This window comes from Podarcis raffonei, chromosome 7 (assembly GCF_027172205.1).
Source record: "Podarcis raffonei isolate rPodRaf1 chromosome 7, rPodRaf1.pri, whole genome shotgun sequence".
Lineage (NCBI taxonomy): Eukaryota > Metazoa > Chordata > Lepidosauria > Squamata > Lacertidae > Podarcis > Podarcis raffonei.
The window spans coordinates 36,463,978-36,694,993 of NC_070608.1; the positions used below are offsets into that span (position 1 = coordinate 36,463,978).

General features: G+C 41.2%; 2 protein-coding genes and 1 long non-coding RNA gene across 12 annotated transcripts; all 3 read right to left on the minus strand.

Annotated features, from left to right (window-relative positions):
• Positions 1-29,738: 29,738 nt before the first annotated feature.
• Positions 29,739-171,253, minus strand: CHD7 (chromodomain helicase DNA binding protein 7). 9 transcript variants are annotated; one of them, XM_053396063.1, is made up of 39 exons: positions 171,148-171,253; positions 167,713-167,815; positions 133,766-135,605; positions 104,074-104,504; positions 90,783-90,921; positions 86,602-86,739; positions 84,460-84,525; positions 77,928-77,983; positions 74,794-74,908; positions 70,315-70,398; positions 68,973-69,110; positions 68,756-68,877; positions 68,051-68,294; positions 66,999-67,175; positions 66,174-66,317; positions 63,630-63,885; positions 57,746-57,956; positions 56,666-56,861; positions 56,299-56,466; positions 55,656-55,835; positions 53,975-54,085; positions 53,677-53,882; positions 52,974-53,173; positions 51,802-51,961; positions 47,327-47,416; positions 46,780-46,883; positions 45,326-45,455; positions 44,957-45,029; positions 44,679-44,730; positions 43,680-43,908; positions 43,319-43,527; positions 41,823-42,497; positions 40,757-40,917; positions 37,817-38,044; positions 37,039-37,482; positions 33,921-34,142; positions 33,376-33,516; positions 32,842-32,946; positions 29,739-31,615 (listed from the first exon to the last, which is right to left on the minus strand). In XM_053396063.1, the coding sequence occupies exons 3-39, from the start codon at positions 135,428-135,430 to the stop codon at positions 30,647-30,649; spliced, it is 9,039 nt and encodes a 3,012-aa protein (XP_053252038.1). In that variant the 5' UTR covers positions 135,431-135,605; positions 167,713-167,815; positions 171,148-171,253; the 3' UTR covers positions 29,739-30,646. The 9 variants fall into 9 exon arrangements, with proteins under 9 accessions (XP_053252038.1, XP_053252041.1, XP_053252033.1 ...); XM_053396066.1 differs by lacking the exon at positions 171,148-171,253 and adding an exon at positions 170,083-170,344 and having other exon boundaries at positions 40,757-40,914; XM_053396058.1 differs by lacking the exon at positions 171,148-171,253 and adding an exon at positions 170,083-170,344.
• Positions 171,254-174,960: 3,707 nt separating this feature from the next.
• LOC128417426 (uncharacterized) lies at positions 174,961-178,055 on the minus strand. 2 transcript variants are annotated; one of them, XR_008331463.1, is made up of 3 exons: positions 177,595-178,055; positions 175,205-175,748; positions 174,961-175,105 (listed from the first exon to the last, which is right to left on the minus strand). It is a non-coding gene; the product is annotated as an uncharacterized LOC128417426 (long non-coding RNA). The 2 variants fall into 2 exon arrangements; XR_008331462.1 differs by lacking the exon at positions 177,595-178,055 and having other exon boundaries at positions 175,205-176,863.
• A 7,501-nt stretch (positions 178,056-185,556) lies between these two features.
• Positions 185,557-219,149, minus strand: RAB2A (RAB2A, member RAS oncogene family). The gene is made up of 8 exons (XM_053396067.1): positions 218,879-219,149; positions 208,622-208,693; positions 207,307-207,374; positions 202,749-202,831; positions 202,371-202,463; positions 199,558-199,669; positions 191,102-191,170; positions 185,557-186,814 (listed from the first exon to the last, which is right to left on the minus strand). Exons 1-8 carry the CDS (start codon positions 218,922-218,924, stop codon positions 186,719-186,721), a joined length of 639 nt encoding a protein of 212 aa, XP_053252042.1. The 5' UTR covers positions 218,925-219,149; the 3' UTR covers positions 185,557-186,718.
• Positions 219,150-231,016: the final 11,867 nt, after the last annotated feature.

Sequence of the window (231,016 nt, forward strand, 5' to 3'; positions counted from 1 at the left end):
ATAATAATTTATTTATACCCCGCCCATCTGGCTGGGTTTTCCCAGCCACCCTGGGCGGCTTCCAACAAAATATTTAAATACAGTTGTCCATCAAACATTAAAAGCTTCCCTAAACAGGGCTCCCTTATGAGGAGGTAAACTGAAGCCAAAAAGATAACCAACTTCTTGGAAAGGAGAAAGCAACTATTTTGTTATGGCCAAATAGAGATTCACACACAAACCTGCTTATCCTGAAAGCAAGTGTTGTTTTGTGTCAACAGAAAGTCTGCTGTTTCGTTTAGGCACCTGTACATTATCTGGACTTTATTGCATGATAAGGGTTCACATTTTTCATCCCAAAAGGCCTTTCTGTGTGTGGAGACAGGCCTTTCCCGGCTCCTACCAGACTCCTTCCGCTTCTGTGGATTTGTTCCTAGAGAAGAAAATCACAGCACACAGCCCTTCGCTTCTCAGGGATCGTGGCAGCAAGCACAGTGCCTTTGCATTCACACCGGTTGAGTGGCCTGACAGTTACCAAGTGTGAACCCTCAGAGACATGCTCCGTTTCTGAAGTCAGGAAATAAAACCTTAAAGACACGCGGGTCTCAGAAAGAAAACCTCATGGAGACTTTGATGTCCCCTCTGCCTCCCCACCTTTCTCCCTGCCCTTCCTCCTTTCACATTTCTGTCTTCTTGAAAATCAAATTAAGAGAGGCCTGTGATGCACTTCTTAAACAGATGAAATGGAGGTGGGGGAGGGAACTTCTATAATTGGATCACTTACTGTGTGAATAATCACAGTCATCTGTAACCACAGTGACTGTGGTTTTAACCTTACTTGGGCATTTCTAAACCACAGAGATGACCCAGCCATCTGCAGCGACACAGGCCCATCCCCACTGTGTCCAAGGGAGCCCAGCTTTCGTGTTCTGTTCTTTCCGTTAACCATGAAATGGAACTGAAAGTGTCTCATTCACAGAGCAGCCGCCAGCAGGGGACAGTGATATGATACGAACTGATGGCACTTTGCAAACCTTCTCCATGCAGACCTTTTGCCTGCTGACTTGCAGATACTTTGAGGAGAGAGGTTTGCCGGCTGAAAGGACTACCAAGCTCTGAGAAGTGAGCCCCACTGTTTGATTATTATTTGTAGTTCTAGTCCACCCTCCACCAAGTGGTCCCAGGGCAGGTTACACAAATATCACAGTTAAAATAGGTACAATGTAGATTTAAATCACCATATAAAATTGCACAAAACAGCCAAAAGCAGAATAAATGGGGGGTGTCAAAGATTTATCATATACATGTAAAGCACATCATAGCACTTTAACAAGTCTTCCAGAGCAGATTTGGAGAAGGGGAAGGTGTGCAAGGAGGGGGAATTTCCATTGAACCCATGGGAATCCTTGCACTGGCTTCCTTTACAGGGATTCCCAAACAGCCAAGCTGTTTTTGGACTACAACTCCCATAATCCCTATCTAGCAGGACCACTGGTCAGGGATGATGGGAATTGTAAGCCAAACACAGCTGGAGAGCCAAGTTTGGGAAACCCTGCTAGTGCAATGGATTAGTTGAATACAGCCCCTGTGGCAACACCACCCTCCTGATACATATCAAGACAGGCACCAATCTATACTGTCTTTTTGGACTTTCCTATTTCAATAAGCCTTCTAAGTGGAAAATTTATATCCTAAATGGTATTTGTTTTGGATGAAATTGTGTGTGTGTGTGTGTGTGTGTGTGTGTGTGTGTACCGGTAATTGTTTTTCTATATGCAATTTTATGTTTTTATTGTACTGCAAAATCACTTTGAGATGTTTCATAGGAAACAATTCATACATGAAATAAAATCACCAGCAGACTTTGCAACAACAACAAAATGTGCTAGCCTGCCGGGAACTGAAGAGGTTAATCCTCACCCCACCCCACCCCGCAGCAACACACTGCATTCTGGGCTGGGTGCAGAGAAGGGGGTCTTCTTCCCCCCTTCCACGGCTATTTTGGCTTCTGTGCTAAGCATGGACTTGGAATGGAGTCCTCAGTCCCTCTCTGCTAGCCTGTGGATTCACCTGCTTGCAATGCAGTCTAGAGCTAGCCAGCAAGTCCTTAAATAAAAATCTGCCCTCAATAGTCATATACCGTAGCTAGCTAGGGATGCCCTTGCAGGAGCAAACAGATATTTCACAAATTGGAAGGCACTTGCTATGTAAAGGGATAATTTATGACAGTAAAAAACAATAAGATTGTTGCATCTGATCTGTGGCAACTTTCTGTCTGGCAAGGATGTGACCCTTCAATTGCAAATGATGGGGAAGATTAGGTTTTGGTTCTTATCTGTGCAGGAACAATCCATAAAAGCTCCGATTAACCTCTTTAATCAGCCAATTGCTGAAAGGCCCAGTATCCCTGCTTTTACCAGATGACCTGATGAACTCAGCTGCAGTTCAAGGCAACGGTACATAGCCAGTTACTGTTGCCGCTACTGCTGCTGCTACCCATTTATAAAGAAGCTAACAAACTAATGAGCAGGGCTCGGATTATTCCATGTAATAAGCACACTGAGAAGATCGGCTTTTTGGAATCTCTCCCGTGTCTTACAAAGCTGCACCCTTCACCATCATTTTTGTCCCTGCCTATTCCTAGGGCTGAGTTTGGGTTACAGAGTTAAATCTCTTGAAAGAGGGGCGAAAGGAAGCAACAAATGGGAAGGAAACTGGCCAGCTTGTGAAATCCAAAACCGGATTGGTAAGAAAAACATCATGAATTATGGATCCCCTGGAGCCGCCGGCAGCCTGTCATTGTGCATGATCTGTCTCCATTGTACTTTTCTGTGCAGGCGAAATTGTTGTCAGCTAGCACAGGGCAAGCCTTTGCTGCCTAGGATCACTGCCTGCTGTTCAAATGGACCTGTGCCTTCCAGCACAAACAGTCCATTGGAAACCAAATGTTTCATGTAACTGATAGTGGCCCCAGTGGATAGGGAAGCCCTTGAAGGGGGGAGGATGAAGGGGAGAGAGGCTTTCAGCTGACCTTGTTCGCTGGAGCTTAGTACTGGTAGAAGCACCAGCTGCAAGGACAGGGACACAGAGTCTCCAAGAAAGCACAAGGCTGGCTATTGTTCTGGACTAGTTTCAAAGGCGAACAGATTTGGGTTGTTTTAGTGGCACTGGCGGCTCTGTGCGCTATGCGAAAGAGGCGCTCCCAGCGCAGGCACAGCCATGGTTCTGCAACGCCTGGAGCTGAGGGAAGCAAGGAACATGGAGAGATGTGCTGTTCCTTTCCTCCTGCTCAGCAGGGGCAAAGAGGGAAAACTACTTTCAAATGCTGAATTTGAGCAAGAGTTTTGCTCACGGAACTTCTTTTCAGAGCCAGGGCTCAGCCGTGGATTAAACCTGAAGTCAATAATAAAGAAGAGGGGACACTTGAGCATGTGCAGAGTGATTTCTCCGTTATCACACTCCTCCTACGCAGCTCCAGAGGGCGAAGGGGAAAGGGCATGACCTTCAGGCAGGCTCAGGGGTGTGTTTTGAGACTAAAGCATTGCATTGTTCCTGCACCCAGCAGCTCTTTAAAAGAGTTAAAGACATCAAAGTGAGAAACTGAGAATGTTTGTAAGGAAAAGATTGGGGGGGGGCCTGCCCAGCTGCACTGTCCTTTTTTGATTCCAGATGCAGGAGTGGGGGGTGGGAGTCTTCAAAGAGGGAACAAAAACAAACTCAAGGTCAAACACTGATGCAGAAGTGGTGCACTGAAGTGTTGTTTGTGGGGGGTGGAGGAAGAAGCCAAGGAATGACACACTCTGTTTCACTCACAGGCACAATACTCTCCTGGGGGCCTTCCTCCAGGATATGAGCAAACACACCCATAGAAGCAAGGAGGGAAGGACTTCATGCATCCTGCTTCTTCTTCCAAAGCACAGTCTCCAACCAGTGGAGAGGACAGCAATCCCTTTGCCAAAATGCAGCACTAAAAACTAGGCATATGTGTGAATGGGGGGGGGGAAGGTTTCCAATTAAAGGAAAGTAATATTGTGATCATCTATAAAATCACAGCTCACATATTTCAAAGACCATAAGTGAATTGCGAGGCTCCGAAGTCAGGCATTTTAAAACAGATTGTGCTTTTTCTTTTTCCTCCCCCAGAAGGACACATGTCCCTTTTAAGTAAGCTAAGGTCTGTTATTGACATGAATAAACCATGCATTTCCTATTCAGAATACGGTCCCATCTTGGCTATGCTACTTTCTAAAGGCACACATTTCCCTTCCCTGTTTGGCAACATTTCAACTGCTTGTCATAAGGTGAGCAAGGCCCTCATTTCAGATTCAAATGTGAATCGCTGCCAAATTGACCTGCTGTTCTCTCCCTTTCAGCTACTGTAACCAACACCACACAAACAATGAATTATGAGATTAGAGTTACAGAAAAATGGACTCATTCTGCAGATGTTGTGTCTGGAACAAGCTGCTTTGTCTCATGTTTGTTGTGCCATGTTGCTGCCCCTCAGCACCCCCCACATTTGCTGGGTGGTGATTTGTGCAATAAAACCTTGTTGTGTGGAGGGTTAATTATCAGCTTGCTATTTAAAAAAACCTCCTCAAGAAAAAGAAAAACCCCACAGAGAGAGAATAACAGAAACCTTATCTTGATTTTTAATATTTTTTTTTAAGAAGCCCATTATAAGGAATGAAAGAGCAGAATGTTGACCTGCAAACAGAGAAACAGAGGCCCGGATTGTTTTAAATCAGAGAATGACCAGAGCTTTCCAGGCAAAATGGAGAGTTTCAAAGTAAAGAGATAGTGCTATTTTGTTTTGCTTCCCGCCTCCCCACCCCCGGAAAACCAGTCCTGAAATCCCAATTGTGGGGGGTGGGAGGAGAGAGGGAACCCTCAGAGAGGTCTGGGAGATTTCTTTGTTTTGTGTGTGTGCTTAGAGAAGGGGGAAGGGGGGGAGAGAGAAGAGGAGGGAGGTAGAGGAAGAGAGAAAAAGAGGGGGGAGGGAGAGAGACGGAGAGAGGTCCTGTCAGCTGTTCAACGCTTAACAGCTGGTACCTGTAGACCAAAATAATACAGCCTGCCTGAGCTGCGTCATGCTAAGCGCAGCGTTGGGGCCATAACAAACTTTGCTAAGTTACGCCATCAAGCGCCTTGGTGAGGCAGCCGCTGGGGGGGGGGAGATATGTGCCCCCCCAATACACCTCCTGCTTCAGGGAGAGAGGGCGGGGGGCTCTGGGCCTTGCCCAGCCACGACCCTGTTGCAGAGACTGGGCTCGCCTCCCCCTTCTCCCCCCCTCCAAATGCATCGCCTCCCCACACCCACGGTCGTTTTGTTGTTGCGTGCCAGCAGCATGAAGAGGATGAGAATAGAGGCTCCCTTCATTCCCAGAGAGGGCTCTCCCTGCATATTGATTCCTTCCCCTCCTCCTCTCTCCCTCGTCCCCCCTTCTCGCCCCGCAAGAGGGAAGGGCAGCTGCTTCCTCAACAAGGTCCCCTTCTCTTCTCCAGAGCCTTCCGAATCTGCCAGGCGCAAGGAGGACACAGAAGGGGAGAGCGCAGCGAGGGACTGGACTTGGGGCTTTTTGTTTGCTGATGCTGCTGCTGCTGCTGCTTCCCTCCTTTTCACAAAGTCGCAGCGACATTAGTAAATGGGGACATTTTAAATGGTGGCCTCTTTCAGGAGCAGAGCCAATGCACCACCGACCCTAGAGAGTCTCCTGTGGGGCAGGTGGACCCATTTGACTCTCCATTATAAACCTGCCTCCTCTTCTGTTTGTTTGGTGAGAATAATCTATTGTCTCCCAATGGACCCGGGGCCTGCTGTTCTGGATGTTTGCTTAGCACTCCTTAGTCGTCATCGCCATCTCACAGCCGTGCTTTCTGTATACCGGCCTCTCGCCAGGGAGACCAAAGGTAAAATTGCTGTCAGCTGCAGTGCACCATCACTACCTCAGGCCCAAGAATGGAAGGAGGGAGACAGGTGCATTTTATCAGGGCCCAGGGTTTGTTGGGGTTGGGGGGGCATGAGGACATATTGCAACTCCTGCTTCTTATTATTGATGGCCACTGTTATCTATGTGCCTGTTTTCTGGATGTTGTGAGACTTGTTAGAGCAGAACATGCAGCATTCTGAACAGTGCATTGCTTGGCCCAAACCCTTCTCTAGAGCAGAGTAAAGTGACATGGGTTTGTTCTTCCCTAGGACTTGTGTTTTCTCAAGTATAACGGCTTCCTTGTGCCTAGGCACGAAGAGAGGAATAGTTTCTGGAAGGACAAAGCACCATAATAATCAGGGACATTAATCCCAGGGATAGTGGGAGCCAGTACTGCTGGCCCAAAATATATGTGAGTAAATGGCAGAGTTCACCTGTAGTGCTAAGTCAAACAATGGCTTCGCAAAAATCAGCAAGTGTGTAGAGATCCCACAAGTGAATATCATGTCCTGCTTCTGCTGCTGCCAGAGTTAAGCTATATCCGAACTCAGTGCTCCAAACATTAGTGCTACATCTGAACTCCGTCTCCTTGTTTGTCTTGCCAATACAAAATGCAAGAACAAACCTTAGTTACAACACATGGTTTGTCTGAGCTTGGGCTCAGATGTAAACTAAGCCAAATCATGCTTTAGCCCCAGGTAGTGCAGCAGGACCCAGGGAGGTGTGCAACAGACACAAACTGCTCTTTGGGAATCTATACGTTATGTGCACTCTGGGCCACAGTCAAGTTCATACACACCATATCTGGATGCAGAAGGAGATAAATGGCTTCCACGCAACTCTTCTCAACTGCTTCTGGTTATAGAGATTGTGTGGAGAAGTATACTATGGCTGGTGTTGAGCTATGTCTTACTCTGAGTAGACCTACTGAAATTAATGAACATGACCAAGTTAGATCAATTAATTTCAGTGGGTCTACTCTGAGTAAAACTTAGTTGGATACCACCCTATAAGTCAAAGTTTCTCATAGCTGCACACTGTTAAAGTGCTTCCCACTTTACATCCCTGACCAGTGAGGTGTTCCAGGGACAAGTGCTGCCTGGAATTAGCTTCCTTTGAAGGAGAGAGCACCAGAAGCCAGGAACATAGGGAAGTGACTCAGACCATTGGGCTCCTCTAGCTCAGTATTGGCACCACTGACTGGAGCAGTTCTCCAGGATTTCGGACACAATTCTCTCCCACTCCTACCTAGACCTGCCAGGGATTGAATCTGCAACTTTCTGTGTGCAAATCAGATGCTCTGTGACTGAACCATGGTCCTTCCCCAAAGGGGAGACTTACTAGGCTTCTGTAATATACGACATAAATGGAAGCAAACAGTATGTGCAGTCCTACCAGGTGCAGATGTGATCTGTTGCAACTGATCCCCAGGGGATACACATAATCCACTAGGTGCCTTCAGCTCCCTGCTGACTATCTTCCCAAATTGCCCTTTCTTCACACTACCCAGACACCCCTCTTCAAAGTCTGAAGCTTTCCCATTCCAAACATTCCAGAGAGATCTCTGTCCCAAGAAACCATCTTCTAACAATTAGCTCCCACAAAGGGGCATCTACTGGCCATCCTGGACCATTAAGAAGTATTAGCATTCTTTTGTCACATTTCAGGGTGTGATCAGGACACTCTTTAAAGAAGAGACAAGGAGCCTGTGGTCACTCAAGTTTTTGTTTTTTGGGTTTTTTTAGTCCCAACTCCCAGCAGCCCCAACCAGCACGCCCAGCAGCCAAGAATGGTGTACCACAAAATCTGCTTTTAAAAGTTCCCCAGACCTACAGGTTTCTCCCTCATGATAAATCCACCCACAGTAATATCATATTTTCCTTTAGATTCTGATTATTAGGATTGTGAGAGTAGTAACAAACACTTGGCATTTATATAGCATTTTGCCATAATTTTTAAAAGAATTCTACATACATTATCTCAGTAGAGATGCAAAAATGCTTGTAAGGTAAACCTCACCCCTGCCTGAGTGGATACGTACAGGAGGAAACTTTTAAGTCTGCGTGTGTGAACTGACCAGCCCTGATTCCCACGTGGGTTGCTCTTGATGTTTCATAGGAAGCAATTCCTAAAAGAAAACAAGCAAATAAAGTTGTATGTTTTGAGCCTTCTAGAGAACGTTTAACTATCTAGTAAATAAATAAATGGGTTCCCAATCCCTGCAAAAATTAGGAGTTATTGAAAAACTGCTCCAGTTCATGACAAAGGAACTACATATTGTCCTCCTCGGAACTCAAATCACCACCACCCCACTGAGAATTTAAGAAACCAAACACCCAAGTCCAGATAATAAGGATTCATCTATAAAGGGAGGTATTCTTTGCAGGCAAAAATGAGCTAACGCAGGGCAGAACCTGCCTTAGAGCTCCAAACAGCCTCTGTTCAACTCCCTGTGATGGCTTCAGATACAGTACAAGGTTCCCGTAGAGAAGAATATTGTGTGGCCCAGTTGTCCACCCTCTCACAAGATGGTTTCTGGAGCTACGCAGTCACAGCGTGCATTATCTGCGGAGGGCTGCTTTCATGTGCCTTCATGTCATCGACCAGCCCTTTAAGTGATACTTAATAACCTCGCACAGAGGCACAAATGAAAACCAGAGTAACTATCCATTATCATCTTGTTGAAGAGCAAGCCACACCAACTTGAAATTTGAGCTGTTCTTTTTAGGAACATCAGAGCTGGAAGAACTACTGTTAGAGAAAACCATTCGGACAAGAAAGAAATGGGTGGGAGGTGGGGAAACAGTGGTCTATGTTGCTTTTTATATGTTTGCAGATTTGCGTGTTCCACGAGCACATCAGAAAGTCAGGTCCCACCCTCACAACATGCTCCGCTGCGTGGGTGTCCTGGAGACATTCTGGCTGTGCAGGTCTCCTCAATTCGTGCAAATCCATACAGAAAGCCACAGCTTTTATTCTTTGATTCATCCCCTGGGAAGCAAGGATCTCATTTAGAGTGCAATACAGCACCACTCAAGCTTTGGGACTCCCCAGCTTTGGCACTTCAGTTTCCTCCAGGGAAGATGTGAGCACTCCTCTGTCACTAGCCGTGACAGTGTCATTGTCGCTGGTTACCATAAAACCAAATAACAGCATTGTTGGGAATAAGAGTTCAGGAGCCTGGTGCTGCAAGCTTTGTGCTCCTTTCCCAGTTTATATTCTCAGAAGCCCCTGCCTCTTGCTCTTCCCCAGAGATCCTGCTGTCTTTAGGGCTTCCTAAAGTGTTTGCCTGCAGCTACTGAACTCTCAAAGCCTTCAAAATGTTGTTGTTAAACTGAAGCACTTCAAAGCATTCTAAGCATAAGATAAAAATTATCTGGAGTCACACTAATAAAACACCATTCTCCAAACACAAACAGCAACTTCTAAAGCAAAAATAATGCACTGTTTTTCTGACTTTGTCATATCGCCACAATGACAGAATAATTTCTAGGAGTTAAGAGATGACTTGTCTATATGCAAGTGGAATGTGGTCAGTTCAGGATAATGGGAGGCTCACAAGGAAGGTATGGTGGGACTTAGAGATATACTGAGGGGCAAACAGTCATGAAACTGAAGGCCAGAGGTGAAGTGACATTACACACAGCTGCCAGCCACATCTCATGCAGATTTCCCCCAAGGCTTTTAAAATAAATGATTATTACAAAATGCAGCTATGGAGATTACAAGTTAACTGAGAAGACCTACGTGGGAAGGGTGAAAATTCCCAACTCCAGTGGATCTCTTGCCAACCTGGTCTCCACATGTTTGGACTACAACTGTTGCCCAAACATCTGGAGAGCATCAGGTTGGTAAGGACTGCTCTAGTGGTTCATCCTCTGGAAAACCACCCAAGTCAGTTCTTCTTATAGGGGGAGGGTGGTTTTCAGCATTTTTTGTAGTGCTATCTTGTCCCATACAAACCTGCCTGTCAATTAAGCAAAGCTTCCAAGTTTCTTATCCAGATTCTCTTGCCTTCAGAAATGAGGCAGGTACCTACACCCTTGTGCAAATTAATAGAAACAAACAATGTAATTTATTGTACAAAACTCACATATACATGTACAAAACTCATATGTACATTAGTAACGGATATGACCTCCACTATTTTTAAGCAGCATTTGAACACAGTTTGGCATGGAGTCTACTAGTTTTGAACAGTCACTGTTGATTTTCAAATCCCTGTACCACACTTGAATCAGCGCCTGAATGAGCTTTTCCATAGTTGTACAGTCTACAGCATGGAGGCGACTTTTGCATATAGCCCACAAATTCTCAATGGGATTTACATCTGGGAATTCCCTGGCTAATCAAGCGCCTGTATTTGCTGCTCTGTTATGAATTTCTTCACCACTTTCAATGTGTGACAGGGGGCTAGGTCCTGCTGCAATATCCCAGTACTGCCAGAATACCTCTTTTCCACTCTGGGATAACTTTCTTTTGTAGAACCTCAACATATTGTGTCGAGCGCATCATTCCTTCTATTGGCTGCAGGCTTCCAACACCATAACGATCAACTGACTTTTCGTGTTTGATTACAGGATTACGAGTAAGATAGAAAACATGCTTTGTTTCAATTAATTTGCACGAGGGTGTACTGGAAAGGGGGCCTTCTGTATGATGGCACTGTATCTTTGGAATTCCCTTCCCAAGGATGATGATAATTTATTATTTCTACCCCGCCCATCTGGCTGGGTTTCCCCAGAACTGGGTGAAGTCTATCCTATTTGTATGAGTGGTTGTATCTTGCTGTTTATTATCTATTTTGCTTCAGTGTGGAACAGATTCCCATAAGAGGTGGTGAATTTTCCTTCCTTACAGGTTTTTAAGCAGAGGCTGGATGGCCATCTGTCATGTATGATTTAGCTGAGATTCCTGCATTGCAGGGGGTTGGACTAGATGACCCTCAGCGTGCCTTCCAACTCTACAATTCTATGATTCCTGATATTTCTTTTTATTGTAAAAAAACCTTGACTGTAAGTCAAATTGAGGGTTTCTGAAGAGCTGTAATTTATCTCCGTCCCTCTCCTGCAAAGCACTAAGGAATGCCTTCTAAGCTCTTGCATTCTATCAGCACACTGACAGAGAAATCTAGCCAGAGAAGCTTCAGGCACTACAGGGCATTCTCAGTCCTACATCTGCTCAAAGGATAAAATGAGATAAGAATGTAAGTTAGGCAGACCTGTGTGAACTCTTAACGCTCTGCACATTGTGGCAAAAATCCGTGGCAGCCCAATGCCCCCAGCAAACCTCTTCCTCTGTTTCAATGCATTTCTTAGCTACTCTTGATGTTCTGCTTTATTCATGGCAACATTCCTAAAAAGTTGTGTTTAGGCTCATAGTCAGGCCTACCACCTGGTGGTGAGGGCAGCGAAGAGATCCTCCTTCGCTGCCTCCATTGCATCCTTGGAGAGCCCTCTGGCAGAGCTGCTCCATGTGGTCCAGAGTTTGGTTGCTCCTGACCAAGGGGGTGGACCTCTGGAGCACATGGCAACTAGCTGCCACTGGATGGCTAAACAATTGGAGGATATTGAGACAGTACCAACGAAGTTGTTTTCAACTTACGATTTTGTTCGATTTTATGTTTTATATTGTTGTTAACCACTGCGATATATCTTTATGATACAGCAATATATAAATATTTATATAAATAAATAAATAAATAAGCCAAGACTAATTCAATAGTTAATTTCTGATCAACTCTTTCTCCAGCTGTTTAGGTCTACCCTCCACACTGAACCTCAAACTACCATGTGACTTTTTTATTCTTTTGCTTAAAAAAAGAATATAAATATACCCCCGTCTTAAACGCCCCCTGAAAATAATGATATTTCCATTAGTGCAGATTCCTTTAGGTCTGCTGTATTTAGGAGTCATGCCTCATGCCTCACCGTCTGAGGACTTAGGCAGCTCCTTCCCCTTAAGAAGGCAGACACTTCTCCTCTGTTCTTGCCTCCTAAGCACAACATTGGGCCAATTCTGGTTTATTTCAAGGCTGGGTGTTTTATTTCAAGGGTAGAGCTAATAACCTATCCTGTGGTAGGTTCCTTGAAAGAAGAAATAAAATCAGAAACCAAAGGTCTCTTATAAAGGTAAGATTTGCTTTTGACATTTGAGGTGACTGACGATTACTTAGATATGCTGAAGACATTAATATTGTCACCTTCAACAACGCTTTCAGCCAAAAAGAGATTACTACTGAGTGGTGTTTCTCCTTCATAAGGAGCACTTCAAATGTTAACAATTGCAGTTGTGAGAGTTCTCACCTGACAAACATTGCAATATACCAAACTTCTTAGGTTCATGACTGACACAAGTAGGCATCTTTCCCATATTACAGCCTTCACCAACATAGTGTCCTTCATATGCTGCTGGATTACGCTTCTACCATCCCTGACCATTGGCCATGCTGACTGAGGCTGATGGGATGGGAGGTATGGGAGTCTCAAAACATCTGGAGGGCAGCAGGTTGGGGAAGGGTGCCATGTTACAATTTTGTTTCCTGTTTCCTGTTTGCAAGTTTCCCCCATTTTACTGCTTCCTGTTTTCCTGGCTTGGGATTTAGTAAGGAACGGCCTCAATTGTCCCTTAAATAACCTCCCTTTATTGCCACAATTTCAGTTCCTGTTACACAAGACAGCGGAAAGCTTTAATTTCTGATTTCTTAAAATTTGTATCAAAATAGTACTTTTTGGTATTAAAAATAATGTGCAAGGAAGCCAGCAATTAACTCCACCCACCCCAGTAACACACATGGAAACAGAAACTGACATTTGGGCAATTAAGAGACTATTTATCACTAATCTCTCAGAAGTAAACAACAGAAAACAAAGCAAATAGCAGGGCCTGCAAGCAGGAAACACTTAATTAATATTTTAGAGGACTAGTAATGTGCTGAAAAATTCTCCTGCATTTTTCTACCATTCACTATCAATTAAAGAAAAAATAAATGGCATCAGAAAATTATCAAAGGGGATGTTTTTATTTTGCTAGGATGGTGTGCACTTGTGTTATGGTTTTGAAGTACCTAAAGGCTGCTTGTGAGAGTTTTTCTTTTATTCTACAAATCATCTCACCAGTGGTCTTCACACTACATCCTTCTAAGATGCCCTCACCCGGGGGAAGATGCCCAGCCCAGGGGAAGACATTGTGAGCTAACTTCCCCCATTAGACTTCTTTAGATTAAGAAGCATGGGCAGCCAGAGAGACTGCAAAATTTTGGAGAAATGTTTACTGAACACGCACACTATCTCACAGCAATAAGGTAAGATCAAAACCCCACACCCACAGAAATTCTCAAGCACCTCTCAAGAGTCCCAGGAATGAGACAGAAAATTTGAATCCTTTTTTCACAGAGGCAAGAAACCCTTCAAGAAACTGGAAGAAAAGGCCTTTGCTGGCTGGGAGTTACTTGTGAGTAAACATTACAGAAGGATCTTGACCATGCAGAAGGGCATTGCTGGATAATACAGCACTTTACTAACCTCTGTGTGGAATCTCTGTTTTAATTCCAACCCTGGGAAATTTCAGAAGTGCAGTGCTAAATAGCTCAAAATGTGTTAGTGTTATGGCAGCGAGGTCAGCGGTTTAAAGAAAATAGTTAGCAATTGTTCTAAGCTACTACAAGCTCCATGTATGAGCCTAAGGCTGAAGTCCTTTGCACATGTACTAGGGAATGTGTCCCTTTGAGTTTGGAGAACCTTACTTCTGAGTAAATCTGTTTAGGATTAAGCTGTAAGTAGCTCTTTAGAACCTCTTTTCTATACAGGTTCAGAAGATATTTTGGTGTGATCTTCTGCAATGGCACATTTCATTGAAAAGGATCGTCCAATTCCCCTGCATAATTTGGCTTATTCCCTAACAATCTTTACAGCTTAAAGTGTAAATTTCCCCTGACATCCCACCTTAAATCTGTCTTAATACAATATGGACTCATTGCTTTTTGTCCTTCCCACTGAATCTCATAGTGGCCCTGGTAAATTTTTGAAGATGCTGTGCTTTAGAAGACAATAGCCTGCCCTTTCTTGCTAGGCTATCCTAGTGATAAACAGAACATGCTGTTGCTCTTTTCCTAAAATTATGGGGCATAAAAGTAGCAATTTCAGAAGTAGTAAATTAGCACTAGTGTATTGTGGGGTGTTAATTTTGTGGATTCACGCACACATGTCTGGACAGCATAATTTCAACAGCTACAAGGCAAGGGGAGATATGGTCCTGGTGGTGGGCTTGGTCGGGTAAGGAGAGTGGGCAGGAATTGCCTACAACAGTGGTTTTCAACCAGTGTGCCGTGGCACCCTGGGATGCGATGGTCAGGGGCAACACTGGCCTCAGTCCCTCTTTCCTTCTCTCTGTCCTCTGATGCCCTCTTGCATCTCTGCCTCCCAAAGGCTTGCACAGCTGTTTGTTGCAGAAGCTCTGGCTACAAGCTCCCCAGGCGAATGGTGCCTCTGGGGGTGCTGGTTGCCAGGAGCTGAGGTGGCCTTGGAGTAAGCAAGCAAATGGGTGGGGTATCCCTGTCAGCCAGTCCACCAGCCCTTGCTGTTGGGAATGGACAGACAAGTGGGAGACCAAGCAGGCAGGCGGGTTCTGTGCTGGCCTTTCTTGTACTTGCTGTGTGCAAGGCCTTCCTAGGAGCTGAGGGCCTGGTACTGAAGGGGAGCTTTTCCGCCATGCAGGCCCAGCAGCACCTGCTCCCACCACTGCTGCCTCCCAAGGTGAATAAGGTGCTAACCTCACATTCACCTTTGGCCAGTCTCCATCGGGCCACTAAGGCTGGGGCATCCTCTTCCCAGACCCCTAGGGTGTGGCATGTGGAGGCACCTCTCTTTGGGGCAGGGGGCAGGTCAGTGACCAGGGGTGGCGGCAGTAGTTGCCCAGAGGACTCCCAAAGAAAGAAGAGAGGAGAGGAGGCTGCGGGAACACGCCACAAGAGAGGGTGTTCGGAAAAGGGTGAGAGGCTGCCAGCTCTGGAGGCAAGGGGTGGCATAACAGGGCTCCTGAGTCCCACAGGGGTGCCGCAGAAAGAATGTAGTTGGTCTAGGGAGCCGTGGACTTAAAAAGGTTGAAAACCTCTGGCTTGGAAGCTGTCTCCTTGACCAATACGCTCTCCTTCCACCAAAATTTATGTTGTCCTGTCACCCAGTACCTGGTGGTACTAGTTAATGCCAGGTCAGTCTAGAACAAAGCATTTATCTATAATAATGGACAAGATACTTAATTTCTCCTGTGTCACTGAGACCTGGGTGCACCAGCTGGGCAGGATTGGCCTGGCTCAGCTTTGTCCACTGAGTTATGGAATGCAGCATTCACACAGACGACAGGATGGGAGCGGGTGGAGTGAGAGTTGCTGTGGTCCAACAGCATACTTGACAGGGAGGTGCAACCAATCCACAGTCTCCCATGAGTATTCATACCAAAGTTTCAGTATTTACCTATTGCATTTATACTTTACGTGTTCTTTGTATGCACTTAAAATGCTTACATGCATGTCTAAGCTTATACATGAAGCTAGCTACCTTGACTGGCATCATGAATATGCTACTTAGAATTGTCCTTTGAGGAGACGAGGAGGGAGCCAGTTGTGTCTTCTCCCCAGGTTCTGTTAGTCCTTTATTATTTGGGTGGGGTCGGAGATGGGGTTTCTTTGGCCTCACCTTGAACCTGGCCTAACCTTGGTAAGTGACCACTCCTCCCTTTGAATGTAAGCTTTTTCTTTTTTCCTTTTAATGTTTTAATGTTTATGAATGCTTTCCCCTGTCTTGTCAAAACTATTACCGGGATTGCCAAAGCAGGATATGGGACTTTTCATTATTGGTGTGAATTTCCCCTTCCATCTATCTCAACCATAATTAATTTTGCAGCACAGGTTCATGTTGAGATTTAAAGCCCTGCTTATAAAATGAATTAGGCCCTCTCCTCATCTTATTTGGACATTCTCAATGTGAATATACTCAAAGTGTAATAGAGAGGCAATTTATGGGAATGAAATCTCTTCGGTGTCCTAGGCTCTGGCTTTATTATGTCGGGTCTCCTCTTCCCATTTGTTTAGAGGACAGATACCATTCATTACTTGGGGAAAGCTCAACAGGTTGCTCAGCAGGCATTTATATAGACTTGGAAACGCATGTGGGGCTATTAGAGGGCTTGGATATAAAGTTTTGTCTGTGATGAGGATTCTCCCTCCCCCCCTCCCAATAATTACTAAGGCTGAAATTCTAACCCAATTTACATAGCAGTAGGCCCCAGTTAATTCAATAGGACTTACTTCTGAGTAGACATGGTTAGAATAGTTTCCAACTATGCAATGAATTTCAGTGTGTCCACTCTGAGTATGACTTAGCTAGAGATGCCACCCTACGGTTTCAAATTATAATACCTATAGAATTAAATTAATACAGATGTAAATAAAAACAGTATGAAGATCCAAGGGTCAGATTTTTAAATTTTGCATAGCTTTCTACAGAGCTGTTGAAAGGAGTGCTCTGCTGGAGGAGGGGACAGGTGGGAATTGTACTCAGGTTTGCCTGACTCATTTATATTGCCCACACTGAGCTAATTAATTTCCAACACATGATAAAGCAAACGGAATCTATTATTCCCTCAATCCCCTGGAGCAGATTTTGAAGGTGCTGAAGAGGAGGGGAGGGGAGAAAGTTCCATTGCATGATCCAATGTTGGTTCTGCAAATGGATGTCCACTCCACACTGCAGCTATTCTATCAGGGCAGAATAAGCAACCATGCGTCATACTGTATGTGCATCGCTAAATACACAGGAACTTCCCCATTAAGCCCATAACACTAAGAGGTGGATGGAGTTCTGGACATTGTACACCCTTGTGCAAATTAATTGAAACAAACAATGTAATTTATTGTACAAGACTCACATATACATGTACAAAACTCACATATACGTACATTAGTAACGGATATGATCTCCACTATTTTTAAGCAGCATTTGAGCACAGTTTGGCATGGAGTATACTAGTTGTGAATAGTCACTGTTGATTTTCACTTGAATCAGCGCCTGAATGAGCTTCTCCATAGTCGTACAGTCTACAGCACAGAGGCGACTTTTGCATGTAGCCCACAAATTCTCAATGGGATTTACGTCCGGGGAATTCCCTGGCCAATCAAGTACCTGTATTTGCTGCTCTGTCACAAATTTATTCACCACTTTCGAAGTGTGACAGGGGGCTAGGTCCTGCTGCAATATCCCAGTACTGTCAGGATACCTCTTTTCCAGCTCTGGGATAACTCTCTTTCGTAGAACTTCAATATATTGTGGCGAGCGCATCATTCCTTCCATTGGCTGCAGGCTTCCGATACCATAATGATGTCTTTTCGTGTTTGTTTTGAGTACAGGATTGCGAGTAAGATAGAAAACATGTTTTGTTTCAATTAATTTGCACAAGGGTGTATATTATTTGTAATCAAATGTGTCATGAAACAATAATTCCAAAATGGTTACAGCTTTCTACTGCAATAGGCAAATCCCAGTGTCTCTGGTTGAAGTCACTCCATGTTATATTTTTTCATACAGAAGGATTTTCACAAAGCTGTGCCAGCATCTCATGAAAGCATGTGGAGTATTCATTTTGCACCATCACTTTGCATAACATTTTACCTCTTAAGGTACTTGCACATTGTATCGCTTGCATCTTTTAATGCAGAAATAAAGAACTCTCCTTTTAAAAGAGAAACACTGTATTTCTACTCTGTAGCATGGTTTGACAACAGGAAATAGGTACACTCTACTATGTAATACAAACAAGGGGCTCATAGGAGGCAAGCCAAGTGAATGTGTGATTTTCATGAAATCTGCAAGCATTTTTTTTAAAAAAATACCTACTTCAAAATACTTAGTTCAATAAAAATAGGAGATCCCATTTCCACCAATAGATGCTAGAAATCAGGATGCTTGTATTATAACAAAATATTTCTCTTCCCTTCTATAATAGTAAAGTTTTCATTTTTCTGTGTTCAGTTCAAATCAGCAAAGATGTGAGATCCCAGCAAAGACTGAAAGCCAAATAACCAACAGGTCAATTCTAGGAATGGAATTGTACAAACAGATGAAGAACTGAATCATGGAATCATAACACTGTAGAGTTGGAAGGGAACCAAAGGGAAACCTAGTTCAACACCCTGCAACACAGGGATATGTAGGACAATCCCCCTCCTATGTACACATTTTTTTTAAAAAAATTACCTTAGCCCTGGTTACTGGAACACATGGTTTGTACTAGTTACCCTCCCTATTTTACTAAATCAATCATTACCATCCCCACCCACCTAAATCACTCCAAAGATGGAACAGAGCCACACAGCAGGCATTAAAGATTGAGGAGCGGCTATCCTGGCTCCTTCAGCCACTGTTGCCATCTTTTTTGGAGCTATTAATGAGGCATATTAGTGAAAGGACTATTTCCTTGCTCTTCAATAGCAGAACTAGATTTTTTAAAAAAAGAACTACACTTTTTTATATGTGTTTATATTCTTTATATGTATTATTTTACCAGTAGAGGGTAAAAAATACACTCAAACTGTGGTAAGAAAAATGGAAACTTGCAGGAACTTCTCTAATTCACCTAGCAGGAACTGCTAGCGAGCTAGAGGTGGTGTCCTTATAGGTCTGGGGTAGGAAACCTGATGCTGTCATATTATAGCTCCCATCAGCCCCAGACCAGGGTGAACAATAGACAGGCATTATATGGGAGGAGTTGTGGTCCACAACCTCTGGAGGGACACAGGCTCCTCACCCCTGCTGTGGACAATCCCAAAATTAAATTGAACTTTTTGCTGCTTTAAATGCCAATACATGGTACAGTATATATCAAACTTTCAAGAAATACAGCAATGCCATCATCATCGGCGCACACTGGCTAATGACTGCTTTCAGCTTAGAAATCTAAATTTATGCTGCTATGTGCCACTCTTTAGGTCTTACCTTATGAATTGTTGTTCAGCGCATCTTCCTGGTTTGTAGTCATATAACGTATGTGTGTTTCTCAGTCCTTGGCCAGTCATAGTTCAGACAACCAAGGCTAGGAAGCAGCCCTTCCTGCCGTTTCCAGTGGATCACTTCCTGAACTGGATTGCAAGTTAGTTTGGCTATGGCCCAGCCCATTGGCCCAGTCCTCTTCCCCACACATGATTTAAAACTAAGTCAATGTAGGTCATTCTACACCCACCCACCCCAATTCTCTGAATCTCCACTTATCTTACACACACACCTACCCCAACCCTGGAGGTATCGCTCTTCAGTAATTAGTAAGGAATAAGATTGCTGCTTATACTGACCACTCTTCATGCTGTGCAAAATTAATATAAAGGTGTACCATATTATAATTATTTTCATCAACAATTTATGGTAATTTCCTTCCTGTAACCAAGGAGATGACTACACTAAAAGGTGGGAAGGTGTTGATTTTGTACTCTCTTTTTTTGGTTCCCCTAAAGGGAAGTTCTTTCCTTAAATGACTACTTCAGAACATGAAAATCTGGCCAGCTTATATAATGTCATGGAAGTGTAAGTATAGAGTGTTCAACTAGTGTTTCTCTGTTGCACTTTAAAAGCAAGTTGGGTGTTTTACTTCTACCTTCGTGTTACCTTTGTGAAATATGTTAACAGATTTTATTGGCCACAAAGTACAGGTCTGATTAACTAAATCAGCACACATCTTTTTAATATTGTCCCCTCCCACTCCTGAACTTCTAACCTGACATAAATACATTGCATACTCTAACCTGTTTCTCCTGATTATTAACCTTGAGCATGGCAACCTATAAATCATCTATGAAACAGCTGGTGCTCAGCATTGCCCTAAAGGTGTATGATTACCATCGTTTTATATATATATATATCTAGGTATGCAGACATGAAAAATTCATTGAAGAGCTTGGTATTGTAAGACTTCTTATAATGAATTTTCACAAAAACATAGATCATGCTGGAAATAGGTGTCTGATTATTATAATGCAGCCATTTATATCTCCCTGAATTGCCGAGTCCATGGTTCAGCTGTTGTGTTAAAAGTCAAATACGATGATTCCTGAATAGATTTACACTGGTCAGTTTGCATGTACTTCAAGGATGGGAATTTGAATTTAGTCATTTTACAGATCTTAGTGCCGTGAAGTTGAGTAATATAAAGTTGAAAAGTTCTAAAAGCAAAGGGAATGGGATCCTTGAACATTCCCTTTGGAGTATCTTCATGATGGTCACACATTCTGCCTCCCTGCTCTAAACTACTGAATTTGCCCATACCATTTCAACAATGGCTAATGTCATATGTGTTGGCATTCAATAGAAACAGAAGTTGTGGCAAAAAATGGACATATGCACAAAGGCATTTCCAGACCCTCTCTCTCTGCAACCCCCTGTAAACCCACCACCACCACTCCTGGTGTGCAGGGAACCATATGTAATCTAGTACAAATGCAATTCTGGTCACCTCATAGCAAAATTTAAGAGTTGAAAGAAACATAAAAGGCAACTAAAATAAATTGAGACACCTTCCCTCTGAGGAAAAGCATTTGGGGATTTTTAATTGCTAAATCAGGGACGCGGGTGGTGCTGTGGTGTAAACCACTGAGCCTTTGGCTTGCCGATTTAAAGGTCTGTGGTTCGAATCCCCGTGACGGGGTGAGTTCCCATTGTTTGGTCCCAGCTCCTGCTAACCTAGCAGTTCAAAAGCACGCAGTGCAAGTAGATAAATAGGTACCACTCCGGCGGGAAGGTAAACAGCGTTTCCCTGCGCTGCTCTGGTTTCGCCAGAAGTGGCTTAGTCATGCTGGCCATATGACCTGGAAGCTGTCTGCGGACAAATGCCGGCTCCCTCGGCCTGTAAAGCGAGATGAGCGCCGCAACCCCAGAGTCATTCACGACTAGACTTAACTGTCAGGGGTCCTTTACCTTTAATTGCTAAATCAACTCCTCTCCTAATGCAAGGGTTTATGAAATCGTACACAACAAAGAGAAATTATGCCTTTTCTCCTACTGGACATGTTGTTGTTGTTTAGTCGTGTCCGACTCTTCGTGGCCCCATGGACCAGAGCACGCCAGGCACTCCTGTCTTCCACTGCCTCCCGCAGTTTGGTCAGACTCATGTTTGTAGCTTCGAGAACACTGTCCAACCATCTCGTCCTCTGTCGTCCCTTTCTTCTTGTGCCCTCCATCTTTCTGGACATAGGGAGTCACAAAAGCCCCCTTCAGGCATTCAGAATGAACACCTGAAAGACTCGCTAGAAACTTAAGACTCCCCATTTGTACCCTAGAGACTAGAGACTGACATGTCATGTTCGCTGTGGCCAGTACACCATCAGCACCAGTCTGAAATGAGCTCCACACCCTGGATGCATGTGTACAAAGCTTCTTTAACAGCACCCTTCCAAATAGATATTTCGGTAACATAACTTCCATCTGCCCCAGTCAGCATGGATGACAGGACCCATAGTCTAACAGCATATGGAGGGCACTCGGTTGGGGGAAGTGCTGTAGGGCAGCAGTGGGGAACCTTCAGCCCACAGGCTTAATTAGTCCTGTCAGGTAATCCAATTAGGTACCTGAGGTGGTTTCCCCCGAACCATGCCCACCCCTGTCATATGTGGGGCAGGTATACATGGTTGGGATCAGCTGCACTATGGGGACACAAACTTGGTTCAACCAGTGTTCTCATCCCCACGGAAAGAGCTGCAAGCATGAAACCACCTTCAGAATGATGCAGAAAGTGTATCTGCTGTGGTGTGTGCAGTCTTAGAAGCTGAGGTATGAAAGCTAGGAGCTAAATGGCACCTTAAACCTAGGCTATGGGAGCAACAACGGAATGTCTAGGCATGCTTTATGTATAACAAGAATACAAAGCTGAAAATGAATGAACTGCAGCTAAAATATTATGTTCACCTTTCACATAGTCTAGTCCTTCCCTTGCCCACCCCCCTAATATTCTTAAGATGGTCTCTTCTCCATTCTTCAGAGAGTAGCTGGAAGTGGGGAGGCAGAAAAGGTCCTCCTTTCCTTCCACTCTGCTCTTTTGATCTGAAATTTCAGGTGCAGTACTGTGCCCAGAGCTCAGAAACTACTCGCCCTAATGAAATTCCTTGTCGCAAAATGCGCTTAAGACAATGGGAGTTTTGAACACCGAGTGTGTGCTTAGCTGGTATGGTCTAGACAGCATTTTCATATCTTCTGCACACATCAAGTACTGAACACGCAAATGGTGTTCCATTGAAGATTAGCAGTAGGTTCAGCACTGATAAAGAGAAGCTGTTATTCACACAACACATTGATTTGCAGGGTTTTCAGCCACAAGAGTTGGAGGTGCTCATTCATTTATAAGTTTTTTGTTTGTAAGTTTCACGGAGGGTGGCTCTGTTAGCCGTTAATGGAACATCTATGTTCAGAGACAGCAGTTCTTTGAATACCTGATGCTGGAAACAGACATCATGTGTGTGTTGCAGGCTTCTATTGGGATGTGATGGAAATAGACTCATGGATTCGATGGATCTTGGGCCTAATGCAGTAAAGTGGTCCTTAGCGCAATGCCCTTTTTATGGCTGTTATGTTTCCCTCAAGTCTCTGCCAGAATCTCAAAACACACTATGGACCAAATGGTACCGATCTTCTTCTCTTTCTTTGATCTGTTGTCTCTAGGCTCTGCAGAAGAAGCTGAGCTGGCTTACGCTTAAAAAAACCCCAGCCGCACATACTTGTGGAGATTCATGCCAACACAATTTGCAAAATCCTATTCTAGCCAAACACCAATTCGCAACCATCCCTACCAAGAGATGCAGCTGGCCTCCATTCTGATCCCAGTAGTCACAGCGAAAGAAAAATGGTGCCCAGGGTTGTCAAAACGACATGAAAAGCTGTAACAACATTGGCATCAAGATGAAGCAATGAAGGCAGATCAAAAAGAAACTAAGGAACCATTTGATTGACAATTGCTTGAGGAAAATAAACCCTGTAATCCACACAGTTGCAGGAGAAGAGATAGGTGTCAACTAATGGAATTGAAAAAAAGCTCAATAGGAGAAGGGTAAAAAATGCAATCTGTGAAATGTACTCTTCAAATAGAGATGAATAGTATTCCACCCTCAGCCCCCACAAAAATAACAATAAGGTGTATTGACTAGTCTTCAATAGATCGTCCTGGTAATCAGTGCTGCCTAAAAAGAGAGAAAAAAAAACAAATATATGGTCTCAGCAGCATGCAAAATCTGGTGCAGTACTTATATTTAATGGCATTTCAAGTCTCCATTCTGTTATAATGAAGTTTTAATTCCCCAGTGACGCTAATATTGTATATATGGTAACTGGCACATAACCCCCCGGTTTAAAAAAAGAAAATGTGGGAGTTGTTGCAGGGATGATCAAGAAATCAATAATGATTTTCACAACCAAGGCTCCAGTTGTGGGATTCTGCCATTGAACACTTTGAAGGTGGCAGCATGGTTTCCTCCTTGTCGGAGAGGGGGGTGAATGTAACTGGAAATGAATTAGGCTGATGTAATCTGTCATGGCTCTCCAGGCAGCATTTAAGAATAATGCCATTTTGTTGAAGGTCACACTGTAAATTGGTGTACAGCTCAAGCAGCCACTAACACAAATGCATCACTGAGTCAACAAAGCTGAGTGTGCTGTTTGTGCTTAAAACCAGACAAGATTCAATCGAGAGCAGGGATCCTTAATTATTATTATTTTACTCAGTGCTGTTCTCTCTGGAGATTAAGTATTCAGTCAGTTGGTGATGGCCACTCTTTAGCCAGATCCCTGGAACTTCTCTTCCTAGGCCAAATCAAAATAAAATAAAAATGGAGGAATCAGGGAAAGGATGCAAGAAAAACTCTACAGCAGGGGTCAGCAAACTTTTTCAGCAGGGGCGGGTCCACTGTCCCTCAGATCTTGTGGAGGGCTGGACTATATTTTCTTTTTTTGGGGGGGGATGAACTAATTCCTGTGCCCCACAAATAACCCAGAGATGCATTTTAAATAAAAGCACACATTCTACTCATGTAAAAACACCAGACAGTCCCCACAAATAGCCCAGAGATGCATTTTAAATAAAAGGACACATTCTACTCATGTAAAAAACACGGATTCCTGGAGCGTCCACGGGCCAGATTTAGAAGGCAATTGGGCCGGATCTGGCCCCTGGGCCTTAGTTTGCCTACCCATGCTCTACAGCAAAACCAGGATGCAAACAATCATCTCAGCAAAATAAACCAGAAGTAGGAGGGAACAGTTTCACAGTACTCAGTAGAACTTCCTTCTAAATATGGTAGGGTTGTAACTTATGACTGAAAACAAACTGGGTGCACTGGGGCAGCAATCTGCTTCCTCGTTCAGTCAAAATACAGAAGATGTAAGGCAAATGACACAAAGAAGTTAGCCAGCCTGCGGAAGTGCTTTTATACTTTCTAATGGGCCATGTCTCAAACATTCAGAAGAACTACCACCAAACTGAAAGGGGAGAAAGTACAGCATGAAGGACCTGCTTCCCAAATGCAGTATCACTCTAGTTTTATCAACATGGTCAGTGATCAGGGATTAGAGGCTTGCAGTCTGTTAACATCTAGGGAACGCAAGTTTCCCATCCCTTAGAAATGGGTGGGAGGGATGTGCCATTTGTATTTTAAAATCTGCCATGGGCAGCAACAGTGTTGTTATGGAGAGTGGGAACTTAGTCTTGCCCTTCTTGTTATTTTCCCAGTTACAACCACGTAACACTGAAGTTGCTTTTAGACTTGTTTTGCTGACAGCATAGAAGATAGGGACCTGTACAATGCATCTCTTGTGTTTTGATTTTTAAACAGAGCTAATAGCAGTTTGGGAGAAAAGCAATGACAAACCTAGACAGCATCTTAAAAAGCAGACACATTACCTTGCCAACAAAGGTCCGTATAGTTAAAGCTATGGTTTTCCCAGTAGTGATGTATGGAAGTGAGAGCTGGACCATAAAGAAGGCTGATCGCCGAAGAATTGATGCTTTTGAATTATGGTGCTGGAGGAGACTCTTGAGAGTCCCATGGACTGCAAGAAGAACAAACCTATCCATTCTTAAGGAAATCAGCCCTGAGTGCTCACTGGAAGGACAGATCCTGAAGCTGAGACTCCAATACTTTGGCCACCTCATGAGAAGAGAAGACTCCCTGGAAAAGACCCTGATGTTGGGAAAGATGGAGGGCACAAGGAGAAGGGGACGACAGAGGACGAGGTGGTTGGATAGTGTTCTCGAAGCTACCAGCATGAGTTTGACTAAACTGTGGGAGGCCGTGGAAGACAGAAGTGCCTGGCGTGCTCTGGTCCATGGGGTCACAAAGAGTCGGACACGACTAAACGACTAAACAACAACAACAATAGCAGTTTTAGGTGGTGTGATTTCATTAGGAAAATGTTCCAAGGGGGAAAGGGTTAAAAATCCTGCGGAACTACTACCCCTATTAAAATTTCAACCCTTCATCTCCATGGCTATTTAAAATGGTGCTGGTGGAGAGAACATCTGGATACTTGTCAGAGGTCTTTCGCATCACGTCTGTTTGCATAAAAGCAAGAGAGAAAATAGAATTATGAATTTGAAAGCCACAAAAGTTCCAGTTTGGGGCCCAAAACACTTACAGAAAAAGTTTGTATAGTATAGTAAATGAATTATAATAGATATTGGGAATGTTAACAACATTATGTAACCACGTTCTCAATTTTGTACACTTATCCAGATTCTTATATGCCTCACTGGGGCAAGCTCGCGGCATTCAAGTGGTATGCGATTACCCTTGAAACCAAATCTGTCCCCAAAATTCTACAAGAATGAGTTACCTTACACGACCACCAGAATCACATATTGGACTTTGGCAAACTTAACTAGATCAATCTGTCCTGGAGTGGGGAGTAAGTTGGGATTTTGTTTTTGTATCTTTTCCTTTTTTGTAGTTGTTGTTATATATTAGAAATCAGTATAACTGTATTTATTTTTAAAACATTAAAAAAATGAAATAAAGCAGGAGTTGTGCAAATTATGCACATTTGCACCACTGTACTTTCTTTAATCCATCTCTTTTACAAATAGGGCCTTCATATAGATTTTGGATTTTTCTTTATGGCAGAAATTAGAGTGGAAATTGCTAAATGGGTTTTTGGAGTCCACAAATTTGCAAATAATTGAGTACATTGAAGTATTATATAAATACTGCAATTTCTTGAAGTAACTAATGAAAACCTACTGTCAGTGCAGATCATTATTTCCTGTTCTAACAACCCATGTCAATATACCAAATATTTCCAGAATCAGCCATTTTTCAAGACACACATTCACTAGATTTGCTTTTCTAAAGAGGAACAAGTAGCATTTTCACGCTGGAAATACTTTACTTTAATGCCAAGATTCAGCCCCGATCACTAGGTTCAATCCCAGTCACCAACACTTTCATATCAAGATTCAGTCCCTCAGTCCCCTGGTTTGGTTTAAACTTCATCCTAAGCCAACCGCCCCACCCCTCAAAGTAGCTATGCTCCCATTAGGAATCCCATTCTTTTAAAATGAAAGCACATGTGCCTGGTTTTAATTAGAAACCAGCTGGTAGGAGAAAAGGAATCACCAAATACCTCCAGGTTAGAATCCTTAACCTATCATTCCATGGGTGATGGCAGTATGTCCACAAGGAAAGCTGTGTCCCCCCCCCCACTTCACCGTAACATGTCCCACAACTCTGCCTCAATTCCACTCTCTCTTTCTGTTTACCTCCCCCAATTTTAATATGATAATTTTATTATTTGTACCCTGCCCATCTGGCTGGGTTTTTCCAACAGAAAACTAAAAACAACAGAACACTAAAACACAGAACACTGTGGCTTCCAACAGAACACTAAAAACAGAATAAAACTTCAAACATTAAAAACTTCCCTAAACAGGCCTGTTCATTTCTGTTGCTTCAATTTCTTAGTGTGGCTATGTTTACATGAGAAGAGGGGTACATTTCCCCATTTCATCCCCCCACAGCCTACATAGATGGCAATTTCTTAGTGTGGCTATGTTTACATGAGAAGAGGGGTACATTTCCCCATTTCATCCCCCCACAGCCTACATAGATGGCAACACACCGGGCATAGCATGGGGGTAATGAGAGGTGGTTGTGTGCCTTCTTTAGTTACATCCAGCCCTGTGCTATGCAAGCCATTCAAGATCCAGCACACAAAGACTATACAGCAGGGGTAGGCAATCTAAGGCCCATGGGCCACAAGCGGCCCACGGGGGTCATTTAACTGGCCCCCGAACCGAGCCACCTGCTTGGTGAGTCCCTGCGCGCTGCGCTAAACCGGCCCAGGGACTCAGTTCCGTGGGGCCAGAAATCGCATCTGTGCAGACGCAGATGCCGGAAATTGCGGGTGCAATCAGGCCCACAGAGGGATCTCCGCTGGAGTGAACCAGCCCAGGCAAGGTAAACCTTGCTGATCCCTGCTATATAGTATGAATAAGAGGAATATACATTGTCTCTCTATACTGCCCTGGTATGTAGCTTGTGCACACATATGACAGCTTAGTGGGGAATGAAGAGTTTTACCTGTAGATACTGCACCCTTCTCCATGGAACATTCACTCACTCATGCCATTAAAGGTAAAGGTACCCCTGCCCGTACGGGCCAGTCTTGACAGACTCTAAGGTTGTGCGCTCATCTCACTCTAGAGGCCGGGAGCCAGCGCTCTCCGCAGACACTTCCGGGTCACGTGGCCAGCGTAACGAAGCTGCTCTAGCGAACCGGCACCAGAGCAGCACATGGAAACGCCGTTTACCTTCCCGCTATAAAGCGGTACCTATTTATCTACTTGCACTTAAGGGTGCTTTCGAACTGCTAGGTGGGCAGGAGCTGGGACCGAACGACGGGAGCTCACCCCGCCGCGGGGATTCGAACCGCCGACCATACGATCAGCAAGTCCTAGGCTCTGAGGTGTTACCCACAGCGCCACCCGCGTCCCTCCACTCATGCCATTACCAAAAGAAAAAAGCACAATCATATTAAATGTGTCTGCATCAAGGAGGATAAGGCTTCAGTATTGCTTTCTTTAATTCATATAGACTTTATGGTCACAATTTATCAGGACCTCCTCCTTTTCAGATAGAGAAGCAGGGCTTGTGCTGAACCTTCTCATAGATTCTGCACTGTTTCTATTGGCTGCGCAAGGGAATGAGTTGTTTCACACCAGACATCTTCTCCAAGGACATTAAATATGTGAGGGCTCACACCATCGTAAAATGGACACACAGCCGCCAGAAATAAAGGATGCTATAGGTTGGTGGTTTGTGTGTGTTATTTGTTTTTTAATTGCCTTTGCTCTTGACAATTAAAACTCCTTCCCCTGGGATATCATTAACCTTCATTAAGTTCCTTGCTGGGAGTATAAAAATTAATGCATTACTAGGAATAGAGACAAAGAATCTTTCACGGTGGTACTTTTACAATAAATTCCAGAGTTTGTTGAAAATGAGTCATTAAAAAAAGTGAAAAATTTAACAAGCTGATAATATGAATGCACACACAGGATATGCCACTCTTGATCAGATTGATGGCCCCTCCAAGTTGGTTTCTAGATTTTTATGATCGGCTCCATATGTGAGGCTTGACAGGAAAGAATAATGCATTCAGTCAACTGTGCAATAATGTGTACAGGAAAAAAAAATCTTTCCTGACCTCTATTAGCTCTCTATGATCTATTAAAGTGGAGGTAACAAGACATTTTGATCTTCACTAATTCAAACGGTGCACATCTTTCATTCACACAATATTCACTTTGCAGCTGTTCATTACTAACTTTGTTTTCATTGTTCGCAGAGAATCCTCTTTCCCACATTCTGCCCTCTCCTGTCATCATACGCATGTGCTTTTAACTGAACTGGTCCTTAGAATAAAGGTCACTTTAAGTTTGCATTATTGGGCGCTGCACAGCAGCTAGACAAATGTGCAAACGAGCTTCATAAATTATTTGAGATTTCTCCTCTATCAACTGTTAGTGGATTCTGGAGTACACCATCAGCATTGTGCTTGAAGTATTTCTCTAAAGAGAGCTCTGCACCCAGCAGATCCAGCTTTTCACCCTCCACAGTGAAGTGCCTCACCCTTTAACTTTATGTCAGGGTTGCTGTGTGCTCATCCTGGCGACACAGTACAATGAAAACAATAACTCTCAATTGATACATTATCAAAGGTCATATGAAGTTACAAATCAGAAGCTTGCCAGAAGCAGCTTAAGTTTTCTTTAAAGTGGGTCAGTTGTAGTTTCCTGTAGGTTGTTTGACAGTGGTTTCTGGCATCACAGGCTCTGGTCTACAGGAAACCACAGAGCCTTTATGTCCTCTGCTCAAACTACAGCATTGTGTTTTTCTACCCATTAACCAAGGATAAATGACCTAGATATTGTGCCTATCAAAGCCTCATTTCTCTTTTACCCTTTTGTTCTTTAATGTACCACATTATCACACGCTGAACACATTTGAAAGTATTCCTAGTCTCACAAGCCCTTTTGAGAGAGTAATGCAGGGTTTTGTGTGTCTTTCTGAAGCTTTAGCTAGAGTGGAATAATATGAACATAATTCAGGATTTTTCTTCTTGTCTATTTCTCACAACCTACCAATTCAGTATATTTAGGGATAGAAAAAGCTGGCAAAGGAAGATAGAGTTTTTTAAAAAGGTACCAAAAAAGAAACACAATTATATATTTGCTTCTATTGAGAATACAAAAAATAGTAAACACCAGTTGTGATTTCCCTAATCACTACATTCTATAAATTACATCTCTGCATATCATGAGTCACTTTTATTAAAAGCATCATTACTACAGTTGGCAGCAATTTACATCTTATCTTACATGATAGCAGTTTCCAAGGGAAAAAAAAGACATCACAACGAAGAAAAACAAATACATTTACAAAGTCATGTCTGTAAACTTCAAGGCTAGTTTAGAGTTGAGGTAATCTGTTTAGCTTTGTGGCTAAAGTAACAAAGTCCTTTAATTCAAAAAGGTACCTGATTTTAATTTTTTTTTTGTTTTACCAGTGCATTACAAGATCACGAGACGATTTAACTGTAGTTTTATCCTGCAAGAACCTTTTCAGTGGGTAATTTCCAAAAGGTACTCTTCACATTCAACAGCTGCCTTATTATTGCTGTGTCTCAAGACAGAGAGACATTCACACTATCATGGAGATTGTCAGAGAATGTGTGTATGTGTACATGCACAAGCGACCCCCCATACAGTCAAAATGATGCCCGAGTATGATATGTGTGGTAAATTTCATCTTGACTTTCACAGCAAAGAATAAAAATAAAAAATTAAATATATAACTTCATACTTCCTTTTAAGCAGCACTTCCTTCTATTTAGTGCCACTCTATTACAAATTGCTGCTTTTATAATACCAATGGTACCAAAAGGGGAAAAAAAAGCAGAGCATTATGTCAATTTCCTTAAAAAGACATGATCACCTCTCAATTTCATCTCTCCTAGGGATAATAAATAATGCACTGCACAATACTTAATGACCAAGATACCTTTTGACACATCTGTATAACATGACTTGAACTTTTTTGTTTGCTACACTATGTTACAGAACAGCTTATAAAAACTAATTATGGACATTAACTGTGAGTGTAAACAGTAGGACTACCACTTGTCAAAAGTTTAAAACACTTTAACAGTAACTGGTACTGCTTACTCATCATTTTCATTGTTTTCTAATTCATCCCCCCCATCAAGCGAGTCTAATTCTTCACCCTGTGCTATTTCATCTTCTAAAGCAGAGGAATCTGCAGTTTTATCAAGGCTCTCCTCTGCATCACTGCCCTCTAGATTTTCTTCATCTTTAAAGGCAGCTCCTTCAGTTTTATCAGTAACCTTCACTTCACTGGAGCCCACTGCATTCTGAAGTCCTGCTAATGCTGGGAAACCAGGTAGTGTCAATCCTCCCAGTCCTGGAGGTAGAAACATAGAAGGATAGAACAGGCCAGGAGCCATGGTGGACAGAAGGAAAGGATTGAAGGTCAGAGGGTTGGCAGGCAATCCAGTGGTGGTGGTGGTGGTGGTGGTTGCTGCTGCTGCAGCAGCGGCAGCAGTTACACTGACAGATCCATTTGCGGAGTCAGTAGCAGAAACAGTGTCTGTGCTTTTCTCAGAGTCTTTGTTCTCCTCTTCATTCTCAGTCTTCTTTTCTTCTACTTTTGAAGTGCCATCTTCAGAAGTTTCTCCTTGACTGGAAGCCATAGTGGTGTTTCCAGAAGCAGCTGTAATTGGGTTATTCAACAATCCACTGAGTCCAAACATGTTGGGCAACCCTGCCATACCTGGCAACATCAGAGGCAGCATGGTAGCTGGATTTTTAGAATCACCCCCAGCAGCAGCAGCGGCGGCAGCAGCTGTCGCTAGTCCTGGAGGGAAGCCCATGAGACCTGCAAGCTGGAGAGACTGTAGGTTCTGCAAATTCTGAAGGCTCGTGAGATCCATTCCAGCGAACAGACTGTTCATCAGCAGTGGGTTAATTCCCGAAGTTGAAGCTACAGCAGCAGCTGCTGCAGCTGCTTTGGCAATTTCGCTTTTTGGCCTTCTCCCTCTTCTGCTTGCTCCCTCTTCTCGCACAACAGGTCCTGTGAGAAGACGGTCAAACATGGACTCTGGAACAAAACCCTGCATATGGGGAAGAAAGAACATTCCATGCTGTTACGCTTCTACCTACAGGGATGCCTACCGATTTAGAATTTCATGTAGGGCGGCTCACATGACAAAGCAGAGCATACAATCCCAAGGGCAAGGAAAAGAACAGGTATGCTGCCAATTAGATCTTGTTCACAAAGCAGTCCTTTTCCTCCTCCCATTAAAGGCCAGATCATACATTTGAGCACTGTCCAGTAAATAAGCTCTCCCTTCAACATCATCAATATGATATAGCAAACAAAACAATGGTAAAAACAAAGAAACCAGAAACAGTAGGTAATGCTCAGAAGAAGAGACTTCCAAAGAAATCTGATACAATAAACACACCAGATTTATCCAGCCTTGCAAAATCCGAAGCAAATTAAACATGTTGTGGTCCTTTGTCTGACAAGTACTAGGCTTCTAGGTTTTAAGAAACAGAATGCCTCTGTACACACCATGTCCAATGCCTGAGGTTGAGAACAGGGAAATTCCTCACAGAACTCAAACAAGGCAGTCTACATACTTAATCAAAGAACGAGTTTTATTACAAGCATGGAAGGTTTTATTCCATAATCAATTGTGTATTAATCTTGTATATAATAGGTATTCCTAAGACAGTTGTGCACTAATAATGAAGCTGTTACAAATGTCCACCAAAGCGGGTAGCTACCGTTTCACAGCAGTGGTTGGGAACTTCTGGCCTGTCAGCCTAAATGGACCCAGCAGGCCTCCCCATTTGACCTGCAAGGCTGTTTCAGACAAGCCAGACCTGCCCACCCGCCCTACATATGATGCTGTATCTGATGTAAGATGTTGGGCAGGTAAAGAAGTGGCTCCCTGTCAAAAGCTGTGTTTGCAGGCACTGCCGATCAGCTGGTTGTGCTTAAAAAATCCTGTGCCTTTCCAAGTGCCACCAGGTTCACTAATGCTGGCAAACGCAAAGAGCTCTGCAAGTGCAGACAATTTGTACAGGCAAAGAAAACACTTTACGTGCCATCACTGTGATGTTAGGTGATTGACAGGTAGGTGACAGTCAAAATGACTGTTGGGGAACCTAAGCATCTGGCCCGCTGGCTGGAAACATTTCTCCACCCTGCTCGAGAGAGGAAGACAGGATCAAGCCACATAACATGTTCTTAAAGTATATAGATCATAAGACTCTAAAAACAGTTAAAAATGAAAAGCAAAATCTATCCAGAAATATAGTTTTTCCTTACAGATTGTTTAACGATGTCAGTCCAATCTGGAGCAACAGCAAATTCAGGGTTTTCTTCTAGCCATCTTGGCAGGTCCTTCATTGGAGGGGCCATAGCTCCACCCATCTAAGGAAACATTTTTATGTTTTATTAACAAAAACTTACTAGTACATACTTTATATGCCACTTATCAAAAGTATAATTTTTGTTAGAGAACAATTACAGAGCTGGTAATCAAAACATGACAAAAGTTCAACTCAACCATGCATTAAGTGTGGAAAAAGTCTTTGCCAAATATCCTAAGATTTCTGCAACTCAAAATTCAGAATGCTACTTTGAAAAAAGTGATGAAATCTATAGAACTTGCATCAACCTATTAAGTCAACTAATTAAAGGTTTATTATTATTGTTGTTGTTGTTATTATTGTTGTTGTTATTATTTAATTTTTATCATATAATTAAAGGTTATAATCTTTAATCTAAGCATCCTATTAAAAACGCAAGTGCTAGTCTAAAACAGAATTTGGAGTTAGAGCAAACTAGGAAAAGCACTACCTTCTTGCCATTTCTCTTATTTACAACAGGGACCCTCTCTTCTCCAGTTAAGGTGTTTATATCCAGTTTATTAGGGTTTCGACATCTGTGCCGTTTCTGCTTCGGTTTCTGAAATGGGGAAAACAGCACATCTGCACTCTTCTAAGAGAGGAGGAAAAGTACAGTGCATTACTTGGGGAGTTTTATTATCTCATCTATAGAAGTAACTTTTCAACCCGCTAGGCATGTATGTATATAGTGTTTTCTAGGTTCAGCACTGGAACAAAACATTATTAGAATTTGTACATCTTTCATTTTTAGTCATTACAAAACAAAAAAAGTAATGAAATGAACAATTAATTATGTTCTATCATGTTAATTGTTATTTATTGTATATAAGCCACTTTGGGATTCATTTGAATGAAAAGCAACTAGAAATGTAATAAATCCAAATCGAATTATGACAAAGGATTAAGAATTATTGCTTTTGGATATCTTCCCAAGTGATTGAAAGACAGTTAAAGCTTTGGACTAATCCTCCCCACCCTTGATTAACATCCACTTACTGGTACATAACTTGGCATATCCACAGTGTATGATGGATGCAATTTAAGCCATTCAACTAAATCCTTGTTTTTAGGAGCATCCTCTCCCACCAGCCTGGTCCCATCCTCCATATTAATGACAGGGATGCGAGTATCAGGATCCAGTTGCCCAGGAGATGGAATGTTTCTCAATGGGGGGGTTTCCATTTCTTCATCAAATGCTTTGGTCACTTCTGCATCCTCCTGGAGAAAGGTGACAATTATATCAACTTTCAGGAGAACATTACAAGAGTTGCTTCAAAAAGCATACAACTTAAAATGGGAATACAGTTGTACCTTGGATCCCGAATGCCCTGGAACTCGGATGTTTTGGCTCCCAAATGCTGCAAACCTGGAAGTGATTGTTCCGGTTTACGAGCATTCTTTTGGAAGCCAAACGTCTGACGGGGCTTCTGCGGCTTTGAATTGGCTGCAGGAGCTTCCTGCAGCCAATCAGAAGACACAATTTGGTTTTTGAACATTTTGGCAGACGAACAGGCTTCCGTAAGGGATTCTGTTCGACTTCCAAGGTACAACTGTACTTCCATCAAACAATTAAACTTAGTGGGGCCATACACTTTGTACACAGACAAGAGTATGGCAAATGGAAACCCGAATGGGCAGGGTTTTCCCCCATGGGTGCATGTGCTGGAAAGGTCATGCTGAGTAGGTATGTACTTGCCAGGACATATGTGAGTATGAATCCCTACAGGTTCATAAGCATTCAACAGTTATACACAGAATACTGATTACTCAAGCTAATCGGTAGTTTACCCACAATATTTTCTACTTTGAATACAGTTTGCAGAGTCGATAGATGCTTTTTTTAAAGGGACAAATTTCAGGAAACTGTACAGACTATTCAAAACAATTCATGTGCATCATCTTATAATCCTTATAACAGGAGTGAGGCAATACCAGCCCACAAGCTTGCTCCAGCACAGACAGCTTCTCTGTCCAGGTCTCCAGATTCTTTTCTGAAACCCTGCCCTCTCCTTGGTTTTGCTCCACCAATCTGCTAGTGTCATTCAGCCATGACTAGGATGGTCATACATTGTCTCGGGCAATCAGCCCTACTGTGCATGTCCTCCTGTGCCCTGCTACTCCTTCAGTGTTCTCAAGCCCTCAGAAAAAATATATCTTTGGAAACACTGAAGAAGAGATTTCCACAAGCGTTTGGCTGCATTTGGGCATTTCAAATCTGTTTCCTTCAGAACCATCTTCAGAGCCACCTGAGAAGCACTCTATGCAAATAGCGCCATTGATTATTCACATTAGCATTTTGGGGGGTTTTTGTATTGTACATTGTTTTAAAATGTTCTAGCTCTTCAAACGTTTTAGCTGTTTGTATTTTATATTAAGTTGCTTGAAGACTTTTCCATGTAAAGATACTAACAAATGCATTAAATTATATTTAAAAAGGTAAGATTGAAGAAGGCTCATTTTGTGTGTCCATAGCCTTGCCCACTTTTTGGCCCTGGCCCCACCCACCCTTTGTGACATGCAGCCTTCAGTTGCTGTTATTAAATCGCCTTCCAAATGTCTCAAAGCGATGTACAAAATGCAATACAAACAGCTAAAACACAGTTAGAACAACGCAGAAGATAACATCAGACAAACATTAAAACAACACAAAGTAGACCCTCACAGCAGAGGCCCAATTTGTCCAACTGGGAGAGCTGGTTGGAACAGAAATACCTTCAATTGGTTCTGGAAAGCGCAAAGAGTGGGCACATGTTGTATAAGTGATAGGAATGTTGCTTCACAGAACATGGGCAGCCACACTAAAAGCCATACTCTGAGTGACTGTAGAGCAGGCTTCTAATATCTTTGGATCTTGAAGGAGAAGCTCTCCCTTATTCTCCAGAGACCTTCTGGGTATTAAAGCATTAAGGTGGTCTCTCAAGTAACCAGGTCCTGAACTGATTAGGGCCTTATATGTCAGAATCAACACAATGAACTTGGTCTGGTAGCAAATTAGCAACCAGTACAGATCCTGCTTGCAAGGGGCTAGCTGAAGTTCACCCCCACAAGCCAGCCAGCTACTATGTTGTGCATCCACTACAGCCTCCAGACCAACCTCAAGGGTAGCTCCACAAAGAGCACATGATAGTAATCCAATCTTCAATTTACCAGTGCTTGGACAACTGTGGTGACGCCTTCGTGATCATAGCTGTCTTACCAACTAAAGTGGGCAACAGGCACTCCTAGCCACTGAGGATATATATGCTGGACAGAACTGGATCCAGAAGCACCCCAAAATCAGGGCAGCCCACCCCCAGCTCTCACCTGGGATTAAAACCACTCCACACTGTCTCCCACCCAGGCCAGGATGGGCAAGGTTCATGCTATAACTGACTTGCTCTCCAGGGGCATGGAACAACTTTTGTCTCTCACTTCTACAGGCCATCTCCAGCCTCTTGTCTGTGTAATGGTCCAGAGAGAGGAGCTTTGTTTCCCCAGAGGGGGGGAAAAACCCCAATCACACAACCATGCCAAATAAGATGAATTAGAAGGTGTGTGAGCTCAAGCCTGTGTTGCACTCCAAAGCAGAGAACTAAACAAAAAACTCTTTGGGGTTGCCCTTGCCAATGGCTCAACCTACCATGCCTAGAAGACTTGGCTTATATCATTCCCTTTCCCCAGCACCACCAATGCAAGATGAGCTGATCTGGGGAGTGTCTTAAACACAGCCTCAGTGGGGCATCCTTTTGATGTTAAAGCATCTCCCAGAAACAGCATCTTGGCAGACCTAGGGAGCTGGTGGTAAACTCTGTGCCTCTCCTCACACCCCCTGACTCGGCTGCCATCCACTCAGCTCCTCCTTTGGCTGCTGCTATTCTTCTACATCAGCTCAAAGCAAATCTGGTGAATTAAAATGAAATTCTTCTTTTGCAGTGAGTTTAGTTCTTAAGAGGTATTTTGTGAATTTATTATTACTGACCAGTGTTTTGTATATTAGAACAGGAGCATGCCCAAATGTTAATATGGAACTGAAAATACAAAACAGAATATTTATATCTGGGAATAAAATGCCAATTTTGGTGTTCTGCCTCACATAATGCAGAATTAACGTCAAAGAAAAAGTCTTCTCTCTTACTGCTGTCAACGATGCTCGCTTGTTGCTCATAAATAACAGATCAAGCCCTTCTACATTTTTCCTTCTTCCTCTCCTCCTTTTCATGGGTGGTTCTACATCAATTAGAGAACCATTTAGTAGATGCCTTGTGGGTGTGCGTGAAAGACCTGCTTGTAGCAACTCCATCTGAGTTTTAAAGGCATCAGACACTGGTGTGGAAACATTAGGTAATAGAAACTTTGAAGGAACAGCTGAAAAAGTTGAGGTAGAACTTGTTGCCTCTCGTGAGGCCTTTGATAAGTCTACAATTTTTTCTTGTCCATTTTCTGAGACAACCTGTGACTCTCGCAACTGGGCAACCATTTCCATGAGATTTCTCCTTTTGGCTGCCCTTTCAGCCTCAATTTCAATCTTTCTTCTCCTCCTCCTCCGCTGGCGTGGAACTGACAAATTGAGTGCATCTTCCTAAAGAAAAAATAACACATTATCATTATGAGCAATGAAATACCCCTTGCTTTTTGGTGTGATTTCAATTTTCTAAATATTTAAAAATGATGGGAAAAGTTAGATAGGATTGCACAAGCCCAACTAGTTACATCTTGTCAGATCAACTAGTTCTAAGAAGAGATCATTACAGATTTCATCTTAATGAAAAATGACCTATTTTATACCTTAATATATTTATTACTATCTTTCTCAGAGTAGGTTTATAGCTATGGGTGTTTTTCTGCTACTGTTTTTGACCCCTTCTGGTTTTATATCTTTAAAAGCAACTTTATGACTCTCATACAAAACATGCCTTGGACAACTGAGGAGAGACTGTGATATCTTCATTGCCACTGATGTTGGCTTGACCAACCATGGAGAGCTCTGCAAAACTCCGTTTCTGTAGAGGGCTGTCCACAGCTGTTGGCGTATACCCAGGTATAAGGCCCTGGAAATCAAACATCTGGCGTCTATTTACTGGCCACTTCCCTTTCAACACTGCTTCACAGATGTTGTCTAATCGGTTGATCATTACTCGATCCTGCAGAAAGGGAAATACATAATGAATGTCATGTGAAAGTAGCCATTTGAGCTCAGTCGGGCCATGCACACACAGCTTAACAGGCTGCATTGCTTGACAAAAGTGCAACTGAAACTCCAGATCAGAAGAAATATTACAGGCACTTGTCATTTAAATTATTGGGAATGTTGAGGCGCATGAGCCTTTTACAAGCCATCTGACACACATTTTCTCAGTTCTCAGTACTGCTATCATATACTAAAACAAAACATCAGTTAAACCACTAGTAGTATAATTCTTGTAACTCAACATCTTTGCCTTGGGTATGTCAGAGCCAACAGGCTGCATCTGCAATTTTGTCCCAGGAAGTGGTTCCTCATTAGTGTCACTATTAATAAAGTTCAATGTTATGAAACGGGCACCAACCTAGGGACATCTAATAAATGTCAATTTTCATTCCACGCCCATTATCACTTCAGGTTCCACTGAAGCGTGTACATTAAAAAATTCTAATTACAGCTAAGCCCTCTTAGAATATAGGCAAATACAATATGAATGCTACTGCATAGAGAAAAGGGCTTTGAAACCTAGTTGGATAATTTTCAAAATGTGTTTAATGGTCTTTTAGTTCACTAGTTAATAATGATGCATCACTTCCCTTTCTGGGGAGTCAAAACACCATCCCTGGAAACATTTGCTTTCCATCCATTCTTTTGTCATTCGGTGCCATGTGAAGACTATTTTATTCTCCTGAGTTGTTGGTTAATGGCATCATAAACATGTTATCTTTGCTGCTGCTTTGACTGCCTGTTGTTTTACTAATTGTTTTATATTGCTGCATTATATTGATTTATTTAAATTGTTCTACATAATTGTAAATCACCTTGAACAAATTTGGTGGAAACACAATATAAACATATTAGATATACACACACACAAACATGTACCCACATACATACATGCATACACAATCAACTTTTGAAAATTGGCTATTGATTACTAAATAGAATCAACCTTCAGTTACCTGAACAGTGTAAAAGCCACTAGCAGATCTCAGCAGCTGCAACCAGCTGCTTGCTTTGCCCAGGAATAAGCCTATTACAGCAGGGGTTATTTCAACCCCCCCAAACCAGATGGCCCTGTTATGGTGATTAGGAAGCTTAAGACTATTACTACTTTATTTCTCTCCAGCACCCTCTGAAACCAGAACCTGAGTGGTATATAGAACTAGTACAATTATCACCGCTGCATTTTGTCCAGTAAAGTGTTGTTTTTTTAATTGCTGCAAAAATAAAAGTGATAGCTCTACTAGACAAATGTTCTCCTATTTTATATTACAAGCTATTTAGGATTACAGTATTTCCTTATTTTACTTCCTTCAATTCATAAAGGAAGAGCTCGCCAAATTTTAGTTTATATTCTTATATGTTCTATTAAGTATGATCATGCATATTTACATAATATCATAATTCCAATCCCATCTCTTTCTGCATGCTAATTTGAATTGCTTTTAGGGGGCAACTATCTAAACCTACAGGGCTCTATCCAACATTCTCTGTCTACTAGTGCAAGGGCATTTGCGCAAACAGGCAAGGTTTAATAATGTGGCATGTAAGTGAAATATAAATCGAATGGTGATGATGATGATGCACAATATCCAATGCAACAGTTGTGCTAGTGGAAACTCAAGCGACAGAGTGTGCAATCTGTTGTGCAAAGAAAGCTATGAGCAACCCACTTATGCATTCTCTTGTGCAGCAACATTCCACTGCCAGAAAAAAAGATTTGCCTGCAAAACAAGTACACTGCAAATGACTTTAACTTAGCACTACATTGGATGTAATCCCTAGGCTGTATTGTCAGTGTTTTCCAGTACTTTTGAACTTGGCTCCACTCTTCTGAATGTACTCTTCCCCCCCTTGCCAACCCCCGCCCCCTCTCCAAAAATACACAAGATCCAAGGAGCAGCATGCAGAACTCTACACAGAAACTTAAAAGGATATCCCTTCCTTCAACATCCTTCTCCAAAACCTGTTCTGGAAATTTAGGAAAGTTCCCAATTCTGAATGGGTTGCCTCTGAATGAGTCACCACAAGGGAAATGGGTTTGGCACTGAATAGTGATGGTAAGTGAGACCAAAAGTTGGCAGGAGATTCCTTGCACAGCCATCTATACAACCCCTGTTCACATACAGTCATTTAAACGTCCCATCATCTCTTTCCATCCTTCATGGTAATCAAGTTTACCCAAAAGCCCTCTTGCTATGCCAGGGAGGGATTCTTAAGGGGTGGCAGCACATATTGAGATAATCCTTCCACCTGTAGCTACCACCTGCCCAAATATCCCCACCATGCTATCTACCATTAGACTTCAGAGTCCCAAGGATCCATGGACTACATCTGGCCTACAGTTTGCCCCACAGGGGCAACGGAAAATTTATCCATGCGACAATGGCGCCAGTAGGAAAGGGAAGGAAGACTTGGCAAAATGCAAAGGCAGTTTGGCTTTCCTCTACTGCTATTATACTAGAAAGGGTGTATGCCCCCAGCAGGCCACTCAGTTGCAGTTGAGCCACCGGTGACCAGGCTGGCAAACCTTTGCCATGCCTTGAGTGTCTCTCATGTCCCCTGAAAGGCACCCCTGCTTCATAGTTTGAGAAAAACTACATTATGTAATAAGTAATGCATCAAGCACATCACTCCTCAGAAGTGATCAGTTCTCTATTGAACCAACCTTCGGCCAGAATGAAAAAGCAAATGTTCTTTCGTGAAGGAGCTGAGCTACTGATGGGTCTCCATCTTCCATATAAAATCCATCACGTGTTTCATCCCTTGCGGTGCTCAGGGATGCATTGCTTTCTTCATCAAAATTCTTACCCTGAGAAATTGTTCCTGCTGAGAAATATTAATCACTAAGAATTAGTTACAGAAGTAAGCCACTATTATTTACAGTATCATTGTAGTGTTGATCTGACAAAGTCTTTACGGGCAGTTTTCTATACATTAAAGATGTTGAACATTCACTCATGTTGATAATGTACTCTTTGATATGTTAATGAGATGAAGATCCCAAAAGCAGCAATTGGATGGCAATTGAAGCAAGCCAACTTTAGTATGCTATTTTGCCATGTCACTGTACATTACTCTTCTTATGCTCCATGACTTTGGTGTTTGGAACAGAGTATGGTATATATATCTGCTCTTTTGTGCTCCATATTTATTACAATGATAATATTCCAGTTTTGCAGTCAGCTCAGGATTATCTATCAACTGAGGCAATTCTGTGTTGTTTTTTAAAAAACAAAAACATTTATACTGCACTGTAGAGGAACCTGCTTTGTTAGAACCAAATAAAACACTGGTTTTCAAACTGCATCCTATGCAACTCTTCCCCACTACAACTACAGCTCTCCCCTATGCAGTATCCAACTGTAGGCCAGCACTAGTTGTTCAAGGATGCAACAGTCTTACAGAGGAATAACGAGGCCAAAACAGATCCAGGCAGGGTTCTTATAACATACTCCAAAATCTTCTGGATTGTACAAGGTTTTCTAGTCAGATGTAGAGATTGCCTTGGCAGATAAGTCAATATGGACAGGCTCTCTGAAGTCAGAATGCTTAAAAAAACCCTACTGAATTCATGCAATCCTAAAACTGCATACTCAAAGATATGAATAAGATCATAAAATTAAAGGTAGATCTCCTTTCAGATCAAAAATGTCTGATGGGAGACTGCATATATGGTGTACCAAACATGGACAATATTATTCTGAATCAACCCTTATTTTCTTCACGATTACCTTCAGGTTGGGATGACTCTTCTGATTTGTCATCATCATCGAGTTTTTCTTCTTCATCATCTTCTGAACCTTTCTCAGAAATAGATTTTGGCTCTACCTCTGTGCTCAATTCCATGTCCTTTATTTCACATTTAACAGGACCAGCCTCAGCCTCAGATTCCTCCTTATCACTTTTTCCTGCAGTATCTGTTGCATCTTCCTCCTCTTTACTATCAGACTCCTCTTTGGCTGATGTTTTCTCAGGTCCTTCCAGTTTAACTTCAGCTTGTTCTGCAGACTTTTCATCTTGTGCTGGTGTGGATGGGATAACAGAGGCTGTCTGGCTACAGCAGACACCCAATGGGTTTAACAAAGTACTCAGATTACCTCCACCCCTGTTTTGAGCAAAGTTTTTATGAGAATCAAGAAAAGAAAGTTCAGGGTCATTCAGGATATGATAATCTGTCCTGCTGACTCCATGTTTAGCAGCACCAATCAGTAAATCTTTGTCATGTTTGCCACATTCCCACCACTCTGGCAGATCCAAGCTTGGCTGACACAGTTTTAACTTTTCCACCAATTGTGGATGATGGAGAACCTGCTCTCGGACTTTCCGCAAGAGCTCTATGCGATACAAAGTTCGAGAAGCACGTTCCTCAGTGATTGGTTCAATCACAGTAGAAAGATCAGGGGGTTCTATAAGAAAAGAGATAAATAAGTAGATATTAGGAAGATTTTAAAATTACTACATTTTACTCAACAAAAGGGGGGGGGAGAACCCTAAAAATAACTGACCTGCGTTTTCTTAAATATCTTGCTAAGATCTCTAATTTAAGGTACTTGAACTCAAATACCCCAGATCACTGGGTCAGCTGCTAAGAAATTATGGAATAATTGTGAACATTCCAAGTGCTCAATAGTTTTTAAGAAGTGTCAACACTAGGTCCAAATGGCCTGGTGGGGGAGGTGAAGCAGAGAAGAGTGGACTGTAGCATTAGTCATCTATGAGTGAGTAAGATACTTCTTTCGCTTTTTTTGTTACCTCAGTGGCGGACAAAAAAAAGGACACAAACGGCAACAAAGACAGGAAAATTTATCCAACAAACAAGAGAAAGATTACTAAGTAACTTAGAACAACAAAGACAGGAGTTAAAGAGGATTCAGCTGACTAACAGAGAACAAAACAGGGAGAGTTGGGAGGGTCAAGCTGCTCCGTCCAGGCAGGAGGGAAAAAATGAGGAGCTATCTACTTCCCACAATTCTTTGCTCCTGCCTGAGTCTCGTGCAAGAGGAACAGACCAATCCAAATACTTCATCTTCCACACATTAGGATTTTTATATACTTTCTACATTTGAATGAATACCTGCGTGTGTGCGTGAATTGAAAAGAGTGAGTATATGCGAAGGGGAAACAAACATAGAAGATGTATTTAAAATATCTGCTTGCATCTTTGCTTGGAACTTGTCTCAGTTTATAACTTTCCATTTATTAGAGTTATAGCTATCAGCAAACCTACCTTCATCTGGCTTGGATGGCATTCGGCACACTCGCCTGCACATAGCTACAAAGCAACTGAAGTACTTCTCTAAACTTTCATCAGACTTCTTATCAAGTCTGGCAAAGGCTCTGAACTGGTTCCAATCAAACTGCTGCTTTATAGGGTCAAAAATAACCCCAAAAGTAGACACAACACGATAAAAATCTGCTTCCTCTCTTCTTGTCCATCTGGAAAAAGGAAGAGATTAGCATGTCAGGACACATCTAAGAGCTTTTCACACCCCAATTTGATACCAGATACCAGGATCTATTTCAAAGAAAATGAGCGATGTTGCAAGCAGATGCTCATTTCTATGAGAACGAAGCCTAAAGAAACTTACTTTTGACGTTTTTCTGTTATTATAGCTTCTCTTTCAGCTTCTAATGCTCTCACTTCTTCACGAGGTCGTCGACGGCGTCGGTCAGTCTTCATTAGCGCCTCTTGCCTCATTTGTTGCCTTTTATAGCTACGCTGATAGGCAGTAATGAGGCGGCGCAAGCGGGTAGTCAGGGTTGAAGTGTTAGGCCAGTAGAGTTGGCCAAAATCAGCATTGCTTTCACTGTGCTTGCCTACAGAATATTAGCAAAGCTAATATTAGACATTTGTAATTATAGTCAAATGCTAATTTGCTATATATGAAAAGCATATTGAGTTTAAAACCCCACAAATCAAATATCTAACACTGAAGTCCTCTTAAGATGAATTCTGAAACATTTATGTCTTGAACTTCACTATTGTGAACAACACACTCAGTGAAGTTCTGGTGACAACACACAGCTAAAATGGTTATCCCTCTCCAAAATGGTTATAATAATAATAATAATTTATTATTTATACCCCGCCCATCTGGCTGGGTTTCCCCAGCCACTCTGGGCGGCTTCCAACTGAATATTAAAAACAGTACAGCATCAGACATTAAAAACTTCCCTAAAGAGGGCTGCCTTCAGTTGTCTTTTAAAAGTAAAATAGTTGTTTACTGCTTTGACATCTGCTGGGAGGGCGTTCCACAGGGCAGGCGCCACTACCGAGAAGGCCCTCTGCCTGGTTCCCTGTGACCTTACTTCTCGCAATGAGGGAACCGCCAGAAGGCCCTCGGTGCTGGATCTCAGTGTTATAGCTTTGGCTCTGCCACTACACATATCCCATTATGTAACCAAACTGAATAAAGCATATACAAAGCAACAGTATATGTAGGTGGCAAATTATTACAAAAAAGATATAAAGCCATTAATTTTTCTGAAAATTAAAGCACAAAAAGTTGGTCCCTTGTGTACCACAATCAACATTAGATAATATCTGCATTATTAACACTTCTCCCTCACCCCATTCCCAGGCTTACTTGTGTGGAGCTCTATGGATTCTTCCTTGTCAGAAGGAGAGTTTGCAAATTCCTTTAGAAAAAAAGAGTGTTACTTCAGCATTTGTTTTTCAAAAATTTAGCTCTGAGGAAGCAGAGGAAATGATCTTTCAAAAAGCTGAAAATAAATTTTTGTTACACACAAGAACATTACATGAGCCAATACATTAATATTTCAAATAACCTTTCTTCAAATATTACACATTAATAAAAATTACACATTAATAAAAAAACATGTATTAGCATGTCAAGATCCTTACATCAATTTCATCTTTGAATGGAGTCCTGGTTGGTTTATATTCTGGATCTTCATCTTCTCTATCAAAATCACCCCTACAGGAAATATGATGGGGGGGGGGAGAAACACAACTATCAGAGCTAAAGAACAAATCCTTTCCAAACCTTATTATGCAGTATCATGAGGGGACAATGTTAAATGACCAAAAAAGCTTCTTAATGTCTAATTATATATCCATTAAAATGAATCCCAAACTTGCTTTTTAACTACTTCATATATATGGAAACACTGTTATAAGAAAGAGAATCCTCAAATGTGATGCAATAGGTGAAGCCAGGCCAGTATTTATGATAGTGTTGTAAAGTTTATTAAATTTTTATAATGTCCTTACCCATCACCACCATCTGTTAATATATCTGTTCCTCTCTGCTCAGCAGCTATGGCCTTGGCATCAGGCATACCAACACGTTCCAGGAAACAGAGAGTGGAGTCGGCTCTCATTGAATTGTACTTCTCATAGCCTGCACCCAGACAGAAAAACACACCAAGCACCCACAAGTATAAACAAAATAGCTCCATGTGAATGACACTTTTATACTGATGAAGAACGAGAAAACTGCATTTCTACTTTTCCGTTCCCATTACATACAAGAATGTGTGAAGACAAGTTCTACTTCCACATTTCTACTTCCTTTCATTACAAACAAGAATGTGCCATACACCTGTGGAAAGTATGGAGACATTAAAGATTTCCAGGCAGTGTTTGGCTGGGTGAGTGGGCAAGAAAGGCAGAAAAATGGGAGCAGTAGCCATGCACAAAGCTTTTTATTAGTTACCCTTTCACTTCTAGATTTAACATCCCCCAACTCACCTTCCTTTCAATGGTACTAGCCCTATTTAAACTGGCACTTACAGTTGGAAATGCATACATGGGAAAATACGTAAGGCCAGCAAACCTGTCTTATTTGGTTTAGGATGATGCATGTCAGTAAGATGACACCGTTCCCTCCATGGTTTTCAAACTGCTGTTTACTTTTCTGTACCATCCAAGTTGACTAGATGGAAAATGGCAGATCCCAACAGTGCACAGCAAGAAAATGATTTTTAGACTAGACTTGCCTCAGCTGAGCCCACAAAACAGAGCTGCTGTACATAGGCAGAACAGCACAATTCAATTAGGATTTGTACTACAACACACTGTCCTTAACTGCTGTAGAGCCTCAAGCCAAACTGTAATCATGAAAGGTTTTATAAGCCATCATTCTCCCCTTTAGTCAGGCTGGGCTGCTGAGAATACCTCTGCAACCTCCAGAGAATTGGGATTATAATCAGGAATTGCTCACTGTATATATCATGCCAGCTCTGCATCCCCAGCCTTTCAAAGTTAACAAGGCTGCATCCCACTCAAGGGAGCCGGGAGTTCTCAGCACTGACATTTGTGAAATATTGCTTGGAACAAAGCCCAGGAGGCACTTGTACAGATTAATAGCAGAGGTTAAGCCCACCGTCCACTTTGACACTGGCTGGCAGAGTTAGCAAGTGAAACAGTGCTGGAAGCAGAGTTTATGGAGATCTATAATACTACTTGGCTATTATTTAAACAAATATGGTTTTGTGTTATTTACAGCCAAGGAAGTAATGTTTTCTCCAGAAATGTTCTGCAAACATTTAAAAACAGCATCTGATATTTACAACTCAAATAGATTTTTTTTTCAATGCAGAAGGAAAAAAGGAGCGAGAAGCCAACAATTCTTTGGAACTACACTTGTTAATATTGTGACTGAATATTGGTATACACAGAAAGCTTTTACCAAGGAGTTCTGTTCGAAGTGAGACATCACTTACCATGCTTGAACACTCCAATTAAAATGGATTTATCTGCCTCCTTATCCCACCAGTCTGTAGGAACTTCAGCATGAAATGGCTCAGGAATCCAAATATCAGCCTCACTATAAAAAGAATTACACATTTGGAAATACCTCTGAAGGTTAGGTATCACATTTAAATGTGTTCACACTGAGTGTTGGGAAGAGCAAACTTGATTACACAAGGCATTGAGATACTTGAAAAAACCCAAAGTGGTTATAAACAATAGAAGTGTTAATATTATTTATTTAGTAATACTTTCCCCTCTCTAAAATATTTATATTAAATATTAGAATCTGACCCACCCTATCAAAGCAGGTATTAGTGAATTTTTCCTCACTATGAAATGAAAAATCCCCATTACCCATCTTATATTCACCCTCACCAGCCACATTCAAAGCATGAAATGATAAAATGCCCTGAACAGATATGCAACTGCTAAATCTTTAAATTCCTCTGATCTAAAATAAATATGCACAGGTTACAGCTCGCATAAAGCAACATATCAACCTAAATTTGCACTAACCTTGAGTCAGCACCCTCCAAGATCTTGTCAGCTTGGTCCCCTATAACTTCTTGCCTCAGATAGTACAGCATGCGGACACGCAGCAGGACCCTGGAGAGGAAAACAGAGAGGGGAAAAAGTTCTTAACTTCAGGACTGTTTGCCAACAGTGGCTTTTGGCAGCTGCTGCTGTTCATCCATCATCCTGCCAAGGCTGATTAGCCATGCTGTATGGTAGGCTTGAAGCGTGACAGATGGTGGCACATAATCACCTCTGTGTGGTGCTTTCTGCTGGCTTCCAACAGGCCTGCCTGGCAACCGCTTAGACTGCACAGAGAGGGATCGAGCTCAGCCCAACCCAGGCGCATTTCATTTAGTTCTACCTAGTGCAGCTTGTGAAGTTTAGACACGTACTCTACCACTGCCTCTGAAGTATTGAAGCAAGTTTGTAAACAACTGAGCAGATGGCTTTCAGTAACTGTTCTGCTTCATTATCTCATAAAATTTCCTCAGCTGCTGCCTTAATACCATTTTTGGAAGCACATCAGAAGTTGCAGGAATAAACGAGATATAAAATCTGGTTTTACTACCTTACAATAAACCCCCAATATGGAATGTCAGGCTTGTTACGATTGTACAATTTTTTGCTTCTGAGAACGGAAAAGTCAGTGTTTCCTAAAGACAGGATTTCAAAAAAAAAAAAAAAAAAAAAGTTCTGCCAAATTTACTACTATTTCACCTGCCTAGATTGGATGACAATGGAACGTAACCTAGTTCAAATTTACAATGTAACACCTCTGACATGCTGTAAAACTGTTTTGGAGCTATAATCGTATGTTCCTAGTCAAAGATTAAATTGATATAACCAAACACACAATTATATTCACTCCCAATGATGCTAGAAAACTATCTGAAAATGGGAAAAACTATTACGTATTAATCTAAAATACTTCTGTGCTGCATTTATTAAACATTGCAAGGCAGTGTACAACAATAATATAAAACAAATCAATAAAATAAACATTAAAACTACATGAATACATCAACAACCAGAACAATTTGAAAAATGGGTATCAATGGCCGGAAGATGATTGGGCAAATAACTATGTTTCTACCAAGAGCTGAAAACATTTCACAGTTAGCGCCTGCCTTCTTTAAGAAGAGAGACTATTCCACAAACTGAGTGCTACCACAGAAAAAGCACTCATCTGGGTTGCCACAGGATGGATTTCAGCAGATAGCAGGAGGGTATCAGCTAAATAGATTTATGAATGGGCAGGTCTATATGGAAGAAGGTGTAATCTCAGGTAATATGGCTCCCAGGTTCTTTAGGTTTAAACCTGGGTCAGCAACAGATTGATAGTTAAAGCAATTCCTTTTAATGGTGTATCACATGTTCATTGTAGGTAACTTCACCTAATAACTGTAGGCAACTTTGTTTAGACTGTCCTAGGGTTACCAGTGCATGGATCCAGTGCTATTTTTCAAGAAAAAGAGGTGCCCGAGCCCACCGTGAACCTTGTTCTTTTATAATGGCAACGGCGCCCACCTGAGAGGTTCCGGAACTGAGTTGCTGTGAATTCCAGCTGAGAAAAAGCCCTGAATGGATCACTGTGTCCAAGTTACCCTAGCCAGGAACAGCTGTAACCTACGTTTCAGCTGCAGGTGGTAAAAGGCTTCTTTTGGGCCTTCAGTGACAATGATGGCTCAAGAAGCACCCATCAGACTACATACCTATTCCTTCAAGGGGAGAGGAACCCTGTTCAGAATAGGCAATACACCTAATTCCCAGAGCTGGAGATCACTCACCCAAAGGACCTCCACCTTATCACAATTCAACTTCAGCTCACTGGACCTCACTCAGCCCACCAATATATCCAGACACTAGCCCAGGACATGCATGTCCACCCACACCTTATTTAGACATAACACAGAAATAGAGCTGGGTGTTTTCAGCATTCTGAAACTTCAGCAGCTTCATATAGATGTTAAACAGCACTGGGGACAATACATTACCTGTAGCACCCCACAGCACCGCTGCCAGGGGTCAGGGGTGCAGTCACCTAAAGTTCACTCTCTGGAACTCTCCCTATAGATAGAAACCGGTCTATACAGTGCCTTAAACTTGCAACCTACCAAGCCAGTCCAGTATGACACCAAGGTCAATAGTATCAAAAGGCCACTGAGAGATCTAGCAGAAGCAACAGGACCACATTTCCTCTGTCCTTTTCCTGATTAAGGGTGACCAAGTCCAATTCAGTCCCAAAACCAGATGCTTGGATTATCCAAGCCAATGTACCAATGTGGATGGATTACAGGAGTGGGTGATGGTCCCTCAGCAGATTGGCTAGGGAAAGCCTGTACCCTAGGCTGAAGGAGATGGCTATTCCTGATTTAGCACAGATAAAAATACAACTACTCACAGAATGGGCCTGCTCAAGATACAGTGGAATCTTGAGCTCTAAAAATATATAATAATTTATAACAATATGGTGCTCATGATACAGAAAAATGAGTACCACCACACCTTTATCTTCTTGGGTTTGTAAAAATTGCAGAAATATCCATGACCCTGAGGGGCTTCTGGATCTGAATACAGCAAGCTGCGTAAGTTCTGCTTCATACATTATATTATCTGGATGCAAAGCATTGGCACAACTTCTTATATTTTTAGTTTCTTTACTTCTACAGAAACTTCTTAATTAGTTACTCCTGTGCTCAAAACATGCAGTTCACCTAGGGTCATGTCACCAGGTTGAATGTACAGCTATCCAAAGACAAGTTTGCAATGTCTATAGCTGTGACATAGAAAAACCACCACATCTGTTATTCAGTAGGGCACCCAATAAATAATACGCATACAAGCACAATGACTGGGATACAAAGAGCAACATTAGACATGCCCGAGGGGTTCTGCTCACCCAGTGGAATTTTTGACTTGTTTTTCTTTAATGCCAAACCTTCATGCCATATCACAAACTGCTTTTATAACTCTGCTCAATTTCAGAAATCTTTTGCCATATAGATTTATTTTTTTTTGGAGGGTGAGTGATGGAGAAAAGGGAAGAAGGGATGAAGGAGATGCTCAAGGAACACAAGCAAGTCCAAGGCATGCATCTATCAGCTGCACCTCTTGAGAAAGTGCCCTAAATAATCTATATACAGCACCTAGGCACTTTAAGGAGCAGCAGCAGCATTTTTAAACAGCTGAATGTACAGCACTACAGGTTAATACTGTGGAAATATAGCATGCAGATAAAAGCACAAACTTTTTCCATTAAGATTTGTAGACTCTTTATTCACCAATTAAAGCAACTCTAAAAAAGAGATGGCTATTTCCCCTTCTCTCCCCCCCCCCCATTTCACTCTTCCAGGATTTAATTTTCTTCTGTACGGCAATTAGCCATTCTTGGTGTAAGAAGCAAATAGTAAGTAGGCAAAGAAGATGCTCTGACAGAGTTTTCTGCATAACTCTAAACTACATTGTTTTACACTTACAGAAATAATATTTACAAAAGGTGAGATTGGAATGATTTTAATCTGTAGTTTAGATCTTCCTATACTGTAATGCAACAAGAGGACAGGACACCAAGTCTATACTGCAAGACACACATTTGAACACGCACTGAATGCTACAAGTGGATTTTATGGAAGCTGCTTAAATTGTATACAGTGGGTTTGTTATGAACTCATCATCAGGTTGTGAAGTGAAATGTTTTCTTTGCTCAAGACAACAAATCCTTATAAAAGTTTCAGCCTGATCCCACTCATATTTACTTTAAAGTTCTATTGATTTCAATGACGCTCATTTCCAAGTAAGATTACAACCTATATCTGTTCTCTCCCCAAAACACCCACAGGACATTTTGCATCGCTTAATACTTTCTTTGAGTAGCATGAGAGGATTAATGTCATACACACGGTACACGAGTAGCAGTAAGCTATAGCACTCCAATGAATTTAAACCCCCCGTTTTTACATATCAGTATCATTCATAAGAATACCATAAATCAATCTGGTATACTTGTGAAAGCATCTTACCAAGTATTTAAACAAACAGAGAAAGCTAGAGGAAAGGTAGCAATTTATACAGATAAATTTGTAGAGAAATCATTTTGGCTCTTTACCCTGGCTTTTGACACCTGGGGTGTGTTTTTTCCTAGGACCAATCTTATTCACATTAGGATGAAGTGCAGGCAATAAATGATTATCATGATGGTGATAACAGATGCAAGGAACATTTTTGCCATGACAGTTACCAACACTTCTTTGTGATAAAATAAAAACTGCATCCTTAGAAGGCTTGATTAAAATTAATCACTCAGAGAAAGCTTGTTAACAGTCAAGTCAACTTTGGAGCTGATTAGTGATATACCACAAATTAAATGCAATAGCCACAGCAATCTATAGGGTCTTTGCATGGTACTAAGATAAGAATACTGAGAAAACATCAAAGTCTAGGTCATTGGGTAAAAGCAAGGAAATTTAAAAACTTACTTATTACAGTGATGTTTGAGGTGTTTCTTATAGCTGTCCTCCTGAAATAAGGCATCTGGGTTACAACTTGCAAGCCAGTCAGCGTTCTGTAGCACAGGTTGTGCACTCTGGGCTTTCACTTTTTTGCCTTTTCTTCCCCTGGGCACTGGAGCAGACAAACCTAAGAAACACACACATGCATGATTTTTCAACAGAAAGCATTAGCACTGATTCTATGTCAAAGGGGGACACCCATCTGTGAAATCACTTTCATATAGCTCTTCTTTCAGCATTCACTCCTGACAAACTGCAAAGTGCGCACAGAGTGACATGTGGAAAGCTAATTCTCATTCACTATTGCATTACTGTCCGTGAGACTACAATCAGGGTTGCAGGTGCAGGAAGATATGGCAGAAACAAAGAATAGTACAGAATGTAGTACTTGTAGCACAATTTAACATCCTAAGAATCTCAGCTTTTATTTTCAATCCTGTTGTGCTATAAAGGCGACCCCAGCAGCTGTTTTAAATATTTGTTAAATCCTTTTTAAAAGAAAAAAAGGGGGAGAAGAAAATTGGAACCAATTTAGTTGCCTTTTGATGTTAGCCATCACCCCTGCCCTTTCAGGGTTCGCTCCCTTCAAAAAAATATGCTTAACTTTCCAAGTTATTAGCAGTCCAATTTACCCTTATTGAAATGAGTCAAAAATGAAACTGCTAAACACCTCAGTCAGCTAATTAGGGTCCATTTCTTCCACAACAACTTCTCAAAAGTTGTTTTAAAAAATGCCACCATCATAAATTTGGTTTTAATTTGTACCAATTCAAGAGCACTGTGAATTTTTTTTGGAAAAAAAAATACTTTTGTACATTCATGCCCCCCGCTCCCCCGAAAAATCATTATAAGAAAGGACTGCATGGATCTGTTGGTTACCTGGAACAAATGTTACAACGGGGAGTTTATTCCGGTTTTCCCATCTCAAAGTCAACACCAAGCCACCGCACCAAATATGGTGATTAAGTTGTTATGGCACCACAAATTCCAGCATGCCTGACCACTGGCCATGCTGGCCGAGGCTGATGGGAGCTAGAGCCCAGCATCTAGGGAGCCACAAGTTCCCCATCTCAGCTTTAGAACGCTGTGCTAGGCATGCTACAGAGTTTGATACAAAAGAAAAATGTGCAGAAGCCTACCAGAATGGTTAACCAAGGCTCGTGTTTGTCCATCTGCAGTGGGAGTGATTAGATCCCAGACAAAACTTTTGATGTTTTCATCCCCTTTGTAATGATTGAGACAATACACAAGGATTGTTCGGCAGATGGTTTCCACATCTTGTTCTGTTAGTTGGCGTTTATAGCGCCCATGTGAGAGGATATCAGTCCATCGTCCCCAACTACAAGAAAAATAGAAAGCGTACATACCTAGAACTGGATTTCACATTTTGACATTAGCTCCCAAATGACAGCTAGAATGGGGCTTCTGGTGTTAGCATTAAATACATTTTGAATTTGCAGGTCACATCAGGGAATCCAGTTTCTAGCACCAAGGACTTAAGAATATTTATTTTACTGAGCAGGCAGCAAGTTCACTGCTCATAAAAGCCACAATTTAACTATACTGGAAATAATAAAATACACATGTTTAATGCCAATAGCCCTTATAGGCTCAGAGCAGGAAAATCTATTCAGGAAATTCTATTCCAGAGCTGTTTCTGCAGTCTTGAGATTTGGGGATCAATTTGAGCTTGATCCTGTAATCCTTTACTTGTAATAACTGTATACAACTTTATAGGAGCAAAGTTTAGACAGAGGCTCTTAATCTCACCTTAATGGTAGTTCATTAAGGCAGTCTGGCTAAATTTACGGCAGTAAGTCATTTGAGGCTCGTTTTACTTACCCATAAACCAACAGATTCTTTTCCACCCTAAAGCATTCACTTCGTGCATAACCCTGAGATTTGTCCTGTGGTCTACGGGGTTTTATACTGGGTTTTTCTTCAGAATCACTTTCCAGATCAGAAAATTCCATCAGTTCATCTTCTTTGACTGCACTGTATAGTCTAGTTTGCTTCCTTACCCTTGGTGTATCAATAACTAGGTTGTTCTATAATTAAAAAAGAGATGTTTTGTTTGTTTGTTTTTTTAAAAAATCACATTATAGTGATCTAAAAGTATTTAATGGTTTCATTCTCTCACCCTTCCATTTAAGGCATCAATGTCAAGCTCAGCTTTTTTTGCCCACTTCTGCCAGAAGTTAGGATCATCCAATGAAATGTCTGTTCTGTTACCAGATGCAACAAAACTAGCCTAAAATACAACAATGATCTCCAATCAATATTCAAAGATATATGTTAACAAAAATAAATAAATATGAATTTATTCACCTTGGGTTTTTCACATCTATGGTATAACAATGTAAGTACAGTGGACCCTTGAGTTACGTACCACTCTGGATACGTAACTCTTGGGTTGTGAACGCAGCAAACCTGGAAGTGTATATTTCCGGGTTTTGCCACCCGCGCACGTGCAGAAGCGCTCTGTGTGCCGCACGCATGCACAGAAGCGCTTTATTGCGCGGAAGCGGCACCTCCAGGTATGGACTTTTCAGGTTAAGTACGGACCTCCGGAACAAATTTAATTCGTATCCGGAGGGTCCACTGTAAAATACCTATAAAAATAAAGGCAGTCAAGTTGCGTTTATAAGGAAAAACTCCCCCCCCCCCAAATCCATACTTGAGCAATACCTGTGTTAGAACCAACCAAAACACCACAAAACAGTGAGCAACCTTTTGACTTCTCTACAGCTCTGTGAGGCTCGATATCTGTGGGGGGTGGGAATAAAATCAACTGTTTGGATGTTGCAGCCATGAGGCCTGCACTTTGAATAAAAGTCTGCTAGGTGCTGCAGGTATCAAGTTATAAATTAAGCAATGGTTGGGCCCCTTTTTTGACAACAAAGTCAGGTACTCTGATGGGCTACCTGCAGGTGCTTGAGACTCTAAATAACTAAGTGTCTGAATGTTGGGTAGATATGCTTTCTCTTAAAATGTAAAATTCCCTTTGGAAAAAAAGACCTGTTCTATTCTCAGCGATAGGGCAAAGATCTCTTGCAGAGCAGCACAAACTGGAGAAGAGGGGGTTGGATGACTGCTTTGATATGTGCATGTGCATGCTTATCTGTGCGCACAATGTGCATTTTACTCCATATATTCCCAAAGGGTTGTAGTCTTCTCTATAAACCATTGATGGAGACACATTTTAAGCCGCTATGAACTGCTACTGCTTATCTGTACAAAGAACTTTGCAATAAGGGTCTGCAAGCTCTAGGCCCATCTCCACTTTTCATCTAGTTTTAAGATGCAACAAACTACACTCCTGTCTGCAACTGCCATCAATGCTCACTGCTGATATGCCATGAAGAATGGGGTTAAGTGCTCCAATAACCAAAACACATATTCTCTATGGCCATTTGTGTCAGCTTTAGATCTGAAATCTAAACTGCTTTGAAATCTGTAAACTGCTTTGAAATTTATCTATTTTTACATTTAAGTGGTATATAATTTTTTAAAAAAGAAAGTAAGAGAAGAATTAGTCTGCCAAGGCCTTTTTATGTTCTTCTGAAATTTTCAACCTGTCCTCTGCGGGGCTCACAGACATACAAAGAGCATGATTTTGAGGCTGCATTTGTGTCAACACACACTTGTGCAGGACTGATGAAAATTTTGGAATATATTTTGGCATAGTGACTCCTTAGGTCCTGCTTGCCTTGTGGGATATAAGGGTTTTAAGCTATAAAGAGGCACAACAAGAGACAAAAGATCACTCAACGTACGTTTCCATTTATACAAAAAACAAACCCATAAATGTTAATGCTCACCTTTGCAAATGTAGAGCCTTTGCCCTCAGACTCAATAGTGATTGTGTGTGTCCGCCTCAAAAGAATCTGATCTATATCCTCCTCGCAGAATTTGGAACCTTCATCCTCTTCATCCATTAGAGCACCATAAGCACCTTTCCTCAATAGATCTTCTATCTCTTTTTTAGATAGTTGCTGTACCTGTAATATATGCGCAAAAGAAATAGCTCTTGTTAAAATTATGTAAAACAGTTTACAATCAGCTTTCTCCACACACACAAAAAAACTGATTTAAGAAATGTTTACTAAATTCAAAGAAAAGACTTCTAACAGTCTTCTTTTGGGATGGGGAGGCAAAACTAGAACACAGATTAGGAGGAATATTGAAGCTCTGCCTGCCACGATCCCAGTAATAATGAGCCCTCCCAACGGATGCTTTTCACAATTTTTTTAAAAAGTACATTAAATGTAAAAATAGATCATGTCTAGTTTTTTTATTTCATAAAATTTATATTCTGCTTGATTGTAAGAAAAAACCTCAAAGCAGTTTACAAAAAGAATAAAAGTATGTGCAAACTCAAGCTCTTCGATGAAATTAGAATATATGGAAAGTGCACTGCAAATTTAGGTGGCTTTTGAATGAATATATTAATGCTGTTCTTACCCCATTTGTAGCATTCTCTCTTCCACTCATGGACTGAAGCACAGCCTTATCAAGACCAAGTTTCAAACTTGCTTTGTCAAACATTTCTCTTTCATAAGAATTTCTTGTTATCAGCCTGTAGATTTTCACTGACTTGCTCTGTCCTATCCTGTGACATCGAGCTTGAGCCTGGAAAAATATGGAATTGTTACCATGTTTCAGTTTGTAGAAAAGCAGCATGTATAACCCTTAGAACAATCATTAATTCAAATAAAATCTTAAAAGAAACTATTTGTGTATATTGCAAATTTATAATATTTCTCAAGAGACTACTCCTTTCCAGACAGCAGTAAGATAAAAGGTTGTCAGTTGACACTTTCAATAATACCTGAAGATCATTTTGAGGGTTCCAGTCTGAATCAAAGATGATGCAGGTATCAGCGGCAGTAAGATTAATGCCCAACCCCCCAGCTCTTGTACACAATAGAAAAACAAATCTGTCAGAATCAGGTCTGGAAAACCTGTCAATAGCTGCTTGACGTAGGTTGCCTCTTACTCTTCCATCAATTCGCTCATATGGATACCTGGGAAAAAGAGCAGTACTGTATTACAAACAGAACCAAAAAACAAGGCGAGTATCTTTGCAAAGAATTTAGGGGGGAAATCAACATTATGTACTTAAACAAGTACAATATTTATAGTTGTGCTCCTCACCCCATAACTTTTAAATCTTGCTGCCCCAGTTGCAACAAAACATGTCTCTCTCGTATCAGTCTCTACAGTCACAGCAGGCTCTGTAACTCTCCAATGGTTTGACTTCACCCCTGAAGGCGCCCTCTTTTCCTGTCTTCTGAGACAGATGAATGCCAACCAGCCCAGGCTCAAATGGTAGAGTGTAAAGGGAAGCAAATATAAAGAGGAGATAGAATTCACTCCCATTTTCTGCCTTTAGCAAATGTTTCCCTTGTTTTCAAACTTGATTTCAAAATCACATTGACAATAATCTTGCATTTTCCTGAAAGCATGGGGAGTGCAAGTTAACAAAATAACTTGGTTATGAAAATAATCAAGCTATTGATTTCTTGCTCTGTTTTAATATTTCAGCCTGCATTAAGAGGCAGCAGAAGAATAAAGGTACAGAATATTTTTGTATTAGCTTGGTTAGCTTGTGAGTAATATTTACTACAGAATATGTATTTAGTAGAAAACACATTTTTATCCTATTCATAATGTGAACCAGTTATTCTAAAAGTGTTGTCAAGCCTAACCATGAATATAATGGTGGTCTGTTATGATTGTGAGTGAAAGGTTACAACCAACAGAACAATTATTGCTATACTTATCCACTTTCCCATTTCATGATGTTAAGCGCCTGTTTCATTGTTTCCACATTTTGCAATACAGGTTAAATACTTGATAGCACGTTGAATAACTGCTATTTCCTAGAATTGGATTATATTTTTCTCACCGTCTTTGAATGAGGTAGTCTTCCAGTATGTCCAAGCAGCGCACCATCTGGGAAAAGATAAGCACCCTGTGGCCACCAGCCTTCAGTTTTGGCAGCAACTTGTCAATCAGTACTAGCTTGCCAGCAGCCTGGATCATTGCCTGGAGCTGAAAATCTGGAGAGTCAGGATTGTGTGTTTCTTTAAACTCTTCCAAAATTTTCTCTTCAGCACCTGCAGAGATTGGACAGCAATATGTGAATACTCTAAAGGTTTTATTAATAAAACTACGAGCCTGTTTCCAGCTCCCTATACAATGTCTATGGATTTTATAAGTGAAGAAATATTTACATAGCTGCATTTGCTTAGCTAAAAATAACATGGAAAATATGGAAGCACAAATGAACAATGAACCCAAAAGCTTCCAGCAAACAAATTTCACAACAACAAAGAGGTGCCAAGCCAGAAGTCATAACAAATTAGGGGGCAAGGAGTGATTGAATAATTAATTAGTAAATTAAGGATATAAAGACAATATCTAACAGCTAGGTTGAAAGACGTAATGGCAAAGCCAATCCTTTTTTTAAAAAGGGTCTTAGAAACCTATCAGTATTAACAGTCAAAGTGCTATAGTAATAGTTCATTACGGTAGCAGTATTCTGATGATAAACACATTCTAATTTAAATGTCCCAAATTTTTACAAGGCAAAGATTGGTGTGAGGCAAAATGGACACTTGTTAGCTTACAAAGTGAGGAACAAGCTGGGTACATAAATTTGGTGTGCTTGGGTATTAGGGGGTCCCAACAGAAATACTTATGACCCCTTCCAAAGGGACATTTATTAAAAAAATTCAGGGGAGACCCCCAGAAATACTATGCATTCTAATGTTAATGCCAAGTCTTTAGTGGCAGCATTGTCCAATAGCCATGGGTCCACTTTTGGTCCAAACAGGCACTATCACCTTTCCAGCAGGGAGTGCCTGACAGTTGGATCAAGCATGAAGTAACAAAGTAACAACCCATTTTCTGACTATTTCCTGCCCATGTTTCATGTTCATTAGCACTGTAGACAGTTGTGCTGATGTTGCTTCTTCCTATTAAAACACACACTCAGTTTGTATCCTATTTCAATGAAAACACACATGTGGTGTTAACGAAGTTTCTGATCACTACATAAAACATAGAAATCAGTCTTATATGAAGTCAGACTATCTGGCTCAACACTGACTGGCAGTGACTCTTCAGGTTTTTAAAGAAGAATCTTTCCCAGCCTTACCTGGAGATGCCAAAGACTGAATCTGGTGCTTTGCCTGAATGACAGGTACTCTCTCACTAAGCTACCTTTCCTTAAGTAGTTACAAAGCAACACCTTTTTAAAGCCAGAGTAATACCACCACATTCTACCAACAAAGTACACTGAAGTTTATGACGCACGGTGGCAGCTAGGCCATATTGTGCCTCTAAGGGGAAAGAACTAGTCTCCATAATTCCTAAAATATTGTTATGGAGGATGCTTTGCCAAACAGTCTTGCCAACTTCAGTAGAGAGGATATAAGTAAAAGAAGTGATTACTTTCAGGTACTCCTACTTAAGACATGCCAGAGACTCTTGCAGTAAAAATGCAGGAAATTATTTATGTCCCAAACTGTACTGCCGGTTTTAGTATTTACATGTTTCCTTTCCTCAGAGGCATTTAGAATGACAACTGAGTGAGAGATAATGTCTTGCGTTGAGCAAGGATTTGAATCTGGGTTTCCAACATACTAGCCACTCACCACTCTGGCTCTGCAGAAGCATATACACACCGGAGGGTTGCTATGACTATCCTGTGCTCTAGCCTGTCTGACTGGTTCAAATCATACACAAATTATAGTAACTTGCTAAGAGTCTAAGATGAAATAAGGTGAACCAACCAAGTATCTTCAGCTATAATTGTCTATATCATGTAAAAAAGACACAGCAAAATCTTCCTCTGATTGTTCAGGTGTCCTCATATGTCTAGAAAGTACTGCCTTGTAAAAAGTCAGCTTCACATTGAGCATCTCACACTACTGACTCAGTATTTAATTCTGACAATTTTCCAGCCATTAACTTTTATAGCAGGGGTGGCTAACACAGTTGATCAGAAAAGCTTTGCTATGATAGTAACATGCTTCTTTAAGAAACAAAGCAACTGCATATAAATATGTTAATTATCAATCAACAAGATAAACATGAACACACAAACTTATGGAAAGCAAGAATGTGTTACAAGTATGAAACTCCCTCTTCTCTAGTGGAACTGGAGGACTCGCATCTTATTTACATCTGATAAGTAGTAATTAAGACTAAAACATTAGCACAAAGCATGTACAAACATGCATTTCATTTGCAAACATAGCAAGTTATGTGGTGGAAACATAAAGAACATTTATGCTATGATCTTTTATTTTGCCACATTTAAGTGTATGTGCGCATCTTCTGACATGGAACACCGAGAGCAGGACTTTTATCAGCTTAGTTAAATTAACTTTGTCAAAATAAGTTTTAGAAGATCAGCTGCCAACATGTTGTTCCTATTTTCTATTTGGATCTCTCACATACAGTCCTAGTACCACTTCCGCTATTACAACCAATTTTTGAGGTTTTAATGTAACTGGGCGGAAGGTTTAGATACAGAAAACACATCCAAAAAATTGTCCCTCAACAACAAGGTTTTTAAAGCAGGGATAATCCATTTAAAGAAGCAACAAACCAAACTCCTTAATATTGAGTTTTAGAGCATTTTAAATGTACAAGAACTATAAAGCTATTATACCTCAGGTATCCGCAGCCTATAGAGGGATAAAAATATTTTATAACTCAGACAAGGTGTTACTAGCCAGCTGAGCAGCAAGGCAATTTTATTTATTTATTTAATTGCAGAACATTCATATACTGTTTAATGATAATAAAACTTCAAAGCAGTTTATGAAAAGAATAAAAACAATAAAATGACCAGTTAAAAACAGTAAAAGCAAGTATTTACAACTTTCAAAAATAACTGAAATGAACAATAAGCTAAAAACAGATTAAAACACACGACAGCTTCTACGTCTGGATAGGGCTGCATTAAAAAAAAAGCTTTTTAGCAGGCACCAAAAAGAGTACAGTAAATGTGTCTGCCTGACACCAATTGACAGGGAGTTTCAAAGCATAGGTGCTGCCACACTAAAGATCAATTTCTTGTAAGTGCAGAATGAGTATTATGTGGCACCTGCAACAGTGCCAGTTCTGCAGATAGAAGCGGTCGGGTGGGCATTTGTAGGGTAAAATGATCTCACAAGGGACCTGCTCCCAAGTTGTTAAGGGCTTTATATATTTATAGTAACATCTTGAACTTGGCCTGGTTGAAGATCAGCAACTAGTACAGGTCTCTGAGCAGAGGTGTTATATGCTGACAGGGTCTCACTCTTGTCAGCAATCATGTTGCATCGTTCTGCACTAACTATAGCTTTCTGCACAAGCACAAGGGAAGCCCCACACAGAGCACACTGCAGTAATCCAAACTTGAAGTAAGCAATGTCGGAAGTACTGTAGCCAAGATCCTGCACCCCATAAACGGCCCTAGCTGTCATACCAGTGACAGCTGGTAAAGGTGCTTTTAGCCTCCAGTGACAAGCTGCCTCCAGAAGTACCTCCAGACTGTGAATGTGCAACCCCATTCCGGGTCCAAGGGGTCCAGAGCTGGTTTCTTCAGAAGTGGCCATGCCACCACCTCTTTCAAGGCAGAAGGGATTATTCACTCACGCAGTGAAACATTAGCCACTCTCTGTACCCAACCAGTCAGACCAGATTTAATAAGACAGGAGGGACAGGGGTCAAGAGGGCACATGGTTGAAAACATATTGCTGCCAGCACCTTGTCCACATCAGCTGACTGTATAAACTGAAACCAATCCCACAACACATTATCAATTCTGGCACTGAGTACTTCAACTGGGGCTGCAGGAAGTGCAGAGTCAAGATCACTCTGAAGTTGAGCTACCTCAAAGTGTGTTGCCGGTTGGTCACAGTGGGTCCTCGAATGCTCCAGAGGTTTCTTTCCCACAGTGGGAGTCAGTAAGCTCCAGACTGTCCCAAAAAACTCCACTGGCCAGCTACTAGAGGCTGCAATGCATGCTGAAAAATGAGACTTCTTCGTAGCCTGCACTGCCACATAGTAGGTACGATTATGTGCTCTAAATGGGTTCAGTCAAGCTTCAGAGCGAGACTTATGCCACTTGCAACAGGCTATAAAACTCATACCTCAGGAACCCTCAGCCTACAGAGGGATAAAAAACATTTCATAGCTCAGAGAAAGTGTTTCCTTCCCTCCCCTACAACTCTGATGGAATTAGTAACAGCTGAGCAGCAAGGGTAGCTTGCATATACAGCTCACTTAGGGAGGAATGTGATTAAATGGTATACAGGTTTTTGAAATATTGTTTCTATTATTGTACCATATCAAACTCTTTAAATGGCCAGTGAGCAAGGCAGGAACAAGGATTTAAATCTTTGCTCAAACATATAATTTACTGGGTAGCACTAGGCAGGCAAATACTAAAATATTGGCTAAAAAAATTAAATAAGGGGTAAAACCAAATCCAAGAGTACGAACAGCATGAAGGCTGAGCATAAGCACAAAACTTCAGTATGCTGGCTAGCCTACCATGTGCCTCCCTTCATTCTAGGTCTGAATGGAGAAAAGGAAATTGGAATCAGGGATGCGACACCCCACCCCTGAATCTTTTCTTTAAAACAAAAAAATCATTGTGGGTAGTTAATTGGGACTAGACAATAAAAGCACTTCCCACCCCCAGCAAGGGCTGTTTAAGCTGCTAAGAGAGTAGTCCCATTTGGAGGTTGTGTGCCTGATGAATGGTTCATACGTTAAAGACCTTCAAATCCTCTATTCATGGGAAGATTTAAGGATGGCTGCTACATCCTAAACCTGAATGGTCTGTGGGGATTTCCCCATTGTTTATTCTATCACCATAACCCTACAATTCTTTGCACAATGTATTTTACACTGCAAAACTGCAGTAAAGAGGAATTGTATTTCCAGTCCATACACAGAATGTATACTGACCAGGCATGATCTCTGCAGCCTCCCAGCCTCAATAGTAATGTCAGTATTTTCCACGCTCTCTGCTAAAGTATGTCTGGTTTTTTTCCTATCTATCCTGGGCACAATCCCAGTCTGCTGTCACCCTGACTCAGTTCCCAGTGTAGAATGCAGCTCACTTCTGCAGTAGAAACAGAGAAATTCCACTCAATGACTGCAGCCTCTAAGAGGGGGCGCAGCAAGGCAAATATTGAGTTAAGTGTTGCACTTGCTGTGGGAAGCTAGCTGGACATCGAAGTGAAATGGGATCCTGACACCTGCAACCACAATACCAATAGGATCAGGATGGTAGCCACCGATGGCTAGCTGTGGTAGATTGTTAGCTATGGTGGTGAAGGCTGAATTTTTCCCAGTACTGGAAGAGGAAAGGTGAGTCTCTCAACTGCTATGCTGTTTCTGACATGACTGAACAGACGGGGTTGTCCTTTTCTCCATCACTGAACATCATGTCACAAAGAAGCCACACAGCATTTCCTAGGACACCACAGAGTCCTGCCTCAGTGCGGTCATAGTTTCCAATGCATGAGGACGTGCATGTAAATTGCAGTAGATCTAATCAATCTCACATAGCTAGAAATTATTGCTGCTGCCTAGAGCTCTGAAAATTCATTCCTGTCCTATTACCCTTTTAGTGTTTTGAGAGTTAGAGGAGCCTAGGTCCTGATACTCTGGTCTAAAATGCAAAAGGAAAATTTAGCAAAATATATTCAGCTCAACTGAAAAACGCTTTCACACATGCCAAACTCCCCTCATTTTCTTTTTTTAAAAAAAGTCAGTCCTACCATTGATAAGGTATGGATGATTGCAGCATTTTCTTAATTCCATCATAGTGTTTAAGAGATTAGGTACATTCGCTTGACCACCACCTTTTGACAAAAAAGTAAAATTCTTTTCAAGAATGGCTCTGTAGTATTTCTTCTGAATATTTGTCAATTCAACTTCAATTATGGTTTCCTCCTTGGGTGCAAGGTTCTTTTCAACATCTTCTTTGAGTCGTCTCAACATCATTGGTTTCAAGATAGCTTGGAGTTTTTGCACCTAGTTAAATAAATGAATGAAGTTTAAAATAATAATCTTGCATACTCTTTTATATTTTGGTTCTATCCCCACAGTGTAAATATTCTTTGTGGTATCAGAAAGTTGAGACAGTGGGAGCCAGATGGACCACAACATTTATAACTTTTTGTCATATAGCAAGGGAGATGTACTGCTAAAGACAGTGTCCTGTGCTGACACCAATGGCTTCACTATAGGCAGAGGGCAGTGTCAGAATATAAGCAACAACTTTCAAGTATGCTCATGGCCCACCACTTGTTTATAGATTTCCTGCCTGTCTTCCATGATGGAACTCTAGGAACTGTACTGATGTGACCTTGGATAATACACCAATAAATTAAAACGTTATTAGCAACTCCAATACCTTGCACTATTCATAATTTTGGTAAACTTCACTTGTTAATGCCTTCCTCAACTTTTCATATGATACTTAAACTTTGCACTACTTGTTATTAGTTTGATTAATGATTCATCTCCTAACTAAGATTAGAAGACTGGGAGTGTACAGTTGCCTCAAATTATCATCTTCCTTCCTTTCTTTCCTTGTCTATGCAAATTCAGTCACACTTGTTACATATAATTAATAACACTTTTTCTGTGGTACCCTTTCTTTACATTCTATTATCAATCAGAAACCTATTTGTATGATTTAACATTTAGGTAATTAAGAAAGGAATTTATGGCTCTACAAGTAATTGCAACAGGAACAGTTGAAATTCTGAAAGGAACACATAAAAACATTCTAGTCAAATGACATTCCTGTATAAATGATTGTGAATCTATGGAAGGTACACTTTATGTATTGTTTAGTCCCCTGTATACAGCCACAAGAAAGATTCCTGGCAGAAATTTTAGCCACTGGTACGCACTAATTATGGCACAGTGTCACATTTACATGGGTGCTAACTCTGACTAGCTTAAAGGAGGGTTTGCAAAACAGATTCTAGCCTTGCTTTTAAAGGTAACCATTGTGCAGATATAATGCTGTGCTATTAAACATGATTGCACAGGAAAGATTTTCTAACTTCTAGATCTTAATTTTGTTCTCTCTCTTATGTAAGCATGTTATGTGGAAGCAAGTTCTATGAATTACAAATAGGTCACAATGTTAGTTATTATGTGCAAATAAACAAGTAAATATGTAATATTATTCTGCATAGGTCTGCATAATTGTTCACTATATTGGAATGTAAGATACTGAAATTGTTAGCATTTATTACAATTTATTAGTCAATTTATGTTGCCCAAGGCAACCCAAGGTGACTTACTAACAAACAAACAAACAAACAAACAAACAAACAAACAAACCATATAGATACATTAAAACAAAGGGTTGGGGAATTAGGTTTGGCATTCCAGTCAATGGACTGTCAAACATTTCACACAGCTAAGAATGTCTCATTGCAGGTAGAAGTTCTTTTTTCTCTCTTTTCATTATGGTTTAATTTGTTAGCAAGGTCAGCAGTGAAGCGTGCTTCCCCCTAGTCTTGCAGAGGTCAAGGGCAAATATAGAGCACAGCAAAGCTTCTACTGGCCACCTGCTATAACTGCTGGCACCTCCAGAAAGCAACAGGAAAAGCAGTAATCAATGGCAAAGGTCACCTGAATTCAATCTTATTTGATACACGACCCACAGAGTATACCCTCCAGTTGAAGCTGCAACTTGACTACTTGGTCTCCTGTTCTTAGTTCTTAATAAAAACTGGTTCTTGGTTTTTAATTTGCTTTATTTCTATTTAGATTTCAGTTTTTACAAAAAGAACAACAACCACAGGCGGATCTTAGTATTCCAAAATAAAAGCCAAAGAGAAATGTTATGCAGATTGTTCACTTTTATCGAGAATTTCCTTGACGTTTTTAAAAGTTGTATTTCTTTTTTCACGAGTTAATTGATTTGTTTTTCGTCTCAGTATCATACTCTGCATAGATAAGTCATGTTCAAATACTACTTCCTTTCCTCTGGAATGAGTCTCAGGCTCAAGTACTTGAGATTAGTTAAGCATGCTGAGGCATCCTCAGCCTACAAACTGAACATCAGAAATTTAGTCAGCCTTCAGAGGATATTTACCCTCTGGCATGCTTCACTCAGTCCACCACCACTCTGGACCAGTGACTGTTTCAGGGGTTGCCAGGAGGGCTTTGTCCCCCACTGTGTAAGTGATCATGTGGGAGCAGAGAAAATGGTGCTGAAGAAGCTTAAAGCCACACAAGTTTTGCAGTAATCAGCAATTGTTCCATATAGTAAAGTAAATTAATACTGGGTGATTTACCTGTTCTTCAGTTTTCAGATCACCAAACTCTTGCATGAAAGTGGTTTCTGAAGGAAAACGAGTTGGTTCCAAGAAATGAAGCAAGCTGAAGAGCTCCTCAACAGTGTTTTGTAATGGAGTACCTGTAAGAAGCACTTTGTGTTCCTGCAAGAAACAAAGACTCTGGAATAGTCTACAATCCTGAACTCTGAAGCTGCATATTCTTCCAAGGTAAGTTTTCTAGTTTCTATCCTAAAATTATTAGGCTGTATTTATAATCTATGCATATATTTCATATTTTCCAATTCCAGAAGCTTTAATAAAATGCTTTATTTGTGGTAGGCTGTTGGACCAGATGACCTTCAAGGTCTCTTCTAGATTTTATCATTCTGTGTGAATGGTTTAGGTTGTCAGCTGGGTGCTTGTAGCATGGAATGGTAGCTTCAGTTGCGTAGACTCCATATTTCTATTCCAGTGAACACACAAATCTGTGACAGGTCTACTCATCTGTCACTGACAGTCATCCACCTCTAAGGTAGTGGTGAAGCTTGAACTAATCACAATATAGGATACCATAGCATATCCATATTGCCTAAATAATGCATTTTTGACCCTTACAAGCTGCAATTTCACAGCATTTTGGAGCTTGAGTGAGCATGGAAAGCTCTTAACACAACATGTTAAATGAAAAAGGATTTTTGTTAATTGATCTCGGCATTTTCATAATTTTATATTGAAAAAGAGAAGAGAAGTAAAGCCATCTGAAACATAAACCCGCTTTCCCATCGGATTAATGGGATGGTCTGTACAGACATCTCTTGGAGCTTTGAGAGTATCAGTACTCACCAGGTCCATCATCTTGAGCCCTTCCAACAGTTTGCAGTTTCTGTTTTTCAGCCTGTGAGCTTCATCAATTACTACACAGCGCCATGGAATGTTACGGAGCTCAGGACAATCAGTCAAAATCATTTCAAATGTAGTGATGATGGCATGAAATTTGTATGACCCCTTAACTGCACGACCCTAAAAGTACAGAAAGTATTCTATCAGGTTACACAACACTGAAAATGAATCAACCTATTACCTATTATCATCTACCAAAATTACCTATTATCATCTACCAAAATATATTCATGTGTTACTGATTGATGCTTTTCGGTCTTTTGACTAAGCTCAAGTGTAGACGCAAGAGTATGTTATTTGGAATGAACAGAATATGCTGAATGCTGGACCTCACTGAGAAACAGGAAACTGTACTGCAACGGAACTATGCAATGCTGGAGCACCTCAGGCAAATGAGCCGAGAAGGGTGGACACTTTCAAAGAATCCGTAAGAACATGGCATAGATAGAATAGGTTTGGAACTAGAGAAGAGACAAGAGACATGAGCTAAAATCTGCAGAAGCAGAAGAGGTATGAGCTTGTTCTAACCACTCCCCTGCTCATAACTGCCTTCTTCTGGGCTCTCTGACCTCCTGGTTCACTGTGCCATGTCTGCCTTCTTTGCCAAGTGGCAATTTGTGCTGTTATGTGCAGCACCCAGAGGTGTGGTTCAGAGAGGCTATGGAAAGCGGAGAGGTAGGCACACAAATGAGCCTGAATATGGGAGGCCTGAATATGGGATGTATGGTTAGAGCACCTTTCTGAAGAATGCTACGCTGCTCTTGCTGCCATGCTCCATGGCTGAGCTCATACATGCAACTCTCTGTCTGCCCCCCCATCACAAAGTGGGGCAGAGAGAATGGATAATAGAAAGGATGAAATAGGGGGCACAACCAAGGCCTCATACAATAAGGTAGAGGGCTGCCCATGTCTACCTTAAATAATAGAGGATAATGATCCAGAATAAAGTATACAAGAAAGAAGTCATATGTTATTATTAGAGTAGAAACATTTACCTGTGGGTCTTTGAAATACATTTCATACAACTGAATGGTCTTTCGACTGGCTTGACTCCCATGATATACAACAACATTCAACTCTGTCCAGGTACGGAATTCCCTTTCCCAGTTGGGGATTGTGGACAATGGGGCAATAACCAAAAAAGGACCATGGATTCCTTTTAAATATATCTCATAGAGAAATGTAATAGATTGGATCGTCTTTCCCAATCCCATTTCATCTGCTAAAATGCAGTTTCGCCTGGAATAAATAATAATAATAATAATAATAATAATAATAATAATAATAATAATAATTTATTATTTATACCCCGCCCATCTGGCTGAGTTTCCCCAGCCACTCTGGGCGGCTTCTAACCAAGTGTTAAAAACACACACATATATTCCATCATAAAATAAAAAAATAATGTTAAGTTCTCAAAAAAATGGAACTCCCACAATGCAAGTGCTTTGCTTATTTGAATGTGGAAAGAATACTATTCTTTCAAAATAAGGAAGTTGTTACTATAAGTATGTTTTTAAAATAATCTCAAGATTTTATATGAGCATGCAAAAGACACACACACATATTCCATCATAAAATTTGCTATTTTATATAGCTGGGACATTTAAAATAATCACATTTTAAAATAGCGGTATATGTTAAACTTCAACAATTAAGCTATTCATTCTCTTCTTTTACAATGAAGTTGTAACACGTACGTGTTGTACCAATTGAAAAGAAGCCAGTTTACTCCTTCCAACTGGTATTCCCTGAGTTTGTTGTTGTTTTTATATTCCCTGGAACTTTCTGACTTCTTCCAGTCATCAGCAGGAGGTCGCTCCTGTTTCAAATACAGCAAAACACATTAGTGATTTACAAAAACCACATTATTGTGTTATTTTTAAGTAACATCATCTATTCAGAGCCAAATCTTACCACACGTTCTGTTTCTGGCTGCCTGGACATAAGTTTCTCGAATTCTTCTATTTTAGCTTGGTCTATGTCTTGCTTTAATTCCCATGTGCTGTCTTCATATGGAAGTGAACACCATTTCACCAAATAATGAGTCACAGGCTTTGTTTTTAATTAGGAAACAAAAATGAGATTAAGTGAGAAACAAAGCATAACTATACTGGAACTTTGCAGACCGAATACAATTTACAATAAGACTTATTTCAATGCATTTTATTAACATTTTACCAGTGACAAAAACAGTTCAACAACAAAGTGGCTGATATGTTGACACATTATTAGTATTTCATCATGAAACTGCAACATTTTTATTATATTGTAATTTTTTCACTGCAAAACAAAAATATTTTTGAAGAAAATCCATACAAATAGTTACAAGATTTCTCCACAAATTTATAAGCAAAAATTTCCCAGCAGGCAACTTAAAATAATTAAGATGACAGCTGTTGATTTATGACAGTTTTAAATAAACAGTGATAAAGAAAGGTTAACAGTTCCTTTGTAAAACCACTTGCTCTTCTATTTAAAATAACCCACTAGAGTTTCTTTGAAGAGATGCAGCTCAAGGAAAGTGGTTATAAAGGAATAACAAAATATTTAGTTCATTGCCCAAAGACTCCTTAACTGGCATCTACATACCATGATGATGAAATTGACATTTATTTTAACAATTACTTGGCTACCGTATAATGCAGGACTTGAAGAAATGCTTGCATTGATTAACAAACGAGAACAACACTAAATAGGAAAATTAGGGCTATTTCTAAATTTGAGAATATTTGGTACTTTAATATATTGCCACATGTAGTTCATTAGCAAAATGAGATTCACCTTGTCAAACTTAATTTTTATAAGCTAAAGAGCAAAAATATTCAAGTAAGACATGCAATACTATTATTGCAAAAAAAATGTAATTATGAAATCCTATAACTAGAAAGATCAGTGCCACGAGACAGAAAAAACAGTGCTCAGATTGAAACAGTCTTCCTCTGTTTCTAGTCCCCATAAAAAACATATATTCTGCTTTCTCTCTTGGCATATTCTTATCACCACTATTAAATGTAATATAAATAAGTAGGTAAGGCAATGTTTTGACTAGCAAAGAAACGGATGTTTTCAAGCTGAATGCTTCTCTATAATTTAGACTTCTATACCCATACACTAACAAAGCCCATTAAGTATATCAATCTCTGTGACCAACATGGCAACATCTATCAACAACAAGCTAAACTAAAGCATGTCATCTTGCTAATATTAGTTCGACAGAGCTACTTCATAAATACACACTTCTGTCAGGTTCTCTTACCTCTCCATTATCATCTTTGCTATGTGAAATATCCATTATTCGATCAACTTCAACATAATCGGGATTAAAAAGTTCATCGTCTATCTGTTTAAGAGGGAAAAGCATAAATAGAATATCAGAAATTTCTATTAGCAAATATTCTCAGGGAAAAAAAATGGGGGCCACAGTAATACGTAATGTATATTTGACAAATGTCAACATGTTAATTGAAATGCAACAATTCAGTAAGATTGCTCCCCGTGAGGGAATCAGACTTCTCAGACTTTGTTAACTGGGCCTCTTAATTACTGTGTGAAACCTTTTACTGTGAGAGAATGTTTAAGAATATTTTAAATGAAGTGTGAAATTACAATTCACTAATGAGCAATCGAAAAGGCTTATAGCATGCAATGCATTTAGAATTCTTGAAGATTGCAGCTTGCAGTAAAAAAAAAAAAACTAGAGCCATGTATGCTAAGTGACATAAAAACGCCAAGTACAGAAGTTGCATAATTGCTGTATAAAATAGATTATTATTCCTGAACAAGTAAATAAAAAGACCACTGCAAAATTCTCACTCTTTTCTCCTTCTCTATCTTATCAGTAAGTTTCCTATTTATGATGTGTGCTCAAGTAATCCCTGAGAGCTGGTATACTGTGGTTTCTAAGAGTGTGGCCACGAAGCCCCTGGTCCAATTCTCACTTCACCTCAAAATACACTATTTAACCTAAGATATTCTCATCTGCAACATGGGAATATAATATTGACCTAAGCTACATGGCTAAGGATTACTGAAATACATGCACAGTTATTCGGGATAAGCATGTCATGGCTCCACAGTAACACTGGTGTTGAACAAATAACTGGCCTGGAACCAGTAGTTGTAGTTGTTGGTAGTATTTATATGACACTAGTATCACTGTGAGAATTCCTGTCTCCCCCCAAAAGAGATTCTACCCATTCCTTGCCCATCAGAACTAGTTGGGAGGCTCTGTCTCCAGATGAAAAGAACCAGGTGTCTTTGAGGTCTTTGCCCACTAGCTTTGGGCAGCTACCCTGTCAGCTACCCTGGCTCATCTGTGATTTTGTCTCTCAACACATCCTCTCCTCCCTCCACTTCATCACTATGCTGCTTTACAGGGGACCCAAGGTGCATGAAACAGAGAGGCCTAGAGTACAGATGCTCTTGATTCATGCCAAATCTGAAAAATTATGGCCTAGATCCCTTTTAAAGGATTATATCACTACAGTTGAGAAGAAATCCCTTTTTTCTCAGCTGCCAGTGCCTCTGCAAAGTTCTATCCAGCTGAGCTATTTTGGATGGTGAATGGCCTTTTAAATCTGGACTGTCTCCACCAAAAATTTAATCAGTCCACTGTGGTGAATTTGCTAGCTACTTGTGGAGAAAATTGCATGATTTCAGCATGGCTCAAGGGTCACAACTAAATACAAAATCAGGCACTATCTGAACCTGTTTATTTCAATCAATTTCATCTTTCTTGCCCAGTCGTGAAAAGGGTGCACTTTTCTGGGCTATCAATAAGTAGGACGTAAGTCTGTTTTGATGTGTCAAAGCTAGTTAGGAGAATATGCACCTCTTTCAGGCAGGGAAAGATGTCATATTAAACTTGTATTGTACAAGTTGCACTGGTTGCCACTGCATATCAAGTCCCAATTTAAAGTGACAGTGACGCTCCCCCCTTTTAGAAAACGAATGAAAGGTGGTGACCTTTAAAGCCCTGAGTGCAGAAATGATACGGGGGGGAATATTCACCAGTAGGAGCATCTGACATGGAACTTTGGATCCAACTCTATATAAAAAATACTATGCATTATTATTATAGTAATTTGTTTATATGATGGTTTTTAACTGTTTTGATTCTAAAATGTATCCACTCTGCTTGTTTATTAACGTTTCTCACACAGTTTAAAAGCATGAAATGTAGATGACAGATTTCCAAACACCACACTCGCATGTCATATCTGAATAATTACCCACAATTTACAATACATAATGTGAGAAAGAAAAGAATAAAAAATAAAACCTCTTTGTTTAAATGGGTAAAATTAAGGGGATTGCCAATTTGGGGCCTACCAAAGCCCTACCTGGTATCACTGAGACGACCTATTACACCTTGCCCCCCTTTTGAGTGCAATTTGGCTTGAAAAATGTTATCTGAGAAAAGCCTTTTTTTCAAAACTAACTGTGGTGCAGAGACCAATTTCAGGAGTGGCCACAGCTGGAGAAGGGCTCACTCTGCTCCTCAGCCTTGATCCACTGCATTGCAATTAGGCTTGAAAGAAGCCTTGTATTGGCTACCATATTAGGTTTAATTTCAACAGGGAGGGTTAATTTCAAGGTACGTCAGAAGGAAAGGGAAGCTTTAACCCTCCCCAGCTGTGACTGTACCGTCTCCCAACCAAAAATTCCTTGCACTGGATTAAGCCTCTAAGAAGTGTCCTATTGGTTTCCGTAGAAGGCTTTATATCTTCTTTCAAGCCTAACTGCAATAAGGGGAGAACTGTTTTCAAGCCTAATGGGTGGCAGTGGAGATCTTCATGGAGAGTGCAGCTGGGAAGAAAGCATTAACTCCTTATCATTTGCTTTCTTACCACTCTACTCTCATTACAGGCCAAAGCACTTTCTTCAAACCTAATGTGGGGCAGGGCGGAGCAGATAAGTGTGTGTTTGGTTGCAGTGTGGGATGAGTGATGCCTACAACAAATTTGCATGGGTCCAGAAAGTTGGCAATGCCTGGGGTAAATGATTCCATGGTGCAGATGTAACAATGGTTAAGAAATTCAGAGCAGACTGGCGTTATATATACCCTTAGCCCCTCTTCCTCTAACTATGGTTAATAGCAACCAGTGTCTCATTTAATGAGGGTCTGAAGCGAGGGTTGCAAACCCTCATGCTTAGTGCAGATGTAACTTTAAGCCATCAGAAGGGTAGGCAAAATTAATACACAAGAGAGAAAGGCCAAAAGATAACCCAGATGGAGCTAATTTACACAGCGCAAAATGTGAATCTGGCAAAAGCTGTAGCTATAATACCGCAAGTTTGTAATTATCTGTATGAGAACCTTAACATTCCAACATTTCCATCTCTAAGTTGATGCTGTTCTCTTAATTTGTACAGAGATTAATAACTAAAAGCAAATATAAACCCTAGGTCAAAACACCGCTGTAACCATTAAAACATTATAACCACAATAGCACAAACATTTCTGGAAATGAACAAGCAGCATCCTGTTTACTGAAGTATGCCGTGTGTAATTTATTAGAGGGGGAAACAAAACAAAAAGGCAAACATACAGTGCCTAAGTCTCTGCAATCAGAATATTTCATAAAGGGAGAAAGGAACATATGGATTGCATAGAATTAATTCAACGTTACAGCTTGCCCAATTCTGAAGGTCCAGACCAGTATCCAAAGCAACTCCAACCCCACTTGCAAACCAGTAAAATTTCAATGGTAGCAAAGTATCAGAAAACTTCCCCACTTTGCATACAGACTTAACTGCAAACCTTGATTGCCAGCCTGACTAGGCCCCAAAGTATCCAAAAAGTGTACAGGCATGGGTTAGTGAACATGTAATGGGGACAGTTCCATTACTGAAAGTCACCCATCAAGAATGTCAGTGCTCTAAAATCAGTGTATATGTGGCATCATTAAAGTAATGATGGGACTTTACCATCTCTGTGGTACATTGGGCCTAAACTGTTGAAGGTTCTAGGTTAAAACCAATTCTTTGTATTTTTGCAGCAAAAAAAATGAACAAGGAGGCAAGAAGACATCTGACAACTAGTATACAGTGGTACCTCAGGTTAAGTACTTAATTCGTTCTGGAGGTCCGTACTTAACCTGAAACTGTTCTTAACCTGAAGCACCACTTTAGCTAATGGGGCCTCCTGCTGCTGCCGCACTGCCAGAGCACAATTTCTGTTCTCATCCTGAAGCAAAGTTCTTAACCTGAAGCACTATTTCTGGGTTAGCGGAGTCTGTAACCTGAAGCGTATGTAACCTGAAGCGTATGTAACCTGAGGTACCACTGTAATATGTTCCTAAAAGCTTCCCCTAATATCTAGTGGGCCTTCACATTCTGAACCAGCTGAAGCTTTCAAACAGTCTTCAAGAGCAACTGAGCATTCAGTACATAGCACCGAGACGACAGAGACGCAAATAACTGTCACCAGGTTTGAAGAATTATGCAAATGTAAAGTACATCACTAAAACAGCCTTGTATTTAAGCGCTCAGCTAGTAGCCATCGATGCCAAGAAACTGAATGCAGGTACATGAAGGAACAAAGTACTCCATCCCTCCTCTTCACCTGGCGTACTACCCAAGGAGGGAAGCTCTCTCCTTTGCATGTTGCAGCTCCCTGTCCTTACACTGCCAGATCCTACCAGGCTGGGTTTTTCTTTTTTTTTTAAATGCTAGTCAGTAACCTTTGGGGCTTAGTTGCAAGACTGAATTTAAAACAATAAAACCAACATACCTCTGAAAGGAACTTATTCTGCCCCTGCTTTGCCTTAAATCTCTTAATCTTTTGCTGAATTCTCCTGTCTTTGTCCAATACTTCCACAGATGCCCATTGACAGTGAAGGTAAGAGCTAAAAGATAAATGGAAGAAAACACAAATTCAAACATGCAATATCCTAGTTTTCCAGCTATTAAGCACTTAGTCACAGCTTGATATTTATGAAAAATAATTGTGTACAAATTAGGACACAATAACTCCATTTTAAAGCATCCTTATTTAATTTCTGAGGAAAAACACAACACACACATTTGAATATAGATGAACTGGGTCAAGGAGTCTTCCTCTTTTACTCATTCTGAATGATGATGATGATCATCGGCCCTAGACTCACTGATCTGATGTTTGGAAGCTGTGGCTGGATGGCTACGTGGGAGCCGGTTGAAGTGTTAAATCCTTCAAAGACAAGGTCCTTTGGCTGGGTCAGGACTATATGGGGTTGGGGGGGGGGGCAAATCCCATCCCTTGCGGGGGCGCAATTATGCCAGCGCCTTCCGCCAAGAGACGGCTCCCTTTCCATGGAGGCGCAGGTTACAGCTACAACAAAGGCGGCATTTTTTCATCTCCGCCAAGCTAAGCAGTTGGTCCCTTATCTCTCTCACCCTGACCTCGCCACTGTGATCTATGCAACAGTCACCTCCAGGCTTGATTATTGTAACTCACTCTACGTGGGGCTGCCCTTGAAACTGACCCAGAAACTCCAGCAGGTGCAGAATGCCACGGCGAGACTCCTCACGGGGTCCTCACCATGGGAGCACATTAATCTGGTGCTATACCAGCTGCGCTGGCTCCCGGTGGAGTACAGGATCAGGCATAAGGTGCTATATGGCTTAGGACCCTCATACATACGGGACCGCCTCTCCTGTTATGCCCCATGGAGGACCTTAAGGTCTGCAAATAATAACACCCTGAAGATCCCAGGCCCCAGGGAGATTAGACTGGCCTCAACCAGAGCCAGGGCCTTTTCAGCCATGGCCCCAGCCTGGTGGAATGCAAGAGACCAGGGCCCTGCGGGATTTGCCATCTTTCTGCAGGGCCTGCAAGACGGAGCTGTTCCGCCAGGCCTTTGGTCAGGGTTCAGCCTGATTCTTTTATTTCTGTATAAGAACAAGCATTAAAGAGGCCTCCTAGCCTACTCACAGGTCCTTTAAAGACCAGTGGTAACAGTTGGCCCTGGAGAATATTAACCACTCTCAATTTTACCCGTGGACTGCCATCTGTCCAGATTTTAATTTGCTCTGAACGAATTTAAAGATGTATTTTAATTATTTGATTGCCTGTTTTTATGTTCTTATGTTCTTTGTACACTGTGTTAGTTTTGTGATGTTAGCTGCCCTGAGCCCAGCTCTGGCGGGGTACAAATAAATCATCATCATCATCATCATGATTGAATTAGCTCACAATATACATTTTTGTTCATGAAACAGCACTGATCTTCCACAGGCATAAGTCTGTGCAGAGAAAAGTACTGTAAAGCCTGCACAACAACAGACAATTCCTGTGACTGTTGTGACAAAAAGTATAATCCAACAAAAGTTAATTTGCCTTGTCCCACTGAAATCAAAGAGACTAAGTATTTCAACAGAATTAAAGTTCTTTTCAATATTTGTAAACAAATTTATTTTAATCTGATTTTACAACTTTTGCTGTAGTATATCTAGTATGTGTTGTGTGAACTGCCTGAGTTGTGACTGACTGTAAGCCCAATTTTGGAACATGCTGCTCTATTATAATTTTAATTTGCAAGTTGCTTTAAATAAATTCAAATAATAAAAGATGAGTATGGAGTCATAACAACCCATGTTTTAATGTCATTTAACAGCCTTTTAATCTTATTATGAGCTGCCACATTTCATTCTTACTTTAATGACTTGTATTGATATTTTATTTTTATTGTATTTTAATTACATCTGTTTGTAAACTATCCTGCCTTAACAGTGGGGTATAACTCTCAAAAACAAAGAAAACCAATGCCATGTTGCCTTTTTGTGATTTTTTTTCTTTAGGTGAAAAGTAGGCTTTTGAAAAGTGCAACTTTAGTAGTCAGCCTAGCTAATGAGGATCATGTAATGAACATTGCAACATCAAGGCACTGAACAGTCAATCACATTTGGCTATGAGTCGTAACCACTAAATGTAAACAAAGCCTTCTGATGACCCACACCCTTAATAGGAGGGGGAAATAGAGGTGGACTACATCCCAGGCAACCAGACAGTGATCCTTGTATTGCATCATTAAACTGGTGAGATCATTGTCCATTGCACTAGTGCTGCAGAGCAAGATCTCTAAGTCAATCCTGCTCCAGCTGCATTCAGTTACATGACTAGCTAAAACAGAATGTGGATGGAGGTGTATCCCTACCTTATTCTGCCACAACTAGTTAACTACACAACTAGCTTAGCAAATGTACTATTGGTCTGGTCTCCTCTGCCATTAGAATGTGCATCTCTTGATGCTTGCACCCACTTCCTTGTGAACCTTTGTAAGGTGGTGATGAGCCCTACCCCAATTTTGTCTCTGCAAGTCATAGCAGAAGCACTAGCCTTGAACAAAAACACTTTTAAAAAATGGAAATAAAAAATTAATTTCTTACCTAAAAATGCTACAAAGAAAAATGATGACAAAAAAATAAAGATCAGTAATTCTAAACTGAATGGGTGAAAAAATGTGTTTACTCTTTCGTGATTAAGGTTTGCACAGTAGCAACAGTTACGTTAGATGGCAATGATAGATTAAATTAAAATACAAGGTCGACTCTCAACTTACGTTGGGGTTACGTTCCAGGAATAGCGTGTAAAGCCAAACTCACATACAGAAAAAACACACTCCACTTGTGACTCTTAATACTCTCCCAAGGCTGCATGTACTCTTCCAAGGCTACTGAACATTCTCCCTGAACCTATGAATGCTCTCCAAGGTGAGTGCAATGGCAATTAGCTTGCTGACATTCTGTTCCTGGATGCCTGTCCCTTTTTATTTATTTTTGGGTTTTTTCTGGCCAAGCACATAAAGCTGAATTTGCACAAGTTAAATGTGTGTAAGGTGGGAGTTGACTGTACTTCAAGTAATTTTGAAGTTATTGCTTACTTACAAGTTTTTGTATTTTACATAGAATTCTTCAGTTTCTACTTCCTCTCCATTCTCCATCTGTAAAAAGATACTCACGATGTTAATTATGAACTCTGCTATAAGATATCACCTCCAACTTATATATAATGCAACACAGATTGGAATTTAACAATAGGAAGGTTTATTGTATGGCATTTTTTTAAAGAAAAGGGGAAGAATGATATAGGTAAAGGGTTTTCTACATCTGTCTGCCCATGAACATTCTGCACTACTTATTACAACACCCAAGACATGAATCATTTTAACTCCTCCCTAACCGCATGCAGCTTCATTCACAACAAGCTGACCCCAACTCTGGCTTCCAGCCAAACCAACAGTGTTAAGGAGAAGCCAAGTGTACCATTTTCTCAGGCAGCAGCCAATTAGCAACTGCACTCGTGAATGCCATATGTATTATTTTTGGCTGGTGCCTGGCAACTTTATATTGTGGTTTTTGTAACATGTTCAAGTAGTGTTTTAACAGCGTTTATACTTCCATATTGTTAGCACTGATAATAAGAAACTGTATGAAACTGAACCTTTCACTTCTAATAGAGGTTTTAACATGTTATTGTTCATGATGTTAGTTTTACTCAATGGTGCAATTAAATTCATCCTGACAAGTGACCTTGCATGCAGAGCAGCCAAATTAAATTAATGCCCAAAATATAACATTTAATAAGGCTAAAACTGTGACAAAAAATCTTAAACCAATACTAAGTGTCAATAAAATAAATTTATGCAGGCTGTGTGGCACGTTCTGCAACTTCAACATTTTTTTAAAAAAACCCAGAAAGAAAACCTCAGATTTTGATACAGTTTAAGGTATAATTTCATCCTGAAGTCTGGCCTGCTTTCCACATAATGCTAAGGTATGGTTTGTTTAGATCACCCATTATTTGTTCCATTGTGTAAACCCAACCCAGTACAGCCGTACCTTGGATCTGAAACACCTTGGTTCCTGAGCAAATCAGCTCCCAAACGATCAAAACCCAGAAGTGAGTGTTCCAGTTTACAAACGTTCTTTTGGCAGCCAAACATCCAATGGGGCTTCTGCGGCTTCCGATTGGCTGCAGGAGCTTCCTGCAGCCAATCAGAAGCCACACTTTGGTTTCCAAATGTTTTGGAAGTTGAACAGACTTCCAGAACAGATTCTGTTCAACTTCTGAGGTATGACTGTAGTTTATCCATAGCTTGTTTCTTCCCAACAAACCACAATCATAAGCCATGGTTTGTGGATGACTTATGAAGCTTGGCTTATTATGTGCATACCTGATATAATTTATTGCCCCGCCCCAGATGCTCACTGAAACCATGTGGCAAGAGAGGTAGAAAAACAAATCAGTTCCCATGGCTCAGTGGCTCTCATTGGTGCTTTGTCTCATAAACTCACTCCTAACTCTGCCTACCAACAGACTTCTTTCCCTGCCTTTCTCTACGTCCTCCCTCACAAGGCAGGTAGCTTTGCAGCTGCTGCCAAAGAGGAGGAAATTTAAAGTGACCACAGGCCAGTTCACCCTACTAACATCTAAAATAGGATGAATAAGGAAGCAACAAAGTTAAACCAACCATACACCGCACACCGCATACTTTCTTAAATTGTAGCACCATTTATATATGATTTGTTTAAAAACAGGGATACCCAGCAATTGTTGGGAAAAATACTATTATTGGACCAAAAAAAACTTTCACGTGAGCTTGCAATCAACACCCAATACTGCCCATAAGAAAGGACTATTGCTTGCAACTTGCAACTCATGGCTTCAGGGTAATTAGCACTTTCTGTGCAAACATCTGATTAACAACCCACATGGTGCCCTGAAGTCTCCATTCTGTTTTCACAAACCTAGAAACAATAATCCCTGACCTTGGTGTTTTTGTGTTTCTGTGTGTATTCTGCACCTTCTTTAAGAGGTGGGCTTTCCAGATCCACAGTAGGAATTCTGAAATCTGCCTCCATCTGCTCCATTTTCTAGTGCAATGAACTAGCAAAATGGTATGTTGGTCAGCTGTAGCAACCCTCCAGAATGGCCTCCCCAAACCTTTAAAAACTATTGCCTTTGCTGGCTGAAGAGGACAGATAGGATAGCCAATTTATAGCATCCCTTGACTCTCAGAGGGCATGGGATGAGGAGGTCACAATGTTCATCATTCTTTTTTACCCAGTGCTTTTCAAGTTGCACTGGCTCCCGGTGGAGTACAGGGTCAGATTTAAGGTGCTGCTTTTGACCTTTAAAGCCCTTCGCGGCCTAGGACCCTCGTACCTACGGGACCGCCTCTCCTGGTATGCCCCACGGAGAGCCTCAAGGTCCATAAATAACAACACCCTAGTGGTCCCAGGCCCTAAGGAAGTTAGATTGGCCTCAACCAGAGCCAGGGCCTTTTCAACTCTGGCTCCGGCCTGGTGGAACGCTCTGCCTCATGAGACCAGGGCCCTGCAGGATCTGATTTCTTTCCGCAGGGCCTGTAAGACAGAGTTGTTCCACCTGGCCTTTGGCTTGGAGCCAATTTGATTCCCTCCCTCCCTCTCTTTCTTTTTTCTTTTCCTTCTCCTCCTGCGATGAGGCTACATTTTAATATTTTAATGTTCCATTATTTTAATGCTGTATTTTATTTTTGTTTTTAAGTTGTAATCATTCATCTTGTTTTTATTATTGCTTGTAAGCCGCTCTGAGCCTGGCCTTGGCTGGGGAGGGCGGGGTATAAATAAAAAATTATTATTATTATTATTATTATTATTATTATTATTATTATTATTTACCACATGTACAGGAAGGCCTTGCAGATCAGTTTCTGAATGATGCCATTTCCCCCGGCTCTTTGAGGAAATGTGCCACTGCAATGCCACCCTCTTCAGGGGAAAGACCCAGACCAGCCAAATGTCCCAGCCAGATGGGTAGGTTATAAATAAATTATCATTATCAGCATCATCCAGGAAACCAAGTCACTTGCACTAGGCACAACATTAGTTTTAAGTTTCTGACCTGGTGTGCACGAAACACTAAGGCATAGTTTGAATAGTTTAACCATAGTTTGACAGTTTGAACAAAGTCGACTAGCTTAACCAAGACTTGTTTGTTCCCAAGAAACCACAACTACAAGCCACCTGGTCAGTCCAGAAAGACTCCTTTCTACAATAGAATGGGAGATTGTGGGGACTCTCCTTCCTTAGAGGTTTTGAAGCAGAAGTTGGATGGCCATCTGTCATGAATACTTTCAACTGAGATTCCTGCATTGCAGGGGGTTGGATTAGATGACCCTTGGGGTCCATGATTCCTTCAACTTCAGGACAGGGTTGGGGCCAGCACTGCTACTACTTTCAAGCACATGCCTTTCTAGTGCTGCACCCACTGCCCTCTCCAATGATTCCCCCTCTAAAGGCGCCACAACATCTTCAGGAACATTTTACACACACTCAGATTGGTGGTGGAATGCCAGCATCCTCACTTTTCAGTGGGCCAATCTACAACAGTGTAAAGTCATCAGAAATAGGCTGGAGTGACTGCATGTATGCATCAACATGTACAGTAGCCCAAGATCATTGCCAGATCCATCACTGACTTAGACACGACTCAAGATACCCACAATAGGTGGCAATCTCTATTTCCACCTTTAGTATACACTTAATTCCCTTGATGTCCAAAGATCCAACCTTTTCCCTAGCCAGTTTCCTCCTTCTAAGGCTTTTAAAGAATTTGGGACACTATTGGTCTCATACCCAACTCTTAGCTGGAAATAAAGTTAATAATTGATTTCAATATGACTCTAGTTTGACAAACTAATTATATTTTATTGGTGTCATATTCAATATTCATAAAAATAGTGTAACACAAATTACAAACAACTGGGGAACACTGTATTCCTCAGTGACAACTTAAAACTCCTTATTGGGCTATCAGGAAGCTCTGGAAGAGAAAATAGAAGAGAAAGCAAAACAGAAACCTAAAATGCACTAAAAAACACTGGATTCATAGTAAATAATTGAAGGGACCTATTATCCCTCAATAGTCTTAACAGGATTTCCACCCCAAAGTGTATTAAAAATATGAATACAATATTGAAAGTTGGTTCTATGAGAGTGCTAAAGCCAACACTTTACTAAAGAGCAGAATTAATCCCCATAGTAAAATTTACCCTTGCGTCAGGCTGCAACTGAATGAGGGATTCCAAGGACAATTCCTTGAACAGTACATTTAACCCAGTAGCAAGGCTGTGGAGGGAAACCAGCATTGCCATCCTGGTTTCCCAACAGCACAGAGAGGGAAGGAAAGAAGGGGAAGGGATTCCCAATACAGTTGCCCAAGTACTGCATTTAATCCCCATTGTGGAGGCTCAATGGAAATCACACATTTTTCTTCATGGAATCCCTTGGGACTGCTTCGCAGAACCCCAGAGTTCCATAGATCAGTTTGGGAAACACTGGTTTGTGGTAATTCAGGCCATATATTGTAAAAAAAGTGTTAACTTACAAAATCAGAGGGATTATAAAGGTATATATTATTCTGTTCACTTGGGCATTTCCTCAGCTTCAAGAATCTTAACATCTATTTTTCTGCAAATCATGCAACCTTAAGAACAACCCTGTGTATCTATCAGAACACAGCATTCTCCCCCATTGTTAACCATCACAACTGGTGTTCAGTGACATACCCAACAGTGCCCCCAACCTGTCAGAATTCAGGCTGTTTATGGGCCTTCGTCCACCTGCACTGCCTCGTCCAATATGGTTGACACAGAGCTGGATATCATCAGCATTCTGACGACACCATGCCCCTAAATCCCCAGATGACCTCAACCAAGTGGCTTCATATTAATATTAAAGAGCCTAGTGGAGAGAAAGGAACCCTTTCATACCTTGCAGCATTACAATGGGGCCAAGCAGAAGCCCTCCAATGCTGCTTTCTGGAAGCTGTCCTGAGGGAGGTGGGCAACCACCATAACACCATGCCCTCAACTCCCACTTCATAGTGCCATGCAAGGAGGACACCAGAGCCAATGGTATCAAAAGCTGCCAAGAGTCTGAAGAACCAAGAAGGTTGCACTCCCCTTTTCTCTCTCCCTGCACTGGTAACCAACCAGGGTGACCAAGGCAATTTTGGTGTCAAAGCCAGGCCTAAAACTGGGTTGCAACCAGGATGCTTCCAGATCTCAGCTTATTACCAGAAATGGGTTATTTAGATATGGGTCTATGTGCATAATTGGCATGTGAGTGCACACATTTTCAAAGGCATTTGGTTGTTTCCAACACACAGCAGTGGGTGGTGCTTGACATAATGTTTCCATGCAATGGAATGCTCTCCCCAGGGACATGTGCATGAGAAGTCTTGTGCGTGTTCTTTGCATTAATACCTGAGGTAATCCCAGACATGTACCACGTGGAGTTACTGAGACAATAGGCCCAATGACAATGATGGCACTAGGCATTCTTAGGCATTCACTGGGGAGAGCATTCCACATACAGGTGGTCACCACTGAAAAGGCCCATTCTGATTTATGGCAAATGACAAATTCAGTAGTCATAGCTGGGAGAAGAATTAGCAACAACTTTACAATAAAGTATGACAAGCCTTCAGATTCCCATTTTTTAAAAGTAGAGTATATGTTCCTAGAGGAATCAAGGGACTACAATTTTTAATAATATTAGAAAAAGTTGAGCATCAGATAGTCAAAATCTAGCAGAAGCAATAGAGAAAGGCCACAATATAAGATACCTCAGAGGTTAAACAATTCCAGACTGTCAACAGAGGAGCTTATTGGACGAAGGAGATTATTCACCAAAATAATGACAGTAATATGTATATTTTTCAAAAAATGAAAAGAACTCATAATTAAGAAACAATGTTTGCAATCAGAAACTAGTAATTATACTAAAAATATTCTAAAAACTGGAGCAAAACTTACACTACTTAGTGTTAACCACACTTTAATGCTTCAAAGCAAAAATGGAAGTTTCTGAATGCCTCTATCTTTTGCCTCCTTGCACCAATGCAGAAAAAGTATTTGATGTTGTGAGTTAAACATTAATCCAGGCTAAATGTTCTTGGAATAGTGAGTTATATCACAGGAACAAAAGGCAGTGAACAAGCAGCATGCAGAACTTGTTGAGTCTCAAATATTCACATGACACGATGATAACACTTGCAAAAATACAAATCTAATAATACCTCCCTATAAAGATCCCACTATTACAATAATGGAGTGTCCCAATCAGTATTTTCCCCCAGTATTTTGTTGCTATTTGTCTAAGGAAGCTGTTTTGTGGTGTTTCATGATCTTCCACTGTGAGCTTCCCATTTTCCAATTTCCTTGCACAGTATCTTGCTCATTATTAAGTAGTGATTTAAATCACTGATTTAAAAATCACCTTAATTTAATCTAGTGGGATAGGCAGATTAAACATGCATTTTCAGTTGCATATACAGGTTTTGAAAACCACTTGTGAAATCCATTTTTTTGTTTAGCAAATATGAAATAAACAAGCACTGAGATATGAAGTTTTGTTTTGTTTAAATTACCTGCTTCTTGACTGTACGGCTACTCATGATTTTCTCTACGACAGGACCTTCAGCATCAGCAGATTCCTACAATTAAACATTTCACAGTAGTTACATAGGTGAAAAAAAGTGCAAAGGAGCAACTAATCTGATTATAGAGATCCTGATGAACTTATAATGCTTTCTTTCAATATGAGGGTGAACATTATGGAGTTTAGTTCAGTGGCACAAATTTTAAGAAAATAGCTTATCACTCCTTTTCTGGTGTTGCCGAGTTAATGGTAGCTGGGGCAGAATTGATATTCATGGTATTACCCCCCCTCCCATTTTCTCCGACTCCTCCCCTGTGTCTGAAAAACCACCAAGAAGCAAAATAATAAATAAATCCTAGACTCTCTCTTGTTTTCCACATTTCCAAGGATTCCCTGTGTATATATATTTAGCAGTGTTTCACATGCTAAAAAGGAGCAAGAGAAACTGAAAGAGAAGGATAAAGAACTGGAAGAAAAGAAAAAAAGAAGGAAGAGCTTATGCTTCTGGAGCTACGAACATTAAGAAGAGCTATACTGGAGAAGCCTAAAGGCCTACTGAGTCCAGTACTATGTTCTCATAGTGGGCAACCAAATGTCTGTGAGAAGCTTACAAGATGTACATGAGTTAATAGCACTCTCCTATTCATGATCCCCAGCAACCAGCATTCATATGTAAAATGCCTGATACAGGAGGTAATATATAGCCATTGTGAGTTATAAGAGCCACTGTGGTACAGCAGTTAGAGCCAGACTATGACTAAGATCAGGTTCAAATCCCCACTTGGCCATGAGGCTCACTGGGTGGCTCCAAGTTAGCCACCAATTCACAGCCAATAGGTTTGGCTTTTCTCTACCAGGAGAAAAATGTCTAAAGGCACATAATGCAGGTTCATAAAATTATTTATGGTGTGGAGACCGTTTAAGGATGAGTGAGATGTTTTTCTTCTTCACTCCAAATACTAGAATTCACAGTCACCACTTTACAAAGAGGAGCATTAATAGGCAAGAAAATAAGCACAACACAATTAACCCACACTGCTTTCTACAAATTTGATTAGTAATTGATTTGGAATAGACACAAGGAAGTACTTCTTCACACAATTTATAGAACTCACTAAAACAAGATGTTGTAACAGTCACTCAGGTATCTTTTAAATGGAGATCAGATAGATCCATGAGGATATGAATGGCTACTAGTCACATGGCTGTATGGTATCTTCATGTTCAGAAGCATTTTGCTTCCAGTTTCATATCCAGCTTTCATGCTTGGAAGGATCTTGCTGACTGCTGTTGGAAAGCAAGTTCTGGAGTAGCCGGACCAAAGATCTGACCCAGAAAGCATCTTAAGGAATTTTGTTGTCGCCGTCATTTTGTTGTTACATAGCTTTGCAGTAATAATGACACCCTCAGTTTTGCAGAGAATAGGAATAAATTCTTCTGTAGTTGATCAAAAACATCAAATTTCAAAACAATATTGATGCCCCTTATCCACACACCTCCTCTTGGAGATATTCAGCTCAAGATATCAGAAATAAAATTTAACATATTAATTACCAATTTAATATTTAAGTGTGTGCGCACTTTCAGCAATGGTTTCCCAAGTTAGTTAAGTGAAGTAGCGACATTAAAAAACTACTACTACAAAAAAAAATTGTTAAAGGAGTCATTTCACATTATCGCCCTTCATTTTATTCAGCCTATTTTATCCATCATTTACATTGCATAGAAAATAAAGCATATCCTGCTGGTTACTACAAGACAGTAATTTCATAAAGGGGTTCTTATAGTGCCTGACAGCAGGAGACAAGCTTAAGTGGTTTATTAAGTCATAGAAGCCAGACCACTGAATTCACAGAGGTAAATTCAGTCTCCTTGGAGCCTAGTTTTAGGCTTTACAACAGAGACCATTAATTTCACTAAATTGTGTTGAATTACATATTGTAGGCTTGTAAAGAAAACTTGAATGAGCACAGCCTTTAAGAACCTAAACAACTAATTTCCTTTGGCATGTTGAGCCAAGCTGAGATGGAAGTCCCTTGGAAGCAAAGTCAACACTTAAATGTTTTACAGCCTAAATGGTTATAAAGAATTTTCAGTCTAACCCATTTGAAGAGCATAAATATGAACAGACCTGTTGCTCAGACTGAGAAGTATTTGAAGGGGAGTTTCTTCCAGCACCATCTGCATCATCAACTTCTTCATCAGAAATCTTGAACTCAAGGTCTTCTGTGTAACGCTTTCTCTTAACCTGCCTGCTAGAGCGCCTCTTCTGAAAAAGAAAAAAACCACCCTGCATTGTAAAATTTCATCCTATTGATTAGCAGGACTATAGTCCTCGAAAGAGAAATCTATTCCCCTTTGAAAGCAGAGGGAAAGAAGGAATTCAAGGGCCTTATCACAAAAGCAGGTGCCCTACCCATTCTACAGAATGGGAAATGATTCTGCTTTCCATTATGAAGCACAATTAAAACTTTGCAGTAAATCAAATAAAAATAGAAGAAATATATACTAGATGCCACAGGTGAAAGAGCACAACAGGAAAGAGGCCAGAGTGTGCCTCCTGGAGAAATTTCGCTTTAGAAGATTCCATATAGAGATTTTCATGCTACCAATTAACAAGAAATATACCAAATAAGTTAAAGTATTATTTGCTCAGTGGTAGGATATTAGAGTGGAATGCTGCATCCAATCTCTGGAGAGATTAGAGAAATTATTTTGATGGTCTGCAGAAGAAGATTTAGGGACCCAGAATGTTTACTGGTATCCCTGGGGAACAGGGGTGCCAACTTGAATACAATATTATGGGGGACCAGGTAAGTCCTGCCCTGCATAATTGATCACATGACACAGTTCATGCCCACCTCCCTAAAATATTTTATTGTGGGGGCCGAAGCCCCCACGGCCCCTAGAAGTTGGCTCCTATGCTGGGGAATTTCCCAGAAGTTTAGGCCAGGGATCTTATTGAAATCCTAGCTGGCTCTTAAATCAGGAGATGAGTAGAGCTATCAGTATGATCGCTCCTGAATGTCTTCAGCAAAGTCATAGTGTTAATTCAGCTCCTTTGTATTAGGATCTGAGGGTTGTTAGATGACAAAGTCAACAAATGGAGCACAGGTGGCAGAAAAAAATCATGATGAATGTGGCCAAACACAGACTGGATTCGATCATACATACTACTATTTGGCACTGATGATGGCAATGAAAGCCTGCTTTTCTGCCACCACTGCATCCTCACAGTGTTGTAGCTGTTTTAAGTGACCAGATGCCTGCTTAACACAAGAGCAACAAATTTAATATCTAAGACCCTTAAATCAATGTGCCTACTTGCTGCATTTTGCAGAAGAAAACTATTAGTATGGTCAGAACCCAACAGGGATACAGCCAGACCACTACGTGGTCCTGCTATTATTATTATTATTATTATTATTATTATTTTCAGCTTGTGCATCCTGAGGATGTTGACAAGCTACTTGGAACATTGAAATCAAAGACCTGGCACACTGGATTCTTGCTCATCTTTGCTAATAAAATCTGCCAAGACTGGGTATCTATACAGACCCTGTTAAGTAACTTATGTAGTTCGTTTACTTATTTATTTAAATGTTTAGATATTTATTCAATATTTCCAATCTAGCCCATTAGTTCATCTCAGGATGGCACACAGCAACAATTCTTGCACACCAAAAATACAAATATAATAATTTGTAATAGCCTAATTCGTAATAGCCATATTCAGCATAAAAATATTTAACACCAATGAATAACATAAGCCGGTCAAACACGAAACCACCCCCACATGATCCAAATGCCTGAGTAAAAAGCCAGGTTTTAACTTAGTGGTGAAATACAGCCAACAACAGGCACAGCTGGGCCTCCAAGGCAAGAACATTCCATAACAGGGTCACTACAGCAAAAAGAGCTCTCTGTACAACTCCCAGAGGTGGGAAGTGAGTAGGGCCGCCACCCACCAGCAGGCCATAATTCTTGGGCAGGAATATATGTGGAGAGGTGTTCCCCCTAGGTACTGAGGTCCCAAGCTATTTAGTCTCAGCATTTTCATTATTGCCTTGAATGCAAACTGGAAGCATATTGGCAGCCAATGCAGCTTCTTTAGGGCCGGTGGTCCTATGATATGCCTGAAAGGTTGAATCAAGGAACAGATTACATACTTGTTCCTTCAGGAGAAATGCAACCAGGTCTAATTCCAGCTACCTTGAAGGTGGAAGTGGTAAAATCATTATAAAGAAGACAAATTTAGATCCATTGGCTCTGGAAAATTAATCACCCAATCTCAAATTTACCATTTTTAATGACGTTCCAAGAACAAGAGGAACGTTCCCAGCTACAGACTTATCTTATTTTTGGTTTTGGGACAGAAACCACCGTGGTGGATGATTTACACCAGGGAATCAATGTGAAAAGTGACCCTGTCGGTTTTGCCACACCTCACAGCAGTTTTGTATACCACTGACCATGGTATCCTGTCTGGGATGACACATGGTATTATGCTCCCTTCTGGGGAATGGATCTAGATGGCGGTGCTGGGAGATTTCTGTTCTGTTCCTATACCAGAGGCTTTCAGGGTGCCTCGAGGTTCTACCTTGTTCCCCATGGTTTGTCAACATCTATACCAGAGTTGGAAAACCTGTAGCCCTGCAGATATTGTTGTAATACAGCAACTCCCTATGAAGAGGCAGGTGTGCAACTTGGGGCCGCTCCTGGATTAGCCACCTTCCATGGAGGCACCAGTGGCAGGAGGGGACAGGACCATTCTGCACTTCATTAACTGCTGTGCTTCAGATTCACTGGTCATTTTACAGGATGCATGCATTTTAAAATTGCTATTTTTATATATTATCACTTTTGATTTTAGAACTGTAAACTGTCTTGTGAGAGCATTTATATCCTGAAAGTTAGTTTAGAAATCTTTTTATAAACCGCCTGGTCACTGATCACTACTATGTTCCCATTTTTCCAAGCGTTGCCCTGTTTCAAATATAAATTTGTATATACTGCTGCATTTTTAGAATAAAAATGGAGAATGTTGGATTCTGCATTCAACACAACTTTCTGAACAGCCCCAATAGCCAATTTTGAAGCCATCTAACTTAGAAGTCTATTGTCCCCTGAAACCTGGTGACTGGAGATGGAGAGCCCTTCTGTTGTAAGTGTTTCACTTCAAAACTGCTGCTGCTTGTACTTAGGGCAGAGAAGAGAAAACAAGAGATATACAGTGGTACCTCAGTTGTTGAACATAATCTGTTCTAGAAGACCGCTTGACTTCTGAAACGTTTTGACAACTGAGGTACAAAGGGCAGCTGGCAAAGTCAATGGGGGGGGGAACACTGTTCGACTTCCGAGGCGTGTTTGAAAACGGAAGCATTTACTTCTGGGTTTTCAGCATTCGGCTTCTGAGACGCTCAAAAACCAAGGTACCACTGTACAATCTTTGGATCTATTAAAAAGCTTGAGGTCTCATGTCTAACTTGCATCTTTATAGATGATGCAGAGCAACTGAAAAGACTCTGAAGTTGAGGACCATTCTTAAACAAGACTTGGAAAGAGAGCATTGGTTTCTGACTCACCAAATTTTTAGGAATATTTGAGAGTGTCAACCAAAATATATATGAAGTGACTCAGTAGGCATTATATACTTGGATTTTGAAAAAGCTTTTGGCAGAGCCTCTCATCAAAGGCCAGTAAGATAATTTAGTTAAATACAGTGGTGCCTCGCTAGATGAAAAGAATCCGTTCTGCGATTCTCTTCGTCTAGCGGTTTTTTCGTCTTGCGAAGCAAGCCCATTGACAGCTTAGCGGATTAGCGCTACAGCTGTCAAGCGGCTTTTCGCGATCAGCTGTTAAGCGGCTTATCAGCGGAACAGCTGATAAGCGGCTTAGGAAAAGGGCGAAAAAAACCCGCGGGGGGACGCAAGATTTTTTCGTCTTGCGAAGCAACCCCATAGGGAAATTCGTTTTGCGAAGCACCTCCAAAACGGAAAACCCTTTCGTCTAGCGGGTTTTCCGTCTTGCGAGGCGTTCGTCTTGCGGGGCACCACTGTAAATAGAAAACAAGTCCTCTTATTGATTAGAAATTCCTTAACAATGTGATGCAGAAGATAGGAATAATAGGAGAGGAGGAAGCACAGCAGCTCCCTTCCAGAATCCTAGCAGTGCTAGAGAAGGAAGGGGAGCACATAAGCTCAAGGCTCACTGTTGCTTTTTCTCCTAACACTAAACCATATTTCAGTGTTATTTCTAAATGAGGCTGTTGTATTCTGTAATTATGCATGAAAATATAACCAGTGGTATTACCTGAACTCCTGCATCATCTTCTTCTTCAGGATGTGGTGATCCTGGTGGTGTTTTTTCTAAATCTGAGTTTTCAGAACCTTCTTTTCCCTTGTTGACCTTTTTCTTCACAGCACTGGATTCCAATTCTGGTTTCTTGTTACTAAAACATGAGTGGTTGAATAAACAAAGCTTTTTACACCACATGGAATGGAACACACTTGAAACCATTTAATCATAGCTACTTCAATAACTCCAACCTAATTTAAAATTTTTTAAATGTATTAAATGCATCCTATTACTACTACCTGTTAAATCTCTGCAATACACTTTTCTACTAGATTCATCCAGTAGAGCACAAAACTTAAAAGAAAAAAAGCATGCTAGCTCAACAGCCAGTGCCTATTAGACACACAGGAGCTTAGAGTGGGATGATTTATAACAGTACAGTGGTACCTCGGGTTAAGAACTTAATTTGTTCTGGAAGTCTGTTCTTAACCTGAAACTGTTCTTAACATGAGGTACTACTTTAGCTAATGGGGCCTCCCGCTGCCACCGCACCTCTGCCGCATGATTTCTGTTCTCATCCTAAAGCAAAGTTCTTAACCCGAGGTACCACTGTATTAAAAAAACCCAGTGTATGTTAAGGGCTTTTCCCCCCTCTTTTATAAGTCTTCATATTTCTAAAAGTGGAAATCATACCACAGGATGTGCCTTGCCATTAAAATGGGGGAAAGGACAGAGTTGGATGACATGCAAGAAAATCCTGCCCTAGTAGAGAAAGTCCTGATTCTCCTAAAACCAGTAAGGTTTGAAGGCTATACACTCACTCTGACCTCAGAATACCGACAGCAAGCAGGTAGAAGTTTTTACTTGCCAGAACAGGGTTAGGTGCTTCCCCTTCAACATATCAAAGCCATGCTAGAATTCAAAGCTACCATTATCTTCAACTTGAGGTTTTTGAATACCATATGCACAATGTAGAAAGCAATAAAGAAATAAAATTCTGAGTCAGCTCAATGTGAATGTTAGGAGTATTTTCTACGGAAGCAGCTTTCCTGTCAAAATTCTTACAAATACTCAGGTATCATTCCTCTGATACATTTTGCAATTCTCATTCTTTCTCTCTTTCCATCCCTCCCTCTCTTTCCCTCTCTCTCACACACATACAGGTTCTTGTGTGTAAAAGTGCAACTGTATCAGGAAGATGAAACAACATATATATCCAATATTCACTTCTGTCCCCCTTTCCAATTTTAAGTTCCTAAAACACCTATATTCATTGCTTCTGCCAAACATATTTGTGGCTTTTAACCTAAATACTCAAAATTAACGTCAGAAGAAAAAAAAGACAGGAGATATCTGAACATTTATAAACTGAAAACACTGTGTTTCATATAATAGTCTATAACATGAGGTACCTTAATTAAGTGCTCCATTTCTTTTTTAATATAGCAGTTGAAGAATACAAATTTTAAATATTTGTTATTTAAACTCAGATTATGAAGAACAATATACGCACACACACAATGTCTATGAGAACCTGACATTACTAAGAATGTTTGATATCTTTAGAAGGGATACAAGACAATTTTTTTAATCAATCTGTACAACAGTTCCTTTTGCAACTGCCCTAGTGTGTATACTACACATGGACAGAAGTCTCCCCTACTATGAGGCTCCATTTCCAGCATTTATTTCCGCTCTAACTGCCACAAATTATACAATACTACAGCTGAACACTGGGCCCCTTTCCTTTCATCTGCACGCCAAGAGCAATCAGATTACCCTGGTAACCAGTGGTCACATGACCAGCACCTGCTCTTTTGGCTGGATGCCACTGACTAAAGCCATCTGCTTCCCTCAATCAGCTTTCAAACATTCTCAACACCTGCGCTGCAGCATTTTGTGGTTTCTTTTATCAAATCAGTGCAAAACTGCTTCCCAAACTTTACATATTTCTCAAATTTGTTTAAATCAAAGGTAAGCCTGTCGTAGTTGAGCTGCTGCCAGGTAAAGCAAGTTGACAGGCTAGTGCTTTTTGCTGGTGACCTCTATAAATCAGAGCTAAGCATACCATTTAATTTAATAACAGTTAGTGTACCCTGGGTGCACTACTGCATTTGAGTAACTGGCGTAACATATTGAAGAACAGCACAGGGCAGGTTTGATAAAATGTCAATTTGCTGAAAGGCTAGAAAGTGCTAATGATTCCGTCTTTTCTATTGTTCAGGACATAAAGAATCTCCAAGTGCTTGCAACATAGGAGGTTTCATGCAAGCCACATAGTGAAATTTAAGCAGAAAATCTGTATATTCAGAAAGCTTCCTCCCTTCTAGCTAGCTAGTAATAGGTAAGAGTATGAACTAAAACATTTTCATCACTGGCGACCTACCTCAAGTGTAGATAGACTTCAGTTCTGCAGAATCTACTTTTGTTTTTTTACTAGAACCTCAATGTCCACCATCCATAGCAAAGTGCACAATATTGGCTCAGGGAGACAGGCATACAATTAAAAAGCAGGGTGCCTTCAAACACATGCTCAGCCCAGGAATTTGTTTTCGTTCACAGGACTGAGCTCTATCCTTTCACACAAAAATTCAATCCTAATTTCTGCCCAAGCTTTATTTATTTCAGCAGCCTATTTTTTTGTTTCTGCTTTATTGTTGCTATTGTTGACTGATGGAAAGTTGGGAATCTTTATAAATCTACTGCAAGTCATCCAGTAGATGCTGATTTACCTTCTGCTTGTCCATGACCTATATAATTCAACTTCCCTCCCTATGCAGTATTCTGACATGGGACTTACAATAGTTGTTATATTCCTTCTAAACAGAAGCACAGACGCACACTATTCATACAAGAGGGATGACAACACACCTAGAATCCAATTTATTTCAACTCCAAATTTCAGACAAATAGCCAAGCCCAGGAAACCTATCTGTTTAATAAAATATTTGACAAATTAAAGGAAACAATTTGATAAAGATTGTCTGCATTCTGTAGCAGGCAGTTTAGAAAGAAAAGTTGAAGATATGCTCTGTCTCAGCTTCAGAGCATTTACATCTCTGGTCTTCAGCTTGGTGATAAACAATATAGATTTCACCTGCTGATTTGGAACATTAACTGTCTACAATGGGCAACAATTACTTATAGTCCAATTTCAAAGGCATCCTAAAGGTATTCATAGCCACATTTACCTGCAGGTACTGCATATACACCCCCCCCCCCAAAAAAAACATAGCCATTATCTGCATGCACACAATAACATTCATACACCTAATCACTGTATTCATAATTAGTACATTTGGGACAACTGGAGACTGCACTGCTCTTACAAGTATTATTTATTGTAAAAAAAATTATAGAGGGGAAATTACAAGTATTTTGAGAGCTGCTGTAGCAAGATATTTTGACGTTTCACACATGCACAGAATCAAGCCTAAGTTAAGACATCCTATACAACATGGATAAGCTATGTCAAGTATGGTATAATGATGCAGAATTGACAAAATAGCACACTAGTAAAATAAGGTTAGAGATAAAGAAATACAGGGAACACTAAAAAGAATAGTTAGCAACACAACAGCAGAAAAGGCTTCAATGGCAGGAACTACAAAAGCAACTACTGCCAAACATGCAGCTGAGACAGAAGCAACCAACAGGGCCAAATCAACCAATCCTGAAGCAGTAAATTTAGCATTTGATGTAATTGGAAATATATTTGTTTACATGCTTATCCTACAAATTTCCCGAAGCTCGAGGACAGGCTATGCTGCCATCATCATTTATACATAAAAACAAAGAATTCACATATTAAACAAGTTTGTAATTACTAAATTAAATAAACAGGTGCTAAAACACAACACTCTTTACTACTCAAGCCCTGCCTTCAAAAGGCTAGCCAAACAAGTATGAGAGTCTAGTTTGAGAACCTCTCTCTCTCTCTCTCTCTCTCTCTCTCTCTCTCTCTCTCACACACACACACACACACACACACTGTGTGTGTGTGTGTGTGTGTGTGTGTGTGTGTGTGTGTGAATTCTACAATCTTCAGGCACTTACCAAGAGCCGCTCTCTATGAAATCTTGAGAACATCATCATCATCATCATCATCATCATCATCATCATCATCATTTCAGCTTATTAGTTGCTTAATACAAAATGTCTTTATACCTATATACAGGAAACACTAATAGGTCAATAAACCTTGTACTTTGGCCATTGCTATGGCGGGGGACGGGGACGGGGACTAATCAATTGTGGGTCTCTAATTGTGGGTCTTCTGCATCATCTAGTTGGGTTTTATTTCTTATGCTTATATGGTCAACATTCACCATCCATGCCAGCCTGAGGGGTGCCAACTTGAATAAAATATTGGGGGGGGGAGGGAGAGATAAGCCCCACCCCACTTAATTGATCACAAGATGTGGTGTTCTCACACCATTTGAATGGCAATGCAAACCAACTTTGTGGGGGGCCTGGCCCCCTCAACTAGTTTATGGGGGAGTGAGGGGACATCTACCCCTAGGAGTTAGCTCCTATGCTTGGGAAATATGGATGCCTTGATTTATATAGGTGTGTTACTGCTTGGGGGGTATATTGTATGCTGCATGTGGCATGCTGTAATACCCTGCTACTGTAATGGTCAGTGATGGTGAGATCGTCAGTAATGATAACTATACTTCCATAAACCATTTTTTAAAAAATACTTTGGGAAACTAGGCATAATCTCAGGTACAATGGGCTCAATATATACAGTCGTACCTTGGAAGTCGAACAGAATCCGTCCCGGAAGTCCGTTTGACTTCTGAAACATTCAACTTCCAAAGCGCGGCTTCTGATTGGCTGCAGGAAGCTCCTGCAGCCAATCGGAAGCCACAGAAGCCTTGTCAGATGTTTGGAACACTCACTTCTGGGTTTGCGGCGTTGGGGAACCGGAACATTCGACTCGCAAGGCATTTGGGAGCCGAGGTATGACTGTACATTAAGATCAGCACATTAAATTTTGCTGAGAACACTGTTAGTAGTCAGAGGAGACAAAAGAAATGTACAAAAATATCAGCAAACATTCTGTGCTAGGAGATTGTGTGTGATCAGGCTTTCACCTAAGCCAAACCATGACTTAGCACAGGGGTCGGCAAGGCTTACCAGGCATGGGGCGGATCACTCCCACAGAGATCCTCCGTGGGCCGGGCTGGCGCAGCACGATGCAGAAAGTTGTGTTTGCACATGTCCATGGCGCCAGAAATCGCGCCTGCGCAAAAGCGATTACCAGCGTCTGGGCATGCACAGAAGAGATTTCCGGAGCCACGGAAGAGAGTCCCCGGGCTATGCTGTGCCAGTATATGGCAGTGTGCGGGGGCTCGCCGAGTGCGCAGCTTGGTTTGGGGGCGGCTCGTGGGCCGGTTAAACAGCCTCCGTGGGTCATGGGCCTTAGGTTGCCAACCCCTGACTTAGCAAGAGTGAGAAAGTATGTGGGCTCCTGGTGAGGAGACTACAGCCAGTTCTCCCCAGTTTTTCTGTTGCTGTACCATGGTTTGACTTAGCGTGTCACCCAGACCCAGGCTCATAGTTTAGTTCTTTCCAGAGAAATAACGAGTTGTAACCAAGGTTTGTCCTATGGTTTGAAGCTCATGGTTTGTCTGCGAGATCTAAACCATGAGACTGGATTAGGATGACACACTAAGCATAGCAGTGACAATCTCTCTGGAAGTCTGTACATTTTCTTGTTTGTGCTAAGCAGCTAAGCCATGGTTTGGTTTGGTCCAGTATAGTGTATGAATGAGGACAGAATGATCTGCATCACTTAGAGCTGTTCAGTAGTGGAACAGTCTCCCACAAGAGGTGGTGGACTCTCCTTCCTTGGAGGTTTTTAAACAAAGGTTGGATGGCCATCTGTCATGGATGCTTTAGCTGAAATTCCTGCATTGCAATGGGTTGGACTAGATGACCCTTGGGTCCCATTCCAACTCTATGAACCTCTGGAAAATCAAGGAAAGAAACACGTAAAGCATATTACAAGGACCAAACTCACAGGGGCTATCTATGACAGAGGGTTAAAGAATTCTCATAAATTGGAATTGATGAGAAGTTTTCCTATTCACAAAGTGGCAATGTCAAGAGCAGATCCAGAACGAACCCACAAGATATAAGGTCAAGTTACAGAGAAAATAAATTTCATCAGTGTCAGGTATTCCCAATTTCCCCTTCCCAACATATTAAAAAGCCTGACAACTATGATTACTTTGGAATGAGATTATCTAGAATTAGAAATCAGTTTATTTGCATCCAGACCCCAGTCAGATACACTGAATAAGCACCGATGAATCAGAAGCTGGATCAAATGAAAAATGGAACTATGGCTTCTAACAACCAGTCTTAGAAACTGAGATATGAAAGCTAGGAGCTAAATGGCCCCTTAAACTTAGGTTATGAGCACAACGGAATGTCTAGGTGCTTTTTAAATAATAGGAATACAAAACAGAAAATGAATGAACAGCAGCTAAAATATTATGTTGATTTTTCACATGGTCTAGTCCTGCCCCAGCCCACCCCCACTAATACTCAGAGCTCAGAAATAGCTCACACTAATGAAATTCCCTGTCGCAAAATGTGCCTAGAACAACAGGAATTTCGAACACTATGATGGTACTTCATGTCTCTTAAGCATCATTTCACACTTAAACATGATGATAATAAAAATAAGGATTTTATATACAGGATAGATTTTACAAAAGACAACAACCAGAGTGCTGGCACTCTTTGGTTCCCTTCGCACTTCACCAAGATGTATTCTATCCCATAGAATAACATATATTAAAGGACACTGCAATGATATGTATACTAAGTGCATAGATCTTTCAGACATCTTTTCAGTAGATTGCATAGCAGGTAGAGAGATGTACTTGAGATATTTTCACACACTCACTTATTGACACCCACACCCACACCCCAGCTATGTTAAACTTGTAGAGAAGCATAAGACTGTAAGCAGGATCCTGCTGGATTGGACCAAAGGCCTATCTTTTCCAGTGTCCTGTTACCCAGAGTGTTTAATTAGATACCTATGAGAAGACCACAAGGAGGACTTTTTTTAGTATGTATAACCTACCGTGGGGTGTTGGAGGAGGGATAGAATATCTGTTGGGGGACATGTTGTGCTCCTTGTGGGGTAGTTTGTTGGTCTTAGGTCTCCACCCTGCACTCAGGCCTCACCTGTGGCTCCTAGAAGCTGTCGGCATGTGACTGTGGCCACACCTCAGGAAATGGCTTTGACTGGCTGGCTAAAGCAGGTGAGGGTAGCCAATGAGTTTCAAACCCTTGATGAGTTAGGGACTTCCCTAGCATGCGAAGACAGCTATTGTGATTAGTGACCCTTGGCAGCCTCATTTTCAATGAATTTGTCAAATCCCATTTTAAGGGGTCACTACTGACCAAGCATCTTCCATGAATGTGTGAAGGGCCCTGTTTGCACCAATGCAAAGAGAATTCTGTGTTTTTAAAAGTTTTATAGCACCCATTCAGAGCTCAGAATTATGTAAGTTAACTTAATTTTCACAGCAGTTTTATATTCACAGTCGCATGCATACATTAAATTATATTTCTACCTATAAGGGTGCATTGTATTGGAATACTAACTTTTTATAGGAATAGACTATGAGTAGGAAAGTGTTTGAAGAGTGTGGAAAAGTGACAATCACTCTCTCTCCTCAGAATTCCCAAGTGCTCTGCTTCCTCCTCCCACTCTATCTTACTTCTTTCCTCTCTCATCTTGCAAAATCTATCCTAGGTCTCTTATAGTCCCCAACTTTCCACAGGTAAAAGGCTACAGAGTTTGGGTGTGCAAATCTCAGACTATTCAGAGGCTAGATCACTATGCTGTTCAGATGCATTCTTTCCCATGAATAATCTAGGGAGAAGATAGAAGAAAAGGAGACACTGGAACAGAATCATAGAATTGTAGAGTTGGAAGGGACCCTGAGGATGATCTAGTCCAACCCCCTGCAGTGCAGGACTCTTTCACCCAATGTGGAGCTTGAACCCATGACCCTGGCATTAAGAGTCTCATGCTCTACCAACTGAGCTCTCCCACACTGAGTTATCCCAGAAAATGAATTCAACAAAATTACCTGGTCCACCTTTCACTACAAAAATCTATAGATACACATTACTTCACTTTCCATCCTTCCATCCTACAGGTCAGAAGGGAAAGAGACCCTTCAAGTGCAAAAACAGAAGCAAGCCTACTAGCTATCCCCAAGCAAATAGGAAAATGCTTTTCTTTCTCCCTTCCTCTAAAGTTGTCTAGGGTTGTATGTTCTTAACCTTCATGGACCACTGGACCAGCTATATAAGCTTTCTATTGAAACTTCTGCAGCCCTTCTGGGGCAGTAACTATAAGCTTATTGGCACATACAAAACCACATACATCTCAACCCAGAAGACCACTCAACCAACTCAGTTCTTGGCTGCAATGGAATGCACAGTTGGAGGACTTACTGAACTGAACATTTGGGATACACAACAGGCAGCAGAATTATACAATTTCCAATCCCTGTTTACATAAATAAATGTTGGATATTTAGTTTCACATGTGTCATTGAGTTGCAAAACACCATTGAGAAAGGATGCTTCAGTCTGATCACGAATTGTCCTAAAATTGTGAACAAACTTTCTCTTAGTTTTGAGTTTCACAGTAATTATTTCCTATATTACCTCTGCAATTAAATACTATAAGAAAAATGTGGCGTGACAAACACCAAGGAAAACCACAAGAGTTTACTTTCCCAGCATGCTCTGCCTTTACTTGATAGGTTTCATCACAATTTCTCAAGGTTAAGTCTATTCAAATTCAGTGCTATCAACAAGAGTCAATTCATAGTCATCTGTACTCTCTCAGAACACTGCAGGTTTTCATAGCTTACAAATTTAAATGCAGAAAACATTTTAAAAACAGCCAAATAAGATTGTCGAAACACTGGAAAATACTGAAAAATCTATACCAGTTTTGAGAAGAAGAAGAAGAAGAAGAAGAAGAAGAAGAAGAAGAAGAAGAAACTGTTCCAGCAGTGTTGACCCATCCTTCTTAGAAGTAGTTCTTTAGCCCGTAGACTTTAGAAAACAGAAATTTGTTCTTAACATGATTTTTTGTTGGGTTCCAGCATGGGTCCCAATTTGGTCTGTGTGGCTGTTTTCCTCAAACCATGTCCAACTGACCTCATATGTGAAATAGGGTTGCCAAGGAATGATCAGAAGCCTTAAAGTACTGGTTGGCAGTGAAAGAAAACTAGCATTGATCAACTGTAATATCATTGGGAACTCCATAGCAAGGGTGATTCCAGTAGGCTTCTTGGGAGCCATGAGCAGCTGATTGGCACTTGCAGCAAGAACATTAAGAAAAGACTGCTGGATCAGACCAACGGCACATCTAGTCCAACATCCTGTTCTCACAATGGCCAAACAGGTGCAATCAGGACCTGAGCCAAAGAGCATTCTCCCCTCCTGTGGTTTCAAGCACTGGTATTCAGAATGATATTGCCCTGAACTGTGGAGGTAGAGTATAATCATCATGTCTAGTAGTCACATACAGTCGTAACCTCCATGTATTTGTCTAATCCTCATTTAAAGCCATCCAAGTTGGTGGGCATTATTTCTTCCCATGGGATTGAGTACCATAGACGGATTTGCACTTACTGGGGCTTGCTGTAAGCACAAGTATCCTTTTGCATTGCTGGCTTAAATTGCAGGTGATGATGCAAAGGCTCTTCCTCTGTAGGAGGAGCTCAAGCTGCAGCCACAAAGTAACTTTTCACTTTTAAGTCATCTGATGACATTGTGACTAACAGATGGGGACCTCACCCACCTGTCAAAATGGCAAAGTGTGCCTCTCTGTGTTCAGGACGGTTATGTTCCCTGCCCCTAGTCTGCATGGACTTTCAGTGCATACTCTCCATGCACTGGTCTTTTCCAGACCACCTTGGAGATGCCAGAGCCTGAATCTAGAACATACGCTCTACCACTGAGTTATGTTATTTTCCCCTGAAGCCTCTTTCGGTTGGAAACTGATGTAATTCATTACGAATGGACATTACTAGCATGTATGCTCACTTAACTCTTCCACAGAATATTGGAATAAGATAATAAGCATAAAGCAGGGCTTACATGTTTTTATATACCAATAATAATTATAACCGAAGTATTTCTCATTCAAATATCAATATATTATAACCGATTCCCTCCTGTCATACAGAAGACACAATGAGGTGGCTTCATATGCACAAAGTAGCATTCAGAACTGTCCAAAAGATCCTGCTGCCATATATATCAACCTTCTTCCTGCCCCCTTCCACAGCCATGCTAGGCAGACCTCCTGACCAACCCTTACATACAGGTTGCTCCCATAAGGGGAGAAGGGCCATTTTCAATTCAGGGTAGTCACTGTCAAGGTGTACGATTCAACCCTTACTTGGGTGGGAGGATCAATAATTCAACAGGATGTTTCCTAGGGGCTGAACAGAGGCAAAGTAAGTCAACTGCCACCTTCAAGGACACATCCTTACAAGCTGGTGACAGGCTTCAGATACAGCTGTACACCTGCACTTCGCTACCCATGCAAAGAACTGCCTCACACCCTTAGTTATGCTACGGTGCTCAGAATTTATCCTTAGTTGAATAGATTTTAGTATTCTTATTATTTTCTTTCTCTGTAGCATTGCAGCTTATCAAGAAAATAAATGATTGGACTGATCAGTTCAGTACGTAACTGGTTCTTGGCAGATTAATGATTTAGCCTATTGATTAACCTAAAACCTTGATTCAATTATGAGTTTCTTAGCCTTTGGCACTACCTGGCATATAAAAACAAGTTTTCCTCACAGAAGTTGCACCGCTTTCAACACAGTTTCCATTAATTCAGTAAGCTAGCATTAGTACAGGCTTTAAAATGTGCACTTATTAATAGGTTTAAAACCCATGATTAACACTACACTTTTAATTTGTTCATGCTACCTGTATAATGGTTCAGGGTGTTTTCCAATAGGCCTAAGCTTTCATTAGCCATTTCCCTTCTCTATCAGACAATACACAGTGTTAACAATAGAACACTTAATTACAGAGTAAGTACAGCAACACACTCATGCAGCTAAGAGGTAGGCCCTGGAAGTAACAGATATAAAGCTTCTTCCATAGATGCAGCCAATAGAAAGTTCTGAAATTCCACACAAACTTTGACAGGGTGACACAAAGCAACCTCATTTTAGGATATCTTTTGTATTCATAAAGACAAATAAACAGTCAAGTTTGCATGTTATTATTTCTGTTTGTATTTAAAAAAAATAAAGTATATAAATATTTTAAATAAAAGAATGAATAAATAAATAAATTCAAGGGCATCATTCATTGGAATGAAATATCATATCCCTTCCCCACAATAGAAGATTAGGCCCCTGACAGTTTTTCTCATGGTGTCAATGCAGGTACAAAAGAACTAACATTTCCGTAGAACAAAATCTGCAATAGTTCTTGTCCCCAAATAATGTAGGCTGTCTTCAATTTGTGCTCATGCAAAGTCAGTCATGTTTTCAAAGCCCAAATTACTTCCTCCAAGTGTATTACATATATGAGAAAACTGTGATCCACTTAATTTTCATTAAACTTGTTTCTTTTCCAAGGCAACTATAAAGTCTTATTGATGTTTTCCCATTCGACTGGGCAGCTATATAGGTTCTTCCATTCAAAAGGCGGACAGTTAATCAACCCAGCTATTAAGATCTTTGTCTCTAAAATCATCGCCCAGCTGAGATATGGGGAATTGCTGTCAAATCTGAAATAGAGGTTCTGCAAAATAACTTTAGATTTGGGGGTTTCCCTGCAGTACACCGGAAGCCCACCTCAGAGCCGACTTGGGCCTTCCCTCGCTAGCAGCCAGAATTGATCTAGCCCATCTGAGATACTGGCACAGGCTAAATGCCTTCGAGGATCATACTCGTACTAAGCTCTGTTGGTTAGAGCAACTAAGGACAGGGGGCTGGGCACAAAAGTTCCAAGATAAGATTAGGGCTTATAATCTCCAAATAGAGAACTACTTAACCCTTAGCCCACGTGACCTTAGAAATTGGATTTTTGATCAGGATGCCAACCAAGACAGAGCATCCATCATTGCTGCCCACTACTCTACTTGGTACCCCCACATTCAAGACCAATCATTCAAGGCCCTGTTACCTTGAGACTCTGACTTTCCCACAATCACACAGAGCCTTAGTAAAACGAAGATTTCAACAGATGCCCTTGGCATATTTAGAGGGGATCACAAATGTATTCATGGATGTAATCAGGCAGAGGACATCACACACCACCTGCTGACTTGCCCCTTGTATACAATGGCCATTTATATTGCCAATTCTTAATCGGCTTCCAGGTCAATCTGCAAAGGAAGTGACAGTTGAACTCCTAGCAGATAAACATCTATATATTACACACCAGATAGCCAAATTTGCAGTGGCAGTCAAGAAGCTCCATTCCAGCTATGTGAATGCACTCCAATCTTAAGTCTTAATGTTGTACATTTATTTTTATATTGTAAACTGTGATTACGTGTAATATTTTAGATGAAAATTTCATTTTATTCTCTGTCGTCCATTGTAAAGGCCTTTGGCTATATACAATAAAAATGATTGATATTAATGTTTTGTGACATGGAAGATACAATTTCATCTACTGCATTCCAATTCTCCAAGAGTTGACATCACCTAAGACTTATAATCATGTTTCTAAGGTAAGGAGTTGGGTAGATTATGCTAGTTTCTTTAGTTGTCTTTTGTATTAACTATGCACACCACAGAATAGAGCAAGTACATATTTGTTCACATAACTGAGCAGAATCTGAAACTGTCCTTTAAAGTGTTATAGTACTATGTGTGACAAGCAATTCTTGTTCTAATTAGGGATGGGGAGGGGCTTTGTGACAACAGCATTCCTCCTTTTTAATTCATTCAAAAATTTGCATTATTGATTAAAATCAAAGCCTATGATTCTTTGCCTAGACCTGTGCCTCTAATACATATCCCTAAAGTATCTGCCATTTCATACATAAAACAAGGAAACCAAAAATGAGTGCCACTACTAACAACAAAGGGGTCAATGTCACTTTAGTTCATGTCAGTTAATCCCAATAAGTATTCTGGAAATCTAAAAAGAAAAAAAAAGATCTTCCATTTGTTATACGTACTATATGTTTTCAAAGCACATAAATCTATTTTAAAAATAGAACATATAAGAGATTTTTTTAAAAATAAATTGGAATACTAGTACATACCTTGCCTTTTTGTTGGCCTTGGGTTTTGGTGTGGTGTTTTTTGCTTTTTTCTCCTTTGGCTCTTTAGGGATCTTCGGGGTTTTGGGAGTCTTGGGTTCCTTAGGCTCCTTCTTCTCCTTAGGTTCTTTCGGATCCTTCGGCTCTTTTTTCACCTTGGGTTTTTTCTTTTTCTTTTTCTCTTCCTGGGAACAGTCTAGAGATTTCCTGGTAGGATCCTGGCTATCAAGCCCACTAGGAAAGCCATCCTTGCCAAATCCTTTGCTGGGACCTTCTGCAACAATGTGATTGTTTTTCTTTTTCTTTTTCTTCTGCTGTGGTTGCTGCTCAATTGATGGAAGGTAATCATCACTTTTCAGTAGCTGGGCATTCGGTCCACTAACCTGAGTCATGTCTGGCACTGGTTTCTCAAGGAAGGGTTCTGACGGAGAATGCTAGGAGAAACAAATGAGGCATTAAATTAATACAACTTTAAAATTCAGCCTTGGAAATCTTACTGATTAAAGAAAATGTTGCATTTTTTTTTCCAGGAGACCAGGCAGTCATTCAGAAAACAAAATTAATCCAACATTTAGAACAGCCATGTTAAATTATTAATATGTAAGGTCTACACCTATAAAGAGAATTATTATATCATAATTACTTAATGATAAAAGTCACATTAGAAACGGCTTTACTTCTATTACAACAGAGTACAGCAGAGCACATGGGGCCACTAATACCCTGGTATGATTGGAACAAAACAGAAAGTGATCAGAGATGACAGGTGATCTGTATGATAGCAAGAGGATACATGTACTTTTCTGCCAACATTGGTGTAAAATGACCTATTTACTGCTTTATTCAAAGTAAATGAATAGCTGATAAGAATTGCCTTGACCCATTTGTTCCAATTATATTTAGTGACTGATGGAACAATACACAGACAAGATGCTATGAACTAAGGCATGGGGAGAAATGATTAAAAAAAATTAAGCTGTGAAAAAATAAGTACTTCATCCACCAAAAAGTCCATTTATTTTTTAAATGTATGTGATTCTGAATAAAAATACATGTATAGCTGTAAAGTTCACTAAAGTTCTCCAAATAAGGTGCTTCTCAAAGTGACTGCTCATAGGAGTACCAAAAGCATTCAGCAGCTTTCTGGGTCCCATCTATCCTTATAAATACAATTAATGAAGCAACTGCTATCATTTCCTGCTTCCTCTACTTGTACTAGGATTAGACAGCCATTTTCTCATTTGTTTGTTGTTATCATACAACACTCCCATTTTCTCATTTGTTTGTTGTTATCATACAACACTCCTCTTATTCCTAGTCACCGCTGTCTAATTCCAATCTCATTTCAATTTCTTCTTCTAATTTTTTTGTCTGATTCTCATACCTAGGTTTGGTTTTTGTTAAGACTTACACCAGGGCTAATAAATCAGAAATTATTCATGAGGTATTTTCTTGTTCTTGAAAATATGTTCATCATAGAACTGTTGGTGAACTCCAACCGCCCAGTTTGGACAAATGTGTAGATTGCTTATTGATTGCACTCATGCACCAACTTTCTGCAAAGGCATTCAGGGCACCTTATAATTTAAAATAATAATAACTCCGCTCCGCCCCAAAAAAGTTGCAAAAGGTAAAACAGATACAGTGGTACCTCGGGTTAAGTACTTAATTCGTTCCGGAGGTCCGTTCTTAACCTGAAACTGTTCTTAACCTGAAGCACCACTTTAGCTAATGGGGCCTCCCGCTGCCACCGCGCCGCTGGAGCACAATTTCTGTTCTCATCCTGAAGCAAAGTTCTTAACCCAGGGTAATATTTCTGGGTTAGCGGAGTCTGTAACCAGAAGTGTATGTAACCCGAGGTACCACTGTATATAGTTTCAGGGTGCTGGAAGTCTCCTCTGTGAGACAGCTTAAAGGACTGCTTCATCCCAATTTCTCTTCCCAGATAATGGAGGGCACATACCTGTACCCAGCTCTCTCCTGCTAAAGTTAAACCATGTGCTGCTCTCCACAGCTGTCATTTTTCCAGGCAGGTGGTGGTGATGGTTAAAGGGGAGGGACACAGATTTTTCTGCATATTATCTTTCCAGTAACTTGTGAGCAACCAGCCACTTCACCTAACTTTCCTACTTATTTTTAAAAAACTCTTAAAGCCACTTTACCTTAGCGATATTCTACAAATTATCATGGTATCTTCTTATTTCAACTCACTTTGCGATTTGTACTCTAAGCAATCAGTTCAACACCTTGGCTCAAAATTTAATCTTTCACAGGAGAGAAATCAGTAAAGATTAAACACAAGTAGTCAATAATCCTGTCTGATTAGCAGTAAAAAAAATTTTTTGTACTACTTGAAATGGGAAAGGTGTTCAAAAATATTTCAGTATTTATTAGACTTCCATAACCCTAAGTCTTTTAGAGAAAAGCTGTTTTTGTAAACATTTAACAAAGAACAGATGGCCTCTTTTAATCATGTGAAAAAAACCTGGGGCTCACATTAATACTCATATAACAGACTACTGGACTGCATCACCTCCCTAACCAGCCGCATGATACCTTCCTCAGTAATGCTATTAATTTTACAGTTGTTGTTTTGTCATCCATTTCCAGGATGACACTTATTCAATACAATTAAGGGCTCTCCCAAAATCTCATTTAAAAGAAGGGTGGAAATTCCCACATCATGAAGGCCATTTTAGCATACAAATATCTACTTCCGGTATTAACTTGTAACTGCTTACAAGTTTTATTCTGTCAAATGAAGCTTATTATAAAACTTTTGTTTATTTTTATTTTATAATCATATTAATGCTGCCTCATAATTCTCCACCCATTTGAAGTAAGGTTGCAATGCAATGCAGGTAGTGAAATACAGCGGTACCTCTAGTTACAGACTCGATCCGTTCTGGGGGGGGGGCCTTCGGCATCCCAAAAAGTCCGTAACAAGAGCGCCGCTTCTGCGCATGTGCAAAGCGTGCAGAACGCTTCTGCGCATGCACACACGGCAAAACCAGGAAGTATACAGTTAAAGGTTTGCCGCGTTCACAAGCCAAAAAGACACAACATGAACCTAACGAAACACGAGGTATGACTGTAAAGTTACTTTTCAAATGTATGGTAATTTCCAGATTTGTTTGCATAGTGTAAGAAATCCAAGAATGTAGGTTGTGTGTGTTAAGTTAGAGCAACTTTCTATATTGTACAAGGCCAAACAGCCTCATATGGGGGCAGCAGGGTTTGAAATAATGTGGTACCAAAATATCTTGGCTTTTAAAGGTCAACATTGACTATTTAAATAAGGTCTAGAAACCCATAAGCAATCAATGCAAATGGCATGGTATATGTGATATATGCTCTGAACAATTGGCCCAATACGCATCCAAGCAGCTACATTTTGTGCTAATTTAAGTTTCATAAATTACAATGCAATCTGAATGAGTAACCGAGGAAGTGTGTGATTGAGGCATGGTCCACTTTCTCTGGAAAAAGTTTCTATCTAGTGAACCAGCCTAAGTTGGTAAAAGGCACTCCAAGCCAACAGTGCTACATAATGTATTCACAAATACAGTTGTACCTTGAGAGTCGAATGGAATCCATTCTGGAAGTCCGTTCGACTTCCAAAACATTTGGAAACCAAAGCGCAGCTTTTGATTGGCTGCAGGGACCTCCTGCAGCCAATTGGAAGCCGTGTAACCCCCATTGGATGTTCGGGTTCCAAAGAACATTCGACTTGCAAGATGTTCGGGATCCAAGGCACAACTTTACTGTCAAGTCCAGAAGAACCCCCAAAGCTGCAAACTGGGTCTTTGGAGAAGTACAAACCAATATAAAACAGGTCAGTAGACTTCCTAATTCCAGTACCTCTGTCATACCTGGATTAAGCATCATATTGTTTGCCTTTATCCACCTCAAAACAACCAAGCAATTGTTTAGCCTTTTCACAACCTCCCTGTGACTTTTAGATGCGAAAGAGGAGATAGAGTTGTGAATTATTCGCATACTGAAAAAAACATATCAGTCAAAACCTTTGGATGACTTCTCCAAGCTGTTTCATGTAGATGTTGACAGCACAGAACCCCGAGGAAACCCACCACGTGGTGGAACAGAAATTCCCCAGCACCACCTTCTAGGTCACTCCCTCCCGAATGGACAGGAACTTCCGCTAACACTCCAAGTGCCATCCCAGCAACATGGCTCAGAAGGAAACAATGGTTAACTGATACTGAAAGGTTAGGAAAAACTATCAAGTTTCAGCATTACTTGCAAAATTGGTAGAAAACATTAAAAATGTATACAAAATGTCTTTTCTTTGCCATCAGGTTAGAATTTTGAGCAGAACATGACCTCGTTTAATTCTCATTTTATGATCCTTGGGTTATGATGCAAAATCTTCCATAATATTCTTCTCACAAACATGCTTATAATTTTCCTATCTTTTGTTGCATAAGGCACTGACGTAATCTAACTGTGAAGTTAACAGAACACAAACTACTGAGGTCAAGTTATCAGTGTCCAGATTGCAATGTCCTTTGGTCCCCAGCCAAAACTGGAAAGTAAGAAAACCATAAGAGCCTGCTGGATCAGGCCAATAGCCCATTTAGTCCAGATGCCGGTGGGGAAGCCATAAGCAGATTTTGAACACAAGAGTCCTCTCCCCTCTAATGGTTTTCAGCAACTGGTATTCAGAAGCATCGCTGCCTTCAACAGATCATAGCCATCATGCCCTGTAGCCATTGATAGCCCTCTCCATCATGAATTTGTATAATCTTCTTTTAAAGCCAACTCCTGAGCTCAGCTAGAGGAGGTGGTGTTGGTCAGTAGGAAAAATAAACAGAAGAGGAAGGGCAATGCAAATTGAAACTTGGCTCCTTTTTGAGAGGATCTGTGGTATTACTGTGCCTAGCCTCTCCAAGGGATGCTCCAGAGTAGCCAGCCAACAGCAGCTCCTAACTCCCTCCAACCACTACCTGCTCCTTGTCTACAGCTCAAGCCCCAGCCCATTGACTCTGATTGGTCAGGGGTTGTTCCCCAGGCTTGAAGCATTTCCTCTGATGGAATTTGCATCTATTGACAAAGTGAATGAACACCTTCCCTACCTTAGGATTCCAATAGCAAAGCAGCAGAAGGAAATAAATTTAGGTAGGGAGCCGACTCTATCTCAAGACACACTGGGTAAGGGGAGCAAAAGCAGCATTTTATTTGTCCCTTGCAGAAGGACCACATGGTATTTCAAGCAAGGCAAACAAACTAAGCTTCCATCCATTCAATGGTTGTTTGCTTACACCTTACTGTGGGACAATCTAAAATACAGGTCCCACTGAAATCATGTTCCAAGTCAGGTTGCAAAGGTCATTTTCACATGAGTGTGCGAGTGTTCCTCCTTCTCTCCTTAGTCAATGTATTCTAAGCTACTTCAAAACAATATATCATTTGTTCTAGGTCACTGGTCTTCACTATTTAGTCACAGCCCGATCCAAGCTGAGTTTCAGCAGGAACATTACCACCATGAAAATATATGGTAAAATATTAAGAAATGGGTCCCCAATACATGTTTGGGTTAAAAGGGGGTCTGAGTCTGGAAAGATTGAAGATACCTGCTCTAGGTGTAAGGATCCAGAGAAAATACAAGAACCTTGACCTGGCCCAGGACTAGATGGGCAGCCAGTGAAGCATCTCACATTTTCAGTCAGATGCCCACTTCAGCATCTGGCTACTGCATTCTGTACCAGCTGGAGTTTCTCACCAGACCCAAGAGCAGTCCCACATAGAGCACATCACAGTAGTCCTGTCTCAAGGGTACCAAGTACCCTGGTCAGGTTATTCCTGTCCACAAATAGCTATTCCTGGCGAACGGGACAAAGCTGATAAAAGGCACTCCTACCCACACAGCACCCTTGGGTCTATAGTGACAAAGATGCATCCAGGAGTAGCCCCAAAGCTAGGGAGTTGTTCCTTCAGAGAGAGAGTGCAACTCCATCCAGAATAGGTATCGATTGCCAACTTCCCGAACATGGGAACCAGCCACCCAAAGAACCTCTGTCTTCCCAAGATTCAAGGTGTGATGGCCTGGGACTCGGGGTCAGACTCGGAGCCAGAGGAGTCTCAGTCCGCACCAGATCCTTTGCCTCAGGCGGCAGCTGAACCTAGTCTGGGGCCTGATTCTGAAGAGCCCCAGTCTGCACAGGTTCCCCTGCAATTAGCACCAGCTGGGCCGAGTCAGGGGCCTGAGCCTGCCCTGGCTCCAGATGTGGGGATTACCTCATTGCCTTCAGCTGTGCAATCACTTACAGCTGCTCTACTACCAGTTGGGTCAGGAGAGGCTGAGGCGGCCTCTGGGTCTAGTAACCCACCGACATATCCCGAGCTGCAGAGACTGAGGACTGAGAGAAGGAGAGACCTGAGTACTTGCAGGAGGAGTGCTCGCCTTCGGGCGAGACAGGGACATGAGTCACCAGGGGATCAGGACCGGCCGTTACCCCGACAAAGATAAAAGGCTGCTGGACCCTGCCCCAGGTTGCGGGAGCGACATTGCTGTTTGTCAGAACCTGCCTGTGATCCTGTGCCTGACCTTGCCTGGTTTCCTGCCTCGGCCCTGTTGGACTGACTCATTGTGGAACCCTGGGATTCAGAACCGGACCTGGACCGTGTTACTCAGGTTAGCACTGGGTCCAGCACACAAGCAAAGTTAGTGACCCTTTTCCAGTCCATCACTGCATTCAGACACTAATCCAGAGGCTTTTATAGCATCTCCTGTTTCAGAAGTTATTGAGAGGTGTTATTGGAAATGAAGGGCAAATGGGCCTCATTGATGTGGGAAGGTAGCCCATCTCAGAGGATGAAAACTCTGGTCTAAACCTCTGCTGCCTTGCGACTATCCTCATTCATGAGAAAGGCTTTGGGAGTAAAGCCCAAGAAAAAATCAGTACTCACTGCCTTGCGGAGAAGAAAAGGCTAAATAAGGAGTAAACCCTACACAAATCCAGAGAGGAGGTCCTAAGATGGCTGAATGGCATCTTGCTTGCCTCCTTCCTGCAACTCCTGCAGCCAAGCAGGTGCCAAATATCTTGCTCTGTTTTCCTTTGGACCACACCAGCGAGGCAGCCCAAGACCTTCTCACACACACATCCTTGAGTCCCAGAGAGGCCACAAAAACAACATAGGAGGCAGCAGTTACTAGTCTCTGCATCCACAACAGACACTGTGATTCTCCAGCAGTTTGCCTTCACCCCCTGAGGCGCACTCTATTGTCTCTCAAGACAGACAGATGTTAACAACAAACCGCAGCGGTCTGCCTCTATGATAGGAGTAACCAGCCATCGGACCACATAGAAGAACTACATCAGAAGGTTCCCTGTGAATGCAATGGAGGCAGTCAAGTAGGATCTCTTTGCTGCCCTCACTGCAAAGTGGCAGGCCTGATTATGAACCAGAACACATATTTGGTTGGCTTCTGAGTGAGATTTATGCCACTGACACTCCAACCCTTCAATTCATCAACTGCAGCTCCTCAGTATACCAAGGAGCAAAACAGATGCCACAGCACTAGAGCATGCACCAAGGAGAGATTGCATGAGCCGTATGAGTCTCACCACTCCACACTGAAGTCAGATCCTCAGCAGGGTCACCTGCTCTATCCACTGGAAAATCCCCCAGAGTAGCCAGAAACATACAATGCCTAGTTCTTCACCACCTCCATTTAAATTTTCATTAGTTTTATAGTCTTCATCCCAAGTGTCATGAACTGGCAGGACAACAGGGAGGAGGAAAAGGATCCTGGTGAGGACACACAGGGGCAAGCAGGGGGTGAGGAAGGAAGTAGTCACAGGAGGATGGTGAGGGGATGGGGCTCAGTGTGCACAAACCAGAGCAGCAGGACCCATCACCAGAGACAGAGGCGCCCCTGTCCCCACGAACACAGTGGGCTCTGAGGCATAGATAGCAGCAGGAGTGGCACTCTAGGAGGCTGAGTCAGGCAAGGGCCCACAGCCCAGCTTCCTAGCTGTCTGTCTGTGGCTTGCTAGCTCTGGGAGGTGTGTGATTCCTCAGCTTGGAGCAGGTGAGGGTCACATGCCTCATCAAACCCAGGTGCTGCAATCAGCATGCAAAGGACAAAAGGGAAGGGGAACCAAGGTGCTGCCCATGTTGATGGACCTTGGCTTGGGTGCACCTATACCTCTATGGGGCTGTGCTTTAGGTTTGACTCTGGACTGTGTCTCCTGACCTTTGGACTCTGATTGCTTGGATTGACCCCGACTTTAAACTTTGGAGCTGACATACTGACTTGCCACCAGGTAGGCCAGGGGTTCAGCACACCAAGGGGGAGATTTGCCTCCTGCACTCCTCTCAGCTTTACCCCCTCAGTTCCCCAGTGCCTAACAAATACAACCCCTCATCCTGAAACCATTATCTTATCCACTCATTGAGACTACAAAGCTATGCCTGTCTTCCTGGCTTGCATGGGGAAACTGCAGCACTTCTGCTTGGCCCCAGAATGAAAGTAAGTGTCAGTGCTAAGCATGCTTCCAGGGGAAGGGCATTCACAAACAAAACTGATATTTTCTTAAGTTTCATAATGAGGATACAGGCATATTGGCCAACTCATTGAAAGTGAATGGGCTAGTGGAAGAGGCTGGATGGTTTTGTACCGCCTCTGCACCCAACACAGAAATGCAGACTTCTTTCCAGCCAGCCCCCAATAAGCTGTTTCTTTGTGGGGGAAGGTTGGTTACTTTTGGAGCTTTATTTCGGAGTTGAGCTCTAAACATAATCAACATCTCTACCAGATACATAGAAATGATGTCTTTAACTCAATTTAAGTACAAATCCAATCATTTTTCAAACATGGATATTTACCATGGATCTTACCAAACATAGGCATTTCATCTTCACCTGGCAAAAATAAACTGCTCTAGTCTACTCATTAACTATCAAATCTTGCTTCAACTTATTAGTCATGGGCAGTTTGTTTTCATCTGCTACTGGCTTGAGAAGATTACACTAGGTCAAGGCAGAATGAGGCTGAAAGGGAACAATACCAGAAAGTGAAAGAAAAGGCAAAAAAAATTCATTGTGTGAGTTCCTATATTCCCATAGCTGCAATCCTATACCCACTTGTCTAGGAATAAAACCCAATGAGCTCAACTGACTTTATTCTAAGTTGCCATTTAAGATTGTACTGCTAACCTCAGAAATTTTTATGGAAGCCTCAATATGGCAATATTTCAAAGATATCCCAGTTTTGCAAACAGCCCATGCTACTCTTGAAACCTCCAACAGTGATTTTAATGGAAATCGCTTTGTGAACCCAGATGCACCCTCGTAGCCCATCAAGTTGATGGGCACTGGCAGTTCACCTTGCTCCAGCAGCAAAGGAACAATCAAGAGCTCATTTTCACTTCCGATTGTTCCTCTGAAGTCCTCTCAATACCTATCCTGCAGACCTGACATTACATATGTTGTCAGGTTTGGAGTGGGTGGTCAAAGCAGCCTCAGAGACCAAACTGAGACCCTCGGTGGACCACATCTGGCCCACAGGCTGGAGGTTCCCGACCCTTGCTCTATAGGCGGATTCACAATGGATACAGGATTCAAATGCAACAAAGAAACACAAGCTTTAACTGCAAGAATGAAACAACAGTGAAAATAATATTGTATTTAGTTGTTAACACTGTTTAGTAGTCTGGTTTGCACCATTAGTTAGGAAACATATAAGTAGTGTTAATGGGAAACTTGATTTAAAACTACCATGTAAATCACCCCTTTTCTTGCTTTTTAAATCATGAGTTATAGGCTGCAAAGAGAACAAGAAAAAGTGGAGACAGAGATGGTGTTGTAGAAATGTTTGGGACAGGGAAACAAAAAATTCAGGCAACAAATGGATCAGAAAGGAGACCCATTATGGTACAAGGAAAAGGAGGTTCACATCCTATGGAGTTCAGAAAGGGAAAATGGAGGTTAAGAGAATGGGTTAAAAACCAATTAAGTAGCAACAAAAATGCTTTTTCGCCATAAAAACTGTAATATGACTCTAGTGATTTGAGTTGTGGAGACCTGGTTTTAAAAGATAAGCATCAAGAAAAAAATAATCTATTCTTTCTTTGACATAGGATTATGATTGGCCTATAAAACTGAAGCTTAGGATAAAGGAGTTGAGAATCTTTGGGAAAACAGTATCATTCACTAAAAACATTCAGGAAAGAAGCTTGTGGAAGGGAAATGGATGTGGAATTACAGGAATAAGGAAGACTTCCAGTGTAATATATGGACAGAGTTCCAATAATAAAAGTATGAGGAACTTCAGTTGAAGTTGTAATCCTGCATACTCAGAGTGGGCGAGGAGGAAGAGAGGCTGCCTCTAGGGGCAGGTACAGGATCGCCCTGCGTGGGAAGAAAGAGGGAGTGGAGCAGTGAACAGTAACTATTATTATTATTATTATACAGCTTTGTGCATCCTCGTCTAATCTTGCTCCTTTCTAAAATTTATTTATCAATGTGTTTATTTCTTTCTGTAAATCTACGAAAGAATAAAAGAAAAGAAAAATGGGGATTAAGGAGTTTTCTCCAGATAGCAGAGATGGTGTACACTGTGTCCCACTGGTGTAGTGGGGGTGGCTCTTGCCCTTCATCTGATAGGAATGTTCTGCTGCCCCCCCACACAAAAATGGGGGGGTTGAGGGGGGTCAGTTTTGGGGGGTGATGAATGTCCATATTTTCACCTGCAGAAAGTTGGATGATATTAAATCCATGCTACTCATATGGAGGAATTTACAACTTAAAAAATTCCTAAGGGTCACTTTTACTACCAAAAGCTTACTCTACAGTCAGTGGGAAATAGTAGGCTGGTATCTCGCCACATTTATGCTGTACACTGTTGGGCTAGCAATAATGTCCTTGCTAAATATAAGTCAATGGAGGGAAGACTGAAGATACTGGCTATGTGTATCATTAAGTAGGAGGGAGGAAGAGGAGGGAGAAATTGTTAAATAACTGAAAGCATGTAAAGAACAGCTGTTTTATCTATTAAGAAAATGATATAAGTTGCAACAGAATTCTAAAATTGTAAATCCTTAATTTTGAAAGGTGAGGTCTTTGCATATTTACTTAGAAGTAAGTCTTGCTGTGTTTAGGCATTGGCGTAAGAAGTATTAATTTGCCTTACTCCCAGGTAAGTGCAATAGGATTATAGTTCTATTCTTTAGAAATAAATGCACAACATATGTGAAGGGCAGCTAGGAGTTCTTTAGATGTTCTCAATTCCACGACTATTCTGCAGACACTATACCTTGTTTATTCACTGCAACATGATTAATTAATGTGAAGCTGTAGTCTACTGGAAAGAGGCAGAAGAACAAAGCAGATTTCAACATTTGAAATTTAACCTTCACTTTGAATTTCCTCACTTCCATTTTTTCTGCTTCAAGCTATGCTTGCAATGTCCATTTCTGGTATCTCAACAATAAATACAGAATAAGATTAGTGGGGTTTTTTAAAAGGTAAGTATTACAATAGGAGAAATAAGCTGAGGTTCCTAGCACTTCAATAACATTGATAGTTATATATTGAGATGGTCAGACTCTGAAATCCAAGTAAGATCTCTTAAGAGTGTGGCCAAATACCATGTTCAATATAATTCTTCCACCAGGTTAAGAATGAAAATCTAATTCAAGAAGCGGTTTCAGTGTTAAGATTTTGTTGCGTATAAGTAGATTTGATATTAAATCAAGGATACCAATTTCCAGAAGAAAAACACAGAAATTGAACGGGTGATAGCAAAGGTAATACAGTATGTTAACATGAATGAATTTAACATCAATACTAGTAAAGTTTTAATAGCAGCAATTTTTAAAGCAGCAAGATTTGAGAGGCTCAATGACTAAGTCATAGACCTTTTACCTATAATGGATTCCATTATAGCCCTAAACTCAAATGGAGGTTAAGGTAGACGGGGGGAAATTAGGAGTATTTCAAACACGGCTGGAAAATAGTCTCTCTCTTTATATGACCAAGGTAATGTCATTAAGTGACGTAACAAGTGCAACTAAAGAAGTATCTATTCTGAAGCTTATTAAAAGATGGGTGCTATTTTATATTTATTTTTTAAAGGACGCTTTGCAAGTGGAACCATTATTTTCAAAGGAAGGAGTAAGGCAGATAAGCATAAATTGATTGAACATTTTGATAAAGCTTAGGTACTTCTTAAGTTAAGCATTGTTCTTATATAACCGATATCACCATGCTCAAATTTGAGTGTTCACCCGGACTAATATAAGCTGAAGTCCTGTGCTAAGTCACACGTGTATTATTAACGCTTATACCTTGCTGCTCAGCGGCATCTTGAGTGGGGGTTATTTTCTGGGGGCTATGTGTATATGCAAGAACACGTATAGTCCAACCATTTCCTTGAACCACCCCGGGCGAGCAATATTACCTTCCAGAGCTAGCACACCCAACAGGTCTTGCTCTCTCCCCTTCTCCCCGCTAGGCAGAGTGGTTTAAGCTCTCTGTCTTGCTTACAAGGCCCTGGGAGGCTCTTGCGCGATATCATGAGGCCACATCCAAGTTCCAGCAAGAACCTCCAAGGGTCCGTGCAAGAGTCTCTGAGAACCCGGTAAACAAGATGGAGAGCTTAAGAGCTTATTCTGCGCTGGGGAAACCCTGCACAATAAGAGCATTTTACTTCTCCACCTTCTGTGCATTTAATTTGTTCGATTTCAACTGGCTGGCCTTCAACCATGTAAAGCTGAAATCACACTGTAGTTGCTAGTCTGGGCAGCTTCAGAACCATACTTGCTTACCTTCAGCATTAGAACTGCATCGTGTACTTTCACAGCATTCCCCGTTACCTCAGCTTAAATCAGTTGCATATGTAATTACAAGCAAGACTGCAGCCCAAGCACTTTACTTGAAAGGCAAGGTTTATCTATTTAGAACACAGTAAAAACTGGAAACAACTTCTAGATAAGTTTTTGTTTTTAAGATGCATGCAAAGAAGTTTCAGGCTAAATCATTACTATAATCTATATATCAAGACACAGGTGTTGGCATGTTTTAATCTCTATTACTGTTAATTTTAGTGATTTTAAATGCTTTATTTATTTACCCAGTTTATTTGTTCAGCTACTAGAAATATCCCTGCTTTATCAAGTTATAGTAGTTCCAAAGATGTGAGAGGCTACCTCTTTCCCTAGGGTTCAAAATTAGCAAGGCGCCAGACACATTTTGCGCCTGAAGATTTTCCATTTGCAAGCACCCCAAAAAATCTGGGTGCCATTTTTTTGGTTGGCGGACACTCATGGATTGCTGAAATGTATGGGCTTTGAAGCCTCGAAGTATATGCTAAGGATAGACAATATTTTAAGAAGTTTAAAAATAAAGAGTACAGTGATACCTCAGGTTACAGTCGCTTCCACTAACCCAGAAATAGTACCTCAGGTTAAGAACTTTGCTTCAGGATGAGAACAGAAATCATGTGGCAGCAACGCGGCGGCAACGGGAGGCCCCATTAGCTAAAGTGGTAGCTCAGGTTAAGAACAGTTTCAGGTTAAGAACGGACCTCCAGAACGAATTAAGTTTTTAACCCAAGGTACCAATCTAAAAGTGTTTTGAAAACTGAAGTATAATACTGATTTTTATTGTAAACACCAAATTAAATATGTATTACCAATTTCTGCTAAAAATATTGTTAACAATGTGTCACTTATGTGAATTGTGTATTAGTTCATGCTTATCAAAAGAATAAATAAAAAGTGCTGCTGATCCCCCCAAATGGAGACTAGACATTCTGTTTTGGTGCCCACAACCTACCGTATTTTTCGCTCTATAGGACGCATCTTTTCCCCTCCAAAAATTGAGGGGAAATGTGTGTGCGTCCTATGGAGCGAATGCAGGCTCCTTGGCTTCAGCGATAGCAACGCTAAGCCTCCGAAGTGCAGGGGGAGCGCTCCCTCCACGCTCTGGAGGCTTCGCGTTGCTTTCGCTGCAGCCTGGAGAGCGAGAGGCGTTGGTGCGCACCAACCCCTCTTGCTCTCCAGGCTTCAGGGATAGCTGCGCACAGCCCCTCCGGGAGGGAGAGGCTGCACGTGGCTATGGCTTCCTTAGCCTTGCGTGGGGCTAAAAAGGAAGCCAAAACAGCGAGCAGGATCCATCCCGCTCACTGCCTTGGCTTGTGCCATAGCCCTGCGCAACCCCTCCGGAAGGGAGAGGTTGCGCAGCCTGTACACTGCTCTTTGGGGCTGGGGGGGGGGAGATTTTTTTTTTCTTGATTCCCCCCCCCCCAAAAAAAACTAGGTGCTCCCTATGGTCCAGTGCGCCCTATGGAGCGAAAAATACGGTACGTCCCAGGAGCCATTTGGCTCCTAGCTTTTCTATCCCAGTTTCTAACACTGCTACAGACCCTCTTGAGTGTTAAGATTGGGCAAAGGGGTCTGAGGTAGTTTCAATGCTCTCAATTCAAAGAAAGGTGGTTCTGGAGGTGGCATTCTGTGCAGCAACCCCTAAGACATGGAATTCCCTCCCTCTGACACTTTTGGACTGTCGTTTTCATGGTATGCTGAAGACACACTTCTCTATCATGGCCTTTGGCACATGAGAGGCTTTTATAGGACCTGCCCTCTTCTCTTTACTGATTTGTTTTGACTGATTTTAATACTGTATTTCTAAATTGTTGTAACCCGCCCTGGAACCTCATGGTGGAGTGTAAGAAATCTAATTAATAATTATAACATCTTGAAAATATTTTAGTCAAATTATCATAAAGCAATACATGATTTAATAGATTAAAAATTCATAATAGGATATGGAATTTTAGCAAAAACTGCTGGCTCTCTCAACTCCATATTTCTGCTTTTTATTACACTATATAGGTATGGTTTCAAGGCAACTTGAGAGATTCTAAATAGACTAGTTCTATAGATGAGCCCTAGGATTATTATTAGAGAACAGTTTTAAAGCAACAGCATTTTAAACACCCGAAAAGATTCCTAATGGCTTTTCAACTGGAACCTCATATTTTAAAAGCCAGGAAACAAACTTCCTCTAGCACAAGGAGCCTAGTAGTACTTCTAATATTAATTATACTTATACATGTAAACTGCTAGGACCATGTAATACAGACTTATTCTGAAATCTAATATGGAAGGCATCTTTGAAAATCTGGAGTAGATGATAAGAATGAAGATCAAAGCCAGAGTCAAATACCACTACAACAAATGAGAGCAATTAGTGGATTTGCATCAAAGAATAGAATTATAAAGTTGAAGAAATCACCGTATTGCAATAATAAAAAACCTATCTTGTTTGGGAAGGCTAAATATATTGACTGAGTAATATATATATATATATATATATATATATATATATATATATATATATTGCTCGTGTTATAAGCATAAATATAAATGATCACTGAAATATAATAATAAATAATAATAAAATTTTATTTATATCCCGCCCTCCCCAGCCAAAGCCAGGCTCAGAGCGGCTAACAGTAAAATAATACAGCATTCTAAAATCAATTCATTATAAAATCAGTTCAAATCAAATTGATGGCAACCATTGGGCTAGAGTTCTGTGAAGATAATGACTACAAGCATCGGCTGACGAGAAATCTGAAGTGTCGACAGCACAAAATTTTAAAAAGTAATCAAGACAATAGGATTAGTTACCCTGTAGGACTCAGAACAAACTTTGAAAATATAACTTGTAACAATAAGCACTGTTACACACAAAGCAAAGAAAAAGGTGGCTATCAAAATACTGCCAAAGCATGACTGAATTAAGAACCATAAAATTAATGGGAAAACCTCTTTGGGTCTTTTGCTTCTGCTATGTTTGTAGAATGCAAGGTCAAGTTTTCCTCTGTAAGCTTTTATTTATTAAGAAAAAATGTATGCAAACTGGTGTGCTTTTGGGGGGCACGTGGAGTTGAAAGAGTGGAAATAAGAACTCCCTTCAAAATTACAAGTAAAAAAAAATGAAATAAAGGCGGTGGGATGAGTTCATTGCAGGGAGTTGGGCTAGATAACCCTTGAATCCCTTCCAACTCCACGATTCTATGATTTTCTCAGTATCCAAACCATTTTTCAGATAGACTCAGCTGACGTTAAACAAATATTTTCCTTGATGCTGAGCTTGAGAATGCGGGGGGGGGATAGTTTTTATGACTTAAAAAAAACTTTTTAAAATCCACCCAGAAATGATTTCAGATGCAGGGATATACAGCAATAGGCTGATCTGTCCATGCATAGATGAGACTGAGTCGATTCCTCTGTCCCCTCCCCAGCCAGCATTCCAATTTTCCTGCTGCTCCCCACATGCTTAGAACCCTCATTTAGCTTTAAACTTAAAGGAAGGCAGATGCCCATGCCACTGAAATCTGGATTTCTAAACATCTGAAAATTAATTTAAAACCACAGACTTTCAACTGCTTTACCACAGACTCTCCCATTTGAGCTAGAATTACAGCTCAAAATAAATTTAAATCAACCACAAATTAACCAGACCTGTCTGTTTCATTTTTGTAAAACCATAAACATCCTCCATGATGTTCTTCCCTTTTGCTGGCACAAAGAAGTTAAGATGATGTCTCACAGCAAGACATTGGCTAGTGTAGAATGTGTCAATAGTACAAGCAGTGAACAGGAAGTATCTAGCTCAATCACTCCACATACATTCTACAAACATAGCAGAAGCATGGTGCCCTCCAAATGTTTGCTAGACTACAACTCCCATCAGTCCCAGCCAACATGGTCAATGGTAAGGGATGATGGGACCTGTGATTCTGCAATTTCTAGAGGGTGCCCTGTTGGCTACCCTTGCATAGATGGTCTTAGGAAAGTTGGTCTTCTCTCAGATCCCTATCTGCAGTGCAGATATAATACTCCTGACCAGCCATATGAAGTTGTTTTAAGAAATCCTATATGAAGGCACTCTAGATATCCCAAATGCTTTACGAATTCTATGTATTACAATCCCAGGTCCAAGATCACACCTCAGCTTATGCACTCTATGATTCTTCTGTAAAATGAATCTATTATTTGCCAAATAATGTATAAAAAAGTTTAAAGAATTTTGTTTGAAAATTTTCATCAAAGAAAGTATTTTACACTCCTACACAACTGAGAGCTCAAAGTAAGAGGCATTTCATTTCCTGCAAAGAGAAATAAACCTGAAAGAAAGATGAACCTTTATTTTTTTCTATTTCTAGCAACTAGATTTTGCATTATCTCATGACCCTAAGTTATGAACAATAGCTACTGGGAATACACAGATGACAGTTTGCACAAATGAAAATGATGCCAGCTTTAATGGTAAATATTTTTATATCCAGAAGCATAAGGTCTATTTATAAACAGCCCAGAGTGTTTAGCAACAATTGGCTGGTACACACGAATATTTCTTTCAAAATTAAACAAACCACTTCAGATCAGATCTGATCTCCCATGCAAGGAGAACTACAGCATTATCACTATCTAACAGGGCCAAAAAATATGGGGTACCAGAACTGCAAGCGGATGCAAGGCCATCTGGAAGAGAGAGAAAATGGGACTAGGAGGGATAAACAGAATGTTGGAAACTGTTCACGGGTAATTTAAACAGCTAAAGTTCAAGTGATACACAGATCTAAAATACAAGCCAGAAGGAAGCACTAAATGCACTGAAAAACATTTTTGGCGTTTTATCTCAACGTTCTTTTTAATTTTATTTTATGTACCCATCAGCAACACACAAACAAACACAAAGAAAATTACTTACTATGTCACTTTCTAGATTTGCTCCCGAGTAACAATACCATCCTTTCCCTCTAAGCCTTACTTTAGCATATCAGCTCTGGTGTCTCTTTTACATTATGCAATTTTTCCCAGAACACTCACTATCATTAAAGTCATAATTCATTTCTCAATGAGAAGTGATTTGGGAAGGATTATTACCCGAGTGACTGTATATGCTGTATATCAAGTTGGAACAAATGCCTTCTCAACAATATAGTTAAGGTATTGGTGACAATCAAGGAGTTCACATGTGTGCCATCCCCTTAAACCTCTCCCTGGAGTGAAGCTTCTCCAAATAGGGTCGGAAGTAATCTTTCTGAATGAGCATGGTCAGAATGGTCAAAGGATCTGATCCATAAACGCTCCTTTATTTGTGTCTGAGGGCTGTTCACTACACCGGAAAGTATGTCAATTAAATTCTTGTTTATCTGCACATGTTTCTCCAAAATTATGAAGTTAAGTCAATTGTGTTGTGTGGATGGCAAAAGGGAACAAAAAGAACATTCAGATAAATAAATATGCCCTCAAGCAAATTTTTGTCACAGGAAGTTCAGGCAAATAATGTGTACATACACACCACCTGTTTTTCTCTGAATATGTTAAGAACAGCTAATGCAGGGAAGTCTCTACTATGTCTGTAGAAAGGAACTAAGTTCTTTCAAAGTCTTTATCACAATCTAGGGGTGCTCCTTACTACTGTATTTTAGAAAAAAATTGTTTCATGATATCCCTGGCATACAATCCAATTTATAAAACTGAATAGAGAGGACACTATTATTTCATCTTGAGAGTTCACATGCATGTTTGAAAAAGCAACTTAATGTCATAGATACCGCACCATGATTTTAGATGTGCCAGATGTGCTATAGCAGGAGTGGGGGACTTTTGGCTCTCTGGATGTTGCTGAACTACATCTTCCATTACCCCAGTATGACCAATGGTCAGGACTGACAGGAATTGTAGGTCAACATCATTTATAGGCCAAAAACTTCTACATGACTGTGCCAGAAAGACGACCTTGCACAAATACTTCAATGAGCAGTTTTAACTGCTGCACAACAGCAACACCATATTTTATACCAAATATTTAAACCACACCTTTTTACCTGACATATCAATCTATATGAGAGTTATCAATACAAATGCATATTCAGCAGGAATGTAAAACAACTAATTTATCTTCTGTCCATGAGAACAAATGATGAAAATGAATTCTGAATATATTCACTCAAGTTTTGGGAGTCTTATATATGGTTCAAAGTTAGATACATTCCTATAGTTTGTTGTTTTTAATTAATGTAATTAATTAATGTTTTTATTAATACTGATATGGTTTTATTGTATGTATTGTTTTAGTTGCCGTATGTGACTCTGGGATCCTTTTGAAGAAGTGTGGTCATTAAACTAAATGTATCAACTGCTTGTATCAAATGTGCAGAGACCAAATGTGAAGAAAGATAAAAAAATCTGTAAACATTACATAAAAGTTTGCTACTGAAATATAAATTAAGGCAGAGATTTGCTGGTATACTTTACTATTGTTTCAAAAACTCTTTTTCTGTATGCAACTGCAGAAGTTTGAATGTAGGATTCCATTTCCTGTACATTTATTCTCTAGGAATGCATAATTGATAAAAATAGAAATTAAAACCATTTAAAGCAGGGATGGGCAACCTATGGCCCTCCAAATGGTGCTGGATTCCAACTCCCATCATTCCTGACCACATGCCATGCTAGCTGGGGCTGATGGGAGTTGGAGTCCAGCAACACCTGGAGAGCCACACATTTCCCATCCCTGATCTACAGGAAGCAATCACATGGTGCCTGACAATGGATAAAACTAACCTACAAGTTAGGATTGGTACCAGCATTGTTCAGACAAGAAACTACAGGCCTTCCAAAACCTACAATTTAAGTGCTCTTCTGACCGGTTAGCAGCAATTCAAACTCCCCATTTATCAAAGATCTACAGTAGTTACCATAGTACATGATGCAGTTGTATGTGCTTATATTTATTTTCCTATGCTATTACAACCTACAAAACAATGAAGAGGTAGCATTTCCACTTTATACAGATCTGCATGTTGCCACCAATAGTTTGGGAGCTTGGGGTAATGAGAACCAAAATCTTGGCCCAGAAAAAGTAATGTTGGAGTTAATCCGCAAGTATAAGCAATCCTACAGTCACCCAAGGTCCCATATACATTACATCCACTGTGATGTTCTCATTATGCAGAAGTCAGCAGATCTCTATGAATACGCACCTCCCTCTCAGGTGGGAGGAGAGAGAAGAAATGATATAATACTACCAATGTTTCCCAAGTGCTGGTAAAGTGTTTAAAATGCAATTTTATTAACAGTTCCCCCCAAGGTCAGTACTGTCTCTGTATTGCAGAAGGGGGAGGCTAAAAGAATGACTTCTCTAAGGGCAAAATGGTAAGTTCACTGATGATTTAATAGCTCATTCTCTAACCACCAGAATATGCCTCACCAGAACACAACCTCCCCTTCAGCCCACATCACTCTATAAAGTCTCTTGCTTTGTGAAAAGGGGTATTGGGGGCCTACAGGTCATTTGTTAAGGACGGAAGCTCATATGTGATATATCTTTGTGGATCAACAGTACAGGAGATGCACATCCTGTGCCAAGTAAGCACATGTTAAAAGTAAGTAACCGAAGCTGGCATGCAATTCATTATGGCCATAAACACCCTATAACTTTTAAATACCTACATAAGTTTGTAATATTCATAATTACAAGGAGGCACATTTATCTGGAGCCAGGATTTTGGAATCTAACTGAGAACTGTAACTATTCCAGTGCAAGAAATCCAGGTCAGGTTTTCAAGCACATTCAAACCCAGAAACCTCCTAGGTGATGATGCTGCCGCCTACCAGATCAGCTTGCTGTTGCAGACTTATTTTTATGCTAATTGGGCAAACTAGTTTCAGCCAGCCTTGTGAATAGATAATTCAAAAGCACAGGATACTTTTTTTCAAGCTGAGACACAAGATGTGATAGAATGCTTCTAACTAGTTTAACAAAAGTTACTTACTCAACACAACCATCTTCTTTTTAACAATTTTGATACCCAATTTGGAAACTCCAGCCCCTTATAAAGAGCAATTTATTTAGTTCTTTGTAAAATAAATTGAGGGCAAGGAAAAGGAACTGTTTATATTCATGTTAATCTAGCTAAAATATCTCCAGATTAAAGTTTTAAGCACATTAATATAAAAAATCAGGTTGCATTTTATATAAATTTTTGTAAAATAAAAACAAAGTATTATATTTGTAGAAGGGAGGAGTTAAAAAGAATATTGAGCAAGTCCACAACTGTTTCCATTCTGTTTTTTATTAACAGTAGTCTGGAATATATATTCACTACTTATACATCTTATATTTGATTGCAGTTGCAATGGTGCAACCTCAAATAATCTATTGTTCCTGAACAAGGAAGCAAGAGACAGGTAGAAATAAGCTTGGTTACATATTTAATACACCATTTGAACTCAAAAGAACAGAAGAATCAGATGGCTCAAAAGGGGGTTATGCTTGTTCAGAAGTGCACCCCACCAGTGGAAAAATGCATTACTGAGGGGCCACCTCCACCACTGTGAACCCGCTGCACCCACAGAACACTGGGGGCTTGACTCTGCTGCCAGAAGGGTTTTCAATGGAAATTAGGCCCCCAAACAGGGCATTCCATGAGCATGAAGGAGGTGAGACAGATGCAGTCCTGGATCAGCTGATCAAAAGCCCCAATATTCTCTAAAGAGTCCCAAGGATCAGAGCCTCCACCACAACAGAATGGAGCTTTCCCCACAAAAACAAAAAACAAACCAACAAAAAACATGCAGGTGAGGAAAACAAGTTTGCCACTCCCAAAGCCTTCTGGCCAGACCCAAGTCACCAGGATTTTGGAAGTGTCAGTAGATTTGCCACTTCACACACCTCCATCTCCCACTTAGGATTGCAATGGAAGGGTCACTAAGTCAAATCGTGCACTGAGTTAACCGTAACCTTCTCCCAGCTTATCCAGCCACTTCTGTGCTCCCTCCCACAATAAATCTGCCCAGTTCTCTATGATGGTGACTATTTTTCCCAAGGAACCGGTTTGTCATTCACTCCAGCAGCAGCTGCCCTTATATCTTCTTTGTAAAGATAGATGCAACCACTGAAGCTGCAGGGAAAATACAGAAGCATTTCCCTCTGGGCAGGGTACAAGACAGGCAAAAGTAAAGAAGGAAGGCTACCATCATGCCAAATCTATTGTTAAGATTGGTTTGTAAGCCTCTCTTTCAGCAAGGGTAAGTGCCAAAAACATGTGAATGACAGAATTTGAATCTAGGTGGTGAGAAGGAACAGATTTCCCTTTCTGTTGATAAGGTGACAAGCAACATAGAATGAACACACTGAAACTTGCAGTTCAAAACATACAAGATGGCCTGATGTTAGCAAACAAACATTGGTACTGTGTGCATATTAGAAACCATGAAGTATAAGCTGCTGAACCAGTAAAATAGCAAACGGGGATGGGAGGGGCATTCACATACTGTCCATGTTCCAACATGGGTTGGAAACCTCCAGTTGGTGGATGGATTGACAGCCTTCCACATCTCTGGTCCCTTCCAATACCAGCTGTTCAGCAGAAGCAGATTTTAGAAGTCACATTCCACAGAAAGCCAGTCTATAGTACAGCCTCTATTAACTGAAAAGGTCTAATTACCATTTTTTTCTTGCTACCATGCTGACCTCTAAATGAATTGCTGTGAAGCAGGTGAGAGCTTTCACCGCCCTAACATTCAACCATGCAGGAGTTCTGAGCCACTTCCTTCTGTATTGCTGCAACTTTAAACCATCAGATCATAACCAGACAGTGCATGAGTGACACTGCTGATTCCTCTCTAAAATAGGGAAAGGGGAGAGGAATGCAAACATAAAACACAGGATAATGAAAGTGGGGGGGGGACCAATGTCTGCCTAGTTTTTAATATAACTAACAAACTACCGGTACATATTTTACATTTGAATAATTTGAAACATAGAAATCATATAATGATGGCTATTATAAAAAGAGTTTACAACGAAAACCTAAAAACAATTATGATACTCCACTGGTGAAATGCCAGGAAGACACTAGATTATCAGTTAGATATTCAGATCAAGCATCTTTAACACTATAAAATGCTGTGAAACTACAGTGGTACTTCAGGTTACAGACTCTGCTAATCCAGAAATAGTACCTCGGGTTAAGAACTTTGCTTCAGGATGAGAACAGAAATCGCGCAGCAGCGAAGTGGTGGCAGCAGCGGGAGGCCCCATTAGCTAAAGTGGTACCTCAGGTTAAGAACAGTTTCACATTAAGAACGGACCTCCAAAACGAATTAAGTTCTTAATCCAAGGTACCACTGTACTGAGATTGTTGAATGGGATGATTTATCTGGAAAGAAGATATGTTGAAGGGGTGAGCTAACAGCTCTCTATACTTTATTGCAACTCAGTTCTAACCTACGGTAGTCCTTTGACCTTTTTAAAGTAGCACTTAGACTTTAATGGTTGCACAGAAAATCTGGAGTACATCAATATCAAAGCAAACAAGCTTATTTTACTCTCATCTTTTCTCAAACATTTGTGAATAGGTGACACATCTTAAAATACATCTTAAAATTAAAAGTACCAATTGCGAGCAGAAAGACTGAAACTTCTAAATTAGCTAAATACTGCTGCAGTATAGTTTTGAAAGGTGTCAAAGAGAAATCACGGGAAAGACAAGATGCCAATTATGCACTAGTTTTAAGGCAGCAGTGTTCAAGCTTTCTGCCTTTTCACATCAACTTGCCTGTCAAAGAACCCTGCACAACAGTGATGCAGATGATTTTGGGGTGTGGCTGCACTCATTTCATGCAGAGTTCTGACCTAACCTGTTGTAGCTTGCCATCACCCCACATGAACTGAGAACATTTCCTAAAACATACTTCATACTTCCCTTTGCCTGCATATTGCACAGAAAGTTAGGTAATGAATGGAAAGCTAAATTTCAAAGAAGTGTATCCTCCATTACTTATCTTCTCACTGAAGAATGTAGAGCCCAATGTTTCCCAAATACAGTCTGAACACAACCCAGTTGGGTGCTTATAAAGTGAAATGACAGGTTTATAGATTCCATGTGTATATTCCAGTGGATAAATTAGGAATTAAGTTCACCAAACCACCACCAACAGCCATCTAGCTCCAAATGCTGAAGATGGAACTTATCACAGGATATGAGACCATATCAGTATTGCCTAAATAACATGTCTCACTTATTTACACTTTATTTATTTACATTAAACTTTACTGTTATGTAGGTGCAATTCACTCGGTTTGGAAAATTCCTTTATTTTATTTAACATATTTTTAATCTGCCTATTAGAGTTCAAGTCCTTCCAAACCTGTCACTACCCTGAATAACTTGATGTCACATTCAAATTGGCTAACTCACAGCTCACTCCTGATTTCAGGTTATTTGTGAATATTAAATATCACGAATCCAATGCAGATATTTGGAGGAAGGGCTCTTTACTAAGACCTCCCTCAAAGTAAAAGATGTCTGTTTACTCCTACCTTCAACTTCAGAAAAGCTTGTTCTTCTATTTACTTAACAATTATCACTTTAATAGTGTGCTCTTCCAGCTACTGTATTTTTCGCGCTATAAGACGCACCAGAACATAAGACGCACCTAGTTTTTGGAGGAGGAAAACAAGAAGAAAAATTCTGAATCTCAGAAGCCAGAACAACAAGAGGGATCGCTGCACAGCGAAAGCAGTGATCCCTCTTGCTGTTCTGGCTTCTGGGATAGCTGCGCAGCCTGTATTCGCTCCAGAAGACGCACACACATTTCCCCTCACTTTTTAGGAGGGAAAAAGTGAGTCTTATAGAGCAAAAAATACGGTAATCTGGGAAAGAAATTAGTCACATCCCTTTTTTAAAAAATACTGCTCATTGCCTATTTTCCAATTCTTGGGTGAAGAGATTAATTTTAATTTGCATATGTTTTGACATCTGGCTAACCTATGACCCACCAGGCATTGTTAGACTAAGCCACTCACTTTCCTGACCATTAGCAATGCTGCTGGGAGTCCAATAATACATGGATGGTAAAAGATTAGTTGCCCATGATTTAACAAGACCTTGCTTGCTTCAGATCCCTCCTCAAAAATCTACCTTTTCCATGAAGCTTTTGGCACAATCCCCATAACCTGTTCACATAATGAAACACTATCTTAGAAATAACATAGACTTACACATCTAAAAAGAACCTACACCAAACTGTGACAAAAGGATGGCAGATGCTCAAGCCCTAGCAAATGAAAGGGAAGAAAAGATGGAGATCCACATGCAGTCCATATGTACCTTCATGCAGTCCAATGTTCAGAGGTTGTTTTAGAGAAGCTGACACCACCCTCTGCTCTGAAAGAGAACTTCTTGCTAGCTACAACCCATTTCTTTGGGGTTTCTGATTACAACGTGCACTGGAGGTTGGAAGGGTGATTGTTGCGATCACTACCGTCTCAGCTGAATGCTGAAGTTGGCAAGTCCATGCGGAAATGGATCCTCCTGAGAACGATGCACATTCAGAAGGAGTTTCCGAATGTCAAGCACAACCTAAGATAATGCGGTGTCTTGGAAGAAGACTCATGTTGATCCTGCACAAGGAGGACTTCGAGGTAGGTGTCAGGGGACTGCCATCGGAACAGGGGAGGGGGCAGGTGAATACAGAGAGCCTCCGAAGCTGCTGAGGAGCAGCGCCTCATCCAGCGGTGGGGAAAGCCACACCTCCAGTGGAGCAGAGGGGGAAGGGGGTAGCCAAGCAAGGGGAGGGCTCGAAGGGCCCAAGCGCCTCACCTAGCCCGGCTGGCCAGGAAACAGACATGCCGTTTCCATTGCCCAGCTTGCGCAGAGGGGTGAAACGTAAGGAGGGGAGGCAGAGATCTGGGGTGTCTAAGTTCTTATGTTGGGGGAGAAACCAGCAGGGGCCACGCGCGGAATCTGCAAGTGACTAAGACGGACATGAATTGTGGGGTTCTGTACTGTAAATAGTTTGCACCAATAAAACCTGTAAAAGACACATCGTAGTCCTGCCTGGTTACTCACGAGCAACCACCACCCCCAACCTGACAGTAGGTTAACTGGCTCTCAACACCATCTTCAAAGTGGGTAAATCCACAGTTTATAAGATCTTTCACAAAACTGCCTGTGTACTGATGATAAACATGTTTCCAGTGTATGCCCTCATCCTTACAGCAAAGACATTCCCACTGTAAACTGGCTGATTACTGCCTACACGTCCCAAGGACAGGCATCACTAATAACATTAACTACAGTCATACCTTGGTTGTCAAACTCAATCAGTTCCAGGAGTTTGTTTGACTCCCAAAATGGTTCAAAAACCAAGGTCCGGCTTCCGATTGGCTGCAGGAGCTTCCTGCACTCAATTGGAAGCCATGGAAGCCGTGTCAGATGTTCAGCTTCCGAAAAAAGTTTGCAAACCGAAACATGCACTTCCGGGTTTGCAGCGTTCGGGAGCCAAAAAATCTGAGTACCAAGGCGTTTAACAACCAAGGCACGACTGTACTACCATAGCAAGGTGAGGTTACTGTTGGAGAGCCCCTTCAGGCATCAAAAGTTGAGGTAGAGGACACTTAAACCTTGCTGGATGTTGAGGAAGCCGTTGTGGCCAATGCAATTATGGTGTACTGAATCCCACAAGGTAAACCTGCAAGACATGGTGTGTGTGTGTGTGCGTGCGCGCAGGCACATATGCACTACACAAAAATAATGATGCTGGAAAAACTGAAGCCAGGCAATACCTCTACATAGCTCCATCCTTATTTCAGACATTGTGATATATTAGTATATTCCTATGTTTAGCTGGTGATATATTGCGATATTGAAAACCAGTTATTGCCTAGCCCTACTATTCAGCTAAGTGTTACTTGAAGCAGACACACGGTTGACCACGCTGGCATCCTCTTGGCCCTGGTGATTATCTTTATCTACAGTATAGATTCTAGCGGAACTTCTGATATTGTGGTTTTAAACAACTCCTAAGTATTTGGGAAATTTGACCATTTTGACTTTGCCTTTCACCTTCCTTTTTAACACTACACCTCACACTACATCCTGGGCACCACTTAAGATTAAATTCAGGGTCACCAGCCCTCTGACTAGTTCCATGGCTAACTGTTTCAGAGCATAATCCCTTACGAGAATCCAGAAATGTTTACATTTTTGTTGTGATTGGAACACATGTGTAGCCAGCCCATGTGAGGGTAACTAAAGTCACCTATCATTAATGAACAAATACCAATTTCAAATACAATACTGGGCAAGCTTGGCAGCTTCAAAGTTTTTAATTTTGTTTACTAAATACAAGTAAAAATAAGCATGCAAAATTAGATCACTCTATAGTAAAGGTAAAGGGACCCCTGACCATTAGGTCCAGTCGTGACCGGCTCTGGGGTTGCGGCGCTCATCTTGCTTTATTGGCTGAGGGAGCCGGCGTACAGCTTCCGGGTCATGTGGCCAGCAGGACTAAGCCGCTTCTGGCGAACCAGATCAGCGCACAGAAACGCCGTTTACCTTCCCACCAGAGCAGTATCTATTTTTCTCTATAGTGGTCCTCTAAAAGTCATCTAACTAAAACTCCCACCATCCCTGACCCCGGCCATGCTGGTTGAAACTGGTAGAAGTTAAGAGTCCCATAGCATCCAAAGAGCCAGAGGTTCCCCATCCTGTGCAAACTGATTTTTTTCCAATGAAAATTTGAATAATCTGTGCAAAGGGAAATTTTTCAATTCACATTTTTATGAATGTCTTCATTACAGAAATTAAATTCTATAATTTCAACTTACAACAGTTAACATTATATTTATTTTATCAATGAATCCACACAATCCTATGTGCCTGCTTAGAAATTTTGCAACATGGTGGAATGAAACCTGGCTTTTATTTCTCTTTCACAGCAAAAGAACTCAAAGCAATGGAAATGTGCCTGGCAGTTTTGTATGACGATATGTGATTTATCACCGTTATAGGCCTTTCACTGATGAATGCATTGCTGACCTCAGTTGGAAACGGGATAAAATGATAGCAAGATGTCTGGCATGCTGACCACCACCACCAAAAGACCACAGTGAATTAAAGGGTGTGGTGTGAGCAGTTTTATGTAGTCCCTAGCCCACGCTGATACAGAATTTATCTGCCAAGGCCATCAAATGGCGGGGGGGGGGGGCATGTTTCAAATCCACCAACCACTACACATTTCACAATGTCTGGTGGCATATTTGAGCAAAGTATACTAGGCAGTCAACTGATGGATGAAATTGCTATATTTAACTTGTAAAATGAGTGGTTTGTAAACCCAAAGTATAGAATTAATCGACAATTTGGTCTCTAAGTCTGAAAACTATAATTGAAATAAAATAAATTGGTGGTCCTTCAGTAGAAGCTTACTAAAAATATTTTCATTCCATTTATACAAAACACACACCGTATCTTTCATGTCCACAGGTCATTCATTTCAATTCATACAAAGGTCAATGACCTATCTTGATTTCAAAAGACAAGTTTCTGCAGCTACATAAAAGTTTCCATCTCTAGTAGAAAGTGTTATTCTCATGAGACTTTGCATTTAATACATCTTTGGCCATTTTTGTGAAAATCGGTTCTGAATATAGCTGTATTTGTTGATTAAAACTGCAATAAACTGAACTTTTCAGCACATCAGTCCTCAGCAATACAGTAAAAAAACCAAAAAAACCTATTCTACCAAGAAAAAGTTCAAAGCACCTAGGAGGACATTTTACAGCCTGGGTGGTGACAGCACAAACTGTTCGGAACTTTTTCAATTATTAGTCTCAAAAGCAGGAAAGGTTTGCTACTGTTGAAAATCCCAAAAGATGGCATACATGTCTGTAAGAGAAACTTTTTTATTCCTTATTGTATCACAAACAAAGCAAAAGTCAGACAAGTAATAATGACAACAGTGCAGCTTTTAGAATATGAAGGGGGTAAAATTGGTTTATCATATTGCCCCTTCTTTTGTGTGTTTTCTATATATAAGATTAAACAAAAACTCCACTGACAGCCCAGATTCTGACCACAGCAATTTTATTTTAAGCAAGCAATGTCCTTTCATATCCATTCCAGACAGAAGGGTAAAATGACATTTTGCTCAGTTTTGTTTCTACTTCATTATTAACAGTGAGAAAAATATGATCAGAGTGTTAAACCTTTGCTATTACTGGAAGAAAGAGGGAGCAAACAAATAAACCATTTCTCTAATCCAAGACAAACCTTTTTCCCAAACCTGAGACCTGGTCTTGCCATCTCTCTTACACTAAAATTAACATGCAGTCAACAGGAAATACCAGATCTATTGTTCTCCAATTGTATTGTAAACTTATTTCCAGGGGAACATCTAATTATTCCTTCACCTTGACTTTTCCTTGGTTTCCAGAAAAATATAATTATATTTAATTACAGGACCCCAATTTAAGATACATTTTGAAATATTAAGCAATTAGCCCCAAAGATGGTTCCAAAGATTCTATAGAACCAAAGCATTTCAGTGAATACATTAATTTTATTTATTTAAAATTATATATATCCCATCCTCCATCATTACTGACACCAGGATAGAGTGCAGCATAAAATAATCTTTAAGGAAAATTTTAAAAAAGAACTGATTCTTAAAAACACTGACAAACAAATCAACTAACAGAGAGAGTGAAGTCATCTGGAGATGATAGCTATCTAATTTAGTTACCACAAGCAAAACAGGATAGCCATATATCCATAAATATAGAAAAGGATCAATTTAAAACAGCTTAAAATAAAAATACCTGAAGATAATTACACTTTCAATAGCATGTTACCTACCTGAAGGACAGGCACTTTTTGTGGTGTGTTCTGCGGTGACTGGTGAAGCTGCGCCCAAGGCTGATGGTGAGGATGTGGTGGTGGTGAAGACTGGTGGTGAATGCCTGGGTGAGGTGGCATGGGAGGACAGGTTGGCATCTGCTGCTGAAAAGATGACTGACTGGGATGCTGCTGGCCAGATATTAATCGTTCTTGTATTGCTTGTGGATCAGCAAGGCCAACACCTGGACAGCCATTTGGTCTCATGTGGCCCCCCATTTCCCGTGGGGCTGAAGACATGCCCATGAACGGCCGATTCTGTTGTATATTCCGAGGGCCCATACTCCTCTGTCCAATTCCCATGGCACCAGGCGGCTGGTGAGATGGCTGAGGATGGGGCATATTTGGATAACTGCCAACTTCCATTGGTATTCCAGCACTACCAGGCCTAACCTGTGGAGGAGGTGTACCTGCTGGATTACTCATTGCTTTCATGGGTGACATGGGAGGTGGAGAAGCATAGGTTCCCTGAGGCTGTGAAGGGTGCATAGTTTGTGTGTTCATTTGGTTAAGTGAGCCACTAGGGTGAAGGGGCTGCTGGTGCATTAGTCCTTGACCACTGTTAGATGGAAACCCTACGGCATTTGGGTACCTAGGTACAGACTGATTCATTGGAGTGTTATTTGTAAGGCCTAAATTCTGATTCATCCCTGTATTGTTTACTAATCCCTGATTAAGGTTACTGTAAGGATAACGAGAATACTGCCCTGAGTTGTTTATAGTAGGTGAAGGTACTGTCTGGCCCCGAGAACTAAAATTAAGTGTTTGTGGCCTAACAGCACCCTGCTGAGGAGGGTTAGGGGAGAATCTGGGACCATGGGCTACTGATTCTCCATGGAGAGCAGTGGGAGGGTGGTGATGAAATTGCTGCACTGAATGTCGTAAAGAAGGGCCCATGCTTGGATTCTGTTGGGGCACATGAGACATGTGGCCAGGTCCTGAGGTGGCAATGAAAGGATTTCCCTGATTAAGACCTTCCTGGCTTTGAGAAAACTGGTTTATCCTCTGCTGTTGTGGCTGACCATGCTGTTGCATTGAAAAGTCACCACGAGCCATATAATTTCCCATTGGCTGCATGTGCTGAGGATGTCCCTGTCCAGGTGGTCCTGATGGTGCTGGTGGTGGCGGCTGAGTGGGTGGTGGTTGCTGCTGCTGGTATGGTGCTCTTATCTGGTCTGGCACTTGAACTGCCCTTGGCCCCCACATAGAACTACCATCTACAAAGGGTTGTGCATGCCTTTCATTCTGCATACCAGGATAGACACCCATTTGGCTACCGGTACTCCCACCGTGAGGAACTGGAGGATTATGATACTGTGAGTGAGGAGATGCTATACCATTCCCTGGGGCATTACTCATCATTCTGTTGGGCTGATCCATCAGATGCATTTTCTGCTGTTCATACTGATTATAATGATCAAAGTGGGTCAACTTTGCTTGATTTTGACTGTTAGGAGGATGGTGAAGGGGTGATTGCAATGAGGCAAATCCTTGATCAATAGGCATTTGTTGCCCCATAGCGTTTACTGCATTTTCGGGGTATCCACATTCACCCAAGCCCTCCAGTCCTTCACTGAAAATATTCCCATCTTCTCCAAACAGGCTCATCATTCCTGGATCTGCCATCTTTGTTCCAGCACGCAGCGTCTCAGAGCCACAACTAGAATACTAGTTCGTGCTTCACCTCACTGAGGTGTTTGTCTTCAAAGCCTTTAATCCTCAACTAATCGCCTTCATGTCATTCCATATTTCCTTAATTCTTTTGGACCACAGAGTGTCAGGCAAATTCGTGTTACGAGTCCTAAAAAAAAAGAAGAGAAAGAATTTTTAAAAATCAGGTTGAAAGTAAAAACACAAGTTGTATTTAAACACGCTACAGCTTTCTGCAATTCTAAATGAAGCCTTTACAAACCCTGAGCTTTTAATATTTCATTAAAAAAACCTCATATGAAGCTTGATTATGATAAGAAACTAGAAAGCCAGGAAACAGTAACCTTAAATTAATCCATTCACTACACTTCCTTGTGTTCCATTCCTGGATAGAACAGAACAAAAGAACACAACAGGCAGCTGAGGCAGCTGCCACAGCAGGCAGTCAAATGTATGAATATAGCCAAACAGCCCATCTGCTGAACTAAAACCCTGAAAATGCTCTACTTACCAACAGCATGTCCTTAACCTTATTCCCCCAAGCAGAGTAATCAGATGAGTGAGCAAGCAGCAGCAAGAACTACAATAAGCTAAGTCAGTTATATGCCTAGCTCTTAAGGTTAATTTCTTCTAGTAGTCACAAAATCCTGTTGCTCAGTTAACTAACTACACATTTAAATAAATTATAAGGCACACTCGATACGCAATGAAGTTGCAAACAGGATATTGAGTTCTGTATTAATGCAACATTCGGGCTTAATTCTTAACATTTGTATCCAATGCAGCACTAAGTTAAAGTTACTAAACAATATTCAAGTTACAAGAAAGGAGATTGAGACTAAACGTGTGGAAAAACTTTCTGACAGTAAGAGCTGTTTGACAGTGGAACAGACTCCCACAAGAGGCGGTGGACTCTCCTTCCTCCTCGGTGGTTTTTAAGCAGAGGTTGGGTGGCCAGCTGTCATGGATGCTTTAGCCGAGATTCCTGCATTGCAGGGGTTTGGAGTAGATGACCCTTGGGTCCCTTCCAACTCAAAGATTCTATGAATACATTGGCTCTGCTGGTGAAAAGGTTTGCACCAGCAGAACACTGATGCACACCAGAATGCATAAAGAAGTTGTTGGTAACTCTGTGGCACAATGGACTGTGCAATCTGTTGCACGACAAGTTTCCACTAGTGCAAGTGCTGCACTGGATTCCTCTGTTAAAACTCAACCACCCACTAACGCAATAGATCTTGTGCTAGCAGACAGAGAACACTGGATACCAGGTACTGCTTTCAGGTGTTTACTTGTATTACCATAGACATAATCCTTACAACAACCCTGTAAAGCTAAGTCAGTATTATCTGCCATATTGCAGACAAGGTAACCAAGACTGAGAACATATGGCTTGCCCAAAGCTGCCTAGCAAGTTCATGGCAGTAGTGAAATTCGAACTGGAAACTTCCTGATTAGTAACAAATTATTTGATTGTTTATTTATTTATTCTGATGGTGTTTCCTGCTTGGCAGGGGGTTGGACTCGATGACCCTTGTGGTCTCTTCCAACTCTATGATTCTATGATTCTATGATTATTTAATAAAGAATTGTTAAGGTCATAGAAGACATATACAGCCAATATGCTTATGGGGACAGGGAAGACGGCACCCAGGAATCAGACTAGTTTATTCTGCAAACAATTTTTTAAATGAAGAACGTAATTTCTGAACTCCCTGGCATAAATGGGGGTAATTATGAGTAACCAATGTAGAAATGTTTAAAACAAGTAATCAAGTTTCACTGAACGCCTAGATTGTACTACATCTTACACGTTTTTTTTAAAAAAAAACCCAACCAAGCAAATAAAAAGCAAATTGCATATTTTTAAAAAAAACCTTCTGACTTAGTCTGACATGAAATTAATGGTACAATACTGACTAAGGTGAAAAATTCAGTGCTGTGGACTTTACCTTGAGGAAACTTTTCTGTATCATAAGCTCATTAGTAACAATGAATGGATAACAACTGCAAGTGCAATATTGGGCAAGCTTTGCAGCTTCAAAAATTTAACTTTATTTACTTAATGCAACCTCTTACATCAGAGCTAGTGTATTATGTGGTGATATAAGAACAGTCTCTCTCAGAGGTGGTGCCCCTAAAGGGGATTGTTTTTCTCTCACAAACATGGTTGCTGGAAACAGTGTTATACTTAGGGCTTCAGTTGAAAGCTGATCCATGGCATTTGCTAGTTTTATGATTTTTAACTGATTTGAGTACTGGCTTTATGTGCGCCTCTTGTGTGTTATGATATATTATGTTTATACACTTGCAACCTGACTTGGGAGTCCAAAGTTGAATGACAGAATAACTAGAACGAGAGACTAACTTTCCTAACTATATAAATTCCCGCCCACAACCTGAAGAGGTACAATTTAGTTGCCGGTTTTCTCACCTCAACACCACCTAGGCCTAAGGAAGCCATTAACAACATGGCATAAAACAGATAAACCCACAGATAAGGAAAACCCTCCATTTGAAGAAATACCCACTAAAAAGAACCAACGAACTGGAAATTAAAGCCGAGGGATATAAATATTGCCTGAAACCAGTTTAAAGTTGAAATTGTGAGAGATTTCTGAATTCTGGAGAAGGCAATCACGAATTCCCGCTCGCTCCTGACACTTCAATCAGGTCGCCTGTTGCTCACCCACTCCCTTCCTCCACAGCCCAGCCGCCAACCTTGGTAGGCTGAGATACGAATGGTGCTTGCCTGCCTTCCAGCCAGTGCCTTCACTTATTTCTTTGGCCGCATGAGAGCTGGTGGGCTGCCTCCTCCCTTCCTTCTTGCACTAATCGCTGAGCAGAACATGTTTTGTTAGTGCCCCCACTGCTGAGCGGAATGGTGGCTCCCAGTAGCCACAGCTTGCGCAGCAAGAGGCTATTGACAGGGTGAGCTGTAACTGGCAGCTCTGGGGATGCTGGCAGTGCTCCGGGGCTCCACGTTTGCATGAGGTGCCATGCCATGCCATGTGGTGCCCCAGCTGATGCACTCCGCCTAGGGTAGCACCGCCCACCTGGCCTCACCAGGAAGTGGCAGAAGCTGTGCACGGTGACGCTGATTATCTGTATGGCCAGCAACTGCTTTCTTCCTCCCCACCTTCTTTCTGACATCATACTATATCAGCGAGGTTTAGCTGGCGATATATTACGATGTTGGAAAGCAAACATTGCCCAGCCCAACTGGAAATAAATGTCATTCCAGATGCTCGTTTGGACACTGACGTGAAAGAGGAAGACTGAGCAGACTGCTTGGTGGTTCTCCTGGGATTTCAGATAAAGGAGGGAAGTGGACCTCTAGGGAAATGGAGGGAGGGAGGGAGAGGGTGAATGCTCAGTTTTGGGACTGGCAGTTAGCCCCAAACATGAGCTATCAAGCATTACAAAGGACAGCTGGGGAAGGCCTAGAAGTGTGGGTCCTTTTCCCTTTCCCCACCTCCGCACCCCAAAAGCCCTGAACAGCACCAAAGGGCTCCAGCCTGACTAGAACAAGAATTTTCCTAGGGTGGGAATACAAAGCAACATTTTATTACATGTCTCACTTGTATAGTTATAGTGACCTCTCTTACAGAGATACTGCAAGGATTACTGAATAATGTTTATGAAGCACTTTATAAAATTCAAAGTGCTATATAAATGCTGAGTTTTATGGAATTCAGAAGCACAGCTTAGATGGCTTTAAAAAGACAGATTTGTGGATAACAGAAAGTGATAGACCTATAAGCCATGCGAGCAAAGTGGAACCTCTAGAGGAGAGTGATTAAGAACAGGAGATGACTGTTGTCTTCAAAACCCACTTGAGAGCTTTCAGAGGTTGTTGACTTGTATCTGCTGGAAATACTAACCTAAAATTGATATTTCTTACCTACATCTCTTTAAAACACAGGTCAAAAATAGGTAACAAATTATGAAAACCAAACAAATACAATCCAGCACAATCTATAATAAAATATTACAAAACCATCACCAGTTTAAAAGCTAACAGATGACAACAAATGATTTTGGAACGAGGTAAGCATACATAGTTTTCTATAAGACAAGCAAATGCAGGATCTAGTGGTGCTCCTGGGGTGGGATTTCCAGTGCAATCAGCATTATCAAGTTGGGCATTGTTTGTATATTTACGTATAATACTCTTCAAACCTATGAATAACATTCTCTATAGGCTGTGTGGTGATACTGAGCAAAGCCATTCAGCAACTATTCAGGAAGAGGAGGAGGAGGAGAAGAAGAAGAAGAAGAAGAGTTTGGATTTGATATCCCGCTTTATCACTACCCTAAGGAGTCTTAAAGCGGCTAACATTCTCCTTTCCCTTCCTCCCCCACAACAAACACTCTGTGAGGTGAGTGGGGCTGAGAGACTTCAAAGAAGTGTGACTAGCCCAAGGTCACCCAGCAGCTGCATGTGGAGGAGCGGAGACGCAAACCCGGTTCCCCAGATTACGAGACTACCGCTCTTAACTACTACACCACACTGGCAAGACCCAACCTTATGCTTCATCCCCGGTTCTCAGTCCAGCCAGACAGTTCAATATATAGAATCACAAAGAATCAACATGCAGTGTTTGAATCCAATAGTGAATATTTTTTCCTTTATCTTTGTCCTCTTTAAGTTTCTGCATCATGGCTTGTAGATTTTCTTTAAAGTCTTGCAAATCAGAGCCAAGTATTGCCTCCTGACTTTCATCTCTCTCTGAAAGCTAACCTCTGGAACTGCATACTGAACAGAGTCTAAACAAATGCGGACCTCAACTGATAAGTATGAGAACATGGATCAGTACAAGAAACTAAAGAATTTATTTACTACACCCCCTAGCATAGCATTCTCTAGACAGCTTACAAAATACATGTTTTTAAAAATATTAAAAGTGGTAGAAGACTGTGTAAATACAAGAACCCATATCTTGCCGAACCCCCAAAATTAAAATCAAATTTAAAATATGGAGTCCAAGATTACCTAAACTGGGGTAAGCAATGTGGTGCTCTCCAGATGCAATTCCTACCATCCCTGACCATTGTCCACACTGGTTGGGTCTAATTAGGGTTGTAGTTGAACAACATCTGCAGGGCACCATGTTGGCTACCCTGACCTAAACTATTTAACAGGCCTGGGTGAACAGAAAGATCACAAAGCTGGTATGATGCAAGCCTCTCTGGGAAGGTTCTCCCTGGTAGTTAGTTACCTGTCTCATTTTATTCAGCAGCAGCTCCCACAGCAGGCCTCCAAAGAAGTTTGGGTAATCTTTGGGAGAGTAATCCCAAAGATTCTCTGGGTCCCAAGCTGTTTAGGGCTTTAACTTGCACTTTAAATTGGGCCCAGAAACAGAATCAGGTCATAGTACATACACAAATAAGAAAAACGATCAGTAACAGGAGAAGTGGAAGTTTGAAAATGTGAAGAGACCAGAATTTATGTATGTGATAATCTAATTATTTAATAAATTTAAGAAGTAACTTCAGTAAAATTTCAGTAAAATTCTTCTGGGAATTGTTACTGGCCCCAGCTACCCAGCAGTGTGCAATTTCACATGTATATATTTGCACATTTGCATTTTCACATGTATATATGCCACTGCCCCCCCAATACCTTTAAGGCAAGAAAAAAGCATAATGGGGGCTGTCTATACAGGTCTATGTACAATGCTGAAGCATGTGTGGTAATAAGTGTTTGTAACATCTGGAGGAAACTTGTCAACACGTTTGCTTTCTGGAGCCAGAAACCACAAGACATAGCAGAAGTAGTAGCCTGGGTGAAGATGTCCCACTCTGTTACAGACTAGTATCTTGCTGATCCACCAGATCCCTTTTCCCCCAACCTACCCCTGACATTGTGGCTGCAATTCCCTACTTAGCTTCCTGGGAGAAAGCCCTACTGGACCCAGTGGGACACTTGAGTAGACATTCACACATCTTTCTACCACCAACTGTCCTGTGGGAAGAAGCTGATTATGTGCTATTGCAGTATTGTTTATTGTGGATTTTTTCAATGCAATTTAATGTTACATGTAAAGGGGATTGGAAGGATTTGTACCCTGAAAGGACGGATATAAAAAAATTGTAATAAACAGTCATGGGAAGCAGAGTATCAGCTGGAACATCTGAGAGCCAACCTACACATGATGTTAATCATGTTGCTTGCACTTCTAAATAGAATCTTTACTGCAGAAACACCAAGAGCCAAGAGTGGAGGGGAGATGATCTAGATAGGGTTCACAACAAGGTACGAAGGACTAAAGCCATCCAACTCTCACACCCGGGTTCAAATCCAGACAGGGGTCTCTGAGCTGGCCACTTCTGCAAGAAAAACCCTGCACTTGAGGGAAACCACCATGATCAATGTCATATGTAGTTTGACCTTGAGGACTGGGAGAAACATCTGTAAATCTCTGCCCATCCCTAATAACTCACTTGTTTTACTGTACTCAGGTATCTTGTAAGCCACTGCAATAATTTCAATTAGTATGTGAAGTGTAAATGTTCCAAACAAAATATTTAAGTGGCCACCTGAAGTAAACACTACACACAGAGGAAAAATAGTGAAAAATAGTGAAATTGCATGGATTATCTATACCAAATTCAAACATCACAAAGGAGGCGTAAAGTTTAGATAAGAAAATGTAATTTTTGCACTTTGAAGTATCTGAGAGCTCATCCTTACCATTTAAGCATGTTTGAAGTGTGTATTCTATTTACAACTATTTTTTTCCTTAAAAGATGGCTGCAAAAAAGTAATACTGTACTGTGTAAGTATGTATGTTCAGGCTGCCTGAAATAAAAGTGAAAAAGATTTATATCATTGTCTTCCCATTTAAAGACAACTGCATATTTTTAAAGACAAAAGTAACCCCCAGTCTTGTGTTACTCTGGTTTTAAACAGTGAACACAAAATTGAACGAGATAATGGGTTTACACAGATGCTTAAACATCTGGGAGCACTGACTGGTCCAAGACTCTCGGATACATAATATTTAAAGGCCTATCTTCTAAACTATTTGCTGAAGGGGGGGAAAGATAAAACACAAGTGTTTTCATTTAGCTAAAGTTGATTTAAGTAGATCCAAAATTGTGGCCCTTATACAAAAGAACCAGACACATTCTTAAACAGCATGCAGCTTGAGCTCCATGGAATTGTCTGCAATAGCCTGTTTGTTTGTTTGTTTGTTTGTTTGTTTGTTTGTTTGTTTGCTTTTTAACCTAAGTGCGCTGAAGAGATACATACTATTTTTAAAATATTGTTGTTACTTGTACAATGTGTAGACTGTTAACAGCAACGCATCTTAAGCAGCAAACTTCTAACCCTTTTTAACTTTCAAAAAAAAATGTGCCACAAATCAACTTATCCTTTAGCTAACTAAAACAGAGGCTTATCCATTTATTTTTCTGGGGAAAAAACAGAAAAGAGGTTGTTGTTTTTTAAAAAGCCACTAATCCATCTTGTCTATATAACAGCTGGTGAAATTTCCGTACTGACATTTTCAAAATTCATCATTTCTTTATAACTATGAAAATCAGTTAAAATGATATATGTCTGTAAAAACTTGCACTTAACATACCTAGCATGTTAGCAAATAGCTTCTCTCAAATACCTGAATACATAAAATGCAGAAACTATTTATTTTGTAACTTTACTTGAGTTTCAGAGTTAAATCTCACCAATTATTGATTTCTTGAACCTGGCTCAGTGGTTAACAGGCAGCCGGTGCAGATCTTTGAATACTAGTGTAATAAGCACCCTGGCAACTACATCAGGGCTTGGCAAACTACGGTCCACAGTCCGGATACGGCCTGAGGGGGTCGTTAAACCGACCCCTGGCCCTTGCCGCCCACTTGATCAGTCGCAGAGCACCGGTTTACCTCCTGCAGCCAATAGGAAGCCGTGGTTGCGTCCCAGAAGTCAGTCCCCGTGCAGAGCAACCAGCACGGTGCGCCAGTTTAGCTCCGCGCGGGGACTGACCGAGCACGCAGCAATGGCTTCCTATTGGCTGCAGGAAGCTCCTGCAGCCAATAGGAAGCTGCAGACACCCCACCACCACCACCATGGCTCCAAAAGCCAGTGGGGAAACTGTGGTGGGCGGGGGCGCATGCGCACGGGGGTGCACACTCCCGTGAGCGTGCTTGCTCATGGGTGATCCGGCATTTTGCACAAACCAGGTAAAAGGGTAGCTCCACATACAGCACATTACAGTAGCCTAGCCCACTCGCAGTATAAGTGGTATACAAGTATCACAAAACTTTTTCCAATTGCCGGGGGGGGGGGATAAAACAACTTTGAATTTAGTTTGAATGTTCTATTCCAACAAATGCAAAGCATTTACAGTATTAGAAATCCTTTTCAATGCTTGTAAACAATGACAACTCAATAGCACACTTTCCTTAAATAGCTTAAATTTTAATGGCAAGAAATGAAGGCACTGAAAACTGTAACCTTAACCTTGGTGTGCCAAAAGAGGTGAGCAAGTGAAATAACAATTTTATTTATTTTAGAAATTGCCACCCACTCTTCAGTGTGAAATTCTTCTCTCTCACCCACCTCCCACCTCCCAAACTTAAGAACTGTCGCTGGGAAAAGGTTGAGCACAACTTTGGAACTGCACAGTTTAACTTGTATGTATAATGTTATTAATTTATGAAAAAGCATGCATGGAAATGGATTATTTCCCCCACACAGAAGAGAACATGGTGGAAAATATTCTTGCCCTCAGCACTGATCCCTATTCCACAAGGTGCCTACAGTTTTCAAGATCTAAAACAAGGTACCTAACTTTTTGATAATATCCCTTTGTGAGCAAGCATTGCATCAGCCTTGTAAATAAGATTGTAAGGGATCTCCATTCCTCTTTCCACCTTAGCTTCCCCTGCCTCTTTCACATGCCCTCCATACGTGTTTCACAACTGTAGACAGTTGCTGCAGAATTCACATCAGCCTGGTCTTGATATCTTTGTGATCTGCTTTGCGTGATGGCCTCAACAGTATGAGGCCTGTGACCCAAGATAACAATTCAGCTTTGGGCAGAGTGAAGTGAGGAAAGACAAGGTAGAGTAGGTTGAGCCAAGGTCTCCAGGAAGTGTTTGAAAATAGCCAGGTGCCAAATGCATTTGGTGCCTGGCGATCAGCCACTTGCGACCAAGTGAAGATGCCTGTATAGCACCTGATATCTTAACCATCTGAAGGTGCATGCCTGGGGATCGTTGGATCTTGACTGTTTTCACACACTAATGCCACATCCTGTAGAATTCTATCAGATATATTTTATCTGCACAATCGGAATGAATTTCAGGAACTAAAATGCGTTTTCTGTGCAACCTGAGCAGGAGTGGTGAACAATGTTATAGTTAACTGTTGTAGCTTGTCTTCACATACCCCATGCCACTGCCCTGTTCACAGTTGTGAAAAATATTCTCACACCATGAATGATCTGTGTCACCATTAAGAAAAAGAGGTAGGAACAGGCCAATATATATGTGGACTGTCCCTGGGTCAAATGACTTTTCTTCTTTAAGTTCTCAAAGTTCTTAACCTAGCTTAAGGTTGTCATCTGAAGTAGCCAGGTGTTTAACTGATAATCTATCATCATTTGAAAACTAAAACTTTAGAGCTGTCTTGCCAAAAAATGGCAATTAGTCATTCTGTTTTGGCAACTGTAACTTGGCTTTAAGGTTCCATTTGGTGCCTTGCTTATATATCTAAGTTTCTAATGCTGCCCCCAAGCAGCATGATGGAAGCTGTAGCTCAAAGCAGCTGGAGGTCACTAGGTTGGGGAAGACTGCACTAGGGTTACTGAGCTGAAGTCACAAGACAAAACAATCTTCTCAGGCTGGAGAAGCATTGGCACAGCAGGATCCTGTGGTGCAAATGCTTCTGGGCCTCTAAATCACTGGCTTCATCCCCAAAAGATGGGGAGTCTGACCCTAAAGTATGATATTCTGCCACACAGTTGTTGGCTGGGGTTGCTGTAGTTACTATTATGTTATTTTGGTGTTAAGAGGAGCGGTAGTACCTCTGGTGGGGGCACATCATGCTCCTTCTGGGGTAGTATGTCCACCTTTGGTCCCCCACCCAGCCCTCAGCTCTCACCTGTGGCTGTCAGTATGAAACAGCAGCCACACCCCAGGAAAGAGCTTTGACTGGCCAGCTAAACCAAGTGAGGGTAATCGATGGGTCTTAAACCTTTGGTGAGTTAGGGACTTCCCTTGCATGAGAAGACAGGCTCCAGCAGATTGAGTGGACAAGGCCAATAGCTGTTCCAACTGTCAAAAAAGGCAGTTTGTGCACATGCTATAGAAGGAAGTTAGGGACAGATGGGGCTCATCAACCTGGGAAGGTAACCCATCTAGGAGGAGAAAACATCCACTACATTGTGGGATACCTTCAGGAGAATAAAAGGCTAAGGAGCAAACCCTATACAAATTTGGAGTGGGGTCCCTATGATGTTTGTATGGCAACTTCTGCAGCCAAGCTGGTCCCAAATGTATTGCTCCGCTTTCCTTTGGAAAAGCTGAGAGGGGTTTTGTTGTTGTCTGAGCAGCCCAGGAACTCCATGCACACTGTACAGGCTTGCACTAGAAGTAGGTCACTTCGGTGCTGCTAAAGCAGTGGTGTGACTTCACCCCCAGAGGTACACTATTGTCTCTCAAGACAGGTGTCAACAATATCTCTCACAAGAGCACTGGGTACAAAACAAAATAAATGTACAAAATCATGTAACAATCAGCATTAATTTAAACAAATGATGCCACTCCCATTATGCTCCAAAGGCCTGCCAGAACAAATAGGTCTTAAGCAGCTGCCTGAATAAAGATAATGGGAGTGACAGTCAAATCTCAACAGGGAGGGAATTCCCTGGCTGGGTTATCACCACTGAGTAGGCCTTGCCTCTTGAAGTAACACACACACACACACACACACACACACACACACCCTTCCAGGTCACATAAGGTTAGGCATTAGTCACACATTACTCCCATTGTTTTCTTTTTGCACTGGTCCCCACTTTGTTTCTGGGCTCAATTTAAGGTACCATGAGGCACTGTTTTGCTGGAGCTAAGGAGGTCTATGTCTGGTCAGGTGACCTGGGTGGGAGTCAGTCTGGAAACCACATTTACACCACCTTGGGTTCCACGATGGCATAAAGGTAGAATAATAATGTAAGAAAATAAGTATATACATGTGCCCTAGATTTCCCAAGTATCTTCCCCTTTCTGCTTCCCCCTTAGAATGGCATTCTGGCAGCTTGTAGGCAATATATTCTATTTCTCTCAATGGGATAGAGCATTGCCAAATGCACAGATTGCTTGAGAACACAATAGGATGCTTGATGGGCTACTAAGCCAAGTAAACCCCAGTGTGAAAACCCCAGAATGTGTCCCTTTGCAGGACGACAGAAAGCCTGATATGCAGGAGAATGGGAACTTGTTAAGTCACCTGAAGGCAACTCTTACTAGACAAAGCTTGCCAGACAAGTGGCTATTTATGAGACTGTATTACACATACACCATATTCTTGTAAGGCAGGCATAGGCAAACTCCAGCCCTCCAGATGTTTGGGACTACAATTCCCATCATCCCTAGCTAACAGGACCTGTCGTCAGGGATGATGGGAATTGTAGTCCCAAACATCTGGTGACTGGAGTTTGCCTATGCCTGTTGTAAGGGGTTGCCAATGTCGCACCTACAGCTGCTCATGTGCCCAAAGAAGCCGCCCCTGGTACTCATGGCAGCCCCTCCACTCACTGAAAGAAGCATTCCACTGCAGCCAATGGAAGATTGTGTGTACAAATGTACGCACAGGCCCCAAAAACCTGGTACCCCAATGCCAATTAACCTTAACCCACAGCTCTAAACAGGAAATACTATTAATCATTATCTTTTGACTGCAGGAAAAAAACTAGGGATCGTATTAAATGTAGTGCTAAGTAAGCAATTCTGTCAACACCAGTATTTCTGCTTGCACTATGGAACTTTGCTCTCTCTTCTCCCTCTGTACACACTTAATTTTTTTTCTAGGGTTTTCTCCAACCCTTCAGAGCAGATCTGAGGGATGGCATGGAACAGAGACAAAGAAGACTTGTGTTGTGCAAGTGGTAATACTTTTGCTGCTGAGGTGTGGTAGCTGAATACCACCCAAAGTTTAACAATCCCTCAAAATCAAAACAGTTAAATTAAATTTAAAAAATAATTTAAAATAATGCCGAATTAGAAATTTCAACATTTTAAGTAAGTTAGAAGCCCTTACACTTCAGTGCACTGAGAAATGTAGAAAAGTGTGGTGAGCTTTTAAAACTAGGCTATTGAGCCAGAAAGCTCATCAGTAAAGAACAATGCTAAATTGATTATAATATTAAAATGCTTTGGTAACACAAACTACCAGGAGGTCAAGGGAGACATTAAAACTGTGTCAGGGATTGTTTTCAAAACCTTCACAGAAATGTTAAACATTCAGAATACATATGTTTAAAGTATTTTACATTTGCAGCATTTCTCAAGAAGAAAGTGAGCAGTGAAATAAACCTTATTTCTATCTATTTCAAGCTACTGATCCAATGAATATGCAACAGTTATGTCAAAATGACCAGAACAAAATGGAGTGTGGGGACAGGAAAAGCTATATTGCTGCCAACCAACATCAAAATCTCACAGCAATTACAATGTCGTATAAAGTTGACACTAAGCTAGGGGACAATTCAAGAGGCAAGGCTAATAGCTACATCCCAAGGTCCTGAAAAAGCATCAAGCACAACTTATTACTTTCATTATTGGACAAAGTTTTTGTACATTTCCTGCATTTGTCACTCATTAACTAAATCATGTGGCAATTTCCTACCTCTCCTGCATTTAAAAAGGATCTGAAAGCCTATGTTTTTCACATTCTAGAAGACTACTGAGATTTCTCTCTGTCCTTGCCATGCTATAGAGGGCCCTGCTCAAACAAGCTCCTCTTGTGCACACGACGAACATTCATTTTTCAAGCTTGGCAGGGCTGCAGCTGAAAATAATTTATCTGTTCTCTCTACAAGAGCACCACATATGTGATTGGGAGGGAAACATATCCATCAGGAATAAACTTGAGCACAAAGACAAGCTGAGTGTCACAGGATACAAAGGGGCAGAGGTCACAACAGTAAGCTGGAGGCTTTGCACTGGGCTGTGGTTGTTAATGCATGGCTGCTTCATTCGTTTTCTGACATGCAAAACAGAAGCATTAAGCATAATTTCGCATTTCATATTACTCATTATGAAAGAAACACTACATATGATGAAACCCTAAACATCAAAACATTAACAGTTCAGCTAAGTTGCTCAGGAACACTGTTTTCCAATATGGATTATACAACAAATATTCTTTTGTACATACCAAGTACTAAATAATATTTCTGTATGAAATATGGCTATAGAAAGTATCAATTATCTTTTGACATTCATGCTAAACACATCTGAAATATCTGCTGCCAACTAAATTGCTGCTAAGAAACAAGAACTTATACTTTACCTCCGCCTTTAAAAAGTAAAGAAAACTGTGGCGTAAGCCGAAGCCTTGGGAAATTACCATGTGCAAGCACAGTCTTATGGATTGGATCCAAATGCTTAGAGTAGACCCAATGAAATAGATCATTTTAATCATTCCCTGGTCTCATTTTGGAACAGCTACATTTCTGATTTTAAACAAAATGCTTATGCTCAGGCTTTTAAAAAACTTTTCCAAACGATGCAACTGCAGCAACTTGAAAAGCCACAGGTGGTCAAGAAACATTTCCCCTGTCTCTCTCCTGAAAGATGTAATCATACAGGGCAACCAAAGCAGTTTCCATACAGAAGAATCACTATGCTAAATACAGCACCAAATTATTAGAGAAGTTTGGGGGGAGGGGGGGCGATTGTCTTTACACAGAAAAAAGTGGAGCCATCTATGATGAAGCACATACATTGAAACCCAGTTTAAGTAGTAGTGCAGCCTCAACACTGCTGCCTGATGAAACAAATGGATCTGGACAATGTACAAGCTTGTTTGTGTCACTGACTACAATTCTAGCTAAGTTCACAACTTTCACCCATACATTAATATTACAACACTTGATACAGTCTGTAATATGAGACTTGAAATGCAAAAGCAGTTAGTTGCTGGTTCTGCCTAGATTCTGGCTGCAGGCTCAACACCAGCATCTTTTTGGCACCAGGTAAATACATTTCTTTTCTCCCAGACACCTGAGTGTTAATTCCCCCCCCCCCCTTGCAACAGCTGGTGGTGTATAAATTTCCTTTGGAGGCTAACCATTGTAGTCAGATCTAGGCTAGGGGATGGTGGAATTGTTCCTATGGTTTGGTTACCACATATGGTGCTTCACTTTTACTTTTCTTGTTTTTCATATGTTGCATTGTGTATTTTAAGTCACTTTGTGATGCCTGTGCAAAGTGACTAGTAAGTTTAATAAACAATAATACTGTACCTGGAACACCTTACTTACTCTTATTAATGACCAGTTCAGATACTAAAGTTTGATAGGTCCAAAACCTTTCAAAAAGGAACCAGCTGAGCTATGCTGGAGACCAAACAGCTGCTAGTGAACAGGCAGCTGTGGTATGAATGATAACTATGTTGTCTATAGCTTATAAGGCTGGGAAATGTGGACAAAACCATAGAACTGAATCACAATCAAATATCACCATGCAGCTACCACTCAACTCAAACAAACAAGAACCTAAATTGAAAGATCTCTCTAAATCAGCAAGCTTATTACAGGTGAACACTCCCATTGGCAGTCCAATGGAAATTTTGGAATCTAGGACTAGAAAATCTTTACATTTGTCGCCACACCATAGTACTACAATAAGCTTCTCTTCACAAGACTTGTGTGAAAGTCTTCGTTTTGACTGTCCTGAACTAACTGCCAATAAACTTCATAGTGAGGTTCTAAGCTGAGAGGGAAAGAAGAGTTTTCCTCCCTTATCTAATCATATCCTTCCTTAATTATCAATTTCCAAAAAATCAAAGATCCAAGTTCTTTAGCCTTTCCTCACATGAAAGGTATCCCAACATCCAGGAACAAACAAATGCAGGGAGAAGTTTGCTTTATAGAGCATTAACAAGAAATATAAGATTCAGTTCCCTGTTCATGGCATCTATAGCAGTTACACTCTTAACACTCAGCATTCATCCAGAAAGGTAGCATTTATTTTGTATCATTAATATGCACCACCTTCCTCAACATGATAAGAGTCAGATTATTATGATTCTATATAATCAATTCCTGGGTAAATAATGCCCATTCACTCCATAATTGCCCTAACTGCTTACTCAAAAGATTGATACACATTATCATGGCTGGAAACCAGTGCTGAAGCCAGCCGATCACTGAAAAGAATGCACAGCAATGTATAAAATTTACAACAGACTCAAATGCAAAAAGCAAGCAACAACAATCTGGAAAATGAAAATAGAAAAGCCCAAGCCAAGACTTGAAAGTAGTTACTATGCAGGGAAAGGTAACAGAGAAAAGATCTGAGATCAAGTGCTGTGAAATCACTTACCACATTTGCTAGCCAGTGCTTGAATCAATCCTTCAAAAAGCAGCCCAAATGTCCAAGTTATAACCATACACAAAAATCCACAGGAATAATGAAATTTGCACCAAGACTTAAAAGAGTAAAGCAAACCTAAAGGAAAAGTGTGCTCAACCAAGTGTGGCAAGGGGGTGTGAATGTTGTTATGATATAAATTTATGACAAACTTTCTCCCTGTGTGTATAACTCCCAACTCTGCAAAGAAAATCTTCAGAATTCTACAAAATCAGAAATGGAATATAACTACAAGGGGTCATAGTACATTTGGTTAACAGGGTATTAAGATGTGATATTTTGTATTAGGAATCTCTCACCAAAATAGGTCAGTCTTGTATTTAAGCACTTGCCTGGTAATCACAGGCAACAACAAACTGCATGGTGTGTGAGCTGCTGGCATCCCTTTTCTGTGCCCAACAAACAAACCAAGCAGGCTGGCTGCCACCGAATGGAACCCCTCTTCTTCATGCCCTTTATCAAAATGTAGTGGGCTCCTGGAAGAGCACCAGGGTGTTATCCCTCCACTCCCAGCTAGTTAAAAGAGTCTCTATGGAGCTATTTACAAAGTTGTGACAGATGAAATGGTGATGTTATTAACCAGCTAATAGAAATTTCAAATGTTTTATACACAACCTCATAAGGAGGAAATACTGATGTTTCTAACAATCTATATATATTTGTCCACGCAATTATAGTATTTTAATCAGGGTTTATTTCTGTCTCAAAAACCATTATATGCTGGTGTACACACAAGCTTTTCAAGTCACAAGACATTGAAAAAACAATTTTATATCAAGGTCACTAAATTCAGCCCATTATGACTACATGGTAAGACATGTATATTTGTATATATATTTGTACATATATTTGTATATATATTTGGCAGTTAGCTCCCAAATCCCACTGACACCTATCTAGATAGTTTTCCTTTTTAATTATCCTATTTGTGGTAAAGTGATTCACAGATGTTCCTATACTGAGCTTGTTTTATGACACTGCAAAGGATTAGTTCAATGATGGGCTGAATCTATATTGGGGTGAAGATGAAACAAGAGTGGTTATTATTGCTGGACTGGTAGGTAGAGTAGAGATTTACCTGAAGAAACCAGAGGCCTTTCTCCTGGGCATTGTCGGCCAATTGGTGCCAAAGAAGGATAGAACTTTCTTTATGTATGCTACGACAGCAGCAAGAATACTTATTGCAAAGTATTGGAAGACTCAAGATCTACCCACCCTGGAAGAATGGCAGATGAAGGTGATAGACTACATGGAATTGGCAGAAATGACCGGCAGAATCCGAGACCAGGGAGAAGAGTCGGTGGAAGAAGATTGGAAGAAATTTAAAGACTATTTACAGAAATATTGCAAAATTAAAGAATGTTAGAATGAGGTTGGATGAAAAATTATGTGGTTTTTAGCTATAATGCTATAAGGAGGATGAAAAAATTGGACTATTAATAGACAAAAATCTGATTGTTATATTATTTTAAGATTAAAGATTAGAATAAGTAAAGAGGGGAAGGATTTGCTGAACTAACAAATTAAACTGGAATACAAAAAGGGAGGTTTGAGGAGGTCCGGGAATCAAACAAATGAAAGAATGTGATGGAAAGATGGAATTGTTTTTTATTTGTATGTTTTCTTTTTTCATTTTGTAAAACTCTAATAAATATCTTTTTTTAAAAAAAGAGATTTACAACGGCAGCATAAAAAGGAAGCTAGGTCACATAGTACAGACAAGCCGACTGAGTTTGCAGCAGTTTGGTGAGCATTAAAAGCATGGCCACCTAAGCAACATATTTAACAGTGAGAAAGGACCTGCAAAGCACACATGCCCCGCCCCCACAGCATATACTGGTGAATATAGATCTGTATCGACTCTTAGCTAAATCAAGAAAACCTCCTACCTGTATGTCAAGAGAGACGCTTGACCACAGCTAGCATATTGATTTGAGCTCAAAGAGTATGTTGCTCTTTGGGCTTTGCCACAGCTCTTGCCACTGTTAACTTTAGCTTAGACTGAAGAAAAGCTAAATGGGATGTTGTGTGCCTAATGGCAAACTGAGTTGCCATCCTGAAAGCTAACGCAATGCCTTTAGCCCCAAAGTGTCCAGGAACCAAATTTAAAAAATGCACATGACAGTCAACAAAATGAAGGGTCTCAATATGTATCAAAACATCACCCAGGACCGGTATGAGGGCCAGACCGTGAGGCTGTTTCACCTGGCTGTAGTGCTGTTTCAGGTGAAACAGCAGCCACTCAAGTCCTTCTGCCAAGGGGGCTTTTCAGCTGATCAAGCCGCCCCCCCCGGCCAGGTGGGGGCTTTGTTAAACTGCTCTGTTGGGGGGTGCAGGCAGCCATACGCCCCTCAGCGGAGAAGTATAAAGAAATCACCCACCCATGCCAAGGCGGCACCACCGCCTAAGGCTGCTGCCACCTTAGCATGGGCAGGTGCCAATGCTTATCTCTCCTTTATTGGTCTCTACAGTCACAGCAAACACTAACTCTCAAATGGTTTGACTTTAAACGCACGCCCCCCCCCCATGTTGCACTCTTCTATTGTCCCTCCAGGCAGATGGATGACAACAACAACAAAATTATAGCATTAACTTCCCTAAAACAAAGCTCAGAAGGGTATTTATGTTAATTACAAAAAAACAAGTTAGCTCATTATTGTAAAACAATTTTAAAAACATTTTAAAAAGTGTAATGAATTGTAACTTAACAAGCAAGCAAGGTAAACAAACAATTCACTGAAGAAGCTTCCTTTAATTTTTGTCTCTGGAACTGCAGGTCAGCCAACATTTGAAATCATCAAAGGAAAAACAGATATGTCTGATGTTATATTTAACTAAAAGACTTGGTGTGACAGCTAGAGATGAGGACTGTGTGTCTGATGAAGTGTGCCCATCTCATACACTTTGCAATGACTGGCGTAGTGCAGTAGATACAGCAGCAGTGGGGAACCTCTGGCCTGTGGGCCTAATTAGGCCAGGCGTGGGATGCAGGTTGGCCAGCAAGGCCTTTCCCACAAACCTCGGCCACTTGGCTCACATCTGACCTCACAGGTGACATCACATGTGAAGAGGTACAGACGTGGCTACAAAGAAACAACGGGAGTTTAAAATGAGATCCAGATTATTCCTTTGCAGGCAAGGCTCCCTGTCAGCCCTAATCAGCTAATACATGCTGACAGAGAGCCCCACTGGGATTGGCTGCACTATAGAATTCGTCATCGGGAACTCCCTAGAGCAGCCAAGAGGGCTGGAGGAAGTGCTCTGGATCCAAACTACTTCCTTTGCAGAGTTGGGTGAAACAACAGGGAAACCAATAGGGACTGGAATCAGGGAGAGGAAATTGGGTGAAATGATATAGGGAATGCTATAGAAAAAGTACAAAATAGTTTGAAGGTGAAACAAGGGTAGCAGGCTGTAAGGACTACAACCAGATAATCATGTAAACAATACTGAACACTTAAAAAGTGCTATACATATATTATACACAAGACTACTTGATACATCTCTTGGTCTTTGCTGGTTTTTTCTGCAATAGACTAGATTTACACAGCTACCTCTTGGAAGGATGTGGAGGGGGAGAGAGAGAGAGAGAGAGAGAGAGAGAGAGAGAGAGAGAGAGAGAGAGCGCGAGCGTGCAGCTGCAAGGATGGCAAAGTTCGATAAATCCACTTGCAAATACCTCTCCCTCATCTGGCAAACACCTGTGCTTCCACCCAAAGCCCTGCTTGGCGGGCTGGCGGGGGAATACCTCTCCTTTTATCCTTGGTTCTCCTGGGAGGAAAGTAAAAGGTACTTTTCCTCCTGAAACTTGGACTTCTATGTCTTTGCTTTTCCTAAAGCACAGCAGCACCTCACAGTTGCTTTCTGCGAAATCTGATAGGAATGGAGAGAGACCACACTCCCTTTTTTCTCTGTGAAGAAAACAAGGGACAGTGTCCCTTCTTCAATTTTTACAGGAAACAGCAAGGAGATACTGCTGCTAGTGCAGCAGGGTGAAAAGCCCAACTCTTAGGAAAAGAAAATGTGGCTTTGCTCTGAGTTGAGGCTTTCACAAAAAGCAAAATCTGGACCTCACTACTCTGTTACCTCTGGTGGGGACGACTGAGGAAAGGAAATAAAAGCCACCTTCTTTATTTGATGCACCCATGAGGGAAAGTGGTGGTTTGTCTCCCTCCCATTCAGCTGTCTCTTTTGCCAAACCTCAACTCATGGTAAGAGGAAAAAATACCATCTTCTTTCTTCAATGGAGAATAGGAAAGAAAGGCTATATGGCTTCCTTTCTGCAAGTTGTGCTAAAGGAAATGAAATAATAATAAAAGAAGCACCCTTCTTTTCTCCACTGAGAGAAGTTTCCTTCCCTAGCAGGCTTTTGGAGGAAGCACCAGCTGAATATTCCTGTGGCTTTTTGCAACTTGTGGGATGGAAATCTCCTCTCCTCTGTCCATCACACCATTTACAGGAAAATAGTGGCAGTTTCCTGGCTGGGAAGACAAGTCCCATCTCAGCCCAATGCTGCAATGGGAATGAATGTGGTAAGTTCCTGCATTTGTGTCTGTGTGTGTGCTCTGTACATGCAGTGGATCAAACACATGTGTGGCTATTTTGGCCAAGAGCACTGCTGACAAAAGGCTCATATCTTTCAAGCCTTGGCTATTCCCTGCAGTCCCTATTACTCATCCACTCATTCTCCTCTCCCTCCCCCACTTGCCCATTCCTGCCTCCATTGGTACTATCCTCTTGGTGCAGACAGAAGTAGCACTGAGATTGTATCCCAGCTCCATCTGTTGGTAATTAAAACAAGGAAATTCATATGACACTCCTCCTAGCTCAAGTAAAAAGAGCTGCAACAATATGCCTGTGCATGGTGTTTCGTCAGGAAGGAAGGGCTGTGAGAGCTGTACCATTCTCACAGAAGAAAGATTTGTTCATCTCTTTTTTTCTCTTAAGATAACCCAGAATGGAAATATCAACTCTTATCCCTCAAAGATTCCATAACTCAGCACAAACTTTCTATAAAGCAAAAGCAGTGGTGTCCAACATGTTGCATCACTTTACTAATTATGGAAATGTAACTTTTGCATGTATTAGTGATTCAAGGACATGCTCATAAAACATGCAGAAGTTGCTAACTATAAGTCAGACAAATTCCTACACATACTAATCCTGTCGGGCACTGATACAGTACTGTACTTTGCCTTCCATGCAGGAGATACTCCACACCATACTTGGATGGAAGCAACTTAGTCACAGTTCCCTACAACCTTTAAAGCTACAAATTGCAGTCCTCTATAGCAACTTCTTTATACAATACAAAAAAAGGTCTACCAGTTGATTTATTATTATTATTATTGGCTTTGAACTTAGAATTGCATTATTGCTCAGCTAATCAGAAGCAGGTAATTCAGGATCATTATCCATTACACAATAAAATAAAGAGTTATGTTTATTGTTACCAACATATGTTTCATTTCTACCAACCACTAGTTCACATATGTAGCACTTTCAATGTTATCAGCTTTGTGAAACCTACTGAAACAGTTCAAATAAGGTAGACTTTATAGCTAATGAGTAATAGTCACAGAGTAGTTCACACATTCAAATAACTATTTCAGGTTACTTCTTAATTCAACTACATTTATACAAAAATAGGAATTTTAGAGTATAGTGCACTTTCCACATATCAAGCCACCTTGATTCCTTGGGGGCACAATTCAGAACTGCACTCTTTTTTTGCCTAGTGACGGTTCACGCATGTGTATATAATTCAGACTAAAAAGATGAACTAACTCTAAGTTGTATTTAAGGTACTTGATCTTTGATGGATCATTCACAAAGGGAAGTGGATCATGATGTTTCAGTCATCAAGTAAAAATATGCATGTGTAAACAATCCCCTTTTAGCTTTCAGCTTAGTCTCACAGTAGTCACATAGTCATTCCAGTATGACCAGTGCTCACTCTAAGGCAACCTTTATCACTTCTAGGCCACAAAGCAAGATATCCAGATTTCTAACCATTTCCTAGACTAGTCAGAGGACGATTTCAATTTTCAAAATTTATCAGGCTGACTGCATCCTGCTTAAATGTTGAATCTGTACATCCATCCCAAGTTTTACCCCGCTAAGAAGTATCGCCTTTTAGCACTAGCAGTTTAGCCATTTATACAACTACTTGCTACATTGAATGCCTATTTTCAAGACTGTGAAGCCTTTAGCAGTCAGGTCTTAATACAGCATTAAAATGCTTAGAATAAATTTATGTAAGATGTTCATCCCGAACTTGACTGATATATTAATGTTATTTAAGTACCTACTGTCAATTTCTATTACTCTAGAGAACTATGACTACATAACACTGCAAGTGCTCAGTCTATACTGAAATATGTTACAGTTGCACTGATTGGAAACCTTCCATTTCAACCACGTTCAGGAAAATCCAAGAGTGGCCTCGTGGATTTTTCAGCAGAAGATTTTCCAATTCATACAATCACATTTTACCTCTTATTCGTGCACTATGTGACATCTAGCATATATGGCAAGCCAAAATGGCGTATTAGTACAGTGGTACCTCGGAAGTCGAACGGAATCCATTCCGGAAGTCCGTTCGACTTCCAAAACATTCGGAAACCAAGATGTGGCTTCCGATTGGCTGCAAGAAGCTCCTGCAGCCAATTGGAAGCCACAGAAGCCCCATTGGATATTCTGCTTCCAAAGAACGTTTGCAAACTAGAACACTCACTTCCGGGTTTGAGGTGTTTGGGAGCCAAAACGGAAGAGTACCAAGGCGTTCAACAACCAAGGTACGACTGTACAGTCATACCTCGGGTTTAATGTGCTTCGGGTTGAGCGCGTTTGAGTTGCACTCCATGGCAACCTGGAAGTAACAGAGCACGTTACTTCCGATTTTCACCGCTCGCGCAAGCGCAGACGCTCAAAATGACATCACGCACATGCGCAGAAGCGGCAAACACGACATGCGACATCGCGTCTTACGTTGCGTTCAGGATGCGAACAGGGCTCCAGAATGGATCCCGTTCGCATCCCGAGGTACCACTGTATATTCATTGGTATATGCCAATGAATCTAAATTAAGCAACAATGTAACATATTACTCCAGTAGAAAAACCTATTAATAAGCATTGCTCAGCAATAAAACACCTGTTTGGCAAAAAAGAGGCTACAATATAGGCTACAATATATGCTACATACAGCTTTATTCCCCACCCCTACCCCCCAAAACCCCAACCCCAACTCTACCAGAAATCTCCCTGTCCAGATTAAGGCTGTGTTCCAAATAAAACAGTAGATAAAATCTTAGGATCACAGGATGCAGCTTCATACAGCGTCAGACCACAGGGTCCATATAGCAAAGTATTGGCTACAGTGACTGGCAGTGACCTAGGTCTGATCTGGACGTGCCTAGGACTTTTTGAAGTCTCTGACTCCCCTTAAAGGTTTCCAAATACTACGGAAATCCTACATGCCATTGTCATGTGTGAACCAGCTCCAAGGTAATTCACATCACAAGAAAATTAACACAACCTACTTCCAACTTGGTAAATACGTTACAGCAAGGCATTTAAGTACCAATGTCCTCTAGAGATGCAAAGTATTTGGACATTTTGAAGCCATGGGGGAAAGTGTTTCCCTTTTGATGTGCTGTGGGGGGGGGATGAATGTTTTGGAGAAAATTGAAATACATGCAGTACTTCCTTCCTTGTCAAACCTAAACTAATTTTACTCATTTAGCAACATAAAATGCATTTTTTAAAACTTAGTACATAAAATTGTACTATTTGGTATATTTATTAATTTTATAGCACAACCCTTTGTATATTAACTTCACTGTGGAGCAAGTTCCACTTTGTTTAGTAGTGCTTATTCCAGTTAAGCATGCATAGGACTGAGGCCTCAAAAATATAAACGTGTTAATTTTGTATAAGCAAATTATGAATATTTCTTGTAGACTGCAACACACCATACATTACATACATAAATGTAGAATTTTTGGCATCAAGTAAAATACTTCATGTGAGTTTTTAATCAGTGTTCCCCAAAATATCAGTCCGCAGGGGGCAAAACATATTTCCCCTCATTTTTCATGTATAGTTTCTCTTGAGATAAAGGTAAAGGTAAAGGTACCCCTGCCCGTACGGGCCAGTCGTGACCAACTCTGGGGTTGCGTGCTCATCTCGCTTAAGAGTCCGGGAGCCAGCGCTGTCCGGAGACACTTCCGGGTCACGTGGCCAGCGTGACGAAGCTGCTCTGGCGAGCCAGCACCAGCGCAGCGCACGGAAACGCCGTTTACCTTCCCGCTTTAAAGTGGTACCTATTTATCTACTTGCACTTAGGGGTGCTTTCGAACTGTTAGGTGGGCAGGAGCTGGGACTGAACTTCGGGAGCTCACCCCGCCACGGGGATTCGAACCGCCGACCATACGATCGGCAAGTCCTAGGCACTGAGGTTTTACCCACAGTGCCACCCGCGTCCCTTCTCTTGAGATAGCTTTTCTTAAAAAAGAAAAAAAGACAGGGGTTGTGAACTTGCTTTATTTATTTAAGTTGCTCATCACTTCAAGCCAAAGCCTCTAGGTGACATACAATAAAACACAATCCATACAACTATTAATGAATAGAGAAAAATTTAATCTCAGTAATAGCAATTTCAACCCCAGCACAATTCTATTAAAAATCTGTGTTTTGTAGGAACTCTTCCCTATAAGTTTAAAACAATTATCATCAGATCAAACAAGGCAAAAGTAAATTCTGATATAATACTGAACTGTTTAAAAAATGATTAAAATGTCTGGGAGAAGGGAAAGTCTTCTCCTAGTGCCAAATCAACATTAAAATAGGTGCTACATGAGCCTCCTTAGGAAGAACGTTCTTCAAATTTGGGGGGAGGGTCAAAACGATCCTCTCTTGCTACCCCCCCCTCTATATTCAAATGAAACAAGTTCTGCCATTCCAACCACCTTCTTCTTGTAAAACAAGATCTCATTTCCAATGAGCGTTTTCAGTTTAAAACCTTTAAAATGAACCTCCTAACATTACAAGTGTCCTATGTTTTCATGTTGGTTGTGGGCGAGGGGGTTTTCTTTTTCCAGCTCTAGCATGGATATTTGGACTATTAGTGTATGAGCAGATTAGTAAGGGAAAAAAAGAAGAAGAAAGCCCAAACAAAACTTGCAGCTAGCAACTTTTGTGAGTTTATTTACGATATGCACAAATGAAAGCTGTTACCCAATAAAAGACATATCAGCTGACTGGCTGATCACACAAGTTTTGTTCAATTAATAAAACCAGAAGGATTTAACATATAAAGAAAAGCTATTCTAAAGAAAAGCACACCTTGCTTTTAGAATATACACAAAGTAGTGGGTGTCATAGTAGGTACCATCTTAAAAGAGGCATTCTTCTGTACCAAGGCACATGTTTTCGTTAACCCAACAATGGAGCAATACAGCAACATAAACAGGCACATAAGGAAGCTACTGCTCATCAACTCAGCCCTGGCCCAGAGGTCCGTCATCTCTTTGCTACCAGAAAGACCAGAAGATCATGCAAACACAACATAAACAAACAGACCTTCAGGAAACAAATGGAAATAAACCACCAGGTTCAATTATGATAGCAATGACATCTTTCCATGCTCCATTAACAAAACATCCAAATATACTCGTTTAAACAACTCCAGTGGCAGAGTTGGAAAAGATATCCGCCAAAACTGGAACTATAGCCTGACAGTCCATTTTATGTCATTTTCCCACCTAAACGTTTTCCAGCCCTTATAAAAGTTTTAACAGCAAGATTAGGGAGTAAAAGCTCCCTGCTGCCATGAGAATTCTCCAATTGCCCTGGAAAGGCACAACAAAAAAGTACCAACGAATCTACTGTTTACTCTTCGTGTAATATCCATTTCTCTTTTTAGGACAGAAGTTTGTGGAACATATACATGACTCAATAATATTCATTCAGGCAAGTTACTTTTGCTTTTGTTCTCAGGTAAGACACAAAATATTTTCCCCAAGTTACTTCTCTGTCTAGAATTATATTCCAGTGAATTTTCTGCTGCAGCTGTTGCTTCTTCCTTTAATTCGAGCTTTAGGTTGAAGACTTTAGACCAGATGTGGGCATCCAATGTTGCTGAACTACAACTCCCATCATCCCTGGCCACTGGTCATGCTTGCTTGGGCTGATGGGAGTTGTAGTTCAGCAACATCTGGCAGGCCAAAGGTTCCCTACACCTGCTTTAGGTTCTACCACACCCAGCTCACCACAGCCTCTTTGTCAAAAGTACTTTCACCTGTTGTTACTGACTGAATCAAATAATATACAGCCTTTTCTTATCCTCCGTTTCCCTCATTTTGTGGAGAGGTGTGGGCAAGGCTGTATACAGTGGTACGTCCAGTTGCGGATGGGATCCGTTCCGGAGGTCCGGCCAAATCCCAAGGTTTTTGGAACTGGAGAGACCACTTCTGTGCACACACGTGCGGCCAAAACCCGGAAATATACTTCCGGGTTTATCGATTACATATCCCAAAGTTTACATAAGCGGAGCTGCGACTGTACCTTGCAAATATATCCAGTGATATAATTGGCTGGCACAGGCCTGAGCCTGAAAAGTTAAGAGATGTGATCAAACAGAAGGGGGAAGAGTGGGCAAGAGGAAGAAGCAAAGTACTGGGAACTGAAATGAGAATCAGGTCAATGGTAGAAGGTGCAGCTGACATAATTTCCAATTTTGTCAGCAGCTAGGCATACACGAATGATGGCCAAGCCAGACAAGCTTGAAATACTAGCAGTTGTCTTCTTCAATTTAGGGACAAATACTGATAACCTCAAATACCTATCCAGGTAAATCTGGTTGATCCAATGCAATACTATTTATATTCTTACAGTTAGCTCTATGAAACAACTAACCAAGTCTAGTTTCCGTATAATTCATTATCATATCTAGCACGTAAAATCTAAGTATAAGAAAATCCTGGGCCAAAAATTCAGCATGTTTTTTCCACTAGTGCTAAAGCATTTCTGCCTACGTCAAGAAATATAAAGTTGGGCAACCTCTTTGCACAATCTAATGCCATAAAACAAGGGCTGATGTCAGACAAACATCTACAATAGGCTTTTATTCTGTAGTCACTGTCAAGTTGTACAGGTATAGGTGACCATTTTGCGCAGGGGTTCCATTCCTGCTCCCCACACACATTGGAAGAGCGCACATAAGACCAAACAAACCCATTTTGGGGCCACTTACAGGTCAGCAGCAACAAGGATGTGTGTGATTGTGCATCAATCAGACATGTGTAAAATGGTTCCTGTCTGTATGTATACATGTATTATGTCTTTAGATTCTGAAGCTCAACACCTGTTCTGATAGTTTTTTAAAAAATGATATTTGCATCTCAATCCCATGTGAAGTGCTACCATCTTTCCTTATACACAGCAACCTGATGCATGCAGATTGCAGCTGATGCAGCTGCAACTTTTAGAAATCAAAACAACATAATAATCTCTGTACACTTTCACACAAAATGGTTTTGCAAAAAATAAATGTTTTTTGGGGTAAAAACATTCATTTCTTACTTCAACAAGAATTTGCTTTTTTTTTAACAGAAAAGTCTTTCGAATCTGCTTGTTGAAAAATATCCAGCACCTGCAAACTGTGTCATGCAAACATCATAAACTGTAAGCAAAGGTTTAAAAGTAAAAATCTAATAAAGCATACTGACCAAAAAGCAGAAATGTTGTAACTACCAAGTATCTTCTTAAAAACAACCCCCCCCCACTATGATTAGCTCTGAATTCTACCTTCAATAGCATCATTCATTGCAATGCAGAAACTATTTTAAACAGTGCTGAATATCACATAATCTATAATAATTTGGGTATCTATTAAAAACTTAATTTCTCAAGACCTGAACTGTCACAAAATTCTGAATTTATATAAACAGCCAAGAAAGAGACTTAGCCTGTAAATCTGGAGGGCATTCATTGCTGGATTCTCTACCAGCAGCAAGCCAAATTCCAGGAAAGTAGCTTCTAACCACAGGAAACCCACCCACACCAAGTTTATGAAAAAGAATCTGTTATTAAAATTTTAGACACTGAAACTGAATTCAGCGGATTAGGCTGCTAAAAAAAGATGTTTGTAATCAGTGCACTTCCTACTGCAACGGAACCATAGTTCCGTGGAAGAACATGTTTTTTATGCAGACGGTCCCATGTTTCAGTCCCAAGCATCTCCAGCTACAGAGTCAGGTAGCAGGTAGTGAGAAGGATGTCGGTCTGAGAAGCTGGAGAGCCACTGCCAATCAGAGGAAACGCTGAGCTATAAGAACAAACAGTCTGACCTGGTGTAAAGCACCTTACTACAAAGAAGTTCTTGAAGAACTGCTCAAAGATTCTTATAACAGATAATTGCATCTCACAGCAAATAGCCAGGCCACTTCCACCCTTCAGCTGTACTCCTTATGCTCCGTTCCATATAAGCTTAGAACCATGGAGCTCCAACAAAATTATGTTGTATGCAGAATACGTTCTGATGTCTATATTGTAATCTAGACTTTTATAGTGTCAGAAGATTTAAAACGTTTAACTACTACATATTTCCCTAGTTTTATGTTTACTGAATCAAAAAGTGCTAGAAGCTAGGAGCTAATCAGCTTGTGTATACTTAGGAACATATTTAAGAGGTTTATTATATTTAAGGCTTTGGAATGTATTCTAAGTTACAGAATACTTAATTTAGAAAATTGATGTGTAGAAATCAGTAATTGATTAAAGCATAAGTACCACTCCCCTACACCAACCACTAATTCTCAGAAAAAAACATGTGTTGTATTTTGGTTCTGCGCTGCAGTATATCATGAAACAGATGTGTCTTGGTCTGCATGCAAGCAAAAAAAAAAAAAATCTGCAAAATATGGAATTAGGGTAAATGGCCACAACAAACTGGACCAAATATGATCTCTACATAAAAAGCTACTGTATGGGTGGTGTCCAAAGCCATCTTTCAGGGGATGAAGAAAGTAATCTTTCTGCAGGCTGGGGGAAACTCTCTAGCAAATTTAATGTGACATGAGGAACGCAGGACAGGAATACCTAAAATCTGCCACCTGTCCCCATTCCATTGGGATGCCCTTCATCACCAGATGGACAATATTGGATACCACAAGGCTGCAATCCTAATGTACCTGTTAGAAATCTTCACTGATGTGCTAGTGGTAATGATTTGTGAGTAGACTTGGATAGTATCAGGATGCAGGCCTATGTAACCTAGGCAGTTACTGAAGTTTCCCTAGTGCATTTCACTAGTAGATACAGTCGTACCTTGGAAGCCAAACGGAATCTGTTCTGAAGTCCGTTCAACTTCCAAAACGTTCGACTTCCAAGGTATGGCTTCCGATTGGCTGCAGGAAGCTCCTACAGCCAATCAGAAGCCGCGGAAGTCCCGCTGGACATTTGACTTCCAAAAGAACGTTCGCAAACCGGAGCACTCACTTCCGGGTTTGCGGCCTTCAGGAGCCAAAACGTTCAACTGCTGAAGTATTCATCAACCAAGGTATGACGGTATTTATTTTTGAAACAAAAACTGTTATGAAATATCAGAGCAGTATGGTACAACTATTTTGAAATCAACATAGTAAATGGTGTCTTATCTGCTTATGACTTTGGCCTTCTCTACATATGGAAAGAAAGCTGGGCTCATTCATACAGACCCAACAATAGCCTACTAATTCTGTGCAGCACTGTTACATATAGGAGACATGCATAAACCTGAGTTCTGAAATAAAGACTAGTGCAATTCATACATTTTCTAGCCACATTAGCCACTCTTTGATTTATTGGAACAGCAGCCCACAAACTGGACCAAGCTAACAAAATAGCTAACAAAAATTTTCACTCATCAACAATGAGTTGATGGGAGAAGTCTTGACTGTGACCTAACCTGAGATTCATAAGATTTCAAAGGCGATCCCAAATCCTACTCCCATCTCCAAGCTGGGTAGAAGGGAAGGGGCGTGTCCCTGTCATACTGTATCTCAGACAGATTAAGGAGTGCAAAATGTCCCACTGCTTTCCAAGTCTTGGAGGCTGAGCATGATATCAGAGAGAGCTCCTGGCCTTTTCCGGACTCCAGAAAAAGGAGATGGGGCAATCACCAAACTATAAAAAGTGGTACCTCATCTATGCCTGAGCACAGGTGATCTGCAACTGAATCCATTACTATTAGGCAGGGCCTATGTGAAGCCCTTACTGCTATAGTACAGCATTACTATCTAAGAGGTCAGCCTGTGCAATAAAATATTGCTCTGGCTCATGCATCTTTGTCTGAAAGTTAGAGTATCTTCCAAGGATTCAGAAGTACAATACCTCTCAAATAAACAACATGTCTCTGAAAGCAGTTTGTGCGATCAGACAGCTAGGACACATGCACAAGCATGCGCATAATTTACTTGCTTGCTATGGACAACCTTTGTGTGTCAGTAACAAATGTGGTTTCCACATAAAGTGTAGATTGACCAAGCGCAAGACCTGATCCTGTGTTTCCACATTCAAAAAGACCTGATCCTACTACAGCATATCGTCAAGTGGAGCTGAAAGTGCAAACTTCATAAAAGACAAAAACTACTTAGGAGCCACACTTTTACAACCTCTATTTTTCCTTCAAAAACTTCAAACTCTGCACTGGCTTATTGCAAAAATATATCCATATACAGCTACTTCCAGAGGCCCACAAATTATGGATAGCCTTAGTAGCTGACCAAAATCTATGCTTGCCACCTTACCCCGAAGAATAAGAGGTGGGTGGTTGCAGAACATCTAAGGCTCAGCATAAGGATGGAGGCAAGTCACCCATTTCTCTTCAGTGCCAAGCCAAAGAGAAGGGTGATGATTGTCCTGACTTTCAGAGCATTCAAAAAGCAGCAAACTCTCAGTGGTTTTCAAGTTTTTTCAAGGCTCAGCTTATCATAAGAGGAAGGACCAACTATTTCCAGAGCCGAGTTCAGACCATGCCACATTCAACTTTTTAACTGTTGATCATTGGAAATCTTGATTGGATGTTGCTTCCCAGTAATCATACATGCCATTAAAAAAATATAACCACCACACTTGATTTTCATGCTTTTTCTTATACAAACGTATGAAAAAGGTGATGTTCCAGAAGTTCCAAATCTTGTAACTTAGCAAACATTTTAAGGCAAAATAAAACAAATAAATCAGCAGATTATCCCCTTCAAATAGTAAGAATAGATTGGGACTTTCTTTTATTACCTTGCTTCTGTATTTAGAAAAGTGTAATATATTAAATTTTCCATGCACCAGCACCATACTTAGAAGCTGCAAAAAAAATTCTGTCAACATGCTTCAACAAAAAAGTAATCAGCAACCAATATAAGCTCCCTGGATGCTTACAAAATAATATGTATTATGAAATTGAAAATATTCTTGTAAGTGACTAGATTTTGTGGATTGGCTCAAATGAACCCTTCCTTATAGAACAGAACCTTCGAATCCAACTGAATCTGAAAAATATTTCTAACGTATATCTAAAATAAGCTATAGTAGTGGACCTTAAAATAAGCTATTGGAATTGACTTAAAAACCACAGGTATTCTAGCCTTGTGTTATACAAGTACAGTACAATGCATTACCATAACATTTTATCATATCTGATATTCTTCAAGACCACGGTGAAGTTGGAAAAAAATCCTCACACCGAAGTATGTATTAGTTTTTAAAGGTAATAAAAACCCTTCCTAGACTTACTATTTAAAGAAATCTTGCAGGATTTTTAAGAAGCTAGCAAGAATCCCAAATTCTTTTTTGTTGTTATCTCAAATTTCAAAGAGTAAAATAAGAAATAGAATACCCTCTGCAAATTAAATGGTTCAAAAATAAGGTGGATATCTGTATCTTCCAGAAATAGTTGGTATTTTGTAGAATCTTTTGATAACTAGCACAATTTACATGATTTGAAATAGGACATGTGCTATAAAAACTTGGGAATGTACAAGATGTTTCATATGCTTAAGTAACAATTTGTCAGGAAATAAATTATACTCCAAATTAGTATTAAACTACTGTGATGAGAAAAAGTAAATGCCCCGTTTAAAAATATGGACACGAATGACAGTCACCTGTTTCATACTTCAGAAATGGAGCCCACTACTTCAAACAATAGTGAATATTGTAGAGCAGTTCAATTCTATTTTGGACAGGGTCTGGAGGGAGGGAAATGCTAAACCTTCCAAGCTCCTTTATGATTATTCAACTTTCTGTCCACTGTTTATTAACAAATACTTCAAAATAAGATGTTTTGTTGTAAACGTTTGTACTCTGGATGGAAACTGCTCTTTCTGTGCCATCCTATAATGCAAGATAGAATTCTCAAATGTACTCCAAGCATCCAGCTACATTTAGCTTTCAGCCTTTTTATTATCACTGTCAATGAATGGGGCCCTAGTCAAATTAAGCTGCCATTTTAGGTTAAAGACAAGAGCCTCTGTTGTGCAACAGCAATACAAAAATACTCTAAGCAACAGACACAGCACTCTAATTGGAAAAAATATCAACATCAATTCTTACAAAAAATAGTTAGCAACTGTGCTTTTTAACAACAACAACAAAAATAAGAATACTCACACATTACTGCAAACTAACTGAATTTGTAATTGGGATAAATCGGCTACCCATGCTGCTAGGGTCACAGTCACTAAGATTTTTTGCCTCCGTTAGAATGGATGATCTGCAAGAAAACAAAAAATTGTTCAACTTTTATCTTCAGATTTGTAGTTATTGTAATATGAGATATAAAAGTGTATTTCCACCAGGAGAAAAGCTGGTGAGCTTCTATTAAATATATATATATTCTAAGGAACACATCTCCTAAGTGGGAGGGGGAGAGAAGGGCCATATCGGTTTGAAATTTTAAGTTTGCAAACCGAAATCTATGAGTAGCAAGTGGTCAAAAAGCTCACTGCAAATGAAAAAAAAACTCACCAAGATCTGCTTGGAAAGCACATTCAGTACTACACCAAACAAAAGCAAAGGCAAAGTAGAATGAGTTGGCTGTTGTATCTAAAAAATCTCTAGTAATTCAAAGGAAACTCCCAGCGCGTTGCTACTTTTCTTTTGTCCATTGTCCGTTTTAAAAGTACTTTAAAAGGAAGGCGTGAGCACTATCCCAAAGTGATCTGGAGAAACTCATCCGATTTATTGCCTATGTGGTAAATCCCACGAGCTTAATGTGTCCCCCCCCCCCGCCTGCCCCACCAATAGATTAAGGGGGTGCCTCCTAATACAGAAGGGTGTCCCCTTATATAATGCTATCAGGAAAAATGAATGCAATATAATGATGGCTGCTCCTTCTCCCAGTGACCCACTAACAACCTTCCCTACCCACCTCCAGTGTGTCGTCCCCCCCCCCCCCGGCACATCCCCAGCGTCCGCTTCCCACTTCCACCAGCCCCACATTCAGCACCCACCCACCAGAGCCAAAGGAGAAACAAAATTCCCGGCCAACCCCATTTCCCTTTATGAATCAAACCTAAACACATACACTGCCTGACCGCCTGGCCTCAAACCACCTTTTCCGCTCACCCTCAAAATGGCCTTGGTTTCGGGAAGGGAGGGGGGAAAACTACGGCCACCAGGGAGACCTTCTCAGCGACCCGCTCTCGATCAGGGGAAAAGACAGAGAGGGGGAAGCGCGCAGGCGAAAGGAAGAGATCGCCCGGCGGGGGGGGGGGGAGAGGGAGAGAGAGACACACACAGAAAGGGAAGCAGACTTGGTCCGCGGGGTTAAGTCTCCTATTATGTTGTTGTTGCTGCTACTGCTATCGCCTCCGCCACCAGCCCCAATCCAAGCTGCCTGGGGAGCGTCTCTCTCCCACCACCACCACATAAAACCACACACACACACACGCTTTCTTCTTGGGTTGTTAGAAAACAGTCGTGATCTCCTCCCCCCCCCCCCCCGTGTGATTCCCGTTTCACTCCCACCGCCAGCCTCCCCGCTCCTCTCCAGCGAAGACAAATAACCCCGGCACAACCTCGTGCCTCTTCTCTTCTCTCGCCGCCCCCCCCCGCCACCACCACTCCTCCTCCTCTATCATCACCTCCATTTCCTTGGGCTCTCTTCTCTTTCTCTCTCCTCCTCCTCCTCCTCCCATGGCTCCATGTGTCCGCGAGGAGCCCCCGGGTCAAGCTAGCAGGAGGCGGGGAGGGTGGAGGGGGGCGAGGCGGGCGGCCCCCGCACTTTGTTAGCGCTTGTTGTGCTGCCAGGGCCGGGAGCGCTCAGCGTGGCCAGCAGGGCGGGCGGGCGGGGGGGGGGGAGCCTTCCCGGGGAGCCGCGGCGCTCAGCCCGTCGCCTCATCCCGCTCGCCGCGATCCGGCCCCCGCCGCCCCTCCTCCTCCTCCTCCCGCGGAGACTTTCGCCCAACTTTTCCTCTCCTTTTAATCGCCCTCCAAAACTTGCGCTCGAGGAAAGGGAGTGGGGGAGGGGAGGGAGAGGAGAGAGGTCAGGCGGAGAAGAGCCGCCAGGCTCGCTCGGGCTCCCGCTCTCACCGGCGTGTGGGTTCGTCGCTTCTTCTTCTTCTCCTTCTTCCTCCTCTTTCTTTTCTTTCTTTCCTTCCTGCCTCTCTCCCACCCCCACCCCCCGCTTTACATCCTGGGAAGCTCCTCGGCCGAGGGATGCACATGGACCAGAGAACCAGGCGAGGCTCGCCGACACACCGCGCGCCCCTCCGCTCCCCCCGCCCTCCGCCGGACCGGCTGTGGGCCGCGGCCAGCCGGACAGCCGCGCTCTCTCGCCCGGCGCGCCGGCGCTGCCCTCTAGGCTGCCTCCGAGGCGGCTCTGAGGCGCGGGTCACTCACCGGGGTCAGGGCTGGCGCGGCGGAGGCGTCCTCGGGAGCGGACCGGGGGGGGAGCGAGAGAGCCGGAGAGCGAGCGCCTCTCCCTCACAAACAAACAAACACGGAGAGAGAGAGAGACCCACACACGCGCACACGCACCGGGAGTTGGTTTCGGCCGGGCGGTCAAAGCGAGGCGGGCGGAGATCCCTGACCAGGGCCGGCGAGAAGGGCGGGCAGGGGGGTCAGCGAGGGTCTCCGGGTCTCCACCGGGTCCCGGGTCCGCTTCGCTCCTTTGTGTAATTTCACTCGATTCAAGTTTAATCCGATAGTTCCCGAGCGCGTCCGCAAAAGCCGAGCGACACACCAGCCAGCCGAGCGGCTGCCGTTGCTGCTACCGCCCCCTGCCTGTCCGCTCGCCCGCCCCCGTCGCTCGCTCGCTCCCTCCGCCCGCCACGAGGCGCGTCCCCGACGCCACTTGCCCTCTCTCCCTCCCTCCTTGCCTGCCTCCCGCGGACGAGCGAGCGGGGGGAGGGAAGGAGGGAGAGTGCGCGCGCCCGCAAACCCCGCCCCACAAGGTTACACGTCATCAGCCACCGGCATAATTTATGCAAGAATCCAGCCTTCCTAAAAGGGCAGCGGGGGGAGGGGGTCAGGTCACTAACTCCCTCCTCCGCTTTCTTTCCTTCCTTCCTCCTCTCCTCCCCCCCCCCCGCGGCCTCCGCTCTCCACGAGGACACTCTCCTCCTCCTCCTCCCCCCCCCCGCCCTCAGGAAAGAAGGAAGGAAAGGGAGATGGGCGGTTGGGGGAGGGGGGCGTCAAGCGCTGACAGGGCGCCGGGTACACAAGGGCTCAGACAAGTCGACACCCACTTCTTCGCCCGCCGCCCTCAAGCGACGGGAGGGGAAGGGAGGCGGGGCGGAGAGGAGGACGGCGTCCAAGACCCAGATATCGACATGGAGATAGCGAGGTGGCGCCCTGCCTCGCCCGCGGGCGAATGGCCGGCCAGAGAGGGGCGGCGTTCCCAGGACGGAGCCGCCGCTCGCTCGGGGCCTCACGCAGCTTAACCTGGCCGCACAGAACACGCCGCCGCCGCTTCAGGCGGAGCGGAGCAACTCCCGCCGGTGTTGTGGAAAAGTTCGGCGGCGCCCGGGAGGAAAAGAAGGAACCCTCCTTCCGCAGAGTTATTATGGGAGAAGAAGGGGGCGCGGAGGGTGGGAGAAGCACCTGCGACGGAAAGACTCTCCAAAAGACTTCGCCGCCGCCTCGTTTCTAGGGGAGAATCCTGCCCGCCCCGGTGTGTTCAGTCGTGCTTCCAACATGCCGCTGCCAATCTCGCTTTAAACGTGTGATCCGTGTGATCGTCTAAAACCGCGTCCGCCTGAAGGGCACAGTGTTAGTTGTGCACGCGATGAAACAACCGCCATGTGTCCTGTGCTGGAATTGTCCGAGAACCACGGCCCGCCTCCTGCCTGCATCATGGGATGTCCCGTGTCTCCCCCCCCCCCCAAATTTAGCAATTTATGGCGATATATAAAGACAGGATCTTCCGTGTGTAGTGGGGGTGGGCGGCGATTATTCGTCCTTACTGTAAAATGATAAAGCGTGGAATAATTTCTAAATTCAAGGAGCCCATGAACGACCAATTTTTAAAAAAATAAATAGAGCCAATCTCCACAGAAAATACCACTGCTTTTCGATAAACTTGTGAAGGTGGGGACGAACTCAGCTTGCTTCTCTGAATCCAAGTCTCTGTTCCGGGGAACAGAGAAAGAGTTAATGCCATTTAAGAGTCCAATCAGGAGATCAGGCGTGTACCTTTGAAAGGTCCAAAACAGGGCTTTTAAGTGTAGGGATAACACATCCAGGTTAATATTTGACAGAACTATCTGCTAATGTATTGTAAGTGTTCATGTGAATAGGCCATAAGCGTGCTGGCCATTTGCTTATCCTCAGGTTTCATGTTTCTGAAGTCCCATCACACATGAATGCCATTGCATCTCCCAGCAGCTCTCCAATGCAGTTTTAATTTCTGACTCAAGACTGTGTTCTTGTACTTTATATATACACATATGGTAGACATATCTAGCAGGTGCAAGTCTGTAACATCTGCATGCCACACAATTATTAAAGGCACCAGAGCACTCACTGGATAAGTAGATACCCAACTTAGTTTAGTGGCTCAAGCACTGCTATAATTTGATGCATGGTTAGACTAGATTTCATTGTAAGTCTTTGGAGGTTAAAGTTCACCATTTTAGGTGTTACATGGACTTCATATACGCACAAGATCATAAGTGTACATTACATGTCAATTAGCTCACAATACTATTCCCTTGTTCTATATGTGCACTATTTAGAATTCTTTCATAATCCTGCTCTGGAAGGGGGTTGGGTGAGTCCACCCATTAATTACATATATTGTGAGTTCAACACCTGTTGTGAGTAAAGAGTTTTAAACAACTCATTTATGTGTTAAGCAATTCTGAATATACATCTTGAAACATCTCTAGTCTGCATCAAGAAAGCTCACCATTATACTAGCTGCTACTTTCAGTATGAGTTTGTAATCTGTTAAATCAGTTAATTTTCTTTGAATTTCAAAATCCAGACCACAAATTTTGTATCTTGAAACATTGTTAGCTGAAATTGAAGAAGCCAAGAGGTGGGAAAAGTACAGTGTAGCACTTTACATTTTTACGCTGGTTAGTTTTAGATTCTGCCATGTTATCTTCACACAGAGGCATTACTTTTTCTAAACTGGAAAACAGCATATATGTAGAAACAAACACTTGATTAAGTAGTTAAGAATGTGCTCAATGCTCATTGAAGGAGAGAGGGGAGGTGTATAACAAGCCCCCATCAATTCATGCCTTGGGTACCCTGGAAGCCTCTAGTATTAAAATCCATCACATCAAAATGGAGAAGAATTTGGAACTGTAGTGGGCAGAAGATTCTGTTCTAGGATTGCCAAATATTAACCCATAAATCATTGCTGAGCTTACAAAAGATCCCAGGCAGAGACAGGATGCTACAGCCCCCAACCCCTCAATCCATTCCTCCATTCATCACTTCGCCTACTCTCTTCTAGTATTGACTGTAGCAATCAGAACTTTGGTTTTGCCCCACAGTGTGCAAAGGAGGAAGTGAGCAAAGGATGACAGAGCAGTAGGAGGGGAGGCAAAGCAGATGCATGTAACTTTCTACGGGTAATCTGCAGATTATGTTAGGCAACTATTTCCTGTTAATATTGAGTCCAGGGTGGATGCTAGTAGCTGAAACGATTAGCAGTACGGACAGCTAGAGAAACAGACCGTTTTGGCAGTTGTTCTCAGGTTCATATAATAGAATCTAGAAGAGAAATTGGTTTTGTTTTTTCTCTTAAAGTATTCTAGGTATACTTGATTAGTGTGTTCATATACTGTGGTACCTCAGGTTACATACGCTTCAGGTTACAGACTCCGCTAACCCAGAAATAGTGCTTCAGGTTAAGAACTTTGCTTCAGGATGAGAACAGAAATTGTGCTCCGGCAGCGCGGCGGCAGCAGGAGGCCCCATTAGCTAAAGTGGTGCTTCAGGTTAAGAACAGTTTCAGGTTAAGAACAGACCTCCGGAACAAATTAAGTACTTAACCCGAGGTACCACTGTAATTTAACATGACTTCCCAAAATATTCTATGCCTGTTTGTAAGAGGTGCATAATAAATTCAACTAGTCTCTCATTCTACTGAATAGCTCAGTCCATAGAGCACGAGACTCTTCACCTTGGGGTTGTGGGTTTGAGCCCTATGTTGGGCAAAATAATCCTGCACTGCATGAGGTTGGACTAGATGACCCTCATGGTTCCTTCCAACTCTACAATTCTGAGATTCTATTATTCTCTGCTCACTCCAGAGTCACAAGGATAGAGAGGATGGGAGAACCTATGTTGCTTTGGGTTTGAGGAAAGGCAGGCGTTATTATGTATTTAATGACCAAGGTCTCAAAGCTTTGAGAAAACTACCGTGGGTATACTTCACTAACACTAAGATTCCACACTAGGCCTCACAATATATGCTACCCTATATAATGGGAACGTGGAACAAATTTGTGTCCCATATAATTCCCATCACCCTTTTGATCCCAAGGGGAATACCGAAAGATCACTTAACATAGATTAGCTACAATTCTCCGTTAAAAACAACATTAATATAAGTTATTTTTAAAAATTAGTTAACGCTCTTGTTAAATAAAAAGGTAACTACTGTTTTTAATTCATTTTTTATTACTAATATTACAAACATGGAGAAAGGGAACTAATCTATATTTATAGATAATTCAGTATTTTAAAGTCACAGCTGCAGATTGTGTTGGTTCATAATATAGTCTTACAATGCAATCCTATATGTGCCTACTCAGAAGCCCCACAATGTGACTCTCTCCCAGCTAAAAGTGTATAGGACTGCATTTGCAGCAAGCAGTGTCAATACAATGTTTGAATTACTAGTTTTAACGAAGTATACACAAAAAGTATTTTTTTCAGGATAAGCTACATGCCAACACGGAGTTAAGCACACCTAAGCCTATTGATTTCAGTGGTCATTAGAAACTTAATGCCGGATGCATATATAAGTGACATGTTACGTGCAGTACGGGCCATGAATGCATACTCACCTTTATTGCTACTGATGGCCTTTTCACAGTAGCAGTATGAACTGGTTCCTCAAGTTATTTCTCCTGAAAGTGAGTTGACTGTGGTTTCACCAAGCATGGGTGTTCCCCATCCACTGACAGTACACTTTCAAGCTACAAAGCCTGCCACCCACTGCCCAGACAGGTACTGCTTCCAAGGCCCATGCCCCAGCTCTACCTCTGCTGCATTCCATTCTTCTTTCTTTCAAATGCACCATTTTCAAATGTTTCTCCCCAGACTACATCTTCATCACCCAGTCCTACTCATAATTCTATGGCAACAATTTATGGTCCCTGTCACTGCATATGAAGCATGCATGTAAGTGCACACACACATTCATAAAAGGTCATGCACAGAAAAAAACAGCGCTTACATTTCAGTGTATAATTGTATATTGCTTAGAATAAGTATCATAAATACACTTTGATCACCACTTCTCTTTTAGTGGATCCTTTATTGTGGCCAAAGTTTTGCTTGTAAGGCCTTCTTGGTGTTTAGGTTGATTGTTTTCATGCTGGCAAAAAGGAATAATGGAGAAGGAGAAGTGATAAATGGGAAGATAAAATATACCAGGAAAGCATACATACCAGTCCAGAAAAAAGACATTCCCCACCTGAAGACTGAATGGGGAAGCAAGAACATGTCTTATTTCAGTGACATTCAACGATTTCATATTAGCCAGATCCTTAGTGAAACCTTCTCCAAGTATACAGAACCGTCTTTGGAGTAGATGCAGCAAGCTGTTCCAGTATTTGACCAGCTGATGTGGACATCAGACAGCTGATGGAACACAACTTCACTATGAGGGAGCAGACACATGTGCTGCTAAGCTGGATTCATGCCAGGTGTGAAAACAGTGTCAGCTTTTCAAAAATTGTACATGTGATCACTGCCTGTGTCTGTACACATCAGGAAACTACAATTTGAATTTAAACGAGGAAACAAAGTTTGTCAATCATACTGCACTTAATTGGTTCATGGCAGATTCAAGAACATAGATAATGTCTACAGGATCCTACTCTTGGAAGAAAGATTCCTCCTAATACATAGAAGCTGATCCGTCTATTCACTAAGTGACAAGTAATTCAACATGGCATCTATGTACTGTCATGGTTTTCACATATTACATGACATGTCAATGATGTATTTGTAGCTTCCTAGGAAGACAACAGAATGCAAAGAGTTGTTCAAGCAAATAACAGGTTGAACCCAGTCAAATACAAAGCAAATATATTCCACAGTGTTGTCAAATCAATCCTTCAGTGAAACAAGCCAAGAAATCCATGTGCAAAATCAAGTCTTCAAAATGTTTACAGCTTTAAATAGTTTGAAATTTAATGCATAAAAATTTACACAATAAAACATGTTAGTATTCAAGATATCACAAGACTCTTTGTTGGTTTTGCTGCAGCAGACACGGCTATCCCTCTGGAAACTCTTATATATTTACTATTTTACTGAGCAGGGGCTCCCTTTTATTAACATACATACATCTATATATGTGTATATCTGAAGATACATGGTACACAGATTGAAATGCTAAGCCCAGTTTTATTCCATTGCCCTTAGATTGGACTTCCGTTAGAAGGAAGTTCTTCTAAGTGTTTATAACAAATATATTTACCATATTTTTCCATGTATAAGACTAGGTTTTTTAACCAAAAAATTGGGTTTAAAATTGGGGCTCATCTTATACACGGGTAGTGCTGAGGGGTGTTTTCTTAATTTGGAGTCCCCCAAAATAGGGGTTGTCTTATACACGGAAAAATACGGTAGCTACATAACTGAGAGCCTTTGCCCTGGCAAGAAACAAGTACAAAAGTACATAGCTTTTGCTATCATTCATCATAAAAATCACAATTATTATTTTAATGTAAAATTATAAAAGACTTGTCCACACTAGTTTGAAACAATCATTATGCATTAATAATGGCAGCAAAGAAGTAACTGAATGCAAAACAAAATAGGAGGCTAATTCTTATTAGGATACTTTATTTTAGCTAACAATCTCTGCTTCTATAGAGAATTAATTCTGTGACATGCAGAATGGTTACACTGACTAGAAACTATTCCTGAGGTGATTCAGCAAGAAAAAAAATCCAGTAAGAAGTTAAGATTCTGTTCCCAGGATTGTCCCAGAGAACATGGAGAAAAATGATTCTCACATGATTTCCAATGGTATACGCTTGCACTACCACTTCAAAAAGCTACTAAATGAACAGAAAGTTATGTCAGAAAAAGCCCAGGGAACCTACAATTTGATCTTTTTGGAATAATTGCTTTAAATTCAGTCGTTAGCTACCTCTCCTGCATATTTGTTTTCAGATTTTCAACAATTTTTTTTTACAAAAATCTTATACCAGCAAAAATGACTATGAGGTACTAACCTAGAGGGATAAGGGACTATGGCACTGTGGCAGGGATGGGACCAAGTGAAAGGGGCAGGACCTGAAAAGGCATCATGCTTCAGTGCAGGATGTTTCCAGGTGGATTAGTTAACTTGTGCTGTGTGCGTGTGTGATATATATATAGTGTGTGTGTGTGTGTCTCAGGAAGTGTAAGCTTGAGTAAAAGAAGAAGTTAGCTGGAACTGGATTGAGGTCTAGGGTAGTGTTGTGACAAGCAAACTTCCTGAAATGAGAAGATGTGACCAAGTTCAAAAGATCCAAAGTGAATCACTCAAACACATTGCAAAATCTGCTGCAAGAAATGCTTTTGCAACTGCTCAAAATAATCTTGTGCATGAGATTTGCAAAGTCTGCTTGCATATATACAATACAAATATGAAACTATGCCAAAAAACAATTCCTTAAAAAGTACAGTAGTTATCATTTACAATATATGAAGTAGGTCAAAGCACAGAGAAAGAGGACAAAGTTATAAAAAGTTAGCTAAATAAAATTGCCTATTCTTGAAAAACAGGTTCTCATCGGGAAGAGTTTCGGGAAAACATTAGTAAGGACTGTTGATGACAGATAATAAAATATGTGCTTAATGGCATACTGGTAAGAAGAGGGAAAGGGTTTCATAACCTGCAAGAGAGAAGAAAAGAAAAATGTGTAAGAACAAGCTGGATCCTGCTCCATTATGTCTGAAACACATCCTCCTCAGCCTAAACCCTTTGGTCCAGACTGTGAGAACACCATCCTCCCCACTTCCACATTAGGGTGCCAAGCCCATTTTCCTCTGGTAAGTAACCTCTTCCTCTCCTTACTTCGCAAACACCTCTTAACTTCCGCTCTCCAAGGTGCCCCTCCCCAACCCACAATTATCTTCCCACTAAGCTGCACTCATCTCTCCCCCCCCCCCCCAGTTTGGGGTGCGCTCCTAGATCCCCACACCCCCTTTCCGGAATTTTGCTTCCTTCCCAAGTCTTCTTTAGAAGCCACCGATCATATCCAAGGCTCGAGACAGCACAGCCTTGTTTTTTGGGGGGGCATTTTGCGCGCCCCGTTTCCACCCCTCCCTCCCTCGCACACACCTATCGCCGAGTCCTCCTTCCTCCTCCCGGGATTCCATTTCCTCCGCCCCTTGTTCCACTCCGTTTCTTACGTCACAGTCTCAGGGTTTTCCTTTTCCCTGACGGCACTTTCGCCCGCCGCGCCGATTGGCTGTGCACCGGAGCCAATGGGAAAAGACACCCCCCGCTCAGAGAAATATATTCTCTGAGCTGGGTTGGCGAGGCGCGGGCAGGTTCCCCGGTCCCAAGGGAGGGCGGGGGGGGGGGTCAGTTCGAGGAGTGGGCGGGGAAAAAGAGAGAGAGACACACACAGAGAGAGTGGGGGAGGGGAAATCTCAAGCACCAGGTGGCTCCGGGCTAATCCCGTAAATTCGCGAAGAGGTCCTCCTGCCGATTTAAAAGGGCAGGCGCAAGAGCGGTTTTCAGGGGAGGAGAGGCGGCGAGTGTGAGCCGGGCGACCACGAGCCCGAGCTCTCGCGGCTGAATTTCGGCATCGAACCCTGAGGCGGGAAAAGGGCGAAGTCGCCTTATTTCAGAGCATCCCTCCGCCACACACACACTTCCCAGCCACCCCACAGAGCAACCCTCCTCCTCTTCTCCACGCGCGAACGAGACCGTCGTGCGCCCCGCCTCCCCATGCCTCACAGCAGTAGAGTTTCCCCGCGCAACAGTATCCCACGCAGGAAGCAGAAAATGCCGCCTCAGCAAGGGAGTCCTCGCCCCCCCCCCCGCCGCCCTCCACACACAACAAAAGCCGCCGTCCTCCACAACCCTTCCGGGCGACCCGGGCAGGAAACCTCACGAGGAAACGGAGACCCCACCCACGCGCTGCAAGTCCGCCCCCGCCTGCTTCCTCCTCCTCCTCCTCCCCGGAGCGGGACGGCGGAGAGTCCCTCGCGCCTCGCCGGCGGTTCCCTCAGCAGGGCGCCCACAGGAAATGGGAGAAGCCGCCGCCGCCGCTCTGGCTGGCAGCCCTTCAGCGCTTCCCGCAGGAAACGCCGCCGAGCTGATCACAAAAGAGCGCCCGCTTCGGCACCTCGCGCGCCTGCGGGCCATTTTCGGCCGCGATCCTGAAGCACGTTTGTATTTAGAAAGCAACCCCACCGGGCTCAGGACAGCGGCAGAGTCGTGACTCTGCAAAGGCTTCGCTTTCTCTGCCGCTTTGAGAGATGGCTCGTGTTTTCCCCCCTCTTCCCGCTTTGCAAAGGAGGAAAAAGGGTGCCCAGGCAGAAACGTTTGTCTAAACTAGCAACGTGGCCTGAAGTGTGATTTAGAAAAACAAAAAAACCTGGCATTGGTCAGATCTATGCAGAGTTTAATCTGGCACAATCTTTTCTCCTTCTCTCGAGTAAGTTGCTCTGGAAGCACCAGGCCCCAAAAGCAGGCGGGGACGGGACTAACAGAAGATGTTGCTGGACTCCCAAGTCCCATCACCAGAGTCACAAGGCCGAGAGGCACGAATGATGGGAGTTGGAGGCCATCACCGTCTGGAGTACCACAAAGTATTTTCCAGGGGTGTTCCTGATTTAGAGAAGCTGTCCCGGTTTCTGATTTGATCTCAGAAATGTCCTACTTTTCCTTAGGATGTCACTATTTTAATTGGAGAAATGTTGGAGGGTATGGCATTATCCGACTGTCAAGCCGTCTGAAGGCAATCCTGTATAGGGAAGGTTTTAAAAAAATGTTTTATTATGTTTTTATATGTGTTGAAAGCTGCCCAGAGTGGCTGGGGCAACCCAGTATGGGGTATAAATTTATCATTCTGGAATGGGACATCCCTTTTCTCATTGGAGAAATGTTTGAGGGTATGGTAATGTTTCTTGACCCCTTTGCATTGACTAAAAGTAGGGGGGAAATGAGAAGTCACTGTGAAATTAAATTACAGTATTCTGCATTAAATTAAAAGACTGCAAAGATTAGGGATACTGTACATGTGGAATATTAAAGGTAAAGGTACCCCTGCCCGTTCGGGCCAGTCTTGCCAGACTCTAGGGTTGTGCGCTCATCTCACTCTATAGGCCAGGAGCCAGCGCTGTCTGCAGACACTTCCAGGTCACGTGGCCAGCGTGACAAGCTGCATCTGGCGAGCCAGCGCAGCACACGGAACGCCGTTTACCTTCCCGCTGGTAAGCGGTCCCTATTTATCTACTTGGACCTGGAGGTGCTTTTGAACTGCTAGTTTGGCAGGCGCTGGGACCAAACGACGGGAGCACACCCCGCAGCGGGGATTCAAACCGCCAACCATGCTATCGGCAAGTCCTAGGCGCTGAGGTTTTACCCACAGTGCCACCCGCGTCCCTTCATGTAGAATATTATTGATGGGCAATTGTCTGGTTTATGCTGCACATTAAATATGACTTAATAAAAAATTAACTCAGATCTAGACTGAGTCTTTTGTACTTAAAAATGGAAGAACAGGTGGGAGGGTGCAAAATGCAATGTCAGCAGCACCCATGGCAGCTGTTGCTGTTAACTGCAGGTTGTGTGTGAGTGGTACTGTCTACAGGAAATAAATAAATATTCAGATAGCTTAGCTGGTTAGAACATGGTGATGATAATGTCAAGGTTTCAGGTTCAATCCCTGTATGGGACAGCTGCATATTCCTGCATATATGATCCTCAGGGTCCCTTCCAACTCTACAATTCTATGATTCTATGAACAAAAGAGCCCACTGGATCAGGCCAATGGCCCATCTAGTCCAGCATCCTACCAGATGTCTGTGGAAAATATGCAAGTATTCGAAACTAAATACTATCACAACATTGGTTTGTACAACAGCATTATTATACTGGCAGTTTTATTTTCAGTTTCTTTCCTAATTACCCTTATCATGGAATTTGCCGTTGTCATGAGTGCCGTGCCCTGGGTTACCTAGCACTTCACACTAGTGTTCTGTGGCCTGTTCTAATTTATGGCCTTTAAATGACTTGGGCCTAACACATCTTTTCTCACAACTGAAGCCCAAACAGAGGCATTTGCACTGTTAGTTCAATAGTTATAAAATCCATGTGCATTGAAGGTCACCAAAGCCTGAGCTTAAGGTTCTCTCCGCAGTTCTCCTAAAACAAAAGTATTGGTTGGGAGGTACCTTCTTTTGAAACTAAATTGTACCAAATAGCTCCTACTATTGATGTCCCTCCACAGTTCTCACATGTGATGGTGTCAGGCACACAAGTAATTATCACTGGCTGCATAAATAATCCTTTATTTCAGAGGCACAATGCAAATGAAGAGCCCACTAAGTGTGAGCAAGGAGCAGAATTTCAAAAACAAGGGACGTAGACATGTAAGTAGTAATGGGCAATCGTCCTTTGACTCAGTTTAGAACTGCACTGGGTAAACCAGGCTATTACAAAAATCAAGAAAGAACTTCCTTTTATTCACCGCACCCAGTTCAGAAATTATAACCTGCAAATGCCTGGATTCTGCTCACTTAGCTGGCTGGCAGCTGCCTCAACATAAGGCCTTCCTTACTTCCTGGTTTGCTAGCAGCAGTCGCCCATCCGTTGATAATATTACAAGACCCAAACTTGGTGGGATCTGGACTCAACTTGTAGTGTGGCAAGAAACTTTGATGTATTCTGTACTCTCCTCACCCCATGTTATTCTTCATCACTACAGTGGTACCTCTTGATACGAACGGGATCCATTGCAGATCCCCGTTCGCATCCTGAAGCGAACGCAACCCACGTCATTTTGACCATCTGCGCGAGCAGCGAAACCTGGAAGTAATGTGTTACTTCTGGGTCGCCACGGTGCACAACCCGAAAGCGCTCAACCTGAAGCATATTTAACCCGAGGTATGACTATAGTTCTAAACATATTTCAGGAATGTTAAAGCATTTGCTTTATGTGGCTGTGGATAAGTTGAGAAAAAGGTATGTGAGTAGCTTCCTAATATTGCAGTTGTCTACCAAAGTTTACAAGGCCAGTCATGCCAAACAGAACATTTGAAATGTTTTAGTGCTTTAAAAAAAAATCAAGACGCATTTATGATTATTAAAAAAAAAAATCTAATGTAAAACTTCATTAGTCTTTTCACCTATGTAAGGAAAGGCTGAGGTCCTTGAATGTTGTATACAAGGGCACATTTAGTTTCTAAAGTGAGCGTTCTTATCTATAAGAAAAGGTGATTTATTTAATTACACACCCCTTGACAGAACTACAGCCCTACTTAGTGGGTCAATTTCACCCGCTCTAGTCAGCACTGTCTACAGTGAGGTTTTCGGAGCAACAGTCTTTTAACTCAAGCCAATTCTACAGTAGGAAAAACTTTTCAGCTGCTAAAGCAAGCAGGGAATAAGCCTCTGGCTCAGATCCTCCTTTACTGTAGCCTGAGTAGGGTAATATACTGTAATTGGTTTTCCACATTTGCCAAGAGTCTGTTTCCTCTTATCATCCACAATATTTAACACAGGGCTTGTAATAGGTCCAAAAATAATAAAATCAGTCCCAAGAATAGAAGTGATAGATCCATAACATGCTGCTTTTTGTCATGGTCTTGGCTTTGTTAAAGTCTGTTAGTAGTTTTTATTACCAAATGATGTGGTTTCTTTCATGCGCAGCAAACCTAGTAAAGACATTTCATCAGCTACTTACATAGTACCGACATGGATTATTTACAGACTGAGACTTCAGTGGCACAATAAAACAAAATTAGTATGGTATACTATTAACAAAGTTACGATGTAGTTAGAAAAGAAACTCTGCACCTCAACCAGTGAAAAAGGAGCAGTACAAGAACATATGTATATAAGCCTCCTCTTGGGAGAAATCACCAATATGTGGAGTTAATTATATTTTTGTGTATGTAAGAATAGTTATACAATTCTTTTTGCTGCAAAAAAAATACTTGCCCTATATTTGTAGTATGGTTTTAATATTTTGTAGTTTTAAAACTGCATAGCTTGTCTCATATTGAGGCAGATAGGAGATAAAGGTATTTTAACAAGTACAGATGACAAAATATGTAACTACAAATGCTTATACTGCAACTCTAAACCTGCTTACGTGGGAGTAAGCATGACTGAAATTAGTGGAAATTATTGAGTAGACATGCACTAGATTCTGCTGTTATTTAGAAAGAGTACATTACATTAGTCTAAAGGCAGGGACTGGGAACTTATGGCCCTCCATGTTGTTGGATTCTAATTCCATCAGCCAGCCAGCATGACAAATGGTCAAAGATGATGGGAGTTGTAGTCAAACAACAGTGGAAGGCCACAGATTTTCCAACCCTGTCATAAAATGCATACAAACTGTATGTAAATGGAAACTCTGGGATACACTTACACCTAAGAAAAATGTATCTCACTGCTGGGGTCTCTTCCTACAAAGCTTCAGCCATGGAGTTTTCTAGTGGCCATCTGATCTGCTGTACCCACTTCTATGCAAATATAAACTGCTTTTTAAAGTTCCATTCAGTAATATGGAGCAGATTGACTTGGTGCTTTTAATCACTATCCTACTGTGGCAATGGCCAACTATGTGTATGACAGATCTCATATGTAGTGTCATATCAAAGTTCTTTCATCCAACCATATTTTCAGCACCTACGAAGTTTGATAAGGCTAAAGCAACACCTCTAATATATCTGATGTATTGATTTGACAGGAGAATTAACAATACCTGTTGAGAAACAATAGTTTGAAGTACAAAAGTCTATTAGGTGCTTAGTACCAAATCTGCAACAGGTAGGCCATGAACCAGCTCAAGCAAGGTAGAATATGTACCGTATTTTTCTGTGTATAAGAAAATGTTTCTTCCGAAGTTTTTTTCATCAAAAATTTGGAGTCATCTTATACACTGGAGCATTTTCTCTGAATTTGGCATGTTCATTATCCCACACACTTCATTCAATTCAGTCAAAGGGTGGTGGCGAGTTATAGCCATTTTTTAAATTTCCTCATGAGCAAATGGAGGATGCAGAAACGTGTTTTTTTTGTAGCCTCTGAAGTGCTCTGGAGTGCATGAAGCTGCTTTCTAAAGCAACAAATCAGGGTCTAAACAATCTCTTGTGGTTGATGTAAGCGTAAGAGAAGGTTGTGGCTATCCAACACCAGACACTTTTCAATGAAACCAATTATCTGGTGTAGTTCATTAAAGGCCTGGTTTTGGCACTGAAACACACCTGGTCATCCCAGTGAATAACCTGTCAGGAGAGGTCCAGGCTTTTAAGTTAGGTTTGCTTACATCAAACTAGCCTTTAATGAACTGCACCAGCTGCTTTTCTCTTCTAGCCACAATTTGAAGTGGTAGAACTAAACTTAAAAAATACCAGAGAGGCCTCTTCCATAGAAGCCTACCCATGTTTTGAAAATTTCTAATGAAGGTCTTCCAAGTACCACCTTTTCTTTAAGTGTGTTATGTAACAAAGAGTGTTTTTTCAACACTGGTGCCTGTTATGGAATATGCTAGTTTAAAAGGTAACCTAGTACCTATTTTTCTTGGCACCAAGTAAAAACATTTCTATTTTTCCAGGCATTTTAATTTGTGCAGTACCGCAACCTTAGCTTCTGCTTCATATTATTGTCCATGCTGTCATTTTATTTATCCTCTTCTCCCAGGCCTTTGATTAAACAATCTATGGCTTTTAAAACTGTGTGGGACTGTTATTGTTTGTCACTATGGTATGCATCTTTATATTGTAAAACACCCTGTGATCTTCTGATGATGGGCAGTACAGAAATTTAATAAATAATGATAATATTGCTTATTTTAGTATTAATGATAGAAACAATTCATTATTTACTCTTGTTCACCAGCCCCAAATCTGTTGGATGATGGGTGGTATGCACATATTTTGAATAAACAGATCATATTTAAGCCACCCTGGGTCCCTTTTCAGCTGAAGAGAAGAAAATGCTTAAAATAGCTAAATGCTAAATTGATTGTGTGCACTGTCTTTGAGACTATACACATGCTTGCAATTAATCTAGAAATGCATTTGTGAGTTCTTGTGCAGGTGTATTATTATGTAAGGAAAAATCACTTGAACAAGATTAGCTTAGAAATGGACCTTAATTACACTTTAAATGTGTAGATTCAAAATTGAAAAAAATTACAAACCTTCACTTTGTTAAATAATGTTTTTTGGGGTGGGGGTGATTTTTAAATGTATGAAGTAGTTCTCAGCAACAGGCACCAAATGGATAAGCTTTGTTTTACCTGTCAACAAATAGTTATTGGCTCCTTGCTAAGTATGGACTGGTCACCATCTCTCTTATTAATCCACCTCATGATTTCTTTGAAGCTCAAGTGCTGCTCTGAACTCAGAGGAATGAATGAGATACAGCTGTAATGAATAACTGGACTCCAAAATGTGTTCTTCAGCTGAAGTATGCCCACCAAGACAACCTAAATATGGAAGAGCAAGAATTGTGTAATTCCATTTGAACATATCTATAAATAGTTTACCCTGGAAAACCCAGCAATACAGATTAGGGTCAAGAAAAGATGCTCTCATGTAGTTAAAGAGTGTCATTAATATTCTCTACTTGAAATATATAATTAAACAGGAGTTTATTTTGCAGTGATGTATACTAATTCATTAGAAGTATGGGGGAAATTGGAAAAAATCATCATGTGGAGTACAGCACTAAAGCATTTCCAAGTTTGGCCTTAATCAGGATTTTCAATCTGGCAGTTTTATTGTCACACCCCCTTCACAATAGACAAGATGCTTACCATATTAAGATTACAAGTTGTCACCAAAAAAGAAAAAGAACCAAATCAACTTTACACAGCCACTGTACATCTAAGTTGAAAAACTATCCTTGATGGAAATATACCTAGAAATGAAGAGGCAAATAACGTTTTAAGAAATATGAAGTCTTCATAATGTGCCATTTTATGAGTTTCAATGCTTCCTGTATTTTTCATTCATTATAATATGTTTAACCTACATAATTAAGGCAAACAGCTAATCCATTTCTGAAGAGGTGCTGTGGAAGTTGTGAGCAAATAGCAAACATTTGGCATTAAAATAGGCATATGTAGCTTCTAATACTATACATAAAGCATTTTTTGGACTCTAGGATAATGACAAAAGGACAAACATGCTAACAATGTCAATAAGGTTTAAAATTCAGCATCTAAGCAAATTCCTAATAATGCTTCTGTAGTTCCAAGCTCTAAATGTATAGAATTTATGCAAATGCATTAAAGAATTATAGCTTGGCAAATACACCCAAGCAAGTTATTAAACTATATATACAGAAAGTAAATGATAAATACAGAAAAGAGTCCTTCTGTTTTTCTTTAGAGCCTTGAAAATGGACAAGAGTTGAAGACAGTTCTACAATATTAAACATTAGGAAACCACTGAAGTTGGGCAACCTAACTACACAAACTGATTAAAATACTCAGATGACTTTGTAGTGTTTAATACAGTTCGTAGTCAAGGGCACAAGACAACATTTAACAAAAAATAATCACATCAATTGACTTAGAAATCAAATGGAAATATAGATATGAATACAATCTCCAAAACCTGTCTTTTAAGTGAACATTAACCATTTATTCAAAGTTGTACAAGAATTTGAAGAATAAAGTCTTCTGCAACATGATGCCATCTTACAATAATTTCATGTCGTAGTTGAAATTGAGCGGGGGAGGGTGAAACAAGTTAGTAGGCCCCTTCAGGCAGCTAGGAAGTAAAAATAGGTTCAACAGCAGCCTCCACCAGCCTGTTGTCCTCCCTGATTGCCTGCAAGTGTTGCATTAGTAGCAGCATGCTGAGGGCCGATCTTAATGCCATTTGCCTGAAATAATAAAAGTTGAATGCACATTAATGTTTTTGGAACACTGCCACAGGCTACAGCATTTTAAAGTAGTTAATCTACTTCTGATTTATGAACATCTAAACTTATTGTCTCCTTTTCATGATAATCAAGCTGTAGGAGGGAAATCCTATTAAAAACAATGTCTGGTAGCAATTAAGGAAACAAAAATCAAGAATAGGATCTATTATTTCATTTTTTCACCATTTCTGTACAACAGAATCGAATAATCTATCCTTGCCAGTACTAATGTATATAGCATGGGCCAAACCTATACACAGAAGGTTTTCAAACTGTTTCATAACAGTAGAAATTCTTAATATGCCTAATAAACCTTTGGTCCCACCAAAAGAAGTAAGTTCAGGTTTCTTCTGGTCTCACACAGCAAACCCTTTTCTTCTCTTGACTGCATTTCCTTCTATGTTGAGTCAGCTGTACAGACTAAGGGCATACAAGTGTTCTGTGTCATCAATAATTTCTATGATCCCCAAAGACATGGCAAGTTGCCAAGAACCACACACAGAGTAGTTCTTTCATTCATCAAACTTACACTTATATCCTAACCCACACTCCCTCAAGTGGATTTTACCTAAAAATACAGCACTTTAAGAAAAGTAATACAGTAGCTTCAGAAATTAAGCTCTTAAGGAAACTTTGCGTCACAGTAAATCTCAGATTTATAGTGCTTGGCAGTTGTTCTGCAACAGTAGTAGCCTTGGGGTTTCTGGCACTAGCTCAGTATTGACAGCAGCTGATGTGGTTTCTTTTCGCTCTTTGACTCCTCTTTAATAAAAAGCATGCCCTATGGCTCATTGGTTTTGCCCCCTCTGGGCTGGTAGCAACTTCTTGAGGAATCAAGGAGCCAGACTTGGCACTGAGCCAAGTAAATAGCATGCACTGTTGGCTCTTGACAGCATACGGCAATCAAATCTCCATAAGGCACAGTAAAGCAGTCAGATTCTATATGAAACTCGACAGATACAACAAGCATTCTTTTTCAGAGCCAATGATTACTGTCCAATATATATGCTATCCACTGCTAACTTTAAACCATATGTTCTTTAGTTATCAGATGAGAATGAGATAGTTCAAATGGTACTAGGGAAAATAAGGAGAGACACATAGTATATAGTGTAACCCTGCCTTCTCATGCTGGTATTGTGCTAGTCATACCACTATTCCTGATAATCCTAGATCCTGCCACACTTAATTTACACACATTCAGGGGCCTGCAGCTCTTCAGGCTCTTCAAGGCACAGTAGAAACATGCCCAGCATGAACAGGGGAAGGTTTGTGCTGTTATGGATAAACCCCTCTCATGCAGAGGAGGCTGGACAGAACTAATACAAAATGAGTAATACAACTTGTGAAGATGCAACGTTTGCTCTAAGAAAGCTTCATTTTCAGAAAGTATTGCATGTGCCAAATTTTAAAAACACTGAATAGTTAGATTTATTTGGTTTCTTTATATAAAGATAGCTGTTAGACCCGTAAGAAAATAGTTGTCATTGAAGACATGGAGCCTGCACCTGCTGTCCAGCCAAAAAAGCTCCTCCCCACCCCATCACCATGTTTACCATCTAGCCTGATGAAGAGTTCTGGAGAACTTGAAAACTTGCACACTATTTTGTGATATTTTGGTTGGTCTCAAGAGGTAATTGCCCTAATACGGATTTGGTGACATTGTAACAAAGTGAATTCACTCCATCACTTTTATGAGCCGACTATCCTGTTCAAGTAAGTTTTCCTTTGACTTGTGGGCACTTGTTAGTTTTCAGACAGTTTCTATTAGATAATAAAAATAATTTCTCAACACAAAAGACCACATTCAAATTAAATATTCACTACCGGAGACTGATAATCTTCATCAGAGAAAACCAGTAAGGTGATGTCACTTTGTGAAAAATAAGCACAATTTAAGACAAGTAAAACTACTGTATTTTTCGCACCATAGGGCGCACCGGACCATAGGGCGCACCTAGTTTTGGGAGGCGGAAAACAAGAAAAAATTATTCTGAACCCCAGAAGCCAGAACAGGATACAGGCTTCTGGGATACCGTGTGGCTGTTCTGGCTTCTGGGGTAACCGCGCCAAGCCTCTTCAGGGCAGCGGGATGAAGGCTCCCCCTGCCCAAAGAGGCTGCGCAGGGCTAAAGCAGAAGCCAGGACAGACGCGTCGCTGAAGGGGTACTGCGCCTTCTCTCTCTCTGCGCAACGCCCCTCCTTCACAGGAGAGGTGCTGCGCAGAGAGGGAGAAGGGGCAGCGCCCTTCAGCGAAGCTGGGGAAGGAACAGAAAGAGACCCTTCTGTTCCTCCTCCAGCTTCCAGGACAGGCGCGTCGCTGCGAAGCAGGAGGAGCAACAGGAGACCCTTCTGTTCCTCCTCCGGCTTCGCTTGATAGGCGCGTTGCTCAAGGGGCGCTGCGCCTTCTCTCTCTCTCTGCGCAGCGCCTCTCCTTCACAGGAGAGGCGCTGCGCAGAGAGGGAGAAGGTGCAGCGCCCTTCAGCGAAGCTGGAGAAGGAACAGAAGGAGACCCTTCTGTTCCTCCTCCGGCTTCCAGGACAGGCACGTTGCTCAAGGGGCGCTGCGCCTTCTCTCTCTCTCTCTCTCTGCGCAGCGCCTCTCCTTCACAGGAGAGGCGCTGCACAGAGAGGGAGAAGGTGCAGCGCCCTTCAGCGAAGCTGGAGAAGGAACAGAAGGAGACCCTTCTGTTCCTCCTCCGGCTTCGCTGGACAGGCGCGTCGCTGCAAAGCGGGAGGAGGAACAGGAGACCCTTCTGTTCCTCCTCCGGCTTTCAGGACAGGCACGTCGCAGCGAAGCCAAGGAGCCTGCATTCGCTCCATAGGACGCACACACATTTCCCCTTCATTTTTGGAGGGGAAAAAGTGCGTCCTATAGAGCGAAAAATACGGTAACTCATATTAGTTTCCCAGTATTTAGTCTTCAGAAGAACTGAGAATAAAGAAGAATGACAACTCTGAAGACAACCCTGCCCCTTTTCTACAGTCTCATAAATGAAGGGAGGAACTGTTGCATGGTCATACTGGAACCTCCAAGATGCTGAGCAGATGAGACCTCTCTAAAAGTAAGTGCATATGACAAGTTTGCCAGAGATGTTTGTAACACGAAGCATTTTACTGAGCAATGTGTTTCAACAGAAAGTAAAAATGGAGGAAGGTCTCATCTGACAGTTAATATCCTCTAGGTCTGAAATATTAGAATTCTATTTCATGACAGCCATTTGCCAAATAAAAGGCAAACAGGAAATAACATAATAAAATGTACTACACCTAATAAGGGCTGTATCCCAATATAGTTTTTAGATATTTCCAAAGATTGGATTTGCCTAATGGGGTTTTACTTTTATTCTTTTAGCAACAGATCCCATGAAAAACCACTAACTACTTTTGAAATCCCTCTCAGTTTCAAAAGTAGTTTGCAATGCAGCACACAGTCTGATTTTCAAGAAACATATGCTCAAAGCTCCCTAGGATGTATGAAATGATGTGTGTGGTTGTTTGGATTCCAGCCACTAGCTTCCCAATTAATGAATCAGTGACCTAGAGATGAAAGACTAGCCCTGACCATCCAGTCTATGACAATCTGTCATTTTCAATTAAGGAAGTATATTATGAGACTTTGAAGAACATACCACAGAGATCTCAGCATGCATCAATATGACACCCATGAACTAAAGAATGTGCAGACATGGATGGTATGTACACCTATTTGAAATATGGTTTTCAAATCTCTCAAAATGAGCAAAACTAGAGATGACAAATTCCATGTATATAGAACCTAGCCATTTAACACCTCAGTCCTATGGCTACTGACTTGGAAACAAATCCCAAGTTCAAGAGGCCTTACTCTGATGTAATTACACATAAGATGGCATGCTAAATCTTGAATATAGTAAAAATTTCATGCAAGTCTCATTTATTCTGTCTCTGACAGTACCCAACTCACATGTGGCAGACAAATTATCCTTTTGACTACTCATTTGTACTGGGAAAATGGTATCTGAAAGTTGCTGATATCATGTGGAGAAACAGATACAAATGATGGATACTTTTTCTTTGGAAGATTTAAAGTTGAGTCTTGGTTGGAGAGAGGAACTTTATATTTTATACTCCACAATTCTAACTGTATCTACCCAAAAACAGAGTATACAAGGAGCTCAGCATATGTTCGGTGTGTGTAAAGAGCTTGGTGCAAGATGTGAGTATTGTTATTTTGTCTCTTATAGCATTCTAACATTTGAAGAACTTACCTCATTATTAATGTCAAAAACGCCTTCCTGTATTTTCTCATAGATTTCCTTTGCTGTATTAATAAACGCCTGAAAAATAAATAATAAAATTTGAGGCTTTAAACCCAAATTATGGATATGTGCACTTCATAAATATAGCACAATAAAAGCACAGAATTTTTGTCCCAGTAAAGGTAGGGTGTGTGTGAATCTCCCAGTGAAGATGACATGAAGGGCTCTCCAGTGCCTGCTGGAAAGTCTTGCAGGAAGGGGAGGGATTAGGATTGTGTGTATGTATGCAACGAGATTAAGCAGAGCCCCCTCTTTGCACTAAATGGGGATGTTTCATAAAGAGGGGAATTTTTTTCCCCTTTTCCCATTCTCTAGAAAGTGCCCACTCCTTACTATATAGCAACTTAGCAACTTTTTAAGCAAACTACTTGTGAATCTAGCCCATAATGGTATATTCTAAGTGGCTATGCAGAGTCTCACACGGACAATTTTTTGTACCATTGGCTATCTGATCCTTTGCAGCATTTATTTCTACTCTCAGCTTCCTGTTACTTAACCAGGTCCTGAGTCACAAAACGATCTCACATTATTCCATGACTGCTAAGTTTACTCAGGGGTCTTTAGTGAAGTTGCTTATATGGCTATAGTAAAAAAAAAAAAAAAAGGAAGTATATGAACAATATCTACAAGATACATAAGTGCAAGAGTGTTGATCACAACATCTATTGAGTAACTTCTGTGTCTTCACAGCACAATGTCTGCATATGTCCACAGAACTAAGTTCCTGTTGATCCTTATCACCCTGAACTTTTATCTCATCCCCCTGCTCTCCTTCCTTGCATTTTATCATTAGGCTTCTGAAACTGAATTAGCTTTAATATTGTTTACACAGAAAGCAGTGTTACTATAGATGCATTTTAGCTCAAGGAAGCCAAACTTCCCTCCCACTGTTTTCAAAATTTCTCACAAAAATGACAACCTTACATATGATGGAAAGGTATCAATTTAAAGTAGAAAACGTTTCCCACTCCCAAAAGTCTACAGGAAACATTGACTTTAAATTATTACCATGCCTAACATATTAGCCAATTATTATTTAATGCACAAAATGGCTTTGTTTCCCCATTTAATACTATGAGAAGAATTTGAAAGACAATATACTATGTAAGATTTTAATGGCAGTAGCAAAGTTAGCCAATATCGCACATCAAGTTCTTTTGACTCCTTACAACCCTACAATGCAGCTATCATCTACTCAAGCTTGCCACGCCTGGCCACAAATCTAATTCAAATATTAAAAAGTAAACAGAGTTCATGGAGGGGAACAAATCATACCTTTCCTCATTTCTACACTGGAAGCATTTGACTGCTGAACTTGCCACCAGAGCTTTGTTTCCTAATTAACAGGACTGATATGTTTTCACCTTTAAAGGCCTTACAGCTCCCTAGAGTAATCAATCTACTGCAGCTCAATTACTGCACCAAGTGCATACCACAGCCAGTGAAGGAGACTTGAACAACTGCAGCCATGAGTGGAAAGATATGAATATGCATAAACTCTAAGTGGGTGATCGAATCATCACAGAGGGTCATGAGAATTTGCAGCAAAATAATGAGAAGAATTAATCATTGCAGATTCACAAGGCACTTAGGAAGTGAGTAGGTTTTTCAAACGTGCACTGGAGCTCAGAAATTGGCTTTCAGCCAACTCTGAATTGATTTGCATTCTTCAGAAATGGAAGTTTTCAATATAAAAAAAGAAATACATTGTATTTTGGCTTCTGATAAAACACCAATTACTGCAAGGGCATAATATGCCATAGTAATTGAAAACTACTTATAACTTTGGAACTTCATACAACTGTAATCTCTTATGCAATCTGCTTTGTTTTCATAAAACAATTTTTTAAAAAACCAATTCTCAAATATTAGTTCATCTTGATGGCTCACCCTTAAAATACTTTTTTTTAAAATTCAGGCATTAAATCCAAAACATGTGCACACGCAAAGAGGAGTATGGCATTTTTTAGACATCTATTAAGAAGTGTACCGATGGCAAATAAAGGTCATGATACAGCAACTAAAATGTCATGATTGAAGTCCCATATATGTGGGAGGCTCCCATGCTCTTTTATGACTGTCTACACAGTTAGTGGCTAAACTACATGTCATGGTAAGCCAATAGGAAACAAATGCCAAGAAGAGGTAGTGGTTTGTAGTTTGCACTTCCCAAACAAGTCACAAATAAAAACCAAAGTTTGTTCTTAGTTTTATAACCTAGATAAAACGCTTGCAATTTCTCCATTTCATGTTATGTAAACATATAACTGTTAAAATATGCTTTCTCTTTCACTCCAGCAAAACTCATGGCTTCTAACAATTATCCATTATAATGGCGAAATAATGCCAATATCCTATGAAGGTGATCATAGTTCAGTGGTAGACTATGAATGTGCCATGCATTTATTAACTCCAACATCTGAATGCACAACAAGAAAGAAAAGCGGGAGGCATCTAAAGAAACCGGTGTGGCTGTATAAGGAGCTTACAGAGGAACTGAGATGAGGAAAAGGGAATGTATAAGAAATGGAAGGGAAATCCCAAAGGAAGAGTATAAATGAGTAGCCAACAGTTGCAGGGAGAAGGTCAGGTGGGCCAAAGCTCAGAATGAGTTCCAGCTTACAAGAGGTTAAAAATAATACAAAAAGGATTCTTTGGCTAGTGTGTCCAGTTCTGGGTGCCACAATTTAAGGATATTGACCAGCTGGAACATGTGCAGAGGAGGGCAGCCAAGATTACCAAGGGTCTGGAAACCAAGCCTTATGAGGAACAGTTGAGTGAGTTGGGTATGTTTAACCTGGGAAAGAGGAGACTGAGAAGAGATATGATAGCCATCTTAATATCTCAAGAGCTCTCATATGGAAGAGAGAACCAGCTTGTTTTCTCCTGCTCTGGAAGGTAGGACCCAGTAACAGCTGTTTTGACAGTGGAATGGATTCCCTCGGAAGGTTGTGGGCTCTCCTTCCTCATCAGAGGTTTTTAAGCAGAGGTTGAATGGCCATCTGTCATGCATGCTTTACTTGAGATTCCAGCAATGCCAGGGGTTGGACTAGGTAATCCTCGGGATCCCTTCCAAATCTACAATTCTATGATTCTATCTCTGGTTGAAAAGATATCAGTTGGTAGGACTGAGAAAGCCTAATGACATTGTGTGATTTCAGGCCAAAGTCTCACATGTTTCTATCCTCTTTTTTGGTGTCAAGATTCAGCGGTATGCCAATCTGTCTTAGTTTAAATAAATCCATAACCGCATAATCTGACTGAAGATCCAAATTATGGAAATGTTACAGGTTTAACACAGGGACAAGACAAGACACATTTTTAAAGATAGACAATATGTTGGTTGCAGCTTGTCAACAAACTTGCAAAATTTATTGGCATATTAGTATGCACAACAAGAACACCTATAAATAAATGGTTGATTTAATAAAACTCAAAATTTATGAACATGACTTGCTACAAAAAGAAAAATACTTTCTCTTTACAGAACATTAAAATAATCAGATTCTGACTTTTCTCTTCATGTAACATGCTGCCACCTGGTGGTTTTCAATATTAATTTATATTTACAATAGTCAATGATTTTCAATATTAAACTAGAAAATTTCTAATAGTATAGTTTTATTTTTTTTCTAATTCACTAAATATTATTATGCATCAGAGCTTAGGCTTCTCAGAAATTGAGGATGTGGGTGGAATCCAATGTTATGAAAACAAACTTTTGTTTGTGCAATGGGACTTCCCTTTCTTCTGTTTCCCCTTCATTGCTCCCCAAATCTGCTCTGGTGGATTGGGGGCCTGTCAGAGCACATTTTGGAGGGGCTGCAGGTAAGAGAGGAAGAATATGCTCTCTGTGTGAGCAGAAATCCATTCTGTTTATGCACAGTGTTTGACTAAACCCTATGAATTGCCACATGCCATCAAAACCACAAACCCTTGGCATGTTCAAGCACTGTTATTAAAATATTTTAGAAATCTTCCCTGACACTAAAATTTAGTGGTTCTCAAACTGTGGGCCAGATTTTCTGGTGTGTGCATTCATGCAGCAGCCTTTTTTTGTTGCAGCCAAAGCTACTATTACTAAGCATAATATTGAGGCAGCAAATACAGAAGCTCCTTTCCCTCTTTTTCTAGTTGACAGCTTTTTAGGAGGGAGCCCAAAAACAATCTGTTATAGTCCTTTCAACAATGCCAACGTTAAATCTGTGACTTGATGTACAGACGTTGAACACACAGCAGTACGCTACATATAAGATTCTGTATGCTTATTTTGGTTTCTGGTAGATGCATGTCTTGTGTCTGCAAATTTTAAAAAACTGAGAAGCACTTCTTAATTTTTGTATATTACCTACTAGTTTAAAAGTGCCCTGAATTTGTGACAATTGTACTAGGGTTTCTTTGGACCAATTTGCACTAAACAATAAACCATACTACTTCACTAGTACATGGAAGAAACAAACCATGATAGTTCAAATTTGTTCTTCTCATAAATCAGTTTTCTTGAGCAAAACATAATGCCAAGCCAGAGAGTCTGGTTTGTTTCTCCCCAGTGGAAGAACTATTAACTGTAATTTACCATGAAGTATGAAGAGTGCCTTTAAGGAAGAGCTAATGAATTAACTTTCTGAGGACTATGGCTCTGAAGTTCATGGCAATTGAGAGGAAACCAGATTTACGAACAAGGGAGAAATTACAACAGCAGCATATTTTAGCAAGGCACTCTGAAGTGACAGATGATAAGTGGTACAGTGGAACCTCAGTTTTCAAACATTTCGAAAGCCAATTCCCAAAAAGCCAGAAGTCAATGCTTCCATTTTCGAATGTGCCTCAGAATTCAAGCGGCTTCCAAGGCACGTTTTTCCATTTTCCCCCATTGAATTTGCTGACAGCCCTTTGATCCTCAGTTTTTGAACGTTTCGGAAAACTGAGGTTCCACTGTAGTAGGAAAAACCAATAGAGAATGTTGAGGTAATCTAGACAAGATGAACAAGGTAGATAAACACTTTAGTAAATAATAATGACAACAACAACAACAACAATTTTATTATTGGGCTAGTCTCTACCAATAATTTTAGCTGCAGATGGGCTAAGTACTTCTAGTACAGCTAATTCTATGGAAAAGAAAAAGACTAAGGAAAAACTAGAGAGGATTCTGTGAAAACAGAAAGGAGGATGGCAGAAGGAAAGAAAAATGATGACAAACTGTGAGAGTGCGTGATCTGTGGTGGAAAGTACAGTGGACCCTCTGGATACGAATGTAATTTGTTCCAGGGGTCTGTACGTACCCCGAAAAATCCGCAAGCAGAGGTACCGCTTCTGCGCAATACAGCGCTTCTGCGCATGGTGAAACCCAGAAGAATACACTTCGGGTTTGCAGTGTTCGCAACCCAAGTTACATTACCCGAAGGTATTGTAACCCGAGGGTCCACTGCAATACAATAGTTTCAGAAAACAGAAAGGAAAGGAGCAAGAGACCCTAATACATGCAGGCCATAGAGTGAGAACTGAAAGGAGAGGTGTGGGATGAAGGCAAATGGAGGGGGGGAGAGTCATGAGTGCAGAATATAAAGTAAAAAATAGTGAAAACTGGAGTAGAAAGGAAGAAATCACACATGTGGCAGCAGGATCAGGCCAAAGATCCATCTAATTCAGCATCCAACCAAGCACTTACGGGAAGCCCATGAGTAGGACTTGAGCGCAAGAGTGCTAACACAGTGATATGTAGAGGAGAAAGCAAGATAAAATTGCAAAAAACAAACACACACCTAAGTAAAATGAACAAAATGCACCAGGAAAAATCCCTCACCTATCACATGATCCGAGCGCATTACTAAGGGATGATATAAATCTCATGTTCCTTGGCTAACATGAAAGACTTAATACATTGAAGCTGGAGAAAATGTGGAACTATAGAAGAAATATTCATCAAGAAGTTTATGCCTTCCCAAAAAAGTTTTACACCAAAGCAGGACCAATCTCAGGAGCATAAACCATTTCCACCATTAAGGTCAGATTCAACTTTGTGTCCCAGAGAATTTCCCATTACAGTCGTACCTTGGTTCATGAACACCTTGCAAGTTGAACGTTTTGGCTCCTGAATGCTGCAAACCCAGAAGTGAGTGTTCCGGTTTGCAAATGTTTTTTTGGAACCCGAACGACTGATGCAGCTTCTGCAGCTTCCGATTGGCTGCAGGAGCTTCCTGCAGCCATTCAGAAGCTGCGCCTTGGTTTCTGAATGTTTTAGAAGTCGAACAAACTTCGGAACAGATTCCGTTCAACTTCCGAGGTACCACTGTATCTGTTATCCTCCTAACATCACAGGATAATGAATAAAATTGAAGTCTACCACTTGTTAGCAACATGAATTCTGGATGGGCACCCTGGTGGACAATCATATGACATTGTCAATTTTATTCATTCAGAAGGTGTTAAACTGTATAACAAGACTAGAAAATGGGGTTGGATGCAGAATCTGGTGTGAATGTTTAGCAACCATTTGGGGAAGGCAAAATGGGGCCATGGCTGAGTACAGGCATACATCGGGTTACAGACGCTTCAGGTTGCGTTTTTCGGGTTATGGACCCGCCAAAACCAGGAAGTACTGGAACAGGCTACTTCCGGGTTTCGGTAGTCACGCATGCGCAGAAGCACTAAATCGCGCTTTGCGCATGTGCAGAAGTACTGAATCACAACCCGCATGTGCGCAGACGCACCGCTGCCGGTTGCAAACGTGCATAGCGCACGGATCATGTTCGCAACCCAAGCGTCCACTGTACACAAAAACTACAGCTAGGTCATTTCTTTCCCAGCTTTACCTGAGCATTTTCACATGAGATTTGTTGATGCACTGTAGTTCATTTATTTGTAGATTATTGCTGTTCACTGATAAAAGCAGAAGCATCTGCCTCCTGCCTTCATCAGATTAGTTTATACACAAAAAACTTGTTCAATGAAAGAAAAGGTGAAGATAAGAAAACCACATATTCTTTTTATCTAGCGGACCCCAACTTTTACTCAGAAGTAAACTCCACCAAGTAAACTCCACCCACTCTGTGGGTTAAACCACAGAGCCTAGGGTTCGAATCCCCACGTCGAGGTGAGCTCCCATTGCTCGGTCCCTGCTCCTGCCAAACTAGCAGTTCGAAAGGATGTCAAAGTGCAAGTAGATAAATAGGCAGGAAGGTAAATGGTATTTCCGTGTGCTGCTCTGGTTTGCCAGAAAGCAGCTTAGTCATGCTGGCCACATGACCCGGAAGCTGTACGCCGGCTCCCTTGGCCAGTAAAGCGAGATGAGCGCCGCAACCCCAGAGTCATCCGCGACTGGACCTAACCGTCAGGGGTCCTTTTACCTTTTACTCCTAGAGAGGAAGGTGCACTGGACTGCAATTATTAAAGCTATGTGGAACTGAGGAACAAGGTGGAGCGATAGGGGTCAATTAACTCAGCTTTCAAGTGACTGAGTTAAACTTTATATGTCCCAATTGAGGGACAAGAAGTTCAAGTCTGCCCCTCTGAAAGCCACTGGGCTAATCTTCTTGCCCAACATGCCTCAAGGTTTCTGTAAGAAACTTACAGTCTGCCCTGGACTTGCAACAATTACATGGGTACATTACTCAGTTTTAAGGGGGGTGAGAAAATAAGCTTCAGAAAAATCTAATGTTTAAATACAATTATATTTGGGCATCTAAGTAAGGTAAATTTATGAAAATTGTGAATGTGACCATTAGCTGTTCACTGGCTAGAGTCTGGTTCTGCACATCCATTTGTAACTGACACTCCTGATTTAGTATCTTTCTTCTGAAAGTAACTTCCGGTGTGAGATGTGACTGCCATCATTATCTCCAGCAGATTCCCTGTTCCCAACCCCCCAGCCTCATTTATTATTCAAGCACCAGCATTTCTTCCATGACCTCTGGGAAAGTGATCTAAAGGACCATCTGAAGTATATTTTAAAACATGTGTACCGAAAATGGAAAATAATTCTTTCCAATTTTCCAAATCACTTTTATTTTTCTTGATTAATTTGTCAATTATTTTTCTCCCCTGTCCAAACACCCTTTGATAATTATATTATTGCATTCTAGCTGTGTGTCGATCACACATAAGTGGGAGGACACCTGTATTTTATATTCAGTTAACAAAATATTATGAATTGGTGATGCACATTCTTTATCCAAAATCTCAAACATTTACCTAGAATGATGAAAATAACTAGCAGAAGAGAAGATGGAGAGTGACAAAACTTACTCCTTGGCATTTGTTAATGACTCATACCAGATCAGGATCCTGGAGATTTGATTGGATCCAGAGACATTATTTTGATCTCAAAGCTGTGTCTCTAACTTCCCACCTAAATCATACTCAGAGAGTAATCATGTAATATAAAATAAATTACACCAAATTACCTCTTCTACGTTGGAAGCAGTTTTGGCAGACGTTTCCATAAAGATAAGCCCATGCTCTCGTGCAAATGCTTCACCTTCTTCCTTTTTCACTTCTCTTCTAGACTCTAGATCACTAAGAAAACAAGACATCAGTTGTTCCCTGTACAAGCACAAGCTAACTCACCTAGGCACATATCTTTACTTAAAATTAAGTCCATTTGTCTAGGTATACCACAGACAACACTACATTTGATGAAGTCCAATATAGAACCTTAATCACCTTCTAAGTGACTAAAAAGAAATTTATTCACTATTACTGATTAAAAACCAATGCTGAGGAGAGAAAAATGGGAAGGAGGATGGCAGAGAAGACATACAGTCACTCCAAAAGCATCACGACAAAGAACTATCAATGTTGATTTCTAACAAGAGAGGCATCTCCTCAAAAATACACTGACAGCATAATATGGAAAAATGACTCCCGGCAGCTTTTCAGACAGGATCCCAGCTGCCATTTTCATGAACCTCATTAGCCAGATTGTGGGAAACAGGACATTCCTGTCTACATTTCTCAGCTTATGCATCCTTATGCTACTTTGTGATATAGCTTTCTAACAGCAGCTTCTATCTAAGTTCATAACCAGAAAATATAAATTTTGAATGGATATTAATACAGTAACATTTCATTTACATACAATGCCTGCTGGTCACTCTTACCCAGTCCTTCCTCCAAAATCTCTTTGCATAAGTTATATGGGACATGTATTATTAGCAGCCCAAGATCAGTTCTGAATAACTGCAAGTTCCTATGTGGCTACATTGATGTTTGTCAAAACCTCACCCAGGACAGTTGCATCTTGCGGACCACTCTTTGTAGGTGGTGTTTAGAGCAAGCAGCCCCTCTCTTGCAGGCCTTGACACTCTTGGAACCTAACACAAGATGCAATGTTTCTTCACTCAACACTTATTTAAGTTATGGAATTAGCCAATGTAAGATGTAGTGCTGGCCACTAGCCTTAATGGTTTTTCTCAGTTTAGAATCAAGGAGCAAGCTCCCCTATGAGGAATGGTTACAACAGACACGTTAATGATTATCCGTATTTTAAAGCTATGACACACACTTAGCTAGGAATAAGTTCCTTTGAATTCAGTGAGTAGGATTGTGGGAGGGGAGTTGTTGGTTTTTATTCTTTTTCTTGTTTTTATTATGTATTTTGGGTTCTCATTTTGTATTTTTATGTTGTGAACTGCCCTGTGATCTTTGGATGAAGGGTGGTAGACTACTACTACTACTAATAATAATAATAATAATGGCAGCCCAATAACAGTTCTGAACAACAGAAAGTTCCTATGTAACTACAGTGATGCATGTAAAAACTTCACCACACAGATTGGTCTATTGTGTAGAAGTGGAGTGAGTCTGTACATCGGATGTGGACTTCCAGGCCCCTCTATCAAGCTACACCTCTCACTGGTGCTACACCTGCACTACTGTGTAGAACAGAATAAGCAATCCCTAGAGCCATTTTGGTACATAAATTGCATATCAATTAATAAATAATAGTACCTTTTAAAAAGTGGCCCTTCAGGCCTCTCTATCAGGCCTTGGTACTTGCCCCAGGCCACACTTCTCTCTGGCTGTTTGCCTCGGGTGCTTGTGCCTTGTCACTGAACTGCGTGCAGAAACTCTGGCTTTTGCATGACTATGGTGTAGTCTACTGTACAAATATAAAAGTCAAACCAGTTGCTCTGCCTACATTTGCCCCACCCACTACTGGCATCTGGCTTATGCAAGGCCTACCATAAGGGAGTACAGCCCTTGGGCTTAAAAAGATTCCTCAGTCTTGGTATAGAAAGCCACCTAGCAGCACCTAGTAAGCTATTTTTATCTTGGGGGGAGGGGGACTACACTGCTTGCAAAATACAAGAAATACAACTATGATCACCACCAATGAAATTTTATGTTCATTTTAGATAAAGTTTTGTTCTCCTTGAACTTGGGAAATCTGGTTTCTCCAATACAATGTTGCCAACCTAAGAGTTATTGGTAGCATAGTGACAATCTTTAAGTCATTGGGTCCAAACTATGTGTGAACTACTTGTGCTAGACAGAATATGAAAAAGCTCAGCATGTTAATAATACAGCATTAATTGAACAACTGAATGTTGTACTTCTGTGAGTACAACACATTTTTTCCAGACAACAAAGGTATCTGTTCATCGATGATAATACTATGAAGTAGGACATTTAAAAAACATCCAGAGGATTATATTAAGAATTGCAGTAAGCTGACCAAAGATATTCAACAAGCCTCCAACTGGAATTAAGAGTTCCACCGTGGTAACCTTGAGATCAACTGCAAAGGAGTCTAGATTGAAAAAGAACTAGCACATTGTAGGACAGCTCAGACATGAAGCTAGCTAAATGTTAAAGGGAATATAAACATTTCAGTCTTTTAATCCAAGAATAGCTAATGTGATGCCCTACAGATGTTGTGGATTACAACTTCCACCATCCTGAGCATAGTCCATGCTGGCTGAGGCTGATGTATGCCAAAACATCTAGAAACACTGTGTTGGGTACCCTTGTTTTAATTGGCATTCAAATCTAGAATTGGATATATTACTAAAAAAAAAAATTCAAAAGTGTCAGGGGTTGTTGTTGTTTTTTGGCAACTCAGCTGACTCAAACCAGGATCATCAAATGTTAAAATTATTTTTTTAAAAAAATAAAGGTCATGTACTCAATATGCCACTTGTTATGGAGCAGGTTTTTAATTAACTGTTAATCCACACCATTCAAAAGGCTTTTAAATATATATATATATATATACCTTTTATTTCCAATGAGCATAATGACCATGTTAGAATTGGAATGCTGACGGGCATCTTCTAACCATGTTGTCAAATGGTTGAAAGTGTCCCTCCTAAAATGAGACCAAAACGCAAGTGAGGAACAATGCACAAACAAAAAATGAACAAAGCAAAAGTTTAAAAATATATATAAACAGAAAATTTAATGACTTTACCAGTTGTTAACCTAGGACTTATACACTGGACAACTGATGTGCAGTGGAAGTCACTTTAGTTCCCTTCTGCTTCCACCACTAGTTGAAAACCAGTTTTAGACATTGAAATCTGTTAATGATTTTAAAAAAACATACAGAAAAAAGCTAGTTACAAAAGTCTAAAAGATTCTGAAAGATTCTCACCTTGTAATGTCATACACTAGTAAGGCCCCTGCTGCCCCTCTGTAGTATGACCTTGTGATAGAACGGAAGGACTCCTGCCCAGCCTGTAGAAATACAATATTCATAGTTCATTTTGTCTCCAGTGTTTCCTTGTGAAGAAAGTAAGAGTCTTGCATACTTACACTAAGAAGTTTATTGTGTAAGGGATTGGGGGAAAGGACAAAACCTCACTAATTCTGGAAAAGAGGAGCCACGAATTAAAAAGTCTACAGCACAGAACCATTGGGGAGGGGACTCAAGAACAAGACCTCTAAACCTTTTTTGGCAATCCCTGACAACCCAATTTACTGAATGGCTTCACAATACATGAATCATTATTAGAGTACAGAATGGACTCCTAGCAACTAAGCTCTGAAGACAAATTTGAAAAGAAGCAAATAACCCAGTGCTTCACATTTGAATTCAATAACTCCCTCCCTGGGGCAGCTGTTGACACTAGAATAAATAAAGCCCATTGTAAATAAATGATGAATGACATCTTTACGCCCACCATCTGCTGGTGTAAAGGTTGTAGGAAGGCCAAGGATGCAGATTTTATCCGTTATATCATAAACTGCAGCCAGCTTTCAACAGTCTTCAGATGGAATTCTTTCCACTAGCATTTTATTATAAAAAACAGATAATGGTTTTGAATTTGATTTTATATAATTCTATTGTACATTTAATCAATTTCCTGTGCTTCTGACAGAGTGCTTGTCAAAAGCATTCAAGAAGGTGCCTTGATTGCCACAAATGAAAAACATGAGATATCATATAAAAATGATTTTTAAAAAGAATTTTAACAGAACATCCTAAGTTTAAAATTTTATGTTAGATTTTCAAAAGGGATTGGTCATAGAGCTACACTGATATCATCCTATAGCCCTCCTTTCTGCTTCAAAACATATGTATGGGTCATATATTTAACCTTTTTTAAAAAGCCTTGGTCACTATGATCTGGACACAGTAATCGCAAACACCGAATAGCTATATTCTATCACTAAATTATTTAGTTATTAATAGCCATAGAAAAGAAAAGTTCACCCTGCCACAGATGTTAGGCAAAAGCTAATGCTTGCAATACTTGTAAGATTTCACCTCCCACTTTTTCTCCAGGAACTACAATGTTTACCCATTAACACTAAGGTGATTAGTACATATATTCAACAAACTTGTTGAACTAGTGGAAGTCAGCGCAATAAGACCACAAGCACCATGAGACCTTCTCCTTCTTTTACCTCCTCCCCAAACCAGGAGAACTCCAAGAACAGCACATGGGAAGGAGGGGGAAGATTTTACGACCAGTGCAAGCATTTTTGCTTGCCAGACAGAACAATCGCCTTCACATGGTGGTGCATTCCACCCATAGTCTTTTGTGATGGCAAAAAAGGAAATGAAATCTCACATAAAGATAACCATGTCTTTAAATGTGTTAGCATAAATGAAAAATATTTACAAACTGTTAACAGCATCTATGAAGAATTTGTGTTTAAAAAATTAAAGACAAAGTATTAAAAACTATTCACTATGTAGCAGGTGTAGCATAATTCCATACAATGTTTAGGGAGTTTATTTCTAGAGTAAGCAAGACTTTGAAAACACCAAGAGTTTCACCAGATCTTCACCAAGTGTGACCTAGCACCTACCACATCCAGGCAGTCAGCAAAAATCTGAGATTTATGGAGCCCCTGTATTAAGCCTATATGCATACCGAATATACACAGAGGTAAAACTGCCAACATATATAACTTTTGAAGTATCATCTCATTCAGGATCAATGGATGAAAGCAACATTTTTAAAACACACACACACCAGGCTTAGATACTTCTAAGGCTTGCTCTGGATGACCTGTGTGGGATTCTTTAAGATCATGTTTGCCTTAGATGTACATACCTGGGACAGGCACAAACACAAAAGAAGCAGGTGTATACACATACACACTATTTTTCTCTCTTAAGCATCAGTTCCATGTTGGGGGCAGGAAGGCAAGCCCAAGGGCTTAGTTACAAAACTATTTCATTCTCTTGACATAGATAAAATGACATGACAGGACGATGGCTATGTTTCTCTCAAACATTTATTTATCTATTTTAAGAGGATTCTTTCATATGGAGAAAACTTTCAACCATGTAAGCTCCATCTTCAGTTAGTGATAAAGTCAAGAATCAGGTTCATTGTGCCCTACCCTACTTGCAAGAACTATGCCCTAGTATAGCATTGTAAGAGTGACTGCATGATCAGAACCCAGAAGTCTCTTTTAGGCAGCAAAGGTAATTCCCAGAAGCCAGTGGCTGGACCTGTTAAGATCACACATTACTGAAGGCACATGAGGGCTATGAGTAGCTTCAGACCATCCCAAATATGTAAGAAGACTGTTTTACTTATGCTTTTGGTGTAAAGTCCAAAGCACTGAGTTTCCCACCTTCCCTGCTGAGGTGGATGGGGGAATGAAGGGATGCACACGTTTCAGAAACAGCAGGTATGCAGCTTAGGGGTAGTTCTGGATACATCTTTGCCATTAGAGCCCCAAGAGACCTTTGCGGATAGCAGTGCTTCTTACCAGTTTCATTTGGTATGCCTGGTACAGAGGTGTTTGAAACAGGAAAGCCTGGCCACTGCAATCCATGAAAATGGGTAACCTCGGGACTGGACTACGGCACTGTGCTTTACGTTTGGCTGCCCACTGCCCTGGTCTAAAAGTTCCAGCTTGTGTGTTGCCAGATTGCTGGTGGGGGCAGATGACTGATAGCACATGGCACCTCTGCTATAACATCAGCACTGGCTGCCCATATACTACTGGGCTGAGAGATGTGCAGGCTTGGCAAAAATGGGGAGGAGTAAACCAGAAAAGCTGGGAGGAAAGCCCTAAATGACTTGGATCCAGAATACCTCAAGGATCGCTTGAGTCCTTATATCCCACTTCAACCATCCTGAGGAGCACTGTTAGTTGCCTTGCATACCTTCACTACTGGCTTCTAACAGAAGTTGGGCATTTGGTGTTGCCAGTTCCATGCTGTGGAATACCCTTCCAACACAGATTCTGCAGGCAACCTCACTACTAATTTTTAGGAATCTCTTGAAGATCTTTTTATGCCAACTAACTAACTAACTAACTTATTTATTTATTTATTAGAAGTCAGTCATTTTTATGACATTTTGTATTTTATGTTCTATAGTATGTGTATACACTGTTGTACACTTCTGTGATATTTTATGTACGTGGGTGGTATAAGTGTTTTTATAAATAAATTTAGACTACAGCTGAGAGCAGGTTAGGATGTCTGCTAACTGGATCCCTGCACAAGAACACTCCTGCAGGGTGGCGATGTACCTAAACATTTTGGTACATGTTCCACTTGTATAGTTCCTATGAAACCAATACACACTAAACTTTTGCCTTAATATTTCTTTATTATAAAGACACAATACTCTCAATAAATGAGCACCTTCCAGCTTAAGAAACATCTCATAATATTACTAAGATACCACAGTGTAGCAAGAATTCAAAATTTGGTACTTCAAAAAACTGGTGAGTGAACGACAAGCCTGTTTTACAGTTGAATAAATGAGGCAATAAAATTAAATGACATTTAGGGCTGCATTCCACACCATAGCTACTAACTTGCACCCTCTCCCCTACACAAGCCAGTGACCTAATGAATAACTACCCCTGAAATTAGGGATGCGGGTGGCGCTGTGGTCTAAACCACTGAGCCTAGGCTTGCCGATCGGAAGATCAGCAGTTTGAATCCCTGCAATGGGGTGAGCTCCCATTGTTTGGTCCCAGCTCCTGCTAACCTAGCAGTTCGAAAGGATGCAGTGCAAGTAGATAAATAGGTACCACTCCGGCGGGAAGGTAAACAGCGTTTCCCTGTGCTGCTCTGGTTTCACCAGAAGCAGCTTAGTCATGCTGGCCACATGACCTGGAAAAACTGTCTGCGGACAAACGTCAGCTCCCTCGGCCAGTAAAGCAAGATGAGCGCCGCAACCCCAGTCATTCGCGACTGGACTTAACTGTCAGGGGTCCTTTACCTTTGCCTTTACCCCTCAAATTATATCAAGCTGATTCATACATATGCTTACTGGGTTTAGAGCTTGAAGTGTATTGAAAGAGAAGAAAAATTGAAGCTCTCCTCACTGGTCCTTTATCCCAGAATACGTAAACAATAGTTAAGATTGCTTTTTCACAGACAGGTTAGCAGAAATCTTCTAAATAGCTCAAGGGAGTTAGAACAAACCCTATATCCATATACAGAGAGATTGTTGATCCAGGATAAACAGGAATCAATAACGCTTGCAGCAGCTACTATTATTTTGGATCATGGAACACGAACACACACACTCACACACAGTCTAGAGTTTGCCTTTTTGGGAGATAGTTCACACCATTTTTTCAGTTTATACCATTTTTGAGTGTTTCTTTTTGTTTTCGTTTTACAACAGTTGACTGGTGCTTTTTTCAGAGTTTCAGTTCCTCGCTCCTGTTCTTTCAACCACAGTTTTAAAGAAAATTTGCACAGAAAATTTTCCTACACTTACCGTATCCCATATCTGAAGTTTTATCTGTTTCCCATCAATGGTTATCATTCGAGCACCAAATTCTACACCTGAATAATAAAATAAAATGTTGTAACAGAGCTCCAACACAGCAATGAAATACTATCCAGTATCCTAAACGAAATCAGGATTTACTTCAACCTTTTTCATAGCAGGAAGCAACATTGTTCTTCATGCTTTCAGTTGGCTTTCCCCCTATAGCACATACTGAAGAGTTAACAGACTTTTATAAAGTTTTGTATTGTGTCATAGTTTTATACACTCATTTCTAGATTAACAGATGCAAAAAAAAAAAATGTCTTTCAACAGAGGTAGAAAAAATAAGAACAATCTAAAAACCTACAAAGGAAGCATTTAGCATAGCCAGTGTGGTGCAATAGTTAGAATTTTGGACTAGAACCTGAAAGACCAGGGTTCAAATCCCCACTCAGCCATGAAGATTACTGGGTGACCTCAGGCCAGTTACAGTCTCACAGCCTAACCTGACTTACAAGGATTCTGTGAAGATATAAGGGGGAGGGGCAGAGAACCATGTATGCCACCTTGAGTTCTCCAGAGAAAAGGTGGGATATAAACTGCAATAACAATAAAGAAAGAAAATGCTTTTTAAAATTATGACACTGCAATGTAGTTTGAAAATATTCAGAGGCAGTCACAAGCAGCTGCAGAATGTGAGAAAGTTTCAAATCTCACTGAGTCAGACTCAAATTAAACTACTTAAATCCCTTCAAAGAAACCATCATTTAGGCTTAGAAGAGAGTTACAACTTAGACTTAACAAAATCTTAAAATGATATTTCATATTCAGATAAGAATATTTTAGAAATTGACAATTCTGACATTGTTAAGCTGAAACCATTTTGTATGGAAAACACACTCTTTACAAATTCAGCCACAGTAACTTCTAACAGTGGATAGCTGGATGTCATTTTGTCCAATAAGAACCTGATTTATTTATTATCAGACTAAGCACAACTGACCCATGCCACTATAACCCTGTAAATATATGACTATTAGTTGAAAGTCTAGACCAGGGGTAGTCAACCTTTTTATACCTACCACCCACTAATGCATCTTTCTTGATGGTAAAATTTCCTTACCGCCCACCAGTGCTCGATGGAAGGAGGATTCAGCCTGTGCCATAGAACCCCCCCTACTGCCCACCTGGAATCCTGAAAAGCCCACTAGAGGGTGGAAGGGACCAGGTTGACGACCCCTGCTCTAGACATTCCATTTCAGAACTTGATGCATGCAGTTGCCAAGGACCTTTACTCATTTACCTGCATAAAAGAACTTACCTATAGTAAGGTCGTGCACTGGCTGAAACCTTTTGTCTGTGAACTGCAACAATAAACATGATTTTCCAACACCTGGAAGGAAAAAAAATCAATTTCAAGAATTTCCAAATATAAAGTACTACAAAAAGTGAGAATATTTCAAAATTTCAGACTTCTTTACACACATTTACAAATTGCTGATAAAACTACTCCTTGGTGTTAGCATAACATTTCAGAGGCCACCAAAAGCAACGCAAAGGATAACAGTGAGGTCCCTTGGAACTTGCCATGTTCCTCCGTAGCAACCAAATTACTAAATCCCACTCCTCCTCCAAAATCATATTCATTATGTACATTTACTATTCAGAAACTTAAGACTCTCACTTAGTAGCTAGTTTCAGATAGCCTCTATAGTTACTCTGCTGCTCTTTTAAAATATACATACTTTGTTATTGTGACTATGCAATTACTATATGTGTGTGTGTGTGTGTGTGTGTGTGTGTGTGTGTAATGTGTACAGTGTTACCTCGGGTTACATACGCTTCAGGTTACAGACTCCGCTAACCCAGAAATAGTGCTTGAGATTAAGAAATTTGCTTCATGATGAGAACAGAAATTGTGCAGCGGCGGCACAGCGGCAGCAGGAGGCCCCATTAGCTAAAGTGGTGCTTCAGGTTAAGAACAGTTTCAGGTTAAGAACGGACCTCCAGAATGAATTAAGTACTTAACCTGAGGTACCACTGTATAAACATTTTAAACCTCTTAGAAAACTAACTCTATTTTCATAAAACACTTTTCTATTCTGTTAAATCAAGCACTGTATACTTGAAAAGGAACTATTATTTAAAAGTACTTCAATATTGCTTAAAAGTTACATTTGTTTTTTATTGTTTTTGCTCCACTTCCCTCTATCCCGAGTCCTCTTTTTTTATTCCATGACTATACTTCAACTCAGGGGCGCGGGTGGCGCTGTGGGTTAAACCACAGAGCCTAAGGCTTGCCGCTCAGAAGTCGGCGGTTCGAATCCTCATGACGGTGAACTCCCATTGCTTGGTCCCTGCTCCTGCCAACCTAGCAGTTCGAAAGCACATCAAAGTGCAAGTAGATAAATTATACTGTACATATGAACTTTGACTGGCTTATTCCTACAATTTGAATGATATTATTATTCTATATTTTTTACTATTAGCCTACATGTTGTGTTTGTATTGTGATTGGTTCTTATTGCAACACAGGGGTTTGTTTTTGGTTCCCCAAATATTTCTGACAGATTCTTTCTTTCCTGGTTTTGGACTATCCTTCTACACTTGTGAATACATAACCCTGGTTACTATTAAAATGCACAACATTTGGATACACTCACTCTTTGGTGTTCTTGAATCATTGATGTAATTCAAGGAACATAATAGTGGACTATTTGCAAAGCCTAATGACAAATTATGTCATTTTATAACCAATATCATTTCCATCATATGTATGAAATCATTCTGCTTTTCCAAGGGATCCAAAGCCATTGCACCACGCTTTTCATGCAATTTTCTCTATAATTCATGGCTGACATGAATTTGGTTCCTACTCCAAATAGGCATTTCCATACTTTCTCCTAAATTTCCGTTTGCAATTCTCTTTCCCATTTCATCATATGATTAAGTTTTGTCTCTGAATGTTTGTGCATTAACACTTGACATAAAGCTGAAAACCATTTAACTGTGCCATTCCTTGTTAACCTTTCAAACTGTTTTACGGTTCTCGCTTCCTGTTTTTGTCTCAGTCCACTTAGAATACTTTTTATTTGTATGTATTTAAAGGTGGTGCTATCATTTGTTCCCTCATCTGTTCCCAAGTTCTTATTTTCTCTATTTTTTTTAGTTATATAGGTGACCTTAAAATTTGGCATGAGAGAAGCATAAGTGGACCACTCATCTTCTATTATGTGTAATATTAGTGAAGTACAAGGTACACTCTTTCATCATTCACTGCACTACCCGTGTCAAAATACCTGCTTCATGTTACTATTCTAAATAAGAAATTACAAATCCTCTCTTCTTACAGGCTTTTCTTCCTTATATTTTATTTATTCGCAATTCCTTTCTAGCCAGAAAAACTTAAGATATAATTTCTTGCCACTCTTGATAGTTTTAAATGTAAGTAAAACAGGTATTTTACATCAGAATATGATGCAAGGTAGGACACTTGTTTTCACAAGACTTTTGTGGTTTTACCTCTTGCAACATTTTATTATTATTATATATGGCCTTCATCCAAAGATCTCAGGGTGGTTCACAAGATAAATGGCACATAGCTCAGGTGTTGCTGAGAGAACTTCAAACCAGGACTGTGATTCAAATAGCCCTCAGTAGAAGTGAAAGAAGTGCTTTCTCAGTCAAAGACAGATAAACCTAAGCAATGACAAATCTAAGAAACTATGATATGTAGGAATCATGAATGCCCAAGCTCTAGCATAGAAACTATGCTAGCAATGGACCAAACAGCTATAACTTTTTGTCAGGAACAGGCAGTTTGTGCATAACAATCAAATTTCCAGCTAAAATGTATTTAATTCCTGCAAGGGCCTACCACATGCCACTTTCACAAGGAAACTTTTGGACTTCATATATTTGTACATGAAAGGGTTGGTTTGCATGTGCATGTGAATCATCTGTCAACAATAACATAAAATGGCAACTTGCATGAGTTAAACCTCAAAGATAAAAAAAAACCCAGATGTAGAACTTTCCTATCAAGAATTCAGACATTCTCAGTTTTAAGATCAAGTGGTATGAAGCCAATATGCATGCACAGCCCAATCCTATGTTATACAGTAATAGATAATAAATATGGTTTTATACATAAGCCTTAAGAATTCCATGACCTGCATATAACCAGCTTCTTTACACAATTCATCCAAAAGCCACTGAAACATGTTACCTGCTTCAATGGATCTCCTGCAATGTAGGCTAGTAAACACTCCAAGTTATTAAAGGAGGGGGAAACGTTGACTTTGGTGCAGTTTGGAATTGTACTTGAGGCATGGTTAAATATGGAATTTTCCAGCTTGATGGAAGAGGAGGGTACCAGAGACATGACAGACCCTCTTAAAATTCCTCTAAGGATCACTGCTGTGAGAAAATTGACTTGAGCAGCAGTCAATCTATTCCCAGAACTGAGGTAGGGTGTGACAATATGGACATTCTCAGTTTTAAGATCAAGTGGTATGAAGCCAATATGCATGCACAGCCCAATCCTATGTTATACAGTAATAGATAATAAATATGGTTTTATACATAAGCCTTAAGAATTCCATGACCTGCATATAACCAGCTTCTTTACACAATTCATCCAAAAGCCACTGAAACATGTTACCTGCTTCAATGGATCTCCTGCAATGTAGGCTAGTAAACACTCCAAGTTATTAAAGGAGGGGGAAACGTTGACTTTGGTGCAGTTTGGAATTGTACTTGAGGCATGGTTAAATATGGAATTTTCCAGCTTGATGGAAGAGGAGGGTACCAGAGACATGACAGACCCTCTTAAAATTCCTCTAAGGATCACTGCTGTGAGAAAATTGACTTGAGCAGCAGTCAATCTATTCCCAGAACTGAGGTAGGGTGTGACTTCTCAAAGGGAGATGCATGTGGTAATTATCACAGCTCTTTGCTCTTGGAAGACTGGGATGATTATGTTGATCTTCTGAATCTGAGTAAAATTGTAGGCTGGTTAAGGATTGAATAACAATTCGATTTACACACAATTTCTGAAGTCATTTCTATATTCTATTCTGCAGCTCCACTTTGCACCCATTTTGACAATCACCCCCCATGTCCATGGTAACTTCCTGCACGTTCTGCTTCCCACACAATACTAACCACCCTTTTCACCTTTTGTTCAGTTACAAAGTTATCACACTCTCCTATTATTCAGACTCTTTCATGCCCTTGCTTTCGTCTTCAACCCTATTCCCATGCCTCCTACTCCCTCCTTTGTGGTAACTCCCCTTGCACTCCCATTTTCACCTTCACTACTTTTTCTTCCACCCTTCTTACTGTTCTCAACTCTCCCTTGCATACAGATCACCACCCCCATTTCCATGCCTAGTCCTCTCTACTCTGGAGTCCCCTCTGCAAACATACTCCATAGCATGGGTAGGCAAACTAAGGACCAGGGGCCGGATCCAGCCCAATAGCCTTCTAAATCCGGCCCGCGGATGGTCGGTCCGGGAATCAGAGTGTTTTTACATGAGTAGAATGTGTCCTTTTATTTAAAATGCATCTCTGGGTTATTTGTGGGGCATAGGAATTCATTCATATATTTTTTCCAAAATATAGTCCGGCCCATCATAAGGTCTGAGGGACAGTGGAGTGGCCCCCTGATGAAAATGTTTACTGACCCCTGCCCCATACTAATATATGTTGCTGTATCTTTAAGATAAATAGAGTCTTAAGAGCAAGGTTGTCAGTTAGCTTATTCAGCTAGAGAATGTTAAGTTCAGTCGATGGCTATTGTACATATCGGGATGTTTGCTTGTTAATAAAATATCTGATCTAAATTACTACAGTGAATCTAGAATTTCATGCTGAAGACAACACATGGTACTAGGAGTAAAATATACTATAGGAAGGTACTATGGAATATTTAAAGACTCTACATTCTTTCTCTCTCTTCCATGAGGCAGCTGAGGAATGGAAGAAGTTTAAAACCACACTTTCCCCCCCCCCCTTTCAGTATTTCTCCTTTCTTGCAGTACTCAAGGAGAGGCAGAAGTCTGAGTAAAGTGAGGGTGGACAGACAATGAGAGGAAAACCATGGTTTTAAACAACAGTAGAGGTTTGAGTATATAAAAGATGGAGGGACTGACGTCCATTTTTCTTTAGGTGGAAAGAAATTTGGCAAATAAATCGGCTTGGCATTTCAACATTTGCCTGGCAACTACTGGCAGCAATATATATATGCACGCATGTAAGTAAGCAGGCTGCTAGGGGAGAGGCAGAATACATCACTTCTGTGCATTCAGCAAAGAAACCCTCCACACCAAGCACTGAAATGTACTTGTTGCTCTAGCCTTTACCTCCCAGCCACCAGTCAGCTTGTAAAAAATTTCTGCAGACTAGTAATTCTTGTGGTTTTTGGTGTGGGAAAACCTCTTTTGACCAGTGGCTAAGCTTCATGCTCTGGCACCGGGGGGGGGGGTGGAGAGCAGGCAGGGGTGGGGCTGGTGCACGTCCAGGGGGAGTGGCGCACTGGGGAGTGGCACTCCCTGAGGGAGTGGGGGGAAAGCCACTATGGCACCCCACCGGGATCGTGCTGCTGGAGGCGGTGCACTCCCCCTGCGCTCCTCTTCCTCTGCCACTGCTTCTGAGTACTTTTTTTTATTTTACCTTGATGTAATTTCAAAAAGGAATACAAGGGAATAAACAGAAAAGCCACAATCACAATTGCTTAAGAGCATTTCATTGTTGACCAATACATTGATTATGACTAAGCACCTACTTAAAAACAAAACAAAATAAAATTGCAGGACTTTGCAGCACAGTATCCGTATCTCCTCAACACTCACCAATCTGAACTGGTGCCATATTTTGTTTTTACTGCAAAGGCTCAAGAACAAGTAAATGTGAACAAATTATGCCTGAGCATTAAACAGCACTTCTGCAATCTTGCATAAATGTCCAAAAATCTCTATTCAAAGGCAGCTTTCAGTCTACTTTCACTCAAAGCATCTACAGCTTCTGTCAAATACAAACAGCTAAGTTTACTTCACTCCTTTCCCTAGGGTTCAGACTGACCAAGAGAAAGATAAATGCAAGGAGATAAGAACTCCTTCCAAAAAGCAACACAAAGAACAGGGGTAGCTAACTTTTGTTGATGGACTATTATTTCCATAAGTCCTGACCATTGGTCATGCTGGCTGGAACTGATGGGAGTTTGGAGTCCAACAACATGTGGAGAGCAACAGGTTGTCACTATTATCATAGAGCAAAGATAAAGTAATGAAAAGTTAAAACACTGTGAATCTTGAAAAAAGCACGAAATGTGTTAAGAGGAAATTTAATCAGCATTGAATCAAATATGGCTAAAAGTTTTTTGCTTTAAATGGCAAAGCAATGCAAATCAACACTGGCCTGCAAATTAAGAGATGTGGGCCACTATCTGGACCTGGGGTGATTCTAGTTGCTAGTTACTAGAAAGCTCCAATGTAGGAGAATCCACAACCTCTCTTGGGAGTTTGTTACACTGTCAAATAGTTTTATTATCAGACAGTTCTTCCTGATGCTTAGTTAGAATCTCCTTTCTTGTAACTTGAATCCATTGATACAGGTCCTACCCTCCGGAGCAGAACAAACTTGCTTCATCTTCCATGTGACAGCCCTTAAGATATTTGAGGAGGCTATCATATCTCCTTTCAGTCTCTTTCCCAGGCTAAACATACCCAACTCCCGCAACCGTTTCGCATAAAGCTTGGTTTCCAGACCCTTGATCACCTTGGGCATCCTCCTCTGCACACATTCCAGCTTGTCAATATCCTTCTTAAATTGTGACACCCAGAACTCGACACAGTATTCCAGGTGTGGTCTGATGAAGGCATAATAGAGTGGTACTATTACTTCCCTTGACCTGGACACTATAATTCTGCGGCTTTTTTTGCTGCTGCATCACACTGTTGACTCATGTTAAGCTTGTGGTCCCCCCCCCAAGACCCCCAAATCCTTTTCATATGTACTGCTAATAAGCCAGGTGTCCCTCATCTTATATTTGTGCATCTGGTTCTTCCTGCCTAAGCACAGAACCTTATATTTGTCCCTAGTTAAATTCATTTTGCTAGTTTGGGCCCAGTTCTCCAATCTGTTAAGGTCATTTTGAATCCCAGTTCTTTCTTCTGAAGCATTAACTACCTCTCCAAGTTTAGTGTCATCTGCAAATTTGATGAGCATCTCCTCAATTCTTTCATCTAAGTTGTTTATAGAGACATTGAACAACAGTGGGCACAGGACAGAGTGCTGCAGCACCCTTAGTGAGCACACTTTGGGTTCAGTCAACCAGCTATAAATCCACCTAACAGATACCTCATCCAGCCCGCATTTTACCAGGTTTTCTGCAAGAATATCATGGGGGACTTTGTCAAAAACCTTGCTGAAATCAAGACACACCATACCCACAGCATTTCCCTTATCCACAAGCTTGTAACTCTATCAAAAAAAAGAAATGAGATTTGCCTGGCATGACTTATTTTTGAGAAGGCCATACTGGGACTTAATAATCACAGCATCCTTTTTTAAGTGCTCACAGATTGACTGTTTAATTATCTTTTCTAGGACCTTTCCTGGTATCAATGTAAGCTCGCCTAGGTCTTCTTTTCTCCCCTTTTTGAATATGGGGACAACATTTGCACGTTTCCAGTCTGCAGAGACCTCACCTGTTCTCCAATAATTCTCAGATTATAGAAAGAGCTCTGAAAATACATTGACTACAGCACTCAACATGCCTAGCTAAAATAATTTTTAATTTACTTGTAGAATCTCCTGGATTCTGCTTGCAATGTTGAAATCAAATACTGAATATATGAAGAGATTGATTACATAGCTCAATCCTACACATGCTTACCTGGAAGCAAGCTAGACTGAATTTAATGCAGCCTTGTAAACAAGCCACATGTTTCCTAGCCTGCCAATCAACACATCCCTATGTTGTTCATTTGTGAAATATAAACTGCCTGAAAATGAGAGGGCATATTTGAAATTTATAAAAGTTTCCCTGCCTGGTCACCAAATGACTATTTCATCTCACCATAGGCAACCAAACAAAGACTGTTTAGAAATGTGGCTTAATAGAACCTCTTTCCTAGTAACCATATATACAAGTTCTATGCTTTAAGTAATGAAAGTTGGCCAATCTTGGTTTGTTTTAAAATGAAATATCACAAGACCTAAAGAATCAATAGAAGTGCAAATGCAGTCTGATCGAGTAAGTTCCAGTATGAACAGAAGTGTGCCTAGGAGTACAACATTATATTACTTTGCTGACTGAGTACTTCCAGACTGCATAATACAGCAAGTAGAAATTGAATCAGTGGTACCTACCTCAAATGAACTTTTATAGAATCAGACTGTAAATATGTTTGTGCCACAGTCTTTTAAAAAAAAATTAAAATGCATTTTAAAAGAGGAAAAAGTGATTGAAATATAACCTATTATGTATTCTAGAGCTGAGGAATCTTGAGTAAATAAGCTAAAATCTCAATGAGGATATACAGAAGAAGTAAATGAAATACAGATACCTTTGTATTTTAGGGTTTCCCCCCTAAAGATAAGAGGAAGAGGAAAGGGAATAAGCATTCAAGAGAAAGCTACTAACTTTATAATACAGTGGTACCTCGGGTTAAGAACTTAATTCATTCCGGAGTCCGTTCTTAACCTGAAACTGTTCTTAACCTGACGCACGACTTTAGCTAATGGGGCCTCCTGCTGCCACCGCGCCGCTGCAAGATTTCTGTTCTCAGCCCGAAGCAAAGTTCTTAACCCAAGGTACTATTTCTGGGTTAGAGGAGTCTGTAACCTGTAGCATCTGTAACCTGAAGCGTCTGTAATCCGAGGTACCACTGTAAAGGAATATGTTTGTCCAATCATATACTTGTCAAGAAACTTTCAGCATCACTCCTCACATTATATGGTGGCTAACATGTACTTTCAGCTACATATACTCATGGCAGAAGCTTCAGCCAATTCTAGTTCCTTATGTACCTGTTTGATACATGCAAGGAGAAAATGTTGATATACCTCTTTGTGAATGTTTTGCACATATGTGTATTATATAACGTATTGAATTGGTCCTTCAGAGAAAGGATTTCTAGCCTTTGGATAAGTTTGACAGAAATCTCTCTCACACACATTCACACTTTTCCCAACTCAACTATTTTCATAAATAAATAGCTAAAATGAAAAAATAAACACTCCAATCTAAAAAGGTTGTTTTCAAATAGTGGCTGATAGGCATGAAAGTGTATTAGATTATTCAACACCATGTGTGACATTTAAGCTTAATTCACTTGGGGAAACAAGAACCCCAAGTATTTATTCTAACATGGCTGTTGCATAGCACTTTCTAGTATTCAAACTACATCACATGCATTGTCTAGTTGTGATCCTTCAATTGCAAAGGAAATCAGTATCATTATATCCTGTGCTGCTGATGGGGGGAATGGAGCAAAGAGTAGCTTGTCTAAGGCCACCTACTGAATTTATGCAGCGATGATGTGCATACAAGATCCTTTTTTATTGGCAGCTCAGTCTCTTAGGTCACTATACTGCATCTATCATGCTAAATTCCATCATGTTCAAGTCAGAGATATGGCACTAAAGGGCCTCTCCATAAGGCTCAGCTGCAACACCACCAACTTTTGGCTCCTCCTCTCCTTGAACTCTTCCTTCCAGCTGGCCATTACAAGAATTCTGTCACTTAAGTCCCCAGTTTGATCCCTTCTTTTCTGCCGGTTTCCCCCCTTTTCTGTCTTGTCTTTTACATTCTATACCAGAGGGGTGGAGAAGGTTTATTACTGTCACTTTATAAGCTTTTTCGGCTAAGGAGTGGCAGCAAAGACTTTAAACACATGTCCAGAAACAGAACCACGACCAATGAACGGTGGAAGCCACTTTTATCTGGTAGATTTTCTTGGAACGTAAAACGTAAAAAAGGTGGCGAGGGTGCTTTAGTTACAGGTCAATGTATCTTTGGGCAGAGAGGGATTAAATGGTGTGATCCTTTAGGGCCTTGCTCCGCAGGCGTGTCTGACAGGCCTGGAGTGAGAAGTCTTGGCCGAAGGCCCAGCGCGTCTCGAGGCCTTGTCAAGTCCCCCCCCGGAGGGGGGTGTTATCACCACTCCCCTATTGCCTCACCGAAGCGTCCGGCGTGGCCAACGGGGCTCTTCGGACGCGTCCGAAATGAGGTCAACGACAAGCACCCGCCCGCTGTCCAGAGGCCCCGGCTGCACCCATTTCAGGGCCTCCACCGCCGCCCCGCTCCCTTCCCGGGAACTCTCTGGGTGGTGAGGCCTTGAAACCAGACGGCAGCGAGGGGGCTCTGGAGGCGCTGGCAGCCGAGCCCTAGGCCTCGCCAGGCCGCGGGCGGGGCCCTGGGCCGAGCACCTCCCCCTGCCGAGCCCAGTCACCACCACGTCGGCGCAGCCAACACTGCGGAAATGGGGCAGCCGAGAGGCGTTGCGCAGGAAGCGCCGAGGCCGCCAGCAGCGCAGGCCCTTTTAAACCTTCCCCGGTGGGTCGCCCTTACCTGTGTCCCCGATTATGATGTACTTGAAGAGATACGCGTAGGCCATGTCCTTCCAGTCGCCGCCGCCGCCGCCGCCTTCCTGCGCCTCCTGCTAGGGCTGCTCGCTGCTTGGTGACGCGGCGCGCACTCCCCCCGCCCCTCGCTGTCAGGGCTCGCGCAACGGAAGGTTCGAAACCGTTGGCAGCGGGCCCCCCTCCTCCAGCTCCTTCCAACCGCCCTCGGGCTTCTGACAGCTTCCCTCAGCAAGCCTCCCACGCCGTGCGCCTGGGCGCCTCGCCTCCCCTTCTTTCCCCTGCCGGGCCTTTGGAGGTGCCTTCAGAGCGTCCCGAGGAGCGCGCGGTTCGGACGGAGGGCCGGTGGGAAGGCGGGCGGGGGTGGGGGAGAGAGCGAGGGAAGCAGGAACAATAACAGGCGCGAGGCTCCCGAACGCTCCGGCAACGTCACGCAGCGCTCTCTCCGCCGACCCGGAAGTGCTGAAGCAGCCGGTGCCTCGGCCTCGGCGTGCGGGCTAAGGGGAGGATCCCTGGGAGTGATGCGAGGGACGGGGCGGCCGAGCGCCTGGCGCCTTCGGCCTTGGGGTGGGGCCCGAGGCTCCTGGGCCGCCGCCCTGTCCGCTGCAGGCCGAGGAAGCGCCCTCGCTGCCTCTTGGAGGGAATGGTCGCTGCGAAGCGCTTCGTCGCCCCGGCTCTGGCTGGAGGATCTCAGCGGCCTCATCCTGACACAGCAACACTCGCACTTTTAACTAGGGCGAGTTGGGGGTTTGGGGGAGGGGGAGAGGCGAAGGAAGTAAAACAAAAGGCATCATACGGGCTTGCGGATCGCCACATCACTTCTGGCAGTTTTTCAGATTTCCCTCTGGGTCCAAACGGAATGTCAAATGTGTCGCTGTATACAAAACGGAAGCCATGGCAGCGGCTGGACTTCTCCTGCCTTCTACTCAGTGCAGAAAGATGTTGTGCATTTATTAGCCTACATTATTGGGAAGCTGAGATGGAAATAGTACAAGAGCAATGGGCGGGAATGTCCCAGTGCCTTCGTTTTGCGCAAGTCTGCTCTATATCACAAATAACCAAAATGTCTCCAGAAGTTGCCACTGGTTACATGGCCGTAGACAGGGGGCAAGTTCCCCCCTAAATTAAGTAAATCAATAAAAAAACTAACTGAGGTTCTGCCCCACCCCCACATAAATCCTGGTTACGCCCATGAGTTGTTAGAATTACAGTTGTATGCTGCTGTCGCTTTAAAAATGGCTTGAAACGTTTGCAGAGGAAAACATTTTTCCTCTTCCAGGCCTTTGGCTAAATAAATCTATGGCCTTTTAAATTTGTTTAAACAACTGGGGGTGTTTTGTTTTTTTGTTACATATTTTTGTGGTTTTACACAGTAAACTGCCCTGTGATCCTCAGATGAAGTATATAAATTTAATATAATATATATTAAAAATAATAACACAAAAATAATATCTAGCACCAAACATGACTTGCTGACTGTTGCCAGTGAGTGTTTTCTTTTGCCCTGTGCATTTTAATTGTAATTTTTACTGTTGAACTCTGGTTGTGTCATACATACCAATCTCCTTTGGCGTCCCTATGTATGCACACACCCCATGGATAAAGAACAGAAAGATTGTGAGTGGGAAGCTCCAGCATCAATAGGATTAAGCTGTTAATCATTCTTAAGGAGACTTCAACACTTGCCCAGTTTATACATTAACTTCATAGTGTGGTTGTCATGCCATATCATTGGGGCCTACAGAGGTCATGTGAGAAACTTGGGTCAGCAGCTTTTCATATACCTTTAATCTCAAAAATGCAGTAAAGGGGTCATAGATTTTTTTTTTTTTACAGAGCAAGCTAGTCCTCCCCACTCCCCCACCCCACAGCAAACATTTTTTAAAAATACTCTCAGAACAAAAAGCAGGGGAAATAGCGTTGGTGGCATTGGTACAATACATAATAATCTGTCCATGACATAATAGCGTAGTTTTCATTGAGCACAGACGCCAGCTAAGGGCTCAGCAGAGCAGTTGTAAAAGTATTTAGAATTCTGTTATTTATTACATTTGTATATTCTTTGTTGTCTTAGCAATATAAAATATAATTCATAATAAAAGCCAAAACCAATATAAAATAAACCAAAGCAGTATAAAGCCCTCTCCTTAGCAGCACCAAATGAAAACATTTCAGCACAAAACCCAGTTGCTAAAATGATTGAAAACCCAGCAAGAGATAGTTTGGTATGAAAAACGGAAACACCAGATAGGTTGTGTCTGAGAGAGCGCTAAACTCTCTACATTGTGCCAAGAAGACTATAGCATGGATGCCAGACAAGCCTCTCTATAGGACATTTTGTAATCAGGGCACCACCACTGAAAAAGCCCACTTAATATTTCTATTTATTCTTAATGTGCCTGTTTCTTGAAGAGAAATGGAACTCTGGGAAAAGAAGAGATAAACCAACAGACCCTCCAAGTGTCCCTGTTTTCAAGGGACACTCCTGGGTTCACAGAAGCTGTCACGATTTCTGATTTGATCCCAGAATGCCCCGGTTTTCCTTAGGACGTCCCTATTTTTATCAGAGAAATGTTGAAGAATATGACCCCCGCGTCAAGGAGATACAACCATTAGAAGACATCTGAAGGCAGTTTTTAATGTTTTTATATATGTTGGAAGCTGCCCAGAGTGGCTGGGGCAACCCAGTCAGATGGGCGGGTGTACATAATAAAATCGTTGTTATTAAATAGTAAATATCTGTTTTCATTGGAGAAATTTTGGAGGGTATGTAGAGCTATTTTGTTACTGTCATATTTATTTAATTTATATCCCACCCTTCCCAAAGAGCCCAGGACCACAAAACAGATATACAATTAAAAACGTAAACAAAGCAAAAGCATTCTAAAGCAGATTAAAACATTCTAAAAACTATTACAATTAAAAACTCGGGGACATTATTTCAGTCAAACCACAATTCATGTTTTGCCAGATGGGCACATGAAGGAGCTGAGGCTCACAGAGCTTTCTTGTAAAAAATTCCTAGAGAGAACTCTCTGAGATAAATTCCTTTATCTTCCTTGACAGGAAGCTGTAACACTACATATTTCCTGCCTGCTTGCACATATTTTTTCTCTCCATCATGCTTCCAAGCTGACCATGTGTACATGTCTCAGCTCTGCAGATCACTCACCATTTTGGAACATATTTTTGTACTTTTGTAACTTAAATAGTACTTATAAACCTGTCTTCATTATGCCTTCATACCCACATATTATGTAGGTAAATACTACTTTTCTTTCTTCACAGAACTCTGTGTGTGATTGTTGTTTTAAGGTAGAGAAAAGGAGTAATATCCAATGTGCCTGAAAGCATCTTGCATTATTGCTTCTAGAAGGTTAAATCAATCTTATCTTTGCTTCCCAGTTTAAGCTGCGAAAGATGGTACTCTGCTGATCTCACTAACGTAGACAAGGAAAAGTACTAGCTAAATATATTCTTTGCTGGTGTCTAAATCCATTCCTACAAAAACAACGAAAGGCAGTTCCAGTTCCAGGCAAAGGTCTAGCTACCAGGACATGGCTGCCTTGTTCAGCATCTACCCAGGCCTTCCTCTTAGAGCCATCTCAGGAGATTTGGAAAGCGAACATGAAAGAAAAGACCTTTCTGTTGTAATGTAGCAATTCAGCAACACCCTTCCAATTGAAGTACTCTTTGTCCAGCTTCCTTTTGTGTCTCTTGCTAGAAGTTGGAGATGTTTTTATTTTGACACATGTTTAATCAGCAAGACTCAGTTCTGTTGCTGTGTAACATTTTTTACTTTCGCTGCTGTTAGATTTTTATTTTGGGTGTAAGTGTTGGTATGTATATGTTATTTGCTATTATTTGTATAACCTTGGCAGAGTTAAGGTGCGAAGGTCCATGGTTTTCATGTAGACACAATTCAAGCCAAATGGCTTCTACTATGAAACTGAGATTACAAAGTCCCCCTTATGTGAGGACTCGTGTCACTTCAGAAGGACACATATGAATTTGACACACTGATGCAGTCATTTGGCAACCATAGCTGAGATATACGTACAAAGCATTTTCATAAAAGAGATAATATAGTGCCTTCCTAAATGCCATCTGCAACTTTCTCTTTGTTATAACTTCATGTATAGGGTAAGTGTACTGCCTTAAATAGCAGGAACTGAATTGGGCTTTGTACACATTTTGTTAAAATTCTTAAGATTGCCTAAATTATAGAAAAAGTGACAGTTACAAGTGACATCTGCAAGTGCTTGCACTGTCGTTGAAAAGAGCATAATGTGTTTGTGTATTGTTTATGAGACTAATGCAACTAAGGACAGAAAGGGCCTTTTGACAAATGCTGTGCTACAATTGGAGATCTGTTTGTCAAAGAGACGGCTCTTTATTATTCAACTGGGTAACCAGAGTGTTTGGTCATCTGCCAAGTGAACCTCTGCAGTAGCTCTGCACAGTAGCTATTAACTCATAATCAAATCATAGCAGAAATAAACACATGGACTACTCTTCAGTACTGTGAAAGTCACTGTATAAGTTGAACAAAATACTGAAATAATCTGGTCATTTCTCGGGCTATAAAAAAAAGAGAAAATGAGAGAACAATGCTTTCATTTACAACTTAACAACTGTAATGACATTTTGGAACTGCAGTGGGGCGGGGAGCAAATTTCTAGTGCTTCAATAAAACTGTGCTAGAAATATGCACAGTTGCCTGTATGTCACACAATTCCCTACACTTCATTTCACCGCTTAATTCTAAAAGGGAGAGGTACCAGGGCTCCACCTTGCTTGAAAGTGACTACCTCTGACTTGGAAATCGCTGTCTTAAAATGCAGGTGTTTTCAAGCAGGGTGTGATTAGTCTATGGTGGAAAACAACTCTGTGTGTGAGTTAAGGAGCCCTCTATTACTGCTTTAGAAGCTGGTGGCTGCCAATTTTGATGGACACATATTCTACCTACCCCTCTCCCTCAGTCTTTTGTCCTTCACCTACCTCTGCTTTGGACTGACATCAGGTAACTCAGAAGAAACTCACAGCTTGGTGCAGCTTGAGTTGTTTTCCTGTCAACCGCCTCCACAGGTATACCTAGGCTCCCTTCTGCCCTTGGCAAGGAGCTGTATCAGCGCCCTCTGTCCATTGTGCCCTTGGCAAGGAGCTCCATCAAGACTCCCAGAGGAGCCTTTGTGCCCCGCCTGGTCACCCAGAGCAGTGGAAGAGTGGTCTGGGGAGTGCACAGATTGGTGGATGGGTTCTGTTATAAGAAGGAAAAAAAACCTCCTTTTCCCTTATGGGGTATACAAGGGCCCATATAGTGTCCTTTTGTAGGTTCTCTATCAGCAGGAGAAAATAACAGAGGGCAACCAGAGAATATTGAGAAGCAAAGCAGCTGGTAAGCCTGATCTTTATTAACTGTTGCAACAGGGTGCTCACAAACCACATGCTGGAGGCAGGAGGGACCCCAAACAATGGTGCGCAAACCCTTATATATGTTAGGATATTTCCGTTCCACCTTAAAAAGGGAGCAGGATGTTTTGTGTCACAGCCTGCGTATTTCCTGTTCACAGGATGTTTCTGTTGTGTCTATTGCTTTCGTTTCTCTCTCTGTGCCTGAGACATCGAAGTAGGCAGTCATGTTTTTTTCTTTGTTCTGACCAACGCTGAATAAACTTGTAAATATGCTCTCCTGAGTGCATCTTTCGCTGTGCGAACTCTGCTGATAGAGCGTGCACGAGCTCTGGAATGTGGCAAGTTATTTCTGAGGCTTCGTGTCGCTAATTGACTGATACTGTATCTACGGGAGATCGATGGATCGTCTGGCATCAGCGGGGCATGATGGACTTTGTCTCCCTGGCAGTATCCCAACAATATAGACACATTTGAAATTGTCCACCCTGGAGCCCAAGACCACCACCCCTCCATACATTATACATCAGGGGTCAGCAACCTTTTTCAGCCATGGGCTGGTCCACTGTCCCTCAGTGCATGTGGTGCGCCAGACTATTTTTTTTTGGGGGGGGAATAAACGAATTCCTATGTCCCACAAATAACCCAGAGGCGCATTTTAAATAAAAGGACCCATTCTACTCATGTAAAAACATGCTGATTCCCAGACTGTCCGTGGGCTGGATTGAGAAGGCGATTGGGCCACATCCGGCCCCCGGGCCTTAGGTTTCCTACCCGTTATACATACATCACAGAAGGGGTGTCTACAACAGAAATCTGAGTATGTTGTTTTTCTCCTGTCTACCAGGATACCTGATAATGGATCATTGATTGCATTACCTGGGCCATTTGGCCACTCTTTTGTGATGATAACTACTTAATTCCTGAATCCAGGTCACAGGCTCACCCTATTCATACAGAGACACACCCTTATGGCAGGATTTGTGAACAAAGAGACAATGGGGAGGTTTTTCTCATTTCCTCCCTGCTTGCAGAGAAACATTTGAGGTCAGTTTGGGAGAGACGAAATGGTTTCAGGACTTTTTCCTGTACTGTTTTCAGACATGTGGTATGTATACATACACACACACACACACACACACATATATATCCTTAAAATTATTATAACAGTTCTATAGGTACCTATGAGATTAATCCCACTCAATGGACCAGAATGTGGTCTAAACCCCCCTTTAAATCCATATCAACGAAAAGAAAAGAACTCACTCTGAAACTCACCTACAGGTGGTACCTAACACCAAGAAAACTAGCGCTAATACGCCCAGGAACCTCACCAAAATGCTGGAGAGGGTGCACCTCCACAGGCACATACCTCCACATGTGGTGGGAGTGCCCCAAAATCCAACTATTCTGGATGACAGCCATATGAGAAATATGTAAAATAACTAAGCAAGTATTAGACATCACCCCAGAAATGGCCCTACTAAACATCTTCCAAGACTACAATGCCCATTTACACCACAAAGAACTCATAACCCACCTACTTTCAGCAGCCAGAAACACCATAACCAGACACTGGAGAGACCTGTCAGGAGTAAGCATGGACCAATGGTACCAAATAGTATGGGAAACAGCCCTACTAGAAAAATTAACCAATAAACTGAAACTGACACGGGGACAAACAGAAGAAGACGCCTTTACCCCAGTATGGCTCCCCTTTATCACATACACAGCCCAACAAGACAATGACAATAATCCACCAACAGCATACAAATCAATATGGCTAACCTGATCCAAAACACACACACACCCTACTCACACACGAAAACAAAGATCACCACAGCCAATCACAAACAACCACACCCTAGGCCAACCCCAACCTCTCTCACTACCAAAGAAACACAAATGAACAGCACGAGCAACGCTGACACCAAACCCTACATACATTAAGCAAAATAGAAACATTGCCACCCTCCCCCCAATCTTCGCCCTCCCCCCCCATGTCTCAACAAATGAAATTGATTTGTAAAAATGTTACATGGAAAAATACGAGAGACATTACACATACTTCTGTAAAACAAGAAAATCTTTAATAAAAAAATAATAATTATAATAAAGAGTTGAGAGGCACAGTTTTTCTGCCACCACCCCTCCCACTGGCCTATGCCCTTGGCAGGGGCCAACTTGGTCAAACCCTAGGTACTCTCTTGACCACCTCATATATAAGCTACACATATTATTCACACCTTTTAAAAAGATGCTTAACCTGGCCACTTCTGTGTTGGAGAAAAAGCAACCTGATCAGGGCCCTGTGTTCATTTTCTGCTGAACCCCCTGGCTGCTATTTGCCCCCAAAGGCACTGTTTCCTGCAATCAGCAAAAAGCAGCAGAAGGAGTTGTTTCTGTGGAGTGAAAGGCACTACTCATTTGTCATCTCATACCAGGTTCCTTTGATCCATTGTGTTCCTTTAATGACTCATACCCCATCTCATGAAGATGTTAGCCTGGCTTAATTAGCCTTTAACACACGCTAATTTCATATTTCTAGCTTAATTTGCTTTTAATGCTTGCTGATTACAGGATTTAGAAGTGTCTAACACACAACTTAATACACCCAAGTCTGGCTTAGTACACGTGTCTGGACATAGCTGTCAACGTTTCCCCTTTTTAAAGGGAAATTCCCTTATTCCAAATAGGATTCCTCGCAAGAAAAGGGAAAAGTTGACAGTTATGCATCTGGTACCCAGACTTAACACCTAGCCTTAACTCCTACTAGATCCAGGAATATAACAAACTCATAACAATATCCCTACTATCAAATTTCTTGAACTGTCACCATGCCTTCAGTGTTTTAGGCAGCAATCCTAAACAAACTATGGAGAAAGTATGCATAGTACTACGCTATCAGGATGTCTGAGTAATGAAAAGGATGGATTCCCCCCCTCTCCATGTTATCATGTAGGAAAGCATGCAAAAGATATTCAAAATGATACACATCCATTATTTATCATCTTTAGAAAAACTGAATTTTGAAGTACAACTCCATCCCAAGGGAAGTTTATTTCTTTCCACAACTTTAATTATATAATTAAGCACTGCTTCCTCTCTTCCTGTAGCTGCAAAGAGCAATCTGCAGAAAATTGCTTTCAGCTGTATAATATGGGAACAAACCTAGTAGCAGTATTTGCTCTTACTATAGCTGTTCAAAGAGCTCTTTCATAATAAGAAAATAATAATGACAAAAACAACCTGACACATGAAACAAATATTAGTTCAGGTTCAGATGATTTCAAGCAAAAAATAATAATAATAATTATATACTCTGGGTATACTCTGACTGCCTTTGTTGTTGTTGTTTCCACATGGTTTCTGTATGAAAAGTTGCTTATTGTTTTTGTGTAAATGTTGGATAGGAAAAAGTTCCATAACTTATTAATTCTAGTCAACATTGTATTTACACTCTTGGACTAGAAGGCTGTTAATTCACCATCGTCCAAAAACGTCACCAATTGCAAGTGTGATTTGATACGTTATGAGCCTAGGATACATGCAGATAATAACTGTAAAGTCAGTAAAGCTAGTTATTTATTATTTCTATTTATTTATGAATTGCTTCTTATGAAGCATCTCAAAGTGATTTCACAACATAATTTTAAAAAATGCATTTATAAAAGCAGTGGCTTGCATCTAATGCAGCCCTAGAGAAGTGTCCTGTCGGCACAAGGTTGTTCACTTTCCACTGGTGCCTCCCCTAAATCTGTTCTAGGGGTTCCCTTGATACTCTGGAGCAGATTTGAAGAGGGTGTGGGAGGAGCAGGGTGGGGAAAGCAGGAAGCCTTGCGCTGACGGGAGCTTACTTAGTGCTGCACTGGATACAAGCCAGTTAAAACAAACATATGAAAACAATTACATATACTGTTGAAACAATTTCAAGTCCAGTGCTGACACCAACTGGGATAAAAAGTTATCCACATCCTGTGAACAACACAGGGCACTCAACACTGTAGCAACAACCTGTATGTGACAGTAGCATTTAAGCAATAAAAATGATCAGAACAATGATTCATGATACTTCAAAATATTCATTTTTTTACAGCTGCCTCAATAATATAATTGGTATACTTGCCACATGACTGGCTGCTTGCTGACTGGGTATTTCCGATAATTCATAAATTATGTTACACTTAAAAGTTCTTTTTAGCTTTCTGTTGGCGTACTTTGCCCTGTTCCAAACACACACACTCTCTCTCATTCTCTCTCTCATTCTCTCTCTCTCTCTCTCTCTCTCTCTCTCTCTCTCTCTCTCTCTCACACACACACACACACACACACACAGAAATATACTTGGAGTCGAGAGTGGATTTCATTCTCTTTATTCAGCTTATAGTGGTGAGGAGGAATGGAAGTTCCCCCAGAATGTCTGCTTTATATACATTATTTACACAATGGGCCCCACGTGATTGGCTAATTCTGGGATTCACCTGTAGGCCAATCAGGTTGCGGATTCACTTCCACCTGGAGCTGGATTGGGTGGCTCCTGTGGACCAATCAGACTGCTGCATTCTGGATCCTATTGTTCTAGGGCCAATCAGACTTCTGCATTCTGAATCCTATTGTTCTAGGACCAATCAGACTGCTGCATTTTGGATCCTATTCAACTCAGTACATAACACCCACCCACACACCCACACACTGCATTACCATTTTAACCAGTGCTTCTGCCTGACAATCTAGCAGTGCAATTGGTTCCATGTTCTATCCACCCACCCCACTTCCCAGAAGCCAGGATGGCTGAGCTTCTGCTTTCGGGTTTAACAGCCAGCCATTTGACTTGAGACTGCCTAGATCAGGCATGGCCAAACTTGGCCCTCCATCTGTTTTGGGACTACAATGCCCATCATCCCTGACCACTGGTCCTGTTAGCTAGGGATGATGGGAGTTGTAAACCCAAAACAACTGGAGAGCCAAGTTTGGCCATGCCTGGCCTAGATATTTGATCCAGCATGTCATCATGTCAGCACCTTACTTAAAAACAGGATGATACTGCCTTCCTTTTCTGTTATCTACGACTCTTCTGTTTTCTGCGCCTGCCTTTCCTTTAATTCTTTCTTTGGACTGGTTTGTTTGTTTTTGGCTGCCCTTGTTTCCTTTCCCCTATAACTGGAATTCTTCCTCTTGCGACACTCTATCACAGACCTTTTCCTTTAAAGTGCACGTTAAAAACCTAACTTTTTTTTTGTTCTCCTTCCTAAATATGTTGGTTTTATTTTTGTAAATTGGAAAAAGAGTTGCCATCGATTGAAGTGCCATTTTCTACAAATCACCCCTTTTAACTTTTAAACATTAAAAAGTGCAAACGTAACAAAAAGAAAGAGAGCAAACACACACAAAATGTAAACCATAAAGAGCCACATCCTGGAAGGAGAAAAGTATAAAGATCTAGCACAGCTCCAAAGGGATAGCTCATACAAAGATCCCTTTACAAATAACAAAGATATGTAAAGACAAAAGCATTCTCCATCTGTTAGTTCTTTATGTGCATTATTACACATAAAGGTTCTAAAACATCTTAGTTGAGCCAAACATTTGCATATACTGGTGACACTGAGCGACTGTGTACCTTACAATTTGTATAAGAAATAAAACCATGCCATATAGCAGGGATGTCCAACTTCCAAGAGACTGTGATCTACTCCTACTAAAAAAAACCTAGCAGTGATCTAACCATTGTATTGACCAAAGTTGTTGAGCTTTTTTGGGGGAGCACTGATCATGATCAGGAATACGCAATCGACCAGGATCAACCAAGGATGCCCTGCAATCAACCGGTAGATTACGATCGACCTGTTGAGCATCCCAGCCATATAGCATAAACAAAAACAGTAATTTGAGCTCTGTTTACAGTGGTACCTTGGGTTAAGTACGTAATTCGTTCTGGAGGTCCGTTCTTAACCTGAACTGTTCTTAACCTGAAGCACCACTTTAGCTAATGGGGCCTCCTGCTGCTGCCGGAGCACGATTTCTGTTCTCTTCCTGAAGCAAAGTTCTTAACCCGAGGTACTATTTCTGGGTTAGCAGAGTCTGTAACCTGAAGCATCTGTAACCTGAAGCGTCTGTAACCCGAGGTACCACTGTATTTTATCTTTTTACATATTCTTACCTCCTCCTCCTGTCCTTTGTCTGAAGAACTTGCTGGATCTGATCCAAGGCCCCTCTAATCCAGCATCCTGTTCTCACAGTGGCCAACCAGATGTTTTAGAGATGCTTAGAAGGAGAACATGAACACAACAGCACTGTCCCACTTGTGATCCCCAACAACTACTGTTTGGAAACATGCTGCCTCTGATTCTGGAGGTAGCATATAGTCATCATGGCTAGAAGATTTTGATATGCCATGAGTTTATATCCCCTTTTGAAACCATCTGAATTGGTGGCCATTGCCACATCTTGTGGTAGCGAATCTCATAGTTTAACTATGCACAGTGTTTGAAGGCATCCCTTTTGTCTGTCCTGAATCTTCTACCATTCCATTTCATGGATGACACTGGCTCTTTCATGTCAGTGCCTAGACTGTCAGTCATCAGGCAGGAGGTGTCTTTGAAATTTTTTGATCCCCTTCACACCTCTTATTTGGCGATATTCATGTCTGTGAGTGATCCTGTTTGCATTCCTTGGAAATCTGGAGTCAATTCTGCATATTTTTCTGTGCATGAAT

Coding starts and splice junctions, on each gene's coding strand:
- CHD7 (XM_053396063.1), bottom strand. CDS start 135,430: ATGGCAGATCCAGGAATGATGAGCCTGTTTGGAGAAGATGGGAATATT. Junction 68,878..68,972: donor AGCCAGAAACAGAACGTGTG/GTAAGATTTGGC, acceptor TATTTGAAACAG/GAGCGACCTCCTGCTGATGA. Junction 43,909..44,678: donor ATCCATAGAGCTCCACACAA/GTAAGCCTGGGA, acceptor AATATTCTGTAG/GCAAGCACAGTGAAAGCAAT.
- RAB2A (XM_053396067.1), bottom strand. CDS start 218,924: ATGGCCTACGCGTATCTCTTCAAGTACATCATAATCGGGGACACAG. Junction 208,694..218,878: donor CATCATAATCGGGGACACAG/GTAAGGGCGACC, acceptor TTTTCCTTCCAG/GTGTTGGAAAATCATGTTTA. Junction 186,815..191,101: donor TTTTTGACATTAATAATGAG/GTAAGTTCTTCA, acceptor TTATTATTTCAG/GCAAATGGCATTAAGATCGG.